The 288,358-nt window shown below is 41.4% G+C and overlaps 3 protein-coding genes and 1 long non-coding RNA gene across 6 annotated transcripts; 1 reads left to right on the top strand and 3 right to left on the bottom strand.

Moving 5' to 3' along the window:
- Positions 1 to 17,763: 17,763 nt before the first annotated feature.
- On the bottom strand, positions 17,764 to 53,757 carry znf408 (zinc finger protein 408). The gene is made up of 7 exons (XM_072272208.1): positions 53,434 to 53,757; positions 53,099 to 53,194; positions 49,340 to 49,614; positions 30,594 to 30,658; positions 26,345 to 26,541; positions 22,248 to 23,189; positions 17,764 to 19,797 (listed from the first exon to the last, which is right to left on the bottom strand). The coding sequence occupies exons 2-7, from the start codon at positions 53,178 to 53,180 to the stop codon at positions 18,533 to 18,535; spliced, it is 2,826 nt and encodes a 941-aa protein (XP_072128309.1). The 5' UTR covers positions 53,181 to 53,194; positions 53,434 to 53,757; the 3' UTR covers positions 17,764 to 18,532.
- Positions 53,758 to 73,602: 19,845 nt separating this feature from the next.
- LOC140205068 (uncharacterized) lies at positions 73,603 to 80,398 on the bottom strand. The gene is made up of 2 exons (XR_011887742.1): positions 79,696 to 80,398; positions 73,603 to 76,377 (listed from the first exon to the last, which is right to left on the bottom strand). It is a non-coding gene; the product is annotated as an uncharacterized lncRNA (long non-coding RNA).
- On the top strand, positions 79,870 to 195,649 carry prdm11 (PR domain containing 11). Of its 3 annotated transcripts, XM_072272206.1 has the most exons (10): positions 79,870 to 80,142; positions 99,028 to 99,148; positions 113,316 to 113,428; positions 113,787 to 114,049; positions 123,643 to 123,710; positions 126,481 to 126,668; positions 144,841 to 145,647; positions 163,079 to 164,175; positions 173,114 to 173,336; positions 176,621 to 177,961. In XM_072272206.1, exons 2-10 carry the CDS (start codon positions 99,033 to 99,035, stop codon positions 176,755 to 176,757), a joined length of 3,012 nt encoding a protein of 1,003 aa, XP_072128307.1. In that variant the 5' UTR covers positions 79,870 to 80,142; positions 99,028 to 99,032; the 3' UTR covers positions 176,758 to 177,961. The 3 variants fall into 3 exon arrangements, with proteins under 3 accessions (XP_072128307.1, XP_072128306.1, XP_072128308.1); XM_072272205.1 differs by lacking the exons at positions 163,079 to 164,175; positions 173,114 to 173,336; positions 176,621 to 177,961 and adding an exon at positions 191,087 to 195,649; XM_072272207.1 differs by lacking the exons at positions 144,841 to 145,647; positions 163,079 to 164,175; positions 173,114 to 173,336; positions 176,621 to 177,961 and adding an exon at positions 191,087 to 195,649.
- Positions 195,650 to 236,469: 40,820 nt separating this feature from the next.
- syt13 (synaptotagmin XIII) lies at positions 236,470 to 267,286 on the bottom strand. Its single transcript, XM_072273110.1, has 6 exons — positions 267,107 to 267,286; positions 253,684 to 253,906; positions 251,297 to 251,431; positions 248,774 to 249,084; positions 247,370 to 247,487; positions 236,470 to 236,774 (listed from the first exon to the last, which is right to left on the bottom strand). The coding sequence occupies exons 1-6, from the start codon at positions 267,284 to 267,286 to the stop codon at positions 236,470 to 236,472; spliced, it is 1,272 nt and encodes a 423-aa protein (XP_072129211.1).
- Positions 267,287 to 288,358: the final 21,072 nt, after the last annotated feature.

The raw sequence follows: 288,358 nt of genomic DNA, 5'->3' as shown, positions 1-288,358 counted from the left end.
ACAGAAGGTCATGGAAGAAAGGGAAGGGGGAGGAGCACCAAAGGGAGGTATGGACAGGTAAGGAGATAAGGTGAGAGAGGGAAATGGGAATATGGAATGATGAAGGTTGGGGCCCATTACTGAAAGCTTGAGAAATCGATGTTCATGCCATTCAGATTGGAGGCTACCCAGACAGAATACAAGGTCTTGCTCCTCAAACCTAAGTGTGGCCTCATCACGGCAGTAGAGGAGGCCATGGACCGACATGTTGGAATGGGAATGGAAAGTGGAGTGAAAATGGGTGGCCACAGGGAGATCCCACTTTTTCTAGTGGACGGAGTGTAGGAGGGGCGAATGCTGAAGTTTCACCTCACCTGGAAGGACTGTTTGGAGTGCTGAATGATAGTGAGGGAGGAGGTGTTGGGGCAGATGTAGCACTTGTTCCACTTGCAAGGATAAGTGCCAGGGGAGAGATCAATGGGAAGAGACAAATAGACAAGGGAGTTGCGTAAGGAGTGCTCCTTGTGGAAAACAGAAATTGTGGGGAGGAAAAGCTGTGCTTGGTGGTGGGATCCTGTTGGAGATGGCAAAAGTTACGGAGAATTATGTGCTGGACGCGGAGTTTGGTGGAGTGGTAGGTTACTACCTTGAGGTCATTTTTGTTAAACCTTTGGGATATGACAAGGAAAGATTGTTAGAGTGAGTTTTTTTGGGTAGGTGATTCGTTTACACTTAAATGACTTTGGCCACCAGACTTCTATTTGACAAAGTACTGTGGATTGAGTCCACAACAATGCGCTTCCTAAAAGTGTGAATACCAGATGCTTCTGGCACCATAGTTTGACCAGATGCTGTAGTTTTGAAGACAGTATTATCTATACTTTATAAATATTAATTGTCTTCTATGTTAGCACGTAAGATGCCAAATAAATGTATTGTGGATTTAACTTGCATTCCTAAAGGCTGTGGATACCAACCCAGACATGTTGGCGTCAGAAGGTGTGATGTTTTGTATGTAGCTTCAAAAGGAAGCATTGTCTATGCATTGTCTATAACTTTTTAAGTAGCTATTGCCTTTGTGTTTAGCGTGTAAATATCAAGCCCACATTGAGCTAGCAGACCTTTCTACTGAAAGCATCTCCGTCCATACGATGCCTGCTGTACCTTGTTGTGTTGAATAAAGAAGCTGCTTTGTATCTACCAGTGACTCTGTCTCTCCAGTGATTTCATCCACGCCACAACAAAGATGATAAATGGGAACCTGTAGATGTAGAGTATTAAATTCCCAAAAGGCATTTGACCGGGTGCCACACAGGAGTGAGGAGCATAAATGAACATGCCAACATATTGGTGGAGGTGAATTTCAATCCACACTAACTCCATTAACTCACCTCCTGCAATATATATATATTTAGACCATAAAGATATAGGAGCAGAGTTAGACTATTTGGCCCATCGAGTCTGTTCCACCATTCCATCATGGCTGATTTATTATTCCTCTCAAACCCATTCTCCTGCCTTTTCCCCATACCCTTTGATGCCCTGATTAATCAAGAACCTACCAACATCTGCCTTAAATATACCCAACGATTTGGCTTGCACAACCATCTGTGGCAATGGATTCCATAGATTCACCATTCTCTGGCTAAAGAAAATTTTCTTCATCTCTGTTCTAAGTGGATGCCCCTCCATTCTGAGGCTGTTCCCTCTGGGGTCCTAAACTCCCCCACTATAGGAAACATCCACTCAATCTAGTCCTTTCAATATTAGATAGATTTTAATTAAATCTTCCCTCATTCTTCTAAACACCAGTGAGTATTGGTCCAGAACCATGAAGTGCTCCTCATATGTACACATATGTTAACCCTTTCATTCCTGGGATCATTTTTGTGATTCTCCTCTGGACCCTCTGCAATGCCAGCTCATCTTTTCTTAGATAAGGGTTCCAAAAACTGCTCACAATATTACAAGTTTGGTCTGACCAACATCTTATAAGCCTTAGCATGACATCCTTGCTTTTGTATTCTACTCCTCTCGAAATGAATGCGAACACTGCATTTGCCTTCCTTACTGCCAACTCAACCTTTTTCCCTCATTTGAATTTTCCCCTCATTTAGAAAATAAGCAACACCTTTATTCTTTCTACCAAGTGCATGACCATACACTTCTCTACACTATAATCCATCTGCCACTTCTTTGCCCGTTCTCCTAATCTGTCTAAATCCTTCTGCAAACATCCTGCTTCCTCAACACTACCTTCCCCGCGACTTATCTTCATATTGTCCAGAATCTTGGCCACTAAGCCATCAATTTCATCATTCAAGTTGTTGACATATAACATAAAAAGAAGCAGTTCGAACACCAACCCCTGTGGAACATCACTAGTCCCTGGTAGCCAACCAATAAAGTCCCTTTATTCCCTCTCTTTGCCTCCTGTCAGTCAGCAAATCTTCTTTCCATGCTAGTATCTTTCACGGACTTTTATCTTCTTAAGCAGCCTCATATGTAGCTTCTTGTCAAAGGCCTTCTGAAAATCTAAATAAATAACATCAGCTGACTCTTCTTTGTCTATCCTGTATTATTCCCTCAAAGAATTCCAAAGATCTGTCAGTCAAGATTTTGACCTATTTTGTCATATGCATCCAAGTACCCCAAACCTCATCCTTAATAATAGACAACATCTTCCCAACCACTGAAGTCAGGCTAACTGGCCTACAATTTCTTTTCTTCTGCCTCCTTCCCTTCTTAAAAAGAAGAATAACATTTGAAAGTTTCCAGTCCTCTCAAGCCATTCCAGGATATAGTGCTTCTTGAAAGATCATTACTATACCTCTAAACTGTCTTTAGCTACCTCTTTCAGAACCCTGGTGTGTAGTCCATCTGGTCCTGGTAACTTATCTGCCTTCAGCCTTTTCAGCTTCTCCTCAGTTATAGCAACAGCACTCACTTCAGCCCCCTGACACTCTTACATTTCTGGTATACTGCAAGTATCTTCCTCAGTGAAGAATGGTGCAAAATACTTATTGAGTTTGTCCACTATTTCTCGACCCCGTTACTACCTCTCCAGCATCATTTTCCAGCGTTCCAATATTTGCTCTCCTCTCTCTTTTACTCTTTATATATCTGAAAAAATCTTTCTGTATCCTCTTTTATATTATTGGCTAGCTTACCTTCATATTTCATCTTTTCTCTTTATGGCTTTTTCGTTGTCTTCTGTTGGTTTTTAAAAGCTTCCCAATCCTCTACCTTCCCACTAATTTTTGCTAAATTATATGCCTTCTCTCTTGCTTTTATGCTATCTTTGACTTCCGTTGTCAGTCACAGTCGTGTCATCCTCCCTTCAGAATACTTCTTCAGGTTTGGGATGCACCTTCCGAATTGCTCCCAGAAACTCTAGCCATTTCTGTTCTGCCGTCATCCCTGCTAGTGTCCTCTTCCAATTAACTTTAGCAGGCTCCTCTCTCATGCCTCCGTAATTCCCTTTGCTCCACTGTAATACTGATACATTCAATTCTAGCTTCTCTTTCTCAAACTGCAGGGTGAATTTCTATCACATTTTGATCACTGTCCCCAAAGGATTCCTTTACCTTAAGTTCCCTAATTAAATCTGAGTCATTACATAACACCCAATCCAAAATTGCTGTTCCCGCAGTGGGATCAACCACAAGCTGCTCTAAAAAGCCAACTTGTAGGCATTCTACAACTTCCTCTCTTGGGACCTAATGCCAACCTGATATTCCCAATCTATCTACATTTTGAAATCCAATGACTATCGCAACATTGCCCTATTTACTTGCCATTTCTATTTCCCATTGTACTTTGTAGTTCACATCCTGGCTGCTGTTTGGAGGCCTGTATATAACTCCTATTTTTACCCTTGTAGTTTCTTAACTCTACCCAAGTTCTACATATTCCGATCCTATTTCACCTGTCTCTAAGGATTTGATTTCATTTTTTACCAACAGAGCCATTCCACCCCCTCTGCGTACTTGCCTATCCTTTGGATACAATAAGCTTCCAACTATGATCTTCTTTCAGTCATGACTCAGTGATGCCCACAACATCATATCTGCCAATCTCTAACTGCTCTGCAAGATCATCTAACTTATTCGGTTTACTGTGTGCAATCAAACATAACTCCTTCAGTCCTGTATTCATCACAGTTTTTGATTTAGGCCCTGTTACACTTTAACTCGTCCCACTGACTGCAATGTTGCTCTATCGTCTGCATGTCCTTCCTCACAGTCTCACTACACACTTCACCTACTTGTAAACCAACTGCAGCAACCTCAGTCCTATCGCTCCTGTTCCCATGTCCTTGCCAAATTAGTTTAAACTCTCCCCAACAGCTCTATAAAACATGCCTGCAGGGATCCTGGTCCCCCTTGGATTCAAGTGTAATCCATCCTTTTTGTACGGGTCACACCTTCCCCAGAAGAGATCCCAATGATCCAGAAATCTGATACCCTGCCCCTGTACCGGTTCTTGAACCACATATCCATCTGGAAAATCATCCTATCCTTACCCTCAATGGCACATAGCAGAGTCAGCAATCCATAGATTGCTGGATTCTGGAGGTCCAGCTTTCTACCTAACTCACTAAATTCTTTCTTTGGGACCTCCTCTCTTTTCCTACCTATGTCATTGGTAGCAATATATACCATGACCTCTGACTGTTGACCCTCCCCCTTTAAAATGCCGTGACTTGATCTGAAATGTCCCTGACGCTGGCATCTGGAAGGCAACATGCTATCTGGGTGTCTCTTTCACATCCATAGTAACTGCTGTATGCTCCTCTAATGATCAAATCCCCTATCGCTACTGCACTCCTCTTCTTCCCCCTTCCCTTCTGACCCAGAGAGAGAGACTCAATGCCAGTGATCAGTTTGTTGCATCATCCCTCTGGTAGGTTGTTTCCCCCATTGGTATCCAGAGTGGTATGCCTATTACTGAAGGGAAAGTCCAGAGGGGTACTGCCTAATCCCTTTCCTTTTCCCCCTTCTAAAAGACACCCAGGTACCTGCCTCCTACAACTTGGGGATGGCTGCTTCTTTGTAGTTCCTATCTATTACTCCTTATATATGCATGAACCCAGAACATTGGAATAAATGGGTCCATTTCAGACTGGAGGGATGTGAATGTTGGAGTACACTAGGGAATGGCTCTTGGCCCTCAATTGTTTACTATTTATATTAACGACCTGGGGGAGGGAATAAAGATGTAACTTTCCAAGTTTATCAATGTTGCAAAAATAGTTAGAAGGATATATTGCAATGACGATCTGGTAACTCTAATGCAGAATATAGAATAGATAGACTGAGTAAAAACTAGCAAAAGGCATTTATGTGCGGGGTCATTTACTTTGCCAAGAGAAATCAAAAGGCAGATTATTATCTATGTGAAGAGAGACTGAAAGTGAGTTAAATATAGGGGGATCAGGGAGTTCAAGTGCACAATCACAATGAGTGCGTGTGTTTGGATAAGATCACTGGGGCTGAAATATGCCTTTGAGCAACTTTTTTTTTGTCTTAATGGCGGGTAAATCAGACAGCTTTCATAATATCAGCACTGGTGTTGTCCATGTTACCCAGGAAAGATCTCTCATTTTAGGTTCAAGAGGATATTTAGCTCATTATGTATGCATCAAGCAATTAAAATGGCTATTCAGACTACATGCTGCTTTATGTATCCATAGGTTACATTGGGGTGGCACCGTAGCATAGTGCTTAGCACAACACTTTACAATACAGGTGATCTGGGTTCAATTCCTGCTGCTGTCTGTAAGGAGTTTGTATGGTCTCCCTGTGACTGCTTGGGTTCCCTCCGGGTGCTCCAGTTTCCACCCACAGTCCAAAGATATACCAGTTAGCAGGTTCATTGGTCATTGTGTGGTAAACCATATATATATATGTTGTAACTGAGTTACCTGTCTGGATATGCCCCTCTGCTGACTGCTCCTGTGGCTCCTCCCACAGACCCCTGAATAAAGGTAATTGTGCCACTGCTCCTCCCTCAGTCCAGGGCAGATATCAGCATGGACGTTGGACCATTTACTGTTAATAGAAGCTTTTCAGTATTTACTCTACTCCCAGTCTTTTGGAGTAATTGATAGTGCATCACATTGTAAATTATCCCATGCATAGGCTAGGATTGAGTTGGAGGATTGCTGGCCAGTGCGGCTTAAAAAGCCAAAAGGGCCTATTCTGCGCTGTATCTCAATAAATAAATAAATCAATTGGTTGGTGGTCAGCAATACATTCACCACCACTATTTCTTTAAGTTGAAAACCTTTTCTTACCAGTTTTTCTTTGAAGTTACTTTAAATTAATGACCACAAATAACATTTGATAAAGGTCCTTTTTACTCAATATATTTTCTTAACCACATTGACCAGTCCTACTGCCTTTGGACATTTATTGCTTAAATAAATCTCCTTCTTCCTCAAACTGTTCAGTACTTTATTATTCATTGTTTGTCATATTGCCTTGTTTTCCTGTTCATTCTCTTAGACATATCTGAATTGAGTTTGCCACTTTTACAAAGATGTCACTAGTATCTTCCAGAAACTACTTTCCTCAATTAATTGAATTGTCATTTAGGATATTATATGCAAATTTAAATCATGGGCCCCACGCTTGTGTTCAAATTATTAATGTAAACTACTGAAACAAACCTAAGCCATGTGCAAATCCACTGGATACGAATTCCAATCACTTGAAGTTGGGTTAACATTTTCCCTTTGCTCTCACCAATGAATCCAGTCTGAAGTAGGCACATTCCCATTTGCTCAAGTAGTTTCATTGCAGATTCTGCAAATTGAGGCATTTTGTTGTGAATCTCAGGCAAATCTATTTTCTTTCAAAGCACAATCACTTCACCATAATCCCAAAAACCAAATCATGAAAGCAATTTAAATGTGATGGTAGATCTGTTGATACAAATCCAGAAGAATGCAGAAAGGCTTCAGGGGATTTCAGACAAATTAAATGGATGGTCCAGGGCACTGGTGATGTTACATAACGTGAGGAATTTAGATAATGCAGAAATGTGGCGTGTTTTGAAACTGATAAACACAAGAGATTCTGCAGCTGTTGGGAATCCAGAATATCACACACAAAATGCTGGCGGTCAGGCAGTAGCTAGGGAATGGAATAAAGAGTTGACATGGAATAAAGATGTTGAATCAGGAAATAAAGAGTTGATGTTTGGGCTGAGATCCTTCATCAAGTGGGCTGAAACTTGATGAAGGATCTCAGCCCAAACATCAACTCTTTATTTCCTGATTCAACATCTTTTAAAGTATTAATGGAAGCAGGAGCTATGGGGTTAATGCAGGAAAATGGCACCAGTGTAAAAGATCAGCTAGGATCTTAATTGAATGGAAAAGCAGGCATAAAAGACTGAACAGCTTCCTCCCACTCCTATCACATGCAATTAGAGTGTGCACTCTTATTACAGTACTTGTAAACTTTTTTTTGTCTTATTTGTAGACAATTAAACACACTAGCTGTGTTGATTTTTAATTTGGCAGTTCAATTCAAATCCAGATTCTGGCACTTAGCAGTTTTAAAACTAAAGTAAATTCTACTCATTTAAAGGCACTCACTTTACAGGCAGACTGTGTACTGAACAAAATGATGCTTTTGATGAAGATATAATTCTGACCTACACCGCACTGTGTTTAAATGAGTGGTCTTGAAAGGATTCAAAAATGAAAAAAAAAACAAAGAATTCAATCACTAACAAGAGAAAATCTGCAGATGCTGGAAATTCAAGCAACAGGCACAAAATGCTGGCGGATTTCCGCAGACCAGGCAGCATCTATGGAAAAGAGTATAATCGACGTTTCAGGCCGAGACCCCTCATCAGGACTGGAGAAAAAAAGATGAGAAGTCAGAGTAAGAAGTTGGAGGAGGGGAGGAAGAAATAAAAGGCAATAGGTGAAACTGGGAAGGGGGAAGGGTGAAGTGAAGATTTGGATAGTTGAATGGTGAAAGAGATACAGGACTGGAGAAGGAGGAATCAGATAGGAGACAACATAAGGCCGTGGAAGAAAGAAAAGGGGGAGGAGCACCAGAAAGGGGTGATGGGCAGGTGAGGAGATGAGCTGAGAGAGGGAAATAGGAATGAGGTATGGTGAAGGAGAGGGGGGGGCTGTTACCAGAACTTCATGAAGTCAATGGTCATGTCATCAGGTTGGAGGCTACCCATATGGAATACAAGATGTTGCTCCTACAACCTGAGTGACCTCATGGCAACAATAGAGGAGGCCACGAACTGACATGTCAGAATGGGAATGGGAATGGGACGTGGAATTAAAATGGGTGGCCACTGGGAGATCCCATCACCTCCTGCTGCTGTTCCTCACTCTTTTCTTTCTTCCATGGCCTTCTGTCCTCTCCTATCAGATTCCCCCTTCTCTAACCCTGTATCTCTCTTTCACCAATCAACTTTCCAACTCTTTACTCCCCCCCTTCCAGTTTCATCACCTTATGTTTCTTCCTCTCCTCCCCCCACCTTCTCACTCTGACTCCTCATCTTTTTTCCTCCAGTCCTGCCAAAGGGTCTGGGCATGACATGTCGACTGTACTCTTCTCCACAGATGCTGCCTGGCCTGCTGAGTCTCTCCAGCAGTATGCAGGTGTTGCCTAAATAATTCAAGCTGGAAAATTTACTGAACAAAGCAAATGTTCCAGTATGTAAATGCAGGCGATTGAAAGGGAAGGAATTTAACAGAGACTTCACACAATATTTAATTCTAACAAAGTCTAGTTGTTTGCAAAGCTGAGGTGGCAACTATTTATTTTAAAGAGATTGCCCTCCTATTTAAGCACAGACTTGCTTTTGTTTTCAGGATTTGCTTTGGGAGATAAGGCAACAGTTTATACAAGCTATAGTTGACTATAATTCAGTATTAATAGAAGTTGTGCTTTTGCAACCTGTTTGGGTAATGAGTTTCAGGCCCTTGCTACTTTTCAGATGAAAAGCCTTTTCTGTCTGATCCTTATCACATTAATTCTAATTCTTAACAATTTTCCATGAATTCCTAATACTTAAAAAAATGCAACTTCATGCCAGTCAGAGTTCAAATATTCTAGGCTACCCATCTGACCCTGTATGATGGGTGCAACATTAACAGTAGACCCTTAAATTCACACCTGTTCCACTGTCAATTTACCTGCACCAAACCTCAGCTTCTTTGCTAGTTTCCACATATCCCTTAATTCCCCGATCTTTCAAATATTTACCTCCAGTGACTTTCAGAAATTTACCATTTAGCTTCAGCAACGCTCCAGGGTAGAGAGTACCAGAGGAATGTTTCCCTCTGTGAGAAGGAATTCTAATGCATTCCACTTCTAAATGACCAGCCCCTTATCTTGTTTCCACTAGTGGGAGAGACTTTGATCTTTAACATCTACTCTGTCAGGCTCCCTTTCGATCTTATGTTTCGATAACATCACTCTTTTTTATTTGAAAGGTCCCATGAAAACCTAGCCAACCTTTTTATCTGTTCATGATAAGATAAACCTCTCATCCCTGGGAATAGCTGAATAAATTTCTTCTTGACTACCTCCAATGTGAGTATATCCTTATTGAGAGGCTAAAACTTCCCACAGTTCTCTGTATGCAGCCTAACCAACATCCTGTACAATTACAATACTCATCTACATCTAAACTCCAGATCCCTAGTGATAAAAGCCAATGTGCCATTTGCCTTCCTAATTACTTGTATCTACATTCTAACCTTGAGTTTTGTGCACAAGCACACCTACAACCCCTTGTCTTCCAATCATTTGCAGTCTTGCTCCATTTAGATACTTATCTTTTGATTCCTGCTACCAAAGAACTACACCTCACACTTCCTTACAGCTAATTCCTCCTCATTATTCCCTTATTAATCTGACCCCATTATGCCGGATCAAATCTAAAATGGCCTGTCTCTCGATAGGATCTGCAACATATTACTCTATGAAACTCGATCCACTTTCAGTGGGTGAACAGTTAGGGAGCAGTGACCACAATTCCTTAACTTTCAGGATAGCTATAGATAAGAAGAGGTATGATTTTTGTGGGAGAGTTTTAAATTGGAGTAGGGCAAATTGCAGGGGCATTAGGCAGGAACAACGAGCATTGATTGAGAACACCTTTTTTCTGGCAGATCCACATTAGACATCTGGTGGGTGTTTAAAGATCAATTTCACAGAGTACAGGAAAGGTGTGGTCAGGTTAGAAGGAAGGACAGGGATGGAAAGGTAAGAGAATTTTGGATAACCAGAGGGGTGATGAATTTAGTCAAGAAGAAAAGGAAAAGTATGTAAAGTTTCAGCAGTTAGGATCAAAAGAAGCACATGAGGAGTATAAAGAAGCCAGAAAAGAACTAAAGAAGGGAATTAGGAAAGCCAGGAGGGGCCATGAAAAGTCCTAGGCAAGTAGGATTAAGGTGAATCCCAAAGCATTCTATAGGTATATCAAGAGCAAGAAGATAAAGAGAGGGTGGGACCACTTAGGGTTTAAGGGGGGAACATTTGCTTGGATGCAGAGAACATGAGTGAGGTGCTTAATGTGTATTTTGCTTCAGTATTTACCTAGGAAAAGGATATGGCGGACTAGGAGATCAGTGCTAAGTGTATAGCGTTACACGTTTGGGCATTTAGAGGTCAAGGAGGAGGAAGTGTTGGGCCTCCGAATGAGTATTAAGGTGGATAAGTCCCCAGGGCCTGATGGCGTTTACCCCAGGTTATTGAAGGAGGCAGGAGATGAGATTGCTGGGTCCATGACCAGTATGTTCGTGTCCCCTCCAGGCACAGGTGAGCTGCCAGAGGTCTAGCAAGTGGCTAATGTTGTATCTTCATTCAAGAAGAGATCAAGAGAAAATCCTGGGAACTATAGACTGGTGGGTTTCATGTCAGATGTAGGGAAATTGTTGGAGAAACTTTTAGGGTCACAACTGGCTACCAGGTGCGGGTGAGCGTGCCTGAGGGTCACCAGTTGCAAAAAAAAACACAGATAGTAAACCACAACAGCACATTAATGTAAGGGGTTTTGTTTAGTGCCAGATGGAAAGTGCAAAAGCTGCCCAAAAGTTGTGAAGAAAAATATGTACAAGTAGACAAATTTAAAAACATGCATATACAAAAAATCACAAATATGCAGAGGCTTTCTCCATGACACACTTTTCTTTAACTTTTCAACTAAATCAACCACTATTCAGCAACCTTCAACTCCAACCTCCACACCTCCCCAGCAAAGCTAGACTGAGGGTTGAACGCTGCATCTATCTGGCCTAGAATGACCAGGAAATTCTTCTGTTGGTCGAGGGTGAGGGTGAGGGTGAGGGTGAGGGTGAGGGTGAGGGTGAGGGGTCACATGACCAAACCATAATAATTATTTCAGGTGCAGAATTGGAATATTTTAAATAGGGGTTCTAACATCCTACAGTTTTATTCCACAATAAATGCCTAGTTCAACACAGAGATCAGTGTCCACATGCTCAGATGAATATAAAGGAATAATCCCTCCCCCCACCCCACCAGTGGTGGTGTCTATATAGGGTATAGTGTGCCTGCTCCCATTAACCCAGGCATTATTTTAGGATGCCCCAAACTGTCCCCCGAGTCTTTTGGGTCCGTTCTGCTGTCTATAATCCGATGTAACAGTGTGAGTGAAAATAAATGAAATTGTGTGGAATGCCTGTGTCTAGAACCATTATTTTTGAGTTATAAACCAGTAGAGCACGTCACTGAAGGGATTGTTTTGATTAGGCAAACTAGCAATTGTTTTTCTGTTGGGGTGTGTAAATGGTGAACTCCCAAGAACTGCAGAACATAGAAAACCTACAGCACAATACAGGCCCTTCAGCCCACAAAGCTGTGCTGAACATGTCCCTACCTTAGAATTACCTAGGTTTTACCCATAGCCCTCTATTTTCCTAAGCTCCATGTAGCCAACCAGGAGTCTCTTAAAAGACCCTATCATTTCCCTCTCCACCACCGCTGCCGGCAGCCCATTCCAAACACTCACCACTCTCTGCGTAAAAAAAACTTACCCCTGACATCTCCTCTGTACCTACTTCCAAGCACCTTAAAACTATGCCCTCTCGTGCTAGCCAATTCAGCCCTGGGGAAAAGGCTCTGACTATCCACACGATCAATGTCTCTCATTATCTTGTCTCATTATCTCTCATTATCATTATCAAGTCACCTCTCGTCCTCCATCACTCCAGGGAGAAAAGGCCGAGTTCACTCAACCTATTCTCATAAGGCATGCTCCCCAATCCAGGCAACATCCTTGTAAATCTCCTCTGCACCCTTTCTATGGCTTCCACATCTTTCCTATAGTAAGGTGACCAGAATTGAGCACAATACTACAAGTGGGGTCTGACCAGGGTCCTATATAGCTGTAACATTACCTCTCAGCTCTTAAACTCAATCCCACAATTGATGAAGGCCAATGCACCATATGCCTTCTTAACCACAGAGTCAACCTGCATAGCAGCTTTGAGTGTCCTAAGGACTCGGACCCCAAGATCCCTCTGATCCTCCACACTGCCAAGAGTCTTACCATTAATACTATACTCTGCCATCATATTTGACCTACCAAAATGAACCACCTCATGCTTATCTGGGTTGAACTCCATCTGCCACTTCTCAGCCCAGTTTTGCATCCTATCAATGCCCCGTTGTAACCTCTGACAGCCCTCCACACTATCCACAACACACCCCACCTTTGTGTCATCAGCAAATTTACTAACCCAACCCTCCACTTCCTCATCCAGGTCATTTATAAAAGTCACAAAGAGTAGGGGTCCCAGAACAGATCCCTGAGGCACACCACTGGTCACCGGCCTCCATGCAGAATTTGACCCGTCTACAATCATTCTTTGCCTTCTGTGGGCAAGCCAGTTCTGGATCCACAAAGCAATGTCCCCTTGGATCCCATGCCTCCTTACTTTTTCAATAAGCCTTGCATGGGGTACCTTATCAAATGCTTTGCTAAAATCCATATACACTACATCTATGACTCTACCTTCATCAATGTGCTTAGTCGCATTCTCAAAAAATTCAATCAGGTTCGTAAGGCACGACCTGTTGACAAAGCGATGCTGACTATTCCTAATCATATTTTGCCTCTCTAAATGTTCATAATTCCTACCTCTTGGGATCTTCTCCATAAACTTACCAAACACTGAAGTAAGACTCACTGGCCTATAATTTCCTGGGATATCGCTACTCCCTTTCTTGAATAAGGGAACAACATTTGCAACCCTCCAATCCTCTGGAACCGCTCCCGTCCTCATTGATGATGCAAAGATCATCGCCATAGGCTCAGCAATCTCCTCCCTCACTTCCCACAGTAGCCTGGGGTACATCCTGTCCAGTCCCGGTGACTTATCCAACTTGATGCTTTCCAAAAGTTCCAGCACATCCTCTTTCCTAATATCTACATTCTCAAGCTTTTCAGTCCACTGCAAGTCATCCCTATAATCACCAAGATCCTTTTCCCTAATGAATACTGAAGCAAAGTATTCATTAAGTACCTCCAGTTCCACACACACACTTTTCCATTGTCACACTTGATTGGTCCTATTCTGTCATGTCTTATCCTCTTTCTCTTCACATACTTGTAGAATGCCTTGGGGCTTTCTTTAATCCTGTCCGCCAAGGCCTTCTCATGGTCCCTTCTGGCTCTCCTAATTTCATTCTTAAACTCCTTCCTGCAAGCCTTATAATCTTCTAGATTCATATCATTATCTAGCTTTTTTTTAACCTTTCGTAAGCTCCTCTTTTCTTCTTGACTAGATTCACAACAGCCTTTGTGCACCATGGATCTTGTACCGTACCATCCTTTCCATATCTCATTGAAACGTACCTACTCAGAACCCCACGCAAATATCCCCTCATATGAACGAGAGGGCAAAATATCAAACATTGGGGAAACTGGACCAGGGACACAACAAGGAATGTTATTTAAATGGTAAAAGATTGCAGCATGCTACTGTGCAGAGGGACTTGGGAGTTCTTATGCATGAGTCACAAAAGGTTGATTTGCAGTTGCAACAGGCGATCAAGGCAGCAAATGGAATGTTGGCATTCATTGCTAGAGGGATTGCATTTAAGACCAGGGTGGTTATGCTGCGGCTGTACGGGGTACTGGTGAGGCTGCACCTGGAGTACTGCGTGCAGTTCTGATCTCCTTACTTAAGGAAGGATATACTAGCTTTGGAGGTGGTGTAGAGGAGGTTCACCAGGTTAATTTCAGAGATGAGGGGATTTGACTATGAGGAGAGTTTGAGTTACTTGGGACTGTACTCTTTGGAATTCAGAAAAATGAGAGATCTTATAGAAACATACAAAATCATGAAAGGGACCGATAAGATAAAGGCAGGGAAGTTGTTTCCACTGGTAGGTGAGACTAGAACTAGGGGACACAGCCTCACGATTTGGATGGAGATGAGGAGGAACTACAGAGTGGTGTATCTGTGGAATTCTCTGCCCAGTGAAGCAGTGAAGACTACCTCAGTAAATATACTTAAGATAAGGTTGGATAGATTTTTTTGCATAGTAGGGGAATTAAGGGTTATGGGGAAAAGGCAGGGAGGTGGAGATGAGTCCATGGCCAGATCAGCGATGATCTTAGTGAATGGCGGAGCAGGCTCGACGGGCCAGATGGCCAACTCCTACTCCTATTTCTTAAGTTCTTATGAGTGACTAACCGGGCAAAGGGGCAATGTTAACCGGAGAATTAGCATTGCCAACCTGTTCTGACACATCACCACCCCCCCCCCACCTCTTCTGGATTGCACAAGTTGGACACTCTGGAAAGATAGTCTGCCATGATGTTGTGCCAGGCACCATATCATGATGCGTGCATGTTGGTCTTACATGGAGTGGATCCAGGTGAGTGCTTTGTTGTCGGTCTCCAGAAAAACTTTCTGCCTAGCAGGTAATACTGGAGGCTCTCCAAGGCCCATTTTATGGCAAGACCTTCCTTCTCTACAGCGGAATACTTTTATCTCCCATGATAGCAACTTCCGACTAAGGCACATTACTGGCTGTTCTTCCTCTTTCCCCTGGGCCAGAACTACTCCAATCACCACGGCTGAGGCATCCATTTGGATGGTGAATGGTTTGGTGAAGTCTGGGCTTTTGAGGACTGGCTGGAACTCAAAGCCTCAATCACATTCTTTGGTCCACCAGACTGGATTCTTTGCAGACTTCAGCATCAGTTGTTAGAGGGACTGCCGATGTGGCAAACTGAGGGATACAATGGTGATACCACTCAATTAACCCCTGGAAGGACTAGACCTGTTTCTTTGTACAGGGGCAGGGACCATTTCTGATGGCCTTGACCTTGTCGACCAATATCTGAACTAGTCCTCACCCTAGCCAGTAGCCCAGGTACTGTGTCTCAATGTAGGCCCACTCACACTTCTGGATGTTCAGTGTCAAGCCAGCAGCTGCAATCTTCTTCAGGACATCCTCAAGATGCTCCAGGTGGTCCTCTCAGCTGGTGCTGAAGGTGACCACATCATCCAGGTAGGCCACACAATGCTTCTCACATTCTCTCGGCACATGGTCAATCAGCCGTTGGAAGATCACTGGGGCTCCATACAGCCCAAACAGCAGGCCAAGGGAGTGCTGAATGTGGTGTATTCACAAGAGTCCTTTGCTAGCAGGATCTTGCAAAGGTCAAGAATGGTTATAAATGTGGCATGGCCCAACCTTTCCAGCAGCACACCAATCCAGAGCATGGGGTAGGCATCAAACTTGGAGGCGGTGTTGTTTTTCCAGAAGTCAATGCAAGCCCTCAGGGACTCCAAGACTGCAAGTCTTCAGTCATCTCTCCCCCCGCTTCCTCCACCTTTGGGCCCTCTGTTTCCTTCCAGTCTCTCAGCAGGTTGACATATGTCTGAGAAGCCTTTCCTTTCCCCAGGTGGAGCACTTCATAGGTGACTGGACCTTGCTTTCTCAGGACTTCAAAAGGCCCCTACCACTTGGCCAAGAGTTTGTTGGTGGAGGTGGAAAGTAGTTGAAGAACCTTCTGACCAAGGGTGAACTCACGATGCAATGCCTAACGGTCATATCGACTCTTCTGGTTCTACTGGACCCTCTCCAGATTGCAGAGCCTCCTCTCTGTAAGCCTCCAAGCGATTCCTCATTTGTAAGACAGTGCCTCATCTGCGCTGCCTTGGGGTTTGTCCTCCCATTGGTGGTGGATCAAATTGAGGGTCCCTGGACATCTCACCTATACAGGAGCTCAAATAGGGTGAAGCCAGTCGATGCCTGGGGAACCTTCTGATAATGCAAACAGGAGGAAAGGCAGCCAACTTATCCCAGTCTCTTCCTGGGTCAGACACAAACTTCCTCAGTGTGTTCTTGAGGCTTTGATTAAACCTTTCGTCAAGGCTGTGGTGCAAATACCAGAAATACCCCAGCTGATGATGTAATTGAGACATGCATGAGGTAAAATTGGTGCCCTGGTCGGTTAAAATTTCTTCAGGGAAACCCACACGGAAGAAGAGTTGTACTAGGGCAGCAATGATTTGAGAGATGGTAATGGAACACAGAGGGAAGGCCTCAGGGAACCAGGCAGCATAGTCGCAAATGACCAAAATATAACAGAAATCAGAGCTGCTTTTCTCTAGAGGGCCTACAGTGTCCATAGCATTACGTTTAAGTGGGGTGGTTATGATGGGTAAAAGCTGTAGCAGGGATCTGTCAGTGTGTTGGATGTGTGGTGGGTCTTTTGGCACTCAGGGCAGGAAGAACAATAATGCTGGATGTTAACATACACAGCTAGCCAATAGAATCTGAGGCTTACTCTCAGTAGGTTTTCTGCTGATCCAAATGGCCAGCCCAGGGTATGGTTTGAGCAAGATGTAAAGTGAGGGGCCTGCCAATCAGTTGACAGGGTAACTGCCACATACATGATGATTTCTTTACAGCTAAAGGACCCCTCGTCATCCTCCCCCTTCACCCAAGACGGATCTGCTTGCTGTAGGGTAGTTATGTTTGTGGGGACCTGCCATTGATCTGTGGTGAGGTTTATGGTGTTAGATGGGTGGCCAGGTGTACCTAATGCTTTCTCCAGGCAGTGTTTCTGACATGATTTACCTGGCCTTTTCTTACCCCCTCAAATAGTCCATTAGCCGCTGCTGGTGGAGGCTTTGGTTTGGGACCCTGTCAACGCAGGGCAAGACAAGACTACAGTGGAGTCAACATTACCCAACAAATCTAGGCCAGCCCTATGAATCTCTACCAATTACCACATCTTTTAGCAAATCATCAACCACACCCACCGGCAGTAGGATACATTGTCCACCACCCCAAGAGTAACATCAGCAGTAGGATACCTTTTAATGTCCCCGTGTACACACTGATGGTGGTCTAGTGGTAAGGATTCGGTGCTTTCACTGTTGCAGCATGGGTTCAGTTCCCGGTCAGGGAACCATCTGTCATACTTGGCTATCAGGTGCGGGTTTTACTGCAACAAATTGATGCATCGCTAAGTAATGAGAAGCTCAGAATGTGATTCCAAGCCAGCTTTAAAGATAATCCTCAGGATGTGCAGCTGCCAAAAGCTCTCCATTCTCGTTCCCTGACGTAGTGTTGACTGGTTTGCTTGGGCTGCTGGATGTGGTCTCGTCCAACTGGTCTTGCATATTCAGCCACTTCATATGGTACTTACACATTAACCAAATGAATGCAAACCTACAGCCACATATAGACTAAGCATTTGTGAGCCAGTTAAATTTTTACAAGAATTCAATTGAATTGTGTTCATTTTTATTGATAGCAGTGTTTTCTTTTACTTCCAGGTTTGAAATGAATTCAAATTCTTAACCTGGCATCTGAACCCATGTTCTCCATGCTGTTAGTCAAAACCTCTGGATTACCAACCCAGTGTCGGGAACTCATTAGCATTAATCTCTGGTTATCACTCAAACCCTGAGACATGCTTTGACATTATTTCAGCTGTTAGTTTCAACAAATCTACATTATGGGTTTTTTTTTGAGGATTGCATGAAATCAATATATTCCTCTCCATACCCCACCCCCCAAACAGAATGCCTTTTTGGTAATTGATTATCATCGATATTTCTAATTATTATTTTTAATAATTTTAATTTATCTTGCATGTTTAGACAGAGACACTACATGTCATAACCAGGAAATGTTAGCTTAGTGCATATTGCAACATTAACAAAAGTGACCAGAGGCAAGTGGTTCAACTGCTTTTTGTCCTTCAGCTGCAAAATTAATTAGTTTTGTATTGAAATCTTCGCGGTATTTGAGTTAGTCTGACAGCCATTGCTCACGCACTTCATCATCAAGTAATTCTGGCACAGGATTATAAATAAATCCACGATAAAAACCTATAATGATTTACATAATGCACTTACAAAGAAATGTGTGGAGTTTGAGTGCAAGGATGCTGCCATAAGTCTTTTCAATCAATGGCAGTCAAATCACTTGAGCTTCATTTGTGTCAGGCACGATCTAAAATGTAACTGCTTCAGTTTCATGTACAAAGTTGAACATGTTAATGGAACTCAACTTCCAGTTGATATTTCTACTATCTCAGCTACAATATTAAACCCATTGTCCTCTTCAATAACAACAGCATTGTTGGCCAATTTCTCTTGCTCTATTGCAGCACAATTTCTGGAAGTGACTTCATCAGTGTAATCTTCTGAGTCTGCTATAATTATTTCTATGATATCTCCATTCGCACGTTGTTGACTTCCCGCCTGAGTGAATGCATCTTGCAAATTGTCTTTGACCACTTCTCCTGACTCCGGAGTTAAATTGTGCTCCACCTGCTGGAATGTAATACTCTGTTCGCTTGCACTCTGGCCTTCAGTACCTGCCTTTACACTCTCCTCCTGTTCCTCATTTGGGATTTCTACCATTTCAATGGTGTGCACGTAAAGGTTGAAAACAACACTTTCATTTCTGAGAGGGCTGTTGCTCTCTTGATCAGCCGCCTTTAAACCCACTTTCCTAATTTGTTTTGACGTTTCTGCAGGAGGTTTACTTTCAGAGCTTTCTTTCTCCAAAGAGGCGATGGCTTCTGCGACCTCCCCTACACTTCGTGCTTCACTTTTCTTGTGAGACAGCCTGTGCCTCTTTAAGCTCTGAGTCATTGTGTACCCTTTGCCACAGATGTCACATTTAAACGGCTTTTCAGTCAAGTGGATTCTCTGATGCCTCCGGAGCTTGGTTGCGAGGGTGTAAGCCTTACCACACTGATCGCATTTAAAGGGTCGTTCACCCGTATGCAGGCGCTCATGAGCCCTGAAGGTATGCGGGTCCCTCAACGTTTTGCCACATATCGTACAGAGGTAGACCTGCCCTGTGTGTGAAATGCGGTGCCTGCGTAGTTCAGGCAGCTGTGAGAAAAACTCACCACAGTCGTCACACTTGTATGGTTTCTCCCCAGTGTGGATGCGCTGATGCCCACGGAGGTTGCCAATCTGCCTGAAGGCTTTGCCGCAGTACGTGCAAGTAAATGGCTTTTCGCCCGTGTGCAGCCTCATGTGGTTCTTCAGTGAGCCGGGATTGGCCAGCTCTTTGTCGCACACACTACAGCGACATGCCCGTGGGTTGCCAATGTTCATGGCCTTCAGGCGATGCAGCTTCTTGTGAATCCGGAGTGATGGTGGCCTGGCGAATGCCTTTCCACACTCATTGCATACAAATGGACGTTCGCCTGAGTGAACCCGCTCATGCTCTCGAAGATCTCGTTTCAATGCATAGGCCTTATCGCATTGCTGACATTTGAATGGACGCTCTCCTCTATGCAGCATCTGATGGGCTATAGAAAATATATGGTTAGGAGACTATTTAAAACAATAACCAGTCTGCAAGCGAAAGATAGTAAATCTCTTAATTGAGAAAACAAATTGTTTCCTGTCCTTAATTTCCTACAAATTACTCGCTGCACTCCTATGGGACAACATCACATTGCTGCATGTGGTAAAATTGGTTTCCTGTATAGTTGCTGGCAGTTTAACTAAATCTGTCCATGCTTTCCCTGTTTGTCAGAACTGGCCAATTCTGCTACGTAGGTTATTCATCAGTGACGTTAACACAGTTTTCCTCTTTCTACGACCATGGCCTGACTGCTTAGCATTTCCTAATGTCTTCATCCTGTATTTTTTACACTCCTCCTCATCCTTTCTGTAACATTACTTTCTCTTCCCAGACTCTTAAAAAAAATTACCTACAACTTGAATTGTTTCCCCTCTTACAGATGATGTATGATTGATCTCCTGTGTGGTTCCATCCTCTTATTTACTCAATGGCAACCTTACCCCGCCAAATTAGGGAGAAGTGCAGAACTCCAATAACAGATGCAATAATTCCACAACTCAACAAGGCACTGATAGAAGGTTAAACAATATGGGAGTTAGATGTCAATCCACAGGGCTCCAATATTACCCTCTTTAGTGGTGGTTGATTCCAGAGTACACAGCAATGCTCTACCCACATCTGCATGTCCTGAAGCTCAGGACTGCCAACCAGTACCCATGTCAACTCTGATATCTCAACTGGGCAAGTATTTTCATTACATATCAAGCAAATAGAAACACTTGTAAGTGTAGATACCCAAGATATCTTTGAACTCTCATATGACGATTTTTCTGCAGAATCTGGTATTGTGTGGATTAAAGCAAGATTAGTAACTCTCTGATGCCGATGAGACAAAGTCTGAAGATGCCTGCTATACTCAAACTATAATGGACAACTTGGATATTAAATTCAGAGAAACTAATCAAAACTGTGCATGTCAATGTACTTGACATTAATCCATTGCCCAGATCTTAACTTACAATTTCACCTGATAGTGTCTTTGATATTTTTCAAATTCTATACAAAAACCAAAAGTAAGATCAATAGAAATCAGAGATGGAGCCTTTTTAAGAAGGGCAGCTAGTAACAGGGGATGGACCTCCCAAAATAGGAAAATTTTCGAGGATCAACCTCAGCCAGAGAAATTTGTGGAGAGTTGTGCTGATCTAACAAAGAGAGTACAAATTGGGAAGAGTTGATCATTCATCACAACAATAAACTAATCACTCAGCTAGGACATTTAGTTAAAAATAGTTTTAAGTCACCACGTGAGGGGATTAAAAAAATCATTGACATTTTGAACTTAAAAAAAAAATTCTGTATTATGGCTAATTCAGAAAGACATGGTTTGGGAAAGATATTCCCTATTGTTTAGGCGGGGGAGAAGAGAATGCCTCGTATTAATCTTTCCCACAAATAAAATACTTTGATTCCAAGGTGAAAGAAACATATTGTAAACTTCACTTCAACAATTTTTCTGACACATGGACTTCCTTGTGGTACCCGAGTTCTGAGCAATGGGCTCACACTAGTTAGTCCAACACCACTACCTTTCTGAATTTTTAAGGAAGTTGAAAGCACTATTCAATTAAAGATTTTGTTACACCTTTTGGGCAAGAAATATATAAATTATACAGATTATCTTTTGAATACTGGGTACTGTCAAACAGCTTTGATTACAAGTAAAAATGTAACTTGCTTCCTCCAAACTGCCATTGAGAGACAGGGATTGTATACATTATATGAAAAAACAAACAACATGGTGACTGTGAACTCGGGTCCAGCAGCGGCTATGGAACTGAATAAACAGTTGATGTTTTGGGCTGACTCTTGGAATTCTCAATAATCCTTTACTTCACTGACGTAATTAAGATATGTCATGAAATATCAACTCATTACTTGGTCTGAGATCTCACTGAATGCAAGTGGTCTGCTGCATTTCCATCTCACCATATTATCTACACTTCCAAAGTTATGAATGGCTGCACGAAGCCCTTAAGTTGTGAAAGGGTACATGTAAATGCAGCATTGTATTTGCTGATACTCCATTAGATACCTTCATCAGAAAGCCATTTCCAGATTTAAGGTGCCGATAAATAAGTATAACCGCTTTGTCCTCTTCCAGCAAATCCATCAAGATGCCAATGAAACATCAGTTAATTAGATAGGTCTATAAGCCATTCTATCAGTTGGCACAGGAAGCAATGGAAGCAAGGGAAAGGGGAATATTTTAAAAATATCTTTAGTCAGGATAATGACCTTTTAGAGAAATTTAGAAACGTCCTCGTTTTTCCTCCTCACACTGCTTTTAGTGTAAATAACAAAATAATTAAACACACAATATATGGACACATTCTCCAAACTCTAACTCTCTACTGATATGAAAGGGGCTAATTTTTTTTTCCCATTTACCTTTAAAACTTTCCTCAGAGCTATAGCGCTTCCCACATTCATTGCACATGTATGGTTTGTACCCTGTGTGTGTGAAACGATGTTTCTTCAGGTGACATAACTGAATGAAACCTTTCCCACAGTCATCACACTGGTACCTCCTTTCACTGGGGTCAATCTGGGAACTGTTGCGCCGACAAAACTTCTTACTTCCCCCTGATTTGTTCGTAGGTGTGAGATTATCCTTTGCATGAACATGATCTCCATTTTCTACTGGAGGTTTTTGCCCATCCCCCTTCATATTACACAAGGGCAAATCTCCACCTGATTTTGCTTCCCCACAATTGTCAGTTGACTTGTTCTCTGTATTTTGTTCAGAGCATTCATCTAGGCTGTCAATATTCCTCTTCTGATTGTGTCTCAACTTTGTTTTCCTCTTTTTCAGTATGTCCTCTTGTGTTACCTGCACTTTCAGTCTGTCTGAATCGAGTCCAGTGTGTATCATTCGAGCTCTTCGCACTGGAGGACTTCGAAGAGTCTTCTTGCATATTAATGATCGCAAAGTCCTCTCACCAAGTCCAAATTGATAATTTTTCTTCAGCCTTTTAGCCTTAATGTTACTGGCATCTTGTGCCTTTTTGTCAATCCCAGGATCAATCTGCTTCTTGTCATCCTGTTTGGAGGAACTAACTGGGAGCACTACCTCCTCAGTTAATCTTGATTTGAGCTTCTTCAAGGCAAACCGATTCACTTTCTTCTTTGACAGTTTGTTCTGAATTTCATGTTTGATTTGAAGCCGCTGCGACCTTTTAACAGGCTGATCTACTTTCACCACATCCTTACGCTCCATGTCCTTTACTGCTACAGTTAGCTTGGTGCACAGTTGCACAGACGGAGGTACCTCAGCTGACTTTTCAGCACCATCTGTCGATATTCTGTCCTCAAGCTCTTTATCCAATACATCTGTTAACAAGAGATCAGAGCTTTTGATATTAAAAACTTCATCAACTCTGTACAATTATGGTGTTCACATAGATCATTCAAAATTTTGTGGTACAAAACAATCTATACAGCAACTAAGATAATACTCCAAGCTTAAAGGAGAACTAAAGAAATGTACCTTAGTAGAATTTAACTTATAGAGCAGGGATACACAATATAAAAGTGAGGAAAGAATGACACACACATCAGCTGCTTACTTTTAGCAACTGGGAATGTAGTGAGTGGCACAACAGCCCAGCTAATGGAGCAGCTGTCTCAGAGCTTAAGCTTGCATCATTCCACCCTGCAGTAGTGTCTGTGTGGAATTTACATGTTTTCCCTTGTTGTTTAAAGTTTCCTCCAGATGCGGGATTCAATATTATTAGTGACCACTATAAATTTCCCCTAGTGTGTAGGTGAGTGGTAGAATCTGAGGGAAACTGATGGGGAATGGGGAGAATAAGATTTGTAAATGGGTTCTTGATGGCCAGACACATGCAGTCGAAGTTTCAGGCCAAGACCCTTCATCAGGTTGACTGTTTATCCCTCTCCATAGATGCTGACTGACCTGGTGAGTTCCTCTGGCATTTTGTGTGTTGCTCTGCATTTCCAGCATTTGCGGCTGAAAGGCCTGTTTCTGTGCTCTCTCATTAACAAAAAAACAACAAACCAGTTCACCTGTGATTATTCGAAATTGTGGTCTAAAAAGAGTATCAATATCCATAAACATAAACATCTGGTTCACCAGATTGATTCCTGGGATGGCAGGACTTTCATATGATGAAAGACTGGATGAACTAGGCTTATACTCGTTGGAATTTAGAAGATTGAGGGGGGATCCGATTGAAACGTATAAAATCCTAAAGGAATTGGACAGGCTAGATGCAGGAAGATTGTTCCCGATGTTGGGGAAGTCCAGAACAAGGGGTCACAGTTTGAGGATAAAGGGGAAGCCTTTTAGGACCGAGATTAGGAAAAACTTCTTCACTCAGAGAGTGGTGAATCTGTGGAATTCTCTGCCACAGGAAACAGTTGAGGCCAGTTCATTGGCTATATTTAAGAGGGAGTTAGATATGGCCCTTGTGGCTAAAGGGATCAGGGGGTATGGAGGGAAGGCTGGTGCAGGGTTCTGAGTTGGATGATCAGCCATGATCATACTGAATGGCAGCGCAGGCTCGAAGGGCCGAATGGCCTACTCTTGCACCTATTTTCTATGTTTCTATGCGATCACTAGACAACCAGGTGAGCTGTTGGGGCACCTTTTGAGAGAAAGGTAGCGCAGTGTGAAGTGATGTGCTTTGGAAATTAAAGAACTCGGTGTATTAAAGAAGAAGGATGCATAGCAAGACAAATATTGCTCCTCCTCGTTTAACAAAGGACACTTTTTATGACCACATTTCTGGTTTAACGAAGGACACTTTTTATGACATCTCTCGCAATAATTACTCTGTGCCGCATATTCTCAAGTTGATCTTTCCTTTTCTCCTCTGTCTCTTCCTCTCTCCCCCCTCCTTCTCTGCCAGTTTTTGACATTCTGGAGACATGCAGACCTTTCATCTTTTGTCTCTTCATCTCTTCTACCATTTGTTTTTTTCCCCTCTGATGCTGGAGTCCTGCGGCCCTGGCCTGATCGGATTCTTGTTCTCTCCTCCGTCTGTGCCTATTGTTGTCATTTTGGAGACGTGCATGCCTGTCCTCCTCTGTCTCATCTATTTTGTCCTAACTCTTTGATCCTGGAGTCGTGCGGCCCTGGCCTCATCTGATTGTTGTTCTCTCCCTCTCCTTGCCGCTTTCCAACGACGTTTGGCATCATCTCGACCATAATGTCCCCCTTCTCTTTCCACGCGACATAATTAGGCTATCCATATATTTTTACCCTAATGCTTTATAGAAGATAGGAAGCAGTAACACCAAAGCCTCCAAGATGCTTTTGTTTCTTGATGATGTGGTTGGTGCTCTCCTAAATGGACGTGATAGCCCTGCCCCTTTGCTGCGGTTGGTGTGACTGCTGTGAGTATCGTGAGGTGCTGCTGAGGCTGCCGTGCGCATGCGTTGGGCTATGGCGTCGTGGTCTCCATGATGGCCAATCAGGTCTCGAGTGAAAAGCAGCCTGTTGATTTTTGGCGAATGAGCAATTTTATATGAATATATAACCCTGAACTTTGCCTGCATTCTGTAAGCCAGCGCATTTTAATTCGATTTAGGCAAAAAAAGTGCCGATGTAATGCACGGTTTGTGCTAATTGAAGGTCACAAACAGACAGTCAGAGAATGAGTGTTTTAGTAGTATAATAGATTGTAAAAATCACATATAGTTCACCAATGTCCCTCAGGGAAAGATATTGCTGTTCATATTCAGTCTGGCCTTGACGCAACACCAGATCCACTGGCGTCATTTACTCTTAACAGCATCCTCAGTTCTGGAGAACTTGGGGATACACTTTAAATGCTAATGATGCCAGTGATGTCTGTATCCTGTGTAACACGCTGTAAGGTTTCACTGCTAATGTAATGGCCTCGCTGTAATGTTTTGCTGCTAATGTAATGGTTTCTCTGTAGCAGCAATGTTTGGGTTATGACTAGAGATAACGGGGCTTTGGAATGTGAGGGTTATCCAATGAGAGAAATGTTCTTTCTTGTGAGTCTGGAAGAGAGATTTTCGTGGTCTTTTGTCGGGAGAGAGGAAGAAGGAAAACGCGCGTGGACAGAGCTGGTAGACTACCAGACGGAATGGACCAGAAGCGAGGGTCCGAGACACTCGGAGGAGGTCGCTGGTTGATGAATGGCCATATTTGTGAGCTCCAACGTGCACTTCTGACTTTTTCCCCCTTAAAATGAGCCCTCCTTCTTTTTATTTTCTTTACTAACCCTATATTCAGATTAAGATTTATAAAGTTCCGTTATATAATTGCATATGGCGTACTGCCTGATATTTTGCGGTGCAGGTTTGTAACCGGGCAACACATCATGCAGCGCCCACACAAACGAGATTTCTCATTTTGGTGGGGGGCTAGAAGTTGTTTTCCCATAGATGAACACGTGCTGGCCAAGCCTGAGGTTTACACCTACAAACAGATAAATAAAACAAATATCATGCTTTCTACATGAGGGTATGGAATATCCTAAAAGCACATTTACCTGTGCAAGTATTGACAACGTCATTGTCCTTCTGTGTGTCACTTAGCCCCTGTGCTGATTGAACAAGATTCTCCTCAGGCCACAAGAGAAGCTCCTGGCCCAATTCAATATTTTTACAAACCCGGTAGTAAATTTTCCCATAAAACTGGAAAATGACTGCATTGCTCTCTTCTTTTGTTCTTGCCTTGTTTGCATATCTGTAAAAACAGCGCATTTTATTATCCATCTGTAACTGCGGCTGGACCTTTGCAACCATCATTTGTAACAACTTTCAATTTTACAAATTCTAATCTTTTTTTATTTAACTGCTATGGTATTACATTGACTTAAAATTACTAGACTGCTCTCATCCACCTCCATTACAGTGCTACTGGAGCAGGCATTGAGGTATTTTCTCAGTTTTCTGATACTGTGGAGCAGTTGTGATTTGTGGGAGGAATAAAACGGGGAATTCTATGCCAAAATACCATAAACAAAATATATTTTTCTCAGAAACGTATTATGCATTTGTGTGAGATTCACTGATTGCAACAAATTTCAGTTGTCCAGTTTTTTGATTCCACCAATTAGATTATAGTCTATGATGATTCCCCAGTATCCTCCAAAACAGTTTATTCATTTTGATATTATTGTGAGATGACCCAAAAATAATCTTTAAAATAGACAATACGATGAAAGATTTGTATACAATGGATTTTGGTTAATCAGGACAGCCTCTTATTTGGGACAATTCTTAAACAACAACAACAACAAAAAAAATATCGAGAAAATAGCCAGGATTCCCTTACATTTATTTGAGATGCTACGCCACTTAATTGGGACAGGACGCTATTGCTGTAGTTTCTAAATAGGGTTAGTCGGGTGCACGAGTGGCCGTTAGACGTAACACTGTGTGTAAAGCAAAGTTTTTTTAATAGCATCAATTGTGTCTGCTAGTGTTCAAAAAAGCAATGATTTTTGTCACTGATAGTTGGCGAGAAATAAGATGACAGACAATTCAGAATTGTTTTGCTCACTAGTTTCAAGCATTCAGTTTTGGAGATGCCAGAAACATCTGGGAGTGAAAATGAAATAATTTCATACTTTGACAAGTTAGGAATTATGAAGGATTTGAAGGTAATGACAACTATCTTGAATGTTACATTAAAAATGAAGATTTGGAGGATGCATCATTGAAAGCATTGTATGAAGGCAGTCCATTAACTGCACTAGGTGTCAGCGCTGATTTTGTTCATTTACAGTCAATCGGAAGAAAAAGGCAGCATAAGCTGGGAGAATTTCTCCATTGATAACTATTAGGAACTAATACAGTTTTATAGTACTATAGTGGTATAGGTGGTGTTCTAATTTGTTCTGTCACTTAATTTGCATATAATTTGTTACTCAGTTTGTCTTTTTAATACCTTTTTAACGATTTCCATGAAACTTTGGCTAATTGGGGCAGCCGCTTAATTGGGCCAAAATACTCTGGTCCTGATGTGTCCCAATTAAGACCACAAGACCACAAGATTTAGGAGCTGAGTTACGCCATATGGCCCATTTTGTCTGCTCTGCCATTTCATCATGGCTGATCCAATTTTCCTCTCAGCTCCAATCTACTACTTTCTCCCATATCCCTTCATGCTCTGACCAATCAAGAGTTTATCAACCTCTGCCTTAAATATACATAAAGACTTGGCCTCCACAGCTTCTGTGGCAAAGAATTCCACAGATTCACCACCTCTGGCTGAAGAAATTCCTCATCTCCATTCTAAAAGGACACCTCTCTATTCTGAGGCTGTGTCCTCTGGTCTTAGACTCTCCCACTATAAGAAACATCCTCTCCACATCCACTCTATCAGGCCCTTCACAATTTGATAGGTTTAAATGAGGTCACCCCTCATTCTTCTGAATTCTAGTGAATACAGGCCCAGAGCCATCAGACACTCTTCATATGACAAGCCTTTCAATCCTGGGATCATTTTCATGAACCTCCTTTGAACCCTCTTCGTTTCAGCACAGTCTTTTTAAGATAAGGGGCTCGAACCTGCTCACAATACTCCAAGTGCTTCATAAGGTTTCAACAATACATCCTTGCTTTTATATTCTAGTCCTCTTGAATTGAATGCTAACATTCCATTTGCCTTCCTCACCAGAGACTTAACCTGCAACTTAACCCTTACAGGATCCTGCACAAGGACTCCCAAGTCCCTTTGCCTCTGTTTTTTTGTATTTTCTCTCCATTTGTCTACCAAAGTGTAAGACCATACACTTCCTAACACTGTATTTCATTTGCCATTTCTTTGCCCATTCTCCTAATCTGTCAAATTCCTTCTTAGCCTCTCTACTTCCTCAAAACCACCTGCCCCTCCACCTATCTTCATATTGTTTACAAACTTTGCAACAAAGCCATCAATTCCATCATCAAAATCATTGACATACGACATAAAAAAAAAGGTCCCAACAGAGACCCTTGTGGAACACCACTGGTCACTGGTTGCCAACCAGGAAAGGCTCCCTTAATTCCCACTCTCTGCCTCCTGCCAGTCGGCCACTGCTTTATCCATACGAGAATCTTTCCTGTAATACCATAAGTTTGTAGCTTGTTAAGCAACCTCATGTGTGGCACTTATCAAAGGCCTTCGGAAAATCAAAGTACACAGCATCAACTGATTCTTCTTTGTCTATCTTGCTTGTTATTTCTTCAAGATTTTCCCTTGAGAAAGCCATGCTGACTACAGCCTATTTTATCATGTGCCTCCAAGTATCCTGAGACCTCATTCTTAATAATTGACTTCAACGTCTTCCCATCCACTGAGGTCAGACTAACTGGCCTATAGTTTCCTTTCTTCTGCCTCTCTCTCCTCTTGAACAGTGGAGTGACATTTGCAATTTTCTTGTCTTCTGGAACCATTCCAGAATCTACTGATTCTTGAAAGATCATTACTAATGTCTCCATGATCCATTTAGCCACCTCTTTCAGAACTCTGGGGTGTAGTTCATCTGGTCAAGGTGACTTAACTACCTTCAGATCTTATAGTTTCCCCAAGAAGCCTCTCTCTAGTTATGGTAACTTCACACACTTCATGCCCCCGACACCTGGAACTTCACCATACTGCTAGTGTTTTCCACAGTGAAGGCTGATGCAAAATACTTATTCAGTTCGTCTGCTATTTCCTTGTTCCCCATTACTACCTCTCCAGCATAGTTTTCCAGCAGTCCGAAATCCACTCTCGAAACAAAAGGAATCTACTGTATTTACATTTTTGAGATCAAATCAGTACAGAATTCTGTATTTTAACAGGTGGCAACGCCAAAGGCAAGTTGAAGACAGTTTGTTAAAAGACTGATCTAAAAGACTCATTTACATGCAATCTGCTGTGGCAATAATAAGCACAGATGCAGCAGGAATGAAAAGCCAATATGATCATTCCACGCATTCCCCCGAGCACTTTCATGATTTCCATTGCATGGATCTTTACCAAAATCGAGAATACTTGCATTGTTGATTTTGGTAAAGATCCATGCAATTGAGATCATAAAAGTGAAGAGAGAATACTTGCATTGTTACACGAATCAGCCCTTTCTAAGGTGTTGTGTGAAGGCAGTGAAACTATTTCAAGATAATAAGCAAACAGTCTTTGGTCACTGGAGCCAAACGTTGATAGAGAATTAATTACCAGTTGTAATGATTTCACACATTCAATTTCATTGCCATTAATAGACCCAAGTGAACAACTGGAAGGCAATGGCAGCTGAGACAAAATGAGATGCACTTCTGTAAGTGATTTGTCACTTTCAGCTTGATGAAGCAGTGTCAACTTGTTTCTGTGTTAACAAAAAGGAGCCAACTTAGAAACAAAAAATAGCTGAATAGATCCAATATGCAGCCCAAATAAATATAACCTGGCTTGGTATTATTTAATAATGACATAGGCTATGCAGTAACCAATGACTGATGTAATCATAGTGGCATGATCTCTTGGGATCGATAGATTTATTGATCCGCAGCCAGTGACTCCTGGCAGATAACTAGGTAGCGACTTGCTATGCTAGTATAAGTTTAGGTGGCAGGATAGAGGCTTTATTGAAAAATTCATGTATTGACTCTTCTTGGAAAATTACATCATCTCTGTATTCCAGTCTTCCCAAAAACTAAAGGGAGTTGTGTGAGAACAAATTAGAATTTACAATAAATCAAAGTGTAACAAACTCATGCTCTGGAAATGCTTGCTGATTGTTAACTACTTGTACATGAAAAGGACATTACCTCATCCAATTTGAGAGTGACTGGTTGACCTGAGTTTCTCCTGCTTTTTCACCACTGTCTCCAAGCTGTATTATCAAAGACAATAACAATAAGTCACAAGGGCCCAGAATAAAGATAGAAAAACAGCCAAATTCATAGAGCTGATTGTGTCAGTATTAGTCCATTGTCAGCAATTACCACCCACACTGTGGACCCTCATCACTAGTCAGGGACAGCCAACCAGAAAAGTCCCCGTTTATTCCCACTCTGTCTCCTGCTGGTCAGCCAATCTTCTATCCATGCTAGTATCTTTCTGGTAATACCCTGTGCTCTTGTACTGTTAAGCAGCCTCATGTGCAGCACCTTGCCAAAGACCTGCTAAAAAGCAACATCCACTGAATCTCCTTCATCTATCCTGCCTGTTATTTCCTCAAAGAATTCCAACAGATTTGTCAGGCAAGATTCCTACTTACGAAAACTTAGGCCTATTTTGCCATGTTGCTCCAAGTACCACAAAACGTCATCCTTAATAACAGACTCCAACTCCTCTCTATCTACTGAAGTCAGGGTAACGGTCTCATTTCTTTCTTCTGCCTTCCTCCCTTCTTAGAGTGGAGTGACATTTGCAATTCTACACACCTCCTGAACCATTCCAGAATCTAATGATTCTTGAAATATCATTACTCTTACCTCCACAAACACTTCAGCTACCTCTTACAGAACTCTGGGGTATAGTCCATCTGATCTAGGTGACTTATGTACCTTCAGACTTGTCAGCTTCCCAAGAAACTCATCATCATCATCATCATCAGGTGCCATGCCCAGTTTGAGCTTTGACTGCCATGGCCCACACACTCCTGTTTCGGGTCAAGTGGATCAATTCATTGGTATTCATTTCCAGTTCTCTGGCTGCTGTCCCCATCATCATTTGTCTTTGTCGTCCTCTTGCTTTCTTCCCTTCAATCTTTCCCATAATTACAGTGAATTCTAACTCCTCTTTCCTAATCACATGTCCAATGAAGTTACCTTTTCATGATCTCATACATGATTTCTCTTTTTGTGTTTGCTCTGTTCATGACATCCTCATTAGGTATTCGTTTTGTCCATGATATTCTTTGCATCCTCCTCAAAAACTACATCTCTGCTGCTTCAGTTTGTTTCTTCATATTACTAGATATTGTCCAACATTCTGAGTCATATAACATAACTGGATAAACGTAACATTTCAGTACTCTGAGGCAGGTTGTCATGCCTAGTTTAGTATTGGTCAGTATACTCTTCATTCTCGTAAAGGTGTTCTCACAGAGTTTGTTAAGTGTGTCCAGGACGGATTCCTGTCATAGTATTGTGACAGGCCGACTAGGGGGAATGCCATACTAGATCTAGTATTAGGTGACAAACCGGGTCAGGTCACAGATCTCTCAGTAGGTGAGCATCTGGGGGACAGTGACCACTGCTCTCTGGCCTTTAGCATTATCATGGAAAAGGATAAAATCAGAGAGGACAGGAAAATTTTTAATTGGGGAAGGGCAAATTATGAGGCTATAAGGCTAGAACTTGCGGGTGTGAATTGGGATGATGTTTTTGCAGGGAAATGTACTATGGACATGTGGTCGATGTTTAGGGATCTCTTGCAAGATGTTAGGGATAAGTTTGTCCCGGTGAGGAAGATAAAGAATGGTAGGGTGAAGGAACCCTGGGTGACAAGTGAGGCGGAAAATCTAGTCAGGTGGAAGAAAGCAGCATACAGGAGGATTAGGAAGCAAGGATCAGATGGGTCTATTGAGGAACATAGGGTAGCAAGAAAGGAGCTTAAGAAGGGGCTGAGGAGAGCAAGAAGGGGGCATGAGAAGGCCTTGGTGAGCAGGGTAAAGGAAAACCCCAAGGCATTCTTCAATTATGTGAAAAACAAAAGGATGACAGGAGTGAAGGTAGGATCCATTAGAGATAAAGGTGGGAAGATGTGGCTGGAGGCTGTGGAAGTGAGCGAGGTCCTCAATGAATACTTCTCTTCAGTATTTACTAATGAGAGGGAACTTGATGACGGTGAGGACAATATGAGTGAGGTTGATGTTCTGGAGAATGTTGATATTAAGGGAGAGGAGGTGTTGGAGTTGTTAAAATACATTAGGATGGATAAGTCCCCGGGGCCTGATGGAATATTCCCCAGGTTGCTCCACGAGGCGAGGGAAGAGATTGCTGAGCCTCTGGCTAGGATCTTTATGTCCTCGTTGTCCATGGGAATAGTACCAGAAGATTGGAGGGAGGCGAATGTTGTTGCCTTGTTCAAAAAAGGTAGTAGGGATAGTCTGGGTAATTATAGACCAGTGAGCCTTACGTCTGTGGTGGGAAAGCTGTTGGAAGAGATTCTTAGAGATAGGATCTATGGGCATTTAGAGAATCATGGTCTGATCAGGGACAGTCAGCATGGCTTTGTGAAGGGCAGATCGTACCTAACAAGCCTGATAAGAGTTCTTTGAGGAGGTGACCAGGCAATTAGACGAGGGTAGTGCAGTGGATGTAATCTACATGGATTTTAGTAAAGCATTTGACAAGGTTCCACATGGTAGGCTTATTCAGAAAGTCAGAAGGCATGGGATCCAGGGAAGTTTGGCCAGGTGGATTCAGAATTGACTTGCCTGCAGAAAGCAGAGGGTTGTGGTAGAGGGGGTACATTCGGATTGGAGGGTTGTGACTAGTGGTGTCCCACAAGGATTGGTTCTGGGACCTCTACTTTTCGTGACTTTTATTAACAACCTGGATGTAGGGGTAGAAGGGTGGGTTGGCAAGTTTGCAGATGACACAAAGGTTAGTGGTGTTGTGGATAGTGCAGAGGATTGTCAAAGATTGCAGAGAGACATTGAGGGGATGCAGAAGTGGGTTGAGAAGTGGCAGATGGAGTTCAACCCGGAGAAGTATGAGGTGGTACACTTTGGAAGGACAAATTCCAAGGCAGAGTACAAATTAAATGGCAGGATACCTGGTAGTGTGGAGGAGCAGAGGGATCTGGGGGTACATGTCCACAGATCCCTGAAAGTTGCCTCACAGGTAGATAGGGTAGTTAAGAAAGCTTATGGGGTGTTAGCTTTCATAAGTCGAGGGATAGAGTTTAAGAGTCGCGAGGTAATGATGCAGCTCTATAAAACTCTGGTTAGGCCACACTTGGAGTACTGCGTCCAGTTCTGGTCACCTCACTATAGGAAGGATGTGGAAGCATTGGAAAGGGTACTGAGGAGATTTACCAGGATGCTGCCTGGTTTGGAGAGTATGCATTATGATCAGAGATTAATGGAGCTAGGATTTTACTCTTTGGAGAGGAGGATGAGAGGAGACATGATAGAGGTATACAAGATATTAAGAGGAATAGATAGAGTGGACAGCCAGCGCCTCTTCCCCAGGGCACCACTGCTCAATACAAGAGGACATGGCTTTAAGGTAAGGGGCGGGAATTTCAAGGGGGATATTAGAGGAAGGTTTTTACTCAGAGAGTCGTTAGTGCGTGGAATGAACTGCTTGAGTCAGATACACTAGTGAAATTTAAGAGATTACGAGACAGGTATATGGAGGAATTTAAGGTGGGGGGGTATATGGGAGGTAGGGTTTAAGGGTCAGCACAACATCGTGGGCCAAAGGGCCTGTACTGTGCTGTACCATTCTATGTTCTCATGTGTCTTTTGCCATCCCTATTCTTCTTTTGATGTCCATGTCACACCTGCCATCTGATGTCACCCAGCTTCCTAAGTAGCAAACGTTCTGTACTTGTTTTATGTCTTCCCCGTTTACTCTCAGCCTGCAGATAGGAGTCTCCTTCTTTCTGGATATCACCATACATTCTGTCTTTTTGCAGTTGATAGATAGACCTATTTTTGCACTTTCTTCAACAACTATATCAATTAAGTTTTGTAATTCTTCTTCTGTACTTGCAATTAACACACTGTCATCTGCATATCTGAAATTACTGATGTTTTCACCACCAACTTTGATTCCCACGATGTCCATTTCTTGTAATATTGTTTCACTGTACACTTTAAATAAATCAGGGGAGAAAACACACCCTTTTCTAACGCCTCTCTTGATTTTCGTAAACTGACTCACTTCTCCATCTATTCTTACAGCGGCAGTTTGTTCCCAGTACAGATTTCTGATTAGGTGGAGGTCTTTCGAATCTAGATCCCAAGAAACTACTCCTTAGTAATAGCAAGGACACTCACTTTTGCCTCTTAACACTCTTACATTTCTGGTACTCTGCTAGTGTCTTCCAGTGAACACTGACACAAAATACTTATTAAGTTCATCTGCTATTTCTGTCTCCCATTACTACTTCTCCAGCATCACTTTCAAGCAGTTCGATGTCCACTCGCATCTCTCTTTGTATATCTGTAAAACCTTCTTGTATCCTCTTTTATATTATCTAGCTTTTCTTCATATTTTATCTTTTCTCTCTTTATAGCTTTTTTGTTGTCTTCCGCTAGTTTTTAAAAGCTTTCCAAATCCTCTAATTGCCCACTAATTTTTGCTAAATGATATGCCTTATCTTTCGCTTTAATGCTGTCTTTGACTTCCCTTGCCAGCCATGGTTGGGTCATCCTTTTAAAAAAAAATCATCTTTAGGACCCATTTTTTCTGCACTTCCTGAATTGCTCCCAGAAGCTCCAGCCATTGCTGTTCTGCTGTCATCCCTGCTAATGTCCCCTTCCAATCAACTTTGGCCGGCCCCTCTTGCATGCCTCTGTAGTTCCCTTTACTCCACCATAATACTGACATATCTGATTTTAGCTTCTTCTCAAACTGCATGGTGAATTCTATATTATGATCACTGCCTCCTAAGGGTTGCTTTAGCTTAAGCTCACTAATCAAACTAAGTAACACCCAATTCAGAATTGCCATTCCCTTTGTAGGTTCACCCATAAGCTGCTCTAAAAACCTATTTTGTAGGCAGTCTACAAATTCTCTCTTGGGATTCAGCACCAACCTTATTTTTCCAATCTACCTGCATGTGAAATTCTCATGGCTGTCGCAACATTGCCCTTTTTGACATGCATTTTTTTAAATCTCTTGTTGTAATTCGCAGCACACATCCTGGCTACCGTTCAGAAGCCTGCACGTAACTCCCATCAGGGAGTTTTTACCCTTACAATTTCTTAACTCTGCCCAAATTCTACATCTTCTGATCTTGCGTTACCTCTTTCTAAGGATCTGATTTATTATTATTAATTTATTTATTTATTTTTAAAGAACCAACAGAGTCACCTCACCCCCTCTGCCTACCTGCCTGTCTTTTCAATACAACATGTGTCTTTGGATGCACTTTCAATCATACCAACACGATTGTTTTCTTTGACCAGTGTCGGTGCCACTGGGGATGGGGAGTGAGTGTCGGTGTCACTGGGGTCGGGGAGTGAGTATTGGTGTCACTGGGGGACGGGGAGTGAGTGTCAGTGTCACTGGGGATGGGGAGAGAGTGTCAGTGTCAATAGGGACGGGGATAGAGTGTCGGTGCCACTGGGGACGGACAGTGAGTGTCAGTGTCACTTGGGGATGGGGAGAGAGTGTCGGTGTGTCTGGGGACGGGGAGTGAGTGTTGGTGTCACTGGGGGACACGGAGAAAGTGTCTGTTTCACTAGGGATGGAGTGAGTGTCGGTGTCACTGAGGGAGGGGGAGAGAGTGTCAGTGTCAATAGGGACGGGGATAGAGTGTCGGTGTCACTGTGGATGGAGAGAGAGAGTCGGTGTCACTCCAGGACAGGGAGAGAGTGTCAGTGTCATTGGGGGACGGGGAGTGAGTGTTGGTGTCACTGTGGGACGAAGAGAGAGTGTCAGTGTCACTAGGGACGGGGATAGAGTGTTGGTGTCCCTGGGGACAGGGAGAGATAGTCGGTGTCACGAGGGATGGGGTGTGAGTGTCGGTGTCAGTGGGGGACGGCGAGAGTGTGTCGGTGTCACTGGGGGACAGGGAGTAAGTGTCATTGTCTCTGGGTGTCGGGGAGAGGATGTTGGTGTCACTCGGGGATGGGGAGTGATTGTCGGTGTCACTGGAGATGGGGAATGAGTGTTGGTGTCACTGGGGACGGGGAGTGAGTTCCGGTGTTACTGGGGGATGGAAAGTGAGTGTCAGTGTCACTGAGGGCCGGGGAGAGAGTGTCGGTGTTTCTGGGGGACGGGAAGTGAGTGTCGGTGTCACTGGGGGACAGGGAGAGAGTGTCGGTGTCACTGGGGACAGGGTGTGAGTGTCGGTGTCACTGGGGACAGGGTGTGAGTGTCGGTGTCACTGGGGACAGGGTGTGAGTGTCGGTGTTACTGGGGACAGAGTGTGAGTGTCGGTGTTACTGGAGATGGGGAATGAGTGTTGGTGTCACTGGGGACGGGGAGTGAGTTCCGGTGTTACTGGGGGATGGAAAGTGAGTGTCAGTGTCACTGAGGGCCGGGGAGAGAGTGTCGGTGTTTCTGGGGGACGGGAAGTGAGTGTCGGTGTCACTGGGGGACAGGGAGAGAGTGTCGGTGTCACTGGGGACAGGGTGTGAGTGTCGGTGTTACTGGGGGATGGGGAGTTAGTGTTCGTGTCCCTGGGTGATGTGGAGTGAGTGTCGGTGTCACTGGTGGACGGGGAGGGAGTGTCGGTGTCACTGGGGGACAGTGAGGGAGTGTCGGTGTCTCTGGGGGACGGGGACTGAGTGTCGGTGTCTCTGGGGGACGGGGACTGAGTGTCGGTGTCACTGGGGGACGGGGACTGAGTGTCGGTGTCACTGGGGGACGGGGAGGGAGTGTCGGTATCACTGGGGGACGGGGAGGGAGTGTCGGTGTCACTGAGGATGGGGAGTGAGTGTCGGTGTCACTGGGGGATGGGAGTCAGTGTCGGTGTCACTAGGGGACAGGGAGTGAGTGCCATTGTCACTGGGGGATGGGGAGTGAGTGTCGGTGTCACTTGGGAACGGGGAGAGTGTGTCGGTGTCGCTGAGGGACGGGGAGTGTATGTCGGTGTCACTGGGAGTTGGGGAGAGAGTGTCAGTGTCACTGGGGGATGGGGTGTGAGTGTCAGTGTCACTGGTGGACGGGGAGTGAGATTTGATGTCACTAGGGGACGGGGAAAGAGCATCAGTGTCACTGAGGGACGGGGAGAGAGGGTCAGTGTCACTGGGGGACGGGAAGTGAGATTCGATGTCACTGGGGATGGGGAAAGAGCATCAGTGTCACTGAGGGACGGGGAGAGAGAGTCAGTGTCACTGGCGGACGGGGAAAGAGTGTCAGTGTCACTGGGGATGGGGAGAGAGTGTCGACGTCACTGGGGGACAGCAAGTGGGTGTTGGTGTCACTGAGGGACGGGGAGAGAGAGTGAGTGTCACTGGGGGACGGGAAGTGAGTGTCGGTGTCACTGGAAGTTGGGGAGAGAGTGGCAGTGTCACTGGGGGACGGGGAGAGAGGGTCAGTGTCACTGGGGGACGGGAAGTGGGTGTCGGTGCCACTGGGGGACGGGAAGTGGGTGTCGGTGCCACTGGGGGACGGGGAGCGAGTGTCGGTGTCACTGGCTGTCAGGGAGTGAGTGTCACTGTCACTGAGGACGGGGAGTGAGTGTCGGTGTCACTGGGTGTCAGAGAGAGAGTGCCGATGTCACTGGGGGAGGGCGAGTGAGTGACGTTGTCACTGAGGGACAGGAAGTGAATGTCGGTGTCACTGGGGGACGGGTAGAATGTGTCGGTGTCACTAGGGATGGGGAGAGAGTGTTTGTGTCACTGGGGGACAGGGAGTGAGTGTCGGTGTCACTGGGGGATGGGGAGTCAGTGTCAGTGTCAATGGGGGGTGGGGAGTCAGTGTCAGTGTCAGTGGGGGATGGGGAGAGAGTGTCGGTGTCACTGGGGGACAGGGAGTGTGTTTTGGTGTGTCTAGGGGATGGGGAGTGAGTGTCAGTGTCAGTGGGGGATGGGGAGAGAGTGTCGGTGTCACTAGAGGACGGGGAGTGTGTGTTGGTGTCACTGGGGGTCGGGGAGTGAGGGTCAGTGTCACTGGTGGACAGGGAGTGAGATTCGATGTCACTAGGGGATGGGGAAAGAGCATCAGTGTCACTGAGGGACGGGGAGAGAGGGTCAGTGTCACTGGGAATGGGAACTGAGTGCCGGTGTCACTGGGAGTTGGGGAGAGTGTGTCAGTGTCAATGGGGGATGGGGAAAGAGCATCAGTGTCACTGAGGGACAGGGAGAGAGGGTCAGTGTCACTGGGGGACAGGGTGTTAGTGTCGGTGTCACTGGGGGACGGAGAGTGACTGTCAGTGTCATTGGGGACTTGGAGGGAGTATTGGTGTAACTGTGGGAAGGGGAGTGAGTGTCGTTGTCTCTGGTGGACGTGAAGTGAGCGTAGGAGTCACTGGGGGATGGGCAGTGAGTGTCGGTGTCACTGGGGACAGGGAGAGAGTGTCGGTGTTACTGGGGACGTGCAGAGAGTGTCAGTGTCACTGAGGACGGGGAGTCAGTGTCAGTGTCACTGGGTGTTGGGGAGTGAGTGTCGGTGTTACTGGGGGATGGGGAGAGATGTCGGTGTCACTGGGGACGGGGAGTGACTGTTGGTGTCACTAGGGGATGTGGAATGAGTGTTAGTGGCACTGACAAACGGGGAGACAGTGTCAGTGTCACTGGGGATGGGGAGAGAGTGTCGACGTCACTGGGGACATGGAGAAAGTGTCTGTGTCACTGGGGGATGGGAAGTGGGTGTCAGTGTTACTGGAGGATGGGGATAGAGTGTCGGTGTCAGTGGGGGACGGGGAGTGAGTGTCGGTGTCACTGGGGACGGGAGTGAGTGTCGGTGTCACTGGGGGACGGGGAGTGAGTGTCGGTGTCACTGGGGAATGTGGAGAGAGTGTCGGTGTCATTGGGGGACGGAGAGTGAGTGTCGGTGTCACTGAGCGATGGGGTTGTGAGTGTTTGTGTCACTAGGTGTTGGGGAGTGAGTGACGGAGCCACTTGGGGACGGAGAGTGAGGGTCAGTGTTACTGGTGGATGGGGACTGAGATTCGATGTCACTGGGGGACGGAGAAAGAGCGTCAGTGTCACTGGGTGTCAGGGAGTGAGTGTCGGTGTCACTGGGGGACTGGGAGTGAGTGTTGGTGTCACTGGGTGTTGGGGAGTGAGTGTCGATGCTACTGGGGACGGGGAGTGAGTGTCGGTGTCACTGGGGAACGTGGAGAGTGTGTCGGTGTCTCTGAGGGACGGGCAGTGTATGTCGGTGTCACTGGGAGTTGGGGAGAGAGTGTCAGTGTCACTGGGGGATGGGGTGTGAGTGTCAGTGTCACTGAGGGACGGGGAGAGAGGGTCAGTGTCACTAGGGGACAGGGAGTGAGTGTCGGTGTCACTGGGGGACGGGGAGTGACTGTCAGTGTCATTGGGGACTTGGAGGGAGTATTGGTGTAACTGTGGGAAGGGGAGTGAGTGTCGTTGTCTCTGGGGGACGTGAAGTGAGTGTAGGAGTCACTGGGGATGGGCTGTGAGTGTCGGTGTCACTGGAGGACGGGGAGTGACTGTTGGTGTCACTAGGGGATGGGGAATGAATGTTAGTGGCACTGACAGACAGGGAGAGAGTGTCAGTGTCACTGGGGATGGGGAGAGAGTGTCGACGTCACTGGGGACATGGAGAAAGTGTCGGTGTCACTGGGGCTCAGGAAGTGGGTGTTGGTGTCACTGGGGGACGGGGAGTGAGAGTCCGTGTCACTGGGGGACGGGGAGTGAGAGTCCGTGTCACTGGGGAACGTGAAGAGAGTGTCGGTGTCACTGGGGGATGGGGAGAGAGTGTCGGTGTCACTGGCTGTCAGGGAGTAAGTGTCGGTGTCACTCGGGGACGGGGAGTGAGTGTCGGTGTCACTGGGAACAGGGAGAGATTATCGGTGTCACTGGCTGTCAGGGAGTAAGTGTCGGTGTCACTCGGGGACGGGGAGTGAGTGTCGGTGTCACTGGGAACAGGGAGAGATTATCGGTGTCACTGAGGGACGGGGAGTGAGTGTCGGTGTCACTGGGGGATGGCGAGTGAGTGTTGGTGTCAGTGGGGGACGGGAGTGAGTGTCGGTGTCACTGGGGGAACGGAGTGTGAGTGTCGGTGTCGCTGTGGGACGGGGAGAGTGTGTCAGTGTCACTAGGGATGGGGAGAGAGTGTTGGTGTCACTGGACGACGGGGAGTGAGTGTCGGTGTCACTGGGTGTCAGAGAGAGAGTGTCGGTGTCACTGGGGGAGGGCGAGTGAGTGGTGTTGTCACTGGGGGACAGAAAGTGAGTGTCGGTGTCACTGGGGGATGGGATGAATGTGTCAGTGTCACTAGGGATGGGGAGAGAGTGTTGGTGTCACTGGGGGATGGGGAGAGAGTGTCGGTATCACTGGCTGTCAGGGAGTGAGTGTCGGTGTCACTGGGGGATGCGGAGTCAGTGTCGGTGTCACTGGGGGACAGGGAGTGTGTTTTGGTGTCTCTGGGGGATGGGAAGTGAGTGTCAGTGTCAGTGGGGGATGGGGAGAGAGTGTTGGTGTCACTGGCTGTCAGGGAGCGTGTGTTGGTGTCACTGGGGGTCGGGGAGTGAGGGTCAGTGTCACTGGTGGACGGGGAGTGAGATTCGATGTCACTAGAGGACGGGGAAAGAGCATCAGTGTCACTGGGGGACGGGGAGTGAGTGTCGGTGTCACTGGGCGTTGGGGAGTGAGTCACTGGGGGTCGGTGTCACTGGGGGATGGGGAGTGAGTGTCGGTGTCACTGGGGGACGGCAGTGAGTGTCGGTGTCACTGAGGGACGGGGAGTGAGTGTCGGTGCCACTGGGGAACAGGAATTGAGTGTCGATGTCACTGGGGAACGGTGGAGAATGTGTTGGTGTCACTAGGGATGGGGAGAGAGTGTTGGTGTCACTGGGGAACGGGGAGTGAGTGTCGGTGTCACTGGGGGATGGGGAGTCAGTGACGGTGTCACTGGCGGACAGGGAGTGTGTTTTGGTGTCTCTGGGGGATGGAGAGTGAGTGTCAGTGTCAGTGGGGGATATGGAGAAAGTGTCGGTGTCACTAGAGGACGGGGAGTGTGTGTTGGTGTCACTGGGGGTCGGGGAGTGAGGGTCAGTGTCACTGGTGGACGGGGAGTGAGATTCGATGTCACTAGGGGACGGGGAAAGAGCATCAGTGTCACTGAGGGATGGGGAGAGAGGGTCAATGTCACTGGGGGACGGGAAGTGAGTGTCGGTGTCACTGGAGGACGGGGAGTGACTGTCAGTGTCATTGGGGAGTTGGAGGGAGTATTGGTGTCACTGTGGGAAGGGGAGTGAGTGTCGTTGTCTCTGGGGGACGTGAAGTGAGTGTAGGAGTCACTGGGGGATGGGCAGTGAGTGTCGGTGTCACTGGGGACGTGCAGAGCGTGTCAGTGTCACTGAGGACGGGGAGTCAGTGTCAGTGTCACTGGGTGTTGGGGAGTGAGTGTCGGTGTTACTGGGGGATAGAGAGAGAGTGTCGGTGTCACTGGGGACGGGGAGTGACTGTTGGTGTCACTAGGGAATGGGGAATGAGTGTTAGTAGCACTGACAGACAGGGAGAGAGTGTCAGTGTCACTGGGGACGGGGAGTGAGTGTCGGTGCCACTGGGGGGTGGAGAGTGAGTGTCGGTGTCACTGGTGGATGGGGAGAGAGTGTCAGTGTCACTGCGGATGGGGAGAGAGTGTCGACGTCACTGGGGACATGGAGAAAGTGTCTGTGTCACTGGGGGACGGGAAGTGGGTGTTGGTGTTACTGGAGGATGGGGATAGAGTGTCGGTGTCACTGGGGGACGGGGAGTGAGTGTCCGTGTCACTGGGGAACGTGGAGAGAGTGTCGGTGTCACTGGGGACGGGGAATGAGTGTCGGTGTCACTGGCGGATGGGGAGAGAGTGTCGACGTCACTGGGGACATGGAGAAAGTGTCGGTGTCACTGGGGGATGGCAAGTGGGTGTTGGTGTTACTGCAGGATGGGGATAGAGTGTTGGTGTCACTGGGGATGGGAGTGAGTGTCAGTGTCAGTGGGGGATGGGGAGAGAGTGTCTGTGTCACCACAGGACTGGGATTGTGTGTTGGTGTCACTGGGGGTCGGGGAGTGAGGGTCGGTGTCACTGGTGGACGGGGAGTGAGTTTCAATGTCACTAGGGGACGGGGAAAGAGCGTTAGTGTCACTGGGGGACGGGGAGATAGAGTTCGTGTCACAGGGGGACAAGGAGTGAGCGTTGGTGTCACTGGTGGAACGGAGTGTGAGTGTCGGTGTCGCTGGGGGATGGGGAGAGTGTGTCCGTGTCACTAGGGATGGGGAGAGAGCGTTGGTGTCACTGGAGGACGGGGAGCGAGTGTTGGCGTCACTGGGTGTCGGGGAAAGAGTGTTGGCGTCACTGGGCACCGGGAGAGAGTGTCACTGTCACTGGGGGACGGGGAGTGAGTGTCGGTGTCACTAGGTGTCAGAGAGAGAGTGTCGGTGTCACTGGGGGAGGGCGAGTGAGTGGTGTTGTCACTGGGGGACAGGAAGTGAGTGTCGGTGTCACTGGGGGACGGGGAGTCAGTGTCGGTGTCACTAGCTTTCAGGGAGTGAGTGTCGGTGTCACTGGGGGATGGGGAGAGAGTGTCGGTGTCACTGGGGGACAGGGAGTGTGTTTTGGTGTCTCTGGGGGATGTGAAGTGAGTGTCAGTGTCAGTGGGAGATGGGGAGAGAGTGTCGGTGTCACTAGAGGACGGGGAGTGTGTGTTGGTGTCACTGGGGGTCGGGGAGTGAGGGTCAGTGTCACTGGTTGGCGGGGAGTGAGATTCGAGCTGGAGAGGTTAAAGATAAGGGCAGAGCAGAGGCCCATGCCGAACCAAGGTGGAGGGTTCAGGGCGACCCAGGAGGTTAGGCTGGTTCCCCTATTTGACGATACTGGTGTGGATCAATACTTTCTCCATTTCGAAAAAGTTGCTGCAAGTCATGACTGGCCGAGGGATAAGTGGGCTGTTTTGCTTCAGAGTGTACTTAAAGGAAAAGCCCAACAAGCTTACTCGGCTTTGTCCGCAGAAGATGCCCAGAGGTATGAGGTGGTGAAAGAGGCCATCCTCAGGATTTATGAGTTGGTCCCAGAGGCATAACGGCAGAGGTTCCGGAATGTGAGGAAGCACTGGGACCGCATGTATTTGCCCGTGAGATGCAGACATATTGTGAGTGTTGGTGCACCTCGAAGGGGGTAAATGGGGATTATGACAGACTGCTACAGCTGATCCTGATTGAGCAGATTAAAGGTTGTGTCCCTGATGGTATGAGACCCTACCTAGATGAGAAAGAGGCAGACGCTTTAGCCGCAACTGCTAAGTTAGCGGATGAGTACGCGTTGACACATGAAACGAAGTTTGCCCCAAGTAAAGGCTACTAGAAGGGTAGTCGGGACGGTGGGGAGAGTCCACCAGAAAAGTCAGGAAGTAAGTCGGGGACTAGTGAGAAGGATAAGGTAGACCGGGAGCAGTTTGGTAGGAAGTCTCCCGGGGTCGTCTGTTATAATTGTGGGAAAGTCGGACACTTTGCGTCCAGGTGCTTTGCCCCAAAGAAGGAGACGGGAAAAGGAAAGGCGGTGGTTCCGACTGGCTGTATTGAGCTGGTAAGCAAACCGCTAGGAGAGGAGAGGGCTAACAAAGTTCAGGAAGGGCGCGAGGGGTTTATCTCAACCGGATTGGTGTCGGTGAAGGAGGGGTTAAACTCAGTTCCAGTGCGGATCTGGTGAGACACAGGAACGTGTCAGTCATTGATATTAAAGGGCGTGTTAGACTTTAGTTCAGAGACCGAGACTGGGAAAGTCATGGTCATAAAAGGCATTGGGAAAGGGACTGAGGCAGTACCTTTGCTCCAGATACACCTAAAAAGCGACTTGGCCTCTGGACCGGTCACGATCCGGGTGAGGCCCGAACTACCGATGAAAGGCGTGGAAGTCTTACTCGGTAATGACCTTGCCGGCAGAAATGTGTTCTCAGCAGTAAAACTGGCAGGCCAGCCTGCCAGCATTGCCCCGCCCATGGACTCACAGGTTTATCCCGTTTGCGCAGTGACTCGGCGAATGTCCAGGAAGGCTGCCGAAGTAAATTTAGCTGAGACGTTCCTACCAGCCTTGTACCAGGGGGAGGTAGAAAGTGAAAAGAAGGAGCGTAGTGAAACAGGAGAAAGTGAAGGAGTTGAGGCTGATTTAGCATTAGCAAGGAAGGACTCTGTACAGACACAGGAGCGAGACGAGGAGCTGATGGTTTCAGCGGGGACAGCTCTCTCTGAAGCAGAATTAAAAAGGGAGCCAGTAGGCCATTGTGTGGAGGAGGGAGTGCTAAGGAAGAAAGGGAGACCAAGTACCGTGCCCGCAGATGAGGAATGGGGGATGGTGCCAAAAATTTATGGGGATGAGATTCTTAACCCGGCCCACAAGATACCCCTCGGTGGACATCTTGGGGGGAGGAAAACAGTCAGCGGAATCATGAAAGAGTTTTACTGGCTGCACAGGAGGAAGGATGTTATTGACTATTGCAGACGTGAGTTAACACAGTTAGAGGCTATTAACATGTTAAAAGCTCACCACAATCAGAAAACAGATCTAGCTGATGATATCATGAAAAGTAATGGGGCTAGGGTGCCACCTGATAAGGGGAAAATTCATTTTGAAAAGATAAGTGTGCTGCTGACCAGATGGGAGAACTCTATTGTGTTGACCGACTTTGCTGATGAGTTCTCCCCCTTAATCCCCGAACAAAGCGAACCGCTAAGAGAGCTAATTAAACGGCACGCCCACATCGGTCCAGATGTCCCGAGGCGATGCAAAGAGCGGGGACATGGAGCTGTTGCCGCATCAGGTCAGCCTAGTGAGCAACACCCCTATAGAATGATTAATTCGGTGACAAATGGGCTAAAGAACACAGGTGTATATTGGCGATGTAGTGGTCTGGAATGACATGTGGGAGGAGCACATTACGGCGGTAGAGGAGCTGTTTAGATGGTTGTCTGAAGCCAGCCTGACAGTGAACCTCGCAAAAAGTGAGTTTGGCCACGCGAAGGTCTCTTATCTGGGATTTGTGGTAGGCCAGGGACAGCTGGCTCCGATGCAAGCTAAGGTACGGGCTATCTCTGAAGTCCCCACCCCGACAGACAAGAAAGCCCGGAGAAGGTTCTTGGAGATGGTGGGGTACTATCGGAAGTTTTGCAGAAAAAAAAACAACTTTGCGGATAGTACCCACCCTCTTACTAAGCCCTTGCCAAAGAATGCTAAGTTGGTATGGGACGACCCTTGTTATCTGTGCCTGGGGCGAAAACCACTGAGAAGTTACACTGATCACAATTCATTAGTGTTTTCGGCCACTATGAAGTTTGCTAAGTTGGAGCCTGGTTTTAGAGGATTATTAAAAATAACACATATAAAAGGAACAGAAAATGTGATTGCTGACTGTCTGTCAGGTGTTGACAACTTAAAAGTCTCTGTATTAGCCAAATAGCTGATAAACATGTATATTTGTGTGTATCTGATAGTGTATTCATACCCCGGTAAAAATCCTTTGAAGGATAGCGGTGTGACAAAAGAACCAGTTATCAGAAGATTGATGCCGATAAGAGGACAATGGGGGAACATTCAAAATGCTAATAAGAGAGAGATGAGAGAGATTACCGAAAGGAGACACAGTTCTGAGTATTGTCAGAGACCGGTGGCTTTGAACCCTGAACTGTTTGAAGTTTGATGGACAGGCGATACCCCAGCAGGGGGATAAAAAGGGACAGGTTCGCTAAGGCAAGAGACACACGACTCCACAAGGTAACGAGACCCTGGAAGCGGTGTGCCCCCACAAGTTGGTGGGAGTTTTGGAGGTCTGGTCGCGGGATCAGACATAGACGCACAGGGTAGAAAGGTATGGGTCGGCGGGAACCTGGTGTTTGTGTCCGCCCTTGCCTGGGTGCCGGGTTCACCGCAGAAGAACGATCTTATCTGGAACGGAGGGGTCACAGTCGGTGACCTCAGAAGACATTACAAAGGGCTCGCCCGAAAGCTAACTGCAAGGAATATTGAAGGTCTGTTTTGGAATCCGATTTGCATATTCATTCGTTCTCTCTCTCTCCCCAACGGCACGACAGCGATTACTGTGAACTGAACTAAACTGAACTGTCACTTGTGACTGATCATTTTACCCCTAGACTGCGATAGAGCTTGATTGATCCTATTATCCTAGTTCTGTGTACACGTGTGTTTATTCATTGCTAACCTGTTGCATTTATAACCTTACTATTAGAGTACTGTGTTACTTATTTCTTTAATAAAACTTTCTTAGTTCCAGTAATCCAGACTCCAACAAAGTGGTCCATTTCTGCTGGTTTGGCAACCCAGTTACGGGGTACGTAACAGTCTGAACAACAAGTGAACCTCTTGACCATGTCTGCATGCTTTTCTGCAATAAGTTGCTGTCATATAATAAGCTGATTAGATATTTGCATTATTGAGTATGTGTACAACTATACATAACAAACTATCATTTGAGGCTCTGATCCAGACAGACCAAAGAGGTGCAGGGGCAGCTCACGAGTGTCTCTATGCTTCTGGCACTAACATAGCATGCTCACAACTAACTAACCTAATCTGTAAGTCTTTGGAATTTGGGAGGAAACAAAAGCGCCTGGAAGAAATCCACATGGTCAAGGGGAGAACGTACAAATTGCTTACAGACAGCAGCAGGAATTGACCCCCATTTGCTAGCTAACAAGGCACACATAATTGTGGGCTTCATTAATAGAGACAGTATATCAAAACAGGAAAGTGCTGCCCATCTTTTATAAAGCACAGGTCTAGCCACAAATGGATTATTATATTCAATTCTGGTCACTCACTATAGAAAGAATGTAGAGGCACTGAAGAGGGTCCAGGCAAGATTTACCAAAATAGTTCTGGGATGAAAGGCTACAGTGGGAAGTATGGAAGAGATTTCTTAGAATAGGGAAAGCTCAACGAGATCTGAAGGAAATACAAAAGGTCTGTGTAGCAGGTGGTGGAATGTTGGTACCCATCACGGATACAAGATAAAAAGAGATGAAAACTAAAAGTGTCGTAAATTTAAAAAAAAATTATGTGGTGTATGGTTGGACCATGAATTGCACTGCCTGGGCATAATATAGAGGCAAGTCCCAAAAAGGAATAGGTTAAGTTAACAGCAAAGGGAAATTTCTCAGGCTATGAAGAAAGGGTATAGAATTAGCGTGTTACTCTGGCAGACATGGATCAAATGCCTGCCTCTGTGCTGGAATCAATGATTCAATTAGCAAAATAATGTACAGCTTCATTTTGTGCTGTTTATTTCCCACCATATTTGAGAATTTCTTGTTACATTATTTGGTCTAAAAACATTTCCAAGCATTCCCATAAAAACTGAAAGGCTTATGATCATAAATCCCAAAGCTTCAAATCTTCCTCAGATGTTGCTCCCACTAAAAATATCACAATAAACACACAAAAGTTTCCCAGTTTAATGTCCGTTTAGTTTCCATTTCATTCAGCCAACTCCAATTACTTTTCTAGAATGACTCACCAGCTGCTCAAGCCACAGGGAGTTTTCTTACCCTGGTGCATTTACACCAGAAATGTCTCTGATGGCCGAACTGTGCTTGCCTGGCTCTTCACTGCAGAAGTTCTGCTAGACCCTGTCCAAAGTACTCATCCAGGAACCTCCCAGGCTGCAAAGGTTGACAGGCACTCACTCAAGTTTGGCTGTCAAAATGCTCACTAAGATCACCTGTGCCTAAAACTGTTCTTGTGATCACCAGTGCCATCACCTCATTTCACAAGGTGTCTTGTGGGAGGCGTAGCTTATCTGGTTGCTTAAAGTCACTTTGTGATTGGTTAGTTTAGACACTGCAGCTACTTTTTCCATTGGTCAGCTGCCTGGAGTCCAGTTTCAAATATCCCAAGTATATAGACAGCATGTGTGGGAGGTTCTTTTCCCTATTCCTTTGTTTAAGCAGGTGGTGCATATAACCACTGGGAAGGTATGCTCCACGCACACTTTTAGCTAAGTATGCTTGTTGAATGCACCTCTGTTGAGTATTCAGCTTTGTAGTGTCTGTAACTTGGGGAATATGAACGCTTGGTTGATTTTTTACTGTTTGTAAATAAATGATTAATATACCTAATCACAGCCAATGTTTTCTGCCTCACTTGTCAGACCCGCGACCCTGATTCAACAAGGTCGGTCCATTCTTGACATTGTTATTGTCAATAGGTTAAGTAGGCACACTAGTTCTAATTGAATGTGATATAAATAATATTGCAAATTATGTAGAACTGCAAGAATACATTCACCTTGTTTATCAGTTTCCTAACTGCACTAAATATCAGGCATAAAGGCCATGCATTAAAAGAACATACATTTGTTATACATGCCATGAGAATATCAAACTTGAGTCTGACAAAACAGAGAATTAGTTTTTTCCCCCAATTTGGATCAACTGTTTGTAAACTATAGAAAGCAATGAAATTTAACAAATTAAAGCTTACATATCAGATCACTTAATTACCAATACACATGGATAATATTGTCACCTATTTTCCACCAATAACTTGCACTCAACAGACATGAAACATCACACACAAAATACTGGAGACCCCTGGGTCTCGGTCCGAAACATCAGCTGTATTCTTTTCCATAAACGCTGCTTGGCCAGCTGAGTTCCTCCAGCATTTTGTGTGCGTTGCTTGAATTTCCAGCATCTGCAGATTTTCTCTTGTTAGACATTAAACATCATCTATTATAAGAAATGTACTAATATACGCTGTACCTCCTTTGAAATTAAAGATGTTCTTCCAACCACATCGTAACATTCCAGTTTTCCTTCTAGAGGTCCAAAGAATATTCCTCTGGGAAGTGCCTCGGAAACACACCAAATGCCCAGCTGATTTTCCTGAGTCTGGGAAGGTCCTGCTGCCAAGCCAGCAGGAAGTGTGTAGAAGGCCCGGCAGGGTAATCCGAGCTCGACTGGCGTATCTCTTATAAAAGATGGTAAACCATGCACTGGGCAGCTGTCCTCAAAGAACTCTTGACAGTCCTCACAGACTGCAGGAAAAAAAAACAATGAAGAGAGATTTGGCATTAGGCTTAAAACAATTAAAAAAAACATATTAGAGTATAACTATTCCATCCAGGCAATACAAAATATAGCCGGATTTTGAGGAAATCCACACAATTATTTTCAATTGTGAAGGCAGTGCTTAAACCCGTCCACATACTCTTTCACTTGTACCATAACTGTTTTGGTTTTGTTTTGTGTTTTCACGTTGGTTACACTCCCCATTTCTATCAGCTTTATACTGACATTGACACCAACTGTTTCGCTCTTCCACATACAGATACTCAATCATCCAAACAATTTAAAACATGTTTAGAATACAGGTGTCCCCCGCTTTTCGAATGTTCGCTTTACGAAACCTCACTGTTAAGAAAGACCTACATTAGTACCCTGTTTTCGCTTTCAGAAGGTGTTTTCACCGTTACGAAGAAAGGTAGCCCGCGATAAAAAATCAGCGTGCGCCCTGATCTGCGCCGACATTTACCTGTCGGGCGGCACCTAATTAATTAGCACGTTTATTTCAGTTTTTTTCTTAAAGATGTGCTGTGTGCCTCCCGGCTACCGCTGCGTTCTTCGTGGCAATGTATCGCTCGGCAGCCTGGAGGGTGGGGGCCACTGCACCACCCCAACCTGCGATGACTCAGTCTAACACACCATCAGTGTGCTCGGCCCTGTTTTCCCAATTCCGGTAAGTGATACTACACTGTACATACATTATTTCTACTTTATATAGGCTGTGTATTTTTACATGTTATTTGGTAGATTTGGCAGCTTCATAGTTCAAAGGTTACTGGACAGCGCGTTTATGCAAACAGCGCTTCCGTGAGATTTTCTGCTGAGAGCACTTGCGTGAGATTTTCGCTACCGAGATCCGTGCAGGCAATCGTTGTAGAGAAGTATTTCTACTTTATATAGGCTGTGTATTTATCATATCATTCCTGCTTTTACTATATGTTACTGTCATTTTAGGTTTTATGTGTTATTTGGCAGGTTATTTTTGGGTCTGCGAACGCTCACAAAATTTTCCCATATAAATAAATGTTAATTGCTTCTTTGCTTTATGACCTTCCGGCTCACGAACCGTTTCATAGGAACGCTCTACCTTCGGATGGCGGGGGAAACCTGTAATAAAACAAAGCTCTTTGAGAGAGTATTAGGAAATATTCATGTATTTTGAATGCCTTTTTCTACTGTATAATGAAGAAATGGTTTTTAAATTATTTCAAAATGTTAAAAGATACAAAACTTCACTCCCTTGGCTATTTCTACAACCTTAACATGCAATACTTTCATCAACTCTACTAGTAAATAAAGAAGGTCCTGCAGAAGGGTTTCTGCCCGAACCATCGACTGTACATTTTTCCATAGATGCTGCCAGGCCTGCTGAGTTCCTCCAGCATTTTGTGTGCATTTCTCGGATTTCCAGCACCTGCAAATTTTCTCGTTTGTAGTAAATAAAGGACTTGCATTGTGTGGCATCTTTCACCAATTCATTCTACAGTCAATAAAGAATTTCTAAATGATCGAAACCATTAAGCTTAAGACTTCAATTATTTGGTTTTTCTTTCTGGTGTAGTTCAGGTGGAAGCTTTCAACTTTTTGTTTGGTTAAAACACGTTATCTTCAGTTAGTTGGGCACCGTGGTAGTGTAGCGGTTAGCGCAATGCTATTACAGCTCAAGGAGTTCTGGAATTCAGAGTTCAATTCCAGTGCCATTCTGTAAGAAGTTTGTACATTTTCCTAGTGGAATGTGTGGGGTTCCTTTGGGTGCTCCAGTTTCCTCCCACACTCCAAAGACGAACCCGGTAGGTAGGTTAATTGGTCATTGCGAATTGTCTCGACATTAGGTTAGGGTCAATCAGATTTGTCAGGTATTGCTTCAGCAGAGTGGCTCAAAGGGCCAGAAGGTCCGACTTGATGATATATTGCTAAATAAATACATAATTTTTAAAGAGCAAATGCATTAACTTTAGATTGCTATACAAAATTGTAACAACAGTAATAGTACCTATACATTTAAGGTTTCCTATTGCTGCCTGTGCCTTCACTATACTGGGTTTCCTCCAACCCAGGTAATCCCAGTGCTGTATTTTATTACAGTACTTACCTATAAACTAATGGAATTGCACAATACTAGTAGTGCAATCACTAGAGTTGATTATGATATTCTTCTAAGGGGGTTGTTGGTGGGATCCTCATATTATGGTGAAGTGTGGGCAAAAGTGGTACTGTAGTTCGTGCTTTGGTCTTTTGGTTGTTGGTTGCAAAATACATGCAGTTTAAAAGCTGCATTGTTACAGCAAAATGCATGGTTGACATTCTATCCCAAAACCAAGTTTTAATCTACAAGAAAACATTTTTAGATTATGAAGACATGTAGTCCTCTTTTATTGTCATTTAGTAAAGCATGCATTAAGAAATGATACAATATTTCCTCCGGTATGATATCACAAACCACAGGACAGACCAAGACTGGAAAAACTAACAAAACCACATAATTATAACATAGAGTTACAACAGTGCAACAATACCATAACCCAATGAAGAACAGTCCATGGCACAATAAAAAGTTCAAAGTCTCTCAAATGTCCCACATCTCATGCAGACGGGAGAAGGAAGAAAACTCTCCCTGCCATGCCCGACCACAGTCTGACTCTGAGTCGTCCGAAAACTTCTAGCCTCCGATCAGCCCTCCGTCACCAAGTACCGAGCACCATCTCTATCCGAACAATTCGACCTCAATCTCGGTCGCCAACAGCAGGCAAAGCCGGGGATTTTGAGGCCTTCCCTCCGCAAGATTCTCGATCGTGCAGTAACAACAGCAGCGAACCTGTGTTTCAGGAATTTCTCTAGATGTTCCTATGTGCTTTCACGTCCGTCTCCATCAAATCAGAATTGTCCACGGCCCCTATTTAACGGATACGATATCATTTTCACCGGAGGGCTGCGCACGCGCACAGCACGCTGCTATCTCTCCTCCTGCCTTTAGACGTATGTTTTCAGGAATGCCTTACTGATTATTATCAGTTAACCCCTAAAATTTGGTGTAGTAAATGCAACAGTCATTCTATACTCATTAAAGTGCCTTGTATAGAAATATAAATACAACCAAATAACTCATTCAGGTCATTTTGATTAATATACAAATACTGAACAGAACACTGACTAGAACTACCCTGATCACCTTAAAAATACTATGACCTTTTACACACCACAGAGGCCAATAGGACCTCAGCTTGATGGATTGTTTGAAAGATACTACCTCTAACAATACCACATCCTCTGAGCTGATTTCAGCAGAAGCAATAGCAGCAATATCAGAATCAAGTTTAATATCACCAGCATATGTTGTGAAATTTGCAAGACAAATATCTGCTGAAGTCAACTCTCCCAGTAACGTCTGGGTATTAGTGCTCACTTTAAAGTCGTCATTTTATTAAAAGATGAAATACAATCCAACAGCTTACTTACAAAGTTGCTGTCTGTCGTCTGGTGGAATAAAGCCCTCCTTGGTTGGCCGTAACCTCTCGCTTTCTTTATTTACCTGTGGCATTTTTTGAAACACGCCTACAAGAAGAAAAAAAAGAATGCTTTGTTAATTGCAACAAGCAAAACAAACAAGGGCATTTTCTACCCTTATTTCTTCCATAATAAACCCTGATTAGGACTGGCAATAGCGGGACCCAATCTCCACTGGAAACTATGAACGAATGATGGGAGGAAAGGCGGGAAATGGGGAGAAGATGCAAGCCAGCAGAGTGAGCCGCATTAGTTAGTGTAGCAGCAAAAGGAAGGCGGACACTTACACACACGGAGGAGCTGTGAACTTTTGCCTGTGGGCAACGTTGGAGGACAGTCAGGCACTTTAACAGTGCAGCTGATCCTCCGACCGTGTCCCCATGAGCCGGTTGTTAGGCCGTCCAGTACGCCGCTGTGTGATCCCTGCGGTTGTCAGCAGGTTTTGGCCTGCCGGGCAGCTGCAGCTCCACTGGCCGAGCCGTCATAAGCGGCACCTGGTTCCTTTCGGCTTCTCCTCTCGTGTAGCCAATGACCTCTGTCACAGGGGGTCGGAGCCCTTCTCCGGGCTGCGAGCACCAACAGCATCAGCCAAGCCAGCCACCAGCGGACTCCATTCCAGGGCGGACTAGATCCGAGCGCTCTCTGCTTCCCCACAGCAACACCAACCTCACCACAAACGTTCTCCTTTCTACAGCTGTCACACCAGCCCAAGGACAGGTTCCATTTGGCAATTGTTAAGGAAGAGTTATTATCTGCAGTGCAGCTTTGGGTGCCAGTGAAGATCAAGGATGATGGCATTGATTTATAATTTAAACCAAAATAAATCACTGTAAAATCAATAATGTGGTTTATTACAGATACATAATTTAAAATATAACAATCATAATTCACTATTTACCTTATTTATAGAACTATAAGATTGTTACTTAACAGATTTAGTTCATTTGGTCACTCTCAGCATCTTGAACAGAAATCCTGTCAATCCCATTCTCTCACTCTTTCAAATGTTTCTCTCTGTATCTTGTTTTACGGCAGTTGGCATCCAGCTTAATGGTGCATTACCACTTTCAAATGTTTCCCTACCTATTCCCTCATTTATCCCCCTGCCCGCAAACCATCCCTTTTGATTGGTTGGTCCTCATCCAATTAGGTTTCCGTTCTCCCACCTTACAATCGAATTCCAAATCTTACTCACAGTGAAACTTTGGTCTTTGTTAAAATTCTTTTCCTCTAGTTTTATTTCAATTTGGATGAGGGCTAACCAATTAGGAGGGCCGGCCTAAGGTGGTATAAATACCACCGAGCTGGACATACCCAGGCATCATCCCTGATGAAAGTGGCAGAGTTTCGGTTATAATAGATACCTGTACCTGTATAATGGATAGCCTGAGAAGAGTTTATTCGTCACACACACCAGGAAAGCACTAGAACCTTTTTAACACACAATAGCTTAAGAAAGTAAGAATTAAATTTTAAAATAAATTACGCATAAATAAACAAAGTGCATAAATTGTGTGTGTTCGTCCATCGTCGACGTCGATGAGGACCTCGATACCATTATGATGGTGTCGAGACTAGCGCGTGATTTGGATTTAAGTGAGGGAGAGTTGTGCAGCGTCAGCCTCACTCTCTCTTCCCAATTCCCATCTGGATCCAGTGGCAAGACAGAATCGAAAGCGCATAAATTAAATATCGTAGGGTACAGTACAAATTAACTGGTGACACTTGAACGCGATGTGACAGGGAGTTCAGAAGCCTAATGGCCTGAGAGAAGAAGCCGTTTCCTATCCTGACCTTTCTTGCCTTTATGCATCAGAGTTTCCTACCTGATGGAAGAATGTCAAAGAGGATGCTGGAAGAATGGGTGGGATCCTTGATATTTCTAAGGGCCTTGTGTATGCAGTGCTCCCGATAAATTTCCCCAATGGTTGGTAGGGAGACCACTATGATCCTGTCAGCTGTTCTCACAAACACAAAATAATCTGCAGATGCTGTTGTCAAAGGAACACTCACAATGTGCTAGAGGAACTCAGCAGGTCAGTCAGCATCAGTTGAAAAGATTAGTCGACGTTTCAGGCCGAAACCCTTTGTCAGGACTGAAGGAAGAACTTTGGGGAGGGTTTGAAGAATGCTGGTAGTTGAAAAAAACAGTAATTTGGAAGACAAAGGGGTGGGGGACGGGAAGCAGGGAGGTGATTGGCAGGAGAACAATGCGCAGTAGTAGAAGGAGGCGGAACTATGAGGGAGGTGATGTGAAATAGGGATAGAGGAAGGGAGGGGGAGGGAATTACCGGAAGTTGGAGAATTCTATGTTCATACCAAGGGGCTGGAGACTACCTAGACGGTATATGAGGTGTTGCTCCTCCAACCTGAGTTTAGCCTCATCATGGCAGTAGAGGAGGCCATGTATGGACATATTTGAATGGGAATGGGAGGCAGAGTTGAAGTGGGTGGCTACCGGGAGATCCTGTCTGTTGTGGCAGACAGAGTGGAGGTGCTCGACGAAGCGGTCCCCCAATCTGCGTCAGGTTTCACCGATATAGAGGAGGCCGCACCGGGAGCACCGGATGCAATAGATGACCTCAACAGATTCGCAAGTGAAGTGTTGCCTCACCTGGAAGGACTGTTTGGGGCCCTGAATGGTGGCAAGAGAGGAGGTGTAGGGACAGGTGTAGCACTTACGCTTACAGGGATAAGTGCCGGGTGGGAAATCCGTGGGGATGGACGTGTGGATAAGTGAGTCGCGTAGGGATCGATCCCTGCGGAAAGCGGAGAGGGGTGGAGTGGGAAAGATGTGCTTAGTGGTGGGGTCCTGTTGAAGGTGGCGAAAGTTGCGGAGGATAATGTGCTGGATCCGGAGGCTGGTGGGGTGGTAGGTGAGGACAAGGGGAACTCTGTCCCTGTCGTGCTGATGGGAGGATGGGGTGAGGGCCGAAGTGCGGGAAATGGAGGAAAAGTGGGTGAGGGTATCATTGATGACGGCAGAAGGGAAATCATGATCCTTAAAGAAAAAGGACATTTGAGATGACCTGGGACGGAAAGCCTCATCCTGGGAGCAGATCCTGTGGAGACGGAGGAACTGGGAATAGGGAATAGCATTTTTGCATGTGGCAGGGTGGGAAGAGGTATAGGTGAGGTAGTTATGAGAGTCAGTGGGCTTATAGAAGATGTCAGTGGACAATCTGTCTCCAGAGATGGAGACCGAGAGATCAAGAAAGGGGAGAGATGGATCAAGTGAATTTGAAGGCTGGGTTGAAGTTTGAAGTAAAGTCGATGAAATTGATGAGCTCAGCATGGGTGCAGGAAACAGCACCAATGTAGTCGTCAATGTAGCGAAGGAAAAGTTGGGGAGCAGTACCAGTAAAGGTTTGGAGCATAGACTGTTCCACATAACCAACGAAGAGGCAGGCATAGCTGGGGCCCACGCGAGTGCCCATAGCTACATCCTTGGTCTGAAGAAAGTGGGAAGAGCCAGAAGAGAAGTTATTACGCGTGAGTACCAGTTCCGCCAACCGGAGGAGGGTGGTGGTGATGGGGAACTGGTGAGGTCTATTGTCCAGAAAGTAGCGGAGCGCTTTGAGGCCTTCTTGATGGGGAATGGAAGTTAATAAGGATTGGACATCCATGGTGAAAATGAAGTGGTCGGGACTGGGGAACTGGAAGTCATGGAAGAGGTGGAGGGCGTGGGATATATCCCGAATGTAGGTGGGGAGGGACTGACAAAATGGAGTCCAGGTAGGCAGTTACAAGTTCGGTGGGGCAGGAGCAGGCAGAAACTATGGGTCTACCGGGACAGTCAGGCTTGTGGATCTTGGGGAGGAGGTAAAACCGAGCAGTGCAGGGTGTGGGAATTATGAGTTTTGTGGCTGAGGATGGAAGGTCTCCGTAGTTGATAAGGGTGGTGATGGTACGGGAGACAATGGTTTGATTTCCTTCTTTGCCTTTCCTGCCTATCCCCTCTCTGCTTCCCCTCCACCACACCTTGATCTTACCCCTTACTGGTTTTTCACCTGGAACCTACCAGCCTTCTCCTTCCCACCCTCCCTCCACCTTCTTTATAGGGCCCCTGCCCCCTCCCTCTTCAGTCCTGATGAAGGGTCTCAGCCCGAAACGTTGACTGTTCATTTCCACGGATGCTGCCCGAACTGTTGAGTTCCTCCAGCCTGTTGTGGGTGTTGCCTTGACCCAGCATCTGCAGAGAATTTTGTGTTTCCAATGAATTTACATTGCCTTTTCATGATCTCATACATTATTTCTCTTTTTGTGCTTACTCTGTTCATAACATCCTCATTAGATATTCGTTTCGTCCATGATATTCTTTGCATCCTCCTCAAAAACCACATCTCTGCTGCTTCAATTCATTTCCTCATGTTACTAGATATTGTCCAACATTCTGAGCCATATAACATAATTGGATAAACGTAACATTTCAGTACTCTGAGGCAGGGTGTCATGCCTAGTTTAGTGTTGGTCAGTATACTCTTCATTCTCGTAAAGGTATCTTTTGCCATCCCTATTCTTCTTTTGATGTCCACGTCGCACCTGCCATCTGATTTCACCCAGCTTCCTAAGCAGCAAAAGTTCTGTACTTGTTTTATGTCTTCCCCATTTATTCTCAGCCTTCAGATAGGATTCTCCTTCTTTTTGGATATCACCATATATTCTGTCTTTTTGCAATTGATAGATAGACAAGGGTGTGCTTTCTCCCCTGATTTGTTCAATGTGTACAGTGAAACATTATTACAAAAAACAAGAGACATCTTGGGAACCAAAGTTGGCGGTGAAAACATCAAGAATTTCAGATATGCAGATGACACTGCAATTACGGAGCAAGAACTACAAAACTTAATTGATATAGTTGTTGAAGAAAATGCAAAAATGGGTCTATCTATCAATTGCAAAAAGACAGAATGTATGGTGATATCCAGTAGAACAAGGAATTCCATTATCAGCATTGGCTCAGAGTCATGGTCAAGGGAGAGTGAGTCCAAGGAGGAGGCGATGTTTTCTGTGTCCATAACAAGCTGTATTTTCCTGCAGTCACATGCTTGATCATGATGAGGTAGATTGTAAAGTCATTATGATCCTGAACCTGACCATGAGAAACTGCCGGCTGAGGGCAGTACATCTGAGTGCTCAAGGAGAGGCTAGTCCCCTTGATGCGGTAGGGTGCTTCCACAACATTTTCTTGCAATCACGAACGAAACCAATGGAATTCAGCGAACTATTCCGGCTGGTGGTCCTTGGCCTGTCACTGGGCATTTCTCTCACCATCATCGGCTGGTGGGCCTACGAGAAGTTCATCAAGAAGCGCCCCCGCACCGTGAAGGTCAAGCGGGTACTCGGCACAGCAGAGCCGGTAGTTGGCAAAATAAAGACCAACGTTGAAGAACTGAAGCCAGGGGGCTTTACTGCACGGTCTGGACCACCAATCAACACAATCAGCACCGTGTATCTAGAGATTAGAAGCCAGAATATGGAGGAGGCGAGTATAGAATCAGGGGATGGAGGAAACGAGCAGGGGATCCCGTCACAGGGACTGGCTGATCGAAGGCAAAGTCCTCAACTGGCTCCGGAAGATCGGAGGTTACGTCTTGTAGAGGCTCTTAGGCAAACAGAGGCGACTGAACTGGAGCTAAGTCCAGTGGACGAACACTGGAATGGAGAGGGTAAGAGGGAGGAAAATGGATGCCAGGGCAAAGCAACTATCAGAGATCAGCAGCAGCAGAATGACAAAGAGCGGCTGTGGTGTGGGTGGAGTAACTTCATCAATGTGCAAGTGGTCAAGAGAAGGGTGTGGCAGAGCAGGGGAATAAAACTTGTGGCCAAGAGAAAGAGATCCCTGGAGAAGTTGGCTAGAGAGAGGAAGCGAGTGAGAAAGTGGCAGACAAAACTCCAAAGAGAACTGTCAATAGTAGGGGAGAGAAGTGAAAGGAAGCAACGCAGAGCCTGCAGAAGAGTTCTCCAATTTAGGGAACCGGTGCCTGAGGATGGGTCAATGAAAGTAGGGAAATGGAAAGAGGAATCATTTGGTCCTGGAGGATCACAGAAGGCTGGAATCCACGATATTGTGAAGTCGATGAAGGTAAAAATAAATGTACAGGCACAATTGCTGTATTGTTTTTTTACATAAAGGGGGCTGTGTTCCAAAGACTTTGGGGCACTGAAATATCCAAGTTGTAGAAGGCTACTGATCAAATGCTGATTTCTGGGGCTAGTACAGATGACATCACTGAAATGATGGGTCGAAGGGCCTGTTTCTGTGCAGATCTCTCAATGACATGTCATGACCTCACAGATCCTTTATTTACCTGCAGTCTCCCACCCACATTAATTATCTCACTCCCCTTGCCACTGATACGGCACAATGGAGAAACAGTTAGTGTGACGCTCCACAGGGCCAGCGATCTCCGATTGGGGTGCAGTTCCACTGCCCTCTGTAAGGAGTTTGTACATTCGCCCCAAGACACCATGGATTTCCTACAAGTTCAACTGAAAGCTTCCAGTCTCCCCCCTTCCTCATATCGATTGTGCAGAGGAGATTCACCAGGATACTGCCTGAACTAGTTTAACCCATCCTCATGTAGTCTTATGAGGACAGGATGAGCACGCGAGGGCTTTTCTCTTTGGAGTGAAGGAGGGTGAGAGGGGACCTGAGGGAGGTGTACGAGGTCATAACAAACATAGATCGAGTGGACAGCCAGAGATATTTTCCCAGGGTGGGAATGGCAGATAGCAGGGAGTGTACACAGAGAGTGGTGTGTGTGTGGAACCACCGCAGGGGTGGTGGTAGAGGCAGATATATTGGGGATGTTTAAGAAAGACCTGTACAGAGCACATGAATGATAGAAAAAGGGAGTGCTCTATCTGGGGAAAGGGTTATGTTGATCTTAGAACAGGTTAAAAGTTTGACACAATACTGTGGTCTGAAGGCCTGTAGTGTGCTCTGGTGTTCTATCCCACTCATTGCAATAGCTTCCCCTCTCCTACCCATTAACACCCTTCCTCTGTCCTCCACTGCTCTCCCCTACCTTCCTAACTCCTGACTACTTACCCCTGCCTCACCAGATCCTCACTCTCCACTTGTCTGTTCCATCACTCCATCCCTCTCTTCCACTTCCCCCTTCACTACCCACTCCTCCCACCCTCCACTTCCCTTTTGCCATCACTCCATCTGATGTGTCCTCTCTGTCTTCCTCCCAAGGCCTCATCAATGACGACGATATTGCAGCCATTCTCAAGGGTAGTCACATGCTGAAGATCAGATCTGCCTCATGGATGAAGTCACGATTTTACAAACTACAAGAAGACTGTTGCACGGTGTGGTGCAGTTCCAACAAGATCCTGAAGTCAGCCAGGAGCCAAATGTGTGAGTTTTGACAAGTTTTGGAGGGATGGTGTGGCAGCAAACATATATTTTTTAAAGGTTTTTTAAAAATTGTCTTGGCCACCAACAAGTGCAGGGATTAGTCCTTGACTCCTGGTATGGCACCACGCTGAGGCCAGTAGAGTTACTGCTTCATTGCGTCAGTGACCTGGATTCTATCTTTTATTGATTCTGTTTTATTTGGAGATGGAGTGCAGACAGGTCTTTCTGGCCCAATAGGCCACACCATCCAGCGGCCCACCTGTTTAACGCCAGACAAATCACAGGACAATTCACCGGCCCTGCTGTGTTCCTCCAGCATTGTGTGTGTGTGTGTGTGTGAGAGAGATATGCAATATGCTCCTCCTAACCTCCTGTGTCCCTCGCCTCCTGGTCCATTTCCATTTCTCTGTTCATCCAGGTTTCCCATAAACATGACATGAGTCATATCCATCAAGCAGAAGCTGCAGAAACCTGAAGCCCCACACCTCACAATCCTAATTTCTACAGTTTAGCAACACAATGATGCCTTTCCACAAGAGATTCTGCAGATGGTAGAACAACACACACAAAATGCAGAATGAACTCAGCAGGTCAGGCAGCATCCATAACTGTTTATACATTCACACCGACACACACACACACACTGCCCTGTCCTCTTCACACGCCTTGCATGAATTGACAGGCAGATAAACTCCATCCCCAATTACTACACTGACAAAGGCGTTCCAAGTTGACTTTCTTTAATGTAGCAACTGGCGGTAGGGTAAAACTGACAGAAAGAAAAACATACAATCAAAAGTTGTCCAAATTCCCATTATGGTTAAGTAAAAGGCAAGCATTAAGTATACCACAAATGATACAAAATAATGGAGGATGTTGGCCTGAGGTGTTGACTCTTTATTCCTCTCCATAGATGCTGCCTGACCTGCAGAGTTCCTCCAGCATTTTAGGGCACCACAATAGCAGAGTGGTTCGTGTGATGTTGTTGCTGCTCGATCAGGGATGGGGGGCAGGGAGTGGGCAGGTAACAATTCAAAGTTCAATACCAGTGCCGTGTGTAAGGAGTTTGTATAGTCTCCCTGTGACCATGTGGGTTTCCTTCTGCTGTTCAAAGAAGGCTGATTGGTCATTGTAAATTCTCCTGTGATTAGGCTGCTGTTAAATAGGTGGGGTGTTTGGCGATGTGGCTTTTTGAGGCTGAGAGCCAGTCCCACAGTGTATCTCTAAATAGGTAAAGTGGGGTGAATAAATAACTTTGTGTGTGTGTTACTCTGAATTCCCAGCTTCTGCAGAATCTATTGTGCTTGTGAATCTGTGACTGAATCTCTTGTTCTGATCTCTGCTGCTGTTTTACTCTCTACCCCCACCTGACCCCTTGCAGTCTCGATCGACGACATCAAAGAGTTAAGACCAGGACAGCAGACGGAGGAAATGCAGCGGTACGCCATGGAAATACCCAGCGACCGCTGTTTCACAGTTGTATTTAAAGGCAAGAGGAAGAACTTGGATCTGGTGGCCTCTGACGCCAACGAGGCCTGGCATTGGATCCTGGGCCTCTCCAAATTACAGCAGAGAGGCTGTAGCAGTAACAAGAGAGAGTGGCTGGTCCAGTATCCATCTGGGAATCTGTCACGGCAGAGCGCCAGGGAGAGAGGGTGCCACTTCCCTCATGGTCTCCAACAGCAGCCCCCAAGTCCACCCCTACCCCATGCCAAAGGTCAAAGGCACCTCCCCTTGTTCGAACTTTTTGCTGCTTGTTTCCCCTATGTGACCTGCATTTCCCTCAGGCCCTCAGACTCCTTAGATTCCATTAGTTACTAATGTTTTCAGTATTAGTTTAATAGATAGTCAATCTTTAGGTTTCAACATGTTATAGGTATTATAGGCTAAACTTAATGTTATAGGTGTTTATGAAAAATAAAGTTACTTTAAAGCTGTGAATGAGATACTTTATTGATATAATATTCTTCCAATCAGCAACAAAAATACAATTATTATTTTGTTTTTACCACAAATGCTGATGGTGGATGAAACCCTGTTTGCATTTTAAATGAGTAATGAATCCTCTCTGTCGTCCTACCATCAAAGAAGGATGCTTCGTTACACAAGCCACGATATTTTCCAGTGGAATTTTTTTTTCAAAAATACTTTCACCTTTTGTATCTGTCTACAACTTTCAGGATAAAAGCATTTCCTCACTGGTGTAATCTCACGTGAAAAAGTATGAATATTGAATATACATGTAAAAATAAAATCAGCTTTTTCAGCAGATTCTCAGATAGTGTCACAGAGTCTGAGCAAAGTACAGCACAGAAACAGGCCCTTCAGCCCATCAAGTCCATGCCAAACTATTTGAGCTCCCTTTTCCCATTGATCAGAGAAGATTCACAAGAATGATTCCAGGAATGAAAGGGTTACCGTTTGAGGAACACCTGGCTGCTCTTGGGCTGTATTCCCCGGGGTTCAGGAGAATGACAGGGAGATCTCACTGAAACATTCCAAATGTTAAAAGGCCTGAACAGACTAGATATGGCAAAGTTATTTCCCATGGTAGGGGAGTCCAGGAAAAGAGGGCACAACTTCAAGATTGAAGGAACAGAGATGTGGAGAAATCACATTAGTCAAAGGGTGGTATGTCTGTGGAATTTGTTGCCACGAGTGGCTGTGGAGGCCAAGTCATTGGATGCATTTAAGGCCTTTGCTGAGGACAGAACGTTCTGCCTCAGAGAGGGGAAGGTCAGAGAGGATGAGGAAGACACGGCAAGGGTTGGGGCTGGGGTCAGAGGAGGATAAAGATTGGGAGGTCTCAGGAGGGAGATTGGGGGTTGGGATGTTCAGGGAGAGCGGGGTTAGGGGAGGATGAGGGATCAGAGGAATGGAGGGGCGATGAGGGGTAGAGGGAAGGTTGGGAGTCATGGGGAGACTAGAGGGTGGTGGAGGAATAAGATGAGCGGTAGGACCCAGCAGCAGTAAGAGCGGTCCTGTTCTGGAGAGGTTCAGGACCTTGGTCCGAGCTGGATCTGGAGCTGGGGCTGGCGGAGCCTGTGGCCTGTAGGGCGCCAGAACTGAGGTCCGAGTCGGAAGCGAGTGAGTCCGTGGCCCGCCAGGGGGCTGGTGCCCATGTCCAGGAGGCTGTGGTTCCAGCTGGGGTCAGAGTCAGAGGCGGATGGGTCTTCAGCCTGCCGAAGGCCTGAGAAGTCGAGGTCCAAGGGGTTTCGGTCCAGCCTGGAGCTGGTCGTCATTGTGGGCTCCAGGCAGGCGAGCTTGTGGTCCTTCTTGGACGCGAGGAAGGAGAAGAAACGACGGTTGGAGGCATGAATCCGGCGGAGAATGAAGTGTAGGAGAGGTCCATAGCAGATGGTGAAGAGTGAGTCCCAGAGTGGTGGCAGAGAGAGGGACAGGGCCCGTAGGTATCTCTGCATGGCAGCGAGCATGGTGCGGAGAATCCGGCAAGAGCAGTGGTCAATGAAACGGAGGTACCTGGGATCCTCGCTGGGCCCGAACTGGGAGGCCTGGAACCGGAGCTGGAATCCCTGCGGTAACAGATGGCGGCGGAGACACGTTCCCAGGAAGGAGAGGTGGCTGTGGTAGCAGGTCTGAGTCAGGATGTGGTTGAAGAGTCGGAGAGAGGCAGAGATCACCGAGAGGGAGCAGTGAGAGAGGGTCTCACTGAACTCCCGTCGAATGGAAGATTTAAACTTCTTCAGGGTAGGCATACCTTGAAGAGACTTCGCAGTGGAGTAGCAAATCAGCACATTACAAACCACCCCACCAGCCTCCGGATCCAGCACATTATCCTCTGCAACTTCCGCCACCTTCAACAGGACCCCACCGCTAAGCACATCTTTCCCTCTCCACCCCCCTCCGCTTTCCGCAGGGAATGATCCCTACGCGACTCACTTATCCACACGTCCATCCCCATGGATTTCCCACCCGGCACTTATCCCTGTAAGCGTAAGTGCTACACCTGTCCCTACACCTCCTCTCTTGCCACCATTCAGGGCCCCAAACAGTCCTTCCAGGTGAGGCAACACTTCACTTGCGAGTCTGTTGGGGTCATCTATTGCATCCAGTGCTCCCAGTGCGGCCTCCTCTATATCGGTGAAACCCGACACAGATTGGGGGACCACTTCGTCGAGCACCTCCACTCCGTCTGCCACAACAGACAGGATCTCCCGGTAGCCACCCACTTCAACTCTGCTTCCCATTCCCATTCAGATATGTCCATACATGGTCTCCTCTACTGCCATGTTGAGGCTAAGCTCAGGTTGGAGGAGCAACACCTCATATACCGTCTAGGTAGTCTCCAGCCCCTTGGTATGAACATAGAATTCTCCAACTTCCGGTAATTCCCTCCCCCTCCCCTTCCCTTCCTCTATCTCTATTTCACATCACCTCCCTCATAGTTCCGCCTCCTTCTACCACTGCGCATTGTTCTCCTGCCAATCACCTCCCTGCTTCCCCTCCCCCACCCCTTTGTCTTTCAAATTACTGTTTTTTTCAACTACCAGCTTTCTTCAAACCCTCCCAAAGTTCTTCCTTCAGTCCTGACAAAGGGTTTTGGCCCAAAACGTCGACTAATCTTTTCAACTGATGCTGACTGACCTGCTGAGTTCCTCCAGCACATTGTGAGCTGTTCTCACAGTCCTTTGCAGAGACTTCTGATCCAATGCGCTATTGCTCCCATACCAGATGGAGATGCAACTTGCTAAATATAATGGGATAAAATGCATCCCTTGTGAATAGAAAGCTTTTTAGTTTACAATAAGTTATATATTCAAACTTCTCCAAATAAATAGTATCAACATTTCTATTTAGTGGGATTTTTAATGTAAATACAGTAAGGTAATCTCTCAATGAAGAATCCTTAGACAGATATTGTTCTAGTAATAATTTTCCCACTTCCCTTTCTGCATCCCCCCCCCCAACACAACCCATTCCCAGTCCACAGCTCCCCCTTCCCCCAAGCTTCTGTTATTGCCTTCTTCATGACAACCGTGTTGAACTCGACAATAGACAGCAACTGCATGTCACGTTGGGAAGTACATATTTTGCAACATCAGCTTTTACTTGGCACAGTTCCACTTCTGACTTAGTTTTGCTGTGCACATACTCATGTGTTCAATAAATATTTTCAGGTATAAAACCATTTATTGACTCTAAAAACTTCATGTGTGCAGCTTTAGTTCTGAATCATAAGTGCAATGCATTAGTACACCTGATTGCATTTGATAAATTAAACAATATGGTTCCTCATCTGCCAAGAGCATGTGGTGAAAGTGTGCAATCTACGAAGCAGTGGTGTCACTCTCCATGAAATGTGGCTTTGACATTTGCTCCAGCAGACTGAATCATGCATGCACTGAACACATGAGATGAGATCCACACAATAGCAGGAAAATCACCCCCACCTGCGCTTTAAGAACATGACCTTTAAATATTTGTTCCTATTCATTGTGACAAAAAAATGAAAATGGCAGTTAGAAATCAGGAGGTGACTCTTGCTGAAGACCAAAGGGTGGGTAGCCTTCTCATATATAAAATAAGAGAACTTTACTGAAGGTCTTGTTGAACCTTAAGGAAAAACAGGAGGTGGAAGAGAGATACAAAGGCAAATCACTTAAAGGGGATAAAACAAGGAAGGATAAGGAGCAGTGACATAAATTTGGAATATCATATTGCCTGTATCGGTAATGTGATCATAGAATTGCTGAATTGTTGTAAAAATACCAATATTGCAGAAGTTTGAAATATGCCCTGGTCTTTGAAATGTATTGCCATTCTTTTAGCTTCACTGGGTCTTAACTCAGAACTACTCAACATTATTATGGACTGCATAATACCAGAAGGACTGCAGTTCAAGAAAATGGGTCACTGCCCTCTTCACAACAGCAGTTAGACATCAACAATAAGTAGTGGGCATAGATAGGATAGACAGTGAGAAAATTTACCTAATAACATAAACATCTAAAACCAGAGGGCATAAGTTACAGAGTAGGAAAGTTAAAGGGGAATGGGAGATTTTTCTTTTACCCAGAAGTGGTTGCAATCTAACCTGAAAGGGTGGTGAAGAGTTAGCTAATTGACTGTTAATTCACTTTTTTTAAAGGTGTTCAACAGCACTATAATAAATTTTCTGATGAACTGTGGAAGTTTAAAGGAAGCAATGGGAACTAGGTCATCGGTGAGTTAAAAGGGAGCAAGTTTAAAGTGTGAGAGTGTGTGTGTGTGAGAGAGAGAGAAAAAGAGAGGGGGAAGGAGAGAGAGAGGGGAAGGAAAGAGAGAAGGGGAAGGAGAGAGAGAGAGAGAAGGAGAGAGAGAGAGAGAGAGAGAGGGGAAAAAAGAGAAAAAAAGGGGAAAAAACCCAGGACCTTGGAGAATTTCAAGGGAACTGGAAGCTGGGGCCCCAGCGAGCTTGAAGGGTTTGCAGGAATCATTAACCACAGAGCCAGATGCCAAGCAGTCAGATAGCTGACTATATGCTCCCTGTATGTTATGAGCAAGAAGATAACATATGAAAGAGCAGAACCTATGGACTAAAAAGAATGTCGGTAAGGTCTATAATGATTATTTTGCAACTGTCTTCACAAAAGAATGATGGTAATGTAAAGGTGACTGAGTATGAAATACTAAACACCTTAATATAGAAACAAAGTATTAAGGGATTTATCCTCTTTAAAAATGAGTAAATCACAGGCCTGAGTAAAAAATATCCCAGACTATCAAAATACGCAAGAAAGGGAAGTGAGGAGGCTCTGACTACAATCCTCTTACTGGTGATGCCAGGGTCTCGTAGGACGGTCGATGCTGTACCCATTGTTTGACAGGGCAGTAAGGAGTAAACCAAGTAATTGGAGGCCAGTCAGTTTATTCAAAGGAACAATATTAAATTTCATTTAGAAAGGTATAGTTTAATCAGAAGCACATAGTAAGGATTTCTCAAGGATCATGTCTAACTAATTTGATTGATTGAATTCTTTGAAGAGGCAACAAGAAGGGTTGATGAGATCAGTGCATTTGTTGAGTTGATGACACCATGCGAGGAGACATCACCAATGCGCTGTTGATTGTTGTGTGTCCTCCAAATGCTTGGTCTTTGTATACTTTTCAATCAGCTGATTGGCTGTAAAGCGACTTGACCAACTTTCCCAAGTCTCTACCCATGAAGATCAAGAGGGGCACAAGTTCAACTGGATATCAGTGAAAGTCCCGGCGCAAGCAAACATGCAGCATGCAAGAGAATTGCTAGAAGCGTGGTTTTCCACAAACAATTCTGTAAACAGACACATAGACCTCGATTCTATTTATGAGCCGATGCAGGCAAAATTCCTGACCACAATGATCACAAGACAAGACAAAGGATCAGTGGTAGGCCATTCTGCCCATCGAGTCTGCTCCGCCACTCCACCATGAGCTATACTATTCTACCGTTTAGTTCCAATTTCCGGCTTTTTCCCCATATCCCTCAATACCCTGACTAATTAGATACCTATCAATCGCCTCCTTGAACACTCTCAATGATCAGGCCTCCACAGCTGTATGTGGCAACGATTTCCATAGATCCACGACCCTCCGGCTAAAAAAATTTCTCCTCATCTCTGTTCTAAATGGGTACTCTCTAATTCTAAGACTGTGGCCTCTTGTCCTGGACTCACCCACCAAGGGAAACAGCCTTTCCACATCTACTCTGTCCAACCCCTTCAACATTCGAAATGTTTCTATGAGATCCCCTCTCATTCTTCTGTACTCTAATGAATACAGTCCAAGAGCCGACAAACACTCCTCATATGTTAGCCCCTGCATTCCAGGAATCATCCTTGTAAATCTTCTCTGAACTCTCTCCAACATCAGTACATCCCTTCAAAGATAGGGGACCCAAAACTGCACACAGTATTCCAAATGAGGTCTCACCAGTGCCCCATAGAGCCTCATCATCACCTCCTTACTCTTATACACTATTCCTCTTGAAATGAGTGCCAACATAGCATTCGCTTTCCTTACTGCCGATCCAACCAGGTGGTTAACCTTTAGTTAACCTGCACGAGGACCCCCAAATCCCTTTGCACTTCTGATTTTTGAATGATCGAAGTTCGCCACACAGCCAATCAGCGACGAGATTTCGTCTCCACGTCACAATTGAGTTTCCAAAATGATGTCCAATCTGCTGATTGAAAAGTATACAAAGACCAATCAACAGCGCAGACGATGTCTTCTTGCATGGTGATGAAACGTTTGCAAGTAAATTGCCAAGATTGGGGAACAGCTCAACCCAACCAACAACCACCCGAACTACACACCTTCTGATTTATTTCCATGACCATATTTCCTTACAACTAGTAGGGAGCTATTTCAGCCCATCAAATTTATGCAAACTCAGAATAATTCTATTCCACATACATTTTTCTCCTGCTATTTATCCCCATTCCCCCCCTTCCCATTTCCACCAACATCAATAGTTGGGGGGGGTGATGTACTGGAGAGGATGCAGCATGTTGACTGGGTTGGAATGAGGAGAGACTGGATAAAATGCATTTGTTTACCTAGGAGGCTAATGGAAGACCTGATGGAGGTGTACACATGACAAGAGGCATAGGCAGTGTAGATAATGAGAAACTTATCCTCGTAGCAGAAGTGTCTAACACCAGGGGGCATGATGAAGCCCTGATGAAGGATCTCGGCCTGAAATGTCAACTGTTCATTTCAGACCCTGCCTGACCTGCTCAGTACCTCCAGCATTTTGTGTGTGTTGCTCAAGATTTCTAGCATCTCCAGAATCCTTGTGTTGCCAGAGGGCATACGTTCACAGTAGGGAGTGAGAGGTTTAGAGAGGATTTGAGGAAGACTTTTTGTTCACCCAGAGGGGGGTTATAATCTGAAATGCACTGCCCGAGAGGGTGGTGGAGACAGCTACTCAAATTTAAGAAACATCCAGACAAGCACTTGACAAGCAAAGGATAATGGTTGATGAATTATTTTGTGACTCAATATTTATTATCATTTATTTATCAGTTTTATTATTAATTACTTTGTTATTTGCACAGTTGATCTTCTTTTGCACATTGGTTGTTTGTCGGAGATTGTGTGTAGTTTTTCATTGATTCCATATTTCTTCGGTCTGTTGTGAATGCCTGCAAGAAAATGAATGGTGTATACCTACTTTGATAATAAATTCATTTTAAACTTTGAACAAAGGATGTTACTGATGGAGTTCCATGCAGATCAACATTTGGTCCTTGATTTTAGTAATATATGTAAATAACTTCAACCTGAATGTACTAAAACTGGCCATGAGATTGTCAGTAAGGAGATGATTGCGCTGCTGGCATTTCTTCTTCATGAGTGAGTGAAAATGCAAGTGAGTGTCACATATTTGTATGATGTGCAGGTTGTAGAGGTGACAATGTGCATGTTCTGAGGCATGTGTGCGTTGTAAAGCACGTGCATGTAGATGAGGAGAGGTGATTGACAGACAATGTTGTTAGATTGAGTAAAGGAGGTGTGATGGCTATGTCCAGGTGTGATTGCAGTGGTAAAGAGTTCTACGAAACAGTGATCACTTTCCATATCATGATAGTGGTTTCTTTAGGGATGCAGAGCTGACTGAATTCAGCAGTCCTTGCAGTGTAGCAGCATAGCCCTCAGTTCACTGAGTTTGAAGTCCAAGGTCTCAAACTCAGCACCAAGCTCTTGGTTTATCCTCATGTATGTTTCAAAGAGATGGACAACACTTGGCAAGCATCTCAAAGCATTGAAGAAGGACTACTAATGCTTACCCCACAAAATCCATCAAGTCCATTGGCAGGCCAGATAGACCAACATTAATGTTTTTTCTCTCTCCCCCAGATTCATTCCTGGCATCAAGGCTTTGATTATACTCAACCAGCTCTAATGGGTGGGCCAAGATCATCTGCAATTCCTACACCAGAATCCAGCTCTCTTCTCCAAATTCTGTCACAGCAAGAAATTTTCAGAAAACCCTTTGAGTATGTTCTCAAAGACACGTTGGAAAATCATAATACCCTCACAAACTTGTGAATATATCTGGCCTGCAACCAGAACATAGAGAAGTTTCATCTGGAAAAGCTCTGAACAGCATAAACTTCAATGCTGTGAGTACCAGGAAACCAAACACAATTAGCAGGAGAGCATAACTTTGCATACAACATACACACCCGTTCCACCTGTGATAGATCCTGCGGATGTCGCATGCGCCTCTTTACTCATCTCAGAACCAACAAAACTGTAGTGGAAGCACATCAGCAACTCCAAGGCATCGCCAAAGGAGAACGCATTGTTCATAACAAGCTTTACAGAAAAAAATTAGATACTGTGCCAAGTAGCATAGGTTTCTCATGCATCGATATTCCAATGCATTTAATTCCACCCCACTGAATTTTTAGGTCATGGACATTAATATCTCCCTTTTCTACAAATAAAAAATTGGTAACTGTTACTCTTAATTAATAACAAAGCTAATTTGACAAATAAAATATATATAATTAAAGCACCTGACTTATACGAAAGTATGAACATATAAAGTTCATAGAATTCATTGAAATGTACAGCACAGAAACAAGCCCTCTGGGTCCACCTGATTTACTCTTACTATGACTATGATAATCCCATGTGCCAGCATTTGACCTGAAGTCTTCCTTGCCTTTCCTCTCCAAGAACCCTTCCGAATGCCTTTTAAACATTGTAAGAGTATCTGCCTTCATCTCTGGCAGCTTTTTCAATATTCATCACGCTCCATGTTTAAAACTTACTTCTCAGGTCTCTTTTAAACTTCACCTCTCATGCCTTAAGTCTATGCCTACTAGTTCTAGACCCCACTGCCCCAAGAAAAAGATTCCAACCATTTATCCAGAGCAACACACACAAAATGCTGGAGGAATTCAGCAGGCCAGGCAGCATCTAAAGAAAAGAATAAACAGTCGACATTTCAGGCTGAGACCCTTCATCAGGACTGGAAAGGAAGAGAAGTATGGGTGCAGTAAGTAGGAAGCACAAGGATAACTTCACTTGGCTGCTATTATTCATTTGTGTTAGCAGCTGAAATTTGTCACATTTTTGTGCTTTGGAAAACATGAGTGGGTTTTCCCAAGACCAGGTTTTCATAGTACTTCATTGACAGTAGCTGTGCTATTTAAATAGAAACTCAGCCACTTTTTTCTCAGACTTGGGAGATTTTCTGTGGACATAGGGGGCATAATCATTTCTCCAGCTTTCTGTGTGGAAGTGAAGCCTTCCTAAATTAGTGGCAACAATGAAATGAGGTCTCTTGAGAATGTTTATTCTTTAACAATCTGTGCCATTAACCATCAGGCAGGCAGCCAGATTCTTAGGAGATAGGGACTATCTCTTCCATTTTTTTTAGCTCATTATTCTTGACCAAATTTCAGCTACTATACCTGAGTACTGGTATAATGATAGTTAGAGACACACCAGGTTCCTTAAGGTGGAGGTCCACAGTTTGCGTCATCTTTGGAGCACCCTGCAGTTTTCTCAGAGAGTTAGGTGTTTTGTCATCAGGAATAAAATTCTGCCTGAACCCTTCCAACAGGAGAAGAACAAGGAAGATCAGAGAGCATAGTTGGTAGTTGAGGAATATATAACAATGAAAGTTTCTGGGTGGATTGATGGGGCATGCAAGATTATCTGGAGACTGCTTTTAACATCCCACTCCAGTAGCCTTGCAGTTGAAAGACAATAATGGGGTCAATGATAGGTCTTCTTACGACCTGCTTCAATTTCAGTAGCTCTAACACCATATCAAGGGAACATTGTGTAACTCAGACTCATCTTGTTATCACAAGAGCTCAGCCAAGGTTGTGTTCCAAAGCCACAATCTCCACAGTAGAAGCTGAGGCTAGCTAACCATTATAATCATACATGATCTAGTGAAAGGCTAAGCATTCCTCAGGTGACTACTAAATGATGAAGTTGTTGGTTTTGGGACACATGCAGATGCGTTTTAAGAGGATCCATGGTTGGAGCAAACATACTGAGAGAGATGAAAACTTCTCTAGCTTGAAAATAAGTTGCTACATTAAGCAGCCAAACATGTCATTGGGTCTGATTTAATGTAAATCTAATAAAAGACTCCAAGCTTCTGGCTGAAAGATACTATTGATGGGTAATTGAAACTTTACCGGGATTGTTAAGATATCAGAGTGATTATTAAAACCAGAACATCTACTGTCTACACATTTGGGCCTGTCAATGCAAATGTTGGAAAAAAAAATGTCAGTAATTTCTTCAACTCAATTCAGACACACTCAGCAGCTGCTCGGCTATGTGATACTACCTGGCACTTTATAGTAGTTTGATAGCAAGGACTGAAGAGTTCCCTTCAGAATAACTCGCAGAGTTTTAGAGAATATTGTACTCCTAACTTCCCAATAAGCTTAGGGTCAATTGAGTGCTCTAAACAATCTTCTGCTCTTCTGTGCAGAGAAGTGAACTCGTGGATGTTGCAAAGCAAGGATTTCTCTGAAGATCTGTTTAGTATACTTTTATAGTGAGGACATACAGTATAATATACAGTGGGGAGGCATGGTAGCATAGTGTTAATGCAATGCGACCCGGGTTCAAAGAGTTTATAAGTTCTCCCCGTGACCACATGGGTTTCCTCCGAGTGCTCCGGTTTCCTCCCGCAGTCCAAAGACATACTGGTTGGTAGGTTAACAGGTTACTATAAATTGTTCTGTGATTAGGCTAGGGTTAAATTGGGGGATTGCTGGGCGGTGTGACTCGAAGGGCCTATTTTGCATTGTACATCAATAAATATAAATAAATAAATAATATGTGATGATAGTACAAAGGGTAGTAATTATCAAGAAGCCTACACATTCTATGGAAGCAAATTACCTCCCATTTTTGATAAATGCTAGAATGATTCCTTGCAATCCAAGAAAAGCATTGGGAGATATGTCCCTTTGGGCAAAATGATAGCACCTTCATTTCTCAAAGACTGAAATGATGAATCCAGAGCAGTATGTTATCTGTAGTGCCCTGCTGGCAAACAATTAACTTGTAAGACAAGTTACAAGGCTTTTGAAGACAAAGCACCCGGAATGTAAAGATGTCTCTTAATTATATTTTAATAAAAGATGCAAAACTTTGGACATGTTACAAAGAAGACTTTAGTGTATGGACGCTATCCAGGAGCAATGCGCTGTCTGCCTCTTATCTCATTGCACAGCACATTGCAAAGTGTAAAAATAATCACTTTCTTCTGACAGAAGAGATCATTTTACTTTTTGCTATTGATATATGCATTATATTATCAAGAAATTCAGCAACAAAGCAAATTAAGAATAATTCCTCTCTTTGCTAACATATGATGAAGCATATGCAATATCTCTGAAAAAAAAACAAACTACAAAAATCCAATCATCTTTCAGTAGAAGACTTACACTTAGATAAATGTAAAAAATGAATAAAACTGCACCGGCTACTGGTTTTCAATAACCATAATGCTTTCAGTGTGGATTTCCATACTTCTACTATCCCTGTTTGTGGAACTGGATCAGTGGGATTAAACTGGTTGATGATATGACTGATGGAACTGTGTTAATTATGAAGGAATATTTGTATCAATGAAGAGGGGCCATAATTTAAATATCAATTGCAGTACACTGTGTCCCTAGACGATGGGACAGAAAGGGCAGGTGTCACATCTCTTCCAGTTCTGTGGGAAATTGTTATGGATGGGAAGTAGTAGGTGGGAGGGAAGAATGGATCAGGAAATTGCAAAATGAGTAATCCTTTTGAAATAGTAAAAGGATATGGGAGTGGAATTTGTACCTGGTGGTGGGACCTTGTTGGAGCTGGCAGAAATTATGAAGGGTGGTCCCTTGAATGCAGGAGCTTGTGGGTTAAGGATCAGGGGAATTCTGTCCAGATTGGGATGGGGAGAGGGCAGAGGTGCAGGAAGTAAAGAAATGTAACAGTACTCTGTACACTCTGGTAGAGGGGAAGGCACAGTTCAGGAAGAAAGACGAGGTTTTGAAGCACCAGTGTGAAATGTCTCATCAGTGGAGTAAACGAGATGGAGATGGAGGAAAAAGGAGAATGGAATGAAGTCTTTACAGGAGGGGGGATAAAAAGCATATACAGTCAAGAGTCAAAAGTTACCATCTATTTGATTGTGGTTTACAATTGGTGATCCATGGATCTTCAGGTATTTGTGTAAGGGCACACAAGCTGCCCTTGAGAACAAAGGACTGTTTGTTTTAAGATCTGTGAATCAAGATAAATTTCTTGCTTGAACAATAAAGGTAGATCTTGCCACATGGACAAACAAGAGAGACAATATCTGAGCAACACACATCAAAGTTGCTGGTGAACGCAGCAGGCCAGGCAGCATCTCTAGGAGGAGGTACAGTCGACGTTTCAGGCCGAGACCCTTCGTCAGGACTAACTGAAGGAAGAGCTAGTAAGAGATTTGAAAGTGGGAGGGGGAGGGGCAGATCCAAAATGATAGGAGAAGACAGGAGGGGGAGGGATGGTGCCAAGAGCTGGGCAGGTGATTGGCAAAAGGGATATGAGAGGATCATCGGACAGGAGGCCCAGGGAGAAGGAAAAGGGGGGGGGGAAACCCAGAGGATGGGCAAGGGGTATAGTCAGAGGGACAGAGGGAGAAAAAGGAGAGAGAGAGAAAGAATGTGTGTATATACATAAATAACAGATGGGGTACGAGGGGGAGGTGGGGCATTAGTGGAAGTTAGAGAAGTCAATGTTCATGCCATCAGGTTGGAGGCTACCCAGACGGAATATAAGGTGTTGTTCCTCCAACTTGACTGTGGCTTCAACTTAACAGTAGAGGAGGCCGTGGTTAGACATATCAGAATGGGAATGGGATGTGGAATTAAAATGTGTGGGCTCTGTCCGCTTTCTCTGGCGGACAGAGCGTAGGTGTTCAGCAAAGCGATCTCCCAATCTGCGTTGGGTCTCGCCAATATATAAAAGGCCACATCGGGAGCACCGGACGCAGTATATTACCCCAGCCGACTAACAGGTGAAGTGTCGCCTCACCTGGAAGGACTGTCTGGGGCCCTGAAAGGTGGTAAGGGAGGAAGTGTAAGGGCACGTGTAGCACTTGTTTGGCTTACAAGGATAAGTGCCAGGAGAGATCAGTGGGGAGGGATGGGGGGGACGAATGGACAAGGGAGTCGCGTAGGGAGTGATCCCTGTGGAAAGCAGAGAGCGGGGAGGGAAAGATGTGCTTAGTGGTGGGATCCCATTGGAGGTGGCGGAAGTTGCGGAGAATAATATGTTGGACCCGGAGGCTGGTGGGGTGGTAGGTGAGGACCAGGGGAACCCTATTCCTAGTGGGGTGGCGGGAGGATGGAGTGAGAGCAGAAGTGCATGAAATGGGGGAGATGCGTTTAAGAGCAGAATTGATGGTGGAGGAAGGGAAGCCCCTTTCTTTAAAAAAGGAGGACATCTCCCTCTCTGAGAGCTGAATGTGCTCTGCTCATTCTTATTGCTTCAGGTTATGTTTTTAATGCAATCTATACAGCTAGTTGAGAAAATACACTTACTGGCATAATTGGAAATATTGACATTTTTAGAATTCACAGAAGGGCATTGTGTAATGACATATAATGGGACACAGAGGATGCACAACTGCCCCATGGTCAAATTGGTGCATTGAAGCAGTGTTTGGAGCACAGTATTTATAAGTCAATGAGATGCCATGTCCACTTTCCCATTGCATCATATTTGCTACTGTAGTAACCGATGTTATAAGAAAGAGGGACATTCCCTTCCCTAAGAGGGCTCATGCTCCTTCAGCTGTGCGCAGCCATCTTTGTTTTTCTCCTCCTGACTCCACCCACCGATTGTTGTGCTTGAACTACAGTGAGAAAAAAGATTATGTCAAGCACGAGCAGGCTGGATTTAAATTTACTTTCACTGCATTTACATTGTAGCTACAACTGTACATTCTGTAACGTTTCATTTTCTTTTCACTATCTCAACGTAGTTTTGTATGGCAAAGATCTGACTGAATGGTACACAAACAAAACTTCACACTGTATCTCAGTACATGTGACAATAATAAACCAATACCAATAGAAATAATTGGTAACAGGGCATCCAAGGTAGCAGAGCATTCAGCATGGCCAAGGACCCACCCATCTGTCCCACAATCTTTTAGCCCTCCTACGCCAGGCAGAACGTACCACAGTATGAGAAGAAGGACTATTAGGCTGGGTAACAGCTTCTCCCAGGCTGTGAGACTCCTGAAAACCCTCCTACCACCCAGTACACATTACTTATGAGAGTGCCAGTGGATTATACTGTTTTGCACCTTGGTCCCTGAGGAACATTGTTTCGTTTAGCTGTATTCATGTGTACAGTTGAACGACAATAAATTTGAGCTTGAACTTGAAGAGGCAGTGAAGACTGACGCTGAATTACATTTTCGACTCTGATTCTATACAACTTAAAAAAAATTATTGCTCAAGGCTTTTAATAGATCTTGTCACACATATCAACAACGCTGATTCATTATGAAAATGTTTATTGTGAACTAAGCTTACAGAACTGCAAAACACCAGATGCCAACTTTATCTTCCGGCCCTATTGTTGCACTTCCTACATCTTCAAGTCAAAATTGGCTATCTTATTTTTCAATGTAGCAATAAAAGGAACTCAAAAGGCATGACCCGCAATCCACATCCTGCACATCAACAGAAAGTAAACAGCGTAGTCAGCTAAAATATACCCCATCAGATGAAATCCTAAAGCATCCCGGCAACCAGTAACTTTAACCAATTCATGATCAGAATCAGCTTTATTATCACTGACACATCGCGAAATATCGTTTTGCATCAGCAGTGCAGTGCAATGCAATATATATAACAATGCTTTAAGTTACAAAAAGAAATATGAATAAATAAATAAATAATGCAAAAACAGAGCAAAATATTGAGGTATGGTTATGGGCTGTTCAGAAATCTGATGGCAGAGGGGTAGAAGTTGTTTCTAAAATGCTGAGTGTTGGACGTCAGGCTCCTTTACCTCTTCCCTGATGGTAGTAATGAGAAAAGCGTATGTCCTGGGTGGTGGGGGTCCTTTGTGATGGACGCCTTCTTTTTGAGGCATCGGCTTTTGAAGATGCCTTAGGTGATGGGGAGGCTAGTGCCCATAATGAAGGTGGCTGAGTTTACAACCCTCTGCAACTTTTTTCCATCCTGTGTTTTGGCCCTTACATGACATGACTGTGGAGCCACAAGTCAGAATCTTTACTTTAGCCTTTGTCTGGTGACCATAAAGTAAAGTAAAGTGGAGTGAAGAATCTTCTTCAGAATAAAGTACATCTATAGCAGTTTGCTAGTCTTTGGTGACAAACTGAATTTCGTCTCCTAATGGAATATATCTGCTGGTGTGCCTTCTTCAATATGTTTGGCTTAGGATAAATCGTCAAGAATGTTGACACCCAGAAACTTGAAACTTCTCACCCCTTTCTCTGCTAACCCCTCAATGAGGATTGGTGTGTGTTCTTCTGAAGTCCACAATCAATTCCTTGGTCTCACTGATGTTGAGTGCAAGGTGGTTGTTGAAACATAATTCAACCAGGTGATCTAACCCACCCCTGTTCGCATCTTTGTCACCATCTGAGATTCTACCAACAACAGCTGAGTCACTGGCAGATTTATAGATGGCATTTGAGCTGTGCCTAGCCACACATTCATGGGTGTAGAGAGTAAAGAGCAGTCGGCTAAGCATGCAATCTTGAGCTGTGCCTGTGTTGATTGTCAGCGAGCAGCAGATGTTATTTCTCACTTGCACTGACTGTGGTCTCCCGATGAGGAAGTCAAGAATCCAGTTGCAGAGGGAAGTACAGAAGCCCAGGTTTTGAAGCTTGTTGATTAGTACTGAGGGAGTGATTTCTAACTGCAGTACAAAAAGTTTTAAGTCCATAATTATGCAAGATTAAACTGCCTACTTTTCCTTTATACTTGAGAATACATTGTAGGAATATTTTACTGTCCTAGTAGGCTAGGAAGTGCAAGGGCAATAAGTGGAAATTGTGACATGAAGGGTAAAGTTTACTGTGATCCTTAGAAGCACAAAGGATGTGAGAACGTGTTCATGACATATTTGTGAGGCAAGTGAGAGGGGCACCATGAACAATGGAGTGTGCGCCAGCGAGGGAGAAAATGGGAGGCTCTTTGTGATGACACCACAGATTATAATGGCCTTGCATGAAAATACCAATACCCAAGAACGGAAAAGGTTACAGAAAGTGGTGGATACAGGCCAGTCCTTCACAGGCAAAACCCTCCCCACCATTGAGCACATCGACAAGCGGCATTACCACAAGAAAGCAGAATCCAGCATCAAGGAACCCCACTATCCAGGCCATGTTCTCTTCTCGCCGCTGCCATTGGAAAGGAGGTACAGGAGCCCGAGGTCCCACACCACCAGGTTTAGGAACTGTTATTACCCTTCAACCATCAGACACCTGAACCAGAGTACATAATGTCACTCACTTCAGCACTGACACGGGAGAGGGAGCGATTGCATGAGGCAAGGAAATACAATGCAATTGGGATGAACGAGGAAGCAATAGTTAGAAACCATTTGAAGACCTGGGAGATGAAGCGTAAGCTATAAAGGTGGACAAAGCTCGATGGGAAGGGCGTCGAAATCCGTTGAACGATATTGAGAAACGGTTTCAATGTGGGAGGCATAGGACAGGAGTGTTTCGGGACAAGATGAATCGGAGACCTTTGGAACGAGGGAGCCAGGAGATCGTTCCATCGCGGGGAGTCGGGAAACGGTTCAAACGCCAACTTGCAGCCAGCGGACGAAGTGCAGAGCACCAGCGACAGGAGACGCTCAGGATGTCACCGTTGGAACAGATTTAGAGTCAGTTGGAGTAGAAGCGGGACCGGGTGGGAAACTCCCGAATGCTGGCACCCATGTCAGTCACAGCCGGCGTAAGTGGCTTTTTAATAAGGGACGCTAAAACCGTCTCAGAAGTTGCTGAAAATCCGCCTCTGTTGTCAACCACATCTCCCCGTTCCTATCCTGGCCACTCTTGGTCATTTTCAAAGCAACGCCAACAAATACAACATAAATCCCTTCAAACTTCTGTATACTCACACCAATTTAAACATTATTTACAAATTTAAGTATTTATAAAATATCAAAAAAGAACCACCTCGCTGTAATTTACTTGGAGGGAATCACTCGGTGTACATTGTGGCCGAAGACAGCTCTTTGTATGCGACAGCAGCGTGCCGCCGCCAAACTTTAATGTAGATGTGGTGCCGATCAGAGGTTGTCTGGGGGTCTCGGCTCCTTTCTTCCGCTTCAACTTTTACATGTCATTTCCTGCAACATGGTGGTCAAGGCGAAGAGACGAGTGAGCCTCCCAAAAATATACATGCCCAACACCAGCAAACAACTTCTCCCTCGCCTCTGACGGGTGAAGGCGGCGGCTGGAGTCCAAGGGAACGACCTGGAGCCGACTGAAGCACACCGCGCGGGCAGCTTGGTTTGATGAGAGGAGCGAGGGAAAGAGGGATAGAAAAAAAAGAAGTGCGGCAGATTTCAGTTCCGACTGTCTACGTTTTATGTTTTTTTAAAAAAATAATTATTTCTTGAGGTAAGGGAGCTCCGCTGGCTGAGGCGGCAAATAGCAGCGTTAAACGGGCCCGGTGGAAGAACGGGAGCGCCTGCGATGTAGTGGGACGGGGGGCTGGCGGGAATATTAAAATGCTGCGATCTGTGTTTTATTCTGTCTGTGGGGAACTGAAGTTTTGGCTGATGATTGGGGATTTTTTGTTGTTGTTGTTGTGTGTTTCCTGAAGAACCTGCTTTAATCGGCGGCGCAGATCGCTGCCCATTTTGTGAGAGGTGGGGGGGGAGGCAGAGAGAGAGAGAGAAAGGCAAAGGGAAGGGGGCGGGTAGACCCGGGGTCAACCTAACTTGGATGCCGTTTGCGCTCTGATTGCCAGGTGTCCCGACCAATCGGGATGGTTTTTTGGAGGGGGGGGGAGGAAGCGCGAGATGGGCGCTCGGGCTCCGAAACAACGCCGCTGATGTCATCGGAGCCTGGCAGAGGAGGCGGGGCTTGATCCCCTCAGGTTTGGTGGCGCAGGCGGGTTTGATGACGTCATCGGCGTGGTTTCGTGCAGCTTTTGAAAGCCCGCGTCTGCAGATTTTTGGTCACGGTTGTACTCTTCAACGTGATTATGAAAGCTGACATTTACAAATTGCTATTAATAGTACTGGAGTCGTGTTGATAATATTTAGTGAATGCTGAGGAAAGAAGGACTTGCACTTGTACGGTTAATTCAAAATCAATTTCATGTCGTGCCGAAAAGATTAAATAGCCGGTGAAGCGTAATTTAGTCTCTTGGAAAACAGAAAAGGGAATGCTAGTTTCTGCTCCCCATAAACGACCTTGATAATTACCAAATTATTGTTTTTTTAACACATTACTGAAGCAAAAGTTGGTTAGGACATAGAGGATTGTTATGTTTGTGAATTGGGAAGCCAGGTGGCCCTGAATAAGACGAAGATGTGAGGAACAAACGTGCAGCTGTTAATTTGCCCAGAATGCCCTCACATTACGTTCAGTAGGTAACACACTGGGAAGCTTAACAGCAACCCATATGGATCAAAATATCCATGAATACCTAATATATCACCCCACTTATTTTAAAGGTTTCTCATTTTGTTTTCCAAACTGTCCACTGCAGTTCAGCATTCAATACTATCATCCCCTCAATATTAATCAATATGTTTCAAGATCTTGGCCTCAATGCCTCCTTGTGCAATTAGATCTTCAATTTCCTCACTTGCAGACCCCAATCAATTCTGATTGCAAACAACTTCTCCACAATTTCCATCAGTGCAGGTGCACCACAAGGTTGTGTTCTTATCCCTCTGCTCTACCTGCTTTACATTTATGACTGTGTGGCTAAGCATAGCTCCAGTGCCATATTTAAGTTTGCTGATGACACTACTGTGGTAGGCTGAATCAGAGGTGGTGACGAATCAGCATATAGGAGGGAGATTGAAAATGTGGCTGAGTGGTGCTGCAGCAACAACTTCTCATTCAATGTCAGCAAGACTGGTGAGCTGATTATTGACTTATGGATACTAGAGGTCCATGAGCCAATGTTCATCAGAGGATCAGCAACTTTAAATTCCTTGGTGTTATCATTTCAGACTATCTGTCCTGGGCCCAGCACGTATGTGAATGCAATTACGAAGAAAGCATGGCAGTGCCTCTACTTCCTTAGAAGTTTGCAAAGATTCACATGGCATCTAATACTTTGACAAACTTCTAAAGATGTGTTGTGGAGAGTATATTAACTAGTTGCATCACAGCCTGATGTAGAAACACCAATAGCCCTTGAACGGAAAATCCTACAAAAAGTAGTGGATATGGCCCAGTCCCTCATGGGTAAAGCCCTCCCCTCCATTGAGCTCATCTACATGGAGTGTTGTCGCAGGAAAGCAACATCCATCATCAGGGACCCCCACCACCCAGGTCATGCTCCCTTTTCACTGTTGCCATCAGGAAGAAGGTATAGGAGCCTCAGGAATCACATGACCAGATTCAGGAACAGTTATTACCTCTAAACCATCAGATTCTCGAACCAATGGGGATAACTTCATTCAACTTCACTTGGCCCATCACTGAACTGTTCCAACAACCTATGGACTCACTTTCAAGGACTCGTCATCTCAAGTTTTTGATATTTATGGCTTATTTATGTATTATTATTATTACTATTTTTCTCTTTTGTATTTGCTCTATTTGTTGTCTTTTGCACATTAGTCCGCCCTGTTGGGTGTGGCCTTTCATTGATTCTATTATGGTTCTTGGATTTACTGAGTATGCCTGCAAGAAAACAAACCTCAGGGTTACATATATATACTTTGATAATAAATTTACTTTGAACTTAAATTTTGAACTTTGACAGCCTCTATTCCCAGACATAACCCTGGGGATTATTCTCCTCCATGTGCTGAGGGTTAGTCACTAAACTAGAGATTAATTCTGTCTGGAGGCTGCTTGTTCCTGCAAGGGTACTGATGTAGGGGATGATACCAAAGTATTTTTATCTCTTGGTGTATGTATAGATTTTGGTTTGGGTATTGCGTTGTCAGAAGGGGTCAGCTCAGAAAGCACAGGTGATGGAGGAGCACTGGCTGTGTGATTTGATCTTAACGGAGGTTGTTGTCTCAGAATCCTGCCCCATTTCTACAACAGGATCTGAATTGGTCAGTTTATGTTGGTTTTCAGTGGCCTCAGAAGTGGGCAACAGCTGATCAACATGCCTTCTTCTGATGTTGTGGCTCCTAGTTTCCACTGTGTATGACTCAGGACCAGTTTGTGCCACCACTGTTGCAGGTATCTACTTTGTTCCAGAAGTGTAGTTCCAGGCAAGTACTCTCTCTTTTGCTGTGAAACTTCTTTACTTGGCTTTAGCATGTCTCTCTGCTTGGGGTTTCTGATCGTTTAGCACAGTCTATTTTGTGTTTGGGAGTCTAAACAGGTCATGCCGGGTGCGGAGCTGTCTTTTCATCAGTGCAGTGGCTGGGGCCATTTTGATGCTGGCATGAAGTGTGCTGCGGTACGTCGGCAAGAACGTGCTAAGACACTGGTTGAGGGATCCACTTACCACTGAAGTCTTGATGGCTTGTTCCATTGTTGTACAAATCATTCAGCAAGGCCATTTGTGTCTAGGTGATATACTGCTGACTTGATGTGCTGAATACCATTTGTTCCATAAATGTTTTGAACTCTTCAGACAGGAATTGTGGGCCATAGTTACTTACAAGCTGTTGAAAAAGCCCAAAACAGCTAGAGATGGAACATAGCTCCTCAGTGCATTTTTCAGATGTAGTAATCTTCATGATGGCAACCTTGGGCCATTTGTGTACGTCCACTATGACCGAGAATATGTGGCTTTCTGCAGGTCCTTCAAAATCCATGTGAATCCTCTGCCATGGGTCCTCAGGTCATTCCCATGGATGCAAAGGAGCAAGTCAAGGAGCATTGACACTGACAATGTGGGCATACTTTGGCCTTCTCTTCAATGGTTATATCCAGTTCTGGCCACCAGAAGTAGCTGCATGCAATTTCTTTCATGCGCACTATACCAGTGTCTTGCTTGTAGATCATGAAGCACTTGCTTTCTTATTGGTGGAGGAATGACAACGCGGTAGCCCCATAGTAAACATCCTGCTTAGACTATGAGCTCCTTCTGTCAGGCCTGGTAAGGTTTCTATCTTATGGTTGGCTCTCCTTTCTGTTCGTAAGTTACCATGTCCACCACCTTAGATAGAACAGGGTCAGTACGTGTGTGCTTCTGGACTTGTACCACAATTATCAGAGCTGCAGGTAAAAGACTTTTGAATAAAAGATTCTTGAAGTAAAGGATCTCTTTTGGGGATTGCTCCAGAGCTGTCACTGCTAAGGGAAGTCTGGATAGTCCATTAGCATTCAAATGAACCTCTGGTGCTTTATATGTACTGACCTCTGGTGCTTTATATGTACTGACCTCTGGTGCTTTATATGTACTGATGTGCATATAGTAACAGAGCCCAACGTTGCATTGGACTAGCAGCCAGGGAAGGAATGCTCACGTGGACCAAAAATCAATGTCAAGGGTCAATGATCTGTCAGTAGTGTAAATCGTCAACCAAAGAGGGAATAATGGAATTTCTTAACTCCGAGGACAGTTATGAGTGCTTCCCGCTCAATCTGGGCATAGTGACTTACTGTTCTGCTTAATGTCCTTGATGCAAAAACAATTGGACACACTTCACCTGACAGCATGATGTGTGAGATAACCGCCTCCACACCATAGAATGATGCGTCGCAGGCCAACTGTACGGACAATGACGGGTTGAAGTGTGTGACAAAACTGTTCTGGTCTTTTTAAAAGCCTCTTCACAGCAATCTGTCCACTGCCAGTGTGTTGATTTATTAAAAATTAATAAAGTGGTTTCAGCATGCTCCATAGGTTAGGAACAAAATTTGCGTAGTATGTTAGTAGTCCTAAGAAAGATCTTAATTAACTTGCATACATTCTGTGGTGATGGAGCCTCCATGATTACCTTCACCTTTGATGCCTTGTGAAACCCTGAGTTGTCAATCACGTGGCCCAAATATTCAATCAAAGGTTGAAAGAAGTCACACTTATCCTTCCAGACTCTTAAGCCTATATTCCTTGAGTCTTTGTAATAGAGAATCCAAGTTTTGTAGATGCTTACACTCATTTTTCCCAGTAATGAGTAAGTCATCCAAATAGCATTGCACTCCTGTCAACCCAATCAGGATCTGGTCCATTGCTCGTTGAAAAGTTGTGGGAGCTGAGGTGATGCCAAACAGGAGCCTTCAGTACCTGAATATTCCTTTGTGAGTCACTGTGGTCACTAGGTCCTGTGACTCTGGCCCCACATGCACCTTCAAGTATGCTTGACACAGGTTAGTCTTGCTAAATGTTTGTCCTCTGGCTAATCTTGCAAAAAGGTTATCAAAGAGGGGAAGAGGGTATTGTTCAGCTGCAAGAGCTGGTTAATGATTACCTTGAAGTCTCCACAAAACCTTAATGACCCATCTCTTTATATGATAGGAACCAGTGGAGTTGCCCATTCACTTATACACACTGGTTCCAATACCTCAGTCTGGACCAGTCTTTCCAATTCACCCTCTGTGGTGGGTTTGGGGGCATATGGAACAGGTCTTGCCTTAAGGCATTTGGATATTGTGTTGAGCTTAACAACCAGCTTAACAGTGAGTCCTTTCATATTGCCTAGTTCTCTATTGAATATTTCTGCATTTTTCTTCATTACATCTTGTTGACCAGTGCTTCCACCAATCAAGTGCACTTTGTGCCAGCTGAGTTCAAGCTGCTCCAACCATGAGTGGCCCAGAAGTGCTGGATGACTACCTCTAACAATATACAGTGGAAGTTTCTCTCCCTGTTTGTTAATCTCGGCTGTAACTGGTATTACTCCCCTCACTGGAACATCCTCACCAGTGTAAGTCTTTAAAGTCAACCTTGCCCCTTCTGAGGTGAGATGCTGCAATTTCTCCTTATAAAATTTTTCTGACACCTCGGATACTGCAGCGCCCATGTCCATCTGCATCCTCAATATGGCCCTAACCAACAGTGGAGTCACCCAATAGCTGTCTTTCTGTTCTGAAACAGATGCAAAGCTTCTTCAAACACAGAGTGAGAGTCACTCAGTCTGTCTTCAGTATGCTCCATCTTAATCATATATTTCTTTTTGTTTTTCCAAGTTATTTTTCTTTATTCCAATATTTTTGGTTGGCAGTGTTGTTTTACTTTTACAGGAGCATTCAATATTTCCCTTTTTGCCATAGTTTCAGCAATCTAAATCCCTTATATCAGCATTTTTTTTGCTGAATATCCAGTTTTGCTACAACATAGGTTGCAATTAGGTGTCTTATTCTTAAAGTCAGTAGAAACTTCATGAACTTGGGAAGGTGCACTTAATAGCTGTGCTTCTTTAGCTGCCATCTCTGTAGATGTACTAAACTCAGTTGCTTTCTGTAATGTTAGTCTGTCTCCTATAAACAAACATTTCTGAATTGCCTCACTACATTACACATATGAGTACCATGTAATGTATCATTCAGCAACTGCCCAAAAAATCATAGTGTTCAGACAATTGCTTCAGCACCACCACAAACTGTAAAATAGACTCAACTTCCTCTCGATGCATTTAATGAAATCTAAACCTCTTAGCAATAATCAAAGGTGTAGGTGAATAGTGGTCCTTTAAGACATTAACTATGTTCTCGTAAGGCTTATCGTCAGGCTTAGCAAGTTGCAAAGGTGCATAATAAATTAAAAGTTTTTGTACCCATCACAGTCAGGTTGAATACGAATATTATCTGAAATTTGATTTGCTAGTGCAAAATACTCAAAACTTTCAGAATGTGAACTCCATTGCTCTGTTTAGTCATACGGCCCTATATTTCCAAACATTGTCACTATTTTCAAACACAATCACGTTCCAGAAAAGTTAAATAGTCTTGTATGTCTCTCTCTCCTCCTGTTATTTATTTTATTTAACTATCCCATTCTCTCCCCTTGGATTCTTCACTCACCATGCTTCCTGCAGTTGTTTTCACATGGCGTGTGGTATGTTCTTTTTGCTCACTCACATAACACAGCACTACACTCCCAGCGTTGCACATGGACTTTTCTTATCGAAGGGAACAAAACATTAAATACCACATGAGGATTTGTCACCTCACCATTCGTTGTTATGTTTATGGTACCGGCAATCCAGGTGGCAGTGAGTAACAAACACGAGGGATGGCAAGGCGAGGAACAAACATGCAGCTGTTTATTTTGCTTGTAAGTTATCCACTCAGAATGCCCTCTCACATTATGTTCAGTACATAACACACAGGGAAGCTTGACAGCAACCCGTAAGGGTCAAAATATACATGAACACATATCGAGGATACTTGGTCACCTTCAGGTTTTCTTTTGTAGTATGAGTATCAGCAAAATAGGGTGAAATCTAATTTTTCCATATCAAGAACAACATATATCATTTTAGAATGAAAATGATTTGAGTTCTTTCCTCAAACCAGTTAGTGCAAAAAGAACTGGCAATTCATCTACCAGATATGGTAATTGACACCTTCTCACTACTGATGCACCTGACTTGCTGAGTATTTCAAGCATTTTCTGTTTCTATAAATAAAAAAATGTCTGGAACAAATATAAACAGGAACTACACCACGATAATCTGCAAGTATTAAACCCACTTCCCTCTTGTCCTATTTCTTACTCTGGCCTCTTACCTCTTCTCTTCACCTACCTATCCCCTGGTGCCCCATCTTTTTCCTTTTCTCCCATGATCCACTCTCCTCTCCTATCAGATTGCTTCTTCTTTAGCCCTTTACTTTCCTCACCTGCTTGGCTTCACCTATCACCTTCTAGCTAGTCCTCCTTCCCCTCCCCCTCCCACTTTTTATTCTGGCATCTTCCCCCTTCCTTTCCACACTTGAAGAAGGATCTTGGTTGAAATGGCGAATGTTTATTCATTTTCATAGTTGCTGCCCGATATGCTGAGATCCTCCAGCACTTTGTGTGTGTTGCTCTGGATTTCTAGCATCTGCAGAATCCTTTGTGTTGTCTGGAAGGTTGTCGAATGTTGATTTTGGAGCTTATGCTGTACTTCACTGGAATGGTGTAGGAGGCTAAGGAAAAGGGAATTTTGGATGGGACAAAGAATTAAATTGATGTGTGAAATTAGTTTGGGATCGTGCTTGTGGAATGAATGGACGTATTTGCAAAGCAGTCACTCAACTTGTGTTTGTTCTTCTTTGGGTGGAGGAAATTGCATTCAGCTGCGAGTACAGTTACTGTATACTAAGTTAAAATAGTATAAATAGATCTCTGTTTTACTGGAAAGAATATTTGGAGCCCCAGGCAGTGGATAGAGAGAAGATAACATGTCAGTTGCTATATCTCTTCCACTTAAAATGTGAAGCTTTCAATTGGAAATGAAGAGGATTTTGTGAGCATTGAACATGGGAGTCACAGAGGGTACAGTCACTTCAGAATGCTGAAGAGGAGATCAGTGTTTTGTGACAAGACAGTAGTGGTGCTGGAAATCTGTTTAAGGTGGAGACTAATAGAAAGACATGGGAACCCTGTTGTGATTCTTTGGAGGAAAATGAAGAGGTGAGAGTGTGGGAACTGCCTATATTATGGAAGGGATTCTCTGAAGTTGAAGATGATTAAATTGTAAAAACAAATTTGACAGGTAGATGAACTGGAATGTGGAGTATATTGCTTATGGAAAGCAATGTGAGAGAAAGTGTAGTTGAGGTTATAGTAGATATGAAGAACCGGAGGTCACAGGAGATATCGGTTGTCAGCCTGTTCTCTGAACGAAGCAACCTGTATGATTGCCATCCCATTCAGCACCCTAAGCATAAACTCTCAACATCACTGGCTGTACTACACAGTGATTACTTGCATAGAGAGTGGCTTGTAAGAACAGAATCATCTATAATTTCCTTGTAAGTTTCATACCCTCTTAACTTTACATCAGTGTCTTCTACCAGTGATGCCCAATTCCAGTAAATGAATTTAGACAAAGAAAGGAAAATTAAGAGAGACCATATGAAGATGGAGGAATAGAAGAAACTGGTAACAAAACTGAATGGATTCTTTTAGTTCGAGGGAAGAGGAAGTAGTGGTACTGATATGGTTATCAATGTACACCACAGCAAGCTTAATGAAATGTTTGATTTGGATGTTAGATAACAGCGTAGTGTATTCTGACATGAAGCTAGACGAGAGTGAATGAGTGGAGCAGAAAAAACTGATTCATATCATAACACCGGTTAACAATGAAAAGATCTGGAGTTGGATTAGGCCTGTGGGCAGTGAATTCTGACAATGCGAGAAAATATCCACTTCAGTTTGATCTTGAAAGCGTTGAAGTTAAATGCAAGGAGATGAAGCAACTTATCGTCAGAGAGAGGGCATTCTGAATAAATAAGAGTAGTGAGATTGAGTGGTAAAATGGCGGTTAACAGATTAACAGGAAGTGAAGGACCCAGTAACGGTTGCCAAATCTGAGATGTTGATGCTTGCCACCTTTGAACTTGAAGATGAAAAAAATAATTCTTGTTAAAGTGAGAGGAAGGTATTAGTTACTTACATTATGTAGAAATATTTTTTTAAAGTCAGTCAGCATGCATATTCTTTTCTAGGCTGTTTGAGATGGGGAGGCTGGACAGTTTAAACTACAATTTTTTTTCAAATAAGTAATGCCGTAATGTTATGGTTGTGCAATACCTTACCTCGGTAACTGTATTTTTCTAGTACAGGTGTCCCCCGCTTTTCGAACGTTCGCTTTACGAAACCTCACTGTTACGAATGACCTACATTAGTTACCTGTTTTCGCTAACAGAAGGTGTTTTCACTGTTACGAAAAAAGACAGTGCGCGATAAAAGGCAGCGCGCGCCCCGAGCAGCCTCTCCTCCCCTGGATTCTCGCCGGCCTTGCTTAAACACGTGCCTGTGAGCAGCCGTTAGCAAGATGAGTTCTAAGGTATTGGAAAAGCCTAAAAGAGCTCGTAAGGGTGTTACACTTAGCATAAAACTAGACATAATTAAGTGTTTCGATTGTGGTGAACGAAGTAAGGACAAAGTGAGTTTGGCTTGTGGAAGTTGACGAAGATGACGTTGAAGAGGTTTTGGCATCCCACGACCAACGACTGATAGATGAAGAGCTGATGCAATTGGAAGAGGAAAGGATAACAATCAAAACAGAATGCAGTAGCGAACAGACCGAAAGTGACGTCGTCCAGGAACTGAATGTAAAGCAACTGCGTGAGATTTTTGCTGCAATGATTGCAAAAAAGTACGACTTTAATTTTGAAAGGGTACGTTTGTTTAGGGCATATTTGCAAGATAGTTTGAGTTCTTACAAAGAACTGTGTGATCTAAAAATGCACGAGGCTAAACAGTCAAGCAAGCCTTCCACATCAGCCACAGCAGATGACGAACCTCGACCTTTGACATCAAGGTAGGCAGACATAGAAGAAGATGACCTGCCTGCCCTGATGGAAACAGACGACGAGATGACACCCCAGTGTTCCACCACCCCAACCCCCGGCTGCGGACAGATACCAATTCGCGGAGAATGCAGCGGTAGCCGGGAGGCACCCAGCACATCTTTAAGAAAAAAGCCGAAATAGACAAGCTAACTAATTAGGTGCTGCCCGGCACAGAAATGTCCGCCCAGATCAGAGGCGATTGCCGATTGCGTCGCCTCTGATCTGGGCCGCCATTTGCGTGTCGGGCAGCACCTAAATAATTAGCTTGTTTATTTCGGCTTTTTTCTTAAAGATGTGCTGGGTGCGTCCCGGCTACCGCTGTACCCCGAATGCTTTGCCGCAATGTATCAGTCGGTGACCTGGAGGTTGGGGTCCACTGCACCACCCCAACCTCCGACGACTCAGCCTAACACACCATCATCAGTGTGCTTGGCGCTGTCTTCCCCAATTCCGGTAAGTGATACTACACTGTACATACATTATTTCTACTTCATATGGGCTGTGTATTTTTACGTGTTATATGGTATGATTTGGCAGCTTCATAGATTAAAGGTTACTGGAGAGAGTGTTTCTGCCGAGAGCGCTTGCGTGAGATTTTCGCTATGGAGAACAGTGCAGGCAGTGATTGTAGAGAAGTATTTCTACTTTATATAGGCTGTGTATTTTTCATATCATTCCTGCTTTTACTATATGTTACTGTTATTTTAGTTTTTATGTGTTATTTGGCATGATTTGGTAGGTTATGTTTGGGTCTGCAAACGTTCAAAAACTTTTCCCATATAAGTTAATGGTAATTGCTTCTTCGCTTGACGACGTTCCAACTTACGAACCGTTTCATAGGAACGCTCTACTTTCGGATGGTGGGGTAAACCTGTACACACACATCCATGGTGCACTGCATTTGGTAGCTCCAGTGGTTTCTGGCTCTGCTGCAGCAAAAGTCTGGGATTGGGTGGGCAGATGGCAAGCTCAGAAGTGGACCGAGGCAGATGATTCATGCCATTCTGATACTGTGGGAACTGCAATATTGCAGTTTAGACAAAGCACTAAATATAAATTGAAAACCAAAAGATATCAATTAATATAAATTAAAATAACTTAAGTTTTGCAGGATCTTTTAAAAGTGAGATGTTGTAATGCAAGAGGTATGCCAGTGATTGTGTACTCAAGATCTTGCTTGGCTGGTGAGAGTAATACCAACCCTGACAGGAACTTCATGCATAGCCAGAGTCTCGGTCCTAATGCATGGGGACCTCAAAGTAGCTGCAGTGCACATGAGATCATTATCCAGCTCCATATGGATTGTTTAATTGCTAAGAAGGTCTAGGAAAGGATGCATTAGCCTTTATTGATGTTCATCCCAGGCAGTGTGTAACACAGGACTCTGCTCTGCAGGCTGTTCCCAGGAACTTGTACCAAGATGAGCGCTGATGTAATTACTTGTAATTACTAGGTCTTGCAATGCAAGGAGTTGTCCACATGAATATTGCAGATTGCCACCAAGGTGCAGGGTTGTGTGAATAAAGTATAATTTGGAGAAAAATGTGTAGGCTCAAGAGCCTGTATGGAGAAATTTAATGATCTGTTTTCGTGACATTACTTGAGTAGTAAATACTGGAGAGGGCACAACCTGGTCTTTGTAGATCATGCAGTTTAACCCTCCTGTGAAGACAGTTGTCTGGAAATTTTTGGTGCGCCTCTGCCTCTGACAGCATCATAGTTAATGTTTACTCTTGTCCATAGATGCTGCCTGACCTGCTGAGTTCCTCCAGCATTTTGTGTGCGTTGCATTAGACTCTTTGCCTACTGACACTCCCACCTGCAACCAGTAATCACAGGCTTCTGACCGATAGCCAACAATTTGCTCTTGGCTTAGGCATACAAAGTGTCTGTGTTACAGCAGCTTGGGTAAAAGAATTTAAAAATCACTACTAATATTTTGAAATAATGACTAAAAAATTGCTCTTGCAGAACTTATCTGAGAAGAACAAAATAACAAAATGAACTGAAAATATGAAAGAAATAATAAATTTTGTCAGCTTCTGTCAAGGATTTGTCTATTTGTCCCTACCCACTAACCTCTGTCCGGGCATATCTCCCTGCAAGTGAGAGAAATGCTAAACCTGCCCATTCACCTCCTCCCTCACCTCCATTCAGGGCCCCAAACAGTCCTTCCAAGTGAGGCAACACTTCACCTGCGAATCTGTTGGGTTGTCTATTGTGTTTGGTGCTCCCGATGTGGCCTTCTGTATATTGGTGAGACCTGACATAAATTGGGGAACTGCTTTGTGAAGCACCTCTGCTCCACCTGCCAAAAGCAGAATTTCCTAGTGAATGACCATTTTGATTCTTTTCCTCACTCCCATTCCAATATATTGGTCCATGGCTTCCTCTCCTGCCACGATGACGCCACTCTCAGGGTGGAGGAATATATGTAGGTAGCCTCTAACATGGTAGCATTAACATCAATTTCTCCTTCTGGTAATTTTTTTCTCTTTTTTTCCCTCTTCCCTTTTCTTCCATTTCCCATTCTGGCCTCTTACCTCTTCCCCTCACCTACCTATCACCTCCCCCTGGTGTGGCTCCTTTTTCCCTTTCTCCCCTGGTCCACTCTCCTCTCCTATCAGATTCCTCCTTCTCCAGCTTTTTACCTTTCCCCCCACCTGACTTCACCTATCACCTTTTGGCTATTCTTCCATCCCCTCCCACTACTTTTTATTTTGGTGTTTTGGTGTCGGGTACTTCCGCTGTGGCCTTCTGTATATTGGGGAGACCTGACATAAATTGGGGAACTGCAATGTCCCTGCCAAAAGCAGAATTTCCTGGTGGAATGCCATTTTGATTCCTTTCCTCACTTCCATTCCAACGTTTCGGTCCATAGCTTCCACTTCTGCCACGATGAGGCCACTCTCAGGCCTGAGACCTGATGAAGTGTCTCGCCTAAAACGTCAACCATTTATTCATTTTCATAGATTCTACTTGACCTGCTAAGTTCCTCCAGCCTGTTGTGTGCATTGCTAAGGATTTGTGATACAGAAAATTGTGTAGCAGATAGTATGGGTTCAGTTTTGACTTTCATTGTTGTCTGCAAGCAGTTTATACACTTTTCATTTCCTGGAGAGTTCAGCTTTCCTCACATATGAATCCTCACAAGAGAATTGGGTCTGACTATATCTCACACATAATTCTTATGATTGTTTCTCAAATTAATTATATTTCTTAACAAAACATTTATTTTATGTTGTTGATCTGTGATATTGTGCATTAGGAGCAATTTGAATGAATATCCAGCGTGTCTGCAAGTTAGGAGCAGGAATGATCAATGTAGGCCCTTAAGCCTGCTTAAATTCAATTGCATATAATCTGATTGTAGCTTCAACTCTGCATTTCCATATTCTCTAATTTTTCTGTCCCTTGTTTATCTGCCTATACCACCATCATATACCACAGAAAGGGATTTCTAAAGGTTCATAACTTTTTCAGAGAAAACAAATAGCACACTGTCTTTTGTAGTCTTATTTTAAACAGTACTACAAATTAAAACTTGCACTTCACAACAATCTGTTAAAATTCCTCAGGGTCGTACTGTAAATATCATCGTTTTAATTCCTATTCCTCTAAACTCCAGTGGTTGCAAGCTAGTCTGTGTAAATTTTCCTCCTCGGACAATCTGTTCATTTCAGGTATTAGCTTAGTCAAAATTCTCAGAACATTCATAGTGCTCCAGGTTAGGTCTCATACTTTGCATTACTGAAACATCTCCTCCCTGGCTTCCAATCTGTTAGATTGTTTTAAGTACTTGCTTTACCTGGATTGTAGCCTTTTGTGTGTAATGCTGTAGGACCCAATATTTGGGTCTGAGATCTGAGAGTTCTGTGATCTCTTGCCATTTAGGAAAAATTCTTGAATTCAAAAAAAATGTTCTTCCAAAAGGGGAATTTCATACTTTCCCACATTATATTCTATTTGCCGGACTTCTGTCCCTTGAGTGAACCCACCTGTAGCCTCTTATTATGTCAGCTTTGCAATTTCTTTCCTATCCTGTTGGTGCCGATTTCTGGATCAGTTGGTATAGTGTGAAAAGTCAAGGCCCCAACTCTTATCCCTGTGGCATACCATTTGTTATTTTTTCCTGCTCTGTGCTTCTTGTTTGCTATCTAAGTTTCAGTTCACAATGCTGGATCCTATACCATGGGCTTTTATTTTCCCCAATAACCTTTTCTCTAAAAGAGATTAAGTACAAAAATGGGCCTTTGACACGGTGACTGTGGGCCGATTATCAATAACCTATTTTCACTGATCCTACATTAATCCCATTTTGATCCTCCCCATATCATTGCCATTATCCCCAGGTTAAATCTCTCACTTATGTATTTAGGATAATTTATAGTATGCGACCTACCAGTTTAAGATATGAGATTAAACTGGAGCACCTGGAGCTCAATGCCTTTTATGCTCACTCTGAAAGGGAGAATAAAACCACAGCTATGAGGATCCCTGCAGTATCCAATGTCCCTGCGATCTCTGTCTCGGCTTTCAAGAGCGTGTACCCTCACAAGGTAGCAGGACGTGATGGAGTAGCTGGTAAGGCTCTGAAAAACTGTGCCAACCAACTGGTGGGAGTATGCAAAAGCATTTTCAATCTCTCACTGCTACAGTCAGAAGTTCCCACCTGCTTAAAAAGGGCAACAATTTTGCCAGTGCCCAAGAAGAGCAGTGTGAGCTGCCTCAACGACTATCTAGTGGCGTTCACAGCTATGGTGAGGAGTTAGCCAGAATCAACACCTGTCTCAGGAAGGATCTAGACCCACTGCAATTTGCCTATCGCCACAATAGGTCTACAGCAGATGCGATCTCAATGGCTCTTCACGCAGCCTTGGATCACCTGGACAATGCAAATACCTATGTCAGGATGCTGTTTATGGACTATAGCTCAGCATTTAACACCATCATTCCCACAGTCCTGATTGAAAAGCTACAGAACCTAGGCGTCTGTACCTCCCTCTGTAACTGGATCCTCGACTTCTTAATTCGAAGACTGCAATCTGTACGTTTTGGAAATAACATCTCCACCTTGCTGACAGTTAACACTGATGCTCCACAGGTATGTGTGCTTAGCCTACTGCTCTACTCTGTCTATACCCATGATTATGTAGCCAGGTATAGCTTAAATGCCATCTATAAATTTGCTGATGATACAACCATTGTTGGCAGAGTCTCAGATGCTGACAAAAGGACGTACAGGAGCGAGATATAGCAGTTAGTTGAGTGGTGTTGCAGCCACAACCTTGCACTCAACATCAGCAAAACCACAGAGCTGATTATGGATTTCAGAAAGGGTAAGACAAGGGAACATAAACCAATCCTCATAGAGGGATCGGAAGTGGAGATAGTGAGCAATTTCAAGTTCCTGGGTGTCAGTATCAATGAGGACCTAATGTAGATGCAACCTATTGATGCTGCCATAAAGAAGGCAAGACAGTGGCTATATTTCATTAGGAGTTTGAAGAGAGTTGGTTTGTCTTAACTTCTTAAATGTTAACGCCTTAACTTCTATAAATGTACTGTGGAGAGCATTCTGACTGGCTGCATCACCGTCTGGTATGGGAGGGGCTATTGTACAAGATTGAAAAATGTTGCAGAAACCTGTAAAATTAGTCATCTCCATCATGGGTGCTAGTCTCTGTAGTATCCAAAACATCTTCAAGGAGTGGTGCCTTAGGAAGGCAGCGTCTATCATTACGGATCCTCTCCACACTGTTACCATCGGGAAGGAGTACAGAAACTCGAAGGCACACACTCAGCAATTCAGGAACAGCTTTTTCCCCTCTGCCATCCGATTTCTAAATGGACATTGGATCAATGCACACTACCTCACTACTTTTTTTCTGTATTTTTGCACTACTTATTTTAACTCAACTATTTAATAAACATATATAGGCTTAATGTAACTCAATTTTTTTCTCTGTTTATTTATCATGTGTTTCATTGTACTGTTGCCTTAAAGTTAACACATTTCACTACATATGCTGGTGATATTGAATCTAGTTTTGAACATACAAACTCCACGTGGATAGCATGTGAAGTTTTGCACCCAGGTCTCTGAGACTGTGACAACAGCTTGAGGCTGCTCCACCTTCATGTAGTATTTCAAATGCCTTCTGGTAATCTTAAGTATAATACATCAATAGTTTCATTTACATTACTCCAATAAATCGGTTAAATGCGATTTCACTTTTATATAAACCATCTTTCCTGCCTGGTTACCATGAATTTTTCTAAATGTCCTGCCACATAGTGTTTAATCTTAGCCCAAGCGTTTTCCTTGTAACAGATATTCAGCTAACCAACCTGGAATTTCCTGCTTTCTGTATTCTTCTACTTTGGAACAAAGGAGTTCCATTTGTTATTTTGCAATGGAGTTAAAGTTTCATGGAATTGAGGAAATTAAAACCAAAGTGTCAATCATCTCAGCAGCCACTTTTTTTTAAAGACCCTAGTGATGGTACTAGATAAAAGGGAATCAGCATAGAATGTGTTAGTTTTCTGTTTCTCTCCCCCTATCAATTCTTGATGTAGAGCTATTTCTGGGAAGTCATTTGCATCCCTTACAGTGAAGACTGATGCCGAATGTCTGTTTAATTCATCTGCCATTTCTTTGTTTCCTAGCATTGATTCCCTCAACTCATTTTCTATACATCTCACACTGTTAGTAAATATGGAAACCCTTTCTATCTGTTCTGATGTTTCTGGTTATCTTTATCTTGTATTGTAATCTTTCCTTCCTTATTAATCTTTTCGAATTCTCTATCCTGACCTCTACTCATCTTTGCACAATTGTGTGCTATTTCTTAAATGAAGATAGTTTGACAAAGGAAGATAGTTTGACAAAGGAAGATAGTTTGATACTATTTATCACTTTTCTAATTAACCAGACCATAGGTCTTCCTTTTGGTTTTGACTACCCTATATTGTCTTATAGAATGACACAGGTCCAAGATTGCTTGTCACTGTCTGTGCATAGTAGTCCAGAATTTGTCGTCAGCACTGAACAAATGATATCAGATTTCGCTGACTTTCTATGGATTTTTATTTTAGAATATACCTGTAATAAAATATCACTTCTACTCAGTGGCTTCAACAGGGGATTTTGGGATCTGCATAAACAGGACAGTCAACTGCAGATCTTCTCCAGTCAGATAGAGTTGAGAGAGGGGTGAGAGGAAATAAAGCTTTTAAAAATAATCATTTAATAAAATTAAGACTAATGAGATAATACAGTCGGCCCTCCTTATCTGTGAGGGATTGGATCCAGGACCCCTCGTGGATAGCAAAAAACACAGATGCTCAAGTCCCTTGTTCAACCTGTCTCAATGCGGTGGACCTTAGGACCCAGCGGAACCCCGGACCTTATTTAACTTGTCTCAATGCGGTGGGCATTAGGACTCGGCGGTGGAGCTCTGAATCCGCAGTGTTTCTGTTCACGAAAATAATCACGATCATGATTGAAAATGAAGTGGAAATAATAAAGCGATCAGAAAGAGGTGAAATGCCATTGGTCATTGGAAAAGCGTTAAGCTACAGTTGGTCAACGATCGGAACAATTTTAAAGGATAAAATGAGAAAGGCCCTGCCCGATTAAAGCTACAATTATTACTAAGCAATGCAGTGGTTTAATTATTGGGTTTTGGGTTTTTGATCATCCACATCAACCCGGCGCGAATGGAGAGCGCACTCAGGAGTGTCCTGTCACTGGATCGAACTCGGGAACTTCTGTTTCTGAGCCCAGCGCTAAAACATACGTTTCTTAAGTATTTTATATGCATAGAAAGGTAAAATATATACTAAAACAAGTGTTTGACTAACTGACGCTAAATAATACCGGATGTACCTGTTCCAACTTACTTAGTAAGAGAACTTCCGTTTTTTTCGATCCCGATCCACGATAACCTACGCACATCCTTCTGTTTAAATCATCTCTAGATTACTTATAATACCTAATACAACATAAGTGCTATGTAAAATAGTTGTTATACTGCATTGTTTAGGGAATAATGACAAGAAAAAAAGTCTGTACATGCTGGAACAGCAGGTGCTGGAAGAGCTCTTCTGGGTTTTCTCGATTCGCAGCTGGTTGAATTTGCGCATGCGGAACTCGCGGATAAGGAGGGCCGACTACTGTATTTGTTAAAATTTAGTTTTCAGTATCTTCGGTTATTTGACAATTATTAAGGTTTACTGCACTAGTTTAATATTAAGATTAGAATAAACCTGTTTCTTGTGTGGGTATCTGTCATGCAAATAGTGCAATATTTCCTTCCATGTCTTTTATAACTGTATAATTACAGCATATAATGAAGTTCCTAAATAAAACCAAGACGGTTGGTTGCTGATTTCTGCACTTAAGTATGTGTATGTGGTGGCCTGAATTTAGTCCTTAGTTAATACTGACTGATGGTGATAGCTTCACCATTTTATTTTGTAGCAACAGGTCTGAACTATTAGGTGACACAGTCTGTGAGTGAATAAGAGCAAATGAGACGAGAGGTTTGTAAACATAAAACTTTCTATTCAAAAACAATACATTTCTCTTTTATTACTAATTCAACACATTCCACAAGTAACTGTTTATTGTCAAGAATAGGGAATTTTCGATATGTGATTTGTGCCATTTATTTTAACCTTTTGTTTGTAACTTCATTTCCAAACCATGCACTTGTCTGTTTGCTAAATCTCAACCACTGGCAGATACTTGATTGGATGCTTTAAATCATTTGTATCTGTTCTGAAAACAGTTGCTGGGCCCAGTGAAGTGCCCTTTCATGATTCCTAGCACAAAACACCAGTTTCATAATGAATGCAATTTTTAAGACTAACTAAGCCTTATTTCATTTTGCTTTGTAGATAAGATGACTGAAAACTGGTCTTCAAAGCAAATCAAAGACAACTTAGACCAGGGACAATTAGCTGTGAAAGTAAAGATTGAGAAAGTGTTGCCTGAAGAAGAAGCAAAGTATGGGCAGTGGTAAGCAACAAACAATATCAAATATAAATCAGATGCTATTTCCAGTTAGAGGAAAGTTATGTTCAAAGCAATATATTTATCCAGAAGTTTTAAACTAAGGTGTGTTAGTGTATATGAATTATTACAGTTTGCAAGAGATTGATGATAGGTTGTAACCAAATGAATAGTGTTATATGCTACTTAATATGAAACATGTTTTTGAGCACAATTAAATTAAATGGCTCATTCATTTCAATTTTTTCTTGTAAGAGTTACATTTCCTTGTACTGTTTTATTTCACTTTTAAGAATTCATTTTAGCACAGTGCTTTCTCCAATGTGAATTTTGTTGTAATGCTAAACTGCAGATAATTGATGTTCATGAATTGTCAAAGCTGCTATCCAATACTAGTCACTAACTTTCCTGTGAGCAAGCTGCGAATGAGGACTTTTTTTCCCTCAAAGGAAGCACAGAAGTATTGAAGGTAGGTGTGGTTTCATAACAATACCCATCTGTCTTTTGTGAATGGATGGAGAAAGGAGAAATCAGCCTTTATGAGGTTGGAGAGTACACAATCATCAAGCAAAGGATTAATAACCATATCTAGCTGTTCAGCTTCTGGAGGCCTTGTTGTGAACTGGTATGGCAAAGCAATAATTTCAAATTTCTAATAGAGAACTTTATAGTGAGCATTATGCAAGAATTGTAACTGCATTACCTAAGAGAAATATACTTCCAAGAGAAATAAAAAAAAACAGTAAGTTAACATAAATGTGTTCATTTCTAGCTATGATTGAATTCAAAAGTTAATATATTATCAGAGTATGTATACAGTACAGTATATACTACATTGAGATTCATTTTCTTGCATGCATTTATAGGAAAATAAAGAAATACAAATAGAATTTATGAATAAGTTTACATAAACAAAGACTGACAAACAGCCAATGTGCAAGTGAAGAAAAATCATGCAAATAATAAAAAAAATAAATAATATTGAGAACATTAGTTGTAAAGTGCTTGAAATTCAGTCTATAGATTGTGGAGTCAGTTCAGCTATGAGGCAAGAAGCTATCCACACTGGTTTAGGAGCCTGAGGGTTGTATGGTAATAGGTGAAAGAGGAAGTGTAGGTAGAGTATATATGTAAGGTATAGAAATAAATATGACTTTACAGATCAGAACTGGCAAGAAATTGGGCTTTAATGTGGTATTAAGTAATGTAGCAAATTTCTAAACAAAAGATGCAGTAATTTACAATTTAATGTTGCAGAGATCAGCATATTTGTATATTTGTTGTATGGTGCTGAGGGTAAAGGTCAGTTTTTATGACCAGGAAATGGCAACCCCTTTTGGCGACCTCTCCCCCCCCCCCCCCCCAAACTGTATACATATATAACTTAATAGTGTTAAACGGGTTCGTTTTAGGACGTGAGGAAGTGCTGCCTACATGGAAGCAGAAGAAAACACACATGATAGCACCCAGGTGGCTCTTAGTAATATGAAGATATTGAGATTGATATCTTGACAAGAATATTCTTCAAAGAGTTGAGACACAACTTTCATTCTTCACATTAGTTGATGGCCTGAGAAGACAATGCCTGTGTTTAGTTTGGCTAACTGTCAAGAGGTTGGATTAATTTAGAATTTAACTTACTAATATAACCCTAAAGCACAGATACCTAATGAGCAATTCTACTTTCTTGCCAGTTAAAAAAATAAAAGAATTCACATATGACTTTTGTGAACGTGTATCACTTCATAATCTCAGTATAATTAGATGCATCTAAACAGGCAGTTTTCAAATCAGGTAGTAAGAGTTTAACTGTCAAAATAAATAAATACAATTTAGTTATATTTCTTATTGACCCTAGAATAGGTTAAAAGGTTTGTGTATAATGATGTGCTGTAATATTCTATTTTCTATATAACAGTTAATGCAAAATTAACCTGTGTAGCTGATAATAAATTTATAGTAAAGATCAAACTGTTGAAACTCAATTTTGTGGATGAAGGTGTGAAATTTATTATGTTTAATTAAATATTTTTGCAATAATTGTGTGATGTACAGTGATAGAGCAACTGTACATGAGGCAGCCTATTTTGATATGTTACATAATGCAGTATTAGTAGTATGCCTCATGTTCTTTTACAGAAAGGCATTATTATGAAATGGGCTGTACATTCAAGCTTCACTTTCGTGGGCAAAAGTCAGGCTCTTATAGACAGAAATGTCACATTTTATCCCAATAACATATATAGGAAACATCCAGAAATTTAACTTAGAATTATAATTGATTTGAGGAATGATCTCTGGGTGAAGCACATCAAATGTTAGTTAGGGATATAACTAATGAACAAAACAAGAAATTCAGGTTGTCATTATGGAGGCTTGAGGTGATATTATAGAGGTGTGTAAAATCAATGAGCGGCATAGGGTGAATGCACTTGTTTTTTTTCCCCCAGAGTTGAACTATCAAGAACTAGAGGGCACAGATTTAAGGAGAGAGGGAAAGATTTAAGTGCAACTTGACAGGCAACTTTACACAAAATGTGGTATCTATGTGGAATCAGCTGCCAGAGAAAATGATTCAGGCAGGTACAATAGCAGCTTGTAAAAGACAGTTAAGCAGGTATATATATTGGAAAGGTTCAGAAGGTTTTGGGGTAAACACTGACAAATGGGTCTAGCTTTGATAGGGCACCTTGGTCAGCTGGGCCAAAGGATCTGTTTCCAAGCTCTATAACTATGAATTTTTGACCATTTTGGTAGATCAATAATTTTATAGCTTTTAGAAAAGCTCAGGCAATGTTATGATTGCTGGCATAACGTAGTTTACAAAGGGCTGCCTGGAGAAAGAAAACCCAATTATGAAAGTGCAACAGAATCATGAAGCTGCAGTGCACCATACCTTGTTCTATGGATGTTGCTTTGCAGGTGTTGGGAGGATATTTTCCCTGTTGTGCTCTCCAATCTGTGCTTGCAGAACAATGCTGCATTTTTCTTGACAGCAGGTGGTGACCAGCTCCATATACTGCCTGTAGAGGTGGAGAGCATGTTCAGTGAAGTATAGCATACTATCAGGAATATAGAGATCAAAGCCATCCTACACTACTATCTATTAATAGATGAGTAAAAAGTATATTCTTCAAACTATCATCTGCCAGCTGGCTTCATGTTTACTGTTTCCCCAAGCCAACGATCGTCTGACTTTTAACAAATCTCTCAGACTTCAACAAATACTCGGGTAGGGCACCCAAAATCAGAATGACAAATTGTTTTTAAGTTATCAGCTTGAATGTTATCTTTGGTTCCCATTGGACACTCGGCTCTCACCTGTGGCTTCAAGTAGCTGTTTTTTTTTTGTAATTTATTTTTTATTGAATTTCATCATCAAACAAACATTTCCATAAGATGTATTTCAGATACTGTACATATATATCATATGATCATATTTGTCACAAATCTCCACATACTATTTATCTGAGGTATACACTTATAGAAAAGGAGAGGAAAGAAAGAACAATCGAAAGAAGAAAACTCTGTACAGAGTAGGGAGTGATCTTTTTTTACAACATATTCATTGACTTGTGAGAATAAAATCAGGCCTATGATGTGTTATGTAGTTAAATCATTTTTCCAATATGAATAAAATTGTTCCAGCTTATGATTAACAGATGCTGTTATCTTCTCCATTTTGTAAATGTCCATTGTAATTTCCATCCATACTTTTAAAGTTGGGCTCTCCTGTGATAACCATTTCCTGGTAAGGGTCTTTTTACCAGCCACCAGCAGTATATTCATTAAATATTTATCTCTTTTCAACCATTCTTGAGGTATATACCCAAAGTATATGGTCTTATTCTCTAAGGGTATTTCACATTTAAAGGTGTCTTGTAGGGCATTATGTATCCCACTCCAATAGTCTTTGATAAGGGGGCATTCTCAGAAAATATGATAATGCTTTGCATTTTGATTTCCACAATTTCTCCAGCAAACGGGGGGGGGGGGGGTTACTATCATAATGGGATTTTTGAGAGGGTGTAATAAAAAATCTTAGCAAGTTTTTCCACCCGAACTCCCTCCATTTCTGTGAACTGGTACACTTCCATTGATACCTCTATAATATTTTCCAGTCTTCCTCAGATATTATTATCCCTCCTTCCTTCTCCCATTTTGTTTTAATGTATGAAGTCGAATGTGTTTTAAGATTTGATAAACCCTTATACATGCTTGAAATTATTCTACTACCGTTGTCTGAATTATATGCTTTTCTAAATAGCTCTATCAGACATGTACTTGTTTTGGTTACATTTTTAACCATCCTATTACCATACTGTCACATCTGTAAATACCGGTAAAAGTCTTGTTTTTCTAGTAAGTGTTCCTCTTTGAGCATTTCAAAACTGAGCAGTGTTCCTTCTTTCATTATTTTGCAAATAGCCGTTATTCCTTTAGCTGTCCAGTCCTTAAATCTAGCATCCAGTTTATTCGGCGTAAAATCCGAGTCATGGGCACACCATTTAAGAATTGCAATGTCTCTCTCTGGTTTATATTCTTTTATAACAGTTTTTCATATTTTAAGAGTCCATTTCACCCACAGGTTGTCAATATTATTTATGTAACTTTGTAGGTTATCAGCAGCCAAGATTGCCTGTATGGGGATGGAAAGTATCCTCTCCTCAATGTTTTTCCATTGAGCGTCATATGATGGGTTGTACCAGCATATCACGGTTCTGAACTGTGCTGCAAAATAATAATCTCTAAGAGAAGGTAGGCCCCATCCGCCCTTTTCCTTGGCTAATTGCAAAGTTTTGAGATGAACCCTAGGCCTTTTACCTTGCCATATATATCTTGATAGCATCTTGTTCCATTCATTGAATTGATTTTGGTTAATCTCTATTGGTAGGGTCTGAAAGAGATATAGTAGTGAGGGCAGTATATTCATTTTAATGGATTCAATCCTTGAATTGAGACCAAGGAAAGGAATTAGGTTCCATCTTGTTATATCTTCCTTAATTTCTTTATATATAGGCTGATAATAGCATTCTGATAATCTTGCCAAATCTTTTGACATAGTGATGCCCAAATATTTGTCGGACTCTGTTTGCCATGCCCAAGGATATCTACTTTCAATTTCTCTTGGTGTACTGTAGTTATATGAAAGTAGTTGGGTTTTATCTATGTTGATCTTGTATCCTGATAATTGGCCATTGTTCAAAGGATTGCATCAATTTAGGTAAAGAGTATGTCGGTTGCCCTAGATAGATCAAAATGTCATCCGCGTAACAGGCCAATTTATGCTCTGTCCCTTTAATAGTAATTCACCTGATATCTTCATTTTATCTGATGTATTGAGCTAATGGTTCCAGATATAATGCGAAGAGTAGCGGTGACCATGCACATCCCTGTCTCGTGCCCCTTTCTAGGGTAAAACTATTAGGTAAATATCCATTGATTTTAATCCTGGCAGTAGGATTGTCATATAGTGCCTGTATAGTTTTAATGATTGTGTCATGTAGACCCAATCTATGTAAAACTCTGTAAAGAAAATTCCAGTCAACCAAATCAAATGCCTTTTCAGCGTCCACGCTTATCACTATTGTTTCAATTCTATTTTTTAAAAAATCCATAATGTGAAGTGTCCTTCGTACATTGTCTTTGGCGTTGTTGTATAAAACCTGTCTGATCATTATGTATCAGTGTGGGTAGAAACTCTTCTAATCGTTTGGCCATGATGGAGGTAAATATTCTATAATCCACTTTAAGAACAGATATTGGTCTAAATGACCCACATTCCATTTTATCCTTGCCTTCTTTCGGTATAGCTGAGATTATTGCCTCCTTCCAGCTGGGTGGCATTTGCTCCTTTCTTAGGGCCCAGTTCAGTGTGGGGAGTAAAACAGGAATTAACTCACTTCTAATCTCTTTATATCACTCTGCAGTATATCCATCTGATCCTGGTGACTTGCTTAATTTAAGCCTACTAATTGCAGTTTTTAGTTCAGCTTCAGTTATGTCAGCAGTCATCGTTCTATTTTGTTCTTTGCTTAAAGTAGGTAACTCTAAAAAAAAAAAATTCAGGAAGGTGTCAGTTGGGGTTATGCTTCCCCCTGGAACTTTGGAATATAGAGTTTTGTAAAACATTTCAAAAGCTTCTTGAGTTTCACTTAGCTTATTTTTTAATCACTTTTGTTCTTGGATCCCTAATTCTATGAATTGTATTTTCTGCTTTTTTTTTCAGTTTCCACAACAGTATTTTAATAGTGTCTCTGTTTCAGAAACGTTAAATTTTTTCTAATTTCTTGTATAGCCGATCTATTAATTTCATTCCTAATTTTTAAAATTTCCTCCAGTGTATCCTGTGCTAAGCTCAATTTGTGTTTTTTTTCTAGTTCTTTCAGCTTATTTTGTAATTCCTCTAATTCCTCTAATGTTTTATTCCTTATTTTTTTCTTATATGAAGATATCGCTATATGACAGCCTTCAGAGTATCCCATAGAATGAGAGGTGAAACTCTCCATTATTATTGAATTCTAAGTAAAGACCAATTTCTTTTTTAATTTGTTCCTTGAAATAGGGATCAATGAGTAGACTTGGATTTAGTTTCCAAATAGTACTCTTTGGTTGTAGGTCAAAATCAACAGATAAATATATAGGTGCATGGTCACTTAATTCTATCGTCCCAATTCCACAGGTGATTATTTTGTCTCTATCTTTTCCAAATGTTATGAAATAGTCTATTCTTGTATATACGGAATGGGGGGGGGAGGTTGCAGAATAATGAGTGTGAACCCTTCTGTCGGGGTAAATGTCCCTCGATATATCAATTAGACCAACATCCTCAAAAAGAGTGATAGCTTTCTTATGTAAGGACTTTGTTTCATAAGTTTTCCTATTGGAAGAGTCTAACTTTGGTTGTAATTGTAAGTTAAGTCTCCCCCACGTATCAAGAGACCTTCTGTTTCCGTTACCATAATATTAGTAATTTTCTGGAAGAAACTAATATCACTTCCTGGGGGTGCGTATATATTCAATAATGTAACTGGATTTCCATCTATATTCCCCCTTACCAGAATATATCTGCCCTCCTTATCTCCTATTTCGAATACTTTTTCAAAATTTAGCTTGCTTGAGATGAGAACAGCAACTCCTCTTCTATGTCCTGATTTATATGAGGAGAAAAACAAATTAGTGAAGCCCATTCTCTTTAATTTTCCACGCTCATTATCCCTTAAGTGAGTTTCCTGTAAATATACTACATGGGCTTGTTCTTTTTTCATTTATGATAGAATTTTACTGCACTTGACTGGATTCAACAGCCCATTGACATTTAAAAGAAATGAATTTTACTTTGTCCTTAGCCATGAGTATTTATCTGTTAGTATAACATTGAAATTTGAAGAATATAACTTAATCGATCTACTCCCTGAACAAATAAGAGCCAAGAAACGCGAATAATAAAAAAAAAGGTAACGAAGGTGTGATTCCAAGGCTGGGGTCTCTAGATGACTCTGGGTTGAGCTGGAAGAAACGTCTAGCCGTGGGGGATAGCTCCTCCTAACTGTGAGTTGAGGGCCCCCGCTGCAGTGCCTATAAAAGTAAGTAAAAAAAAACTATGTCCATTACACAGAAATTATTTCCCTGTGTATTCCTCCCATGTATATAATTCTCATTTAGGTGGGGAAAAAGGAATGAATGAATGAATTTTTAAAAATTGGGTAATATAAAATCCACATTATAATACGTATTTCTCGAGATAGGTATATCACCGTCTATTTTTGCTTCCCTTTAGTTTATCAGCACTTTTAAAATTAGCCAAACCTTAATGGCTCTTCTGGAGGAGGTGAGGGCCGTCCTCGGAGAACTCAGTCTCTTCCTAATATCCTTCGCTTGTCCTGTTCCCGTCAACTGCTTTCTCGGTTCTCTTACTATTTCCCAAGCAGATTGGGATAACTGCTCAGCCAGACTTTTCCTTGGTTTGACCACGCTAACGGGCAGTCCTCTGTTGTTCATGTCTGTAGTCGCCTCTTCCACCGTCTGATATAGTCGTATCCCTTCTTGGTAAAATACCCTCAGTTTAGCAGGGTACAGGGTTTGGAATTTAATTTTTTCTTGCTTTAATATTCATTTTGCTTCGGAACATTCCTTCCGTTTCTGTAGGACCGCCGGAGGGTAATCATGATTGAAGTATATTGACTTCCTGTTCCAAAGTACCCTCTTCTTACCCCAAGCCCTTCGTAGAATCTCCACCTTGCTCTTGAATCGAAGGAATCTAAGTACTATTGAGCGTGGCTTACTTTCTCTGTCTCCGGGAGGCCTCGGGACGAGCGAACGATGCACCCTCTGAATTTCAATCTCCATAGTCGGGGGAATTTCCAGCGCATCCCGCAGGCAGCTTAACTACAAAGTCTATCATCAACAACCCCTCCGCTCCTTCAGGATCATTATAAATACTGATATTTTTCCATCGCGATCTTCCCTCCTGGTCAAGCAATTAACTTTCCTGTTGATTTAATATTTTTAATGTCTTACTTAGTATCTGTTCCACGTTTTGCACGTGATCTTCCACCATCTCATTTCGAGTCTCTGCCACCGCTATTTTCTGATTGACATTGGTGAGCTCTGACTTTATATCATTGAGTTGCTGCTCTATATCTTTTTGGACTTCCCTTATCTCTTCCGGAATCTTTATCATATTTGCCGTTTCGCCTGCACGAGGCCCCACGTCAGCTTCGCCGCCACGCGCACGTGTAGGAGAGCCGCGTGTTGTACCTCTCTCTTCCATAGGCTCCGCAGTGATGCTTTTTTATCTCCATTTTTTCCCCATTCTTGCCTCCCTTATCAACTCAGATATTTTTGAAAGATTTTATATTTGATGGATTAATGGCGCAAAATATGCATTTTTCCAGAGGAGCTATTGATTTAAACTGCCATTCTGAATGATGACGTCACTGGAACCAGCTGAAGTAGCTGTTTTCATACAATAGCAGCTACATTCTGGTCCATTTCTTCAGCAGCAGGGCTAAACCAACTGAGGGTAGCTGGCAAGTTTCATACCCTGGTGAGATAGGGACATGTCTGTCCCAGAATACAAAGACAGCGCTGGTGGGCTGGGTGGATGATATCTACATTGAGATCCAGTGGGTAGGAAGGTGGTTCTGAAAGGCTACGTGGAGAGTAAAAGGCACGATGAGGTACGGAAGAAGTCATGGTCATCCACTGCATCTGGGAAGACCCCAGATATGATGTCTACTCATACTCAGATTTACGAGGTCGAAAGAGTGGAACTGCCCCAGTGCAATGGCTTTTCCAGTTTAACAATTCTCCCACACAGGTCTCCTGTCATTACTTGTTACTCAGTTAAATGGTAGTTTGTCGCTTTTATACCTTTTTAACTTATTTCCACTAAACTTTGCCTATTTGGGGCAGCCGCTTAATTGGGCCAAATGTACTGGTCCTATCATGTGGCAGCAACTCAATGCATAAAAGCATGCAGATATGGTTAAAAGGTTCAGTTGCTATTCAGACCAAACATCATAATGGGGAAGAAATGTGATCCAAGTGACTCTGACTGTTGACAGACTGGGTGGTTTGAGTATCTCTGAAATTGCTGATCTCCTGGGATTTTCACATGCAACAATCTCTAGAGTTTACAGGAGAATGGTATGAAAAAGAAACATCCAGTGAGCAGCAGTTCTGTAGGTGAAAATGCCTTGTTAATGAGATAGTTCAGAGAAGAAAAGCCCAACTGGTTCAAACTGACAGGAAGGTGACAGTAACTCAAATAACCATTACACCAGTGGTGTGCAGAAAAGCACCTCTGAATGCACAACACATCAAATCTCGAAGTGGTTAAGCTGCAGTAGCAGAAGACCATGGACATACACTTGGTGGCCACTTTATTAGATCCAGCATGTGTACATTATATATAAATATGATACAGAGTGAATGCATGTTTTTAACATCCAGGCAATTTTCTGTGATTTGAAGTAATTTTTATTTGCTTTTGCTGCAAGACTGAGACACGGTTGAAGTGGTTTGTGTGTGTTGGCTTGAAATGGATGGCCACAGTGACACAAGCTACTTCCTGGTTGTGCACATGAAGGTGGAAAAAATATTCAGGCAACTGCAGGGTATCAAGTGAAATCATCTTTCCATACTTAATGCCTCAATTGTGTCTCACTATGCTTGCTCAGATTTAGACTTTGAATGAATATGCAGTGAGCCATGCGAAGTGCACGTTGATGGCCAGTAACCAGCTGAAAGTTACTGGGTGAATGAATCACGATGTTGTTAGGGTGCTATGGTATGCACCCAACCATGCCAGCCTCCGTGATTTAGACGTTCTGACTCTCCAGCGTATGGATGGCTGGCGCAGTCCCTTTAAAGTTTCTGGCCCACTCAGCTAATTGGCTGCCATGTCTCAGCGTCAAGATTTAGATATTTAAAGAGCACCTGAACTCAAATTTAGTACGCAGTCATTACCCAACTTTGGTTCAGTCTGCGATTGCATTTAGGATTTCTGTCTCATTTGGATTCTCGTCTGGTCTCATGAGGTTCTCGTCTAGCATCTAGAGAACCCTGTGTAAGGGGTTTCTTCTTTTATGTTACTGCTAAGGTGAATAAAATGGCTTCTTTGTTATGTTAAAATAAAATGGCTTCTCTATGATGTTAACTGCTGAGACAGTGGTTCTCTCTGTTACAGCTTGTTTTGGGTTATAATTACTGATAACGGGAATTGTATTCATTTGCTAACCAATTTGGATAGATGTTATTCTTTCTTGTGTGTCTGTAAGCTATTATTTTTCACGGGCTTTGGGGAGAAGACGCAATGGGGACAGAGAGAGGAGACGTGAGCTGTAAGCTGGGCAATGGTCTTGTGGTTGGATGAGACTAAAGTGGAAATTTCTGGCCTTAACACTAAGCGGTATGTGTGCTGTAAGTCAGTGGTCCCCAACCACTGGGCCGCAAAGCTGTGCTACTGGGCCGCGAGGAAACGATATAATTTGGCGATATGAGTCAGCTGCACCTTTCCTCATTCCCTGTCATGCCCACTGTGGAGCTTGAACGCACGCGAGGTCATTACCCGCGCGTTATCCATGTCAGCGCGGGAAGGAGATCAACTCCTCGAGCTTTCAAATGATGGCAGGCTGAAAAGTATGTTTGACATAACATCTCTGCCGGCATTCTGGATCAAAGTCAAGGCTGAGTATCCTGAGATAGCTACGAAAGCACTGAAAACGTTGCTTCCACTTCCAACATGTCTCTGCAATGAACGCAACGAAAACTAAATTGCGGAATAGACTGGACATAGGGAACCCCCTTTGAGTATCGCTGGCTCCCATCACCCCTCTATGTTGTTGCAGCAAAACAAGTATTTAGCCCAGGGCTCCCACTGATTCAGCGATATTGGTGCGTTGCAGTGATTTTATATGTTCATACGGGGAAAGTATGCGCTGTGTGTTTAATATCCAAAAGTTACTTAAAATGTTATGATGCTATTGACTTATAAGTGACATATAACCATATAACAATTTCAGCACAGAAACAGGCCATCTCTGCCCTTCTAGTCCGTGCCGAACGCTACTGTCACCTAGTCCCACCGACCTGCACTCAGCCCATAACCCTGCATTCCTTTCCTGTCTATATACCTATCCAATTTTTCTTTAAATGGCAATATCGAACCTGCTTCTACCACTTCTACTGGAAGTTTGTTCAACACTTACTTCAAGCTCCCTGATAATTGACTTATCACTATATTCATGCGAGGAAAATATGCGCTGTGTGTTTAATATTAAATTCATTAGAGAAAGCCTTTTAGAAACGAAATTGAGTGTATTAGCCACTTATCACCTATATTCCAGTCGTGATTAACACCGCCCCCCCCCCCGAACGGAATTGCCAAAAACGATTTGTATGGAAAAAATGGGCACGTACACGCATGTGCACTGGTGCCCGCGCAAGGCTTCATGGTCATTGTAGTCTTTCTCGGGATAAACACAACGTATTTGACTGCTACTCTTGTCCGTTGACAACCCTACCCACCCCCGTTGGCCTGTCTGCAGGAATATTGTCAATATTAAACCGGTCTGCAGTGCAAAAAAGGTTAGGAACCCCTGCCGTAAGTGACACCATCATCCCTACTGTAAAGTATGGTGGAGGGAGCATCATGCTATGAGGATGCTTTTCAGCAGATGGAACTGGAAATCTGGTCAGGATTGATGGGAAGATTGTTGTTCCTTTTCGCACCTTCTGGCGCAACAGGCATCAGTTTTGTTGTTTCCGTAGCATTTAACTGATTTTTTACAAGGCTGAGTTGCTAGCTCGACACTCAACCCAGCACGGATGGAAAGCATGCAAGGAGTTGGATTCAAACTCAGGACCATTTGCCTCGGAGTCTGGTGCTGATGCCACCGGCGGGTACATTGATGGGAAGATGAATGCTGCAAAATGCAAAGTGATTCTCTATAAAAACTAGCTATCCTCTGCCGGAAAGCTTAAACTGAGGAGGAAGTTCATCTTTTCAGCAGGACAACGAACCCAAGCACACTTCCAGAGCAATCATGGAGTGACTTCAAATGAAGAAATTTAATGTCCCAGTCAGAGTCTTGACCTTAATACGATCGAACATCTCTGGCAAGACCTCAAGATTGCTTTCCACCCCTGCTCCCCAACTAACCTAGCACAGCTTGAACAATTTTGCAAGGAGGAGTGGGCAGATCTTGCTCCATCACGTTGTGCAAAGCTAGAAAAGACTAGAGTCTGTGATAGCTGCGAGAGGTGGTTCAACTAAGTATTGAGCAAAAGGGGATGAATACTTTTGAATTACTGACATTATAGCTGTTGAATTTTTAGTTTTTCATGATTTACAATTTTCCCTGTTTTGTGGGCTTTACTGTGGATAAAAGGAACTTATGATTCACAAATAAAAATTCTCAGTTGAATTGATCAAAATCTTGGGTTTTAATAATCATTTATGTAAACAAAGGGTTGGGGGGGGTTCAAGGTACATTTATTATCAAAGTATGTATGTAGTATACAACTCTGAGATTCGTCTTTTTCAGAGAGCCACAAAACAAAGAAAACCCATGGAACCTGTTCAAAGAAAAACATCAACTCCTCCCCACACACAAGAAAACAAATTGTGCAAATGGCAACAAGAAAGAACTGGCGAAAGCAGGGAATATAAAAACATATAACTGAAAGAGTCCAAGTGAACTACAGTCCAATGTAAAAATCGCAGACCCAGAACTTCAGTACTATTCTCTGACAGCATTGAGGGAAAGAGAGACCATTTCAACTCAGGGGCCTTCCTTGAGGAGTAGTGAGTGAGGGACCATCACATGCAGACACCTTCCTCCAGCAGCAGCGAGTGAGAGGCTGGTAGATGGTGCTGAGCACCCGCTCACCTCTATACGCACCTTGGTGTTTCAATCTCCCTCGTTGCTTTAATCGGTGAGATTGGTGAGAAATGGAGCTGTCAGCCTCTAGGCCTCAAGGGCGCTTGCCTCCTGGAATCTTCTCGGAGGCAGCAAAGTGTCACATAGCTCAATCCATCTTCAAACTGTACATCATAGGCTCTAACAGTACCAGAAACAAATCTAAAGTAAAAAGATGATGTAAATGAAGTGAAAGAAACAGTTTCATGGACTATCTGGTAGATGCCACCCAACATCTTGACTGGAAATACTTTTACAAGGCACTGTATTCCTATTATCTGTAACTGGTAGTTGAAGTATATAGGTTCAGTTGAAATTATTTATTAGTCTGTTACTCATCTTTCTCTGTACAGATGTGTATGGTTATGCTCAGTATCTTGAAGAATGTTCAGATGAGACAATAGAGATTGCATTTATCCAGAAATCAAAATATGCAGTGTGCTTCATTTTAAATTTACAGATGTTGGGATTGTAGCAGGATGGAAGATATGTGTTGGTTCCATGAGATAAATTAGTAGCAGATCATGATGAAATCTCGAGGAATGCATTCAAACAGAGCTAGAAATCATAAGATTTTGCAATTGCTGGTTGTTGTTCTAAGTCTTTGTAACATTTTAAATAAGCTAAGATCTTAGTCTTCAGAAAACTGAGGCTTTGCTGTTATTATTTTGGTTTAAATTTTTGTATCGGCTGAACAGTATGTGAATTTCATTTATTATATCTTAGATTTCTATGTCCTCCTATAGCATTGCAAAAGAATATACCCAGGCATATCCTGCAGAAATGGAACTGGAATTGGGGAAGGTCAAAGGTGAAGAAGTGATGATGAATGAATCCCCTGAGCAATTTGACTACTGGTGTAAGTTTTGTTATAGAATTAAGTCCAGTTGTTCAATTATACCAACTGATTTAACCAAAAATAAAAAAAGATATATGTAAGGTTTTTCTCCACAAATTAGGTCCGAGGTCCTCAACTAGATTTTCACCTTAAATTAAGGATAAAATTTGCTACAAAAATGATCTGTGAGTCATGAAGGTTGTCATGGTGGACTTCATTGGATTAACTTGTGAAGTTTAGAAATCAGGAATCTTTTAGTGAAAGGGATAGTAAAGATAAATTAATAGCAGTGTTTTATGTAACCTATCGTTTTCACTTAATTACATTTTCCTCCTGTAAATATGCATCTAACTATAGACTCTTGCTGTTTCTATCCTAGTTTGTGAGACCTGCCAAGAATACTTCATGGATGAATGTGCTCTTCATGGATATCCAATATTTATCGCTGATACACCTATACCTGTAGGTACGCCAGACAGAGCAGCTCTTTCAGTTCCTGCTGGAGTGGCAGTTGTGAAGGAGCCTGGAGGGGAGATTGACGTCCGTTGTTTAGATTCCATCATTTCAAGAGGAAGGATATTTGGACCATATGAAGGAGAAGTGTGTCAAACTGATAAATCCTCAGGGTTTTTCTCATGGCTGGTACGTACCTTTAATGTTATGATGTTGGATTACACCAAAAGATGGAGGAGGAGGGGTAGGAAAGAGGTGGAAGGAGATATCCTTGCCAATTGAGTATTACTGTTAGAATAGGGCATCAATAATTTTTTAAGCATTGTATTTTTGATACTTCTTATGAAGCAAGAAGCAAATGTGAATTTTGTCTAACAGGATTGTGAATTTGAGAACTGGGCACTGATATTAGAGCATTCTGAACTTGTCACTGCTGAGCATCTTTCAGATCTGTAATGTTGATAGAGTCCTGATTAACAATTTTGCAAAATTAACCCTTGTGAGTAATAGACTGCTTTTCAGTGGAAGATGATGTTAGGGTAGTTCCAGCCCAAGACAGTTAATCTTGATCTATAATTTAATGAAAGAAGCTCAATAAATCCTACCTAATGAAAATATATTTTTCAGTCAAAGGTGAAGTGTCACATATTAAAAATTATAATGAATTAGGAGGATACCATTTTGCACTTGGAGCTAGCAAAGATGAAAAGTAGGCAATGGAAGGAGTTGATTTGGAATTTGAAGAGCCTGGATAAATGGGTATGATAAATACAAGGTATATGGTCGTAATAAGGAATGGAACAATAGTCAAGTTAAAGATAGTCCCATCATCACAAGGAAAAGGCAAGAAATCCTTTTGCTTGCAGAGTAATATCGATCCTCAAAACATGTTATGGAGTTACTGGTATTCCTTAATTTATAACATTGATACTTTCCCAGAAAATATGGTGTTAAGTGAAGAATTATAAATCAAAAAATTGTTTCTGCCTGAAGTGTCTACTGTATTTTTTTCCATAGATGCTGCCTGGCCTGCTGAGTTCCTCCAGCATTTTGTGTGTGTAACTACTTCTGGAGCTTGTTATATTGATTACAACAGCATAAAGATCTGAAATAATAAATAACAACTTTATTAATTATTAAACCTTAAGGAGATCATAAAACAACCTAATGTACTTGTTCAGAGAACTCACCATGTGAAAAATACAAGATTCTGAGGGATCTGGACAGGGTGAACACTTATTAATGTGGGAGGGTCTAAAACAAGCAGTCGTTGTTTCAAAACAAGTGCTTGCTCATTTAAGGCATGAGGTTTCTGTTAGAGGGCTATGAGTCTTTTGAACTCTCTTTCTCAAAAGCAGAATCTAGAAGCAAAATCTAATTTTTGTTAAGGCAGTGCTTGATAAGCAAATGGGTTAAATGTTACCAGGGATACACCTGAGGGTAGAGTTGAGGTTGCATTCAGAGCAGCCATGATCTTATTGAACTGTATTGTATGCTGGAGGGGCTGACTTGTCCTAATTTGTATCTTATCATCTCTTGTACGAGTGGTAGTGGTGTCTGTTAAGGCAGAATATTGTAGCGTGTGAAGGAAGAGAAGTGGGTGCAGTTACTATTACACAAGAGAAGGTGCTCAAAAAGCTGAAAGACCTAAAGGTACATAAGTCACCTGGACCAGATGAACTGCACCCTAGGGTTCTGAAAGAGGTAGCGTTAGAGATTGTGGTGGCATTAGAAATGATCTTTCAAAAGTCGTTAGACTCTGGCTTGGTGCCAAGGACTGGAAAATTTCAAATGTCACTTCACTCTTTAAGAAAGGAAGAAGGCAGCAGAAAGGAAATTATAGACCAGTTAGCCTGACCTCAGTGGTTGGGAAGCTGTTAGAGTCAATTGTTAAGGATGAAGTGATGGAGTACTTGGTGATACAGGACAAAGTACAAAGTCAGCATGGTTTCCTTCAGGGAAAATCCTGCCTGATGAACCTGCTGGAATTCTTTGAGGAGATTACAAGTAGGATAGATAAAGGGGATGCCGTGGATGTTGTATTTTTGGACTTTCAGAAGGCCTTTGACAAGGTGCCATACATGAGGCTGCTACCAAGTTAAGAGCCCATCGTATTGCAGTAAAGTTGCTAACATAGTTAGAGCATTGGCTGATTGGTTTGGAGGTAGCAAGTGGAAATAAAAGTTTCCTTTTCTGGTTAACTGCCAGAACTAGTGGTGTTCCACAGGGGTCAGTGTTGGGACCACTTCTTTTTATGCTGTATATAAATGATATAGATGATAGAATAGGTGGCTTTGTTGCCAAGTTTGCAGATGATAAGAAGATCGGTGGAGGGGCAGGTAGTGTTGAGGAAACAGGTAGGATGCAGAAGGACTTAGACAGATGAGGAGAATGGGCAAGGAAGTGGCAAATGAAATAGCGTTGGAAAATGCATGGTCATGCATTAAGATAGTAGAAGTAAATGTGCGGACTATTTTCTAAATGAGGAGAAAATCCAAAAATCTGAGCTGCAAAGGGACTTGGGAGTCCTTGTGCAGAACACCCTAAAGGTTAACTTGCAGGTTGAGTCGGTGGTGAGGAAGGCAAATGCCATGTTTGCATTCATTTCATTAGTTCTAGGATACAAGAGCAAGGATGTGATGCTGAGGCTTTATAAGGTACTGGGGAGCCTCACCTTGAGTATTATAAACAGTTTTGGGCCCCTCATCTTAGAAAAGATGTACAAGCAACACACATCAAAGTTGCTGGTGAACGCAGCAGGCCAAGCAGCATCTATAGGAAGAGGTGCAGTCGACGTTTCAGGCCGAGACCCTTCGTCAGGACTAACTGAAGGAAGAGTGAGTAAGGGATTTGAAAGTTGGAGGGGGAGAGGGAGATCCAAAATGATAGGAGAAGACAAGAGGGGGAGGGATAGAGCCAAGAGCTGGACAGGTGATAGGCAAAAGGGGATACGAGAGGATCACGGGACAGGAGGTCTGGGAAGAAAGACGGGGGGGAGGGACCCAGAGGATGGGCAAGAGGTATATTCAGAGGGACAGAGGGAGAAAAAGGAGAGTGAGAGAAAGAATGTGTGCATAAAAATGAGTAACAGATGGGGTACGAGGGGGAGGTGGGGCCTTAGCGGAAGTTAGAGAAGTCGATGTTCATGCCATCAGGTTGGAGGCTACCCAGACGGAATATAAGGTGTTGTTCCTCTAACCTGAGTGCGGCTTCATCTTTACAGTAGAGGAGGCCGTGGATAGACATGTCAGAATGGGAATGGGATGTGGAATTAAAATGTGTGGCCACTGGGAGATCCTGCTTTCTCTGGCGGACAGAGCGTAGATGTTCAGCAAAGCGATCTCCCAGTCTGCGTCGGGTCTCGCCAATGTATAAAAGGCCACATCGGGAGCACCGGACGCAGTATATCACCCCAGTCGACTCACAGGTGAAGTGTTGCCTCACCTGGAAGGACTGTTTGGGGCCCTGAATGGTGGTAAGGGAGGAAGTGTAAGGGCATGTGTAGCACTTGTTCCGCTTACACGGATAAGTGCCAAGAGGGAGATCAGTGGGGAGGGATGGGGGGGATGAATGGACAAGGGAGTTGTGTAGGGAGCGATCCCTGCAGAATGCAGAGAGGGGGGGGAGGGAAAGATGTGCTTAGTGGTGGGATCCCGTTGGAGGTGGCGGAAATTACGGAGAATAATATGTTGGACCCGGACGCTGGTGGGGTGGTAGGTGAGGACCAGGGGAACCCTATTCCTAGTGGGGTGGCGGGAGGATGGAGAGAGAGCAGATGTACGTGAAATGGGGGAGATGCGTTTAAGAGCAGAGTTGATAGTGGAGGAAGGGAAGCCCCTTTCTTTAAAAAAGGAAGACATCTCCCTCGTCCTAGAATGAAAAGCCTCATCCTGAGAGCAGATGCGGCGGAGACGGAGGAATTGCGAGAAGGGGATGGCGTTTTTGCAAGAGACAGAGTGAGAAGAGGAATAGTCCAGATAGCTGTGAGAGTCAGTAGGCTTATAGTAGACATCAGTGGATAAGCTGTCTCTAGAGACAGAGACAGAAAGATCTAGAAAGGGGAGGGAGGTGTCGGAAATGGACCAGGTAAACTTGAGGGCAGGGTGAAAGTTGGAGGCAAAGTTAATAAAGTCAACGAGTTCTGCATGCATGCAGGAAGCAGCGCCAATGCAGTCATCGATGTAACGAAGGAAAAGTGGGGGACAGATACCAGAATAGGCACGGAACATAGATTGTTCCACAAACCCAACAAAAAGGCAGGCATAGCTAGGACCCATACAGGTGCCCATAGCTACACCTTTAGTTTGGAGGAAGTGGGAGGAGCCAAAGGAGAAATTATTAAGAGTAAGGACTAATTCCGCTAGACGGAGCAGAGAGGTGGTAGAGGGGAACTGAATAGGTCTGGAATCCAAAAAGAAGCATAGAGCTTTAAGACCTTCCTGCTGGGGGATGGAAGTATATAAGGACTGGACATCCATGGTGAAAATAAAGCGGTGGGGGCCAGGGAACTTAAAATCATCGAAAAGTTTAAGAGCGTGAGAAGTGTCAGGAACATCGGTCGGAAGGGATTGAACAAGGGGTGATAAAACAGTGTCGAGGTATGCAGAAATGAGTTCGGTGGGGCAGGAGCAAGCTGAAACAATGGGTCTACCTGGACAGGCAGGTTTGTGGATCTTGGGTAGGAGGTAGAAACGGGAAGTCCGAGGTGTGGGAACTATAAGGTTGGTAGCAGTGGATGGGAGATCCCCTGAGCGGATAAAGTCGGTGATGGTGTGGGAGACAATGGCCTGGTGCTGCTTAGTGGGGTCACGATCGAGGGGTAAATAAGAGGAGGTATCCGCGAGTTGTCGCTGTGCCTCGGCAAGGTAGAGGTGAGTACGCCAGACTACAACAGCACCCCCCTTATCGGCGGGTTTAATAATAAGGTTCCAGGATTAGTGCGGAGGGAGTGGAGAGCAGAGCGTTCAGAAGGAGAGAGGTTGGAATGGGGACAAGGTGCGGTGAAGTCGAGACGGTTGATGTCCCGTCGGCAATTAGCGATAAAGAGATCCAGAGCAGGCAGAAGACCAGAGTGGGGTGTCCATGAAGAAGAGGAGGGTTGAAGACGGGAGAAGGGGTCATCGGTGGGAGTGGAAGAGTCCTTGCCGAAGAAGTAGGCTCGGAGACAGAGACGGCGGAAGAAAAGTTCCGCATCATGGCGAACACGGAACTCGCTGAGGTGTGGGCGAAGGGGGACAAACGTGAGGCCCTTACTGAGAACAGAGCGTTCTGCCTCCGACAGTTGAAGGTCGGAGGGGATGGTAAAGACCCGGCACGGATGAGAGCTGGGATCAGAGGGGGGATGGGGGAGGCTGGGGGTGTCAGTGGAGAGGGGAGGGTTGGGGTGAGAGGAAGATGGAGCCTCTGAGGGCCCAAGACCTGACGGTGGGATCTGAGGAAGAAGGGGCTGCGGAGTGGTGGTGAGGGAAGGGGAGACAGAAGTCACAACAGCAGCACATAAAGACCCGGCCTGGAGTTCAAGGCTGGAATCTTGAGAGCTGGGATCAGAGGCGGGAGGGGGGAGGGTTGGGGTGAGAGGAAGATGGAGCCTCTGAGTACCCAGGAGCTGACAGTGGGATCTGAGGGAGACGGGGTTGCAGAGTATTGGTGGGGGAAGGGGAGACGGGAGTCACAACAGCAGCACATAAAGACCCGGCCTGGAGTTCAAGGCTGGCGTCGCAGTTGGTGGTTGCGCAATCGCTGTGAAGGTGTCCATGGGCGTTGCTGGAGTCCGGGTTTTGAATATGCCCTGAGGTGTTGGAGCCGGCGAGATCAATGGCAGAGGCCGCAATCTGAAGTTCATGCCTGCTAGCGTCGGGGCCGTCAGGCTCTGGAGTCCGTAGATGTAGGATCTTGCGATCTTTACTGACTCTCACAGCTACCTGGACTATTCCTCTTCTCACCGTCTCTTGCAAAAACGCCATCTCCTTCTCGCAATTCCTCCGTCTCCGCTGCATCTGCTCTCAGGATGAGGCTTTTCATTCTAGGACGAGGGAGATGTCTTCCTTTTTTAAAAAAAGGGGCTTCCCTTCCTCCACTATCAACTCTGCTCTTAAACGTATCTCCCCCATTTCACGTACATCTGCTCTCTCTCCATCCTCCCGCCACCCCACTAGGAATAGGATTCCCCTGGTCCTCACCTACCACCCCACCAGCGTCCGGGTCCAACATATTATTCTCCGTAACTTCCGCCACCTCCAACGGGATCCCACCACTAAGCACATCTTTCCCTTCCCCCCCCCCCTGCATTCCGCAGGGATCGCTCCCTACACAACTCCCTTGTCCATTCGTCCTCCCCATCCCTCCCCACTGATCTCCCTCCTGGCACTTATCCGTGTAAGCGGAACAAGTGCTACACATGCCCTTACACTTCCTCCCTTACCACCATTCAGGGCCCCAAACAGTCCTTCCAGGTGAGGTAACACTTTACCTGTGAGTCGACTGGGGTGATATACTGCGTCCAGTGCTCCCGATGTGGCCTTTTATATATTGGCGAGACCCGACGCAGACTGGGAGACCGCTTTGCTGAACATCTACGCTCTGTCCGCCAGAGAAAGCAGGATCTCCCAGTGGCCACACATTTTAATTCCACATCCCATTCCCATTCTGATATGTCCATCCACGGCCTCCTCTACTGTAAAGATGAAGCCACACTCAGGTTGGAGGAACAGCACCTTATATTCCGTCTGGGTAGCCTCCAACCTGATGGCATGAACATCGACTTCTCTAACTTCCGCTAAGGCCCCACCTCCCCCTCGTACCCCATTTGTTACTTATTTTTATGCACACATTCTTTCTCTCACTCTCCTTTTTCTCCCTCTGTCCCTCTGAATATACCTCTTGCCCATCCTCTGGGTCTCCCCCCCCCCCCCGTCTTTCTTCCCGGACCTCCTGTCCCATGATCCTCTCGTATCCCCTTTTGCCTATCACCTGTCCAGCTCTTGGCTCTATCCCTCCCCCTCCTGTCTTCTCCTATCATTTTGGATCTCCCCCTCCCCCTTTCAAATCCCTTACACACTCTTCCTTCAGTTAGTCCTGACGAAGGGTCTCGGCCTGAAACGTCGACTGCACCTCTTCCTACAGATGCTGCTTGGCCTGCTGTGTTCACCAGCAACTTTGATGTGTGTGGCTTGAATTTCCAGCATCTGCAGAATTCCTGTTGTTTGCGTTAGAAAAGATGTGCTGGCATTGGAGAGGGTCCAGAGGAGGTTCACAAGGATGATTCCAGGAATGAAAGGGTTATTATACGAGGAACGTTTGATGGCTCTGGGTCTGTACTCACTGGAATTTAGAAGGATAAGAGGGGATCTCATTGAAACCTCTTGAATGTTGAAAGGTGTAAACAGAGTAGATCTGGAAAGGATGTTTCCCATGGTGGGAGAGTCTAGAACAAAGGACACAGCCTCAGGATAGAGGGGCACCCTTTCAAAACAGAGATGCGGAGAAATTTCTTTAGCCAAAGGGTGGTGAATTTGTGGAATTTGTTGTCACATGCAGCTGTGGCGCCAGGTCGTTGTGTGTATTTAAGGCAGAGATTGGCAGGTTCTTGATTGGGCACAGCATCAAAGGTTACAGGGAGAAGGCTGGGAACTGTGGTTGAGGTGGAGATAGAAAGAAAGATCAGCCATGATTGAGTGGCGGAGCAGACTCGATGGGCAAATGGCCTAATTCTGCTCCTGTGTCTTTTGGTCTTATGGTCTAAGTGGAGAGATGAGAGGCAGAATTGCCATAGACTTTCAGATGGTGGTGGTACTGGTGAATCTGAGCTGAATGGAGCTTATATATGTTGATGATAAAATATGATGTTTTATGTTGTGACTTTTTTTGTATATGGCTGATGAATGCATCAATGCTGGGCTCAATACTAGGATTGTTATTTTTTAAAAATAGTTATTGCATTCTTGAAGTTCAAAGGAAATACATGATTTCATGATCTATCCAGAAGATGTCGACTGAAAGAGAGTTGTACACAGGTGCCAGCTTGACCAAAAGTATACCTTGATGTAGCTGAATACTCTTGAAAGCTTTTTTTTGTAGTTGGCTGTTCTCATGGTGGTGCTCTGTTGGTAGTTTCATCTTTTGTGACTTTTGTTGCACAAATTCCTACAGATCCTTGTTTGTAAGCTCTTTGTTACGACATTTCAGCTGGTCTAGTTTACCAACATGACAACATAAGATGACTTCTCAGGGATTTTGCAAGTCTGCAAACCTACAGGCTTGTGTACACGTTTCGGTCATAATTTCTTCCATACAACATTCATTGTTCCATAGATTCTATCATCCCCAAAAGGCACTAATGAAGTCCATGCATATTATGATATTGTACCTCTTCCAAATTCCTGAATGATGAGCATGTTGCTGCTGCCTAACTGTTCAATGGCATGTTTCATTATGTGCTACAGAGGGCAAGCCTCGAATCTGGCAATGTTACACTCCTGTTCCAACAGTGGTGGAAAGGTTGGGAGGAGGGTGGCAGAAGTGTTTCAGAATGGTGTTAGCCTATGATGGATGTTAATCAGATGTCCAGAGGCCTTGTTGCTCATGAGCAAAACTTACATTTCCTGAATGTGGGAATTCAGAACTTGATATTTATAATTACTCATGACACCAAAATGGATAACAGAGTAAACAGAATAAATGGAAAAAAGATGCAAAGGAGCATTATTTGACTGTGACCGAGGGGAATAAAATAAGTTACTCTGAAATGTAGGGTGCATGAAATATAACACACAACAGTTTGAGATAATGCATTTGGAGAGGAGCAAAAAGACAAGTGAATAAAATAAAAATAGGATATTGTATTATTTCTGTTTTTGCACTATTTTTAGTTTAACTATTTCACACACACACATGTTTTTTCTATATTGCCATGTATTGCATTGTACTGCTGCTGCTAAATGAACAAATTTCATGACGTATGCCGTTGACATTGAACCTGATTCTGATATGTGGAGAAAGAAAGTAATCTTGGAATCTCCAGTATATTTTTAGGTTTTTTTCAAGGTAGCAGAAGACAATAAATAAAAAAGATATCCTTTCTAATGAAAGCATAGAATATAAGAACAGGGATGTGTTTAGTTAATAAAGTAAGTTTGATAGCCTGGGATTGTTTTCTTTGGAACAGGGAGACTGAAGGGAGAAAATTGAGATACATATAAAGCGATGTGGAGCTTATAGAGACTGACTGGTCTATAGATCTTATTTCTTAAGGGGTACAGGAGTTTGTTTATAGGATATGATGAATAAGCAGGAATAGGGTACTAAGATGGCCAAAGATGGAAGGATAAAATGTACAAACGTTTGTAGGTTAGGGTATATATGTGTGTATGATTGAGTGAAGGAATTTGGAATGTAAGTCTATTGCACACTCTGGAGCAGAAGGTGGCAGTAATGCACTGCAGAGTCATTAAAAACCAGTAGGCAAAGATTTAAAGTGTTTGGTAAAATGCTAGAGAGGGGAGGAGAGTTTTGTTTGCACGAAGGAAGTATGGGTCCGGAGTTCACTGCTGGAAAAGATGGTAGAGGCAGAGATCATTTTCACATTTTAAAAGGTTGATGGATGTGTTCCTGAAGAGTTGTGATTTACAGGACTATGGCCTTAGCAGTGGTCAACAAGACTAAGTTAGGCAGCTCTTTTTTGACTGGCTTGGAAATGCCTCTTTCTGTATTGCAGATTTTCTGATTCAGTGAACTCCTGCTTATTTCAAAGTTAAGCTCTATATTAATCCTTTTTGTTATTTCAGATACTTGGCAAGAATAACACCTATAAGTCCATTGATGGCACTGATGAGACCAAAGCCAATTGGATGAGGTGAGTCAGGGGCTCTGGTCAAAGCTAATACTGTTGGTTTGAGTTTGGCTGGAATGTGAAGGGAAGGGAATAGAATATTTTAACCTGAAATCTCAAAATGCAAGAAAGTATATCTTTTCTAGATCTTGCAGGAAAGCTGTTTTGATTGTCAACTTTTATGAGAGTTTATGCCTTTCTTTAAAGATAAAACTTCTTTAATATTTTTAAAATTGAACCAGTCTTTCCTGAGTATTATTTTAAATTTAGTTTGATTGTTCAAGCGTAAGCAGTTCCATGGATGTAGCAAATATTGCGATTCTGTTTTTCTTGCTCAATAAATATGTTTATCAGTGAACTACACTTGTTCAGTTTGATTTGACCTAACCTTATTGCCAAAGGAATTTAAACTTACAAATGTCTGGAATTTGGGTTGAAATTCTACCTTTATATTCGGGAATCCTAAATTTAAATATATATCTTGATGAAATATATATTCAAATATATATCTTCATTAAAATGGAGAGTGACATAGTTAATTCAGAAACAAAGGTTCTGAACTTAAAGAAGGGTAACTTTGAAGGTATGAGACGTGAATTAGCTAAGATAGACTGGCAAATGACACTTAAAGGGTTGACGGTGGATATGCAATGGCAAGCACTTAAAGATCGCATGGATGAACTACAACAATTGTTCATCCCAGTTTGGCAAAAGAATAAATCAAGGAAGATAGTGCACCTGTGGCTGACAAGGGAAATTAGGGATAGTATCAATTCCAAAGAAGAAGCATACAAATTAGCCAGAAAAAGTGGCTCACCTGAGGACTGGGAGAAATTCAGAGTTCAGCAGAGGAGGACAAAGGGCTTAATTAGGAAGGGGAAAAAAGATTATGAGAGAAAACTGGCAGGGAACATAAAAACTGACTGTAAAAGCTTTTACACATATGTGAAAAGAAAAAGATTGATTAAGACAAATGTAGGTCCCCTACAGACAGAAACAGGTGAATTGATTATGGGGAGCAAGGACATAGCAGACCAATTGAATAATTACTTTGGTTCTGTCTTCACTAAGGAGGACCTAAATAATCTTCCGGAAATAGTAGGGGACAGAGGGTCCAGTGAGATGGAGGAACTGAGGGAAATACATGTTAGTAGGGAAGTGGTGTTAGGTGAATTGAAGGGATTAAAGGCAGATAAATCCCCAGGGCCAGATGGTCTGCATCCCAGAGGAAGTAGCCCAAGAAATAGTGGATGCATTAGTGATAATTTTTCAAAACTCTTTAGATTCTGGACTGGTTCCTGAGGATTGGAGGGTGGCTAATGTAACCCCACTTTTTAAAAAAGGAGGGAGAGAGAAACCAGGGAATTATAGACCGGTTAGCCTAACATCGGTGGTGGGCAAACTGCTAGAGTCAGTTATCAAAGATGTGATAACAGCACATTTGGAAAGCGGTGAAATCATCGGACAAAGTCAGCATGGATTTGTGAAAGGAAAATCATAGAGTCTCATAGAATTTTTTGAGGATGTAACTAGTAGAGCGGATAGGGGAGAACCAGTGGATGTGGTATATTTGGATTTTCAAAAGGCTTTTGACAAGGTCCCACACAGGAGATTAGTGTGCAAACTTAAAGCACATGGTATTGGGGGTAAGGTATTGATGTGGATAGAGAATTGGTTGGCAGACAGGAAGCAAAGAGTGGGAATAAACGGGACCTTTTCAGAATGGCAGGCAGTGACTAGTGGGGTACCGTGCTGGGACCCCAGTTGTTTACAATATATAATAATGACTTGGATGAGGGAATTAAATGCAGCATCTCCAAGTTTGCGGTTGACACGAAGCTGGGCGGCAGTGTTAGCTGTGAGGAGGATGCTAAGAGGATGCAGGGTGACTTGGATAGGTTAGGTGAGTGGGCAAATTCATGGCAGATGCAATTTAATGTGGATAAATGTGAAGTTATCCACTTTGGTGGCAAAAACAGGAAAACAGATTATTATCTGAATGGTGGCCGATTAGGGAAAGGGGAGGTGCAACGAGACCTGAGTGTCATTATACACCAGTCATTGAAAGTAGGCATGCAGGTACAGCAGGCGGTGAAAAAGGCGAATGGTATGCTGGCATTTATAGCAAGAGGATTCGAGTACAGGAGCAGGGAGGTACTACTGCAGTTGTACAAGGCCTTAGTGAGACCACACCTGGAGTATTGTGTGCAGTTTTGGTCCCCTAATCTGAGGAAAGACATCCTTGCCATAGAGGGAGTGCAAAGAAGGTTCACCAGATTGATTCCTGGGATGGCAGGACTTTCATATGATGAAAGACTGGATGAACTAGGCTTATACTCGTTGGAATTTAGAAGATTGAGGGGGGATCTGATTGAAACGTATAAAATCCTAAAGGGATTGGACAGGCTAGATGCAGGAAGATTGTTCCGGATGTTGGGGAAGTCCAGAACGAGGGGTCACAGTTTGAGGATAAAGGGGAAGCCTTTTAGGACCGAGGTTAGGAAAAACTTCTTCACACAGAGAGTGGTGAATCTGTGGAATTCTCTGCCACAGGAAACAGATGAGGCCAGTTCATTGGCTATATTTAAGAGGGAGTTAGATATGGCCCTTGTGGCTAAAGGGATCAGGGGGTATGGAGGGAAGGCTGGTACAGGGTTCTGAGTTGGATGATCAGCCATGATCATACTGAATGGCGGTGCGGGCTCGAAGGGCCGAATGGCCTACTCCTTCACCTATTTTCTATGTTTCTATGAAACCTTATACTTTCTAAGCATTGGTCATGCATTTGTCTTAGGTATGTAGTAATATCAAGAGAAGAGAATGAACAGAATCTCATGGCATTCCAGTACAAGGAGAAGATTTACTTCCGTGTATGTAGGGATATTCATCCTGGAGAGAGGCTGAGAGTCTGGTATAGTGAAGACTATATGAAACGTCTCCATGCGACAACACAGGACACCATAGAAAGAAGCCTCCCAGCTGGTAAGTAGTTTATGTATTGAATGTGTACTGAGTTAATTCTCAACATTTTGACAGATTAACACTTACAAGACACTCATTTAATGTGATGATTTTTGACTTTGAAAAATGAGGTTATAAAAATTCAAATTCTGTTTTAAAGTGCTTTTGCTACATACCTTTATTTTTCCATTTAAAACAACACAATTCAGATAGAATGAAACATCTCATACTTTTGTTCATACAATATTAATTGTGTAAGTTTTAATTGTTAAATGCATTATTTACTGCATAAGACTGAAATTCATTCTTAATGCAGTTAAAGTGATTATATTTTCCAAAGTCCTATGGAAACTATATGATAAAACATAAAGACTAGTTCCGAACTCAGTCCAAAATTAGATAATTGTAAGTTTCTCTTGTGAATATAGAATTATACACAAAAGCTTTGTGATTTGGCATCCATGAATTTCTGATTCACTTCATCTCCAGTAACTCTGCAAACCAGCACTTGACAGCTGTATATGATGATGTAGTTTCAGATGAGGCTGGTAGGTTTTCATTGTTGCCCTACTGGTACTCCTTGGTTTCAGTGCTATCTGTAGGTGCTCGTAGTGATACAGACAGTAGTTGTTTGTGTCTTCCATTTCCATTGTGTTTTACTCTGATTGCACTCTGTTTATCGAGAAATATCAACACAATCACCTATTATAGCATTGAATAAACAGTCTTCAGATAAAGGTGTGAAACTTAGGAGGGTGTGTTGACACTGAATGGGAAGATGGACATCTGCAAGAGACTTGACAAGGTTGAAAACCAGAATATTTTGATGAAGGAATACAAAGTAGGCTCATCACTATCAATGATATTAAGGCATGGAAAGATAATTCAATTTTATGTAAGCCCGGAGCTGAATAAATCTGTAGGCAAGCAGTGTATTCTACACAAACCTAAAACAGCCAGACAGTGATTTATACAGATGATTTGCACTCAGACATTCTGAGGATGCAGTCTCAAGGCCAATGCTTATTGAAATGGACAGATGTTTCATCAATCAGAATTAGTTTCTGAGAAAATATTTATCAACAACACGAAGTATTTGTACAGTATTAAAGACACAATTTATAATGTTACCTGTGCACAAGATTCAGTTAGAAGTGAGACTAAGAAGAGTTTTGAGAAAATTGTTGCCTAAGTGATGTTTGCTGAAGAATCTCCTGATGAAAAATTAGATGCTTTTAATGTTCAACGTCAAAAATCAGAGAAAGCAGAAATTGTTAGCATGCTGAAGAATGCTCCCTAACAAACCCAGTGTGGCACCTAAGTGATAAGTATATAGAAAATTGGATTGAAATTGGTAAAATTAAATTGTGATGCAGAAATTATAGGAAGTGTAATGAACCCCAAGAAGCTGAAAGAAAGTGACAAGAACTTTGAAACTTGTGTGAGACAATAAAATAAGTTGAGCTAGTGTAGCTTCAGCATTTGATTATAATCCTCAATTTTGCAAAAGGCTGCCTTGTTATTCAGCACAGCAAGTTATGCAACTGCAGTCTTAACTAAAAGAGACAAGAGTCGATTATGTAGGCTGTTGTCCATGATTCTTTCAAGAGGACTTCTGGGGCTGGTGACAATGAACCCAGGGATGTACAGCAAGCCCTCGAGGAAGTACAACAGGATCTCAAGTAACTGCATCTAAACTAGAAGGAAGTGTAAGCTACAGTTCCATCAATTACATTATAAATTGACAAAGCTTACTTTTAGTTTTAAATGTAGGTTAAGTTTTGCATAAGTGAAATAAATTCCTTTTATTGCAGTCTTCAATAATTTAGTGTCTAGTACTTTATTTTTGTTTACGGACATTCAAAATTTCACGTATTTCCTTCAAGAAAACAACAGCATACATGGTGAGTACCCACACTACTGTTCTTGATTTTATGATAATATATTTGATAGACATTTTGATTATCCAACACCTATCAAGTTTGGCTTAATAACAGAACATTTTACCATTGATCAATATGTTCAAGAATTGTCCCTGAAAATAGATTTCCTATAGATCATTGATTATGGGGAGAAAAAAAAAGTTACTTTTCTGTCAGACACATGGGAACTATATACAATGGATTCTAGTTAATTGGGCCATCAGTTAATCAGGGCACTTGGTTATTTGGGGCAACTCTTAAAGAACAAAAACTAATTGAGAAAATGGCTGGGTTTCCCTTTGTTTATTTGGGACACTATGCCGCTTAATTGGGACAGGAGACTGTTGCCTAACAGTTTCTAACTAACATCAGTCACATTCAGCTTGTGTGGCATTACACCATGCTTAGAGAGAGCAGTTTTTAAATAGCATCAGTCGCATGTGCTTGTGTTCAAACAGCAGTGATTTTTGTTACTGATAGTTGGCAATTCAGAACTGTTTTTCTCAGTGCGGTTTCAAGCATTGAGGCTTGGACATGCCATAAACGGACAGGAGTGAAAATGAAATGATTTCACTCCTTCAACAAATAAGGAACTATGGAGAATTTGAAGGTTATTGACAATCATCTTGAATGTTACAATGAAAATGAAGATTTGGAGGATGCATTCATTGAAGGCATTATATGAAGGCAGTCCATTATCTGTACTGTGCACTGAGTTTGTTCATTTACCATTAATCAAAAAAATCACGGCAGCGTATGCTGGAAGAATTCCTCTGTCGATAACTATTAGAAACTAATGCACAGCTTTATAGTATTGTTAGTGTTCTGATTTGTTCTGTATTTAATTTAAATACATAATTTGTTACTCAGTTGAATGAAAATTCATCTTTTTTATACCTTTTTAACTATTTCAATGGAACTTTAGCTAATTCAAGAAAAATGTGCTGGCCCAATTAACCGGAATACACTGTACATTGTGAACAGTGGATTATAGGTACTCAAAATGTTTTGTTCTGTTTTTTTTTTAAAGCATTAATTACAATAGTTATTGTGCAATTTGATGTGATAAAACTTTCTTGTCATTGTCAGTTTAAAGACAAAAGGTCTGTTCTTTAAAAGATTTCTGCACTAACTAGTGGCTGAGAATCTCACAGTTAATAATAACGTCCAAATTCTCACACCTACCTGGACTATACCTCTTCTCACCCTGTCAATTGTAAAAACGCCACCTCCTTCTCTCAGTTCCTCCGTCCCTGTCGCATCTGCTCCCAGGTTCAGGCTTTTTATTCTAGAACTAATGAGATGTCTTCCTTCTTCAAAGAAAGGGGGTTTCCTTCCTCCACCATCAATGCTGCCCACACCCACATTTCTTCCATTTCACGCACGTCTGCCCTTGTCCCATCCTCCCGCCACCCCAGCAGGGATACCTTTCCTCTTGGCCTCACCTATCACCCCAGTAGCCTCAGTGTCCAGCACATAATTCTCCGCAACTTCTGCCACCTCCAATGGGATCTCACCACCAAGCACATCTTTTCCAACCCTCCTTCCCCCCCCCCCAACTTTCAACTTTCTACAGGAATTACTCCCTACATGACTCCCTTTTCCAAACTTCACTCCCCACTGACCTTCCTCCTGGTACTTATCCTTGCAAGTGGAACAAATGCCGTACTTGCCCATACACTTCTTCCTCACTACCATTCAGATTCCCAAACAGTCCTCCAGGTGAGGCAACACTTCACCTGTAAGTCTGTTGGAGGTCATCTACTAAATATGGTACTCCTGGTGTGGCCCCCTGTATATTGGTGAGACCCGGCATAGATTGAGAGACAGATTCGCCAATCATCTATGCTCCATCCGTCACAAAAATTGGGATCTCCCAGTGGCAGCCCATTTCAATCCTACTTCCCATTCTTATTCCGACATGTCAGTCTATAGTCTCCTCTACTGCCGTGATGAGGCCACACCCAAGTTGGAAGTGTAACACCTTATAATCTGTCTGGAGGAAGCCTCTAACCCGATGACATTATCATTGATTTCTTAAACTTCCATTAATTGCCCCTCCCCCTTCACCACTTCTTCATTTCCATTTTCCTCTCTCACGTTATCTCCTCACCTCTCCCTGCTGCTCCTGCTCCTTCCTTTTCTTTCATGGAGTTTTACCTTCTATCGGATTCCCCCTATATCCTCTTCTCCAGCCTTTTATCTCTTTCACCTATCACCTATCACCTCTTTACTTCACCCCTCCTCCTCTCCCAGTTTCACCTATCACTTACCAGCTTGTACTTCTTTCTCCCCTCCCCCAACCTTCTTGCTCTAACTTCTCATCTTTTTTTCCAGTCCTGATGAAGGGTCTCAGCCCGAAACGTCGACTGTTTACTCTTTTCCATAGATGCTACCTGGCCTGCTGAGTTTCTTCAGCATTTTGTGTGTGTTGCTCTAATTTCACAGTTTTACTCAGTTGTAGAGAGATGTTGCAGTGACCACTAGTCATGTGCAGTTCAGGAAATGAAATGAAACTCAACTTATTGGAAACTAATGAATGAAGTGAGGCATACATTTTGAGTCCAGTGGTGTATCATGCCCCCACTCAGTCGTGGTATATCAACAAGTTCTATCATATGTTTTGTAGTATACCACATACTAATTCAACTTTATAAATTATTTGTTTTGGAAGTACCAGGTATTTTAAAAGCTTTATTTGGTGTAGCAGAAGGCTACTGAGTGGTATTTGTTAACTAAATTATATTTGGTTGTGAAATATGCTAATTGAATGCTGGCATGGAAAGTTATGAAAACATTTAAAAAATTTTAGTGTTGTGAATTAATGTGATATTGGAGAAAGTACTAAAAAGGGGAAACACTGAGTTGTTTGTCAGTCTGTGGAACTGTGCAGCAGTTCATTTTTGCTCCAGCTTGCAATATCTGCAGTTTCTTGTGCCTCCTCTTATCTATTCTGCTCATTACAACCTCAAAAAACTCAACTGAATTGTCAAAGATGATCTCCCTTTCAAATAACCACATCAATTCTACAAATTTCTTTTATAATTTTCTAATTGCTGTCAGTACTTCTTTAATAGATTCTTACACTCTCCTGATTACTGATGTCAAGCTAACTGGCCATAACAATTGTGTTAATCTTTTCCTTTTCATATTTCTTTGAAACTAATGGTCTCTAATTGTGTTACTTATTTATGTTATTTATGTCTCTTATTCATGGTACTCTCATATTTTACTTCATCTTACAATTTTTTGGTCCTCCTTTATTAAATTCTGAAGTATTTCCAGTCCTCAGACTCAATTACTCTTCTTTGATAATACTTAAAGTATTTTCCTTTGATCTAATACTGTTTTTAGCTTACCTTGTTCACCACAGTTGGATCACTTTTCTTGTAATGTTTTCTTTACCTTTAAGAGAAATATGTGACTCGCAGGTGATATACAAACGTTTGTATTAATCCTTTAAATGTTAGCAATTGCTTCTCTCCTGTCATTTCTTTTAATACGGTTTATGTGACACCCCGTACTTTTTATGTTTTTTTTTAAGCTTTGAGACTTTAATTTCGGATTGAACTAAACTGTTTCCATTCTTGGCATAATATTCCATCATTAATGTCTTTTTAACATGCTTAAAATGCTTATTATTTAACCATTTCTCATTGCACCTACAAGATCAGCCTAACTGCTTCCTCAAAACGCTGATCTGGAAAACCAGCTTGATTACTCTTGTTCATTTCAATTATTTCAGCGTCCATTCATTGCTAACTACCCTGCTGATAGGCTGCACTGCTTAAAGGTTGTTCATCTTGAAAGAGCGATGCACTGTGATAGCCATTCATGCTAAATTAATTCTGCCTGGAAACATTAATGAATGGTACTACATGGGATTGGTTTAATAAATGAAGACATGGATTCTAATCTCACCAAAACAACTGATGAATTTAAATTCAGTTAATTAAATAATCTGGAATTTAAAATAAAACAATTAATTGTAGTAATTGTGAGCATGAAAGCGATTGGATCGTTGTGTAGAAAAAAAAACACATGGTTCAGTGATGTTCTACAGGGCAGGAAATCTTGCTTGTTGCTAGGGTGAATAATTCTCAAAAGTCACAAAATATTTTTCTCTGTGAGAATTAAGACACCAGCTAATGAAGTGTTTTCTCCTTGTTATAATTAACTTCAGTTTCACCAAACAGGGTTCCTTGACAATGCATCTTGTCAAGTGCTCTCACAATTATTCTTTTCTCATCAAGACTACATTGGAACCATACTAGAAGCCTGTATTCAGAGTTAATAAAGCATAAGGAATCTGGCACCAGCCTGACATGTATTTTGTAGAGATAATTGGCCAACTGGATTTACTCTTTTGGGGATTTGCAGTATTTGTTTTCTGAATCATAGGTTCTATTAGAAAATGAGCAGCAGTCACCCAATGTCTCGCTTCTGCAGCAGAGTTGCAGTGACTTCTGATGTCTTCACTCAGGAAACAGACTATTTTCTCTAAGTCCAGCTACTGTTACTGTTTACAAGCCAACCCATCTTGGCCCTTTATGCTAAAAGTCTGCAGTCCGTAACCACAACAGTTTAGTGCAAAGTAGTTTGAGATTATAATCAGGATATTTCAAAGTACAAAAAATTTGAAGTAAATTTTATTATCAAAGTACATATATGTAACCATAGACATCCCAAGATTCATTTTCCTGTGTGCATGCTCAGCAAATCTATAGAATAGTAACGATAACAGGATCAGTGAAAGATCAGCCTGAGCACAGAAGACAACAAATGGCAAATGCAAAATAAATCAATAGCAGTAAATAATGAGAACATGAACTAGAGTCCTTAAAGTGAGATAATTGGCTGGGGGAACATCTCAATAGATGGGCAAGTGAGTGTAGTTATCCCTTTTGTTCAAGAGCCTGATGGTTGACGGATAGTAACTGTTCTTGAACCTGGTGGTATAAGTCCTGAGGCTCCTGCACTTTCTACCTGATGGTAGTAGTGAGAGAAGAGCGTGGCCTGGGTGGTAGGGATCCCTGATGTTAGATGCCACCCTTCTACAACAGCATTTCTTGTAGACGTGCTCAGTGGTTGGGAGGGCTTCACCTTTAATGCACTGTGCCGAATCCACTACCTTTTGTAGGATTTTCTGTTCAAAGGCATTGGTGCTTCCACACCAGGCTACAATGCCCCCAGTCAACACATTCTCCACTCCACATTTACAGACTTTTGTCTCCATTAAATGTCAGCAGCCTTCTAAGCCACAGGGGCACTATTAGCAAAGGTAAAGGTAGACAAAAAAACTGACTTATGCAATGCATAAGCCTAATCAGTTGACTTTTGTATGGAGTGTAATAACATGAGAATGTATGTAGGTCAAACATTCATTGAAAAATTGAATCATAGCTGACTTATCTTTATCAGTGAAGTTATTCTTCCTAATACCCATCATCCATTATTCCCTTTCAATGGAAAATTGTATCTTAGCTTGAATATATTTAATGATTTATCTCTCTGCAGATAGAGAATTCCTAATATTCACAGACTTCTGGAAAGGAAATGCTGCTTCATCTTGGTTATAAGCGGCTATACCTTATCTTGCCTCCTAGTTCTTCTGTAGGTTTCCCAAACAGGAGGAGTGACCTAACAATTTTGATCCTGTCAAAGCCCCTTCAGAATCTTGCATGTAGGTATGTCTTGTAGATACATCATTCTGAAGATTTTTATTTTTGCATAGTGGCCTTGATGTGATGTTCATTGACAAAGAAAAGATAGATGTGAAGGTATTGGTAATAGGGAATCGGGTCAAAATTATGAGATTATAAAGTAAGCTAATTGCTTGCAGAATATCATGGGTAGATATGGATACCCACTGAGAAATCTTCTCATTACCCTTCTCTTAACCATGCACACTTATATTGCAGTGGAAATTCCACTGCAGTGAGCTGTGGTGAAATTAGCCAGCTACTACATAAAAGCATTAGATGATTTTCTGTAAACAGCATTGCTTGAGAGTGCCAGGTTCCATCCAATTCAACTGTGAAGGTTAGGCGGGGCTTGCCCTGGAGATTTCTGAACTGTAAAGTTACATCTGAAATTTATTGTACGAGCTTAGATCCCTTCAGCAATCCGTTCCTGTCATGATTCATCTTTCAATTGTGCATGCAGTTTTCATTTCAAAGGTCTAAAGACAACTTGGTTAAGTTATGGACTGTTGATGACTTTGAATGCTGCCAAACTATGTGGACAATTTAAGTTAGAATAATCAAACAAGACTGGAATTAAAATACATTTTAAACAAGAAACCATAGGATTTTTGCTAAAAATCTTTCTGGTTTACTGGTGTCTTTCAGGGAACAAAATCTACCCTCCTCACCTGGTATGACTACCCCCTGAAATGGCCTACCAGACCTCTGAAAATTCAAAGGCAGTTAGGAATGGTCAATAAAGGTTAGCTTGGTCAGCAGTAGATATCTCGTGAACATTTAAAAGAAACTTGGCACCCAAAAACAGATGGTGTCAATTCCATTTTCTCCCTGTGTATCTCCATTGCCTGCATGTTTAATACAAGAATTTCTCAACACATCTGCATTATCAGTAGCCATCCAACAGGGCACTTGGCTCACTTACTTAAACATAGATTTTGTATCGTGGATGAGAAAAGATGTTTGAAAATTAGCATCTGAAACTTTTCAGGAGTAAAATTCATCTTCAGGTGACATTTGCTAAATGCAGAATACAGAAATGACAATTTACCTTTCCAGTAAAATCACTGGGAAAGAGTTTAAGAAGGAGAGCCTATTCAACAGCCATGTTTGCTGCTGTCTACACATTTTACTTGTTGATGCCTTTACTGCACATAATTATCTAAATTTACTGATTACTAAATAATTGATTTAGAAACCAACTCAATCTCTGGATTATGAAGGTGTGACTTCATAATTCAGTTTTTTTCAATAATTGTATTGAGAATATCAGGAAACACTTGCACTTATCCCAACTCTGTATAATTGACACTGCCTAAATGTTACTGATGAGTGCACCAATTGTTTGAAAGGTATACAAATGTTGGTGCATTATTTTAGGAGAAACACTGTCCATCATTAATTGTGATGTACAGGATAAAATAGTATTGTTTGCTCTGTGAACTGCATGTATACCATGGGTGAACTGCAGAATATGATGCTAGAGTAAATGGTGAAAACGAAACCGTATGCTATATTGGTTTCAATGAAGTTGCTGATACTGTTGAAACTGAAAGCTATGAAAGCATTAATGAGGAATAGTACCCATAGCAGTGCTGCAAAGTTGTGACTAGTATTAGGTTTAGATACTTGACAGATCGCAAAGCCATCATCAACTTCCAGGGGTAGATTATTACTAACTCTTAAAAGACTATTTAGGTTTGAAAGTGACAGGGCTTACTTCCTGTGGTGAGTTTAGTTTATGTATTGTGCAAATACAGCAACTCAGTGCTATTCAGTGGCTATCAGCAATGATGCAGTCAGCAAGATGCCATCTTCAGGGAATTTGTGCATATGGGTGTAAATTTTCTAATACATATTAATTTTGAATGCTGCAAATATTTAATAATGTAGGATGATCAGCATTTGAAACCTGTAAATTGTAGTATCATAAAGATGGTTTCAGTGTTTGAAAATTTATCTCAAATTTTACGTTTAAAAATGTATCTAATGAGAGTTGAATATTGTTCATATCTTATGTGTATGTATTTAGTCATGATCATTTGAGGCACATTGTATGTGTAACAGACTATAAACTAAATGAAAGAATACTGAACATCAAGAATACATTTGCACTATTGTAACATACTTCTAGTTTTGATTACTGAGCTATAGGTTGAATTAAATTTTATCTGGATTTGATTCTTTGTAACTGCATCTTTTGTAAAATAATCAGCAGTAGTATTTTTATGGAGGTGAAGATGATTAGATTATGAAGACACGTAGTCCTCTTTTATTGTCATTTAGTAATGCATGCATTAAGAAATGATACATTATTTCCTCCCGTGTGATATCACAAAACACAGGACAGACCAAGACTGAAAAAACTGACAAAACCACATAATTATAACATATAGTTACAAACAGTGCAACAATACCATAACTTGATGAAGAAGTCCATGAGCACAGTCAAGTTCAAAGTTTCTCAAATGTCCCACATCTCACGCAGACGGGAAGAGGAAGAAAAACTCTCCCTGCCATGCCGACCACAATCCGACTCTGAGTCATCCAAAAACTTCGAGCTCTGATCAGCTGTCCGACACTGAGTACTGTGCGCCATCTCTGTCCGAACGATTCGACCTCCTTCTTGAGGCAAGGCCAGGGACTTTGAGGCCTATCCTCCGAAAGATTCACGACTACACAGTAATGACAGCAGCGAACAGGCGTTTCAGAAATTTCTCCAGATGTTCCTCTGTGCTTTCACGTCCATTCTCCATCAAATCAGAATTGTCCACGGCCCCAATTTAACGGATACAATATCATTTTTCACCGGAGGGCTGCGCACACGCAGGCGTGCCGCCATCTTCTCCTCCCACCTGGAGAAGAGAAATGAATCAATTATAAATTTAGGAATAAAGTATTTGTCAATGTTTCTTTATTACAATCTTAACATTTATTCAATGATGACTGTGTTGGCAGGTTTTATTGAAGGCGTTGTACTCTTATAGGCCCAATTTACTAATCCACATTTCCATGTTTTATGGAAACGTGTCACATTTGCCTTTTGCATATCTTCAAAATGTTTCATTCGTTTCAGTTTTATGGTATAAATGTAATAGTTTGTAGTTTTTCCACATATATTCTCAAATTTATTTCTTATATGATGCAGTTGTATGTGCATAAGAAATGAATACTTTTAAATTACTATGACTGTTTCATTGTCAACATTTAGAAACTCTGGAAAGTCACAATGATGGTAGTTACATAATTTACAAACAATATTAAAGCAACCACAAGAAAACTCCAGGGGCTTAAATAAAAATGATTTAACAAAATTCTAATGTTGGGCGTATGTTCAGGATTATTAACCATTTGCAATTTCATGTCATTGTAAACTCAGGTTTTGCTGAATTCAAAGTTAGCTGGTATTCTTTGTCATGCAGCCTGCAGTGAATTATTGCGCCACGACATACTCAAGTCATGTAATTTGATTGTAGTAGCCCTCACTGCTGTTTATTGAGATGTCCTTTGTGAGTAACAATGAAAAGTTCTATAAATGTAATAAAATTGGCCATCAGTGCGGACTTGTTTGAGGCAGACATGCAGGGTCAGAATACAGCATTGATCTGACAAATTCAGGTAGCATTAATAAGAAGTTTGAGCTTGTGAAATCATTCTGTTTTCTCACTGTGTACATGTGCTTTGGCTAATTTGTTAAGTATGTGTTATTGTGTATTAGACTTCAATTATTTGAGTGAAGTACTGTTCACCACTGTATCTTTAGGAGCTATATATCCACTGAGAGATCTGTGGAGAATTAAGTTTGATCTAATGTGAGAAAAACCTGGCTAATTTGCTCATATATAAGAAAGTTTCTTTTTTGTTAACCAATTTCATTATGTTGTATTAATCTGTTTAGAATACTTCAGAATGGTATATAAAGTAGCAAGTCACTTTTTTTTAAAAAACAAGATTCTGCAGATGCTGGAAACCTTGAGCGGCATGCACACAAATTGCTGGAGGAACCCAGCAAGTCAGGCAGCATCTGTCAAGGGCAGTAAACAGTTGATGTTTTTTGCTGAGCCCCTTTATCAGGAAATGTCAGCTGTTTGTTACCCTCAATAGATGCTGCCTGACTTGCTGAGTTTCTCCAGCATTTTATGTTCCATATAGTTCTTTTTGTTTTCTTTCTCCTGAAAATAAACAGAATGACTAATTACTCATTTTGTTGGCAGAACTATTCAATCTCCCTAAAATGGAAGGAATAACCTTTTCTTCTAAATGTGTAATGAAGCAAAAGAGAATGTAACCACACTTCCTAATACACATTGGTTTCTATGATCTCTTAAGTTCTACATCCATATACAGTATTTTTCATCTGTGCTTTCAGAAAAGCATGATTCTAGTTGCATGTGAAATTCTGAAATGTACAAACTGCAGATTTTAATGTGAATAACTCAAATTTGTCTTGATCCTTGTAAAGTAAAATATAATAACAGACTGGAATGAAACAGAAACTGTTGGAAATATTCAGCAGGTCTGGTAACGTCTGAAGAGAGAGACAGAGTAAAAGTTTTAGGTTGACAATCTTTCATCAGAACCACATCTTTTTTGAACTAGTGTGCATGATTATTGTGTGCCTGCACTTTCCTGGCTCATATGCAGTGGGAAGATCTTACTGAAATTCACCCTCAAACATTGTGGGCCGAAGGGCCTGTAATGTGCTGTAGATTTCTAGGTTCTATGTTAAAACAGGTGGTGAGATAGAGACAATAACTATGCTTTGTAAATATAGTCTGGAACTCCTGCCTCTGGAATTCTCCAGAGTGAAACTTTGACAGTAATGAAAAATAAATTTCAGAGATCTATGTTATGACAGAGATGTTAAAATTGAAGTAAATGTTTTGAAGCAATAAAATTATTTGAAAGCACTTTAAATAAAAAGTGACAGCTTAAAGTAAAGCTAAATATTAACTTCTCTTCCCATTGAAAGCATTGGGATCTCAGGTCTGTGACAGTTCAGTTCAGTCCCACCAAGACAAGGTTTTGCCATTGAACTCCACATGGAGTCTATTATCAAAGCATAATGACAGATGCTGCACCATCTGGCATCCAGTAAGTCCTGACTGACCCATGCATGCATTATGTCTTAGGCATTATACTTAAGTCCATTTAAATAGATACTTACCCTTTGGACCACTTAACATCCCAAGTAAATCTTGTGAATTAATTCTTTGTTAGGGGCATAACATTTTATAAACGTTTCCACTCTGAGCTGATTTGCTGTCATCTCAGGAAGTGGCCACTGTATTTTCAGATTCAATTCTGCTATATCTTCTCTAGTGAACAGTGGAAGCATGGTTCTCTCTTCTCAATTACCTTGAACAAAATATCTCATATATGGAAATCAGAGCAGTGGATGTAATGAATAGAAGCAGATGTTCCATTACACAACTAAACACCTCTATGGCTTTTCAAAACAAGTTATGCAAAATAGTTAATGCTATCCATTTCTATTTAAGAGATTTCATCTAAATACCTAACCGATATTTCTTTGTGCCTCCAGATTTTCCATAGTTGACCAGGAATTCTAGGATGATCTCTTTGGAATTTGAACTTTATGTTTAAAAAAAACTTTTATTTTTCCCAGTTAGGTAAATTTTCAAAACATTATTATAATTGTAACCACTTTTGTACATTTTATGGTCTCATGTCTGAATAAGGTTAGATTTCTACCTTGGCAGAAAATTAGGAATAGCCAGAGGGATTAAGAATGATATTGCCTATTCATCCCACGACAAGTCCTGACTGGCAGTAAATTCAATCCTACCAGAATACTTTCATGTGTCTTGAGGCAACAGTTCTTCCTTAGGAAGTTCTTGTAGCTCTTTTAGGTGATTTTACCTTTTATACTTCCTTTTATACAATTACACTACTATCATGAAGTAACAAATTTAATAATATGTCTTTTTAATATTTGCTTTGATGTGTATATTCGATCTTTCAAAAGGTTCACTTTATTTCCATAAGAAAGTGCAAGAACAGATTGGTAATTTTGAAATTCTGAATGCATAGTATGATCAGGCTGAGTTGCTGCGATTCCTATGTTTTTCTGTAATAATATAAAATATTGAGTTTACTACATTTATCACTTTGAGTTTTTTTGATATTGTGGACTAACTTTGAACCTCTGGGTGTAGGTATATATCTCTCCCTGAAGTTTTTTGTTTAGAAACTAAAGGCTGCTTTTGTCCTCCACATTCAAAACCAGAAAGGAAGATCAATGTAAGATGATATTCAGTATATATTTGGTATCAGCATTTCCATAATGTAATTGGTGTAAGATATCAATCAACTCCCAAGGTGTTTATTGTTTTGTCCTTTGCTAAAACAACTTAATCAACCATTTCACTACACCTTAAAGAACTGTTTTATTTATAAGAGGTAAAGATCTATGCCAGGAGATTGGAGAGCATAGCAACATTTTGTAGGCTACATGATGTAATTTCTAGTGAAAAAAAATGTTATTGAAAATTGAGGACTTTGACTTTCATTGTGAAATTCCTCTCTCATTCTAGGTCATCATGCGCTAACATTAGCCAGTACATGAAAGAGCTTGGGCTTGCACATTAGTTGCTGACAACATGCAGTATCAGTCTAGGTTCTGTTTCTGTAACTTTCTGTCATCGATCACCTCTGTTCCCTGAGATGGATCATAAAAGGAACCTTCCTGAGAATTTTCCAAAATAACATGAGTAGGTCTCAGCTATCTTTCATCTGACATTCCCTGGGGAAGTGGGGAAGGTAATTCACTGAGTATTACATGGTGGCACCTTAACGCATCTTTACTGGTGCCTTACAATCCAGATTTGAACCACTTTGTTGAGCCCTTTTTGCTCCATCCACCACAGCAGGCATAATTTCCTGGTAACCACCCATTTTAATTCTGCTTCCTATTCCCATTCTGACATGTTGGTCCATTACCTCATCTACTGCCACAATGAGGCCACTCTCAGGTTGGAGGAGCAACACCTTATTTCATCTGGGTAGCCTCCAACCTGATAGGATGGACAGTGGTTTCTCCAACCTCAGATCATTTCTTCCCCATCACCCTTCTCTCTTTTCAACACTCAATTCTGGCTTTCCCCTTACCCCTTCCTTTCTCCTCACTTGCTCATCACTTTCCTTTGGTATCCCTCCTCCATTCTCATCAGATTCCTCCTCCTTAAGTCCTTTATCTTTTCCATGTTTCACCTCCCAGATTCTCACTTCAATCCCCCTCCCCCTCCCCCCCCACCTTCTTATTCAAGCTTCATCCCCCTTCCTTTCCAGTCCTGATAGAAGGGTCTCAGACTGAAATGTCATCCTTTTCTTCTTTCTGTAGATGCTACCTGCTATGCTGTGTTCCTCTGGCATTTTGTGTGTTGCACTGAATTTCCAGCATTCGCAGAATCTCTTGTGTTCCAGATTTGGTAGTATTTATTGAATCTGTATCTTCTTTGTTTGTAAATTATCACTACCATCAGCACTACATCTCCTTCTCCACCTGTATAGAGGCATAGAGCATTACAGAATTAAATGGCTCTTCATCCATCTAATTCATGCCAAACTGTTATTCTGCCTAGTCCCGTTGACCCGCACCTGGATTATAGCTCAACATTCCCCCTCCATCCATATACTTATCCAAGCTTCTCATAAATGTTGCAATCAAATTCACATCCACCACTTCAGGTGACAGCTTGTTCTACACTCGCTCCACCTTCGGAATGAAGAAGTTCCCCCATCGGGTTCTCCTTGAACACATATGACCTCTAATTCTAATCTGACCCAGTCTCTGGAAAAAGCATTTACTCAATATATACTCCTTGTAATTTTGTATACCTGTAGAATCTCCCCTCATCCTCCTACGCTCCAGGGAATAAAGTTGTAACTTATTCTACCTTTTCCTGTAAGTCTTCAAGTCCTGGTAACATTCTTGTAATTTTTTCTGTACTCTATCAATCTTAATGATGTCTTTCCTGTAGGTAGGTAACCAGAACTGCACACAATACACCAAATTTGGCTTTATCAACGTCTTATACAATTTCAGCATAACATCCCAACTCCTATGTTCAGTACTTTGATTTATGAAGGCCAGTGTGCCAGAAGTTCTCTTTATGGCCCTATCTATCTGTGGCTCCACTTTTAAGGAATCCTGGATATGCTTTCCCAGATCCTGCTGTTCCACCTCACTCCTCAGCGTCCTACCATTCACTGTGTAAGTCCTATCCAGGTTTGTCCTTCCAAGGTGGAACACCTCACACTTGTCTGCATTAAATTCCATCTGCTATTTTTTAGCCCATTTTTCCAGCTTGTGCAGATCCCACTGCAGCATTTGGTAGCTTATCTCACTGTCCACTACACCCCCAACCTTGGTGTCATCCATCAAAGAGGCAACCATCTATTACCACTCTCTGACTTCTACAAAGTCAATGTTGAATCTGACTTACTACCTTATCCTAAGTGCCAAGTGACTGAATTTTCTTGATCAGCCTCTGATGTACAACTTTGTCCAAGACCTTGCTAAAATCCATGCAGACAACGGCCACCGCCTTTCCTTCATTACCTTAAATGTTATCACTTTCTATTCCAGCCAATCTAAGAGCAAACCTGTCATTTTTCAGATGAGATGTTAAACAAAGACCTTGTCTACCGTTCCTCAATCAGTATCACTTTTTAAAATAAAATAATTACCTTCTTAATGTTTGTGAGACCTATTTGCGTAAATTGGCTGATGTTTCCTATATTACTACAGTGATTTAATTTTTGACTGTAAACTGTTTTAGAATGACTTGTAAAAGATGCAATAGAAGTGGGAATTTGTCTTTATTGTTACTAACTGCAGTTATTTTTATCCAGTTACATCTCCAAAAATATTACTTATGATAGTTAAACCTAATTTAGAGCATGTATTCCAATTATATGTCCTTTAAATTTTAATTAGCTAATATTGAATATTGACATTTAATACCAAATGATAAAAACACAGTACTTTGAGTTCAGTTTACCATGCCAGTGAGACTAGAGGTCTTAGAATGAATTTAATAATAAAATTAAAATAAGGAATTGGTTCTAGGGCAGGCAAATTGATTAATAATGTCACAATATTGTAAGGTTTTAAAGCTTATATTTTGCAGATCATATGTGGAGAATGCAAACATAACAATTTTAATTAATTTGGAAGCCAAGGGTAACATTTGGTAGTATTTATTCAATATGTATGTATTTTACAACCTGCTAAAATTTATTATCACAATTATGCACATGGTTAGAACAGGAAGAGAAGAAGGAAGCTACAAGCCATTCTAATGAAAACATTATTGGATGAATACATATGATCCTCTAGTAAGCAAAAATAATGGTATTTAACAATTTCAATTCACTTCACTCTTTAAAAACAAAAGTAAACATAAATATGCTATTTTTTCCTTTCAAACAACTGTTTTTGAAATTTAACCACACTGGGCAGTGTTTTGGACTGTGCTTTGCTTGTCCAAATATGTAATCTGTTAGGATTTGGAAGGGCTAATGAATGCAAAGCAATAAATCTTCCAGGTTCCTGTACCATAAAGAAAAATAACTAAAATTTAACACAGTGATTGCAGGAGACATTTAGTACGAGTCTGCAAAATACAAGAAAATATGATTTTGAAAAATGAATTGGTTTGTAATCTGCGTTAAATTTTAAAGCTTACTTGTGTGACATTTGGCAAACAAGTTATTGTTTATATTTCTAGACTCATAAAACGTTCATGAGAAGAAATGTTTTTGGATTTTAGTAGTAGTACATATTTAAGTGTTTTAACATATATTTTACATGATTTTATGTGATAATTGGACTGTTTGACTGAATGAGCTCAGGTGGTTTGAGTAGCACTTATAATAGCCTACGGATAACTGCTATAATACTGTAGAAATATTATCTTTGCCCACAAATATATATTGCAACTTATATGTAATTCTGTCTCATTGATTGTACAGATTATAACTGTTTGTCATAATCAGGGTCTTGTTGGCATGTATTATTGCAGTTACATGTAAGAATCTTTGCTCATACAGTTAATTATCTACTAGCAAAATCACATATTTCAATGTCAACCATTCCTACTATTTTGTTACCATTATCAAACAGAAATAACATTCTCTTTTCTTTAAAATAATATTTTACCCCAAAAATTCAAGAGAAATTCTTTTCTGCGTTAAACTGGACTTAATCATACAAGATATAAATGTATCTGTGTGACTCGTGACACATTAATTCCAAGTATTTCTTGCCTACTTATTTAGTGGTAAACCAGTTCTCACTGAACTGCTTCAGCCCAAGAAATAAGAAATGTGTGTTATGAAAACAACACAAGCTAATTCCATATTGCATTGTTAGTTAGTAGTAAACTATTTGCTCTAGCTCATCATACCAATGCTCCTTTTTCTTGGTGACATTATGTACTTTGAAAATGAATATTTCTTCAGATAAGTCATTGCTGTGAGCTCAAAAGAAATGACATTCAAACCCTGTATATTGGCAGTAATTTACATCATGTACCATTTCAGCGGAAGCAAAGTGCAAGAAGGCTAACCTAGGAAGACATTCCATTGAAAAATCCACTGGAAATCCAGGGACCTCCAGAAAACCAGAGCTTCTAAATAAGGATGACTTTGAAAGACTTGAAAGTACCAATCCCAACAAAGGTGGAAAACGTAGCAACAAAGATGGAGACTGTAGCCCAAGCCCTAAAAAAAAGAAGCTGGAACAATTCTCCAAAAGCAGCCACGACTTGCCTGTTGATTCTTCAAGAGAAAAGCTTGGTTGTCCCACTTCTGGTCTGGGTCCATATGAGTATGTATGTTCTATGAAGCAAGCTAGCAATCTTCATATAACTACCTCATCTCCTGTACCTCAAAGGTCTCAGTTTGTAGGCCGCAGTGGACAGGAACATGAAATCAATAAATTGAATGCAGCACAAACAAAATATTCATCACCAATGGACAATCGAATTCCCACTCGACAAAGGCTCAGGCATCAAGAGGGAGACACATTTGACCGTCCAGGAACTTCCTCACAGCAAAGTACTCTATCTCAATCAAGCACCAGAAGCGAGATAGACTTAAGGTCCCAACAAAAGGTTAATGAAAAGCATTTAAGTTCTGGCTTTCTCCAAGCAATAGACTCTGGGTTTCTTCAAAATACTGAAGAAAACACTTTGCCGCCAGAAACTTCAGGTGGACGGCATGGGGCTGTGGCTAAGGAAGGTCTTCCAAAAAGCCAGCCCACATCGTACTGTCCAAATTGTGTAATACTACAAGAAAAAATTCGACAGCTCCAGGAGGAACTAGATCGACTGAAGTCTAACTTGCCAGGTAAGTCAATATATATGACGTGCTGTAGCAAATTAGTGGTTCATATGCTTGTTTATTATTCTGTTTTAAAGCTGTGGCTGGCAGTTTGACCAACCTATCAACTGGTTTTCGTATTGTTTGGAGGTGATATAGATCACCTATAGGAAAATTATGCCCCTTTTTGTGGACAATACTGGCTTGCTGATAGATCCAAGGAATGGCATTAGTGCTGCATAGCCATGGCTCTTATAAAGGGGGAGGTGGTCCATTTAGATGTGTTGAATATGGAAGAGTTGGAATGGGAGAGAAGAGGATAGTGGGAATTCAATCTAAATTAGAAGGAATGAGACAGTATCCTGTTTGTTGGCCTGCATAGGCTGTATTTTAAATCAATGCTTCCTTCACAGACTATCCTAAGGATAAAGATTTGATTTTAGGTTTGTGAATGGTGGCTGGACGATCTAAAGGGCCAGGCTAAACATACATATTAATTTTCTTTAATTCGAATAAAGCCTTTTTGAATATCATTGTATATTTAGTTGAAGTACTCAGTAAAAAGCAAGAATACTACAAATACCACACAACTTTGTCATGTGTACATATTGGTTGCAGTTGTATTTGGTGCACTCTAAGTTCAATAATTTAATAGAAACTAAAGATTTGTGCCAATGAATCCAGATCCTTCCTGCTTCTAGACTTTCACAGCAACATTACTTACAGATTTTTGTAAAGAATATATCTTACTTTTGTAATTTTCAGTTGTTAAAGGGAATAATTAAGGAAAATAATCACAGTTAATGCGAGTTGCAAAGCTAGCAGTCATTGAGGGAAGCAATAACATCCTCAGAAAGGGGTAATAGGAAAATGAGAGAAGTAGGATTGAAGATTTTTTAGAAGGAATGTACCTGTACCTTGATCACTGTCAAAAAATTTCTTTTTTTCCAACCAAGTTAGTCCAATCTTTATTCAGTTTATTTTCATGTAACTTATAATGAAGGCTTCTGAATATGGGAACTAGAACAGAATTTTAACAATTTTTGATGGTTGTAGGTAATCTTTTAGTGCCTCTCAATTGTATTGGTCTTTATGACCCCTTATAGAGTTCGACTTAATTTCAGATGCAGCCAATTAACCATGTGATCTTTTAGCTTTAACCTAAGCAATCACTATCTAATTTCAATTAGTCAAAAATGTCAGAAATGCAGGTATGGTTACATGGCTGATTTCCCTAGTAGGTTGCTAACCATTTTGAGTGTACAAACAAAACACAGTGAAGCGTGCAGATGATCAGTCCTAAAACCTATAAGGTGGTATATTTATAATAATCATTTTTCACGGTTGAAAATCCTCAATTCTTTTCTACATTTCTATACACATGGATGCAAATTAAGTTTTGTTTATAACATCCTTTGTTTCAGTTCAGAGGGTGTTACTTTCATATGTTGTAAAGAACAATTGTAGCTAGACTATGAATGAGATTTGGCTTTGGTTTTATTCACGTAGCTCCTTATTGAAGTTGTTTTTATTGTCAACGAGGAACTTATATTTGTGTTTAAATAAATTTTTCCAATCAAAAATAGCTAATGTGCAGAAATATGATAGAAGGTGGCAAACAAAACCTAGCTGTGTTACACCAACATAAGTGGAACATAGTTTGGTGGTTTAGATTGGTTGTATCTAATGACTGTGGATTATGGTGTGTGTGATAGTTCTTTTCCAAATATTTTGATTCAAATCTGTTATATCCATTCTGTTTGTATTGTGTTTTCAATTGAAAAAGTATTTTAATACTCTTTTATTTACCATTCACCTTAAATCTGATGAACTTTTATGTAGCAGAACATTTTGTATTCATACTTCATACTATAGTATTTCTTTAGGTAACTGTTTTAAAACTGCTTTTTCAGTTTTTAATGAAATAACTTGACAGCAAATCACTTTTTAAGATTGAAGTTGTTAAATTGTAAAATTAATATTTGTTTATCATTAGATAATTTGTTTATAAAATAAACTTCCTTGGAATTGCGGCTTACAGTTCCAGGCTGTAAGGTACTTTTTTGTCAGCAGGTGGAGCTATTGTACTTAGTAAATATTTTGAGTCGACAGTTTATTTGGGGTGATGACTAATGGCTCTTGCTAACTTACAGAATATGAAATTGTATTATCTGTCAAGTAGTCTGAGACATTAGCAGCAGACTTCACTTAGTTTTACAGATGTAGGCCCAACTATTTATAAAATCCAGTTTTAAATGACTGTATGCTTTTATAACTAAAATCGATTACTGTTCCATTCTGTGTTCATGAATCACCAACCAAGAGAACAAAGAAGAGGCTCATACCCTGTCTGATGAGGTACTAAGAAGTACATTTCAGAAATTTGGGCTTTATTCTGTAATCGTACATAGTTAAAGATTTTTTCCTTGACAATGGTATTTATTTCATCTGCTTCCTTGTGTAATTTCTGACTTTTGGAGAGATGCCATATTTAATCTTTTTTTTCCTGCAAACTGTCAAACTTAATTTTCCCTAGCAAATTCATCCTGATTTAGTTGGACGAAATGACTTCAAATATGTTATATTCCATTGAATCTCACACTTGATAAGACCACAATAAGAATATAGTGTACAAGTTTGGTTTTCATAATATAGGAAAGATATAGAAACTTTTCTCACAAAGAGGTAAACAGATTACCCAATAGAAATGTTTGAAATTATAGAAGGTTTTGACAGAATAGGCAAAAAGAAAGCACTGTCTTGAACACACAGCAATATTGAACACCATAATTATAAAACAAGAAATCAAGTAGAAAATACTTAATCTAGAGAGTGCTGCGAATTTGAATGCATTTAAGAAAAGAATGTGGAATATGATCATTAATGTGAGGCTAAATGTACACATGAAGAAAAAGAGAATGGTTGGATGTACTGATGGAAATGAACGAAAGGCAGGAGGAAGCAAGTAAAACATAAATACTGACTTGGACTAATTAGAAACATGAGACTCTGCAGATGCTGGAAATCCAGAGAAACACAGACACAATGCTGGAGAAACTCAGCAGGTCAGGTAGCATCTATGGAAAGGAATAAGCAGTGGACTTTTTGGACCGAGACCCTTCTTCAGGACTATTTAGATCAAGTGGACTGTTTCTACTCTGTGAAATTCTAAGTTGTATGTGCTATGTCATCAATTGCATTCAATCACATAACTTAATAGCTTTATGCAAATGAATGGTTTGTTCTGGATTATTTAGCATTACTTGAAAAAAAATATCAACCAGTCGTAAGTCACCCTTGCAACCCCAACATAAATTCTGTGTCCGGGTTGCACAGACTGATTTATTTTTCCACGCTATATACCTGTCAATGGATACACAGGGAATATGGCATTACCAGCACACCACTAGACTAGCATCCCTCCAGGTAAGTGAGATAAATACTTAGCTAAAATCTTGCCCCATTTCCCTCCCAATGTAGGTTCTAATATAAACAACAGGAATTCTGCAGATGCTGGAAATTCAAGCAACACACATCAAAGTTGCTGGTGAACGCAGCAGGCCAGGCAGCATCTCTAGGAAGCGGTGCAGTCGACGTTTCAGGCCAAGACCCTTGATCTCCTTGACCATCTTCCCCTCCCATTTCACACAAATAGCAGTAAAAATTTTGCCACATTCCCATTCTCCAGTTTTTTTTTGTTAAACTTACAAAACTTACTCCCGTTTCTTATCCCTGTAACACCCCTTCTTTCAACCCTCCATTAAAAGACACATAAAGCCCTTTGGCCATTTTCCTGAGCCCAGCCTTTAGGAAGCACCAGGGATTCCAGGCAAAAATGTCTTATAGACTGTTCTTTTCTAATAAAAGATAAACTAGTGGCTAACATTTACAACTGATTGATGTTATTTGATTTTAATTGTATTGTTTTATTCGTAAATTTAAAAAAACATACATAACAAAATGAGTTATGAAATTATTGTACCACAAAAGCCCACACTGGACTACAGCAACCATTTATACCTTGTATTGGTCGTGATTGTGATATTGAAATATGGGACACAATGTTGAATTCTAAATGATTGTAATTTCTAATTTATATGAAATATCTTGTAAAACATATGGTCTTTGTAGTGGCAGGAATGTTGGGGCCTGTCACCTTGGTTGGATTAGCTGAAGAAGAAAATGATGGAATTTGCCTGGCAAGGTTTAGGATAGTTACAAAGTGTATGCAATGGAGGAATTTACTCCAATGAGTGCATCACAACTCTTAGTGATTTCTTCAGGTTGCCATGTCACTCAATGTGTGAATTGCAAAACAAAGAGTATGGCATGCATGACAACTCTATAAATAACACAGTAAATATACTTTTTTTGCTATATTAGCAAGCTACATATTACCTGGATCAACATTTTGGAGGATTCTTGATATGTTATGTGCATCAAATGGATGATGATACTTCTATATAATTTTTAAGGTGTATCAGTTTTTCATTCCATCTCTTGAACCTACACTGCACTCATTGTACCATTATCTTTGTTTCTTCTGGAACTATTTTTCCTGTGTTAAATTTAGTGAAAAAGCTTGAAGTGCTATTCTGAGCTGACAACCTAATAATCTACTTGTTTAAATCTATTGTTTTGTCTACTATCATATATTAGGTTACTGTTGTAAAATACCCAACAAAGTGACTTTTTGTTTCCTGTTGCAAAAAAATATGTAGACTCATTACTATATTCCTTTCTGATTCATTTTTATTACAGCAGAGTATTTTAGAATATGATCGGGATGTCTGAACTAAAAGTGAAGAATACTTTCTTTTTCTTTTTAAACTAGTTTTAGTTACATTAATATATAGCTTTCTAGAACAAAATGTGACCATCAACAATTCTTATGATTCCATAAGTTCAATGAGTGAAATGACTACTGTAAAGAAGTAACGTCTTGATGCTGTAATTTCTTCATGCTGTTTGTGATGAAGCTAATAAAGATTTTTTGTTTCCTCTTGTAATTATGACTATTAAGCCTTTTGAGCAATAACTATTGAGAAATACTTCTTTTCTAGTTTATGTGGTTGCTTAATCAGCAATGAATTTATATGAATGATGGCACATTTTGGAAGAGGTTATTTGGGCTCTGATGTTGGTGAACAAGAAGCCAAGTGATTACTTAATTTGGCATGTTCAAGGAGCCTTTTCTGTATTGTCTTTTGAATTTACTAATGAACTTTTACAATACTACCTGCTGAATTGTGAATACATCAACAATAATAATATAAAAAAATGAAAGTGATAATATCCAAGGGCTGTCATACACCAGAGGAACAGAGACTCTGATAACTGCAGTTCAGTATCTGAGATGCTTTCGAAAAGATGGCTTGGCAATATCAACAGATAAAGGTAAGAAGTTTATATTTTTGTTTTAATTTCCTTAGTTCAGTATTGTCTGAAGAAAAGTCCCTCAAAAAAAACCCATTTTGTTGATTTTTAGATCTGGTGGTTATAACTACAAATTCTATATCTTTTAAATTGCTTTCTCTGTGGCAAAATGATTGTAAGCTGAAACAACATTCACTTAAGAACATTGAGTTCTATGGGTGTGAAAAATACAGTTGGAGTCTACCTGGCTGAAACCAAGTTTCAAAGAAAAAATATTACTTTATTCCCCTCTTGTAACCCTTTTTCTCTTGCTTTAAAACTGCAACTTTCTTCAATTTTCCAGTGCTACCAGTGTCATTGTAGGCAGGAATTTGTTGCATGCGTTTATCACTTTCTGCAAGAAGTTATAAAATCTGAACTATCCATTGTTTGAATTTTAATCTCTGGTTAGTTTGTGGTCCCATTATATAACAAAGTAAAGTTTTTTTATCTTTTACATGAGAACTTGAGGAAAGAACTAAAAGCAGGATAGGATATTTGGCCCCTTATACCTGCTCCATCATTCAGTAAGATCCTTTACCTCAGCATCAATGACAATCACTAACCCCACTGTCCTTGATTTTCCTAATACCCACAAAACTAACAATCATGGCTTAAAGCCTCCACAGTCCACATAGGTGGAGAATTCCAAGGATTCATTTGAAATTCTCCACTTAAAGGTTAAATAAATCACTTGCCCTTTCAAACATGAGAAAACCTACAGATGCTGAAAATTCAAGCAACACACAGAAAATGCTAGAGAAACTCAGCAAGCCAGGTAGCATCTATGGAAAAGAGTAAACAGTTGATGCTTCAGGCCAAGACTCTTCATTGGACTAGAGAAAAAAGATGAGAAATCCATTTCAGGCCATTTCAGAAAATATTATCAAACTCTATAAGGGTTCTGTATGTTTCTAAGATATAAACTTTTCTAAACTCAAGAGAATAGGTACAGTCTGTTTTATCCTCTCCAGAATTTAATCGTGAGCCCTCACTTCACTCCCTCCATTGCACATATAGTCTTGCTTACACAGGGAGTCTAATGTACACAATATTCTAGGTACAATCTCATTGGAGTCTTAAATAATTGCAAGAAAATACCTTTTCCTTGTCTTTTTTCAATAGTCAAAATAGTATTTGCCTTCCTTGCTACTTGCTCTGTTTGCACTTTGACTCTCTCAATGAATTGTGTGAAAGGGTTCTGAATATCAACATTCAATTTCACTAATAACCCTTTGGTATATGGTAACTTTAATAACATATCCCTAGCCCTTTAAGGTGAAATTTGTGTTTTCTGGAATCTTCCATACAGATAAGGTATTTGGTGTCTAATCAGCTACTTATTTACTGTCTCCAAAACTAGAATAAAAGAATTGAATTTTGGGATTGTGAGTTCTGTGCATGTTCACAACTGCCCTCTTCATAAGTTCTTCCTTAAATAAAATTTAACTATTCATTCAAACAAAATCAGTTGGCTGTTTCTCACTTGTAGTGAATATTGAACTCCCAAACCATAATAAGCTTAATAATTCTGTTAGGAACTGGATTTTGGCCCTGTAATTTCTCTAGCTCAGCGAGTGTATAGTCGAAATTGTTCTTTTGAGGGAACGCACAGACTGAGGAACAGCCATCACCATATCTCAAAGAGGGAAAACTGAACATCAATGCACGAAGACTATGTAAAAGATATTTTTGAATCACTGTGCTAATTTTCTTTCTGGTGCACTTCACTCAATTTTTTTTCACTTTGCATTTTGTGACAGTACTAAGTAAGTAGTCTTTAGCCAAGGAGAAAACTAATCAGTAGCAGAATACCTGAAAGGAGTTGAACTACATGTGTAAATACATTCACATTTATTATCTCATGCATCTTTGAATTTTCTACACACTGGACAGTTTATGATCACATGTCCTATATGCTTGTGATGAAACTGAGATGTTATTTTTTCCAGAAATTGTTGTTAAGTCAGATATGATAAAATAGTGGGTTACTGCTTTGTACATTTGTTTCCCCATGTAGTACATTACTGACTTAAACCATGTGGTGAGACTAATTGCAAGAATGGTTCTATCAGCATTTCCACTACATGCCTCTATTCAGCTTGCACAAAAAAAGTCCTAAGCAAAATTAGTTCTGCTTGAATTGTAAAAAAAGTTCAGGAACTCCAAAAGATATAAAATTGAATATATTTATAATTATAATTCCTCTTTGTAATAACATTTGAAAAAAATTATAAGGGTTTGACTTTTAAACTGGGTTTTTCCTTTACTCACATTTTGATTAAATTTAATTAAGTGTGCAAAATATGTAATACTATCACATTCTAAAATATTTATTGAATATGTGAAGGAATGAGTTTTATCAAAGCATCATTAAATTCTCCCATATTCTTCATCCTGCAACAGTCTACATCTTTTCTGAAGAACTTAAGACTACACAATGGACAGTTGTCCTGCATCTCAAAGAAGTCTTGTGTGTTCAGAGTGATGCTGTATCTTAGTTCCCCAATAAGCAGTGACAGGAATCAATCAAACAGTAGGTGGCAAAGAAACCATAATCCAGAATATTTCAGTTTTAATCCACTTTAGCCATCTGATCAATTAGAACTTAAGCAGCTAGTGTACTCTTGCAGTGATCCAGACAGCTATTGTTACCACTGATTTATTTAGCTTAATGTTCACTCCCCTCTAACAAGGTGAGAACTTCAAAGAAAACTATGAAAGTAATTCCATTTGATAAATGCTTGTGTATTGCTTTCTTCTTTGTTCTTTCTCAATTCTGTCAACTTTTGGATTTTATTAAAAAATAAATAATTTTTATCTGTAATAATAGCACTCATTTTGTATTTAAAGGGAAACTTTCTCTCTCATATTCAATATTGGAATAAAATAAAACACCTCCTAGTGCCTTAATTACAAAATACCTTGTAGCTAATATCTTGCTCCATAACTGAAGAAGGTAAGTTATGAATAGTGGCAGCAAGTTATTGAACTAGGTTAAGTAGGATTTGCTTTCTTCTAGAAAGAAAAATGCTTAAGAACATTCCACCCAAATCTCAAACGTAGTCAACTGTCATTTTAATTTGATTTGCCCGTAGAGAACAATTTGTTTCACAAGCTTATTTTTACTTTTTTGAAGTCAGGTAGAACTAACTAAAGTTATAATATTTATTTACAGGAATCAAATAGGTTAGCTATACTATTTTGATATTATTTAATATTTTTATGTTACCATTTAAAATGCTAAACTTTATTGCAAGATTTCCAATCCTGAAATCATTCAAAACATATACATTTAAATTAGTTAGAGCAAAAATGGAAAATTCTGGAAATGCACAGCAAAACAGACAGCATCTATAGTTCAGCTTCAAAGTTAATTTTTCAAGGTAACCAACCTGATATATTAACTCAGTTTTTCTTTCCCTCTGCCAATGCTGCTTGACCTGTTGTGTTTTTCAAGCAATTTGGCTTTTATTTCAGGCCCTGCATTTTTGTCTTTTGAGTATATGATTATAAGATTGAAAAAAGGTAGACTCTTTAAATTCTATGTATTCTAGGTGTTGTGCTTAGTTATAGCAAATGGCAGATTTGATATGCAAGTGTAGTTTCTTCATTTAATAGTTAGCCAAGCAGCTTTTCTTTCCTTTGTGTATTTCAAACCACTAGCAGGAATGGCAGCTCAGTATAATACTTTAGTACTGAAATGGACTTCAGTATTCACCATTCCAAAGACCTGCTAAGCTTACAACTTCAAATAGTATTGATTTACTAATGTTCCAGTACTTAATAATAACATCATACAGTGTCAAGAATATTTGAAATGCATTGCCAGTCACGGAAACCCACAGTACATCTGAAAGTCATTGAGCCATTTGTACCTGAAATGATCCAAATGAGCAAAACCACCTAAATGGGACACTTGACTTTCCAGTTTAATTTGTAGACTCTCAGGTAGTGGCATTTTGAGTACATATCCAAATATTTTTGAAATGTGGTGAAAGTCTGTTCCTCTACATTCCATTCAGGTAACAAGTTTCAAGCACACCATTAGAATAAAAATATTTTCTTTTGGAACTTTTGTTAACATTTTTATCCATTATTTTACTCTTATGCCAATAGAAATAAAGGGACATACAAATACACAAAAAATTAGCTATAATAACTGGAGAGAAAGGAGTTAATATTTTCATGACAGCTTTAAAGGATTCGAAGTACATTTATTATCAAAGTATGTATGCAGTAAACAACCATGAGATTCATCTTCTCTGCAGCTTTAATCATATCTGGAAATAGATGAAAAACTATTTTTGAGATGCAGAGAAATGAAGGACAGAACAAACAAGGTCTCAGACTGAGTGGAATGACAAGAGTGTTAGTGCTAGATAGCAAAGTACTGAAGAAATGAAAGAGCAGAACAGTGATCTGAAATTACAAAAGGAATTTCAAATGAATGCCATAAATATGAAGAGAAAATACAGAACAACACATCTTCAAAATTGTTAGCTCAGTTTTGAATGTGGAAGCCTGTTGAATGACTGGTTATAAGGTAAGTACTCTTTGTGAACTTAGATTGGACTTTATTGAAACAATTCAGGAGGCTAAAGACAGAGAAATCAGAATGAGATGGAGCATTGAAGTGAGTGGTGACAAGAAGGTTGGAGTCATGGTTGAATACTGATCGGAGGTGCTTTGCAAAGTGGTCACTCATTCTGCATTTGGCCTCTTCAGTATAAAACATGTTGTTACAACTCCAAATGAACTAGTGCTGTGCACTTGAAAAACTCTCATAACTTGGAGTAGAACAATAGTGCCCACATTTCAAGGAGAAATTTGATTCCTGACTTCCCGAATGATTTTCTTTTGCTCTGAGGTCTAAAGCACCTCAATTGATACCACTGGTGCAAACTTCGACGACCATCTAAACAAATGAGATTTACGACTTCCTTAGTTTGAAAAGTAACTTTATTTACCCTCAGAACAACTGTTTCCCCTGAATCTGCATTATGTAAAATTTCAGCATTCAAAACTCCTTGTTCTCATTCAACCCGTAGAAGAAGGCAGGGCAGGCAAATGCAGTTGCCGACACAGGCATCCATAAGTTACAAGTTTCCATAGCTTGCAGTTGTCCCCTTGCTGGCTACCATCTGTCAGCAGCACCAAACTGCAGCTTTGGTTCGTGTATGTTATGCTCTTGGATGAAGAATATGGCTACTGTTCTTCTTCAGCTTGCTCAAGTCTCTCCAACTTCCAGAGAACACCATTGCTTTATGCCTTCCATCACTGACCACACCATTCCCCGTCCTTCAATTCTTCATAATATCTATCCATTCATTACCAGGAATATTTTGATTCAATTTTCAGATTCTGTGACCCTTTGGTGAGGCCAGCATTTATTGCCATTCCCAATTGCCCCTGAGAAGGCAGTGAAGATCTACCTTTTTGAACTACAGCTGTCAGTCTGATGAAGATGCTTCTACAGTGCTGATGAACAGTTCCAAAACTTAGACCACAGTAGCTGTAACAGTGTTATTTGTATTATGTACCTTTAAGAGCCATCTGCAAATTTTGCACCTGAGGACAGTGTTGGAATTTGCAAGAACCTCTGATAAATCAAAAGAGATGTCAGAGAACCTCGCTGTCAGTTTCAGCATGGCATTACAAAGACAATCAGACTTCCCTGTTCTGTGAATTTTACCTTTAAAGATCTGAATCTGTGTGCAATTTTCACAAAAAGCATTACAGTGACCCACGGAACTGTTTTAATCTCGTTAAACGATAATTAAATCAAAAGAATGATGACAACATGTTGTGAGCAGCAAATGCAGTATGCTGACTCAAAAGAATTGCAGGTGAATTGCTCTTCATATTGGAAAGAATGTTTTGGGGTCTGAATAGGAAGGAGACAAGTAGATGCAACTAGTCGTGGTGGAAATTGAGGAGAACGATCCTTTGGACGTGAAGGCTGGTAGTGAGGATATATACATTCTATTCTAGTTGTGAGAGTTGGAGAAGAAAATGGAGCAATCACAGCCAAAGGCCTGTCAATAATGGTGGTTCCCCTTCAAGAATCAAAGCTGCCAAATGTCAAAGCCTTGATATATTCATTTATGAATATATATATATATATATAGCCATATATATTCATGGGTTTATACGTGCATTTTCCTGTCTGATGAGTTCACAATACAATTTGTTTCTGTGAGGATAAGCTAAAATGCCATACTCTTGAGATTACTTAGAAATCTCGTGATTTCATAGCTAATACCACAACCCATACTAACTTTTTGATTTCAGATTACTTAATTTACTGAAATTAAATTCTCCAATTCTTGTGGTGAGATTTGAACTTGTACCCCCAGGTCATTTATCCAAGTCTGGTTTACAGCTCCACTATTAAACACTATGTTCTGTACTTGCTCACCTTCATAGTTCCCTAGATTTGGGAGTTCCACTTTTTTTTTTGGAACAGTCTTGTTCTGAATCTTCATTATCTTTTCCATGGGCAATAATGCCAACTATTTAACAATAATCTATAAATTTACAGAAAATAAATCAAATTCCAGCAGTATTATTTAAATATTCATGATCTGAATCACGATCACTGTGAGTTTTTATGGATAGACAAATTACTGTGGTTGCATCCCTGAAGATTCTACCACTCAGCAACTTATGTCGTTGGGTTACAGAAATAGCAAGGCCGCTTTTATGTCCAATTCAAAAAGCAGTCCTGCAAAATTATAGGATAACACTTCCAAATTAATTCAAAACTGTGCAGGATGATCTTGTGCTGTAAGGAAAATCTTGTTTTTCTTTGGTTGTGCTTGTCTCCTCTTGTCTGTTCTATCATTAGAGAAGTAATGGTTTCATGCCAATCTCAAGTTCTTCCTGAGTAGTCAATAATTCTAACATGGTGTATTTAAAGAAGTCCTTTTATGGTTTACAGTTACTTCTTTTATGTCATTATTGTCATCTTCACTTTGACTCTTGTCTGTTTCCACCTTAACTAAACTTAGAATCCCCACATAATTGATTAAATTCCATACCTCTCTGTACTTTTTAAAAACATGTTACCATAATATTTGATTCGAAAGACTCAAGCAAGATATTAGCAGACAATTTTATTGACACTCAGTCAGAAAGCTGCCAAGAAATTCTTGGCCATAAAATCAGCAAGAAACCCTCCATATTTCTTAATAAATAGGAGGTCAAAGACAAGGCAGTTTACAGCTTGAATTTATAAATACTGTCAGGGATTTACAGAGGTGTTTTCAGAAGTTGTTTGTAAATGAGATTGGCTGATATGGGCAGTTACAGAAGGTTTGTTTTTCTCTGTGATACAGATGAATTTAGGTCATGGTTGAGAAAATATTGCAGGTATAATAGTGCCTTTGCAGAAGGGATAATAACTATTTATGCTAAAGAAAACAATCATAGAACAGTTCAGCACACAGTGTTATGCCAAACCAATCAAATGGCCAACAAAACTAATGACCTCTGCTACACAATGTCCATTGTTCCATTTTTCTTTGTATTAATGTGCCTATCTAAATGTCTCTTAAAAGTCTGTAATGTATACCACCACCCCAGGCAACATATTCCAGGTACCCACCACTCTCTGTGTAAAAAAGACACATTTATACTTTATATTTCATTTGAAATTACCCCTCCTCACCTTAAATGCATGCCCTCTGGTATTAGACATTATAACTACAGAAAATAAAGTAATAAAGTATAAAAGATACTATCTGCCTGTCTATACCTCTCATAATCTTATAAACTTCTATCAGATCACCCCTCAGCCTCTTCTACTCTAGAGAAAACAACCCCAGTTTGCCCAACCTCTCATTATAGCACATACCCTCTAATCCAGGCAGCATCCTGGCAAACCGCTTCTGCACGCTCCAAAGCCTCAACTTCCTTTTGATAATGGGATAACCAGAACTGTATGCCATTCTCCATTTGCAGTCTAACTAGAGTTTTATATAGCTGCAACTTTTGAACTCAGTGCCTGGACTAAAAATGGCAAGCATGCTGTATACCTTCTTAACCACCCTATCAACCTGTGTAGCCACTTTCAGGGAGCTATGAACAGGGATTCCAAGATCCCCTGCTCATCAACAACCTTAAGGGTCTTGCCCTTTAACAGTGTACTGACTTTACATTTGCTCTATCAAGAAGCAACATTTCACATCTTATGTTATTTTTTATGACCCACCTATTTAAATCTAGCCTAATCACAGGACAATTTATAACGACCAGTTGACCAGTGCACATTTGATCTGTGGGAAGAAACTGGAACACCCAGAGAAAATCTGTATTCTCATGGGAAGAACGTATAAGCTTTTTACTGAAGGTGCTGGAATTGAATTCCAAACTCCAGTGCCCTGAGCTGTAATAACATCATACTAACTGTTACGCCACTGTGGCCATTTCTCTGCCCGTATCTAGAACTGATCTATAATCCACTGTATTCTTCACCACTCTTTTACGTACCCACAACACCACAAATCTTCATATCATCTACGGACTTACTAACCCACCCATTTACATTTTCATCCAGGTCATTTATATAGCTCACAAAAAGTAGAGGTCCCAGTACAGATCTCTCCGGAACACTGCTAATCACAGACCTCCATCTAGAATAAGTCCGTTCGACCACTACCCTCTATTATCTATGGGCAAGCCAGTTCTGAATCCAAACAACTAATTCAGCACCCTAATCTTCTGGGATGAGCCTCCCAAGAGGGAATTTGTCAAATGCCTTACTAAAATCCATGTAAACGACATCCACTGTTCTTCCTTCACAGTCACCCCCATCACCTCGTCAAAAAACTCAAGTTAGTAAGATGACAACAATTCAGGAACAGCTTCTTCCCCTCTGCCATTTGATTTCTGAAGGGACACTGAACCCATGAACACGACTTCATCACTTATTAATTTCTATTTTTGCACTACATATTTGATTTATTTTTTATATATATATTTACTGTAATTCACATTTTTTCTACTATTATGTATTACATTGAACTGCTGCTGCAAGGGCCACAAATTTCATGATATATGCCAGTGATATTAAACCTGATTCTGATGTGCCCCACACGAACCAATACTGACTTACCCTTATTAGGCTATGGTTTTCCAAATGCTCATAAATACTATTCCTAAGAATTCTCTCCAGCAACTTCCCCACCACTGAAGTGAGCCTCACTGATCTATACTTACCCAGGATTATCCCTGGTTCCCTTCTTGAATAATGGAACAACATTAGCTACTCGCCAGTACTCTGGGACCTCTGGCTGGAGAGGACACAAAGATATTGGTCAATCTCTTTCCTTTCTCAATAACATGGGTATATCCCATCAAGCCCTGGGGATTTAATGTTCTTTAAGAGACCCAACACTACCTCCTCCTTTACGTCAAAATGCCATGCATATTAATTTGCTTGGCGCTGAACTCCCTTTCCTCGGTAAAAACTGATGTAAAGTACTCATTAAGGACCTCACTTGCGTCCTCTTCGCGCAAGCAAATGTTTCCCACTTTATCCTTGTGTGGTCCTACTACTCAATCTCTGAAGTATCAATAATTGAATATAATGATTGGAAGTAGGAACAAATTGAAACGAATTAATTATAGTCTGGAAGAAATTGATTTGATAGATCAAATTGTCTTTACTTTCAGCACAACTTATCATACTCTTCACAGTAGTGCATATTGTAAGGGATGAATTTTCTTGGAATTTCTCCTTCCCCAGTAGTAAACCCAGCAGATGTTTCTATGTGGGGATGAAATTTTCGTTTAACTTGGAATGACATAATAGGAAATCTCTGATTTTGATTGTATTTTATTCTTGAAGTTCACTGCTATTGAAATAATTTGATTTTGGCAATGTGAAGATGAAAGTATTTCCTGCTGTGCATTCATTAGCCAGTTGTTACATACGGTATATCTTCAGCAGTTTACCAGTAACAGTTCAGCCTTTTCTTTGATTGCCGTAAATGAGAAGATTCTCTGGGATAGATCATGTGGAAGGGCTGTGGGGGAGATGAGGATGAGAGGAGTGTAGGTAAATTCTTACAGATGGCATGTCTTTCCTTTAAAATTGTTATAATATATTGATATTTGTTTTGAAATGTGCTGTTCAGAATTATAGTTGAAACAAAATTAATATGGGTGACCATTGGTTGACAATGATGCTTGTTTGAAATAGGCTCCTGAAACATGGAAAATGGAGAAACTCCAAAATTCAGACTGAAGCACTCAGAACTTTTTCATGTGTATTGTATCAAGTTGCACTAAGCTAATGAAGAACACATACAAAATAGTCCAGCAAATTCACAGCATTTTAGTGGAACTTGCGGTTTCCATACTAGCCCCAGATTGATTTTTGTCGCCAACTTCTCCCCTACATCTCTCTGTGCACCATACCGTGTGCATTAAACACGTTCTAATTGACTAAGAGTCTAAAATATCACATGAGACTCCTAGAAATTATTCTGCCAAATGAGAAGAGGGTTTTCAATTATAATCATATTTTCTCAAAATCTGATAAATAATGGAATGGGAATCTTGAACAGATTTCATTATATGTGAACAAATAATGTAGCTATCTCATGTTGGTAAAGTCTAAGGTAAAGTTGATTCAAGGATAAGTACATTTTCTGAAAGCAGAGCATTTTAATTTATATGTTTGAACATTGCAGAATGATAGATAGATAGATACTTTATTGATCCCAAAGGAAATTACAGGTAGCATTACGAGTGCACAGATATACAAATATTAGGAAAGAAGTAAGAAAGAATAAAAAATAAGTTGCCTCAAACAGTCTAACAGGAGGGGGTCATCACTCCCCCAGCTATAGGTTGACTCATTGTAGAGCCTAACAGCTAAGGGTAAGAATGACCTCATATGCTCTCTTAGTTTTTAAATAATTAAAAAAAATTTGATCTGTGTAGTAACAGGCAAATTGTAATACTTTCAGGACTTACAAAATTGAGGGAATCTGAATAATTGTTGTAAAGGTAACAAGCTGATTAGATTGCAATCCTCCAGGAAACTAACATGATTATTTGTGAGAAAGCCCTTCCAGCTCTTATGCTGATTTCTCTTTATTCGCTTCTGATCCTGTATACTGTATATTTGGGTATAGTGAGTTTTAGTAGAATGGGTAATGAATGCTTTGTCTTTACACTAGAATGCAGATTACAAGAATGTTATTTATGGATTATAGTTAGAGAGTGAATGTGAGTGATTTTATTTCTATTAAAGCTCTAAAATAATTTAGTTTTAACGGTGTATTGAGTGGTGTTAAGATTTTAAACATCAGTAAAGTTTAATTTTTTCTGTGGTGACTTTTATTCTGCTACAGTTTTTAACACTTTCTTTTGACCACCACATGCTATTTCTTGTTAGAGCCTGAACGAATGGTAGTGTGTTTGAGAAATATGCAAATAATACTTGGGGTTGGGAATAAGATACTTGAATTTATAATAGTTAATTGGTTAGAGTCCATTTAGATGGCTCACAATAAATAATAGATACACAAGGCCACTTGTTGTACTCTATTCTGTTGATCTATTTGATGTGTTGATTATTTCTGTTTATTTGCAAATTTAAAAAGTCAGATAGAAGAACTTAGTACTGTCAGTAGATTCAAAGTAGAAACATAATATTGCACTGGGCTATTTAATATGGTTAGAAAGAATTGTGCACAAGAAAGATGACTTTGATATGAACATTGAATAAGGATGTTTTGCCATATTGTTTTGGGGAGGGTAGATGATTCGCTCATTTAAAAATGTCTAATAGGTTTATGTGTTCATTTCTTTTAAAAAACAGTTTTTCTCAAATACAGCCTATGTGTTCCAACAAAAGATACTGTCTTTCCTGTGGAGTTTACTACATAAATACTCTATGTAATAAATAATAAGTAATCTTTATAAATGTTAGAAGTATATTTTAAAAAATCTTCTCATAGTTTGACAGCAATTTTTAAGCAAATATTCATTGAATTTGATGCAGTTAACCTATGTTTTATTTTTTAAGTTCCATCTATGGCTACATTTGCCTTTCTGGAAAATCTTGTCCAGTACTACAGATTCCATCTCGTGCAATCAGAAGTTGAAGAAGGAAGCACCCTGATGCCTGTGCAGCCTGAACAACAACAGCAACCTGTGAAGGATAAGGTTCAACACCACTACCTTCAGCATCCACCAGTGCTGCTACACCCTCCACAACAGTATGAAAATCAACATCCAGAAGAAAAAATAGCAGTGATTGAGCACGGTCCAGTACCTAAACAGACACAACAAAAGTGTTCAGAGCAAGAACTCAAGGTTGAACAGTGTGATGAAATTCTAGAACAGCAGTTTTACCCAGAGCGATCAAAGCATCATTACCAGCAGAAAAACCTCAAAGAGCAACTCAGTGACGCTCCAGAAAATAACAGCCAATGCCAACAACATTTAATGGTGGAGCACCATCCATTAGATCCAAATCAATTGTCTCATCTCCAGCAGCAGTCACCACAGCAGTTATCACACCTCCAGCAGCAGTCACCACATCAGTTGCCACATCTCCATCAACCTTCATCGCAACAATTGCCACATCTCCAGCAACAGTTGCCACAGCACTTGCCACATCTGCAGCAACAGTCACCACAACAGTTACCCCATGTCCAGCAACAGACACCACAACAACTGCCACATCTCCAGCAGCAGACACCACAACAGTTGCCATATGTCCAGCAACAGACACCACAACAGTTGCCACATCTGCAGCAACAGTCACCACAACAGTTGCCACATGTCCAGCAACAGACACCACAACAGTTGCCACATCTGCAGCAACAATCACCTCACCAAGTATCACAGACACAACAGTCATCCCCACATCCACTGCCACAATCCCAGCAACCACAACCCGACCAGAAGAAATTTTTATGGCAGCAAGAAAATCTACAGCCATTGCCGCAGCCACTGCCACCATCACGGCCACAGCACCAGCTTCCACATTACCAATGTCCTTCCCTGCAGGAACCATCACGTCTCCAACATAGGTTGCAGCCTTCAACTTTCAAAGATATTTGTCGTAATCTGAAAGCAGTAGCTGCCCGTAAACGTATGCGACAGAATCAGCCATCGGTAAGAACTGTCACTTGATACTAAAAAGATTCTTTATATTAATTGGCTAGTTTTATTTGAAGGAGGGTGAATCAAATGAAAAGTGTTGTTTCCCAACTTGAATTTATCATATATGTGTTTACTATGAATGGGAATCCAAAGGATAAAATTGTTTTCTCAGAAAAGATAATGAGGCTGGGACATTTATCATCTGTTTGTGTGTGTGTGTGTGCGCGCGCGCGTGTGCACGCGCATGTGAATTAGTAAGAGATATTGAGATCTCCTAACAAACTTTGGTTATGTGTAGATGTGTCAGCAGCTATAAATGTTCTCCTTGAATAGAGAGAAGTAAGGGGAGCTTAATGGAGTTGTTGAAAATTGAGGTATTTCAGAGCACAGATGGGGAAAAAAATTATATCAGCAGTAATGGTAATTAGACCATAAGATATTGGAGCAGAATTAGGCCATTTAACCCATCAAGTCTGCTCCACTGTTTCATCATGGCTAATGTATTATTCCTCTTAACTCCATTCTACTGCCTTCTCCCTGTAACCATCAATACCCTTACTGATCAAGAACCTATCAACCTCCGCTTTAAATACACCCAGTGACCTGGCCTCCACAGCTGTCTCTCCATGTCCATTCTATCTAGGTCTTTCGATATCGATAAGTTTCAATGAGATTCCCTCCTCATTCTTCTAAACTCCGGAGAGTACAGGCCCAGAACCATCAAACGCTTCTCGTACATTAACCCCTTCATTCCCGGAATTGTTCTAGTGAACCTCCTTAGGACTCTCTCCAATGTTAGCACCTCCTTTCTCAGAAAAGGGGCCCATAACTATTTATAATACTCCAAGTGTGGTCTGACCAATGCCTTATAAAGCCTCAGCATTCATCCTTGCTTTTTTATGTAGTCTTCTCAAAATGAATACTAACATTGCATTTGCCTTCCTTACCATCAGTTCAACCTGTAGGTAATCCTGCACTAGGACTCCCAGATCTCTTTGCATCTTTGATTTCTGAATTTGCTCCCCATAAAGAGCATTCTACCAAAGTGCATGACCATATGCTTCCCTATAATGTATTCCATCTACCACTTCTTTGCTCATTCTCCTAATCTATCTAAGTCTTTTTGCAGACTCCCTGCTTCCTCAATCTTACCGCCCCTCCATCTATCTATGTATCACCAAGATACTTAGCCACAAAGCCATCAATTCTGTCATCTAAATCATTGACATATAACGTGAAAAGAAGCGGTCCCAACACTTACCCCTGTGGAACACCACTTGTTACCAGCAGCCAGCTGGAAACAGCCCCCTTTATTCCCACTCCTCACCTCCTGTCAGTCAGCCAATCTTCTATCGAAGCTAATATCTTTCCTGTAATACTCTTGTGTTCTTATCTTGCTTAGCATCCTCAGATTTAACTCGAAAGTTTAAATTTAACATGATCAGCAAATGGATCTCTGCAAATGTAGGGTAATAATTTCTACAGCAGGATTATTGTGCACTTTAATACTGACTTGTCTTGAACTGCCACTATGGCTCAATGATTGTGCCATGTAATATTGAAGTTGATTAACCAAAAAATTTGAGTTTAGGAACTGGATGGCTAATCTGGATCACTGGATGTGCTGTTTAAATTATCCCATGGAATGCTATGATTCCGAGAAAGTGATTCACTTACACCATAACAAGAACAGTTAGGAATAAAGGTTGGCTCATGCTTCTGAGGAATAGAAAACAAAAGCCACAAAATCTGTAAGAGAGACTAGGAATACACAATACAACTGTCACCAGAGGGTTTTCAGTGATTTTGTTGGATATGTACTGCCTACAGTTGAATAAGGTTCTGTTAATTGAAGACATTATAATAACTTTACTGTATAAGGCCATATGTTAATAATGTTCTTTTAAGTAAGATACCAAGGGAAGAATGGGTGCATTAGTACTTATGGAACCAAAATTTTTGTAAAGTACACCTTTCGGTATGACTAAAAGAAGAAAATGGGGAATGGACTAGAAAATTTAAATAGTCAAAATAATTTTGAGTGAATGCAAATGGAAATAATCTGTATTCAAAGGTAATCAAGTTTTTTTTTGTTGTCAATCTCTCTGCAACGGTTTTCTTTGGCATGATATTTAAGAACTATTTGGTCTTGAACTTAACTCTTTGTTAACTTTAATTAATATACGTATAAACCGAAATCTAGAAGAACATGTTTGCAGAAATCATAAATGCTTGTAATTGTCTGGCAAGGTAGAAAGTCTAGAATTGAGATGTTTTTGTTTCATTAACTCAAGGGTTCTAGCAACTGATTTGTTCCTCAAGAGAATAAGTATTGCTCGATCAATCAGCCATATTTCATTCCTGACATTTTTTGTGGATTGTATCTTAACGAGAGTTGAAATTACTGTCTTTTCATTTTTAATCTCATCTCCTCTTTCACTCTTTAATAGCTGCACTGCCATGTGTCCATGATGTTATTGCTAAAACAAAACTTTCAGAACAGGCAGCGAGAGATTTAATATTTTTAGATTTCAAGATTTAAGGTCTGTGAAGAGTTGATGGGAATGTGGGAACATAAAAATGGGATTAATATAGGATTTGCGTAAATGTGTGGTTGATGGTCGATGTGGGTTTTGTTGGGTTGTACCTCTATATGGCTCTGTGATAGAAGTCATTGCCAATGGAAGTATCAAGTCACCCCTTGATGAAGATTTTATATCTTCCTTTTAATTACTCCTTGATAGTAGTAATAAATACAAGTTATGATTGCTCCTGGCTGGGTCAATTGCCTTACATTTGGCACATTGGGTGTTATTAATTAGATAGTTAGATACTTCATTGATCCCAAAGGAAAGTACTGAGTCACACTAGCATTACAAGTGCACAGGTGTACAAATATTTTAGAAGAGAAGTAAGAAAGAACAAAAAATAAGTTTCCTCAAGCAGTCTAAGAGGAGGGGGTCATCACTTCCCTGAGTATAGGTTGACTCATTGTAGAGCCTAATGGCCAAGGGTAAGAATAACTTCATATAGCGCCCTTTGGAGCAGCACAGTTGTCTCAGTCTGTTACTGAAAGTGCTTTTCTGTTCAGCCAAGATGGCATGCAGAGGGTGAGAAACTTTGTCCAGAATTGCCAGGATTTTCCATAGGGTCCTTTAGATCATAAGACCATAAGACATAGGAGCAGAATTAGGCCATTCAGCCCATCAGGTGTGCTCCACCATTCCATCATGGCTGATCCTGGATCCCACTCGCCATAACCTTTGGTGCCCTAACCAATCAGGAAACTATCAACTTTTGCTTTTTTACCCATGGTCATGGTCTTAGCCTTCACAGCTGTCTGTGGCAAAGAATTCCACAGATGCACTACTTTCTGGCTAAAAAAAAAAATCATCCTTACCTCTATTTTGAAGTGTGGCCCTTTAATTTTGAGGTTGTGCTCTCAAGTTCTGGATGCTCCCACCATAGGAAACATCCTCTCCACATTCACCTTATCTAGTCTTTTCAACATTCAGTAGGTTTCAATGAGATCCTCCTGCACTCTGATGTCCCGTGAGTACAGGCCCAAAGGTGCCAAGCGCTCCTCATGTTAACCCTTTATTCCCAGAATCATCCTCATGAGCCTGCTCTGGACTCTCTCCAAGGACAATATCTCTGAGATATGGGGTACAAAACTGTATGTACAAAACATACAGTATTCCAAGTGCAGCCTGACTAGTGTCTTATAAAACCTCAACATTTCCTTGTTTTTATATTCTATTCCTCTTGAAATGAATGCTAACATGGCATTTGCCTTCTTTGCCACAGACTCAACCTGTAAATTAATCTTCTGGGAGCCTTGCATGAGGGCTCATAAGTCCCCTTGCACCTCTGATGTTTGAATTTTCTCCCCATTTAAACACTTTTGTACTTTTATTCCTTTTACCAAAATGCATTATTATACATTTCCCATCACTGTATTCTATCTGCCACTTTTTTGCCCATTCTTCCAATTTGTCTAAGTCCTTCTGCAATCGCATTGCTTCCTCAGCACTGCCTAGCCCTCCACCTATCTTGTTATCATCTGCAAACTTCACCACAAAGCCATCAATTCCATTATCAAAATCATTGACAATGTGAAAAGTAGTGGTCCCAATACTGACCCCTGAGGTACGCCACTAGTCACCGTCAGCCATCCAGAAAAGGCCAAACTTTATTCCTACTCGCTGCCAAACGCCTGTCAGCCATGCCAGTATCATTCCTGTAATACCATAGGATTTTATCTTGTTAAGCAGCCTCCACCTTATCCACCTTATGTGTGGCACCTTATCAAATGCCTTCTGAAGATCCAAGTAAGTGACATCCACTGCCTCTCCTCTGTCCACCATGCTTGTTACTTCCTCAAAAAACTCTAAAAGATTTATCAGACAAGATTTCCCTTTACAGAAGCCATGCTGACTTTGACTTATTTTATCTTTAGTCTTCAAGTACCCTGAACCCTCAGCCTTAATAATGGACTCCAACACTTCCCCAACCATTGAAGTTAGGCTAACTGGTCTATAATATCCTTTCTTTAGCCACCTTAAAGAGCGGAGTGACATTTGCAGTTTTCCAGTCCTCAGGAACCATGCCAGAATCAAGTGATTCTTGAAAGAGCATAACCAAGGCATCTGCTATCTCTTCAGCAACCTCTTTCAGAACACTGGGATGTAGTTCATCTGGTTCAGGTGACTTATCCACCTTAAGACCTTTCAGTTTGCCTCACACTTTTTCCATTGTAATACCAATGGCAGTCACTCCTGCTCCCTGACACTCATGGACTGCTGGCACACTTCTCGTGTTTTCCACAGTGACGCTAATGCAAAGTACTTATTAAGTTCATCTGCCATTTCTTTATCCCCCACTACTTCCTCACCAGCATTGTTTTCCAGTGGTCCAATATTAACTCTCACTTCCCTTTTACTCTTTATACAACTGGAAAAACTATTACTATTTATTCTACCACAGCCTCCAGTGTGTCCATTTTGATTCCTATAACAGAGCCAGCCTCTCTAATCAGCTTATTGAGACTACTGTTGGCATTACCTACACCAACCTTGAACTAATGGTTTGCTGATTTCACTTGGAAACAGATCTGAAAACAGCAAGGGGTCATCCTTACATATCTGAGGTGATTCCTCAGGTGAGAGAAGTGCTGGCCACATTCGGTAGGACATACAGAAGTAGAATTAAGTAGTGCTGTGTAATGGAAAAACATCCAGAAATTTTGGATATGTCCCAAATTGGCAAATAGGCACTCTGGTATGAGTGTGCATACAGATTGTGATGTACCCGATTAAGGTAATTAGTAAACACAGAAAGCCAGCAGACAGTGTAGAAGGTAGTAAAGAATGCTAATGGATAATGTTAGCTCTTACTTCAAAGGGGTTGGAATATAAACATAGAAAAGTTTTACAACTGTCCAAAGCACTAACTGGTGAGATCACATCTAGAATACTCTGAACAAATTTGGTCTTCATATTTAAGGAGCAATATTACTTCATTGAAGCTGGTTCAGGGAAGATTCACTGGGATGATCCTGAATACTGAAGGCATTGTCCTAAAAGGAAAGGTCAAATGGCTTGGGATTTTACTTATTAGAATTGAGAAGTATGAGAGGTGATCTTATTGCAACATCTTAGGGGATTAGATAGGGTAAAAGCTGAGAGTGTGTTTTCTCAACTTACAGAGTGCTTACAGGACTGCTTTGAGTCAGTGGACTGCTCAGTATTCAGGGATCCATCTTCCAGTCTGAATGAATATGCCACAGTTGTCACTAACTTCATTAAAACTTATGTGGATATGTATGCGCTCACGAGAATATACCGTACATACCCGAATCAAAAGCTGTAGTTGAACCAGGAGATTCATTGTCTCCTGAGGGCTAGATCTGTGGCATTCAAGGACTATATACGAAGGTCAGGTACAACTTATCGAGGGCTATCTCAAGAGCAAAGGAACAATTCCAATTGAGGTTCGAGGTGGAATCAGATGCGTGTCAACTCTGGCAGGATTTACAAACTATTGCTTCCCACAAAGCGAAACCTAACATCATGAATGGCAGTGATACTTCACTCCCAGATGAGATCAAAGTTTTTTATGCATGCTTTGAAAAGGAGATTGAAGCTACAGCTATGAGGATTCCTGCAGCATCTGGTGACCCTTTGATCTTTGTCTTGGAGGTAGACGTCAGAGTGTCTTTCAAGGGTGTGAACCCTCTCAAGGCGACAGACTCCGAAGGTTTATTTGGTGTGGCTTTGAAAACCTGTGCCAATTAACTGGCAGGTGTATTCAAAGGCATTTTCAATCCCTCATTGCTGCAGTCAGAAGTTCCCACCAGCTTCAGAAGGGCAACAATCATACCAGTGCCCAAGAAAAGCAGGATGAGATGCATTAACGATTATCATCCAGTAGCATTCACATCTTTGGTTTGAAATGCTTTCAGAGGTTGGTTATGGTTAGAATCAACTCCTGCCTAAGAAAGGACCTGCACCCACTGCAATTTGCATATCGCCACAATAAATTTACAGCAGATGAAATCTCATTGGCTCTTCACATGACCTTGGATCACCTGGATAATACTAATACTTACATCAGGCTGCTGTTCATTGATTACAGCTCATCATTTAATACAATTATTCCTACAGTTCTGATCAAAATGTTCCAAAACCTGGACCTTTATACCTCCCTCTGCAACTGGATCCTCGACTTATTCACCGGAAGACCACAGACAATGTGGATCGGAAATAACATCTCCACCTCACTGATAATCAACACTGGAGCACCTCAAGGATATGTGCTTAGCCCACTGCTCTACTCTTTCTACAGCGATGACGGTGTGGCTAGGCACAACTCAAATGCTATCTATAAGTTTGCAGATGACACAACTATGGTTGGCAGAATTTCAGATGGAGATGAAGGCGTACAGGTGTGAGATAGATCAGCTGAATGAGTACTATCATAGCAACAACCTTGCACTCAGTGTCATTAACACCAAAGAATTGATTGTGGATTTAAGAAAGGGTAAGATGAGGACACACACACACCAGTCCTCATCGAGGGATCATTAATGGAAAGGGTGAGCAATTTCAAGTTCCTGTTTATCTATATCTCTGAGGATCAATCCTGAGCCCAACAAATTGATGCAGTTACAAAGAAGGTGTGACAGCAGCTATAGTTCTTTAGGAGTTTGAGGAGATTTGGTAAGACACTCGCAAATTTCTACAGCTGTATCGTGGTGAGCATTCTAACTGGCTGCATCCACGTCTGGTATGGGTGGCAGATTGAAATAAACTTCAGAAAGTTGTGAAGTCAGTCTGCTCCATCATGGACACTAGTCTCCTCACTATCCAGGACAGCTTCAAGGAGCGATGCCTCAAAAAGGCAGCATTCATCATTAAGAACCCCTGTCGCCCAGGGCACGCCCCCTTCTCATTGCTACCATCAGGAAGGCGATACAGGAGCCTGAAGGCACACACTCAATGATTCAGAAATACCTTCTTCCCCTCTGCCATCAGATTTCTAATGGACATTGAACCCATGAACACTACCTCACTACTTTTTTTCTCTCTCTTTTTGCACTTTGTTTAATTTAACTTACATTTATTTACTGTAATTTATAGTTTTTTGCTTATTATTATGTATTACAATGTACTGCTGCCGCATAACAACAGATTTCATGACGTATACTGGTGATATTAAACCTGATTCTATTTCTGATTCTCTTATGGTTGGCCTGTTATCAAAGAATATGCCCTCAGAGTCAGTAGATGCCCATTTAAGACTGGAATAAGAGAGATTTCTCTATAGAGTGTTGTGAGTCCTTGCAACAGGGTTGTGGGGGATGTCCTTCTGTATACATAAGGCTGAGATATATTTCTAATCAGTAAAGGAATCAAGGGTCCTGTGTATTCTTTTGAATGGCAGAGCAGAGGTTAAAAGCTGAGTTGCCTACTCCTGTTCTTACATCTTTTCTCTTCTGGTCCTAAAAGTTTCAGTCTATGTTTTAGCTATATGCTTCCTTATATCATGGTTTTCAATCTCCTGCAGGCATTACCATATCCCTCAAGACATGCTCACAGGGAAGCTATAATGTTTCTCACAGAATGTAATAGACCTTTGTTTTTCTAACTCCCTCTGACAATGGCAGTACTGAGGAGGGAGGTATGGGCTCTGAATAGAATTGGAAATCCATCACTGGGGATTTGTTCTCCAAATTGTAACTGCAGGATATACCAATTAAGGTTGGGAAGACCAGTTCAAACAGTCTATATATGTACTGTACTATATTAGAAAAGAATCAGAGGTTCCAAAAATAGCTTAAGTGTTTCATGTCAATTATTATGTGGTTATGTTATAACACATCCATTCGTGTTCTTCATCAACGTCCCTGTTATATTGAGATTAACCTTTAGTCCCGTTTCTAAGCACTGTGAGACATTTGTTGACTGTTGTCCCATGTGAATTGCAGATTTGTATTCGATTACAGAATAGTCCAAACCTGGGACTCAGCTCGGTTCAGTCTGAGCTGATGACTCATGTCTTTCAGCAAACCAGGTGTGCCAGTTTACGTTGGCTTTGCCCAGATTACTGACTGGGGAATCATTCACAGCACAAGAGCCGAGTAATTACATCGGGTGCTGAACTCTGTGGAGAACTCAAGGTAGCAGTGGTGATAGTTTCTGGATTGATAAGAAGTAACTGCCAACAGTTCTTTGGAAAATATGCCCCTTTATGTTAGCACAGAAATATTTAGTGTGGTTGGCTCATTTGTTTCACACTCCTACATGCATACTAGTTTAGTTTGCATGTTCATCAAAGTAATTTACTTACAGTTTGTTAAGATATAGCTGGTTGACCTTTTGTAATTAAGTGCATGAATTTGTTTTTAAATACTACCTTTTATAATATTGCTTGTTGTTTGTTTTAAAAGGAAGGTGTACAGCCTGGCTCTGGGATTTCAGTCAGCTGCCTTAATTTAAATTTCATAAGTCCTGCTGAGAGGAGTGACCCAAGCAAACTTACAAGAGCTCTGCTGGAATACTTCTACACTGAGCAACATCTGGCTTCACATTGTGCTCGAGGAAAAGGCAAAAACAGTGGGTTCAACATGTCCAGACCCGCTCTTGATCCAGATGTTGTGGATGCAATCAAAGGTATGCCACACTTCATTAATTTCAAATTTCTATCATGCCCATTTGTATGACAAGGCCATAATGTAGGTATTCAGATAGCTAAACAACACTTTCAATTTATTTAGTCAGCAAGTTGCATACTTGATCTGTAGTTACTTCAAACTAATGTTTGGTCTCAAAAATAGAAAAGAAATATGTCTAGAAAGTTGATTTATTAGGTTTGCTTGTCTATTTAAAAAATAGAATTAAGAGTATTAAGATGGTGTCAGTTCCAAACTTTAAACTGGAATTATCTTTCGAGGCTGTCAATAAGGTAGACCATTAAACCTATAATAAATGAGTTAAGATTAAGAATCCATTTTCCAAAAAAATAGCATATGCGCCTACCACCATTTTCGTAGAAGTGGGTAGGATGACTGTTCATTTGGGAATGATTTACATTTAACAATTGAACTCAGGAAATCTGATACTAAATTAGAGACAGGCCAAAGTGCTTTTTATAGTTAGAAATAATGGGTATCCTTCATTAGTTCTTCTTTGGTCTCTCTTCTGCATTATTCTTCAACCAAACTTTTTGACAGTCACTTTTCACTGCTGGACTCTCTTACCTTTCTCCATCAAACTTTGAACTTGACCTCAATATTGCCTTTTTTGACTGATACAATCTGATTCCACCCGTCAAGTTGTGATCTGTCCCAGTTGCTGCCTATGGCCTCCTGCTGCCATCTTTATAGCAGGTAATGACAAAGAGTGTCATAAGAAAACTACAAATCCCATAAAATTTTAGAGCAGGACCTCTGTGTCCCTGGGATTTCCAAATTCTTATCTGTCTCAACAGCAATGTTCACTACTCCTTCCCTGCTTTAAATAATGTCATAATGTAGTAACCATAAATATAATACTACAAAGCCATAGGAAGTATAAAATTGTATTTACTCAGCAAGTGTGAAAAAGTGCCAACACAAGTGATCTATAATACTAGTGTTTTGGTATTTTAATAAATTATTTTCATCCTATCAGAGTGATATATACATTTCTCATTGTAGGCTCACAAAATGTTATTGAATATGTTTCCTGTTTTAATTCTCTTCCTCAGTTCTTTTGGGGATGTGAATTACTAATGTCATTTTCCAAGTATTTAGTTAAAAATATCATATGACAGTTGAACACATGAAGAAGACAGTCCAGAACTCAAAATGGTTTCTCTAGAAGTAACTGATGTTAATTTAGTGGATGGATTTGGATTGTAGGATTCTGTGATAGGACTGATAGAGATCTACTTAATTGAAGCAGATTACTTTAGAACAGAACAAATAGAAACAGGGGAAGGTTATGTGTCTTCAAAATCAAGACTGTTCAACATCAGTTCCACATTATATCCATTGCCCTGTGGAGTAGAGAATTTTAATGATTTATAAACTGCTAAGAAATTTCCCCATGTCTCAGTCCTGTATCTATCATGTGAATCCCAGTCAGCATCTTGTATGGTTTTAATCACGTTTCATTATTATAAACTCCAGAGAATAAAGGTCCACCTACGTAGTCTATCATGATGGATTTATAACACTTCAGTGAAAAGCAAGTATATATTCTTCAGGTATAGAGACACAAGGTTTTCCTTGAGCAGTAGCATCAAAACCCAGTACAGTTGTAAATGCCTGGATTCTACAGCATCATAAGACCCCCAGTTCTTTACTTACAGCAATATAATCAAATTATTTTTACATAGAAGCACAAGGATAGAGGGTGCATGGGAATGACATTGCCTCAACATAATAGTGGTAAATGGAAAAAAAAATTACAGTCTGGTATTAAATAGATCTTTCTTCCTAGGTTGAACTAGATTAACACTATTGAGATGTAATAAAGAGTATCTATTCTGAATTTGGCCATGTCCTCTGAGCAAGGAATACATAGTACTTACACTTTTCCTTGAAATAGATAGCTTCCTGTTTTAAGCATAAACATCCTTCACTTTGAAGCAACTGTGAATGATGGAAATCTGAAATAAAATTTTAAAACATAGAAGTATACTAAAGTGTAGAATCTAAGCAGCTAATGTTTTTGATTACTAAAAAGTAATTATGCAGTAGCTATATTGTAGAGCTACATGTTCCAAAATCAACTTTACCTGGAATAAATTGCTCTTGTTATCATATCTAGATGACAAATGTCCTTCTGACCTATTTTGCTGGTCCCTTGCAATACAAGTCTCTGATGTTGTGCTGCAGGATGTCAGACACAATTGCTCAAAATGTTCATCAACATCTTCTTTTTCTACTTCATCCATTATTCCCTTGAATTCCTCTATTTGTTGCATCCTCTCCTGTACTGTATCCTGCTGTTGGGGTGAGGTGAAAACCGAAAGTGGGGAAAGGGAAGTGGCCCTCCTCATACACGAAAAGACAAAACAGAAATGTTTATGTAAACTGTGTTTAAAACAATATTTCTGGTCATTCAGCAGCATACGTTCTAATAATAATGTGTACTATTGACCAGTACAAAGGGAATGCAATAATCACGATCAAATATTGTTAGTTATATGTGCTGAGTTTCATAATGTCCCCATTTAGGAAGCGGCTTGCATCTTGCTGGTCTCAATGCCCAAGGAAAGTATTGTTATCTGTGGCCAGGTGATGCACTGCATTTGAGGGCACCTCTCCCTTCCTTCCCATTCTTCCCTTCTATTCCTCACTGCTATAGCCCAAATGCAAATGAAGGGCCTTTTCATTATTCAACATTTAATTGCCTAAGTCCTGTGTGTGTGGGGTAGGGGGGTGATGGAGAAAATAGATTGCTATTGGTGCTGTGAGTGGAAGGTGGTGTAGGACAGGATGGTTATATGGAGTCAGTGAGAGTTTTTATGTTCATATGTCTGTGTGTGTGAGTGATTCCTTTTAATGGCATTACCTTGGTGCATCTTGTGAGGTCGACACATATCTTGGCACACTACATCTCCGAGCAGGAATTGGCACAGGAATTGCCAATGCAAGCCACCTTTTCCAGAATTTTTGGCTTGTTTCAGTGAAATTCTCTTTTTTAACTTTACAAAACCATAAGCTACTCTGAGCTCTTGGTGAGTTACACTGAAAGCTTTGATTATATTTTGATGTCATCTAATTCTTTGAAGTCTGTCCTGTACTGAATGTGGAGTTAGTTAATAAATGTTTTTCTTCATACTTAGTACAGTTCTTGGGATAACTAGACCCACATAATATATAATATTAGGGCTAAAGTATCATGGTCAAGAAATCTCATTGAAGGTTGTCCATCGATCTTATATTTCTTCATTTTGTATTTTGCAGCATATGTTCAGCTGAAGTTTGCATACGTGACGGACAAGGCATTTTATGCCATGGTAAACAGCAAGTGCAGTGACAGCAGAAAAAAGATTCGTTACATTTTGGGAGTCCGGGACAAATCTGAAGATACTCCTAAGTAGCAGCAGTTTTATGTGGGTTTCACAGTGGAAATCGTGGGGCTAACACTGAAGAAGGAGAGAAGATGGGAGCTGAGGTTGATGGGTGTGTGCGTTTACCAATGAAGGAGGAAATTTTTGTTTTGTCTACATCAATAATGTGAAACAGCCCCTAAATCTATTGATTTTATCAGAAAAGGACAACGTGAAGATTCAATCCATTTCAGTTATTTTCCATCAGAGTAGAATTGGCTTTAAATGAATCTGCTAATCCCTTGTCCTGATGCCCGCCACTACTAGAAAGCAGTGTATATTTATTTAATTTATTCATTCAGTAAACGTACTACAAAGAACAGCTGACAACATTGCTACTACAAAATAAAGAGAATGGAAATTTATTCTTTATTTGTGCAATTTGACTCAGTTTGGGTGATAAAATTACTTCTGAGGAAACAGCCTCCTTAAGAGATGTTACACAAATGGATAGGAACTAGAAATGACATTGACATTACTGACAACAAGTTTGTGATTCCACCTGATTTTTCTCCCCATTTCAATCATATTAGTTCTAGCCAAATACTGACTTATTAACTGATTATTTGAGAGTTAGGTATGTGGTAAATTAGAAGCTTATTTTTTCCTTCAGAACATTCAGATTGTCCCGGCCTTTGCATCCATCCCCAGCAAGTGTTAGGTGTGGCATGTAAGCAGTAAATAAAAAAGCACAATAGGGATACATTTGATTTTTATAGTTTGCTGCTGGATATATTTCTCATTAATTGCACTTAAGCAAAAGCCGATGCATTTGCTGGCTCCTGGCAGAGCATTTGTTTTCTGCTGGCAGAAAGTGTTGCTGCTGCAAACCAAGTGGTAATTCAACACATTAACCTCTTAAATATTGAATGTATCTTAATATAAAATGGAAATTTTACTGATAACACTATTTTTTGTAGTGTGTTTATAGGTTTGTTCATTTTGTAGCCTCTTAGTTCACATTTTTTAATTTCCATTTGTTAGAACGGGTGTATGGACTTAAACTACTCCACAGACCTGGTTGTAAGTGGGTAAAATTGTGAAATCCAGTTTTCAAATGTGAGTGGCCCTCTTTCCTATAGGAAGTCATCTGTAATAAAGTGGAAACTTGCTAATGTAAGGAAGGTCACAAAATTTATTAGAAACATGAAGCAGAACTGATATATAACAAAAATAAAGTTGGTTTCTTTCAGTACTTGAGGATGACAACCCGTTTTTATTTGTTGTGGTAATTTAAAGGATGATGTACAGATGATTAATTTTATTTGTATTTGTACAAGTATGTGCATCAAAATAGATCCACATTATAATGAGGTAAAATAATAACTAACAACAATTAGTCAAAAAATAATCTAGTTTCAACAATGTATTACCATGGTTAGAGTAGAAATAAGGAACCATAAGCATATATCAGGCACTGAAGAAAAAAATTAAAAAGTTAATTTTTGTGAGAGAAATCTTATAAATTCTGAGTGGGAAGTTTTGCTTAAAATTGAAGTTGTCTCCTGAGTGGTATGGAATCATATATGTTCAAAATCTTCATAAATCTTTACAAAGCTAGTTATTATCCATAATTGTTGATTAATTTTCATGCACACTTTTTTGGAAACGTGACTTTTTCCGAACTTGTCTCCTCAGGAGCAGAGAAAAAGGCTTTTTAGTCCCTGGAACCTGTTGAACCATTCAAGCAATTATGAGTGATCTACAATGTAATGCCTTGTACTAACTATGCATTTATATACCATAATTGAATAGCAAAGATATGTTACTTTTATATTTCAGGTTAGCACCTGACTAGGCATCAACTTTAATTTTGGGAACAAAGTTCCAAATCTCTACTGTGTTTTAGATGTATTTTTGATCTTCACTTCTGAACAATCTAGTTTTATATATTTTACACTATAATTCATATTACTAGACAGCCTAATAACTAGAAACTTTCTGTCAATGTATCCTATCGATTCCCTTTAAAGTCTTAATAAGAAGGGAAATCAGATGCCTTTCAATATCTAATTTCCAAGGTTTTCAACTATGTCTATGTAATGTCTTCAAAATTTAAGCGTTAGAATCCAGCTACCTTTCTGGTCAAGCCAGTGATTGGCAGATTTGAATGCAGTACTCTTTGCACAGCTATGTGTAGTTACAACTTGGCTTCTACTCTGTTGCATTTTGATTCTCAGTCAGCTCTACAGAATTTTCTGTATGTGTACGGGATATTTTAATGATTTCTGTATAAGGATCCCCAACTCTCTTTGGATGACTACTGCCTTGAGTTTTAAACTATTATTAAGTATACTGCTAATCCTATGTAGGTCCACCTGTGTGATCTCTTGAAGTACATTGATTATATATATTTTTTCCTGTTCGTAGCTTATTTTTATCTATTTATAGTGCTGCCTGGTTTTGTTCATCAACAAAATTGATGCCCATAATGCACATGGCCCCAGTATATACCCTGTGGACTAAGTACTTGTCCACAGTGGCTATCCATCCACTCTGTCTCCTGATGCTTGGCCAGTTACCAAACCAGATCAATAATCTGCTTTCAGTTTCATGCACTTATCAAAGAAAATAAAACTGTGTTCCTGAAAACTTTGGTTTAATTTTTAATTGAAGGTGAATATAACAACCTGTAATGTTCAGTAAATATATCCAGCAACCTAACTGAATGTTTGGTCCCCTACTTCCATTGATTTAAGTAATCTGAGTCAGAAAAGTGCTGAAGTATATTCAGCTGGGCTCTTTCTTTAGGTTATAAAGGTAAAAATTCTCTGTGAATTCTTCTGTTTATAATCTACCAGTGGCGCAGCGTAGACGGATGTATGTAGAATATGCCTCAAATTGGAATTGTGGCCTCTAATCAAATATGAGCGCAAATGATGAAATATCCCTTACTTGTATTTGATGATTACAGGTAGGTAGGGAAGAAAATGGTGAGGAAAGATCGTCATAACAAAAATCATAGCTTTTTTTTGTGACACAGTGACATGGCAAAGATAGAGCAGATTGAGAAAAGTGATAAAAGAAATAAAATATTACTGTTACCAGAACTAGAATGCCTTTATTTTCTGTTACATAACGGCCTGTTGCAAATAATAGTTTCTTAAAGCCAGGTATGGCCTAAGAATGTCAAAAATACTGTGCTTTGTTCCAAGATATTTTTCTTTAGAAAATATAGATAATATTTTCTGTTTTAATGCTTGAAATTGTTGTGAATTCATTTACCTTCGCTAAATAAACTGAGTAAGCAAGGGTCTGATCAGTTTAGGTTTGTTCAGTGTAATCAGATATCTCAAATGAGCTTGCGTTCCCATTCAATTTAATGGGACAGGATTTCAAAAGAATAATAATTTCATTAAGAAAATGTGGTGGATACTTTTTATTATTCTGAACACTGAATTACAACTTCTGCCTTTGTAAAGAAATTGGGTAGTATTATCTGACTGGGATCTGTAAACATCTTTAGTAAAATCATCATTAGGAAATCTGATAAAACATTGCTAATGTATGACAATTTGAAGGTGAGCATGTCTATTCTGACACCTGAAAAAGGTCTGCTAGGCTATAAACATAATAAAAAGTGAACAGGCCAATGCCTGATCCAACTTAAACCTGGTGCATTGTTAGATTTGATTTGGGTATCCAAACAAGATGAGTTTCAGCACATCTTAAAATTTATTTAGGTTTACAAATTTGTAACTTCACAGCATGTCACCCAGAGTTCTTACATTTTTGCCTACAACAAGAGGGCATGTTAAAAATTTAAATAGTATGTTGGAACACTTAACCGCAGAATTTCTCTTTATGCAGTTAGCATAAAGAATCATTGGTTCAAAATCTGAAAGGTTGCAGCTGTGTGTTATATTGATAAACTAATATTACAGCTGCTGTTACTCCAATTTATGGTCATAATACCATTTTATGAACTCCTAATGAGTTGTTTTGGTCTATAAGTAACACCCATATTAAGAAGACGTAAAGGAATGCCTAGTTTTATGGTATTTATTATGCTTTGTTAAATGGAGATTATAAAGGACAATATACATTGACTTTCCTTGTCAAAAGATTGTAAATTTTTCCCATTGTCTGCACATTTGAAACTTACACGGAACACCTTAATTCATGGTTTCCAAATCTTTCTAAAGAATGGGTTAAGCTTCTGTAAAGTTCTAGTTACAATTTCTATTTAATGTCCTTCCAGATCTGAATCAATTTTATTTCTGAAAGTTGGAATTACATTTCATTGTCTCAGGAGTGACAGTAATGGCTTCTGGTTCAAAACAAGTCTTGCAGGACTTGAAAGAGCAGAGTATTTTTCAGCATGATCAGGACGAAATAAGCATTTGTTGTGGGCCTTTATGATTGTATGCCTTTAAATTAGTAATATACTCACAAGCAAACCATCTGTGTGACAACTCAGATATGACTAGCTTTCTAAGGCTTTTTGATTTTTCAGTAGATATTCTGCTTATATTTTAGAGAAAGTCCAAAATAGTTTTTCTATTATTTAGTAATTAGTGTAACACTGTTACAGCACCAGTGACCTGGGTTCATTTCTGCCGCTGTCTGTAAGGAATTTGTACGTTCTTCCCATGACCGCATGGGTTTCCTCTGGATGATCTAGTTTTCTACTAAGTTCGGAAGACATACGGGTTGGTCTCGGGTGTAATTGGGCCACGAGGGCTTGTTGAGCGTTAGGGCCTGTTACCATACTGTATCTCTAAGTAAAGAAAATGATTGCTTGTGGAGGGGAGCCACATCCATGCTGGAAAGATTGAACTCACTTTTATGCAGTGTGACCAATGATCATGTCAGAAAAGTTTAGATCTACATCTAAGGTAAAGTACACAATATTAGAGAAGAAATTTGTCCTATAAACAGTATTTTGAAACTCAAACCAATAAATTCTGCTGTAGGAATGTGTCATCACATTTTCCTGAACAGCAAAGTTTTCACAGCTTAAAATAATTTCTTAACCAAATATAACTGAATTTTCTAGATAATCTGAATTAAACTACTATACAAATGTTTTGATGAGATTGTTGGCTGATGGCAAGTTATGGGACAAATACTTTCATTCAATAGATTCTGACTGACATTTTATACTCATTTTATTTAGGACAGGTGTCCAACACAGAGAGATTGTATGTCATTCTCCAGTACCACATTCAGTATGAGGTGAAACGGTGCTACTGTAACCAACTGCAATAGAGGGTGCTAAATTTGAATTAAATTGAATTTATTGCTCAATATTCAAATGCTACCACCTGTTGAATACTTACAGTTAAAAAACCTATGTACAATGAAATTCTGCAGTAAGAAAAGAGAATGATAGAGTTTCTAGCAGTTCAGTCAGCATCTAAGAAGAGAAAAAACTTTCTTAGGAGGAATATGTTAGAATCCTTTTGAAGTAGCTCTCTATCTGAAACATATGATCTTTATCTTATATATTGATTCATTTGTATTTTTAAAATCTTCAGTTCTTGTGATAAATCTGGAATATTTAGCCTGATTTCTGTCACAATGTTTTGCAATCACATGAGCGTAGAGCTTGATCTGTCTATTCGTAGACATTGTCATTAATTGATTAACCAGGATAATAACTATTATTGTGGTAAACCAATTATCAGAAATATTTATATTATGACAGCAAAGACTTGATTCATGCCATAATCTCCCCAATGCATCATTTATTTTTCTCTTAATGATTGTTAATGAGTTTTCATCGATAATCATTTTGTCTGGCAGTACGTTCTCCTCCTGTAATCTTTATTCACAGTCACTAACTCCATAGTCTCTCCATGACTAACGCTGAATCAGACAGGTTACATTCTGTTATCTTGTTGACCAAGGGTTGTTTTTCCACCCATATCATCTCTATAAACCACTTTTATTCCCCTCAGCACTACTGCATGGCTGTGTATTATTTCAACTCATTGGCTGCCTATTTTATTGCCTCTGGACTCACCTAATTCAAACCAGTCCAGGCTGGCATCTCAACTAGTCTCTTATCTTTAAGTGAATTCATCCAAGCCAAGTTAGGGAGAGGCCTACTCCCATTTCTGTGTCAGAAATCATGGCTGGGGGTATGGGAGAACAAGTTGGTTGGTTATCCTTGCTGCAAGTTTCCACCTCCTGCCCAACATCTGGATTCCATTTGAAAGTCAAGAATAAACTTTCAATCACATGGAGAATCAAATCATTATCCTGCTGCTTAAAGTAGATTAGTGCTCAGGTATATTGGTTCATTTTAACTCCTATTATAATTTGGAATACTTCTTTAAGAATTCCTTGCTGAAATGTGTTGCTGCTGTTTTTAATATGTTATAAATCATGTGTAAGAGTTGCTGCAGAGTTGAGCTTTTTAGTTTACATTAGGGGGAAAACACTGAAGCAATAATGAAACTAGAATACACGTACTGGAACTGGGTTATTTTGATTTCGAAAGAATAAGCATCATTGAGCCATATCGCATATTACAAAACAAAATCCAGTGACTTTATGCAATGATCTGAACCTTATAAAACCATCTTCAGATCATTTGACTGCACATATCATCCTTAAAGCAGAACTCAGGGAAGAATTGTCTGACTTCACTATTTGTATTCTAATAATCTTTGTATATCTGCAATGACTTCTATGATGTACTGCAAACTTCAAACTTTCAATATTCCGTTGAGGGACATTGACATGAAATGGTAATTTAGCTTTCCCCTCTAAAGATGCATTTTGATCTGCTGAGTATTTACAGCATTTTTAAAAAAATCTTTATGTTTACTGTTCTGACCACTCCTAGTTGGTTGGGTCAGTCCTATAAAAAGTCTATTTTTGCCTAAACTATTTTATTTGTGTTTGCATTTGGTTGTTCTTGTATTGGCCATTGCAATACAGTGATGTAGCTCGGAATTAGTATTTCATGAATCAACACGTGTGTGTTGTTGCCTCTAGTGTCTCAAAAGACTTTAAAAATAGAGATGGAATGGAAGCTAATAAAATTTTGGAAGCTGGAGGGACAGGGAGAGAGAAAGACTGCTAATATTGCAAAATGGGATAGATTTTAGGCAATTCTGAGAAGTTGAGTGGTTCTATTCAGGGATTGTACTGTGTCTAAGCTAGTACTGTACAATGACATTAATAGTTAAGTAAACTTTATTAGCAGAAAAGATGTTACCACAGTTTCGATATGAGTAAAGTATAGGACCCATGACTTGTTAAATATGAAAATTATTCAGCTTGTAAATGACTAATTTATTGGGGAGCAGATATCACTGAGATAAAGTGATGAAGAATAACCCTTTGAAAACTGGATAACCTTGAATTTGACAAATTATTTTTCTGAAATTACAGTTTCAGTCAAATTTCTGTAAAATTAGATTGTCTTTGAGAGAATCTTCTAAATTTATAACGAATATTTTAGGATTTTCCAGGACCATTCTACAAACTATTGCTAAATATTGCTATTACTGTATCTTTGCCTAACTGTAACTACTTCAGAGCTCTGCTAAGGTTGCGCTAAACACACTCCTCCAAATGATAACACGAGAAAATCTGCAGATGCTGGAAATTCAAGCAACACACACAAAATGCTGGTGGAACGCAGCAGGCCAGGCAGCATCTATAGGAAGAAGTGCAGTTGACGTCTCGGCCCGAAACATCAACCTTACTTCTTCCTATAGATGCTGCCTGGCCTGCTGCGTTCCACCAGCATTTTGTGTGTGCTGCTTCCTCCAAATGATGATTTGTTTCCATTTCTTTTAGCAGAAATTAAATGTTTTCATTAAAGTGTTAAGATGGGGATAGGAAATGTTAGGCGAGGACACAAAAAGTGAAATACAAGTTGAATGAATAACATTTATAAAATTTTCCTCAGCCTGTTGAACAAATACTCAATGTTTGGTCTAGAAAATAGCTTAACTAGCACCTTAAAGTCTGTATATTTCTAAATCTTTGAAAGAAAGATAACTTGAAAGTGAAAATCCCTATGCCTCATCAATTCAATTCCCCTTCCCTCCCACAAACTGACAGATAGTTTCAGTGGTTGCCAGTAGAAAACCAGTTCTCTAGTCCTTGATTTCACATATTAAGGACAAGTCAAATATTCAATATTATTATCATTTCCATGGAGATAAATGGACTTGCCTCCATTTATTTTCATTGCTGTTTACTTTGTACATATATTGTAGGTTTATGATTTTATCTTTGCTGAGCATATTTATGTGGGTTTTACTGTTGCATTGTTGATAAATTAAAATGAATATTTAAAGATGAAGGTGTACTTGTTCTTTTATTCTTTCACTGCTTGCATTAAAATTTGTTCCTCCACAATGTATCCTGTCAATTCTCATTTATGCGTCTTGGAATTATGATCCAGTTTGGGGGGGGTGGGGGGTAATGTCATGGAAGTTTTGAATATTCTTGTTTTATCATGTGTTATATGAAGAATAGAAAATTGTGAAAATTACTATTGATAATAAGAAAATGAAGAATTAATGGAAAAGGTAAGCACGTTTTAAAATCTGCTGCAATGAGTGAATAGGCAAATGTTACTGCCTCTGCATCAGATTCTGTTCTACCTTCTGAGAGTAGTCCTTAAATAGTTCAATCATTTGAATCAAATAAAGTATTAGTGAACCTCAAGTGTTATTTGTGATTCAGTTAACAACATTTTTGAAGATTGTTCATTGAATTTCCATTCCATTGACCTTAGCCCAAAACCGTAGGATGACAATTAGTATGCAAGTGCTCCACTCATACTTTTGGAAAAAATGCTGAATTGAAGCCCTATCTGCATTCTCATTTGCATGTAAGTAATCCTAGGGCAGGAGTGTTACCTAGTCAGTATTCTCCTCAATCATCATCACTAAAAAAAACAGAATAATTCGTCATCTTAATATTTCTGATTATTGGAACTTGCTGTGTGCAATTTGACTTCCTTTTTTTAAATTACGAAAGTGGCTTGGCTTTAAAGGAAAGTATTATTGGTTATGAAGTGTTTTGGAAGTTCTGATATTAATCAAGTCTTTCTTTAGGTATTGGCCGAGTTTCCTGATTTTTGAAGATTTCAACAGAGAAAGGGTATTTAATGAAAAGTAAAGTTCCATTGTTTTTGGAAGGCTGAGAAATTAACACATTTCGTTGGAGACGTTGGTCAATAAAGTTTTTTTTGTAGTTCTAACATTTAATTTAAAAGGGCATCTGCTGCAAATTAAAATATTTGTTTTAAAAATTGCCAGTTTCTTTTGTAATTTTGCACAACCATTTGGGAATTACATTGAAAAACTTGAATCTAAATGTTGAGTGACTGAAGTTCTCATTTTATGGCAATATAAATTGTATTTCTTTTTTAAAATCATATTTGATTACGTGTAACTGATTTTATGCAACATTTCAATTTGCCTATTCTAATTTCTGGAGATTATGTAAGGGAGGATGAAAGTGCTTCCCTCTTATATAAAGTTCTTCATAAGAAATGCTGTGGAAGTAATTGGAATGCTGATGTTTCAGTTAATTCCAAATCTGAGATATAATATGTCAACATTGGATCTGAAAGCTAAAGTTAACCTTATAAATGTCCTGTTCTTTTATTGCGCAAATAGCAGGAAAAGCTACTACTATTGTAGTTATGATACTTTAATGCCAATGAATGCTTGAATTAGAGGGTGTAAATTGATAATGTGCTGGTATCATAATAGCTGTACTTGGAATGACTTGTAATATTTCGATTTGTACTCCAGGGAATGCGAAGCGCAGAATCAAATATCGCTGTGATGATTGTACGTTCTAGTATCAATTGTTTGGCGACAATAAAGTATAAAGTATAATATCAGTTGTTGCAACCTTGTTTATTAGAAGTCTAGGAGCACAAAAAAATGCAAATCTGGACTATTTCTTTGTTGCCTGTTTTCAAATCTATTTTGTCCTTATTCACGTTAGAAATTGTCTTTAAGCTTCTTAATCATACCAGAAATCAATTGAAAATCTATGGCTACAACACGAGAGGAAACTGAGAATTGGGACAGCAATCAAGCTAGCTCATCATCCTATTAGTAAAATAATCATTATTTAATATATGTGCTATCTCTGTGCTAAATCTTCTTTCCCCTTTGTATACACAGGATAGCACTTCACTGTAAATAAGTCAAGACTGAATTTATTGGAATTTAAAGTTGCTGGCTGTTGGAGAGCTACACATGCACGCGTTAAATATTATGAGGCAAACATGTATCCATGCAAGATTTAAAAAAATTATAATGCCTTTTGGTCCAGACTGCACTCTTACCTGCTCTACCCAGTTCCAATCAGTAGAAGACAGCTTTTGTAAAGACATAATTGATTTTATTTCATTTTATTTTATTTAGTATTATATTCCTCTCAGAGGTTACACTAAGAAAGTAATCCAAATTTACTCCTGTTTTACGCCAGTGGTTACTCTTATTCTACGCAGTTGCACACATGGCATTCAATCTATCTCTTCAATTATCCTGATACATCCAAATTATTGGTACGTACTATATCGTACCCAAATTTAAAAGATATTGTTTTACTGTTATACTCTTATACCAATAATACATGAAAGGATTACCATGTATTTATAAAACAAAATTAATGAAATATTAGAATTGGTACTTTTAAGCTTTCACAAATATTTCGGGGTGCAATTCTCTTTAAAAAAGAACTAGTGAAATTAACAGCTATTTTATTCTTACTGCTGTTTAGGTGAAACTGCAAAGCTACTATACATTCACCGATTGCACATGTAGGGTTGTCTGTAGAAATTTTATATGTTGTCTGTGATGCATGGTTCTTTGAAATACCATATTGGCTTTAGACTTAACATTTAACTATATTTAATAGAATGAAGTTAGGTATTTTACTTGTGGGTATAGACTAGATTCAACATAAGATTGTTATGGCTTGTGTTTTCCAGTTTAAAGTAGCGCTGTAAATTTTAATTAGTACCAAACAATCTCTGATTTTAGCATTAAAGTTGACATTCATATAGGAGCAAATGGTGTTATTGTTCAATGGGTTAGTTAACACGTGGAGGGAGATAAAATTAGTAATTTATGTTGATCTTTTGTCAGGACTATGAATTAATATTCCTTCAATTTATAATTATTGTAGTGGCCTTTTCTTAAAAAATGTAATTTTACTTTCTCAGTCTTTGTTCTTTCACTTTCTATACCTGAGTTTTGAAATTGATGGCTGACTTATGCTCGCCTGTTCCATAGGGTCTTCCTTCCTCTGATTTCTGTGCATGTGCATTGAAGCCTAAGTCACCTAGATGAACTAAAGATCAGATATACATTTGATTTCCTGCTTTTCCTTTCAGTCCAGTGGCAAAGCTTTAAACTAGGCCTACTAGCTATGATCCAGCTATGGCTTATGTAGATTGTGTAGATTGGAGTCTCCAACCATGAGTAAAAAGTGCAGACAAATGGTTTATTTATTATTATTACTTAAATTAATTTTAAAAATATGGGACTTCTAAATGTTCTTTAAATTTATTTTTTATTATCATACTTATTTATGTCTATGTAAATTGTTTGACTATTATCTAATTATTATGAGATATTTTGAAAAATAGTTCAGAGACATTTGACAGCCATGACTGGACTTTTCAGAGATAGTGCCTCAGAATGAATTGCCTGAAGCCAAATTACTGCACAGTCCCCCTGTTGTGATCAGGTAAATGCAGAAGGCAAACTACACCGATGTCAACCTTAGGGAATGATGTAAATCCACTGTGAATTGGCCTACTATTAAATTTCCCTCTTTCTGATTCAAATTCTGAATGATTATTAATCATTCCTCATCTTTTTTTTAGATGTTAAACATCCCTGTCTGTAGTAGTGGGTTAGAAGTTTGCAGATTCAGGTCTCTCTTCAAATACTTACGCAGTATAGTAAAGTCTCATGCCTATGTCACATAGGACATAATCCCAATATTTTGAAAATCTGACTTGGTGTCCTGGCCAATATTTATCTCTCAGTCAACAGTAGTAGAACAGATTACTATATTGCTGTTCATGGGAGATTATGATTTCCAAAACTGGTTTAAAAAGTACTTAAAATAGCCTGAGAGTGTTTTTTTTTTATTTGTTGAAGCTTACATGTCTGTTCACACGGGTCTTGTTGGTCTAAGGTGCTGTGCTGCCTTTAATTTTTGGATTCTTGATTACTAGGCATGAAAGGCCAAGGACAAGTAGAAGTCTGATAGGCTGTTTATTTCCCGGTCAGCAAAGTCTAACCTGTGATCTTGCACAGCTCGTTTTCTTTTGTAGCAGAATTAGATTTCACTGTTCCTTTGCATATAACTTCATTTCCCAACTATAAAATAAAAGACGTACAATGATTTGTCGTACTTTCTCTTTCTGTAGAAATGTGTACTCTTTCTTTGTTTCACTGCTTAATATTTTAATTTTGCATACCACTGACCATGGAACTGTTGCACTCTTTCACATAAATAAGTTTGTTTCCTGAGTTGGCTCCCTGACTTGAGCTATCTCTAGGTTCCCCCTAATATTTCTTAATCCAGTTTAGTTGCTGGTGTTCTTTTTGAATTGTGATGTTCCATCCTTCAGATCATTACATGACGGTTGCTCGAATTTTGTATTTCTTCCATTTTTTCCATTCACACTCATGATAGAGAAAGTCTTAACACACGTGAATCAAGATTGTAATCATTACTTTTGCTAAATTAATAGATGGAGTGCATCCTGCTGTAATACCAATTCATTTGAGTTATTAAGAGTATTTTTAAATATAATTGTAGAGTTCCTATGTATATGGTTAAGCAGAAGATGTAACAAGTTGTTCACTAGTTAAGAAATATTTGTAACACTTTGGCAGTTCAACAAATGGTATCTACCTCATAAACTTCTTATGTGTTTGTAAGTGTGAATAATATCAGTGTTACGTATTACACTGTCCATTTTGTTTGTATGTTTGTGCCTTTTAACACAAGGGTTTTAAGGTATACAACATAATACTGAATGTACTTTGACAAAATAAAAGGATTTTGTGATGGAAGGTTTTTAATAGATGGATGTGGTTTATATTCTCTGTATGTACATTTTGTACTTTATCTGTCTGGGCATTTAATGCATTGTGTAGTGATTGTGGTACACCAAAGGTGCACAAAAGGGAAAAGTGACAAATCATATTGAAAGATTTGAATATTCAGTTGCAATAAAACAAAATGCAGTATATTTTCTATTCATGATGGTGGTAATCTAATATTTTCATTTTAGGTTTTTGAATCTCCAAGCATTAGTTAAATCTCGTGTTGCTGTAAATTCTTATTGTACATGTTTGAAAGAACAGGCTGCTTTCCTTGAAAAATTGCTTTAATGGAATAATGATCTTCATCGTTTCAATGAGGTCTCAGTTACATCACCCCAAATTTTCATAATACTAAAATATTATTTTGATGGGTTAGATGATTTAACTTGTTTAAGTTTTTCTAAACTGTAAAGTTGTGTAATGTAGGACAAAATGGCTTCAAAGTGGTTAAGAACTTCAAATTCTTTCTCTGAGTTGGAATAGTTTCAGAGTTACAGCAATAAATACATTACTATAGTTAAACAGAAAATAGCAATACTGGCTCAGGTTTTCCTGTCAGACTTGCAGTAATCAGTGGCACCCAGTGATATTTATGCAGAGTGCAGAATAAATTCAGTTGTTTTGGGAGATACGTGGCTAAACTCAAATATTCAAAAGTTGCCCAAGTTATTTCACGCAAATGGCATCATGCTTTCTGGTTTGTCATTGATGTGCATCAAATGGTATGAAGTTGCTTTAAGTTCTCAACAGATATCTACTAAATTCATGAAGAAAGTTAATTATTAGTCTTTCTAGTCTAAGTACCCTTTTAGTGACATAATTCCCAATCTGACATATTAATTTCCAGTTCGGAGTTTAATTTTAAAACTATGGTTTTAGTATTTTATAAATCTTTCCCATTTTTCTCCCTTAATTCATTATCTCTTTCTCTCTTTATTTCTATTAAATCCAATTTGAAATTACATTTATTCACTATAAGTTGCGATTTCATCCTAGTCCTCGCACAGTTCATTGCAAAACCTTGCAGCTCAATAGATCCCAAATGCTTTTTGCCTCAGTGCAACATTGTCAGCTTATGCTTTAGTGACCTGCTACATGAAAAAAAATTAAAACCTATTCAGCAAGATGTCGTCTAATTCATAGTACACTGGATTGATTCTGTCATACTGTAAAATATAATCCAGAATGTGATTAGATTTAAGAATAAAGTTGAACTTCTCAGTTCTGAACATGGTTTTTCTTTTTCCTCATCCTAGCTCAAGAAGGACAGACTCCTGTCCCAGTTGTCACGGATGACACAAGTGAGCAGGAGATGGATTCAGCTGATGAGTCGATGTCCAATGAGATGCTGGCTACAACAGATGAAATATCGAAAATATCGACTGGTACAGGCCGGAGGATCAGACGCTTCAAGCATGAGTGGCTGAAAAAGTTTTGGTTCCTGCGCTATTCACCTACTCTAAATGAAATGTGGTGCCATGTCTGTAGGCAGTACACTGTACAGTCCTCCAGAACATCAGCCTTCATCTTAGGTTCGAAGCAGTTCAAAATCCACACTATCAAGCTTCATGCCCAGAGTAATCTTCATAAGAAATGTTTACAGCTTTATAAGCTGAGGATGCATCCAGAAAAAACAGAAGAGATGTGCCGGAATATGACGCTGTTATTTAATGTAGCCTATCACATAGCCTCTGAAGGAAGGCTTTTTTCTGATTTCAGATCATTGGCTGAACTGCTGAAAAAGTGTGACTTAAAGATCGTTGACCAATACTTGAATGAGGGAGACTGTCAAACGTTAATCCATCACATTGCAATGTCTCTTCGTGAGGACCTCTTTGAGAGGCTCAGGGTGTCACCATTTATGAGTGTGATTTTGGATGGGCAAATAGATGACTTGGTTGCTGATAACGTAGCTATATACATTCAGTACATAACTAACGAAGGGCCAGCTGCTACAGAGTTACTGTGCCTACAGGAATTGAGCTCTACAACAGTGGATGGTTATACCCAAGCACTGGATAGGGCCCTTGGAGGCATAGGGATCAAATGGAAAGAGGAAAAATTAATTGTAGGACTGGGGTTAGATGGAACTAATATGACAACAGGACTAAGGGCGGGTTTAGCCATGAAGATCAAAAAAGCTCTGCCTTGGCTACTCTCTGTTCCTTGTGTCATACATAGGCCTCACCTGGAAGTATTGGATGCTATTAGTAACAAGGAACTAACCTGTTTGGAAGAACTAGAGAATAACTTAAAACAGTTGCTGAGTTTTTATCGTTACTCCCCCAAACTCATGTGTGAACTAAGAGCTACTGCAGCGACACTTTGTGAGGAGACCGAGTTCCTTGGTGACATTCGAGCTGTCAGGTGGATCATTGGAGAGCAGAATGTCTTGAATGCATTGATCAAGGATTATTTGGAAGTGATAGCTCATCTTAAAGATGTTAGTGGTCAGGCCCATAAAGCAGACGCTGCTGCCATTGCTTTGGCTCTGCTGCAATTTCTGATGGACTATCAGTCAGTTAAGCTGATCTATTTTTTGTTAGATGTCATTGCTGTACTTACGCGGCTGGCGTTTATTTTCCAGGGTGAGCACTTCCTCATTACCCATGCAGATGACAAGATAGAAGAAGCCATTGAAGAAATCAGTAGATTGATGGAATCGCCAGGGGAGTATTTACAAGAGTTTGAGGAGACCTTTCATGAAAACTTCCATGGTGTTCCTCTGAAAAACCTAAGAGTAGCAGAAGCCAAGTTTAATTCAATAAGAGAGAAGATTTGCCAAAAAACTCAACTCATTCTAGCTCAAAGGCTGGATTGCAATAGCCGTGCAATCATTAGAGCATGTCAAGTGTTTGATATTGCTACGTGGCCGCAAAATGAGGAAAATCTGATGAGTCATGGTGAAGAAGAAATCATGCACATATATAAGCACTTTGAAGTAATTCCATCTTTTACAAAGGAAATTGGACAAGATGGCAGAGATATTCGGGGTCATTTATTGCAGGAATGGAGAGAGCTCAAATCTGAGTGTTACAACAAGAATGGTTTCAAGGAGTTGAGCCGTCATATTTTTAAGTATAAACAAAGGTTCCCAATACTAAATAGGATTATTCAATTGTTGCTTGTTTTGCCAACTTCAACAGCAGTTTGTGAGAAAAGTCGTGGTGCCTTTTACCGGATACGTAACAATAACAGGTCTCGACTTAACCTTGACCAACTTAATGACCTTCTGACTATTGCTGTTAATGGACCACCCATTGGAAGCTTTGAGGCAAAGAGAGCACTGGACTGTTGGTTTGAAGAGAAGTCAGGAAACAGGTATTCTTTGTCACCAGAGATGTTAAGCAGAGTTACTTCACTGGACCAGAAGCCAATGTTACATGGCCTAGAGTTGGGAAATGATGGTGTAACAGATATTTATGAAACCATAATGTAAATGGTTGGTGCTTTTAAATACTTATAATATTATTTTCCCCATTTAATGGGACGAACCCAAAATATGTTGGTACTTTTTCAAAATGATATCTTGTGACATGCAAGTACAGATACCAGACCAGTGAATTTATTAGGAATTTGGTAAAATTTCACCAGTCAGCCAACTTTTAGGATCCAATTCCTAGATTTATTGTCACTTTTAGAAAATCAGATATTGAAAATTAAAATAATCAGCGTGATATGGTCTGCTAAAATTTTGGTGCTGTCTTGTCACCAAAAATATTGACTGCAGTTTGCTTTTAGTAATGCAAACATTAGATAATAAGCAAAGTCATTATAATTTTTTTTGAAAACTGTGGTTATTTATGCTGCCTAAGACTGACACAGGGCCACCTTGATCAGTCTTTAACTAACCTCTCATTTACATAAACAATAAATAATTAACAATTAGTGTCTCGGGAGAGGGAAGGGAGGGGAAGAGTTATAAGAGATATAAAATGTATAGCCGAAGGGATTAAAAAATATATGTATTTACATTATTTTTATAGATGATTACTGATTATACATTGTCACGCTTTTCTGTCAAGTGAGCATGTCTTAAAAATGGCAGGAAATGAACAAATGTATCAAGGAAATATATTTTCCTTTCTTATTTCTTTATTATTGTGGGAGGAAGCACATATTAACAGGCACAGCATTAGCTCACCTTGTCCAGCTCTGATTTAAGCTAGACTAAAAATCTATTGATATGTGTGCTTATATAGCTGTAGTGATAGAAATTATTTTCATGTCTGAGATAATTGACAGACTCAATTTTTCATCCAGTTGTAACTGGATGATAGTCTGTGTCTGAAATTGTCCTGAAATCTCCTATAGTGAGACTATTTTGATAATTTCAATTGGAGAATGGTAAAGTCATATAGCAATATTATGTATTGCAAGAATAATATTTAAACATTATCTTTCGTAGCATTTGTTGAAAAGCATAGCTTACTTATAATGCCAGATGTTGTCACTGGCTATAAAGCACTTTTATTACGTACTTTGACATGTATAAATGCCACGAAATCACACTGCATCTTAGTCATGCTATATGTCTGTGGTTTTTACTCAGAATACAGTTCTGCACAAAAATATATTACTGTTGTTAAATCAACAAATCCACATGTTTAAGCTATTTTTTCTTCAGAAATCTACTGTGAGATTGAGACTTTAATTGTACGTCAGGTATGACTTTTGAGCGCTTGAAGTAGAAACCTTGGAGGAACAAAAAAAGAAATACTTTATTAATGTAATAATTCTGCATTAAATTAACTTTACCAGTAGAAGTACAATTCCTGTCTCCAGGTGTCATTGGCAATGGTCAGTAAAGTTTACCAAGTAAATATGAAAGGCTGCTATTTCCAGGTGCCCTTAGTATAAAATTTACCAAATGTAGCTCAAGTTTTTCCATGACCACAACAAGCTTTTGCCATTTTAAATACTGAACAGCCCTTGCTGGTGCCATTAACTCAAGTTTAGGCAGGATGTTCAATACCTGATTGGACTTTCATGTGAACCTTGATATTAAGGTAAAGCAATGCTATTGTACAACCATAGATTAAAATTATTATATATCACTTTAAGAGGGCAACTTAATTTTCTCCGTCTTTATGGCTCAAATGACAAAGATTTGGGGAAAACATGCGATTGCCGGTTCTATATAGTCACTTAACTGAGTAATCTTAGAAATATCTATGACTTTAATCCTCTGCATATTAGTTACTAAGTGCAGCTTTATAAATGCAGCAAGACTCACCCTAAGAATGGATACAAAATGATAGGGGCTTTAATGTGTTAGAAATTGACAGGCAATTTGAATATACCTTTACTGACAAAGTGTGGATATGTGATTAAATTTGTAATTGTATAGCCTTGCTAAACACTAATTTTGGCAGCCAATAGTGCATATATCCTAGGTAAGAATTTTAAAACTGCATAATTTAAAACTGATTGCATTATAGTGAATTCATAACTCTTAACTAAATAAATAAAATTCAGAATACTGTGAAAGTTTTAGTAAATTCTTATAGGGTTGAGCATATTAATAATAGTTCTAAATATTAAGACTGAAGCTGATTTCGCTAGCAGGTTCATTTCTGTAGTACAGCCTCCTCATAAAATATATTTTCAAAATGCCTTGTTTAGTAACTAATATTAGGCAATAAGCTTACTTAGCATTAGGCAATAAGCTTACTTAGCATTAGGCAATAAGCTTACTTAGGAGCTAAGCTGCTGACAAATCCTTAAATTGTATTAAATGTAATCAGTTAAAGGAATTAAAATGTACAAAGGCAAAAATCTTACAGCAATTAAAATGCTTTTGGATTCTAAAGTTAAAATATTTGTGCAATCTGTGGTTTGATCAGAATCAGAATACATTTTTCATTATTGGTGGACATCATTTGTAATATCTGCAAATGAAGATTTGCAAATGGAAAAAGGTGTGTTTAGTCAACATAATTAATCTCCAGTTTTAATATGGTTTGTATATTTTTAATACATATATATTTTTATAACTAAGTGTAAATTGTTATATTTTAAGTTACTAAATTTACTTGTTCAAAATTGTTTACTGTGATATAACAAGTAATCAATAGATTAACAATTGCAGTGAACTAAGTAATAATTTAGTTGAGTAATTTTTATGCAGAATTGATGGAACTGGGAGTGAAGGTATTAAAGGTTCAAAATGGTCACCATGGCCATGTTGGGATTCAAGTGGTACTCTCGGGATCAGAGGTCAATTGGAAAGGAGGAAGATGATGTAAGTGCATTGATAAAGCTAAATGAAGTCCACCATAAAAGCAATAATTTGAGCAGATGGATATGTGGGTGCATGGAGTTAGCTATCTTTCCAAATTTGCCTTTTTATGGTTTACATGATGTGTGTGGACTAACCATTATGCATATAAAAATTGAACCATCTGGATATAATTGAAAAAGTATATATTATTGAAGGGCCTCTTGGCAAGTTCAAATCACTTTTCAGTTGCCATTCGTATAATTTCTATCATTAATCTCTGATGGCCAAGGGAACATAAAAGAGAGAATGGCCTTACCAAACAGTACTTTATGTTGGAACTTCACTTGGATGTTGGCATTTACCTGGAGACAAGAACCACATGAATGACACACATTGTATTATGCAATTTGATTGGTGATGGTGTCAGTCAAGGTGCTGAAGACAAATTACTGTATATTTACTACTGGCTACATATATGATTTCTTTTTATTGTTTAGTTAACAATATAGATTTTTAAGCACAATGTAGCATCTATTCATATTGTGTTTCCTTCAACAGAACCCATCTTGTATTTGTAAGTGAATTTAAAATCACGGATTATGCACTTTTATTGAAAATTTATTTCTTTTTGTCTCTTTGTTAATCAATTTAAATTTTACATTACCTGCCTGATACCATTAACCTTATTTACTACCAGACCTCCAGGATTACTATTGGCATTTGTCAAAAACTATGTTTGATTACTTTTTTTTAAGATGTCCTCCATTTGATGAAGCACTTTGGTTCATCCTGATTTCCTACTCGATGAGTGTGTATATAGGGGATTTGTAGATTCAAATCCTTCCTGTCAGTTGATATTTGGTTTTATACACATATGCATTGCAAATTTGTGTCCTATGAATTTACTTTTGCCAAGACTTCATAACAGTCAAAAGAAGAAAGTAAACAAAGTAAACCTGAGTCATTGTCTGAAGGTTCCCTAGTAGTAGAGTCAATTTCAGATTTTCTTTTAAGGTTGCTTGCCAGTCAGCCCCTGTATTTTAACTTGATTTAAAATAGTTTGAAAAACAATGAAGTTATGAATAGTTCATATATTATAAGCCTTCATTTGAAAGATGTTCTGTTGGATTTTTTAAAATGATAGAATAAGAAGGATTCTGTTTAAATTTTTGTTTCTTACTCTTCCTCATTCACCTTTGTCCTCTGTCTCCTTCGCAGCAGAACATACATTCAGCTTCCATAGAAAGGAAGTGCTGTTAGGGCTTCAACATTGTGGCTCCTGCAACTCCAAAGGAATTCATTTTCTTAAGGTTGCATTTGTAATCACATATATGAAATGAAAACTTTTTTATCACATATAATTTTGATAGCAATTTCCATTTCATATGGAAAAGCAGTTCAGTATTGATCTGGAATGGACATTCAATCAGATGCCAGAGCAAGGAAGTGAAAGGAGTTTTCCACTGTTTACATATGGCATTGAGTGAATTGTATGCAAATGTTAGTATTTTAAACCCAGCTGGCGTAAGGTAAATGTTTAAGGAGGTTGGATACTCCCATATCCCTTCTCCCTTCTCCATTTTGAACATATGCATTTGTGACATATAGAAAGCAATGTCCATCCAGTAATACAGGCAGAGTCCTTTGCTGGCAGGGGCATTATAGACTTACATCCTGCTACTGAATGGCAATTACTGTTCTCAGACTGGTAAATTCACTGTAAGACTTAGATTGCTCCTAGGTGTTTGTAAACACGTTCCTCTGACTGTAAACTCAGTTAGTGTTCGTCCCAGACAGTTTCATTTCACTTTGCTTCACCTTGAATTCTTACTTGTTCATTCTGGTTCACTTTAAGATGTCATTCATTGACTCCACCATATTAAAGGCAGAATTTAAAGATTTTAGACTTCATTGTGAATGTTGGATATATTTATCCAAAAGATGTGCTTATCCAGAGTACCCCATTCCTACTTTGTTGCAGTACACTGGTTCAGCAGTTTTTGCTGTGAATTACCTGTAAGGTACTTTTGATGATATTTACCAGGGAAATTTGGATAGGTTATCATACATAATACAGTTTCTTATCAATTTTTTTTGGGGTGTGGGGGGTTACTGCAAAATAATTAGTGATAAATACTGAAAATGAATTCAGCAAATTTACTTTGATTGTGATGCTATGTGCAAATAATAGAGTTCTATAGGAAGGAAGAAAGTCACTTCATTCGAGATAGTTGTGCAAGCTCCTTGAAAACAAGTTATCAAACTATCCCGGTTGCTCCCAAAACCTGCAATATATTTTCACTTAAAATATGCATGCAATCTGCTTTGAAAATTACTATTGCTTCCTTTATTCTGAAAGATGATAACAGATTGTGTATAAACAAATGGGTGTATGGTTTCTTTATGTGATTGAATCACATGCCTTTCCCAGTGATTCTTTTACCAGTTATCTTAAATTTATGGTCATTGACCAATTGTAGCTTTGCCATTACTCTGTACAAATTCTTCATAATTATTAACACCTTTATTACTTTTCCCCTAACACTCTGCACTAAGGAACAAATGTAGCTGGTCTCTTATCTCTGCATCTCCTCTGCACTCTTACCAAGGACTTGATATATTTTCTTACATTTGCTGATTGAAATTGAACACTTTATCACCTGCCAAAAGCACAACACATAATTTATAATTCATACCACTGTCAGTAACAGGTGACATTAATAATACAGCAAAATTTATTGAAAGTGCACAATTTCAAAAAAAAATGAGTCATTTTCAAAATTTACAAGATTTTATAATGTTCAAAAATAGACGGTCTACTAAAGAACAGTTACTCCTTGGCATCAAAAGCTTGCAGTTCCTGGTGAAATACCCAGGTTCAGTTTGCACTGTTTTGTCTTACCTGATCTCTGAGAGCGCAGGAGCAGACACCTACAGTTCCGTTAGTCTGCAGAATCTAGAAGGAGGAAACAGCCAAGGTTCACTTTTAATGAAGAGTGAGGGAAGAAAGGTAAAACCAAGAGGGGTCATCAAAAATAAGACATGAAAATCTTCAACATTTAAAAGTCAGAGCCTAGAGGTTATAATCAAGTTTAGATAAATAGGCCTTCCGGATGAGGCAACACTTCACCTGCAAATCTGTTGGGGGTGTCTCCAGTACTTGGGTGCTCCCAACGCAGCCTGTTCCACATTGGTGAGACTCGATGTAAATTGAGGGATTGCTTTGTCAAACATCTCCGCACCATTCCCAAAAATTTCCTGGTGGCCAACCATTTAAATTCTTATCCCCATTCCCATTCTGACATGTTGGTCCATGGCCTCCGCTTCTGCTGCGATGAGGCCACCCTCAAGGTGAGAAGCAACACTTCATGTTCAAAATAGGCAGCATCCAACCTGATGGCATAAACATCAATTTCTCCTTTTTTTCCCCCTCCTCCTTCTATTCCCTGCTCTGTCCTCTTACCTCTTCTCTTCACCTACCCATCACTTCCCCCTGTGCCCCTCCTTCTCCCCTTTCTCACATGGTCCATGCTCCTCTGCTATCAGATTTCTGCTCCAGCACTTTGCCTTTTCCACCTATCATCTCCCAGCTTCTTTCTTCATCCCTCCTCCCCACTCACCTGACTTCTTATAGCTGTCTTCCTTCCATTCCCCTCCCCTTCCCTCTTTTTATTCTGACATCTTCCCCCTTCCTTTCCAGTCCTGAAGAAAGGTCTCAGCCCAAAACCGTGACTGTTTATTCATTTCCATAGATGCTGCCTGATTTGCTGAGTTCGTCGAGCATTTTGTGTGTGTTGCTTTGGATTTCCAGCATCTGCAGAATCTCTTGTGTAGATCAAATTGTCATGCAATATATTGAGACTTCAAAATTATTTTAAAGTTCAGCTAAATGGGGTAGCCGCTTAACTGGGACAAAATGTACTGGTCCCAGTGTGTCCCAATTAACTGGAATTCACTGTGTATATATATTTTTGAAATAAGCAATGCTAATGTTCGACAAATAAAAATAATTAGAGGAAAGGCTAAAACTTTTTATGAGCTTTTTTCAGTTTTCAATTTATTAAATTTGTTGAACTTTTCTCCAGGTGTAGCAGACTGTTTATATTTAACAGGTCCATTTCTTCCTTCTCTCTCCACTGCACTAAGCCATAATACTCTTAGAGGGTAATTTTATTTTTCATGTTATTTGTAGGTTCTGTTTAAGGAAGTACAGTATGTAGTTTTTTTCTGAATATTCAGACTATATTTCCTGTCTAATTAAAATTTCCTCTGTAATCTATATGTTTAATAAAAACAATAATGTTTAATGCTGGTGATTTCAAATAAGTTGAACTTCTTGTAAAGTATCTGTAACTCTTCTGTAACGTAAAGTAAAACAGAAAAAGTTGGAAATACTCAGTGCCCATGGAGAAACAAACCAAATCAATATTTCAGTTTGCTAATCTTTAATCAGATCTAGGTAAAATTAGTACTCGTATATGCTTTGAGCTATAGAGAAGGAGGAAGGGTAGAGGGAAAAAAAAGGGAATCTCACTAATTGGGTGAAGATCAAGAAGGACTGAATGACACAAGTGAAAATGCTGCTGGCTGAGAAAGGATAATTAAGACTTGTAATTGCAGTTGATCAGCTTGGACGGTAAGCAAAGAGAAGATGAATAGGAATGTGTGGAGTGAAAATGAAACTTTAAAAGCACTGCAATTGTTGGCAACTTGAAATAAAAAGATGTATGAGAAATTCTCAGAATTAGCATCTGTGCAAAGAAAAATAGGTAATACTACACGTTTATCACTTTTCATAACTAGCCTGCTCTGATACAAAACTGGAAGGACTATCATGCTTGGATTCAATGTTGAGGCCTTAATGTGCGTTTTCTGAAGATGAAATGCAGTTTCTTAAGCTCGCACTGGGTTTTATCCAAACAGCGTAGGAGCACAGAGTGAGAATGGGACAGACAATTAAAATGGCAGCATATTGGAAGTTTAGGCTCATGCACATGGATTCAGAATTATGTTTAGTATCACTGACATACTATATGAAATTTGTTTCGTACGTAAAATATTTTAAAATTACAGTAAGAAATGTATGTAACAAATTGTAAGTGTTGCAAAACAAGAGCAAAAATAATGAGGTAGTGCTCATGGGTTGGTTGATTCTCTGCTCAGGATCTGATGGTAGAGGGGAAGAAGCTGTTCTTAAAATGTTAAGTGAATGTCTTCAGGCTTCTGTACTTCCTCGATGGTAGCATTAGGAAGAGGGTGTGCCCTGGGTGATCGGGGACTTTAATGATGGATGCTGCCTTTTTGAAGCATCGGCTTTTGAAGATGTCCTCAATGCTGGAGAAGCTAGTACCCATGATGGAGCTGGCTGAGTTTGCAACCTTCTGCAGCTTTTTCTGATCCTGTGCAGTGGTCTCTCCATACCAGACAGTGATGCAACCAGTTAGAATAATCTCCATTGTACATATGTTGAAATTTGCAAGTGTCTTTGGTGACATACCAAATCTCCTCAAACTCCTAATGAAATAATCATTGATGTGTCTTCTTCGTAATTACATCAATATGTTGCGCCCAGAATAGACTTTCAAAGATGTTCACAGCCAGCATCTTGAGCTGCTCACCCATTCTACTGCTGACTCCTCAGTAAGGACTGGTGTGTGTACACTTGACTTCCCTTTCCTGAAGTCCACAATTCCTTGGTTGTACTGACATTGAGTGCAAGGTGGTTGTCTATCTCACTTCTCTACATCTCCTAATCGCCATCTGAAATTCTGACAGCAACAGTTTATTTTATTTAGAGATACTGTGTAGAACAGGCCCTTCTGGCCCAATGAGGTGCACTGGCCAATAACCTACCTATTTAACACTAATAACAAGACAATTGATAGTGACTAATTAACCTATTAAATGATACATCTTTGCACTGTGGAAGAAAGCTGGAGCATCTGGAGGAAACACACACACACACACGAGGAATGTACAATTTTTCTTACAGAAGGCGCTGGAATTGAACTCTCGACTCCCCAAACTCTAATGGTGTTGTACTAAGCACTATGCTACCATTTGTGTCATTGTCAAATTTACAGATTGCATTTGAGTTGTCCCCAGTCATGCAGTCATTAATGTAAAAAGAGTAGAGCAGTGGGCTTAGCACACATCTTGAGTAGTAGTCTGGTGTCGATTGTCAGCGAGAAGGAGATGTTATTTCTGGTCTGCACTGACTGTGTTCTCCGGATGAGGAAGTCAAGGATCCAGCTGTAGAGGGAGGTACAGAGGATGTGATAGTGGTGAATGCTGAACTATAATCAATAAAGAGCAGCCTTATGTTGTTATCGCTGTTGTGAAAGTAGTCTAAGGTCAAGTGGAGAGCCAGTGAAATTGCATCTGCTGTTGTGGTGATAGGCAAAATACAGCATCTCCAGGTCCTTGCTTAGGCAAGAGTCAATTCTGGCCATGAGCAACCTCTCAAAGCACTTCAACACTTTTGTGGTTGGTTGGCACAGGTTTTCAGAGTCCTACCAGCTACACCATCAGGATCAACTGCCTTGTGAGGGGTTCACCCTTTTGAAAGATGTCACCAAATGCTGCAGGGATTTCATTCTCCTTTTCAAAGCATGCATAAAAATCATTGAGCTCATCTGAGAGTGAAGCATCGTAGCCCTGCCTGAGCTGATGTGGATCTGATTCTGTCTCTAACTTCAATTAGAATTATTCTTTTGCCTTTAAAATTGCCTTCTGTAGATTGTGCCTGGATTTTTTATATATTTCTGGATCACCAGTCTTGAATGCCACAGATCCAGCCCTCAGCAGACTGCAAATCTATCCATCCATGGCTTCTGTTCTGGGTTTGTCCAGCATGTTCTCAAAGGCATACATTCATCCACACCGGTCTTGATGAAGATGAATCCCTGAATATTGTCCAGTCCACTGATTCAAAACAGTCCTATAAGTGCTCCTCCTTGACATTTGGCCATACTCTCATGGTCTCACCACTGGTTACAATGTTGCAACCCGAGGGCTTCACTGTCCACCGTATGGACGGGACGTGGAATTTCTTGAAGGTAGAGCAGTGGAGTTTGCTTTATGAATAGCTCACCGTACTGCTCACATATGGCATCTCTGGCTCAGTCCTACTCATCTGACCTGGAATATCTAACAATCAAGTGTCTTCCATTTTGTCCACCAAGGGGGTTTTCTGCTGCTGTCCTGGTAGTGGTGTACATTCTACTGCTGACCAATGTCAGGAAAGCACTGGGGGAGCTGTGCACCATGATCCACCATCATGAAACAGCCTACCTTTGTGCCTTCCCATTCACTGTGGGGGATTTCAACCAGGCCAGCTTGAAGAAGTGTTTGATCAACTGCCACCAATGTATTGCCTGTGGAACCAGAAGAGACAAGACACTTGACCACTGTTACACCACCATCAGAAGCCATGGATGAACCAGCAGATTCATAGTCTGTTCTATTCAAAATTGGGGATGATCTGTATAATGATAGAATTCTGCTGAAGGTAGCGGAAATTGCTTAGAATGATTCATTGAACATGGTGGTTCGTAAGCTGTCCTTTAAATATGAAGGGAATGGCAAGCAGATGTCTGGAAAATGAGCCAAATATGCTTGAGAGCTCTATCAACTATGTTAGAGAGGAAAATCATATTTAGGATAAAGGAATATGTTTTGAAGTACAGGTGTGGAAGAGGCCAGCAGGAGAGATATGATAGAAATGGTGAAATCAGGATAATGAAGTCAAAATTATTTTTATTATCACTGACATATATCGTAAAAATTGTTGTTTTGTGACAGCAGTACAGTGCAAAACATAAAATTGCAATAAAATACAAAAAAAGTCATGCAAAAGAAGAATAATGAGGTAGTGATCATTGGTTTATGGACTGTTCAGAAATCTGATGATGGAGGGGAAGAAATTATCCCGAAAAAAATTGAGTATAGTTCTTCAGTCTGCGAGAAGAGGCCATGGCCCAGAAAGTGAGGGTCCTTAATGATGGATGCCGAATACTTGAGGTACCACCTGCTGAAGGTGTCCTGGATGGTGGGGAAGGTTGTGCCCACGATGGAGCTAGCTGAGTCTACAACTTTTGCCTGGATTCTTTGTGGGAAGCAGGATGGAAGCCTGTTGGCTTTTAATGGAACTTGAATAGTTAAATCCACTTTGAAATCAAGAAAAGGGAAGAATCAGAGGGGTCAGATCAAAGTGATATGCAGATAGAAATTTGATAGGGAGAAAGTAAAGTCTGATGTAGCAGTATTTCAGTGGAGTAAGGGAATGAGAGTGGTGTGAGAGAGCAGTTGGCATGAGAAATTACTGTGGTATGAGAGAATAAATTGGAAGGAGCTGCTGGCAGGGATGTCAGCAGAGCAGCAATGGTGTGAAATGAGCAAGGTGCAGGACATATGCATTCCAGAAATGAAGAAATACTCAAATGGTAAAATATGAGGGGTGATTGATAAGTTCGTGGCCTAAGGTAGAAGGAGTCAATTTTAGAAAACCTAGCATATTTATTTTTCAACATAGTCCCTTCCTACATTTATACACTTAGTTCAGTGGCTGTGGAGCATACAGATCCCTTCTTTGTAGAAGTGGGTGTCTTGGACGTCCAGAAAGTGGTCCACAGCAGGGGTTATTGATAAGTTCATGGCCTATGGTAGAAAGAGATGAGTTATTAACTTCAGACTTTCTGCGTAATCACTCAAAGGTCATTGCACGTGCATGTAACGAGAGCTGTATAACATATTTATGTGTAAATGTAGGAGGGGACTACGTTGAAAAATAAATGAGCTATGTTTTCTAAAATTGACTCCTACCTTAGGCCACAAACTTATCAATCACCCCATGTAGTACAACTGTGGCTGACAAGGGAAGTCAAAGCTATTGTAAAAGTAAAAGAAAGGGCATACAATAAAGCAAAAGTTAGTGGGAAGGTAGAGGATTGGGAAGATTTTAAAAATCTACAAAGAGCAACTAGAAAGAACATTAGAAGGGAAAAGATGAAATGTGAAAGCAAGCTAGCAAATAATATCAAAGTGGACAGTAAAAGTTTTTTCAAGTATGTTAATGAGAAATGAGAGTGGATATAGGACCGCTGGAAAATGAGGGAGGAGAAATAACGGGGACAAGGAGATGGCTGCTGAACTAAATGAGTATTTTGCATCAGTCTGCACTGTGGAAGACACTAGCAGTATGCCTGATGTTGAAGGGTGTGAAGGAAGAGAAGTGGGTGCAGTTACTGTTACAAAAGAGAAGATGCTCAAAAAGTTGAAAGACTTAAAGGTACATAAGTCACCCGGACCAGATGAACTGCACCCTAGGGTTCTGAAAGAGGTAGTGTTAGAGATTGTGGTGACAATCAACCCGGAGAAGTGTGAGGTGGTACACTTTGGAAGGACAAACTCCAAGGCAGAGTACAAAGTAAATGGCCCGATACTTGGTAGTGTGGTGGAGCAGAGGGATCTGGAGGTACATGTCCATAGATCCCTGAAAGTTGCCTCACAGGTGGATAGGGTAGTTAAGAAAGCTTATGGGGTGTTAGCTTTCATAAGTTGAGGGATAGAGTTTAAGAGTCACGGGGTAATGCTGCAGCTCTATAAAACTCTGGTTAGGCCACACTTGGGAGTACTGTGTCCAGTTCTGGTCACCTCACTGTAGGAAGGATGTGGAAGCATTGGAAAGGGTACAGAGGAGATTTACCAGGATGTTAACATGAGGAATTCTGCAGATGCTGGAAATTCAAGCAACACACATCAAAGTTGCTGGTGAACGCAGCAGGCCAGGCAGCATCTCTAGGAAGAGGTACAGTTGACCTTGTGTGTTGTTACCAGGATGCTGCCTGGTTTAGAGAGTATGCATTATGATCAGAGATTAAGGGAGCTAGGGCTTTACCCTTTGGCGAGAAGGAGGATGAGAGGAGACATGATAGAGGTATACAAGATATTAAGAGGAATAGATCGAGTGGACGACCAGCGCCTCTTCCCCAGGGCACCACTGCTCAGTACAAGAGGACATGGCTTTAAGGTAAGGGGTGGGAAGTTCAAGGGGGGCATTAGAGGAAGTTTTTTTACTCAGAGAGTGGTTGGTGCATGGAATGCACTGCCTGAGTCAGTGGTGGAGGCAGATACACTAGTGAAATTTAAGAGACTACTAGACAGGTATATGGAGGAATTTAAGGTGGGAGTTTATATGGGAGGCAGGGTTTAAGGGTTGGCACAACATTGTGGGCCAAAGGGCCTGTACTGTGCTGTACTGTTCTATGTTCTATTAGAGATGATCTTTCAAAAATCATTGGACTCTGGCATGGTGCCAGAGGACTGGAATATTACAAATGTCACTCCACTCTTTAAGAAAGGAGGAAAGCAGCAAAAAGGAAATTATAGACCAGTTAGCGTGACCTCAGTGGTTGGGAAGATGTTAGAGTCAATTGTTAAGGATAAGGTGATGGAGTACTTGGTGACACAGGACAAGACAGGACAAAGTCAGCATGGTTTCCTTCAGGGAAAATTCTGCTAACGAACCTATTGGAATTCTTCGAGGAGATTACAAGTAGGATGATGGTGTATGTTGTATATTTGGACTTTCAGAAGGCCTTGGACAAGGTATCACACATGAGGCTGCTACCAAGTTAAGAGCCTGTGGTATTAGAGGGAAGTTACGAACATAGTTAGACCATTGGCTGATTGAAAGAAGGCAGTGAGTGAGAATAAAAGGATCCTTTTCTGGTTGGCTGCCAGTGACTAGTGGTGTTCCGCAGGGGTCAGTGTTGGGACCACTTCTTTTTATACTGTATATAAATGATTTAAATGATGGAGTAGATGGCTTTGTTGCCAAGTTTGCAGATGATACGAAGATTGGTGGAGGGGCAGGTAGAGTTGAGGAAACAGGTAGGATGCAAAAGGACTTAGATAGATTAGGAGAATGGGCAAGAGAGTGGCAAATGAAATACAATGTTGGAAAATGCATGGTTATGCACTTTGGTAGTAGAAATAAATGTGCGGATTATTTTCTAAAAGAGGAGAAAATCCAGGAATCTGAGATGCGGAAGGACTTGGGTCCTTGTGCAGAACACCCTGAAGCTTAACTTGCTGGTTGAGTCAGTGGTGAGGAAGGCAAATGCCATGTTAGCATTCATTTCATTAGTTCTAGGATACAAGAGCAAGGATGTGATGCTGAGGCTTGATAAGGCACTGGTGAGGCCTCACCTCAAGTATTGTGAACAGTTTTGGGCCCCTCATCTTAGAAGAGATGTGCTGGCATTGGAGAGGGTCCAGAGGAGGTTCACAAGGATGATTCCAGGAATGAAAGTATTATCATACAAGGAACATTTGATGTCTCTGGGTCTGTACTGGGTGGAATTCAGAAGGATGAGAGGGGATCTCATTGAAACCTTTTGAATGTTGAAAGGCTTAGAGAGAGTAGATCTGGAAAGGATGTTTCCCATGGTGGGAGAGTCTAGGACGAGAGGGCACAGCCTCAGAATAGGGGGGCACCCTTTCAAAACAGAGATGCGGAGAAATTTCTTCAGCCAAAGAAATTTGTGGAATTTATTGCCACATGCTGCTGTGGATGCCAGGTCATTGGGTGTATTTAAGGCAGAGATTGATAGGTTCTTGATTGGACATGGCATCAAAGGTTACAGGGAGAAGGCTGGGATCTGTGGTTGGGAAGGAGATAGAAAAAAGGATCAGCCATGATTGATTGGTGGAGAAGACTCGATGGGCCAGATGGCCTAATTCTTCTCCCATGCCCTATGGTCTTAAATTGGAAGTTACAGCATCTTGACTTTATTTTCTTTAACAGTTGTAATTCTGATTTTCCAGGTATGAAGCAGAATGAATCCAGAACTGAGAACTAAACTATCACATTTAGGAAACAAAAAGAAATTGACAATGGACAATAGAAAATAGGTGCAGAAGTAGACCATTCAGCCCTTCGAGCCTGCACCGCCATTCTGAGATCATGGCTGATCATCTACTATCAATACCCGGTTCCTGCCTTGTCCCCATAACCCTTGATTCCCCTATCCATAAGATACCTATCTAGCTCCTTCTTGAAAGCATCCAGAGAATTGGCCTCCACTGCCTTCTGAGGCAGCGCATTCCACACCTCCACAACTCTCTGGGAGAAGAAGTTCCTCCTCAACTCTGTCCTAAATGACCTACCCCTTATTCTTAAACTATGCCCTCTGGTACTGGACTCTCCCAGCATCTGGAACATATTTCCTGCCTCTATCTTGTCCAATCCCTTAATAATCTTATATGTCTCAATCAGAACCCCCCTCAATCTCCTTAATTCCAGCGTGTACAAGCCCAGTCTCTCTAACTTCTCTGCGTAAGACAGTCCGGACATCCCAGGAATTAACCTAGTGAACCTACGCTGCACCTCCTCCACAGCCAGGATGTCCTTCCTTAACCCTGGAGAGCAAAACTGCACACAATACTCCAGGTGTGGAGTATTGAAACAGGAAGAGGTTACTTAGCCCATTAGATCTGCCCTGAAAGTAACTACGTGAAACATCATACAAGCATGTCCATGAAAAGTATTGCCTATTCAATCTATTGCATCTCAATTCTCTACTTAGCATTACTGTACTTCCCTAGTTAGCACACTTAGGAAATGGTTGACTGTGTTGACAGAATGGAAATCTGCATGTGAGGTTTTTCATGTCATCTTGATTGGGCAGGCATGAAGGGATACGGGGGGAAATTACATCAACAAGATGAAATGGCGGATGCAGACTCGATGAGCCAAATGGCCTAATTCTGCTACTATGTCTTATGGTCTTATTTTATTATATATTGGCTGTTTACTAAAAGTTCATTCATTAGCCACTTTATTATATTATTATTCATTGGCCACCTGCCCGTTAATGCAAATATCTAACCAGTCAATCATGTGGCAGCAACTCAATGCATAAAATCATGCAGACGTGATCAAGCAGTTCAGCTGTTGTTCAGACCAAACGTCAGAATGGGGAAGAAATGTAATCTAAGTGACTTTGGCCATGCAATGGTTGTTGGTGCCAGATGGGGTGGTTTGAGTATCTCAGAAACCGCTAATCTCCTGGGATTTTCATGCATAACTGTCCTCTAAAGAGAATAATGCAAAAAAGAAAAACAGGAACAATCCAGTGAGTGGCAGTTCCATGGCTGAAAATGCCTTGCTCACCCACAATGACCAGACTAGTTCAAGTTGACAGGAAGGCGACAGTAACTCAAATAACCATGCATTACAATAATGGTGTGTAGAAGAGAATCTCTGAATGCTCAACATGTCAAATCTTGAAGTGGGTAGGCTTTAACAACAGAAGAACATGAGCATACTTTCATTTCAGAGGCAATTGGACAAATGCTTCACCCATTTTACAACCCTTTCTGTGATCGAGTTTCTATTCTTTTAAATGAATTAGGATTAGTTTTAATAAATTAATTAAGATTATTTTCTCTTAATCATGGATTTCAAGCAAGGTCTATCCAGTGTCCTGTACAACAATGTCAGATGGCCTTACATATTCTCACCATGATAAGCTGTAATACCAATTTAATTCAACTGAGGTGAACTGGTTTATTACACATGCAGTTGATGATTAGTTAACATGAAAAAAAAACTGCTTCTCAATCCTTGTTTACTAGGCAATATTTATGTATGGTTTAAAAGCCATGAAGATATCTGATATTAAGCTCTTTCAAAGGTCTCACGTTTACATCTCAGCCAGAATAATGTCCATCTTTCTGTGGCTGAATTGAAACCTTGACTTAAATAATAGAGTGATAAAGCCAGCTTTATCTGTTGTGTTTCTGCCAGCTTTTTGAAAGCATTCTCCATTAGTCCTGCTCATTTATAAATGCATTTTTTGAAAGGCGCACTGTACATCCCAAAAATCCCCTAAGTTCTCCTGCAGCTATGCAGTTTTCCAGGAACTTTACTGGTAACTAGAAATGCTTCAAACAGCAATTCCATATATATTTAATGGCGAGTAGAGCCAGGGGCAAGGATGAAAAATTGAAAATGTCTATCTTTCTAAATGTAATTGGCGAAGATGCTTTGGACATCTATAACTGCTTTCAAATTGATGAGCCAATCTTTAAATTGGACACTTTGATGACAGAATTTGAGGAGTATTTTGTCCCAAGTAAAAACATCACATTTGAGAGGGACAAGTTCTTCTCCTGTGAATGGAAATGAGATGTTGGCTTTGACTGAGTAAATCCTGTGAGTTTGGAGATTTGAGAGACTCACTGTTCAGAGACAAAATCGTTCATGGAATTCCAGATAATGGGCCCAGAGAAAGCTTGCTCTGAAAAGATTTAATGCTAGAAAAGGCTGTGAGTATGTGTAGGGCAGCGGAGACCACACAAGTACGATCTAAGGAGCTGCACAGAGCAGAAACAACAGCACGTGCTGTGAAAACAGAGGGGCAGAGCACAAGATGTTACCCAATGCAGCAGCAAAGCAAAGAAGTTCTGAAGACAGCTGAACATTTGTGACCTAAAGAACTGATGGTAGAGGGGGAGAAACCAGAACGAACTCATCGACAGAGAACCAGTCAGTGCTCATTGGAAATAACACTCTGGATATGTGTTCTTGATATAACTGACAAGTCTGGCCAACAGAAAAACCAAAGGTCTTGGGAGCAGACAGTATGCCTATCCAAATCTAAATCACAGCCGTGTAGTTACAAATCCAGAGTCTAGGAGGAAGATTTACCAGATAACCTCAGAGTATTGTAATTATGATCATCTCCAAGGAAGGCATCATGTCTGATTGTGGTAACTACAGGCAAGTTTACAGCAATTTATAATAGGGAAGTTATTGTTATGGATCATTTGAACTCCTATTCGCTGAAGAACTGTTTCCAAATAGCAGTGTGAATTTATCCATATAGAGACACAGTGGGCATAATCCTCACTGCACTTCAAAATCAAAGTTCAAAATACATATATTATCAAAGTATGCAGCATTTGACTGGCCTCCCTTCCCTCTAGCTAGCTGCTGTCGGAGGAAAGAGCAGGAGTCTTGGGATCCACATTGTAAGGATTGATCAGAAAGCCTGTGGACTCATTTGGGGGAACTTTGGGGTTCATGTTGCATGTATTCCTGGATTCTAGCTACTTCTTTTTGCTGGTTTGGAGTGGTTTGATCAGGATGATCGATGCAGTCTGGAGCGCTTCAGTGAAGAATGCTTGCCCTGCAGCCTGCAGTGGCTTGATGTTTGATATTCAATGTGTTGTCCACTTGCTTTTTGCTGTTTGTGAAGGTTGTTCTTTTTTCACGCATTGGATGTTTGATGTTTTATTATACAGATTCCATGGCGTTTTGTGGCTGGCTGTGTGAGGATGAATTTCAGAATTGTATTCTGTATACATACTTTGAATTTTTGACCACATACAACCTTGAGGTTCACCTTCTTGCAGGCAGCCACAAAACAAAGAAACACAACAGGAACAAGTATAAGAAAAAAATACGGGAGCAGCACAAGCCACTATACATGGCCTTTTTCAACTTTGCTATGTAACTCTCACTCTGGCTAGTGGCTTAATATAGGGGGTGATAACCCCCAGCCCGGCCAAACCTAAGAAATCTTGTTTGGGTGGATGCTGTGCGATAAGTCCCCTGTTACAAATCAGTACCCCGAAATAACAAACAGTACACAATATGCAATTAAATGACTAAGCTTTATAATCCTTACTTTGACTATATTGTTAGTAAAGAAATGAAAAAAAAGAAAACAAGAGGGCCCAATCATTAAACAGTCTGTTGCACAAAGTTAGAGGTCACTGATAAGTTGATCGTTCACTATCGACCTCCTCTGATCGTCACTGCCCTTCGGACCCTCGCTCCAAGTCCACCCCATCTGACGGTCTACCAAATCTCTTCATTCGCCTCTTCTCTCCTCACCTCTCTCCAGAAAAAGCCCGCAAAAAATCTCCTTCCAGATTCACAAGACAGAGCAACAAAATCCTGATTGGCTAATATGCATACCACAATCCTGTTATCTCCAGCCATAACCCAAACATTACTGCTACAGAGAAACCGTTACCTCAGCGGTGAACATTACAGAGAAGCCATTACATTAGCAGTGAATCCTTGCAGCGCGTTACAACTATAGCTTTAGACTTCATCAACAGGAAGGATAGTGGAATACCTTCCTCAAATTCAGCTTCGTTTTAGTTTGCTCCATATGATAATGAAGCCATGTCTGACTAACAGGTGTGCAACAGAGCCCGACTCAATGAAGATCAGTGTCAAATATACCAGTGTTGATACCAAAGATCAAAGCTTAAAGGTCGAAGACTGGAGTTGGCGAGTTCTGAAATTGAGGCCTGTTGGCCAACTCCCTTGGTCTGAGAGTCTGCAAGTTCTAAGTTTCTCTGGTCTCCGTTCTGAGCTTTTCAAGTTGTAAGTGCCCAGGTTCCCAGCTTCGAGGTCCTGTGACTCAGGTCTGCATAACAACCAAGCACTTCAAACAAGCTTATGATAGAATTTGTTTGTCTGATTCACCAAGTCAGCAATCAAGTCAATAGTGTGGATTTTGGAAGGACTTGCCCTTTCCTGATGTTGTTCCTTGAAAGTAATGATACACCTTTGTTAATGTTAAATCAATGTTCGGAAGAAATAATTGAAATAAGCTTACGTGCCAACAACTGTAATGGGATGGACTAACCTTTTACATACATAACTCCTGTATGTCTGTTTGGATGAGTGATGCTAATGGTAGCAAACATTCCAGTGTACAATATCTCCTGAAACAGTGCTTAATGGTTAGCACGGACACAGAATGTAATAGATCAGTACAGGCCCTTCAGCCCATGATGTTGTGCTGACCCTTTAACCTACTTCAAGATCAATCTAAACCTTCCCTCCCACACAGCTCTCCTTTTTTTCTTTAATCCATTTGCCTACCCAAGACCCTCTTAAATGTCCCTAATCCATCTGCCTCCACCACCACCACCACTGGCAGAGAGTTCCATGCATTGACCACTCTTTGTGCAAAAAAAACCAAACAAACCTGCATTTGACATCCCCACCCCCCATACTTTCCTCCAAACCCTTAACGTTATGCCCCCTTGTATTAGTCATTTCCACCCTGGGGGGAAAATCTCTGGCTGTCCATTCTATCTGCCTCTTATCATCTTGTACACCTCTATCAATGCAATATTTGACCAAGTTTGGCATCAATATGTAGTGGTTAAACGGAAGTCAGTGTGTGTAAATCTCATGTAACACCCCTGGTAAAGGTTTCACTGCTAACGTAATGGTCTTTCTGTAGAAGCAGTGTTTGGGTTATGGTCGGAGATAATGGATGCTTGGAATGTGAGCTGGGTCTTTTTGTTTGGTGTGAGAGGAAGAGACAAGACGCTGGAGAGAACCGGTCATAGGATACGACCCAGTGGGGAGATCATGATTCATTGGAGCTGGGTGGCGAGATCAACTGAGAATCAGTGAATTGAGTTTCAACTGGTGCACATTTGACTGTTTAATTATAATGGACCCTTTTTGTTTTTTTTTTACTAACCCTTTAGTTAAAATTCATAAATATATGTCCTTCAATCATATGCAGTGTGTTGTCTGTTGTTTCTTGGCACTGAGTTGTCACAGGGTAGCAAGTTACACAGCATCCACACATCCGGGATTTGAGGTGGGAGAGCTTTTTCAGTCTCACGAGTTTGGCGGGACAGGAGTGTGTCTTCCCTAGACTTACACAGCCAAGGGAACCAGAGGAGTTTCACTCAGAAGGACATTCGTATCTCATACAAAGGCAGCCAGTTGTTGTCAGGCAGCAATGAATCCAGATCATTCCAGATCCAGAACTGCGGGGGTTTCTCAGGCAATATCTTAGGCCTAACCATCTTCAGCTGCTTCGTCAATGACCTTCCCTCCATCCTACTTTGCTTTAAGATTCGGGGTGTTGAGTATAAAAGTCAAAAAGTTATGTTGTCGTTGTATAAGACTTTATTTAGGCCACATTTGGAGTACAGTGTGCAGTTATGATTGCCATATTTTAAAATAAATTAAATTAATTTAGTTAGAGACAGGCCCTTCCGGCCTAATGATCAGCACTGCCCAGCAACCATTCTATTTAACCCTAGCCTAATCACAGGACAATTTATAATGACCAATTAACCTACTAGCCAGTATGTCTTTGGACTGTGGGAGGAACCCGGAACACCAGCAGGAAAGCACACAATTCATGGAGACAATGTACAATCTCCTTACAGATGCCGCCAGAATTGAACTCCTAACTCCAGAACACCCTGCGCTGCAGTGTCATGGCGCCTCGGTACAGGAAGGATCTGAAAGCCTTCAAGAGGGCGCAGAAGAGGTTCATCAAGATTAGAGAGTATTATCTCAAAGGAGAAGTTGAACAGTCTTGAAATGTTTTTTCTGGAGCATCAGAAGTGAAGGATGATCTGATAGAGGTTTATAAATTTATGAGTGGCAGAGACAGGGCAGATAGAGTCTTTTTTCAGAAGTGGAAATATCAATTGCCAGAGTGCACAGCTTTAAGGTGAGAGGGGGAAAGTTTAAAAGAGATTACAAGTATTTTTTTTACACAGATAGTAGCAAGTACTTGGAAGGTGCTGCCAGGGGAAGGGTGGAAGCAGATGCAATAAGAATGTTTAAGGAGCGTCTAGACAGCTGCATGAAGAGGCAGGCAATGGAGGGATACAGACCATGTACAGGCAGACGTGATTGGATTGAATTGGCATCCTGGCCAGCAAAGGCACTTTGGGCTGAAGGCTCCTACTTCTGTGGTGTACAGTATTATTCTATGTTCTGTGAGGTCACAAGTCTGGATGTTTGCTGAATGATAATAAAGCCATAAGATATAGGAGCAGAAGTAGACCATTTGGCCCATTGAGCCTGCTCCACCTTTCAATCATGGACTGATCCAATTCTTCCAGTCATCCCCACTCCCCTGCTTTCTCCCCATACCCTTTGATGCCCTGGCTAATCGAGAATCTATTTATCTCTGCCTTAAATACACCCATGACTTGGCCTCTACAGACTCTCATGGCAACAATGTTTGTGCAATGTTCATTTCCAGTTGTAAATCTTCCACAAGTGAAACAATTTATATCTGCATGCAGCAAGACCAAATCAGCATTTAGGCATTTGTGCTAAGTCTCCAGGTTTGGATGTGCCGATGAGAAGTTGTCATCCAAGAAAACAAAAAGAAAATTGAAGTCTTTTCTCTCAGTTCATTAGTCGCTGGAAAGTCTGTGCTGCATTTTTCAACCTAAACGACGTGCAGAAACTCAAACAGGCCAAACGGGGGTTATAACAGCAGTTTTGGGAACATCCTCAGCACGCACAGGCACCCACCCAATAGTAGTCCCTGACTAAGTCTACTTTAGAAAGAATTATCTTTCCGGCTAAATGTGCCAAAAAGTCTTGAATATGTGATTGGAGGTGGTGGCCTTGTTAAGGCAGTGGAAATCACCACATAGACAGTGATCACCATCGAGCTCTGGGACCACGTGGAGAGATGAAGCCCAAAGACTATTCAACCTGCGTACAATGCCAAGCATTTCCATGTTAGCAAACTCAGCCATCGTGCTGGCCAGCTTTCCTGGGTCCAGTCTATGTCCACAGGCGCGGACTGGCGAGCCACTTGTGGAAACGTGGTGCTCAACCCTCTGCTTTGTGACTGTAGTGGAACATGTGGGCTTGGTGAGGTTTGGGGATTCACCCAGCAGGCGAGTGAATTCACATGTGGTGCAGCATGCGCTAGACAGAGTCATCGTGGGGAATTTACTGGGGGTACAGGGTAACGACCAAAGTCCTTTGTGTCCACAAGCCGGCAGTTCTTAAGATCTACTATCAGTCCTCTGGCACACAGGAAATCTGTGCCTTGCAGAGGTCTAGCAACTTTAACCAAGACAAAATTGCGTGTGTCGTGTCATCTACTGAAGCAGAGCATTACACGTCGTGTCCAATAAGTGAAAGATCCTGCTGCTGTTGGCAGCCTCCAGCGAGGGTCCATATAACCAGCGGGCAATGCTGGCAGCACACTCGCTTGAGCACAACGTCACACAGCAAACATTGTCTTAAGGGGTTACTGTAATGAACAAAAGTAGTCCCTGGAAGCTGGAATCAATGGTGTTCACAGCCTACGATGTGCTGATGCGCAGGCACTGTTGAAGTTGCATGGCAGTCAGCAGTTCTTGGTGTTTCTGCTGAAGTGTGCATGGTAAAAGCATGTGTCTGATTCGGAGCTGTGGGTGTGAGTCTGCTGGAGGCTCTGCTGACAGGGCTCATTGAGACGGGGGAAGGAGGAGGAACAACGCAACTCTGCTTGGCTAAGTGTAGACTATCGGCCATTTCAGCAAGCTCCCTATGGTCCTTCATGGGGCTATTAGTGAAGGCAGTGTGAACTTGATCTGGTGTTTATTGCAGAAAGAGTCCTTTAAAAATAAAACAAGCATGGTGATTGCCCAGGAGAGATAGCATGTGTCCATTAGTTCAGAAGGCCTAGCATCACCCAGGCTGGGCAAGGAGATCAACTGTTTGGTCTGATAAAACCAAATAGGTGAATTTTTTTTCCTTCCTGTACTCCAGTTTCCTCTCTCAGTCCGACACAGCAGTGAGTAGGTTAATTGTTCATTGTAAATTGTCCTGTGTTAAGGCTAGGGTTAAATGTGGGTGGCTGGGTGGTGCATCTCGTTGGGCCAGAAGGTCCTGTTCTGCACTGTATCTCTAAATAAACAAAACGAAAAAAAGCTCCTTCCAATCTGCTGTGCTGCATTTAGTATTCACAATGCGGTGTCCTCTTTATTGGCAAAACTAAACACAGATTGGGTGACCATTTTGTGTAAGCAGGAGTGTCTGGGCTTCCAGTTGCATTCTGCTTTTATTCACCACTCTGATCTCTCTGTGACTTTTGCCACTGTTTTTAAAATGTGCTTGAGAGATACTACTTCTGTATGGGCACATTTCACTGTCAAATTAAGAAATTTCAGGTAATTTCCATTCCTGTATGCAACATACGTGGATAGTTCTATCCATAGTATTTATCCAGTTATTCTTCCTCCATAAAAACAGACCGACTTGCTAGCCTTTGGCCTTGACATCTGTTTCTGGACCACACTGACTCTACTAAGGCACTGAACGAGAGTCCTCTTTAAATCATCTTAATTGTGGGAAACATGTGCCAGTTCACAATTAACTTGACAAGATTAAGCACAAGGGCTTAATGGCTCTAGGTAAGATAATGATTAGTCAAAGCAGGTGCTCAAAAACCCTAGACACTCAACACTCTATGGCAAGCTGCAGGGGTCATGACAACATGAATTATTTCCACTAGTTCTGCAGGTGACTAATATAACCAATGTGGAAACCACAGATTCTTCCAGAGTTGGGGCAGGAGCTGCATTTTGGGATGGGTAGCTGGTGTGTTCTAAAATAGGCTTGAATTCAGTGAAGATAAGCGTATTTTTGGATCATCAAACACAATGTTGTCCAGAGAGCAGTTGATGAACTGATGAACCACTGCCTTTGGCTTCCTTCCATATGCAATACCCCAAGGGAATCCTTTGCTTAATTGCTTGAATCGTTTTTAGCGAGCATTGCCACCACTCTTTCATTTAATTCCCTCCTTATCTTCACTCAGTAAGAGTCCTTCTCCACTCTTCTCTGCATCTCAGTCTCTTCCCCTGTCTCATCAACTTCAAACTTGTTTTTTCTGTTTTTTGCTAGTCTGATTAAAAAGTGGGTAAATTGTTTCTTTTGGTAAACCCGTCCGCCACAACAGACAGGATCTCCCAGTTGCCACCCACTTTGACTCTGCTTCCCGTTCCCATTCGGATATGTCCATACATGGCCTCCTCTACTGCCATGATGAGGCTAAACTCAGGTTGGAGGAGCAACACCTCATATACCGTCTAGGTAGTCTCCAGCCCCTTGGTATGAACATAGAATTCTCCAACTTCCGGTAATTCCCTCCCCCTCCCTTCCTCTATCCCTATTTCACTCTGCCCCCTCCCCCAGCTGCCTATCACCTCCCTCATGGTTCCGCCTCCTTCTACTATCCATTGTGCTTTCCCCTTTTCCTTCTTCACCCTTCCTGCCTATCCCCTCCCTGCTTCCCCTCCACCACCCCTTTTTCTTTCCCCTTACTGGTTTTTCACCTGGAACCTACCAGACTTCTCCTTCCCACCCTCCCCCCACCTTCTTTATAGGGCCCCTGCCCCCTCCCTCTTCAGTCCTGACGAAGGGTTCCGGCCGGAAACATCGACCGATCTTTTCCACGGATGCTGCCCGACCTGCTGAGTTCCTCCAGCTTGTTGGGAGTGTTGTTTCTTTTGGTGTTTTCTACTAATTTTAGAGTGTGCAGCAGGTTCAAGAACAGTTGTGAACCCTAAAACAGCCAGCCTCCTGAATAAAAGGGAGTAACTACACTCATTTGCCCCATCATTGAGATGTTCCCACAACCAATGCTCTCACTTTAAGGGCCCTTTATCTCATTATCTCACGTTCTCATTATTTATTGCTATTTATTTATGTTTGCATTTGCACAGTTTGTTGTCTTCTGCACTCCAGTTGATCTTCAATTGATCCTGTTACAGTTCTATAGACTCGCTGAGTATCCCCGCAGGAAAATGAATTTCAGGTTGTATCTGGTGACATGCATGTACTTTGATAATAAATTTACTTTGAACTTTGTAGCTCAAATTTTCGATGATACCATGTTTGCTGTGCTGGAAATTTGCTTATAAGTAAATCATGGCATTATTTGGGAAATTATTGTACTTAGCATTACTTTCCAGTAAGGATTGAATACCAGATGTAAAGCCATGCTTAATATTTCATGGCTACAAATGGGCACAGAAAATGAAAAATCTCGAATAATAAAGTGGCACTTGCGAGAGCATTTGATGCTGTTCTACAGATGTTGTGGATCAATAATCTCACTATCAAAGGAATATATTGCCATCATACTACATGGAAAAATCAAAGTCATTTATTGATTGTAATGTAAGTTGTACAGCTCATTGATTAATTCACTGAAACATTAATGTTTTTGAATGTGCCTTAAATCAGTTAGTGGTGTATCATTCGTCATTGCCCATTCAAGGGGAAGCATCCTGATGTGATTTTGCCAAATCAGATTAATTTATCTGTAATGGCTCTGATGTTAGAAACCTTTCAGAAGTATAGGAAGTAATGGTCAAGCAGCACTTAATGTCTCTTTGAAAATGATGAGCAATTTTAAAAGCCATTTGGAGCTTAAAATATATGACCATGGTGAGGATAAAGACACTTACCAAGGCCATTAGCAATTTTAATATTGGTTAAAGTGGTTTAGTGGTCAAGTGATAGAGTGGTGTCATACTTTTAACCCTCTAGTAGCTAAACATGTTGAGATGTCGCTGAATAAGGTATTTATTTATTTATTGAGACACTCTGTGGAATAGGCCTTTCTGGCCCTTCAAGCTGCACCACCCAGCAAACCCTCACTTGATTTGCAATGACCAATTAACCTACTAACTGGGACATCTTTGGATTGTGGGAGCACCTGGGGGAAACCCACACAGACACAGGTAGAATATACAAACTCCTTACAGGCAGTGGTGGGATTGACCCCTGATCACCTGCACTGTAAAGTGTTGTGCTAACCACTACACCACCTTGCCATCCTAATGATGCCAAAGGAGTGGCAGGGACAAAGGTCTAGCTATGTCGTATGGCACAGTGAACGTAGGAGGGCGAGAAAGTGCCCACTCTGATGAGAATGTTATGAGCAGCAGAAGCTCTTCTAGCCAAGACAAAATGGCTAAAGATTTTTAAAAGGGTAAGGAACATAATAAAGGCAAAATAATAAGCGCTGAAAAAGATACTAACTCATGAAGGTCCTGATAAAGCTGAGAGACAAAAATGCTAACAACAAATAGCTACAGGAAGGGTGCATGGAAAGAACCCCACAATGGACATCAGAATCAAAATATTAGAAGAATGAAAATGGTCAAGAACAATGTGCTTCTCTTGAAAATGAACAGTGATAATATCTGCAAAGAAAGTCAAAATTACATTGCTTTATCATTAGTTGCTGAACAATGGTTATCTTACAGCCACTGTGTCAGTATTTACATAAAAGGAAGAGTTTTATCCTCTTATTCTAATAAAACCATGCAGAAACTCACTAAAATTATCACACACACCAAGCAATAATTTAAAAAATATATAATTGTACTGAAAAGTGAAATTTCTCAGGGAGCAGACAGGCTCCCTTTTAGGGCTATAAATGATTCTGCTGATAACATTGGACATGAGCTAATTATAATATTCCAAAAATTCATGATTTGAGTACCATTCTTCTTAGTGGAGAATTATCCTTTTCACTCAACTACTTAAGAAAGGTGAAAAGGGGAAAGCAGTAAACTACAGACTATGAAGCCCACCATCTATTAGATTAGATTATGAGGACATTCAGTCCTTGTTTATTGTCATTTAGAAATGCATGCATTGAAAAATGATACAATGTTCCTCCAGAACGATATTACAAAAAAACACAGGACAAACCAAGACTAAAACTGACAAAAACCACATAATTATAACGTATAGTTACAACAGTGCACAGCAATACCATAATTTGATGAAGAGCAGACCATGGGCATGGTACAAAAAAGTCTCAAAGTCCTGATAGACTCATCATCTCACACAGGCAGCAGAAGGGAGGAACTCTCCCTGCCATAAACCTCCAAGCACTGCCAATTTGCCGATGCAGCACCATTGGAAGCACCCGACCGCAGCAGACTCTGAGTCTGTCCAAAAACTTGGAGCCTCTGACCAGCCCCTCCGACATAGCTTCTCCAAGCACCATCCTCTGCTGAACGTTTCGACCCCGCCCCTGCAACCGAGCAACAAGCAAAGCCGAGGACTTGGAACCTTCTCCTCTGGAGATTCTGGACCACACAGTAGCAGCAGCAGAGAAGCAGGCATTTCAGAAGTTTCACCAGATGTTCCTCTGTGCTCTCACGTCTGTCTCCATCAAATCAGGATTGTGCAGGGCACCCTACTTGACAAATAACAGACATCACCACCGGAGTGGCTGCTGCGAGCTGTGTTGCGCTGTTATCTTCTCCATCTCCCATGTTATCAGTAATATTAAAGATTTTTAAATATTCGAGTGATTGTACATCCTTATCCTTTGAGTTTCACCTTTACATAGGGAAGTGCAGTCGGAGTATCTGAAGCAATGGGTTCTGCTGCTAGGTTGCTCTAATGATGTGATGTTACCTGTCCTTGGGCAGTGTTTCCCCTTGCCTCTCATTTCGTCTTGGTAACATCATCCATTGGCATTGGGTCATCTTTCCCCATATGTGCTGATAGCTTTGCCACTGCCTCCCTCAATAGTTTAATTGTCAAAGTAATTGTCACTCAGTCTTCAGTGAGCCACAGCTCCATTTGGGAGGAATGAGGACATGTCATTAGTTGCTGAACAACGGTTATCTCACAGCCACTGTGTCAGTATTTGCAACCTTGATAGACCTTGAGTTCAGCATGCAAGTTATTTTCTCTCCATCACAATGACCATGTATTTCTACCTCTGCTGTGTTTGCTCCTTCCTCAGTTATATACTGCTAAAGCACATGTGAATCCTTTTTATTCCAGATTTGATTAGTCCTACTACTCTGACCAACTCTCTCACCAGCCTATATCCTCCATAATCCAGCTCATCCAGAATTCAACTGTTCTACCCCACACCAAACCTCATTTGCTTGTTGCTCATTCTCTTTCAGATACTGGCTCTTCATCCTTCAGTACTCCTAGTTATTGTATCTCAATCTTCTGATCAAAGCTTTTCTTATTTTTGTAACCTTGTACAAATTCTCAAGTTATCTTTCCTATTCTGCTGGCTAGGAAACACCACCTGTAACTTTCTCCCTCGACCTTCTTGGCTGTCTATGTTTACTTCTAATAGTATTGTCCTTGAAACTAGCCTGTTTGACCAAGCTCTTGATCATTCTCTTTGGATCAATTGAAGATTTTCTCTGGCCTCTCTTTGAAGTGTCTGGCTCAGTTTTTTATGTTAAGTTTGGAATAGCTCTGTTTATGAGGTCACGGATGTCAAAGAGACAAAAAATATAGTTTGAATAGTGAATGTTTTAAATGAAAACTGGATTAGTGAAAGCCACTTGTTCTGTGAATTATTTTAAAAACTCATGTTTTTCAGATGAGTGAAGTTGAAAGCATCCTGGGACCTTTTGGATTTTGCACTGTAATTAATGTGATATATTGGAGCTTTTCATTGGAAAAATGATACCAGTACAAAGTTCAAAGTAAATTTATTATTAAAGTTTATACTATATATGTCACAATATACAACCCTGATTTCATTTTCTTGCTGGCGTACTCAATATATTCAACAACCACAATAGAATCAATGAAAGACCACACCCAGGGCAGACAAACAATCAATTTGCAAAAGACAACAAATTGTGCAAATTCAAAAGAGAAAAAAAAACTCTGCTGAGACCTCATATAAATGACCTGGTTGAAAAAATAGATGGGTAGGTTAGGAATTTTGTGGATGATACCAAGATTAATGGAATTGTGGATAGTGTAGAAGATTGGCAAAGAATACAGCCAATATAGGTCAGTTGCAGATATGGACTGAGAAATGGCAGATGGAGTTTAATCCAGATTAATGTGAGGTGTTGCACCTCAGTAGGGCAATCCTAGGAGACAGTACACTGTTAACGGCAAGGTCCTGAGCAGAGAGATCTTGGGATCCAAGTTCATAGGTCCGTGATAAGAAGGCTTATGGAATACATGCTTTTATTAGTCGAGGCATTGAGTTCAAAAGTCAGGAGTTATGTTGCAACTTTATAAAACTCTGGTTAGGTCACCTCTGGAGCATTGCATAGAGTTCTTGTCGCCCCACTGTAGGTAGGATGTTGAGGCTTTGGAGAGTTTTACCAGGATGCTGCCTGGTTTAGAGGGCATGTGCTATCATGAGAGGCTGGACAAACTTGGGTTGTTTTCTCTGGAGCGCCAGAGGCTGAGAGGAGATCTGATAGAGGTTTACAAGATTGTGAGAGGCATAGATAGGGTGGACAGAGAATATCTCTTTCCCAGGGTTGAAATGTCTAATACCAGAGGGCATGCATTGAAGGTGAGAGGGGGTAGGTTCAAGGGGGTGTGTGGGGTTAGTTTTTTAGTCAGAGAGTGGTGGATGCCTGGAATGTGCTGCCTGGTATGGTGGAAGAGGCAAAAACACGAGGCTTTTAAGAGCTGCTTGGATAGGTGCATGGATGTAAGGAAGGTGGAGGGATATGGACATGGTGTAGGTTGGAGGCATTAGTGTCTGGATGCTTTTGATTTGCTTTTTAGCTGGTTTAGTGCAACACTGTGGGTCGAATGGCCTCTTCCTGTGCTGTACTCTACTCTTCTAATAAATAAATAAAGATCCTGTCAAACAGCCAGAATTTGCCAACAAGCACTAAGACATTCTGAAATAGGTACAATATTGCTCTGCTGTGGTTTAAGCAACTCTTGAACTGCATGGCACATTTCCTTTGGAATTTGTAAATCTTGGTGTCTAAATTGGCAGAAATAATGCACAGACCAGTTGTGCAGCTACTGGCCAATGCTTCAGCAAGATCCACAAAGGGTACAATTGTTCTGTTCCATCAGGGATATGGTCAGAAAGGAGTGGGCTCTGGGAGTCCTCAGCATCGACTCCAGACCTTGAAATCTTATGTTAAGTTATGTTATGTTGAAATCTTATGTAATTGCAGTTTATCAGTCTCTCAAGAGAGGTGATCCCACAGAATGCTCTATGCTAGTGTAAAGACTGCACTGTGGGTTGAGTGAATTGACAGTAAGACCAGTGGTGAAGCTGGTTGAGGTTAGAGAGTATGATGGCCAGACTGGGTCTCTGGCTCACCTGAGTCTTTCTCACTTAACAATCATCATAATTAATCATGACTCCAACCTAACGACCATGTGGTCTTGCTGCTCCCTCTCATGTTATCAGGGTTTCAACACTCACACACATTGTATTTGTTTGTTTATTTATTGAGGTTCAGCGTGGAATAGGCTCTTCTGGTCCTTCGACCTGCACTGCCCAGCAACCCCCAATTTCACCTTAGCCTAATCACAGGACAATTTACAATGACCAATTAACCTACCAACTGGTATGTCTTTGGAATGTGGGAAGAAACCACAGCACCTGGAAGAAACTCCCACAATCACCAGGGAAAACATAAAACCTTCCAGACAGCGGTGGGAATTGAACCTGCGTCACTGGTACTGTTGTCATGGTCCGGTCCATGAAGTCCGCATTCTGGTTCATGGTCCGGTCCATGGACTCAGGACTCCGGGTCTTCCAGCTGTCCTTTGTTTTGGTTGGGTTAATCATAGGCACCTGATTCCCATCTTGGGGCTTGGAATATAAGTGGCCTTGGGGTCGTGTGTGGGTGGCTGGTTTGTCTCGTCAAGATTCCCTGGGAGCAACCTGCTGGTGGAAGGCTAGAGCAGCTAATTGCCATCTTTAGGCCGTGTTGGGGAACCATCCCCTCATAAAGCCTTGCTGTCAGTAGTCGGAGCTGTCTTTGCAGTATGGATTCAGCCATTTCCCAGGCCAGCTGAGTGGCCATCAGCCACTCTGAGCTAGGTAAGGGATCTGGCTGTTTCTGTAGCCAGCTGAGGTTGCTGGCCTTAACTGTGACTCGGAGAAACCTCGATGCGGAGATGGAACTGTCTGTCGTTCTTCTGTGTTTGTCTCTTCTTGTCCTCGCCTCTGTGGGGTAAGTCAGGCCGTTCTGCCGTTACCCGACAGAGGGACCTTTCCCACCTTGGTGTGGAGATGAAGTTGAGTCCCGGCTTGTCTAAGTATAAGTCCCGGCTCTATGTCTATGTTCTGTCCAGTCTCGTGTTGGTGTCGTGTTAAAGATGAGTCCTGGCTTATCAAAGGATAAGTCCCGGCTCTATGTTGATGTACGATTCCCAGCCTGTCTCTGAGCTCCAGACTCTGAGTTATCAGCATCCGTATTCCAAGCCCCAAGCCCCAAGACCCCGGCCCGTCTCCAGGCTCAAGCCCCAAGACCCCGGCCCGTCTCCAGGCTCAAGCCCCAAGACCCCGGCCCGTCTCCAGGCTCAAGCCCCAAGACCCCAGCCTCTAGTCCTGTAGTCATGTCATGTCCTTGCCTGGTTCTGGGGCCCGAGCCCGAGGCAAGATCCAGGCTCTGGGTCCTTGTCCAGTCTCTGGTCCTGCTTTCCCTAGCCCAAGTCTGCGTTCTTGTCCCTGCTCCTTCTCTGTATCCTGTCATGTCCCTACTCTAGTCAAGTCCTGTTCCTTCCTCGTACTTCAGTGTCTGTGTCTTGCATTTCGGTCCGTTCCCAACACCCCTATTGTGACAACTGTAAAGTGTTGTGCTAACCAATACTGTACAGTGCTGTCCCACTTTTTATACTTCCAGCTATTCATCCATTACACCATATCTCACCTGAATTACTCAAAGCATTCACTAACATTTCTCCCCCACTTTTACTGGCCAAGGTGTCACATATCTGCCACCAGCAATCACACCCAATTGTAGCATTTCTATGTGAAAGAAGAACAAGTGAAATATACGTAAAGAAATCTGTGAACACAGAAGGTTCTCTTTCAATAAGGGTTGTTTCTTCCTAACATTCAGAATTAGGATTTCAATGAAAAGAGCAATTATTGATTCAATTTGAGATCAATTCACTTGTGTGGAATAAGAGGTGGTTAACAGACGGAGAGTGAGAGTGAATGGGTCCTTTTCAGGATGGTATTTTGTGACCAGTGAAGTACCAAAAAGAGCAGTGAATGAGCCTCAACTATTAACAATCAATATTGACCTGGCTGAGGGGACCATAGGCAGCACCTCTAAATTTTCTGTTAATTTGAAACTCGGTAGGAATGTGAGCAGGGACGAAGATGAAAAGGAGTTATAGACAAGCTGGTGAGTGGCCAGCAGCATAACTGGTGGGCACAATGTGGAAGGTATGAGGTGATTCACTTCAGCAGAAAAAAAGAACGAATGCTATTTTACATGGTAAGAGACTGGGAAATGCTGCTGTTCAGAGAAACCCATGTGTGCTTACATAAATTACTGAAAACTGATATGCAGGTGCAGCGAGCAATTAGAAAGTCAAATGGTATGTTGACCTTCACTGCAAGAGGATTTGAATACAAGAACAAGAATGTCTACCAAGATTATTCAGGCCTTAGCGATATCACACTGAAATACTGTGTGCTATTTTTGTCTTCCTGTGTAAGTAATTATTGGAGGGAAGTTTCAACAAAGATTCACTGGGCTGGTTCTGGGAATGTTGGATTTGTCAGCTGAGGAGAGTTTGAATAGCCTCCACTCTCTAGTTCTTAGAAGAATGAGAGGCAACCTCATTGAGACAAGCAAAACCCTTGGAGGATGTGTCAGAGTAGATGCAGTGAAGATATTTCCCCCAGCCAATGAGTCTGGAACTAGAGGTTGTAGTTTCAAAATAAAGGGTAGGTAATTTAGGACTAAATTTTGGCTGTGGACACTCAGTCAGTAATTGCTTTTGAAACCAGAGAGCAATAGATTTCTGGATATCAGAGGAATCAAAGGGTAAGAGCAGGAATATGATGCTAAGGTACATCAGCAGCCATATTCGTGGCACAGATCTGAGGGACTGCATGGGCTCCACCTCCTTTTCGTATGATCTTTCAACAAGCATCAAAGTCACCAACTGCTTATTCGACATTCATTTGAAACTGCCGAAGAGCATGATCAAGAAACTATGCAATTTAGTGATTGTGGAATACTACAGTCTAATTATGAAGTGTAATCCAAATTCTTGCTAAATCCGTCCCATAACATCAAAGGAACCAATGTAATATAGTTTACTTTCTTGGCAGCTTCTAGATTAGGTCTAATTTCAGCAACTATCTTGGTTTTTACAACCTTGTTATGGGGAAAACGTGAATCACAAGATGGTTCAGAGTCCTTTGTAATGATTTAGGACCTGAGTGAGAATAACAAAACTCTAGAGAGTTTGTTAGAAAAGATACAACAAAGGAGAACAGCATAACCGGGCTAAAGTGGATGTATTTTCTCAGTGGAGTCTGGAAACATACAGGATGAGAGAACTACAATTTAACCAGGTGGAAATGCAGGTTGCTTATTTTCAGCCGTGCTGTACAAAATCACTCCCAGTGTGCATATTACCAACTCAGAAGTTATGGTCATTAATAAAACCAAATCAGACATCAAATGTAAATAGTATAATAAAAACCTTTCAAACTTGGTAGTGTATGTGATGCAAAGTGCAGCATGGTCTATGTGGAAAGGGATAGATGTGTGTCTCCAAGTACCCTGAGACCTCATTCTTAATAATCAACTCCAACCACTGAGGTCAGACTAACTGGGAGAGAGCCAGAAGAAAGAAAACTATAGGCTAGTTAGTCTCAGTAGTTGGGAAGATGTTAGAGTCAATTATTAAGGATGAAGCTTCAGGGTACTTGGAGGCACATGATAAAATAGGCTGTAGTCAGCATGGTTTCCTCAAGGGAAAATTTTGCCTGACAAATCTGTTGGAATTCTTTGAAGAAATAACGGGCAGGATAGATAAAGGAAAATCGGTGGATATTGTGTACTTGGATTTTCGGAAAGCCTTTGACAGGGTGCCGCACATGAGGCTGCTTAACAAGCCATGAGCCCATGGTATAACAGGAAAGATTCTAGCATGGATAAAGCAGTGACTGATTGGCAGGAGGCAAAGAGTGGGAATAAAGGGAACCTTATCTTGTTGGCTGCCGGTAACTAGTGGTGTTCCACAGGGATCTGTGTTGGTACTGTTTCTTTTTACATTCTATGTCAATGAATTGGATGATGGAATTGATGACTTTGTTGCAAAGTTTGCAGATGATATGAAGATAGGTGGAGAGTTAGATAGTTTTGAGGAAGTAGAGAGGCTACAGAAGGACTTTGACAGATTAGGAGAATGGGCAAAGAAATGGCAGATGGAATAGTGTTGGGAAGTGTATGGTCATGCACTTTGTTAGAAGAAGTAAAAGAGCTGACTATTTTCTAGATGGATAGAAAAGACAAAAACTAAGGTGCAAAGGGATTTGGAAGTCCTTGTGCAGAATTCCCTAAAGGTTAATTTTCAGGTTAAGTCTGTGGTGAGGAAGGCAAATGCAATGTTGGCATTCATTTCAAGAGGACTAAAATATATAAGCAAGGATATAATGTTGAGACTTTATAATGCACTGATGAGGCCTCACTTGGAGTATTGTGAGCAGTTTTGGGCCCCTTATCTTAGAAGGGATGTGCTGAAACTGGAGAAGGTTTGAAGGAGGTTCATGAAAATGATTCCAGGATTGAATGGTTTGTCATATGAAGAGCATTTGATGGCTCTGGGCCTGTATTCATCATCATCATCATCATCAGGTGCCATGCCCAGTTTGAGCTTTGACTGCCATGGCCCACACATTCCTGTTTCGGGTCAAGTGGATCAATTCATTGGTATTCATTTCCAGTTCTCTGGCTGCTGTCTCCATCATCATTTGTCTTTGTCTTCCTCTTGCTTTCTTCCCTTCAATCTATCCCATAATTACCGTGCATTCTAACTCCTCTTTCCTAATCACATGTCCAATGAAGTTACGTTGCCTTTTCATGATCTCTTACATTATTTCTCTTTTTGTGCTTGCTCTGTTCATGACATCCTCGTTAGATATTCATTTCGTCCATGATTTTCTTTGCATCCTCCTCAAAAACTACATCTCTGCTGCTTTAATTCATTTCCTCATGTTACTAGATATTGTCCAACATTCTGATCCATATAACATAACTGGATAAACGTAACATGCCTAGTTTAGTATTGGTCAGTATACTCTTCATTCTCGTAAAGGTGTCTTTTGCCATCTCTATTCTTCTTTTGATGTCCATGTCGCACCTGCCATCTGATGTCACCCAGCTTCCTAAGTAGCAAAAGTTCTGTACTTGTTTTATGTCTTCCTCACGTATTCTCAGCCTGCAGATAGGATTCTCCTTCTTTTTGGATATCACCATACATTCTGTCTTTTTGCAACTGATAGATAGACCCACTTTTGCACTTTCTTCAACAATTATATCAATTAAGTTTTGTAGTTCTTCCTCCATACTTGCAATTAACACAGTGTCATCTGCATAAATGAAATTATTGATGTTTTCACCGCCAACTTTGATTCCCAAGATGTATCTTATTTTTCGTAATATTGTTTCACTGTACACATTAGATAAATCAGGGGAGAAAACACAACCTTGTCTAACACCTCTCTTGATTTTCGTAAACTGACTCACTTCTCCATCTATTCTTACAGCGGCAGCTTGTTCCCAGTACAGATTTCTGATTAGGCAGAGGTCTTTTGAATCTAGATATAGAGTTTTCTGTAATATTTCAAATAACTTATTGTGCTTCACTTTATCAAATGCTTTTGTTTAGTCAATAAAACAAACAACTCTTTTTGCACTTGAATAGCTTCTTCTGATAGTATCCTTAACATCAATATTGCATTTCTTGTACCTTTGTCTTTCACAAATCCACATTGTTCTTTACCTATTTCAGCTTGTATCTTACTTCTAGTTCTTGTCATCAAAATTCTTAGAAGTATCTTGGTGATATGACTCATTAAACTTATGGTCCTGTGTAATTCACATTCTATTGCTCCAGCTTTCTTAGGAAGAGTGATAAATACTGATTTTTTTTTCATCTCTTCTGGTATTATTCCAGTCTCATAAATGTCATTGATTGAATCAGTAAGCTTTTCAATTCCATAATCTTCAAGGGCAATAATTTGTGCTATTACTAATTCATCAGGAGCTGCTGCCTTTCCTTTCTTCATCTTACTTATTGCATTGCGAACTTCAGATATTAAAATATTTGGACCTTCAATAGTTTTTTTAATTTCCGGTTTTTCACCTCGATCGTCTTCAAACAATTCCTGAATATACTCAGTCCATCTGTACTCACTAGAGTTCAGAAGAATGAGGGGTGACCTCATTGAAACCTATTGAATGGTGAAAGGCCTTGATGGAATGGATGCGGAGAGGATGTTTTCTATGGTGGGAGAGTCTAAGACCAGAGGACACAGCCTCAGAATATAGGGGCATCCTTTTAGAACAGAGATGAGGAGGAATTTCTTTAGCCTGAGAGTGATGAAGATGAAGCTGTGGAGGCCAAGTCTATATGTATATTTAAGGCAGAGGTTGATAGATTCTTGATTGGTGAGGGCATGCGGGATATGGAGAGAAGGCAGGAGATTGGGGCTGAGAGGCAAATTGGATCAGCCTTGATGAAATGATGGAGAAGGCTCAATAGGCCAAATGGTCTAATTCTGCTCCTGTATCTTATGGTCTCTTCAAAATGTATGCCTGTCCCTCTCTTGATGTAACTCATGAATGTCATGTGCTGTTGATTGTGACATCTTCTTCCATCAACTATTCCGGTCACTGAAAGATGTTCAAGATTCTCTTTCCACAATTCCAGCTGCCATTTCTTGACTGAAGATAGTTATTAAATTACTAAGAGCTTCATACCAAAATATTTTCACATGTCCATCCTTGATGCACCACCTGTTTTTTTTGTGGGTTCTTTTTTCCTGTTTCATGAAGATACACCCTCTGATTTCTTAGAAGACAGGCTGTTCAGAAAGCAGAATAATGGGCTGGTTACAAGATGCAGTCCAGGATATCATGCAAGGAGAGCAACTATTCACAGTTGGCTTCGATTCTAAGAAGGGAATCCATATATCCAAGCTTTTTGGTGACACCAAGTTAGGCCAAGTACTAAATGGTGTGAATGGAAGCACTGGGCCACACAGATATGGTTAGATTGTGAAAGGACAGAAGTACGAAAAATGGATTTTAATACCTGTATTAAAAGTTTGATAATATCTACTGAAGCATTTCAAGTTTTATAAATAATTAGAGATGGATTATTAAAATGTCAGAAAATAATGAAAGGCAAATAAGACAACTGGTCTTTATCACTATCAAACAACAATTTCACACCCTGCTTTCTTTACAAAGGATTCTTTCAAATGCCATTAATATTCTTGCTTAAGTAAAATTTAAGAAAAAAAACACTTAATATAGGCAATGCATTCAAATAAAGAAAATATATTTTAAAAGGTTTTTATTCGTAGGAAATATTACTGGTTGATGCTATGCTGCTAATAACCCGAGTTCATTTCCGACAATGTCAGTAAGGAACTTGTTCATTCTCATGACCACGAGTGCTCCAGTTTTTTCCCACATTCCAAAATTATACAGGTTAATTGGTCACACAGGTGTCATTGGGCAGCACGGGCGCGTTGGCTGAAAGGGCCTGTTACTGTGTTGTATCTCTAAATAAAAATTTAAAACTAAATAATTTTCAAGATAGAAGGGAATACCAATGATGAGTAATAGATTGCTGATTTCCCTGTTGTAGAAAATAGTAATCAGTTACAGTCTGAACAGTTTTCCTGTCTGGCAAGGGTACATCTAACTTAGGCCATAAAGAACATTGGCTTTTTTCACTTTGCCAGTAAATGTCAGCTTTGTTTGTGGTCACTTGATTTCTGAGAGGTACTTCAGACCGAATGGAAATTTAATTCCCATTTCAATGAAGTCAGTGCTTCATGCTGTAGCTCATTAAAGCTTCATAGTTGTTTCAAGTGATCGGTCAGAGATCATTTATTCATTCTGAATGAAATTGTTGCCTTGTTGAAATAAAATCATAATATTTAGAACGAAGCAGTTAATGGCCTGTTTGGATGTTTAGGTTTGAAGTGAGCAGAGTCAGCAAAGATTGAGGGGAAATAAAACCTCGCTACATCGGACAAAGAAATCCCCAGCCAAGAAGACAAAACACCTGTAGACCTGCCCCACCAAGTTTCCATTTTGAGCTACACAAGTGTATCTTCTTTTTTGGCGTGTGCCTGCGTGCGCGTGCATCTCCGTGCGTGTGTCTTTTTCATGGCTTTTACAAGGCGCGGAGAGACAGACTGTGCGACGCGCCACGAGGTCGAGTTGCGACTTCGACACTCAACCCAGCACGGATGGAAAGCGTACTCGGGAGCGGGCCCGACTAGTTTCGAACCCGGGAACCTCCGCTCCTGGGTCCGGCGCCGATGTTGTTGCGCCACATATGTATCTTGATAGCACATTACTTCTTCTTACAGTATGTGTGAAGATCACCCAACCACTCCTAAGACAGGTGATTGATAGAGCTCCGCACATATGTAGTAATATTCAAATTCTCAGTGAAATTGAATTTGAAAGAGACTATTGTTGAGTGGTCAAGAATTATTTGGCATGAGAGACAAAGAGCAATATTTCTGAATACAGCTTTATCACAGGAATAAATCAACAGATTGAACTAAGAGTATCTAAGTAACGGTTTATACATCAGCTGAAGAGACAGCAGGGATATAAAGAATCGGTCTGATTTTGAAATTACATGAAAATTTACCTTCAAATATTCTGAGTTACTAACCATGACTAATTTTACTGGACATCTGTTAAAATGTTAACATAATGAAGGGTTTAACATGGACAGATGGTAGATATCCACATTCCTGATTTTGTGCATTGCCTATGTGAAGTTTGCACATTCTCTGAAGCTGAAGGGATTTGAGGAGAATGTGGGGAGAATAACAAATAGAACTACTATAGAGTTAGTATAAAAATAAGTTGGTTGATGATCAGTATGGACTTTTCTATACTGTATCTCTCTAGATTGTATGATATTGAAGGAATAATTCAATCAATGCATCGTGAGAGACTGAATATTAGAAATATTGAGAATATAGAATAAATTGATCAATAATGAAAGGTCAGATAATGAATGGGTGATATCAAGAAAGGATAGTGTGAAAGAAAACTGTGTCTTGTAAAACGTGGACATTGACTAAAAATGAGCAAAATATGGGACAACAATTACACCACCATGACTGTCTGGGAATCCCAAGATTCATCACTGTATATTTAATGGAAACTTGAATGGATCATTTAGTATCTCCACCTCAACAACAGGTATCTACTTTTATAACCTCACTGAACAAAAAATGTAAAAAAAATAATTTGACTGAGCGTTGGAGAAAGCAACTTTGAGGCCTCCAATGATCTTTGCATGGAAATCTGTCACATCCACGAATTCGGCAGCGCAGTAGATATGGCAATTGCGCTTGTGAATATGCATGTGTCAGCTAATTATTATTTCATTGTGATAGTATTTAACCCCATACTTGTCGAAACTTGGACACGGACACATCAACGCTTCGCTGCCTGCTTGCATTCCGTCTTGCCTGAGAGATTGGACTATCAAGTCAACTGACTCTGAAGGTTAGTGGTATTTGTTTTATTCTTAGTTGTTCTTTTAATTTAAACTAAATTAAACTAGCTTAGCGATGAAAGAAACCTGTCGATCCTGTTTTGATCTGTAAAATTGAGAGCATATCCTAATTGTCTCTGGAAAAATTGTGAAAGATAAAACACTGAGCAAGATTTGAAAAGGTTCCTTCTCTAGGTTTCAAGGTTTCCCAAAGACTTTTCTCTATGTTCCCAGGGTTTTCTTTTTCCGGTTGTTTCCAAGGTTTATTCAATGTGTTTAGGGTTTTTCAATGCCCTCCCCACCTCGAGGATTCCCAAGCCTCCTTCTTGGCCTTGCTCGAGGTTTCTTGATCTTACTTGAGGTTCTCAGGTCTCTCAGTCTTTCTGGATCCCTGAGTCTCCCTGCCTCTCGAGTTCCCCATGCCTCCCTCTCAAGTTTCCCCAAGTCTCTCGAGTCATCCCTGGCATCTCGCTGGGTACGTGGTAAGGTCCAGTACCTTGTGGACTGGGAAGGGTATAGACCAGAAGAACACACTTGGATCCTGGTGAAGGACATCTTGGACAAGTCGTTGATCCGGAAATTCCAGCGGACACAGATCTGTGGTGCCTCAGGGGCTATGCCTAGAGAGGGTGGCCGTGTCACAATCATGGATTTGGCAGTGCAGTAGATACGTCAATTACACTTGTGAATATGCACATGTAAGCTAATTATTATTTCATTGTGATAGTATTTAACTCCGTACTTGTCTTTGTAGTGCTTGTTGAGACTTGGACATGGACACAACAACACTTTGCTGCCTGCCTGCATTCGACCTTGCCCGAGAAACCGGACTGTCAAGTCAACTGACTCTGAAGACTAGCGCTGTTTGCTTTATTCTTAGTTGTTCTTTTCAGCCGCAGTGTAGGCTTCGTTTTCCATTTGAGAGTATTAGTTAACTGTCCTGGTTGGCCTAGCGTTTACTGTTTTCTTTTCCCTTTAACACTGTTTGCATTAAAGTCTATGAACTATCGACCTGCTTCAGCGTCTCTCACTCAGCACTTGGGCCATATCTGAACCGGTTGACAGAAATAAAATTGCTGTATGGTTTTATTCCCAAATATCCCAGTTTCAATTTCAGGTTATACAATCTCGTCACAGTTCTCACAAAAAGAGCGAATGGTTTATTGGTGTCAACCCTACCAAATCCCTTAATCATTTTGATAAGTTGTCACATTTCTAAATCCACAAGTAAGCAAGCCTTGTTTATGCATCTTTATAATTTAATATTTTAAACCATACTATCATTATAAAGTCATAATTTTAGCCCAAAACTGTGTGCAGTATTCTAGACAGACAGGGATTGATATGGTATTTAATTTTTTATAAATTCCATCTCTTTTGAAAAGATTGACATTCCATTGTTTTTTTTAAAAATACTTTTGTATTTGTATATTAGCTTCAAATAATTAATGTATCTGGACATATGAATGCTTTTGGTCTCCCACACCTTCAAGTAGAACTTTTGGCTGGTCATTCAAGTTCAAATGGTTAAAGATTCAAAAGACTTGAGGTAAATGTTGATTAAAATAGTCAATATAGAGTAAAGTCGCTTGTTGCTGCAATCATGTTGTAATACCATTTTGAGCTTACAATTTAGTCGGTAAATATCCCCACTTTTAACACTCCTGCTTGCAAAATGCACTGCTTAATGCTGCTTTGTGCCTTCCTTTAGCTGAAAGTACTATTTGGAACACTCAGTGGCAGATATCCAATGAGTTTGTTAAACACAGGAACATGGTGATAAGTGGATATAATTTCAGGATAAACAGACATGACCCTTTGTCCCAATCAGCTGAAGCATAAAAAGTTAATGTGCTCCTGAGTTCAGTTATTTGAAAGAGTTGAAATTTAACATCACATCCAATTTTAAGATAAAAAAATGTTGAGGAATTATTTTCCATTTAGAACTGTCTGCTTCTTCTTCTTAGCAATGAATTAAAAGCAGGAACTTGAATAATGATGTTTGAGAACATTTCAGGTGCAGCTACATCAAGACCATATTGTGGCTTCTCAGTTAAAATGATTGAACCTCAATAAAATCAGTTAGGTGATGATGATGGGATACCACAAATAATGGATTAGTAAACCCATCTTCATCACATTAATATTTCCACTTCAATGATTAGAAATTGATTTCTGTTAGAGCCACCAGTTGAAATGTGGCAGAGTACGGCACCACATCATGCAGGTGAGACTCCATCTTCATTTCCACATGGCTGGAAATTTGCACTCAGTTACTAGGCATCCTCAGGCAGCTCAGGGTTGAAGAGGCATTCAATGTTGACCCACTCTTTTGCTGGTAATGGTCCTCTGCTGTATCCTGGAAGAGAATAGGTCATGAATGAAAGGGGCAGGTGAGGACAGTGTAAGGCAGTAATTCAGAGAAGTGAAGGAAAGGTGCTGATCAGAAGATGGTGAGGACAATTAGAAAGGAGGAGCTTGGGAAGATGTGATTGAGTTATTAAGCATATTCAAAGCTGAACTAGAATTTCAGTCTAAAGAAGAGTTGAGGGTTACAGGGATTAACAAGAAAATGAGGGTGAGGACACTGATCAAATGAGATAAGAACTTTTTGAATGCCAGAACAGGTTACAAGGACCTCCCTCTTTTAATTGAGGGAGGAAGGAGCGGCAGGGAGGGAAGTTGATGAAGTAGAGAGAGGGAAATTGAATGGAGGAGATACTCATAAGGGGGCCAAGCACAGATTGGCATTCGTCTTTGGCACTGAAGTGGGCCTCGTGAGTTCCTCTGAAGGACAGTTAATTGGGCTGCAAACAGACCCATTAAAAAAAATTAACTGTGTTCCGTGCAACCATTTTACAAAAGAAGCCACAATAAGAAGTAGGCCCCAAGCTGCAGGGCTCAGTACACACTTCAGCTGCAGCCACTGAATAGCTTTTTGTTTAAACCTTTCCCACTATGTGAGCACTGGGATTTATATAGTTTATGGAAAACTGAACATTGGCCATGGCATCAACGGGTGCAGGAAACTTTGGAAATGAATCTGCTGAAGCTTGAACTTTGCCAGTGAATGTGACTGAGCGAGAAGGTGATTATTCATGCAGTTTATGCCACATTGCAATCTGTTTCTTGGGGTTGGCCAGCATTTCCTGCCAGTGACTTAACTCTAAGTCAGTGTAATTCATACCGAGGTTACATTTTCCAAGGAGATGATTTTGCCCGGTACAGTCCTGATTCAATAATTCCAGTTCAAGACTGGCTTTGCATAGCATTTCATAAGGACACTCAAACATCATCATCTCATTCCACACTGGGTTAATCTTGTGCTTAACATGTCTTGTATGTTTTCTCTTTAGCTTCAAGGATTGGTGCATGAGAGTGAGCTTGACTGACATACCTAAAAGAACCAAATCACAGATGATTAGAGCACAAGTGTGGTAACATATCCTCTAAATAGACATTAATAGCCTTAATCTGGCACTCAAAATGACACATTTTTTATGTTATTCCTTAGAATACATACAAAACTTCTGTAATAATAAACACAAGGGATTCTGCAGATGCTGGAAATTCAGAGCAATACACACAAAATACTGGAGGAACTCAGCAGGTCCATAGGACCATAAGGCTATAAGAAAAAGGAGCAGAAGTCGGTTATTCAGCCCATTGAGTCTGCTCCGCCATTTTATCATGAGCTGATCCATTCTCCCATTTAGTCTCACTCCCTTCCTTCTCACCATAACCTTTGAAGGCCTGGCTACTCAAATACCTATCAATCTCTGACTTAAATACACCCAATGACTTGGCCTCCACAGCCGCCCGTAGCAACAAATTCCATATATTCACCACCCTCTGGCTAAAAAAATTTCTTCAGATTTCTGTTCTGAATGGGTGCCCTTCAATCCTTAAGTCATGCCCTCTCATACTAGACTCCCCCACCATGGGAAACAATTCTGCCACATCCACTCTGTCCATGCCTTTCAACATTCGAAATGTTTCTATGAGTTCCCCCCTCATTTATCTAAACTCCAAGGAATACAGTCCAAGAGCGGACAAACGTTCCTCATATGTTAACCCTCTCATTCCCGGAATCATTCTAGTGAATCTTCTCTGAACCTTCTCCAACATCAGCACATCCTTTCTTAAATAAGGAGCCCAAAACTGCCCACAGTACTCCAAGTGAGGTCTTACCAGTGCCTTATAGGGCCTCAACATCACATCCCTGCCTACACTCTATTCCTCTAGAAATGAATGCCAACATTGCATTCGCCTTCTTTACCACCGACTCAACCTGGAGGTTAACCTTAAGGGTATCCTGTGCGAGGACCCCCAAATCCCATTGCATCTCAGAACTTTGAATTCTCTCCCTGTTTAAATAATAGTCTGCCTATTTATTTCTTCTGCCAAAGTGCATAACCATACACTTCCCAACATTGTATTCATTTGCCACTTCTTTGCCCATTCTCCCAATCTATCCAAGTCTCTCTACACACTCTCTGTTTCCTCAGCACTACTGGTCAGGCAGCATTTATTGAAATGAATAAACAGTTGACATCTTGGTACGTGACCCTTCTTCAGGACTGGAAAGGAAGCAGGAAGACACCAGAATAAAAGGTTGGGGGAGGGGAAAGAGGACCAGCTAGAAGGTGATAGATGAAGCCAGGTGGGTAGGAAAGGTAAAGGGCTGGAGAAGAAGGAATGTGTTAGTAGAAGAGAGTGGACTGTGGGAGAAAGGGAAGGAGGGACACCAGCCCTCTTTTCCCCTGGCAGATTATTTTCTGAAAATTTTTGTTTAAAAAGAAAATACCAATAATTTAGACTGAATAAATGAATGGCTAATATTTACCTCTTGACCAACATTACTGGGTCACAATGTACAAGGCATATTCAAATAATATTAAAATAGGTGGTATTGTAGATTGTGAAGAAGGTTATCACAATATTGCAGAGGAAATCTTGATCAGCTATGTAAGTGGGGCAAAGATTAGCAAACAGTTGTTGCATTTTTGGAAGTCAAACGGGGATAGAACGTACAGTGTAGGGTAGGGTCCTGAAGAGTGTTGCAGAGTAGAGGAACCTACTTTGCTGAAAGTGTTTGATGAGTTAGTGCATTGCCTGTAAGAGTTAGGATGTTAAGTTGCAGCTGTACGATACATTGGTAAGAACCACATTTGGAGTATTTTGTACATTTTTGGTTGCCTGGTTATAGAAAGATATCACTAAGCTGGAATGTGTGCCAAGGCTTACAAATATGTTGCCAGAACCTGAGGACTTGAGCGAGAGAATGAGCAAACTTGGATTTTATTCCTTGAAGCATAGTAGGTTGAAGGATGATTTCATAGAGGTGCATAAAATCATGAGGAGCATAGATAGTGTGATTGTATTTAGTCTTTTCCCAGGGAAAAGGAACCAAAAACTGGAGGGAATAGATTTAAGGTGAGTGGGGGAAAGTTTTTAAAGAGATCTGAAGAGCAATTTGCTCACATAGGGGATGGTGCATTATGTGGAACGAGCTGCAAAGAAAGCACTTGAGGTGGGTACAATAATGACATTTAAGGGGCATTTGCATAAATAGATGGATAGGAAAAGTTAGATAGATACTGGCCAAATGCAGGCTAATGGGACTGGCTTAGCTGGGCACCATGGTTTGCATTGACCAGATGTGCCCAAATGACCTGTTTCCACCCTGTACTACTCTATGACTAAAACATTATCTGTGATTATTAAATCGTTGCTTGTACTACCTGGCTACGTGCAAGGTGACTAATACAGTGGATTCTGGTAAATTGAGCCACATCGGGATCTGTACATTTTGGCCCAACTAGCTAGTTTCATGATAATAATTTTAAAAGTTCAAAGCAAACTATATTATCAAAGTATGTCACCACATACAACACAGATTCATTTTATTACAGGCATACTATACTCAAGCAAATTTGCAGAACAATAACTATAACAGGAACAATGAGAGATCAACCAGAGCGCTGAAGACAATAAACTCTGCAAATTCAAGTATAAATAAATAATGAGAACATGAGCTAATGAGATAAAGAATCTTTAAAGCCAGATCATTAGTTGTAGGGACATTTCAGTGATGGGACAAGTGAGTGTAGTTATCCCCTTTTATTCAAGAGCCTGATGGTTGAGGGGTAGTAACTGTTTTTCAACCTGATTGTGCGAGTCCTGAGGCTCTGTAGCTTATATCTGGTGGCAGCAGCAAGACGAAAGCATGACCTGGGTGGTGGGGATCTCTGATGATGGATGCTGCTTTCCTATGACAGTGTTTCATGTAGATGTTCTAAATAGTTTTTAGGGTTTTACCCGTGATGTACTGGGCCAAATCTATTACCTTTTGTAGAAGCTATAAAAAAAACCTACTGTTCTTCTGATTAACAAATTAGGTATTTAAATGAAATACAGAACAAATCAGAACACTACCAATAATACTACAGTACTATAGAATTGCATATTAGTTACTAATAATTATCGAGAGAGGAATTCATCTAGTGGGAAAGATCATGGACTGCCATCATACAATGCTTTAGTTGATTGCATCCTCTAAATCTTCATTTTCATTGTAACATTCAAGATGATTGTCAATATCGCTGGAGGAGCTCAGCAGGCCGGGCAGCATCTATGGAAAAAAATACAGTCAACATACCAGGCCGAGACCCTTCATCAGGACCAGAGAAAAAACGATGAGGAGACTGAGTAAGAAGGTGGGGGGGGGGGGGAGTGGGAAGAGGAAGAAACACAAGGTGAAAATCATCTAAAATGGCCTGAAATGGACTTCTCATCTTTTTTCTCCAGTCCTGCTGACGGGTCTTGGCCCAAAACATCAGTTGTATTCTTTTCCATCTATGCTGCCTAGCCTGCCGAGTTCCTCCAGCATCTTATGTGTGTTGCTCGGATTTCCAGCATCTGCAGATTTTCTCTTGTTTGGTACTGAGGTAGTGAAATAATTTCATTTTCATTTCCAGCTGTTTCTGCCCTCTCCACACCTGAATACCTGAAATTGCAGTGAGCAAAATAGTTCTGAATAATCTTACTGCTGATTTCTTGCCAACTATTAGTGACAAAAATCACTGCTTTTTGAACACAAACACCCACAACTGATGCTATTTAAAACTGTTTGCTCTAAGCATAGTGTAGTGTCTAACGGCCACACAAGTACATGCAATTGACACTAGTTAGAAACTGTTCGGCAGCAGTCTCTTGTTCTAATTAAGCATCATTATGTCCCAAATAAACACAAGGATTCCCCGCAATTTTCTCAATTAGATTTTGTTCTTTATCCCAAATAAGTGGCTACCCTGATTAGCCAGTGAATCAGAATCCACTGTATTTCTCTTATAGTAGCAGTGCTAGTTGAAAACAACAAACAAATCTTGAGTGCCCAACCAAATCATTATTTAAAACTAACTGAATATTGTACTCAAGATAAATTATAGAGATTAAAACGACACAGAAGCAAACCTCTAAATTGGCCAAGGTCCCCAAGTGGTGCAGAGCTGACGGAATCTTAATCTAGATGGATTAAATCTGACAGTGAACCTGTCTCCACAGGCAGAAAATGGAAAAATGTTCTCAGCGCTGTGGCTGAATACATACACCACTCACAGGATATACTTAATTGTAGAAGATGCCTTAGTCTATTTAAGAATGGTGGAAATAGGAGTCTGCTCCGCCAATCCATCATGGCTGATTTATTCTCTCTCTCAACCCCAGTCTCTTGCCTTCTCTCCATAAATATTGATGCCCTTACTAATCAAAAAGCATCACCTTTCCAAGAACTATCCTTTTACTCTTTATCCTCAGCTTTCCAAAAAGCTATTCCTTTACTATTAATATCCATCATGAACAAGTCAAAATAGCATTGCATATGATACCCAGGGCTCCTGACAGTGGAGAAATGCTTCAATTTACAGTGAGGATTGGCCTGGATTATATTCTTAAATACTGGGCACGGTTAAGACCAAAAGACCATAAGTTAGGAGCACAATTAGGCCATCAAATCTTTTAGCAATTCCATCATGGGTGATTTATTATCTCTTTCAATCCCTTTCTGCTGTGTTCTCCCTGTAATCTTTGATGCCCTTATATTCAAGAACTCATCAACTTCTGTTTTAAATATACTAATAACTTGATCTCCACAGCAGTCTGTGGCAATGAATTCTACCGATTCACCACCCTCCGCTAAAGTAATTCCTCCTCACCTTTGTTCTAAAAGGGCATCCTTGTATTCTAAGGCTGTGCCCTCTGGTCCTAGACTCCCCCACTATGTGAAATGTTCTCTCCATGTCCATTCTAGGCCTTTCAATATTCAACAGGTTTAAATGAGATCCCCCTTCATTCTTCTAACTTCAGTGAGTACAAAACTAGAGCCATCAAATGCTCCTCATACGTTAACCTTTTCATTCCCAGGATCATTCTTGTGAAACTCCTCTGGACCCTCTACAATGCCAACTCAGCATTTTTTAGATGAGGGGCCTAAAACTATTCACGATACTCCAAGTGCATTCTGGCCAATGTATTACATCCTTTCTTTTGTATTCTAGTTCTTTCAAAATGAATGCTAACATTACATTTGCCTTCTGACTCAGCCTGCAAGTCAACCTTTGGGGAATGCTGTATAAGAATCCCAAGTCCCTTTGCACCTCTGATTTCTGCATTTGCTACCCATTTAGAATTGTCATTCCTTCTCTTCACTTCCCTACACTGTATTCTATCTGTCACTTCTTTGGCCATTCTCCTAATCTGTCTAAGTTCTTTTGCAGATGCCCTGCTTCTTCAACACTACCTGCCCCTCTACTTATCTTTGTATCTTCTACAAGCTTGGCCAGAAAGCAATCAATTCCATCACCAAATCATTAACATATAACATGAAAAGAATGTCAAACCCTGTGGAGCACCACTAATCATTGCCAGCCAACCAGTAAAGGCCTTTATTCCCACTCTTTGCATTCTGCTAGTCAGTCGATCTTCTATCCATGCAAATATCTTTACAGTAATACCACGGACTCTTACCTCGTTTAACAGCTTCATGCGTGGCACCTTGTCAAAGGCCTTCCGAAAACCCAAGTAAACAAGATCCACTGAATCTCCTTTGTTATCCTACCTGTTACTTCCTCAAAGAATTCCAACAGATTTGTCGGGCAAGATTTCCCCATCAGGGAACCATGCTGACTTCGGCCAATCTTATCACGTGTCTCCGAGTAACCCAAAACTTCATCCTGAATAATGGACTCAAACATCTTCCCAACCACTGAGGTCAGGCTAACTGGCCTTTAATTTCCTGTCCTTTACCTCTCTCCCTTCTTAAAGAGTGAAGTGACATCAGCAATTTTCCAGGCCTCTAGAACCATTCCAGAATCTAGTGATCCTTTGAAAGATCATTACTAATCCCTCCACAATCTCTCCAGCTACCTCTTTCAGAACCCTGGGGTGTAGTCCATCTGATTAAGCTGACATATCTACTTTCAGACCTTTCAGCTTCTCAAGCACCTTTTCCTTAGTAATAGCAGCTACAGTAACTTCTGCTCCCTGACACTCTCAAATTTCTGGCAGACTTCTGGTGTCTTCCACAGTGAAAACTGATGCAAAATACTGAGTTTGTCCACCATTTCCTTGACCATAACAACTCTTCAGCATCATTTTCCAGGAGTCCATTATCCACTCTCACCTCTCTAACTCTTTATATATCTGAAGAAACTTTTGATATCCTTTTATATTATTATCTAGCTTACTTTCATATTTCGTTTTACTCTCCTTATTGTTTTTTAATTCCTTCTGTTGTTTTTTTAAAGCCTCCCAATCTGCTAGTTTGTCAATAATTTGTGCTATGTTATATTCCCTCTCTTTTGGTTGTATGCTCTCTTTGACTTTCTTGTCAGCTAAAGTTGTGCCATCCTATTCTTTAGGATGAATCGATCCTGAGCCTTTCGACCACCTCCCAGAATCTCCAGTCATTGCTCTTCTGCCATCATCCCTGCTAGTGTACCCTTCCAATCACTTTGGCCAGCTCCTCTCTGATACCTCTGTAGTTCCTTTTACTTCACATGTAATACTGATGCATCTGAATTTAGTTTCTTCTTCTCAAAATACAGGGTGAATTCTATCATATTATAGAAACATAGAAACATAGAAAATAGGTGCAGGAGTAGGCCATTCGGCCCTTCGAGCCTGCACCGCCATTTATTATGATCATGGCTGATCATCCAACTCAGAACACCGCCCCAGCCTTCCCTCCATACCCCCTGACCCCCGTAGCCACAAGGGCCACATCTAACTCCCTCTTAAATATAGCCAATGAACTGGCCTCAACTGTTTCCTGTGGCAGAGAATTCCACAGATTCACCACTCCCTGTGTGAAGAAGTTTTTCCTAATCTCGGTCCTAAAAGGCTTCCCTCTATCCTCAAACTGTGACCCCTCGTTCTGGACTTCCCCAACATCAGGAACAATCTTCCTGCATCTAGCCTGTCCAATCCCTTTAGGATCTTATACGTTTCAATCAGATCCCCCCTCAATCTTCTAAATTCCAACGAGTACAAGCCCAGTTCATCCATTCTTTCTTCATATGAAAGTCCTGCCATCCCAGGAATCAATCTGGTGAACCTTCTCTGTACTCCCTCTATGGCAAGGATGTCTTTCCTCAGATTAGGGGACCAAAACTGCACACAATACTCCAGGTGTGGTCTCACCAAGGCCTTGTACAACTGCAGTAGTACCTCCCTGCTCCTGTACTCAAATCCTCGCGCTATAAATGCCAGCATACCATTCGCCTTTTTCACCGCCTGCTGTACCTGCATGCCCACTTTCAATGACTGGTGTATAATGACACCCAGGTCACATTGCACCTCCCCTTTTTCTAATCGGCCACCATTCAGATAATAATCTGTTTTCCTATTTTTGCCACCAAAGTGGATAACTTCACATTTATCCACATTAAATTGCATCTGCCATGAATTTGCCCACTCACCCAACCTATCCAAGTCACCCTGCATCCTCTTAGCATCCTCCTCACAGCTAACACTGCCACCCAGCTTCGTGTCATCCGCAAACTTGGAGATGCTGCATTTAATTCCCTCATCCAAGTCATTAATATATATTGTAAACAACTGGGGTCCCAGCACTGAGCCTTGCGGTACCCCACTAGTCACCGCCTGCCATTCTGAAAAGGTCCCGTTTATTCCCACTCTTTGCTTCCTGTCTGCTAACCAACTCTCCACCCACACCAATACCTTACCCCCAATACCGTGTGCTTTAAGTTTGCACACTAATCTCCTGTGTGGGACCTTGTCAAAAGCCTTCTGAAAATCCAAATATACCACATCCACTGGTTCTCCCCTATCCACTCTACTAGTTACATCCTCAAAAAATTCTATGAGATTCGTCAGACATGATTTTCCTTTCACAAATCCATGCTGACTTTGTCCGATCATTTCACCGCTTTCCAAATGTGCTGTTATCACATCCTTGATAACTGACTCCAGCAGTTTCCCCACCACCAACGTTAGGCTAACCGGTCTATAATTCCCCGGTTTCTCTCCCCCTCCTTTTTTAAAAAGTGGAGTTACATTAGCCACCCTCCAATCCTCAGGAACTAGTCCAGAATCTAACGAGTTTTGAAAAATTATCACTAATGCATCCACTATTTCTTGGGCTACTTCCTTAAGCACCCTGGGATGCAGACCATCTGGCCCTGGGGATTTATCTGCCTTCAATCCCTTCAATTTACCTAACACCACTTCCCTACTAACATGTATTTCGCTCAGTTCCTCCATCTCACTGGACCCTCTGTCCCCTACTATTTCTGGAAGATTATTTATGTCCTCCTTAGTGAAGACAGAACCAAAGTAATTATTCAATTGGTCTGCCATGTCCTTGCTCCCCATAATCAACTCACCTGTTTCTGCCTGCAGGGGACCTACATTTGTCTTTACTAGTCTTTTCCTTTTTACATATCTATAAAAGCTTTTACAGTCCGTTTTTATGTTGCCTGCCAGTTTTCTCTCATAATCTTTTTTCCCTTCCTAATTAAGCCCTTTGTCCTCCTCTGCTGAACTCTGAATTTCTCCCAGTCCTCAGGTGAGCCACTTTCTCTGGCTAATTTGTATGCTGCTTCTTTGGAATTGATACTATCCCTAATTTCTCTTGTCAGCCACGGGTGCACTACCTTTCTTGATTTATTCTTTTGCCAAACTGGGATGAACATTTGTTGCAGTTCATCCATGCAACCTTTAAATGCTTGAATTATGACCACTGACTCCTCAGGGTTCCGTTGCCTTAAACTCCCTAATCAAATCTGGTTCACTACACAACACCAAATACAGAACTGCCTTTTTTTTAAGTGGGCTCAGCCACGAACTGCTCAAATAAGCCATCTTGTAGGCATTCTGCAAATTCCTTATCTTGAAATCCAACACCAACCTGATTTTCCCCAACCACCCTGCATATTGAAAGCCCCCATGTCATTCATAACTTTGCCCTTTTACATGGCTTTTATATTTTCTGTAGCTAAATCTTATAGTTATGTGTAATTGTGCTTCTGATCAAATCTAGTTTCATTTTAATTTTTCAAAACAATGGGACTTTAATTGCTATGCAGACTGCCCTGAATATATACTGCTCCTGGGTGGAAATAATTGAGTTTTACTGTGCCAATTTATTTAGTTTATTTGTAGAGATTAGGGCTTATTTTCAAACAAGGCCCTGTTGGTTAGTTGGAAAAACATTAACAGATAAGAGATAGTTAAATCACAGTTTTAATAAAACAGCTGCACCACTCAGTCATTACTTTTTGCAAAGGCTTTCAAAGTAGGATGGCTCCCCAGCTCAGTTACATTAAAAGTTAGAGCTGCCGCTTATGCTTCTGATCCCCGGGGGCTGCTCATTGCTCTGATCTGCCAGAAGCTGGCAGAGTAGCTTCTGCTAGTTCTTAGTTGTGGGAGTAATAAACTAGAGTTTTGGGAGGTAAAGTAATTTCTGCTCACTATTATGCCATATTTGGTCATCATTGGCCTAGGTTGTGATCAAATGGTGAAGCAACTGAGATTATAAAGCACCTGCAAACTTTACTGAAAACTTAGCTGCAAATTGTTGGGGCTTGCAAGTGGGGAATGGGAGAACTTGGCCGATTATCAGTCAGTCATAAACATGAGAAAGACTGCAGATGCTGGAAATCCAGAGCAACACACACAAAATGCTGCAGGAACTCAGCAGGCCAGGCAGCATCTATGGAAATGAGTAAACAGTCGGCATTTTGGGCCAAAACAACTTCTTCAGAACTGAAGGGGAAGAGGGAAGACGCTGAAAAGGGTGTTTTCTCCCCTTCCTTTTCAGCCCTGAAGAAGAGTCTTCGCCTGAAATGTTTACTGTTTTTCCATTTCCATAGATACTGCCACACCTGTTCCCCCAGCATTTTGCGTGTGTTATTATCAGGCAGTGGTAAGCTTATAGGGCAAGGACTTACTTTATATTTAAGTAGGAAGCACCTGGAAAGCAGAGGCCAAATCTGATGGGTAGCACGGTAGGGCGCCTGGCATAGCTGCTGCTGCACAGCTCCAAGTGTCCTAGATTCACTCCAGACCATCAATGCTCTCTGTGTGGAGTCCTTTGACTTCGGTTCTAATTTCTCCCTTAGCTCAAGTACGTGCAGGTTGATAGAATAATTGGCCATTGTAAGTTGCTCCTGGTGTTTAATAAGTGATAGAATAAGAGGGGAATTGATGGTGACATGGGTTAATGTTGGATTAGTGTAAATGGATGCTTGATAGGGGTGGACTTGATGTATGTTTCATGCTTGTATGCTTCCATGACCCTATGAACACCTGTGAGGTTAGCACTGGAGGAAAATGCCAAAGCAATTCGTTACACGCTGCTCTTCACCTTAATCAGAGAACATCATGTGACACAGGAACACAAGAGCAAAAGTAAATGATTTAAAAATAAAATAAAGAATATGCACATTGAGACAGAAACGGTTCCTTTACCTATCAGATCATTCAGCTTGTTGGGATTTAAGTTCTGTGCCTTCATAATGATGACAATCAGACGGTTAGCAGCTGGAAGGAAGTTGATGGAAAGCAAGATCTCACCAAGCGAGGAATTCTGAAAGACATGTCAATACTGGGGGTGAGTTATTTTACTCAGAGAGTTGTGGATGCCTGGAATACCCTGCCTGGTATGGTGGTATATTGGAAGCTTTTAAGAGCCGGTTGGATAGGCACATGGATATAAGAAGATGCAAGGATATTGACATGGTGTAGGTAGGACCGAGTAGTGTTTGGATGTTCTTGATTTGCTTTTTAGCTGCTTCAGCACAACTCTGTGGGTGACATGGCCTGTTCCTGTGCCGTACTGTTCTACGAAGTGAACAAACCTAACTGGATTCCCATCAGTCCTATTTGTGATAAAGAGAAAAACACGTTACAAATCCACTGCTCCACATTTACCTTGTCTACTACTTTTATGAAGACATTGAAAGCATATGTTAAAATCTCAACAAGTGTCATGACAGTAGAGTTATTCCCTCCAGATGAATAATTAAAACTGCACAATTCCTGTAATCATGTCGCCTGGCTGTTGAGGCAGTGAATTCCCAATCCAAGGAAATACTGTGCCGAGGACAGTGACAGGCTTTCTAATAGATTGTGCAGAAACGGAGGGAGGCTGGGCCTGTGGTCTCTGGTGAGAAAGGAGTTGTTGGAGATTGGTCACCTCAGCCTAGATACACCAGTGTTAGTGATCTGTCTCCTCAGCCAAAAGACACCAGTGTTGGAGGGCAGTCATCTCAGCCTAGAGACAACAGTGCACACACAACACTCCTGCTAAATGTCCTCGATGGATGGTAGGGAGGCCCCTATGATCCTCTCAGCTGTTCCAACAGTCCTTTGTAGGGACTTCTGGTTCGATGCTCATCCGCTTCCAGACCAGATACCAGATGGAGATGCAACTTGTCAGGATGCTGTCAGTGGTGCGTGCCTCAATCTCCTTAGGAAGTGGAGGCACTGCCATTTCTCCTTGTTCAGGGAGAGGGAAATATATCACCGTTTTCATCGTTACCGGTTCTGAACACTGGAACTCTTGCTGCAAAGCATCCACACTGTAAATTAATTCTTTTAGAAATACAGTTGATTTACTGTACATTTTCCATTAGCGACAAACAACACATTTCTAATTCTCATTTTGAAACACTGGTCAATTCTAAAGCAAACACTTCCCTTTTTAAAAAAAAGTTATAATAATCAAACCAAGATATTTTCACATCCTACAGGCAGTTGCTCCATTGATGACACACAGGCTCACTGCTTTTCAGAGATGCTTATCATCCCTAAGGTTCCACCACTTAGCAACATCAGTGAGCAGGTTGAACTGGGGAGGAAGAAGAAAGGTACCTTTAGAGGGGCTGTCAGTCTGATCCAGCACTCCGTCCTTTCTTCTACTGCCACATCACACAGCTTGAGCTGAGCTTCCCCCACACAGCTCTGCCTGGAATACTTATCACAGCTGTAGACAGCCACGGTTAAAGTTCCCCCCTGCATATGTTCCTCTAAGACGGGGAATGTCAGAGTCTCTTGCCAAACCGGGTGCAGGGTCTTTGCCTGGATAGAGGTCTCGGCCTCAGCCTTCCCAAGTTTCGTGATCAAGGCAGCTACCACGTAACTATCACTGCGGTTCACGTTTTCCACCATGTTTGTGTTTTGGGCTGGAAGACAATAAAACAAGACTCAAACAAGGCTGAGTGTGGGGCCATGGCAGTAATATTATTCAACATCTAACAATTGAGGGTTTAATAAATAAGGGCCCAAGAAATAGTTAATGGAGGGGTTTCAACCCTGAAAGTGTCTTTGGAGGATATCAGCTAATGTACCACAGCAGGGCTCTCACCACAATTTTAGAATAAAAAAAACCAATATCAAAAAAAAAAATAAAAATGATAGTAGGTAGTTTAGCAACTCTAAGTGAGGAAGTCCAAAATTCAAAAGGTTTTTTCCACTGCCAGAAGATATTAGAATACCAGTGTTGTCATTGAGATACTGAACATGAATTTCATCTCTTTTCCATCCGGTCCCAGAGCGGACTCGATTGCAATCACTATACTGTGGTAGAGTATATTAAATAGGAGACTTGGAACTATAGGATGATGATTTATGATATCCTAACAGAAACCTTCCAGTTTGTGAAGGATTATAAGGGATTAAATAATAAGTGATGCTTTGCTGGTGTGTGGCACTATAATTCTAATGGCTCAAAGTCAAAATAATAAAAAAATGTTTAACAGGATGGTTACAACAAATTTTTTGACACACAGTGTGGTTAGGAAGTACAATCTCTGCTATATACATGTTTTTACAAGACTTTGCAAGTGGGGAATAGGATCAAGATTAGGTGACTCATGTTAAAAAGCAGCACAGGCTAGGCTTGGACCAAATGACTTTTTGTCTGGTGCTGTTCATGGTAACCTGATGCACACAATTGACAACTGTGCTTGCCATTGAATTATAAAAAAAAGTATAAAGGCGTTCGTTAGTCTTGCGAGACCATGGATCTGTGCCTGGAAAGTCTTCACTCTCCAGGGCGCAGGCCTGGACAAGGTTGTATAGAAGACCAGCAGTTGCCCATGCTGCAAGTCTCCCCTCTCCACGACACCAACGTTGTCCAAGGGAAGGGCAAGGGCTGATACAGCTTGGTACCAGTGTTGTCGCAGAGCACAGTGTGGTTAAGTGCCTTGCTCAAGGATACAACGCGCTGGGGTGGGGCTCGAACTCACGACCTTCAGGTTGCTAGTCGAATGCCTTAACCACTTGGCCACGTGCCATCGAATTAGTGGTTCAATTTCAAGAGTACATTACTGGCTGAACAGCACTTTGGAAATCTGAAAGTAAGAGACTACCTGTCCCTATTTCTTGCTTTCCTTTCTGCAGAATCCTGTGAGAAATTGAAAGGAAAAGTCATTGGGCTACCCTTAACCACCACAAAGTATTGTGGGTGGAGGTATTTGAGCTTTCCCTGTCACAAATGGTTCTTCACTGCATTGACAATATCAAAGGTTGGAAGCTAAAGAAACCAGAAACTGAAGTATTGGGGAATGAGGGTGGGGCAAAGAGTGGGAGATTGTAATTTCTGTAGCTGAATTTGAGGTGGAATAGGAAATTTTGCCTAAGTAATTATAATATTCCTATTCCCTAATGATAAATCACAAACACCAAATTCACTGTGTTTGGAGGCTTCATCACACCTGCTCTGAAATATTAGCCAAAAATATATTTTTCATAGGAAATTATCTTGGATTAGCTCTTTACTATTAAACTCTGTGTGGAAGCAATGATTGAAATTTACCATGGACAAACTTGATGCCATTGTCTTTCTCAGGGTGGTATGTACTTTTATAATAAATTTACTTTGAATGGCCAGGACGTTTCCTCAGCCACAGTGAAGGGAAAGAGGCCAGGTACTATTGTGTTGTGCATAGGTACTGACTAGGAGAGCAAAATCTAAAGAAGGGGAAAGAATATATTTTAGAGAAGTATCTTTTATATTATAATTTGTGGGTGTAGGGGACTAAATAGATTGCATTGTATGACCATGATTATCTAAATATGTGTTCCAACTTTTCTGACAGGTAGTGTGATGATATCCTCCTGAGCCTAATGTTCAGGTCATGTTAGTGCATATTATTGTATCATTGCAAGAACCTTAACATGAGTAATGATGGAATAAAACATGGCTCTTATAAAAAAGGCTAATTTTCAAGGCATTTATACCCTAGGTATGATTGCCTATGCAATAAATTATATTGAAATCAAATCATTATTACTTATATCTTTAATGCCAATCTCCTCCTTTGCACTGAACCTTCATTAACACCAACCAACCTCCTTTGCACTGCACTCTTAATGATACTGAACCAACTTTACCTTCAATAATGGTGAGATAAAGTTCCGACTTATAGCGGTTGTATTGAATTCCATAATGCAGCTTCACATCTTCCGTCGAATCCTCAGATACTTCACTCTGCATGTCATCTGACAGAGGCACAGCATCACCGGGAGCTGATGTTAAACAGAAAGAAGGAATAGTCATCAGCAACGACTTTGGCAAACCATGAGCTGAAGGTCTAAATCACAGATCTTCCCACCAGCAGCAGCTTTTCCACATGAAACTATCTCCAAATATTGCTTTATCTTGTGAGTTCCTACAAATGGAACTGTAATCTCATAAGAACTGACTAATTTTCTCTTAGGTGCTATATCAGGCCCCAATATCATGTGAAGTGCTCTATGTTGCCTAACCTGCTTAGAGTTTCCAATATCTGTTTTCTTTTCAGATTTCCTACATTTGCAGTATTTTTTCTATTATGTAAAAATACATAGTTTATCCTTCTGACTTGACACCCAATTGACCTAAAGATTCAGTTATATCTAAATATTAGATGGTTCCATCTGAGTTGACAGCACAATTTTTGTAAAAAAAAATGCCCTAATTATCAGAAGATTCAAGATTCACAAAGGTAGAAAAATATCCCTTAAGAAACTATCTAAACTGATTGGTTGGATCGCTTCTCTAGCCATATAATTGGAAGATTCTGAGGTTACAGTAACATTATACTGAAGCCAAAAGTATTCTGGTTAATGTGTTAATCTCATACCCTGAACACCAAAGGCTCCTTCACTAGTAGGTCTAATTTAACTTCTTTTCCCTACATACTCTCTTCTTTCTCTTCACCTATCATTGTTATAACCGATACACTGTAAAGTAATATCAAAACTTTCTTGTACTTCTGCCCATAGTCATAAACCACCCTCCTAGAAACCTGATTGTCTTTTCTACCCCTAACTTTCCACTGTTTAGTTTCACACATTCAAGTGCTCATCCTCTGCAAATTCCACAACTCCATTATAATGCCACCATCCTTTAACCTGTCTACATTCCAAAGAGATAATTCCCTCTGCACATCCTTTACTTTGCAACCTCTCCCAAACACACATCCCTTAACATGATACCTTCCTATTCAAGTGAAGGAGATGAAAGCCTGCTCTTTTACCTCATCCTCATCTTTATAGAGACTAAGAACTACTCTTTCCAGGTGAAACAACAATTTCCTTGTACATCTGTGGATTTAGTAAACTAGTTACAACTCATCACTTGGTGTCCTCGAAATTAAGAAGGCCATGTGTAGATGAAGTGTCTGCTCTATGGAACATCTCTATTAACTTTACAGACATTACCCTGAGCTATCAGTTGTCATTCTTGTTAAACCTTCCATCCTATGATCTCTCTAGCACTCTATTGCAAAGGAGCTCAATGTACGTTGGAGGAATAACCTTTCATCCCTCAACTAACCGCATTAACAATCTTGTAGGTTTAATACAGTTTTGCATTTTAGATAGTTATTCAGTAGTTCACACAGCTCAAGACCCAAATGTTGCCTAACCTCCCCGGTTTCTTGCATTATCATCTGTCTCTCCTGAAATCCATCTTATCATAGCTCTTTTACAGATGCTAGAAATTCAGAGCAATGCACAAAATGCTAGAGGAACTCAGCAGGTCAGGCAGCATCTATGGAGAGGATTAAGCAGTCAACATTTCAGGCTGAAACCCTTTCATCAGGACTGGAAAGGAAAGGAGAAGAAGCCAGAATAAGAAATAGGGGGAGGGGAAGGAGAACAATTTGGCAGCTGATAGGTGAAGCCAGGTGAGTGGGTGGGGGAGGGGGCATGGAATGAGAAACCGGGAGGTGACAGGTGGAAGAGGGCTGAAGAAGGAGGAATCTGATAGGAGAGGAGAAATCTGATAGGAGAGGAGAGTGGACCATGAGAGAAAGGGAAGGAGAAGGGGCACCAGAGAGAGGTGATGGGGGTGAGGAGGAGGGAAGCGATAAGATGGGAGCAAGAATGGGGAAATGGAAAAGAATGAAGGTGGAAGAGGGAGTAATTACTGCAGCTTTTCCGGACTTATACCAAGCAAGCCAGCAGAGAGGCACCATGCCACATTGAACAATCTTAATTTTCAAAAGGGGAGTTGGTGGAATAATGACTCACATAATACATCATTTTTAAAAGCTGCGCATGTCACTTGTTTCAGTTTCTAAAAAAATGTTTCATCCACTTATATCATACCCCAGAACTTATTGGAACTTTGTGTCATAGCTGTATACACCTTTAACCATGAATAGGGTGGCTGTATGCTTGCTACAGTGCAGCAAACAGATTGTTTTTGTAATCCTCACCATAAGCATAAAGGGCCATGTGTTTTCGATCATTGCAATGTGTTAAAATATGGAATGTTTCACCTGCTTCCTTACCGTTCCTGGAAAAAACAAACAGATCTTCAGATGAGTTCACAATTAAACTGGAGATGTGGGTCTTCTCTGCTCTAGCTGGCAGACATTCATCCATCCTTTCTAAGGAGCAGTCTGGATAATTGATGAACTCTGGGAAGGTTTTCATTGGTTTGGGGCCATAGATTTTAGGTGTTGCTAACCTGGTCCTTGGCTGGACTGTCTCCATTGTCTTCTTCACTCTAAACTGTGACAGCAATTGAACACCATGAGCTTTATTTGGGTCCTTTTAGAATGCACTGATACACTGTAACATTTGGATATTATGTCACATATTCATGATTTTTCTTCAGGCAATTCTTTGCCAACATTTTTCTCTACTCTGCTCATGATTCCACTGTATAGGGTGTAAAACTATTTGATGCAGAATGGGGAACCACTGAATGCAGAGCGATGGACCACCAGATTCAGGATGAGAACCGTGGGAAATTGGATAGAGCAGTAACTGGGAAGGTCACAGAGTTTCAGCCAAGAATGATGGAGTAAATCAGTGCAGTAACTATTCACATCAAGTAAGGTTGCGAGGAAGGAAGGCAGGAGGGTTGAGAGAAATTGTTCACTGTCAGTAAGAATATCTGGTAATGTGCACCTGTAAATTACTCTTTATTTAGAGATACAACACGGAATGGGCCCTTGTGGCCCCAGTCAGCCGCACAGCCCAGCAACTCACCTATTTAACCCTAGCCTAATCACAGAACAATTTACAATGACCAATTAACCTACTAAGCAGTAAGTCTTTGGACTGTGGGAGGAAACTGAGCACCCGGAGGAAACCCAGCTATCACGGGGTTGACATACAAACTCATTATCGGAATTGAACTCAAACTCCGAAGCCCTGAGTATAGTAGCATTCTACTTACCGCTACTTAATGTGGCATACGTTTCTGGATCACTGGGACCTCTTTTGGGACAGGCGTGACCTGTACAAAAAGGATGGGTTGCACTAGAATCCGAGGGGGACCAATATCCTGGCGGGGAGGTTTGCTAAGGCTACTGGGGAGAGTTTAAACTAGAATTGCTGGGGGTGGGGGGGTGGGAACCGAACTGAATTGACGGAGGAAGGGGCAGTTGGCTCATAAATAGAGAAAGCTTGTAGACAGTGTGAGAAGGAGGATAGGCAGGTGATAGAGAAGAGACACACTCAGACTGATGGTTTGAGATGTGTCTATTTTAATGCAAGGTGTATTATGGACAAAGCGGATGAGTTTAGAGCATAGATCAGTACTTGGAGCTATGACGTGGTGGCCATTACACAGACTTGGATGGCTCAGGGACAGGAATGCTTACTTCGAGTGCCAGACTTTAGATGTTTCAGAAAGGACAGGCAGGGAGGCAAAAGAGGTGAGGGCGTGGCACTGCTCATCAGAGATAGTGTCACAGCTGCAGAAAAGGGGGAAGTCATGGAGGGATTGTCTACGGAGTTCTGTGGGTGGAAGTTAGGAACAGGAAGAGGTCAATAATTCTACTGGGTGTTTTTTTTATAGGCCACCCAATAGTAATAGGGACATCAAGGAGCAGATAGGGAGACAGATTCTGAAAAGGTGTAATAATAACAGAGTTGTCGTGGTGGGAGATTTTAACTTCCCAAATATTGATTGACATCTTCCTAGAGTGAGGGGTTTAGATTGCGTGGTGCTTATTTGGTGTGCTCAGGAAGGTTTCTTGACACAATATGTAGATAAGCCTACAAGAGGAGAGGCTGTACTTGATTTGGTATTGGGAAATGAACCTGGTCAGGTGACAGATCTCTCAGTGAGAGAGAATTTTGGAGATAGTGATCACAATTCTATCTCCTTTACCATAGCATTGGAAAGGGATAGGAACAGAAAAGTTAGGAAAGCGTTTAATTGGAGTAAGGGGAAATATGAGGTTATCAGGCAGAAACTTGGAAGCATAAATTGGGAACAGATGTTCTCAGGGAAATGTATGGAAGAAATGTGGCAAATGTTCAGGGGATATTTGAGTGGAGTTCTGCATAGGTACGTTCCAATGAGACAGGGAAAGGATGGTAGGGTAGAGGAACTGTGGTGTACAAAGGCTGTTGCAAATCTAGTCAAGAAGAAAAGCTTACAAAAGCTTCAAAAAACTTGGTAATGATAGAGATCTAGAAGATAATAAGGCTAACAGGAAGGAGTTTAAGAATGAAATTAAGAGGGCCAGAAGGAGCCATGAGAAGGCCTTGGCGGACAGGATTAAGGAAAACCCCAAGGCATTCTACAAGTATGTGAAGAGTAAGAGGATAAGACATGAAAGAATAGGACTACTCAAATGTGACAGTGGAAAAGTGTGTATGGAACCGGAGGAGATAGCAGAGGTACTTAATGAATAATTTGCTTCAGTATTCACTACAGAAAAGGATCTTGGCGATTGTAGGGACGACTTACAGCGGACAGAAAAGCTTGAGCATATAGATATTAAGAAAGAGGATGTGCTGGAGCTTTTGGAAAGCATTAAGTTGGATAAGTCACCGGGACCAGACGAGATGTACCCCAGGCTACTGTGGGAGGCTAGGGAGAAGATTGCTGAGCCTCTGGCAATGATATTTGCATCATCAATGGAGACGGGGGAGGTTCTGGAGGATTGGAGGGTTGCGGATGTTGTTCCCTTATTTAAGAAAGGGAGTAGAGATAGTCCAGGAAATTATAGACCAGTGAGCCTTACTTCAGTGGTTGGTAATTAGATGGAAAAGATCCTGAGAGGCAGGGTTTATGAACATTTGGAGAGGCATAATATGATTAGGAATAGTCAGCATGGCTTTATCAAAAGCAGGTCGTGCCTTACGAGCCTGACTGAATTTTTTGAGGATGTGACGAAACACATTGATGAAGGTAGAGTAGTAGATGTAATGTATATGGATTTCAGCAAGGCATTTGATAAGATACCCCATGCAAGGCTTACTGAGAAAGTAAGGAGGCATGGGATCCAAGGGGACCTTGTTTTGTGGATCCAGAATTGGCTTGCCAACAGAAGGCAAAGAGTGGTTGTAGACGGGTCATATTCTGCATGGAGGTCAATGACCAGTGGTATGCCTCAGGGATCTGTTCTGGGATCCCTACTCTTCGTGATTTTTATAAATGACCTGGATGAGGCAGTGGAGGGCTGGGTTAGTAAATTTGCTGATGACACAAAGGCTGGGGGTGTTGTGGATAGTGTGGAGGGCTGTCATTGGTTACAGCAGGACATCAATAAGATGCAAAACTGGGCTGAGAAGTGGCAGATGAAGTTCAACGCAGGTAAGTGTGAGGTGGTTCATTTTGGTAGGTCAAATATGATGGCAGAATATAGTACTAATGATAGTGTGATGATCCTGGCAGTGTGAAAGACCAGAGGGATCTTGGGGTCTGAATTCATAGGACACTCAAAGCTGTTGCGCAGGTTGACTCTGTGGTTAAGAAGGCAGTATGGTTCATTGGCCTTCATCAATTGTGGGATTGCGTTTAGGAGCTGAGAGGTAATGTTGCAGCTATATATGACCCTGGTCAGACCCCACTTGGAGTGCTATGCTCAGTTCTGGTTGCCTCACTACAGGAAGGACGTGGAAACCATAGAAAGGGTGCAGAGGAGATTTACAAGGATGTTGCCTGGATTGGGGAGCATGCCTTATGAGAATAGGTTGAGTGAACTTGGCCTTTTCTCTTTGCAGCAACGGAGGATGAGAGGTGACCTGAGGGAGGTGTACAGGATGATGAGAGGCATTGATCGTGTGGATAGTCAGAGGCTTTTCCCCAGGGCTGAAATGACTAACACCAGAGGGCACAGTTTTAAGGTGCTTGGAAGCAGGTACAGAGATGTCAGGGGTAAGTTTTTTTTACACAGAGAGTGGTGAGTGCGTGGAATGGGCTGCCAGTGACGGTGGTGGAGGCGGATGCAATAGGGTCTCTTTAGAGACTCCTGGATAGGTACATGGAGCTGAGAAAAATAGAGGGCTATGGGTAACCCTAGGTAATTTCTAAAGTAAGGACATGTTCAGCACAGCTTTGTGGGCCAAAGGGCCTGTATTGTGCTGTAGGCTTTCTATGTTTCTGTGTTTCTATGGGCAGTAAAGGCAGAGTAATGAGAACACAATATAGGTGACAAATGGAGGCTGGAAAGATGAGCAGAAGTGAGGTGGGAGGAACCAGCATGAGGTAAAGATAGGAGCAGTGAAGTGGGAGGAACTTACAGTGGATAAAAATAAAGGGAAGAGAGGGTGGGGGAACAGAATTCATAGACGGTATTTTTCCCTGAAAGCAGTTGGTAAGGACAGGAGGTAGTATCATAATTGAGTAAGGAGAGCACCCACAGTGGTGGGATTCATGATGAGTGTGTGTGTGGTGGAGGTAGTCCCTATGATGAGTGAGGACAGTGGGAGGCGATGCCAACAGAGCTGGGGTGTGTAGTGGTAGGTAGATAATTGCCAAGGAATTAGATTTCATAATTCTTGATTCCTTAAATCACCGCTGCAATTATCTGCAAAGGCCATTCAGGCCATCCATGATATAGAGTGAAACTGGGGAAATTAGTGTTTGAGTTGTTTTCACTCAGAGTGAAGTGGTAAAACAGGACCTTGTCTGGTTAGCAAGCATAGGGAAATAGTAGCAGGTGTAGCTCATTCAGCCCGCCAACTGAATTCAGTAAGGTCAGCACTAACCTTTTACCTCAACAATGCTTTCTGAACTTCGTCTGTGTCCTGCGATTCTCTTCAAGATCCAACTCTATTGATCTGAATACTTACTCAGGGACTGAGCTTCCACTGGCTCCTTAGGGAATTTCAAAGTTTTACTACTGTCCTCTTTGTATCTCAGTCTTGAAAGTCTGTCCTAGTTTAACTCTCGGGTCAAGACACCCCAATGAGGGGAATATCAATCCTGCATCTACCTTGATTTCTGTAACAACTTTCTATGTCTTAATGAGGAACACTTGTTATTCTTCCAAACACTAGCGTGTATTGTCCAGTCTCATTAGTCTCTCTTCAAACCAAACCCCTATCCCAAACTCTATGTGGTGAACCTTCACTGTACTCTGTTTATATCCTTCCTTCGGTAGGAGGACTAGAACTGCACACAATATTTGAGGTATTGCCTCACCACAACCCTGTATATATTTGCAATAAGTCAACTTTACTCTTGTACTCAAATTCTTTGCACTAAAGCCCAGCGTATCATTTGTCTTTTTGATTTCCAGCTTTACCCTCACATTAGTTTTCAGTACATCTTGGTTCCTTTGAATGCCTGCACCTTACAATCTCTCAACACTGTAAAAATACTTTGCTTTTCAATTTTTTTTCTACCAAGATATTTTCCATATTGTGGCAAGCAATTGGTCCATGATGACAGACAAGAAGCTCATTTCGCTCAGCTGCAGGTTTTATTGCGACAAGCACAAAACAGACCAGGCTCTATGACTCAGGGAGAGAACCCACTCAGTCACATACAGATGGGGAGGTGATGGTCACATACTCTGGTTACAGTCAGGATGAACCCACAAACACACATGCAAATAACTTCTATAACCCTAGCTAAAAGGTAACAATAAATGAACTTGAACATCCCACCATGAAAACATTTTAAAACAAGAAAATAAATAGTGCTGGCCACTAGGAATGCTGGAGGGATACACTGCACCCACCTGTGGGGTCAGCTGTCCTTGAGAACCCTAGAATCCACAACAAAGTCCAAACTCCCTCACGTGAGGCATTATTTATGAGGCAAGAGGCAGGACACCCAGAGTGTCACTTCTTTCCTTCGGCCTCACTGAGTTGGTGGTAGCCAAAAGCTAATACAGTGCCAGCTAGTCCCAGTGCAGCACGAGTGCTCTCTGTTGCTCAGGAAACCCCAACACTCTTCCAGTGGCTCCGAGCTTGGGGGATTAGTCCCTTCTTCTGAGAGGGACAGCAGATCCATTCTGGGGCCCCAACCAGATGATACTACATTGGCACCCTAGACGGGCAGCTCAGTCCCTTCTAGGACGTGCAGACGTCGCAGCAATACATAAACAGCTCCACGTCCTGCCTGTACCCAGGCCAATAGAAGTGTTCGCACAGCTTGCCCAATGTTCTTGCGACCCCAAAATGGTCGGCCATGCGGCGACCCTGTAATCATGCTGCTCAGCTGGCCTTAGATCAAGGAGGGCCCCCCCCAGCACCAAGGCAAGGTGCCCTGCCGTCTTGGTAGGGCTCCACCCATTGTGCCATGCAGCAAGTTTGACCTGCATCAGGTAAGACTCCAAGCGGCTGGCACCATTGTAGCTGGGGAGCTTCAGGTTGGACCGTACCACGTTAATTACTGGTCTTCCTCTTGCTTTGGTGTGTCAGTGGTGCCTGCCATGTTGCCCATCCTCCCATGGCTGTGGAGTCTTGGGTTCCCTGGTGCAGGCCACGAGGGAGGTGGATGATGCACTCTGCCATGTCCCCTGGGTGGAGGAGCCTGGGTACACTGACCCCATCGGAGTTTCTTGGGAAGGTATGATGCTCTGCTTCCAGGTTCTCCTCTGCGTCAGTGTCCTGTCTTTGGGAGCCCAGCCCGGGGATGCGGGGGGGCAAACTGCTTGGTCCCTCGACTTATTCTTTGGGTCTTAAGGTGCTCCAACTGATGTCATAGCTCTTCAATCTTGTCATTAATTTCTAATCCCACTCCTGACACCAATGAAGTGTGCTGTTGACCACACCAGCACCACCCCCCGAGCGCTGAATATTATATTCCATCTGCCACATCATCACCATTTCACTTATACTAGCCATACTTGCTTGAAGTTTCTCTGTAGCACTCAGAATAACTAGACATGGCCAACAATAACAACTCCATTGCTGCCAATGGTACGGCAACAGAGATACCCATTGTCCAAGTATCTCAACAGCTAAATGCTTAAGAAAACACTTTCTGTTAGCTGTGTGAGGTACACTGGAAACCTACAGCTGATTCTTAACCTAGTTATGCTTCCTGACCATTTATGTAGAAAGAAAAGAAACTAACAATACATCTAACTATATTGCAGATGTCCAATGATGATTGTAAGTTGTACCCTTAAGCTCCAGTTTTTGTCAGGAAGGCTTGAAAAATGCATGATACAAACTGTGACAAGATTATGTCAGGAAAATGTCAAACATGTTAAAACAGATGGTACGTGGATACGTCCAGTCAATATTCACAACAGGTACAATTTCACATGGCAATGATCCACATCAGGTAAGACGAATTCTGATGCATTTTGTGTTTGGAAGCCTGGTGCTAATCAATACACCTTCTAGCCCATGAGCAGAGGCACTGAGAACCAGGCACGGTGGATGACAGTGAATGATGGTGGCGGGGTGGAGATGGGAAGAAGGGATGGTGGGATGTCACACATTGTGTTGGAAGAAGGGGAGGCTAAGAACTGCACATGGGGCAGGGACAGGTGTGTGCCACCTGATGTGAATATAGATAGTGTGAATGAGATGGAGGAGGATGAGTGTGCCTAAGGTAAAAATGGCCGGTGGGTGATGGGGATCTTTACAGCATCCACAGTGGACAGGAATATTGTGGGGCAAGAGTGGTGATGGAGTTTCCACAAAGGACATGTGCAGTTGAAAGTCTACTGACATCCTCGCTGTCAGATCACTGAGGCTGCAGTGGCAATTGACTGCGATAATCACAGTCATCCCACACGCTCCCCCTCAAAGAAATTTCTCTCTCAAATGTTCACCCATTTCCCTGAAATATCCCTTGATTTGCTTCATATCTAAAAATGTACTAACTCTGTCATAGACCAACTCAAAGTCTAATCCTTTATGGCCCTCTTGTGTAGAGAATTCCAAAGGCTCACTACCCTCTGGATGAAGAAATTTCATCCCAACTTAATCCTGGATGGAAGACCCTCTATTTTCAGGCTTTAACATCCCGAATCAGGAGAAACGTGAGCTTTGCCTCGGGAATAAGAAGCCCTATCAGAATTTTGTATGACTCAATGTTCTCTAAACTCTAGAGAGCATAGGCCCTTCTGCTTAATCATTCTTTATACAATATAACCAGATTCCCAAGACGTAGAACAGCACAGTAAAGGCCAGTGAGAGAGGAAGAGATGGCAGGGAGGAGCAAAAGTTACAAGAGAAAGGGTGAAATATTAACAGACAGAAAAGCAAAACTGCATAGAGTAAAATAATATAATTGAAAGGTCTAGATAGAAAGATGGAGAGATAGTTTCCAACAGTGGGAGAGTCTAGGACCCAAGGGCACAGACTCAAAATACAAGGACGTCCTTTTAGAACAGAGATGAAGAGGAATGTCTTTTGCCAGAGGGTGGTGAGCCTGTGGAATTCATTGACGCAGATGGCTGTGGAGGCCAAGTCATTGGGTACATTTAAAGCAGTGGTAATAAATCCTTGACTAATCAGGTTCTAAAAGGTTAGCAGGGAAAAGGCAGAAAAATGGAGTTGAGAGGGATAGTAATCAGCCATGATCGAATGATATAGCAGACCCGATGGGCCGGATGGCCGAATTCTGCTCCTATATCTCATGGTCTAATGAGGATAATTTTACCTTTTGATATTTAGGGAATGTGGATGATAATTGATCAGCTGCCCACTGTGCTTCACTCCAATTTATTTTGCTGTTCTTCTCAAAATACTTGAATGTCAGTGGCAGGACATTTAGGTTGTGGGAGTTGTTTGTCCTGGAGATGGTTGTATTCATTAATGACTGCCTCTGATGTTGATATTGAGCACAGAGAAGACATCAGACTTTGGCTCCTAATAAGAAAATGAAGCATAATTCCCCAGTGTGGCTTAAGCCTTTGGTCCAGCAAATTAAATCTGTGTTCAAGCCAGTTTATGCTTAGAGGCAAATTTCACCATTACACACTAAGTTGAGGCAATCAGAAGTTTTACAAATATTAAGTTCCTTTTTCATAGAAATAAAATGCCAGACTTCGCAGTAACAACCAATAAATTGGCTCATATTACTAAATGTTGGAGGAGTAATTGCTCATAATCTTGTATCTGACAGATTTCACCTGTTTGGAAATGAGGACACCTGCTTGGAGACAGCCAAAGAACCTTACAAGCATATCCTCATGAATCATACAAGCACATTTGCATCTAATGACATTGATGAAGATAGAGACCCAGAGGCATAGCCTGGAACTAAAAAGCTGGGCATATTAGCACACAGATATGGAGATAGCACTATTTGCATGGATTTGTGTTTGCACCTGTCTATGTGTGACTGTATTGCATTGTGAAGTCTGGTTCTGAAGATATTGGTATGGGGTCTAGGTTTGCAGTTTATGGATGGTGTGAATGAAGCATGGTGCGGACAATGCAAAGCCACCTTGGGGAACAGCCACAGTCTGGGGTGATTCTGCTATTGGATGTTGAAGGGCTAAGTCTGGTGAGGAAGCCCCTCAAACAATGAAGGGATATATCCTTTGGGGGGGGGGGGCACAGCTGGCAATGGTATTTTTTTTAAAGCATGTGTTAACACGACTGAATATATTGGTCAAATGACACGAAGAATGTAAAGAAAATTACACAGTGATTTTCTCTTTTATATATGTTATTCTTGTTAGTATTTTTCCTGTAATATCTCAGGCTCTTGTTTAGTAGCGTCACATGTGGCATCTTGTCAAAGGCTTTCTGAAAATCGAAGCAGACAACATCTACTGACTCTCCTTTGACTATCCTGCTTGCAATTTCCTCGAAGATTTTCAACAGATTTGTCAGACAAGATTTCCCCTTACAAAAACCTTACCAACTTCAGGCTATTTTATCATGTGCCTCCAAGTACCCCGAATCCTCATGCTTAATAATAGATTCCAACTCCTTACTAACCATTGACGAGACCCTGATTGGCCTACAGTATCATGTCTTTTGTTTCCCTCTCTTTAATAAGAGTGGAGTGACATTTGCACTGTCCCAGTCCTGCAGAACCATTCTAGAATCTAGTTATTCTTGGAAGATCACTACAAATGCCTCCACAATCTCTTCAGTTACCTCTTTCAGAACCCTGGGGTGTAGTCCATCTGGTCCAGGTGATTTACCTGCCTTCAGACATTTCAGCTTCCCAAGCACATTCTCCTTAGTGATAACAACTACACGCACTTCTGCCTCAAATTTCTGTCATATTAATGGTGTCTTCCACAGTGAATAATACAAAAAACTTAAGTTCAACCACCAATTCTTTTTCCTCCGTTACTATCTCACTAGCATAGTTTACCAGTGGTCCAATAACCACTCTTGCCTCTCTTTTATTCTTTATATCTGAAAAAACTTTTGGTGTCACTTTTCACATTATTGGCTAGCTTACCTTCATATTTCATCTTTTCACTCCTTATTGCTCTTTCTTAGTTGCTTTCTGTTGCTTTAGAAAAGCTTCCCAAGCCTCTAGCAACCCACTAACTTCTGCTATGTTGTATGCCCTCTCTTTTACGTTTATGCTGTCTTTGACTTCCCTTGTCAGCCATGGTTGCCACATTCTCCCTTTGGAATACTTCTTTTTCTTTGCAATGAATCTATTCTACACCTTCTGAACTGCTCCCTGAAACTCCAGCTGTCGCTATTCTGCCATCATCCCTGCTAATGTCCGCCTCCAATCAACTTTGGCCAGTTCTTATCTCCTGCCTCTGTAATTCCCTTTGCTCCACTGAAATAATGATACATCCAATTTTAACTTCACCCTCTCAAACTGCAGGGTGAATTCTATCATATTATGATCATGACCTTCTAGGTGTTCCTTTATCTTAAGCTACCTAATCAACTCTGGCTCATTACACAACACCCAATCCAGAATTGCCTTTTTTCCTAGTGGATTCAACCAGAAGCTGCTCTAAAAAGCCATCTCAAAGGCATTCTAGAAATTCCCTCTCTTGGAATCCAGCATCAACCTAATTTCCCAATCTACCTACATATTGAAATTCCCCATGACTATCGTAACATTGCCCTTATTACATGCCTTACGTATTTTTTTTTATCTCCCATTGTAATTTATATCCCACATCTTGTCTATGGTTCAGAGGGCTGTATATAACTCCTATCAGGTCTTTTTACACTAGCAGTTTCTTAACTCTACCCACAAAGATTCTACATCTTCTGATCCTATGTCACTTCTTTCTAAGGATTTGATTTCATTTTTTACCAACAGAGCCATTCCACCCCCTCTGCCTACCCGCCTGTCCTTTCAATACAAGATGTATCCTTGGATGTTAAGCTCCCAACCAGGATCTTCTTTCAGCCATAAGTCAGTGATGCCCACAATGTCATACCTGCAGTTTCTAACTGCACTACAAGATCATCCACCTTATTCCATATACTGCGTGCATTCAAATATAGCACCTTTTTCAGTCCTGCATACATCATCCTTTTTGATTTTGTTTCCATTTTACTGGAGGTTAAATTGTTATTTCTTTCTAAACTTTGTCTTTTTATTCTGGAGACTTTGTAACTTCTCCTGCACTCTCCTTCCCTTTATTTTATCCTCACTTTTCCAAACTGTTGAACCAACACCCCCCTCTCCATTTAGTCCAAAGACACTCTTCAATCCATCCTACTGAAGACAATTTTGCCCGATGATTTGCCTGTCCTTCCTCACAATCTCATTACACCCTGCATCTGCTTGTATACCAACTGCACCATCCTCAGCCCCATCACTCCAGTTCGCATCCCCTGCCAAATGAGTTTAAACCCTCCCAACAGCTCTAGCAAACCTGTCTCTGAGGATATTCTCCACCACCACCTCCCCCCCCACCACCTTTGGTTTCAGGTGTAACCTGTCCTTTTTGTTCAGCTTATATCTTCCCCAGAAGAGATCCCAAAGCTCCAGAAATCTGTAACCCTGCTCCCTCCACCAATTCTCCAGCCATGCGTCCATCTGCCAAATCATCCTGTTCTTACCCTCACTAGCACGTGGCACATGCAGCAATCCTGAGATTACCACCATTGAGATCCTGCTTTTCAATTTCCTACCCAGCTCCCTATATTCTCTCTTCAAGACCTCATCCCTTTTCCCATCTATATTGTTGACACCAATATGTACCACTACTTTTAGCTGTTCACTCTCCCCCTTCAGAATGCTATGGACTCAATCCGAGATGTCCCTGACCCTGGCACCTGGGAGGCAACATACTATTCAGGTATCTATTTCACATCTGCAGAATCTTCTTTGTGCCCCCTAACTATTAACTCCCCTATCACAACTATAGTCCTCGTGTCACCCCTCCCTTCTGAGCCACAGACCCAGATTCAGTGCCAAAGCCCAGGCTGCTGTTTTTCCCTGGTAGGTCATTTCCTCACTCCTCTCTCAGCGGTATCCAAAGTGTTATGCTTATTATTGAGGAGAATAGCCACAGAGGTACTCTGCACTCTCTATCCGGATTGTTTTCCTCTCCTTACAGTCTCCTAGCTACCAACCCCCAGTAACTTAGGGGTGACTACCTCCCTGTAGATCCCATCTGTATCCTCCTCATTCTCCTGTATGAGCTGAAGGTCATCCAAGTTCCTGGTTTGGTGCAATGAGAAGCAATCCACCCAGCAACCACTCAGATAAAGTATTCCCTAGACATGACTTAGTAACATAATTTAAATATTTAGTATAGTGCAGAAAATATATTTTAAGATGTTCTGCACCCACCTGCCATAAATGAATGTGCTTTTTAACAAATTGCTACAATTAGTAATTTTTCTGAGGCTTTGTTGTGTCTTACTGCAATTTTTTGAAGATAAGGTAAAGCCTTTTCAATTATCATATTATCTTTGTTATTCCTTAACCTCCATACCTCTTGATGTTTAATATTCTATCCCTTCTCTTTGGAACTTCTCTCACATTCTATAGCAATCTCTGGCCACTGAGGTCGCCAGTTGTCACGCTACTTATATGTCTGGATAAATACTTAATAATGGTTGCTGGGAGTGACACCTTTGGACGAATTCACTGAAGGTTATAGGAGTGTTTAGGGTCTGGGCACTGTTAAGTGTTGAGGCATGACTGAAGGTCTGGCAAGTTTGAAAGTCACAGCAAGGCATGCGTTACACGTTCTGCAGCTCCTCTTTAGTTCTTTGACTTTAATGTTGCTTGTGACACTTTTAACAAAGAAACTATATGTCTTTAACTTATTGAGCTGGCACGTTGTTGTATTTTCCAGGGCTCTATCAAAAATCCAGCCATCACTTTAAACCTCTACATTACTTTTTCCCAGGGGTGCTTAGAGTTACTGAGCAGGAGTGAGAAACCACATGCAGCATTCTGTCTATCAAACACCCCTGATTAATGTGCATCTTTTGTTCATTGCACAGATAGCCTTAAGAGAGTAGCACAAATATTTTCAAAAATTACTCAATTCTCTAGGCAAACCTATTAATCCTCCTGTTTATACCTTCTTCAGGTTCCCTGTAAACTCCTGAATGCACAGCAAAAGGTCACAGGCAATATACTCTCTTGCTTACCTGCTGTGTCGTGTGCAGGATATTTCTCTCCTTTGCTGTGCTTTCCAGACACTTGTTCTCCGGATTTATGTAGGACCCTCTCAGCTTCTTAAAACGGGAGCAGAGGGAGGCCATTGCACAGGTAGCAATAACACCACCAGTTACCCCGAGAGTGGCCCCGAGAACTATCAGTAGAAGCATTATCATCAACGTGGGCCAGGGACAGCTGTGCTGAACATTGATCTTTCAAAACAACGTCCTTTGGCTTCTACAAACCCTTCAAAGGCAGAACTTATACTGGAAGTCCTCAAACAGATAGTTAACACATTATGGAAGAGCCCTAGGGGATAGCCAGTCTGGAGTTTTTAGTAGCAGTGGAATAGAAATGGAGGCAGCAGCACTTAATGTAGATCTAAGACTGATTTCAGTTGGAACAGAGAGAGCTTTGATGTCAGCAGGGAGGTGGAGCCTGTGCAGTAATATAAAAAAGGTAACTGGGGAGACTGGTTAGGGTTAGGCAGAGAACAATGAACTTACTGACAAAAAAAGCGCTACTAAATGGCAAGTAATTTTCACATTTTCAATAAATTGTAAGATTATGTTTGTTGATCTATTAATTTAGGAGGGAAGAGAAAACTAGCAGAAAAGAACAAACTACAAAAGTACAGCTGATGACTATTGTTTATTAACTCCTTCCTGGGCAGCTGCATCTTCTTTTTTATTCCAATGCTGAATAATTTGGTAAACTCCTACGCCCCGGTAGTGAAAGTGAAGGAAGGTTCGCAAGGTTAGATTATGAGAACACTCAGTACTCGTTTATTGTCATTTAGAAATGCATACATGCATTACGAAATGATACAATGTTCCTCCAGAGTGATATCACAGAAAACAGGACAAACCAAAGACTAACACTGACAGAACCATGTAATTATAACATATAGTTAACAGCAGTGCAAAGCAATACCATAATTTGATAAAGAACAGACCATGGGCACGGTAAAAAAAAGTCTCAAGTCCCGATCGACTCCTGAGTTCCCGATAGCAGGCGGCAAAAGGGAGAAACTCCCTGCCATAAACCTCCAGGCACCGACAACTGCTGATGCATTGGAAGCACCCGACCACAGCCGACACTGAGTCCGTCCATCCAAAAACTTCGAGCCTCCGACCAGCCCCTCTGATACAGCCTCCCGAGCGCTATCCTCTGCTGAGTGCCTTCGACCTCGCCCCGGCCGCCAAAACATGCAAAGTTGAGGATTTGGGGCCTTCTGCTCCGGAGATTCTGGACCACACAGTAGCAGCGGCAGCGAAGCGGGCATTTCAGAAGTTTCTCCAGATGTTCCTCCATACTGTCATGTCTGTCTCCATCAAATCAGAATTGTGCACGGCATCCTACTTGACAGATTACAGATATCACTGTAAAAGTTAGTTATTTCCTAACTTTTCCAGTATGTTGGATGGGAATGGGAAGGAAAATGACTATTAAATAACATGTTTGGTTTAGTCCCAGCAACACAAGCAGCAGAGTAAGCAAAGCCTGAGCTAGAAATTCAAAGGTACAGCACCTGCTTGATGGACTTTTATCAAAAAACTAACTAGTAAATGCAACCCAGTCATTTATGCACCAGCAGCACACTTCTGAATTCTTGTGTGGATTCTGCAAACAAACTGGGGGGTGGGGTGGATCTAAACAGAATGCTCATTTACACATCTTGACCACAGTTGTGCCAAATGATTTGCTGCATATGAGTCCCGTGGTGCAAATATACTCCCAAACCTGAACTAGACCTCTCCCCCATTGACCCACGTTCAGACCATTCCGTCAGCTCCCCCAGTCTCCCTCATCCAATCCATCCACTGATCCTTCTCCTCACTCCTCCCTACCAACCTCTCCTACATTGATCATCTATTGAATGGTCCCCTAGTATGATAAGAGGGAATCTTGACCTTGCCCTGGATCAACCATGTAAATACCAAGGACAAGAAAGTGTATTAGTATCTCTACTTCCTTAGGAGACCATAAGATATAGGAGCAGAAGTAGGCTATGTGGCCCATCAAGTCTGCTCTGCCATTCAATCATGGGCTGATCCAATTCTTCCAGTCATCCCCACTCCCCTGCCTTCACCCCATACCCTTTGATGCCCTGGCTAATCAAGAACCTATCTATCTCTGCCTTGAATATACCCAATGACTTGGCCTCCACAGCCGCTCGTGGCAATAAATTCCACAGATTTACCACCCTCTGACTAAAGTAATTTCTCCGCATCTCAGTTCTAAATGGATGTCCTTCAATTCTGAAGTCATGCCCTCTTGTCCTAGAAAGAGGAGGTTGAAAACATTTGATTTGTTCCTTTGACCTTCATCTGTTTTTATCAGTGAACTATATGTAACGTGCTATAAGGTTTCACTGCTAATGTAATGGCCTCTCTGTAATGTTTCACTGCTAATGTAATGGTTTCTCTGTAGCAGCAGTGTTTGGGTTATGACTAGAGATAACGGGGGCTTTGGAATGTGTGCCATCCAATGAGAGGCGTGTTGTTCCTTCTTGTGGGTCTGAGAGCAGGGATTTCGCTGTCTTTTGTCGGCGAGAGGTGAAGAGGGAAGACGTGAGTGGAGGGAGTTGGTAGACTGCCGGACGGAGTGGACTTGGAGTGAGGGTCTGAGGGTCAGCAACACTCGAAGGAGGTCAATGAGGAACGAATGGACGGAACCGTGAGCTCCAACGTGCACATTAGACGGTTTCATTAAAATTGGCTCTTTTTCTTTTTATTTTCTTTACTAACCCTATAGTCAGATTAATATTTCTAAAGTTCAATCGTATAATTGCATATGGTGTACTGTCTGATATTTTGCAGTTCGGATTTGTAACCTGGCAACACAGCACGCAGCATCCACACAAACGAGGTTTCTGTTTGTCTGGGCCAGAGACTGTCTTCCCCTAGACAAATGCATGCTGGCTAAACCTGAAGGTTACATATAGAAAATATCCTTCCAGATGCATCACAGCTTGTTATGGCAGCTGCTCGCTTGAGACCGAAAGAAACCGCAGAGGGTTATAGACACAGCTCAGCACATGATAGAAACAAGCCTTTCCTCCATGGACTGACTCTATTTACACTTCTTGTCGCCTCAGTAAAGCAACCAAAATAATCACACAACCCACCCACCCTGGACATTCTCTCTTCACCCCACCCTCATTGGGCAGATGATCCAAAAGCCTGAAAGCACATGCCACCAGGGTTAAACACAGCTTCTATCTCACTGTTTAAAGACTACTGAACGGTCCCCTAGTACGATAAGATGTAGACTCTTGACCTCACAATCTACCTTATTGCCTGCCTGCACTGCACTTTCTCTGTAACAGTAATGCTTCATTCTGTATTCTGTTATTGTTTTTCCCCTGTACTACCTCAACGTACCAATGTGATAAAATTATCTGTATGGAAGGCATGCAAAATAAAGTTTCTCACTGTACTTTAGTACCTGTGATAACAATAAACCAATTTATCATAATTTACCTCATTCTCCCACCTCTAAAGATCCAGTTTTTATTTAGTTGCTCATAACAGGATAACCCACTCATCTCAGGAATTAGCTTTGTTTATTTCTTCTGAACTGCCTCTGACACTAGTAATAAGGAGATCAAAACTGTACACAGTATTCTAGGTGTGGTTTTTAAGCTATTTTTAAGCTAACTTGCAATGAAAGCCAATATTCTGTTTGCCTTCCATGAGCTATTTGATTACTTGCTGCATAAGCCTGCTAACTTTCTGTAATTCATGCACAAGCACACCTAGATCACTCATTTTTATTCAGACTGCATTTACATAGTAATCCACCCTTTTTGTTCCTTCTACCAAAGTGCATTACACTTCCCCACACTAAACATGTCCTGTCAAGTTTTCAACCTCCCTATATCAACTGCCAAGTCTAAAACATGGCCTTCAAATTAATTTAGTATTACTGGCCAAATCTGGATACCTTAAACTTTGTCTTGTACTCAAGTCATTAATATAGATAGTAAATAGTTGAGGTCAAAGAACTAATCCTTGGGACACTGCACTAGTTACATACTTCCAGTTTGAAAAAAAAAAACACCTTTTATACTAGACTTTAATTTAGAGGGAAATGGGCCAAACATAAGCAAATGGGACTAGCTCAGATGGATATCTTGGTTAGTATAGACAAGCTCAGCTGTTACCTTACACTAAGAAGTTTGTGGGTAGGCTTAGTAAAGTAGAAAGACGTAAATCCCAATTATCTACTTAGAACTACAAAAAGTTCCTTTCTTAGGACAGAATAGCAAGTATTAAAACACTTATGTAGGTGTTGCAACACACCCTGCCTGTCTGTGGCACCTTCACGTTCTGGCTGTCAGTGAAGCCCTGAGAAACTACTACCAAGCCCCTGACCACTCTACTTTTATGCCCTTTCTACTGATATGAAATGCTGCAACAAGTGGACTAATACATTAGCACCAGCTCAAACCACCGAACCAGAAACAACCATTACCTGTCACCACTCTTCACGGGTCCCACCCCTGTATTTACCTGACTTTCATGTTCCCAATGCTGTACCCTCACAGTATATTGCATTTTCATGGCCACCGTACTGTATTCCCACAGCAGTAATCAAAGCTTCAGCAGCCGGTTCTGTTATGTTCAAGGCCAAGGTGGCAATGAAGGCATTTGAGAAACATGAAGATTAATGCTTCACAACACATGCCACCCTTCGAATGTCACAACATATCCAATTACATCAATCTTTAATACAATCCCTACCATGCCCCACCATATTACAAACAAATTGCAAAGCTACTAAGCATAAAAGCAAAATAGAACACCACAGTACACAATGGTAGCCCTCCTTCCTGGTGCTCAAAAGGGCAAGCAACTCCCTCCCAGGATGTAATAGGGTCTTATCTACTGACCGTTGGATATGGTCAGCCAAGTCGGTTATATTTTCTGCCTCATCGGGAATGCATGCACAACATTCCTGGCCTATTATGGCAGAGGTGCCCCCTTCCTTTGCTAGGATAGAATCCAATGCTATTCTGTTCTGTAGGGTCACTCTTGATGACTACCACCTCGGCCGAAAGCCATGTCAGTGCCTGCTTGGTTTGTTCCAAAGCCAGCTCGGTCTCGTTGGCTAATGCCTCCATGGCTGAGGCCATCAGGATGACCCCCCTTGACAAACAGGCAGTACCGTACGAGGGTTGGGGGGGGAGCTATCATAAAGAACAGATCAACCTCCGTGATGTATCTTTTCAACTTGTGGGTGAGGTGATCGGCTCGATCAACAACTTGATACACATACTTCACAACATACCTCAGGTAGCAGCAGTCAGACCACAGGGAGCCATGGGTAGGCCCAGAGGCCACACACCCAGCACTTGCCTTTCAACATGGGAAACAAACCTGCCCCAAAAACAGTATATTCCCACTGCAGTAGTACCACATTTTTCTGTACCATTACGGAGCACAGGGGTACACAAGCTAGTCCCCATTGGAACCTGCCCATCATTACAGCAATGACAATTTTTCCCAGATCATGGCATTGTATTTAACATTGGTACTTTGATCTTAGTCTGCTCATACGCAGGTACATACCATCCCTTAAGCTGACCCCCGTTTAGTCTCATTAGCAGTAACGGTCATAGCTGACAAGTTTCCATTCCCAGGACCCAGTATCATTCAGAGGGACGGGGATCAGTGCACCCATGCCTGATGAGTTGGAATCCGGGAGCACACACAACACTATGATCTGTTCAGGTGATAAGCATGTTTGTACTACATTTGTGATGAGGAGCAGCAGCGATGTCATGGCCATTTCTGTAATGTTGGGATGCACACTATCACTCCCTATTAGTTAATCCATGGGTGTTCAGACACACCATTCCTGTTCTCCCAAAAGTGCCACCCAAACGTATTGCCCAGTCCCCATGCCACAATATCCCCCTCTCCATCAGCCCGGTTGGTTGTTGTACCTATACCTTCACAAGCTTCTCCTCCAATTTCCCCTCTTCTACTTTTGGGGGAAGGGTGAGACACTGCAAAAAGTCGGGAGATCAGGGACCCTCTCTGACCTGGAGGTCTGGAATTCAAGTTGTCCACTGCCCGTTGTAGGACAGCCAACCACTTCTGCAGGGTGCATGTCGGTGTTAACAATTTAATCTGCTGCCTCAGAGCCTATTCATCCGCCCCATCATTCCTGCAGCCTGTGAACACCTACAGTGTCCCAGACTCTGCAGCCCATTCTTGGACCTTGGTTTCCGCAAATGTGAGCTGTTATCCAACTGTGTTTCCCAGGGTTTTCCATACATGACATGTTGCACTCCCTTAATTGTATGCTCCTGATTAGTATGGCTGCAGAGTGTGGGCACCAGTAACCTGGAGTTAAGCCTGATTTATACTTCTGCGTTAACTGGACGCTGTAACCTACGCAAGTGGTCTACGCACATTGTGAGTATTTATACTTGTGCGTTGGTGTGTCTGCATCGCTCTGCAATTCGCGCACATCATGCATGCGCACTCACCTGCCCGCACAAGGCTTCATGGTCATGGTAGTCTTTCTCGGGGTAAACAAGACACGAGTGTCTTTTTTCGTCAAAGTGAAACGTGTGCTCCATAATTTCGGAGGTCTGTAAAGCTTTATAGAAAGCGTTGCAGCCAGAGTTCCTTCCCTGCCCTTCAGTCGCCCAACGGGAAGCTATTGCAGCATAGGATGACATGCGATGCTACCGAGCAGACCAATCACAGATCTTACAGTCTGTGTTGCTGCGACGTGCGGTTACATTTTGGGAGAGGTGCGCGTCGCAGCAACGCAGGCTCTTGCGTAGGGTTCTGCGTCGGCTTTGTGGCGATGCAATACTTACGGCGATGCATTGATGCTGAAGTATAAATCAGGCTTAAGTATCTACCGTAGTCAACACATATCACTTCTTATTATGCATAGGTAAAGACCCGATGTAGTTCACTTGCCATATCTGGCCTGCCCCCTGCACCCCCCACCAGTACCTCTCTGGATTCGTTGCTGCTGTTTTGGCTTCATCACATGTCAACAGTGCCCCTTGGGCCTCTGATTGTTACATTATTCCTTCCACCCCTCAATGCCCACCCTTCTGATGTGCCTACATTGCCAAATAACCCCAAACTTCCTCCTCTGGGATCTTCATGGCTGTCACTATCTGAGCAGCTCTGTCAACAGCAGTGTTGAGTGCCACCTCCTCCATGTCCTGAGAAGTGTGGCCATCTACATGTTAGACAGAGATCGGCTACCCTGTGCGTCGCCCCATATGTTTTCCCAATAGTGTGGCCCCTGAAGGGGTTGTCCATGTATCATGGGCCATTGAGGCATCCAGATGGCCATCCCAATCTGCACAGCCTAGGAGTCTGTGTATATCCGTACCAGTCCTGTGACCTTGCATACAAGCAGGGGCCATAGTCACCAGTTCTGCCATCTGCATGGATCCTCCTTCCCCCTTGGCTATTACCACCTTCCCCATTGCAGTGGCCTTCCACCACTGTTTGCCACTCTGCCAATGGCTGGAGGCAGCGGTAAACCACACACCTCTGGGATTAGGTCACCATTTAGTTTGCTCCATTGTATAGCAGCGGGATCGAAGGCCGCTACCTCATCAGAGGTGCTACGATCACTGGCAGATAGGGTCATAACCTGCTCAACCCACCGGGGCCTTTCTCCCCCTGATCTGCTATGTACCATTTTCATTTGACTATAAAAGAGTGCTGAGCTTGACCTTCTTTGTGCATCACTTCATCGGATTTCACCCACTGCACAATAGGTAGGTGGGGTCTCAAGACCCTGTCTCCAAGCCCGTCTGATATTTGGTGGCTAAAAAGGCCCAGTTACAGGCTAAGAGCTGTCTCTCAAAAGGGGTGTATCTGATTGCAGCCTTGGGAAGGGTCTTAGTACAAAACCTAAAAGGGACCCAACACCCTTTCGTTAGCTGCTACAGAATCCATTCAACTACTCGAGAAGTTGCAGAGACTGGAGTTCAAAAGGTATCCCATGTTGTCTTGGGGCCTTGGAGAGAGCCTGTTTGGCAGTCTCAAAGGCGGCTTGCTATTGGGATCCCACTGAAATAGGTATATTTCTAAGATAACTGATGTAATGGTCTAGGTATCATCATTAGGTGAGGAATATGTTGTCACCAATACCCTAGTAGCCAGCAAAATGTGGCTCTCCTCTTTCGAGGTGGGGACCACAGCTCCCAATATTTTTTGTTTGCCCTTTTCTGGTATTTCCCGATGTCCAGAGTGCCACTATACTCCCAGAAATAACACAGTCTGGCTGGGGCCCTGGATCTTGTCAGGAATAACGGACCATCCTCTCTCCCTCAGGGAGGTGACCACCTTGTCCAGTGCCTCCCTCACTGTCTCCTCTGAGGGCCTGTGCAATAGTGTATCACCTATGTAGTGGGATACTGAGATGGTTAGCTCGAGCAAGATCCCTGGATGCCATGGCACAAGGTCAGGCTGCGCATTTATCCCTGGGAAAGATGACAAAAGGTATACCACCTGCCTTCCCATGTAAAGGCAAAATTGTCTTGGAACTCGAGCCTCAGGGAAATGGAAAAGAAGGCGTTTGCCAAATCCAGTACGGTATGCCATTGCTTCCCCTCCTTACCCCGTATGTCCTCTACAATGGTCACTACATCAAGCCGCTGTGAGGTTCTTATTCAATTGCTTAAAGCCTATCATCATTTGCCATGTTCCATCCCACTTCTGCACTGGTTACATCGGGCCGTTATAGGGGATGTTACCGGCTGATTAGCCTCCTCTTTCAACAGTGCTTCTACTGATTCCCCTTGGTGCCACTGCTTGATGTTCACCACCTTGGTCGGAGGTGGGATGACGAGGGGCTCCCACTTGGCCAGTCTCACCATTATCGTTGCTCAAGCCAATCCAAAAGTAAAATGGCCCCTACTGCTGACCTTTTGGTACATTCATACCCTAATTGCAATCAAAATGAAAAGTACCAAATACCGGTTTTAAGGTGTTATACTTAAATGCACTCAGTATAGGGAATAAGGTGGATGATCTTGTTGTACAGCTACAGATTGGCAGGTATGATATTGTGGCCATCACTGAGACGTGGCTAAAGGATGCATGTCTCTGGTAGTTGAATGTCCAAGTATACACGGTGTATCGGAAGGATAGGAAGGTAGGCAGAGGTAGTGGTGTGGCTTTATTGGTAAGAAATGATATCAAATCATTAGAAAGAGGTGACATAGGATCGGAAGGTGCAGAATCTTTATGGGTTGAGCTAAGAAACCACAGGGGTAAAAGGACCCTGATGGCAGTTATATACAGGACTCCAAACAGCTGCAGTGATGTGGACTACAAATTACAACAGGAAATAGAAAAGGCTTGTCAGAAGGGCAGTATTATGATAATTGTGGGGGATTTTAACATGCGAGTGGATTGGGAAAATCAGGTCAGCAGTGGATCTCAAGAGAGAGTATTTGTAGAATGTCTGCAAGATGGCTTTTTAGAACAGCTTGTTGTTGAACCCACTAGGGGATTGGCTGTACTGGATTGGGTATTGTGTAATGAACCAGAGATGATTAGAGAGATTGAGGTGAAGGAACCCTTAGGAGGCAGTGATCATAACATGATTGAGTTCACTGTGAAATTTGAAAAAAAGAAGCCGAAATCCAATGTGTCAGTGTTTCAGTGGAGTAAAGGAAATTACAGTGGCATGAGAGAGGAACTGGCCAAAGTTGACTGGAAAGGGACACTGGCAGGAAAGACGGCAGAGCAGCTGTGGCTGGAGTTTATGCGAGAAGTGAGGAAGGTGCAAGACAGGTATATTCCAAAAAGAAGAAATTTTCGAATGGAAAAAGGATGCAACCGTGGCTGACAAGAGCAGTCAAAGCCAAAGTTAAAGCAGAGGAGAGGGCATACAAGGAAGCAAAAATTAGTGGGAAGACAGAGGATTGGGAAGTTTTTAAAAGCTTACAAAAGGAAACTAAGAAGGTCATTAAGAGGGAAAAGATGAACTATGAAAGGAAGCTGGCAAATAATATCGAAGAGGATACTAAAAGCTTTTTCAAGTATATAAGGAGTGAAAGACAGGTGATAGTAGATATAGGACCAATAGAAAATGATGCTGGAGAAATTGTAATGGGAAATAAGGAGATGGCAGAGGAACTGAATGAGTATTTGCATCAGTCTTCACTGAGGAAGACATCAGCAGTATACCGGACACTCAGAGGGTGCCAGATGGAATGCACCCTCGTGTTCTGAAGGAAGCAGCTGTGGAGATTGCGGAGGCATTAGCGATGATCCTTCAAAAGTTGATAGATTCTAGCATGGTTCCAGAGGACTGGAAGATTGCAAATATCGCTCTGCTATTTAAGAAGGGGGCAAGGAAGCAAAAAGGAAATTATAGACCTGTTAGCTTGACATCGGTGGTTGGGAAGTTGTTGGAGTCAATTGTCAAAGATGAGGTTACGGAGTACCTGGAGGCATATGACAAGATAGGCAGAACTCAGCATGGCTTCCTTAAAGGAAAATCCTGCCTGACAAGCCTATTACAATTTTTGTAGGAAAATACAAGTAGGCTAGACAAGGGAGATGCAGTGGATGTTGTATATTTGGATTTTCAGAAGGCCTTTGACAAAGTGCCACACAAGATAAGACAAGATAAGAGCCCATTGAATTACGGGAAAGTTACATACGTGGATAGAGCGTTGGCTGATTGGCAGGAAACAGAGAGTGGGAATAAAGGGATCCTATTCTGGTTGGCTACCGGTCACCACTGGTGTTCCACAGGAGTCCGGGTTGGGGCCGCTTCTTTTTACATTGTACATCAACGATTTGGATTATGGAATAGATGGCTTTGTGGCTAAGTTTGCTGACGATACGAAGATAGGTGGAGGGGTCGGTATTGCTGAGGAAACAGAGAGTCTGCAGAGAGACTTGGATAGATTGGAAGAATGGGCAGAGAAGTGGCAAATGAAATACAATGTTGGAAGGTGTATGGTTATGCACTTTGGCTGAAGAAATAAACGGGCAGACTATTATTTAAATGGGGAGAGAATTCAAAGTTCTGAGATGCAACGGGACTTGGGAGTCCTTGTGCAGGATACCCTTAAAGTTAACCTCCAGGTTGAGTCAGTAGTGAAGAAGGCGAATGCAATGTTGGCATTCATTTCTAGAGGAATAGAGTATAGCAGCAGGGATGTGATGTTGAGGCTCTATAAGGCGCTGATGAGACCTCACTTGGAGTACTGTGGGCAGTTTTGGTCTCCTTATTTCAGAAAGGATGTGCTGACGTTGGAGAGGGTACAGAGAAGATTCACTAGAATGATTCCGGGAATGAGAGGGTTAACATATGAGGAACGTTTGTCCGCTCTTGGACTGTATTCCTTGGAGTTTAGAAGAATGAGGGGAGACCTCATAGAAACATTTCGAATGTTGAAAGGCATGGACAGAGTGGATGTGGCAAAGTTGTTTCCCATGATGGGGGAGTCTAGTGCGAGAGGGCATAATTTAAGGATTGAAAGGCGCCCATTCAGAACAGATATGAGAAGAAATTTTTTTAGCCAGAAGGTGGTTAATCTATGGAATTTGTTGCCATGGGTGGCAGTGGAGGCCAAGTCACTGGGTGTATTTAAGGCAGAGATTGCTAAGTATCTGAGTAGCCAGGACATCAAAGGTTATGGTGAGAAGGCAGGGGAGTGGGACTAAATGGGAGAATGGATCAGCTCATGATAAAATGGCGGAGCAGACTCGATGGGCCGAATGGCCAACTTTTGCTCCTTTGTCTTATGGTCTTATGGTCTAAATGCATTCATGGATGCCACGACCAGCACTGACATTGGTTCTGATTGTCTGAGTTCATAGCTGCCCTTACTGTAATTGCCTGGGCCTGGATGTTACTCTCCCAATCCTTCTATCATTACCTGGTGACCTCTTCACCTGTTGGAGTCACCTGGGAAACTAGTGCCATCCACCTTTGCACACTCCCCTTTCCCCAATGTACTGCAATGGGTACGTTAGGCCTCAGGTTCCCCATTTGCAAAAGGGTTGCTGGGCAGTGCTGAGAGCCTACGGGAGCAGGGTAGGTGGGCACCACCAGCTGATGCAGGTCTCAGAGAACTTTCTGCAATGCCTCAAGGGAGGGATACAAAGAGGGATCCTTTTCCCCATTGGTTGAGGAATCAACAAGGACCCTGTTCTGCTTCTCTATGTTCCTTACCCAGCTACGAGCCCCACCTACATGTTCCAACCTCACCAACAGCCCAATAACCAATTTTACTGTCCTTTCTTTCACTGGCTCTAAAAGGGGCAGTATTATTTCTTTCAGACAGGGGACTGTCATTTTTAACAGGTACCCTACCATGATCAAGGTGAACTCTCAATCTGCCAGCAGGTCAGCCCCACCCTTATAAATCCCAGTGACCAGGGTCCACTGACAGAGAGCTTAGGTCTCCTTCTCCACTTCTCGAGATTTTAAATCCCAATCTAACAGGGAGGAGTGTTTAACTTTCACTGTCACCGTTATTCTCTCCCACAAAGACCCTTCCTCCCTGACTGTTCCCTGTAGAGCATTGTTCATCCCATGGTTTGATGACAAACCTCCCAGTGCGCCCAATTCCCGGTCAGATAGGATTGCTCTACCCCCCTCCCACATCCCATAGCCTTAACAACCACCCCAATAATGGTTCCCCTGATTTCTGACTCTGCCAATCTCCCAGCTCCAGCAATTTTTTGGAGTAGTCTTTAGTCACCACCAAGGTGGTCAACATTTGGGTCTCAAGTCCTACTCTTCCTCTAGCTGGATGACACATTGTTCCGGGATGTGAAATTGGTGAGACCACATTTCTGTGGACGTAGTAACCCTAGTTGGTTGTGCTTTCAAGGGCTAGGGCACAGGGAGGATGGCAACTTTCCACTATTTTTTCGGCGGTTGAACGGGGCATGACTGCGCGAGCACGTGTAAATCGGACTGTGAGGCAGCGGGAGTGTTTAAAAGTGAGAAGATTGTGAAGGTCAGTCATTTCTTTGGCGGTTGAACGGGGCCCGACTGTGCAAGCGCGTGTAAGTCGGACTGTGAGGCAGTGGGAGTGTTTAAAAGTGAGAAGATTAGTGGAGCAGGCAACAGAGTAGTGGGAGACAGAGTAGGAAAGCTTTGGCTCGAGAGGCTTCGGCGAGCAGAGGCTGACGACGAGCTTCACTCCAAGTGAGGTAAGGCCAGGTAAGTTCCTTTAATAAATCTAATTACCTTAAGAGTAGGTAATGGAGGCAGCAGTTAGGGCAGTTGAGTGCTCCATTTGCAGTATGTGGGAAGTCAGGGCGAGCACAATTGTCCCTGATGATTACACCTGTGAAAGGTGCATCCAGCTGCAGCTCCTGACAAACTGAGTTACGGAACTGGAGCTGGAGCTGGATGAACTTCAGATCATTCAGGAGGCAGAGGCAGAAATAAACAGGAGTTACAGGGAGATAGTCACCCCTAAGAGTCAGGAGATAGGTAGCTGGGTGATTGTCAGGAGAGGGAAGGGGAATAGACAGAATGAGCAGAGCACCCCTGTGGCCGTTCCCACCAATAATAAGTACATCGTTTTGGATACTGTTGATGGGGACAACCTACCAGGGGCAAGTTGCAGTGGTTGCGTCCCTGGCACCGAGACGGGACCCTCAGCTCAGAAGGGAAGGAGGGAAAAGAGGAGAGCAGTAGTGATAGGGGATTCGATAGTAAGGGGGACAGATAAGAGGTTCTGTGGAAGAGATCGAGAATCCCGGATGGTCTGTTGCCTCCCTGGTGCCAAGGTCCGCGATATCTCGGATCAAGTTCTCGGTATTCTCAAGAGGGAGGGTGAGCGGCCAGACGTTGTGGTCCATGTAGGGACCAATGACGTGGGTAGGAAGAGTGAGGAGGTCCTGAAAGGTGAGTTTAGGGAGTTAGGCACCAAGTTAAAGGACAGGACCTCCAGGATAGCAATCTCAGGATTGCTACTAGTGCCACATGCAGGCGGGTTTAGAAATAGTAAGATAGCGCAGATCAACATGTGGCTGAAGACATGGTGCAGGAGGGAGGTCTTCAGATTTATAGATAATTGGGCAGTTTTCCAGGGAAGGTGGGACCTGTTCCGGCGGGATGGTGTACATCTGAACTGGAGGGGGACAAATATTCTTGCAGGTAGGTTTGCTAGAGAGGCTCCAGTGGATTTAAACTAGATACAAGGGGACAGGGGAACCAGAGTGTAGGAACAGATGTAAGGAAGAAGGAAGAAAAAGAAAATAGTAAAGTTGTTTGCACCATTAGTGATAAACAGAGGGTAAGAGGTGGAAAATTTCTTAAATGCATTTATTTTAATGCAAGGAGCATTATAAGAAAGGCGGATGAGCTCAGAGCATGGATTGATACCTGGAAGTATGATGTGGTAGCTGTTAGTGAAACATGGTTGCAGGAGGGGTGTGATTGGCAACTAAATATTTCTGGATTTCATTGCTTCAGGTGTGATAAAATCGGAAGGACAAGAGGGGGAGGTGTTGCATTGCTTGTCAGAGAAAATATTGCAGCAGTGCTCTGGCAGGATAGATTAGAGGGCTCATCTAGGGAGGCTATTTGGGTGGAATTGAGGAATGGGAAGGGTGTAGTAACACTTATAGGGATGTATTATAGGCCACATAATGGGGAGCGAGAAGTGGAGGAGAAAATTTGTAAGGAGATAGCAGATATTTGTAGTAAGCACAAGGTTGTAATTGTGGGAGATTTTAATTTTCCACACATAGACTAGGAAGCCAATACTGTAAAAGGGCTGGATGGTTTGGAGTATGTAAAATGTGTGCAGGATAGTTTTTTGCAGCAATACATAGAGGTACCAACTAGAGAAGGGGAAGTGTTGGATCTCCTGTTAGGGAATGAGATAGGTCAGGTGACGGAGGTATGTGTTGGGGAGCACTTTGGGTCCAGTGATTACAATGCCATTAGTTTCAATATAATTATGGAGAAAGAGATTTTTGATTGGAGAAAGGCTAACTTTGAGGATATGCAAAAGGATTTAGAAGGAGTAGATTGGGACAAATTGTTTTATGGGAAGGATGTAATAGAGAAATGGAGGTTATTTAAAGGTGAGATTTTGAGGGTACAGAGTCTTTATGTTCCTGTTAGGTTGAAAGGAAAGGTTAAAAGTTTGAGAGAGCCATGGTTTTCAAGGGATATTGGAAACTTGGTTCGGAAAAAGAGAGATATCTACAATAAATTTAGGCAGCGTGGAGTAAATGAGGTGCTCGAGGAATATAAAGAATGTAAAAAGAATCTTATGAAAGACACTAGAAAAGCTAAAAGGAGATACGAGGTTGCTTTGGCAAGTGAGGTGAAAATAAATCCAAAGGGTTTCTATGGTTATATTAGTAGCAAAAGGATAGTGAGGGATAAAATTGGTCCCTTAGAGAATCAGAGTGGACAGCTATGTGTGGAACCAATAGAGATGGGGGAGATTTTGAACAATTTCTTTTCTTCAGTGTTCACTAAGGAGGAGGATATTGCATTGTGTAAGGTAAGGGAAACAGGTAGGGAAGTTATGGAAACTATGGTGATTAAAGAAGAGGAAGTACTGGCACTTTTAGGGAATATAAAAGTGGATAAGTCTCCGGGTCCTGACAAGATATTCCCTAGGACCTTGAGGGAAATTAGTGCAGAAATAGCAGGGGCTCTGACAGAAATATTTCAAATGTCATTAGAAACGGGGATGGTGCCAGAGGATTGGCGTATTGCTCATGTTGTTCCATTGTTTAAAAAGGGTTTTAAAAGTAAACCTAGCAATTATCGGCCTGTGAGTTTGACGTCAGTGGTGAGTAAGATGATGGAAAGTATTCTGAGAGATGGTATATATAATCATCTGGATAGACAGGGTCTGATTAGGAACTGTCAACATGGATTTGTGCGTGGAAAGTCATGTTTGACAAATCTTATTGAATTTTTTGAAGAGGTTACTCGGAAAGTTGATGAGGGTAAAGCGGTGGATGTTGTCTATATGGACTTCAGTAAGGCCTTTGACAAAGTTCCACATGGAAGGTTAGTTAGGAAGGTTCAATCGTTAGGTATTAATATTGAGGTAGTAAAATGGATTCAGCAGTGGCTGGATGGGAGACGCCAGAGAGTGGTAGCGGATGACTGTTTGTCAGATTGGAGGCCAGTGACTAGTGGTGTGCCTCAGGGATCTGTACTGGGTCCAATGTTGTTTGTCATATACATTAATGATCTGGATGATGGGGTGGTAAATTAGATTAGTAAATATGCAGGTGATACTAAGATAGGTGGAGTTGTGGATAATGAGCCATGTTTTCAAAGCTTGCAGAGAGATTTAGGCCAGTTAGAAGAGTGGGCTGAAAGATGGCAGATGGAGTTTAAACCTGATAAATGTGAGGTGATACATTTTGGTAGGACTAATCAAAATAGGACACACATGGTAAATGGTAGGGCATTGAAGAATGCAGTAGAACAGAGGGATCTAGGAATAATGGTGCATAGTTCCCTGAAGGTGGAATCTCATGTGGATAGGGTGGTGAAGAAAGCTTTTGGTATGCTGGCCTTTATAAATCAGAGCATTGAGTATAGGAGTTGGGATATAATGTTAAAATTGTACAAGGCATTGGTAAGGCCAAAGTTGGAGTATTATGTACATCTCTGGTCACCAAATTATAGGAAAAATGTCAACAAAGTACAGAGAGTACAGAGAAGATTTACTGGAATGTTACCTGGATTTCAGCACCTAAGTTACAGAGAAAGGTTGAATAAGTTGGGTCTTTATTTTTTGGAGCGTAGAAGGTTGAGAGGGGACTTAATAGAGGTATTTAAAATTATCAAGGGGATAGATAGAGTTGAAACGGATAGGCTTTTTCCATTGAGAGTAGGGGAGATTCAAACAAGACGACATGAGTTGAGAGTTAAGGGGCAAAAGTTTAGGGATAACATGAGGGGGAACTTGTTTACTCAGAGAGTCGTAACTGTGTGGAATGAGCTTCCAGCAGAAGTGGTAGAGGCAGGTTCGATATTGTCATTTAAAGTAAAATTGGATAGCTATATGGACAGGAAAGGAATGGAGGGCTATGGGCTGAGTGCAGGTTGGTGGGACCAGGTGAGAGTAAGCATTTGGCATGGACTAGAAGGGCTGAGATGGCCTGTTTCCATGCTGTAATTGTTATATGTTATATGGTTATATGGTTATTTCCTCCCAATCGTCACATTAAACCAAATATCCCCACCCAGTCACCTGATGTGTCAGGAGACACTGCAAGTTGGGGGGAGGGCCACTCGGAAAGGGAGACTGGTCAGACCACATTTCTGTGGACATAGTAACCCTAGTTGGTTGTGCTTTCAAGTACAGTACTGTGGTACATAGGGAGGAGGGCAGCTCTCCACCCTTTAATCCCGGTCCTCATCATTAAACCAAATACTCCCATCCCAGCTATCTGGGTCCTCTCTAGCTTTCCTTCATGTCTTGGAACCCTATCCCCTTTGGTACAGACACAAGATGATGTCCTGTCTTTATCCCTTGGGAGTCCAGCTTGTCTGCCCAATCCACTGGTAGACCATGGTCTGCTAGCAAATTGGCCTGGCTGCCAAACCCCACAGTTATCGGTCCACCCTGGTCTTCACATGGGTGTGGGCAGGGGGTGCGGGTGGAATCTTTCTTCTTACTCATACTTCTAAACATTTTTTACAAATATTTTTGCTTTCTTCTGCACCTGCCAGTAGTGTTTTGGGGCTTCACCAATGGGCTGGTTGTGAACAGTGCCATGGACAGGCAGAGTGGGAGGTGCGGTGCTGTGACAGGGCCCATGCACGCCTAGATAAGTGTTTTAGTGCTTGTCCTAATAAACAAAGATTTGTTGTTTTAGGTAGATGATTGAGGCTTGTGTCTTTCTGCCTTATTGAGCTGGGTCCGTGAATATTTTGGTGTGGTTAGCAAGGGATCTGGTGGAGGTTTTCAGATTTGGAATTTCAGATAAGGGGTGCTCAAGTTGTATCCTCCTGGAACTCACTGAGTTGCCATCTGCGACCATAACTTTCTGCAACTGCTTCCCTGCAAACTCTTGACTGTAGACCACTGAGTTCTGGAGACTGATCTATCTTTGGTCCTATTGCTTTTTCCAACGCCTTGCCCATGTGATAAGCTATTCCATGTTATTTAAAACTAGCTCATCTGTTTTGATATTTTCGGCATCTTCCACAGTTAACACTGATGCAAAATATTAGCTGAACTTATCTGCCATTTCCATGTTTCCTGCTATCAATTACCTAGCCTCACCGCTCCCCCCCCCCCCCCACCGCCAGGGATCTCACACTTACCCTTTCCACCTTCTTCCATTTTATCTCACCATAGAAGTTGTTGTTTGTCTTGATATTACAGTTTTCTCTCACAATCAATTTTCTTTTTAGTCCTGAAACAGCCCAGTCCTGTGGTCTACCACTAGCCCTTGCCAAACTATATACACTACTTTTCAATCTACCTGTGTCCTTGATCTCCTTTGTTAACTCTTTCTCATAGAATTCAATTGAGATAAATTTCTGCTGATCATTATAGAATAACTGCGTAAATATCTGTCACTGTTCATCCACTGTCCCTCAGCCTATTTGCCCATTCCAGACAACTCTACCTTAACAATGACTTGGATTGGTGTATTTGCTTCAAATTCTACCATACTGTCATTAGTTCCTAACCTACAAGGTCCCTTAGTAATCCTTCACATGACCAAATCTACAATGCCCTGTCCTGAGTAGATTCTGTAATGCACTGTTCTAAGAAACAATCAGTTATAGATTCCACAAATTCCTCACCTTGTTACCCTGACCAGTCTAATCAATAAACAGATTAGAACTGCGGTTTCTTTCTTACTTACCTTTGACAATCCCCCATTTATCAGTCTTCACTGAGGAAGACATCAGCAGTATACCGGACACTCAAGGGTGGCAGGGAAGAGAAGTGTGCGCAGTCACAATTACGACAGAGAAAGTACTCAGGAAGCTGAATAGGCTAAAGGTAGATAAATCTCCTGGACCAGATGGAATGCACCCTCATGTTCTGAAGGAAGTAGCTATGGAGATTGCGGAGGCATTAGCAATGATCTTTCAAAAGTCGATAGATTCTGGCATGGTTCCGGAAGACTGGAAGATTGCAAATGTCACTCGGCTATTTAAGAAAGGGGCAAGGAAGCAAAAAGGAAATTATAGACCTGTTAGCTTGACGTCGGTGGTTGGGAAGTTGTTGGAGTCGATTATCAAGGATGAGGTTACAGAGTACCTGGAGGCATATGACAAGATAGACAGAACTCAGCATGGATTCCTTAAAGGAAAGTTCTGCCTGACAAACCTATTACAATTTTTTGAGGAAATTACCAGTAGGCTAGACAAGGGAGATGCAGTGGATGTTGTATATTTGAATTTTCAGAAGGCCTTTGACGAGGTGCCACACATGAGGCTGCTTAACAAGATAAGAGCCCATGGAATTATGGGAAAGTTACATACGTGGATAGAGTGTTGGCTGATTGGCAGGAAACAGAGAGTGGGAATAAAGGGATCCTATTCTGGTTGGCTGCCGGTTACCAGTGGTGTTCCACAGAGGTCCGTGTTGGGGCCGCTTCTTTTTACATTGTACATCAACGATTTGGATTACAGAATAAATGGCTTTGTGGCTAAGTTTGCTGACAATACGAAGATAGGTGGAGGGGCCGGTTGTGCTGAGGAAACGGAGAGTCTGCAGAGAGACTTGGATAGATTGGAAGAATGGGCAGAGAAGTGGCAAATGAAGTACAATGTTGGAAAGTGCATGGTTATGCACTTTGGCAGAAAAAATAAACGGGCAGACTATTATTTAAATGGGGAAAGAATTCAAAGTTCTGAGATGCAATGGGACAATGAGTCCTCGTACAGGATACCCTTAAAGTTAACCTCCAGGTTGAGTCAGTAGTGAAGAAGGCGAATGCAATGTTGGCATTCATTTCTAGAGGAATAGAGTATAGCAGCAGGGATGTGATGTTGAGGCTCTATAAGGCGCTGCTGAGTCCTCACTTGGAGTACTGTGGGCAGTTTTGGTCTCCTTATTTAAGAAAGGATGTGCTGACGTTGGAGAGGGTACAGAGAAAATTCACTAGAATGATTCCGGAAATGAGAGGGTTAACATATGAGGAACGTTTGTCCGCTCTTGGACTGTATTCCTTGGAGTTTAGAAGAATGAGGGGAGACCTCATAGAAACATTTCGAATGTTAAAAGGCATGGACAGAGTGGATGTGGCAAAGTTGTTTCCCATGATGGGGGAGTCTAGTACGAGAGGGCATGACTTAAGGATTGAAGGGCGCCCATTCAGAACAGAAATGCGAAGAAATTTTTTTAGTCAGAGGGAGTTGAATCTATGGAATTTGTTGCCACGGGCAGCAGTGGAGGCCTAGACATTGGGTGTATTTAAGGCAGAGATTGATAGGTATCTGAGTAGCCAGGACATCAAAGGTTATGGTGAGAAGGTGGGGGAGTGGGACTAAATAGGAGAAAATGGATCAGCTCATGATAAAATGGCGGAGCAGACTCGATGGGCCGAACGGCCTACTTCTGCTCCTTTGTCGTATGGTCTTATGGTCTTATACTGTGTCCTATTCCTTAATGTTGTTATAGGCAGAGGTGGTAATAAGGACAAGTTCCCATTGCCTATTAAATATTCCCAATGCCTCAAATAGCCTCTGAAAACCAAGTCCAGCTCCTGACCTTCATGTGTGGCTTAGATACTAACTCCAGCAGAACTGTTTCTACTGACAGCAGAAGGAGCAAAGGCGGTTACTGGTGCCTTAAAACCAGTCACTTTGCATTTGTCTGTGGTGGTTGGCAGCTCATCTAGGAAAAGTAAAACTCTGATCTCAAACCTCCGCTGCCTTCCAGCTATGCCCACTCATGGAGAAGGCATTGGGAATAAACCCCGAGGGAAAATTCCAGAGCTGGAATCCCTAAGGCAATCCTACACTGAGTTCAATTCTGACCAGCAAATCCTGTGACAATGCTAGTCTAAGCTGTATTGGTCTCTGTCGTTCCTTGAGGTTCATCGGATGCAGCGGGGGGGAGCTTGCTACATGGGCAACAGCTTGCTCTCCATATCATACTGGCCAGGCTTGCATATATAGACAGCTAGGACACAATATCCATGGTCAGCTCTGACTGATGGAAGTCCTCACCTCACCTCACATTCCTCCAAGAGGGCCACAGCCATGCTGTAGGGTTTGGAGGCTTGTATGCCTCAACGACCTGGAGAGCT

This window comes from Mobula birostris, chromosome 11, assembly GCF_030028105.1.
Source record: "Mobula birostris isolate sMobBir1 chromosome 11, sMobBir1.hap1, whole genome shotgun sequence".
Classification (NCBI taxonomy): Eukaryota; Metazoa; Chordata; class Chondrichthyes; order Myliobatiformes; family Myliobatidae; genus Mobula; species Mobula birostris.
The sequence above is the reverse complement of the archived record's forward strand: the minus strand, read 5'-3'. Positions and strand labels throughout refer to the sequence as shown.

What these genes read in the sequence shown, in the direction of transcription:
- znf408 (XM_072272208.1), bottom strand. Translation starts at nt 53,180, where the DNA reads ATGCCACAGGTAAATAAAGAAAGCGAGAGGTTACGGCCAACCAAGGAG. An exon ending in AGACGACAGACAGCAACTTT is followed by an intron (nt 49,615 to 53,098) that starts GTAAGTAAGCTG and finishes TTTTTCCTGCAG; the next exon opens with TCTGTGAGGACTGTCAAGAG. An exon ending in CGTTGTCAATACTTGCACAG is followed by an intron (nt 23,190 to 26,344) that starts GTAAATGTGCTT and finishes TCTTGTTAACAG; the next exon opens with ATGTATTGGATAAAGAGCTT.
- prdm11 (XM_072272205.1), top strand. Translation starts at nt 99,033, where the DNA reads ATGACTGAAAACTGGTCTTCAAAGCAAATCAAAGACAACTTAGACCAG. An exon ending in TGAGCAATTTGACTACTGGT is followed by an intron (nt 113,429 to 113,786) that starts GTAAGTTTTGTT and finishes TTTCTATCCTAG; the next exon opens with TTTGTGAGACCTGCCAAGAA. An exon ending in ACTGAAGTCTAACTTGCCAG is followed by an intron (nt 145,648 to 191,086) that starts GTAAGTCAATAT and finishes TCCTCATCCTAG; the next exon opens with CTCAAGAAGGACAGACTCCT.
- syt13 (XM_072273110.1), bottom strand. Translation starts at nt 267,286, where the DNA reads ATGCTTCTACTGATAGTTCTCGGGGCCACTCTCGGGGTAACTGGTGGT. An exon ending in GTTTGTTTTTTCCAGGAACG is followed by an intron (nt 251,432 to 253,683) that starts GTAAGGAAGCAG and finishes GTTTAACATCAG; the next exon opens with CTCCCGGTGATGCTGTGCCT. An exon ending in CAAGCTGAATGATCTGATAG is followed by an intron (nt 236,775 to 247,369) that starts GTAAAGGAACCG and finishes TGGTTCTTTTAG; the next exon opens with GTATGTCAGTCAAGCTCACT.